This window comes from Trachurus japonicus, chromosome 20 (genome assembly GCF_045865225.1).
Source record: "Trachurus japonicus isolate A0001 chromosome 20, Traja_1.0".
NCBI classification, from domain to species: domain Eukaryota; kingdom Metazoa; phylum Chordata; class Actinopteri; order Carangiformes; family Carangidae; genus Trachurus; species Trachurus japonicus.
In genome coordinates, this window is record NC_140926.1 from 20,770,955 (window position 1) to 21,032,320 (window position 261,366).

Genomic DNA, 261,366 nt, shown 5'->3' on the forward strand with positions numbered 1-261,366 from the left:
AATGAGTTGTTTATAGGTGGCGGTGCACCCACCGGAGGCTGTCATGTTGGTGTTGCTCAAATTGGTGGAAGAATTTCCTTGTTACTGTAAGAAAGTGTGTGTGTGTGTGTGTGTGTGTGTGTGTGTGTGTGTGTGTGTGATGGGGGGGGGGGGGGGGGGTCAAAATGCCAGGGCCTCTTTTTGGTGCCAGTCCATCACTGCCTGTTGCCCTTTTATTCTAAAGCTCTGATTGCTAATTTTAAAACTGTGTGACAGGTGTTTGCCCATGTGATGAGTCACTGTGCATAGTAGGGCCATTAACTTTTGAGAACAAGTGATTTTCTTCATGAAAATTGTGCCAAATGCAGAGTGTAGTGTTTTGAAAAAAGCGTGTTTTAGAACTACAATTTGAGTGTAAAGCAGGAATTGTGCTTGTAGTTTAGCAGAATTGGTTCAGGGGGGTGGCATGAGCATAGCATGGGATAGCCTATAATGAGAGACTTATTAGGCAATCCTACAATATATCCTACACGCAGTTTATTTACCAAGTCCAGGAACTGGTCCCAACCTGTGAGGTGCCGGATCTTGTTATGGCAGGATCCAGCAATTAAGCCCTAGAGAGCCACAATTCAAATAACACACTTTTTAAAATACAAGGTGAAGAGGCACACGCTGATTTAGATTTTTTTTTTTACAGGGTTAGGGGGTTAGTACTGGCAATGTATTGCTAGTACTGTACAACCTGAGTTGTGCCATCATTTTTATTTTTACAATAAATCAGATCTTGTTGGCACTCTGACAAAGGTCCCACTTCCAGATGTCTTTTGGTGTGACACATTTTTCATAAAAATGCAAAAGAAATTTTATTATTTTGTCATATTTTCATGTAAACCTATGTTGCTTTGTTACATCTAGCATGTTGTTAGTATGATAATGTGTAGCTACAAGACTCAAGGTTGTGCTAAGTGCAGAAAACATCATATGGTGTGACACTTGGTCATAATGGTGTGACATGTCTGCCTGTCACGCCATATGATTTTATTGTCACACCATATGATATGAATTGTAATTTCCTGCTATTATAACTATAAATAATAAAGTAAAATGTATGTTTTGTCCTTTTAAACATTTATTTGGGTCCATCATCACATAAAGGCTGTAATTATCCACAATTTATTGTGTTTAGTTTAGTTTGGTTTTATTTGGTGATACAGATTTCTTGTTTATCAGACAGACACAGCAGACCCCTTCACAGAAACCTTAGAATGCTGTTTAAGTCTAAACAATGTTTTGTCTTCACCTCAAACCATATTCCCTTTTCTTTGGTCAATTTGAGGCAGTAATTATGACAAGTGCAGAGAGGACAAAGAGATACAGGGAGAGACAGAATTCTGACCCTGCAATGAGAGAGGAGTTGCTGAGGAAAAGAAAAGAAAAGAAAAGTAGCCTAAACAACAACTTCTTGTTTCCATTCACTGACCAATAGGAAGGTCTGAGGGAGGGTTTTAAGGGGTGCTTTCACTGTTGATTCAAAAGGCCTTTAGGCAGATTTCTTGAAGCCTGGCAATACATGATAGCTAAAATATCATAGGACTAGAACACTGTAGGCAGTGCAACTAATATTATAGTAATAATAATAATAAAAATAATAATAATAATACATGATAATAAGTTGGATAATACATGGTTTGCATTCACACATGGCGACATGATCATATGGTGTGACACTATATCATTTGGTGTGACATTCCAAATTGTGAAAATGACATACCTTTATTAATGATAAAATGTGAAAATGTTCATGGAATACATAGAAAATAGTATCAGCAAGAGTCACAAATATTTTTATAATTTTATAGCAATGTTTGTCACAATAAATAGAAAATATGTTGAAAGACAGACGGCATAGGTCTCACATTGAGCAATGATTTAGAAAATAATACACAAATTTAATTAATTTCCACCAAAGTATAATGGATCACAGTTTAGTTATGATAAATGACTTTGATAAAGTGAGTAACTTAAGAGAGCTATAATCCATTTTCAGTTTATATACAATTATTTTCATGTCACACCATATGAAGATTTTAGGCGCTAATAAAACAAATTGTCACATAAATTCTGATTCCAACTGAAAATCTAAAAACCACATATGTTTCTATAGAGATGAGAGTTAGTAGAACAAAAGTCAACCATTTTCATGCTTGTTATTTGAAATTTTTGAAAAAACACTTTTTTCTGGTGTATATGTCACTGACCCATATACAATAGGCCTACGTGTTTCTGTGTTGTGACTCAAACATGGCTACAGATACAACACACATGCTTACTTTCATTTAATGGTATTTTCACTAAAGTGTTTTGATTTTTGTTTTGATTTTACTTAGTTACAGGTGATCAGTGTTTTTCTGACCAGGAGAGTGGTCACACATTTTCATGGCCCAGAAAATAAAATTTATATATTATACTGTATATATATGGGTCAGGTCCGGGCTATTTGTGCACCAGTTGAAGATTGAACCCACAACTTCTGGAACCAAAGCCCTTCATCTATTGCTCTGAGCTAATTGGCAAGTGGCAATTTAATAAGTGAATCCATAAGTGAATAACTGATGTTTAAATATGCCATTCTTGCATTGACTCCAATTGTTAACATGAGAGAAAAATTCAAGAATTTGCAGGTATATGTTTAGAAGCAAGACCTGGTGTGTGGCTTCTCAAATGGACTCACAGGCCAGGCAGCGGTTGTCAAGGCAGATTTCAAAAATTTTCAAAATGTCAGAAATACTGTAATCTAAACAAAAATCTGATAATACAGAAATTGCATCTAGACAGCATGGGAATGTTGGTGATTTGTTTTTAACGATAAGTGTTTTGCTTCACAAGAGAAAATATTATGTTTAAAAATACCGCTCTTACATTGACTCCAGTTGTTCCCATGAGAGCAGAATTTAAAATGTTTTAAAAAATTCAGTTTTTGAGCTAAAATTCTGATATTTACCACACTTCATCAACCGTGTTATTGTCTTGTATATTTATTAATGTGTACCGAATGTGTCTTTGGTATTTTGGTGCCATCGCAAATGTGTGTTATTGTCTTACAAATGTATATTTATTAATGTGTACCGAATGTGTCTTTGGTATTTTACCTCATTTGTGCTCTTTTTAAAGGTTGCCCTTTACCATCAGGCAGAGGGACTGGCAATGAAAACTAGCTTTTTTTAGCTAACTCGGGTGCATTTATATTTGTTCTTTTTTTTTTTTTTTTTACAATGTTTTATTAATGTACATTGTCCCTTGTCAAATAAATTGTTTGGTGACAATTGAGCCAAAATTGTTATAAGTTTTACAGTTATTGGAAAAAATAGAGTGATGGACTTAATAATTCGTAATAAGTTTAAGTGTACAAAAGTTTCTGCAGTATTGGGGCAACCTTTTTGTGAACGTTGCAAAACTGTAGCATGTACCGTTGGTTTGGCAGGAAGTTTTTAAATTTAAACACTTATTGTGACCCCCCAGGAGGTGGGGGGGCACATGTCCTTGGAGTTGAGTAAATCTGGCATGGGGTCGGACGTTTCTGTAAAGTTTGGTGAGTTTTCGCCCATGGGAAGTATGATTTCCTCAGAAGAAGAAGAAGAAGAAGAAAGAAGAAGAATTCCTAGAAATACAATAGTGTCCTAGGCCTGTTGTATGTGATTTTTCTATCTGACTCCAGAGATATTAGATCTCAAACTGGAGCAGTGGTTAAACCATAACATGTAGGCTTATAGCTGCTTGTCCTTTACGTAAGGCTCCACCCTTTTTTTCTCCTGGGAAGTGAAACGAACAGGTAGAGACACGTTAGCCTACAGTTTCACAAGGAAGTGGATAAAATGTCGGACGTTCTTTGTCTCTTTGATCTCTATGACAGGTGAGTCATTGAAAAAAAAAAGACCAATAAAACAGATAAGAATGAAGGTACCTGTAACTACCTTATGCATAAGATGACTGGGTAGTTTAATATGATTATTTATCATCAAATATATCAAAGTTAATGTGGCTGTAAGCTACTCAATGATTTTCCACTTCTGCAGGCAGCACAACCGATGATGTTAGAAATAGGAAATAACTCATTTTACTCATTATTGGTTATAAGAATTAGATTGATAAAGTCTAGTTTCATCATCCTTCTACCTTGATATAACCACAGTTGTGTTAATGTTTAACTGTAACTGCCATATTCAAATTTCCATTTTATTTTTCCAAGTTACGTAATATGCCAATGACGGGCAGCAGCAGTGCCCTTTGTCTGATGATCACAACCTTCCTGTGGGCGTTGCCTTTTTCCAAAGAGGGTGAGAGAGGTGTTCACTGTCTGATCTTATTTCAGTCACTATGTTTAAACTGTGATGATGCATTTATTGTTTTCATGAGTTATGTTGTGTTGAATGAATAATTAAGATAAAGATTAAGAAGTTTATTTGCCATTTGTACATCTGTAAAGGTTAGGAAAGTTAGGAATTTTGTGCAGACACTCAGAGCACAAACATAAAAGAGTAAAGATAAGATAAGGAAGTGCACACAATTCTAAAAAAAAAAAAAAAAGTAAACAGTAAACAGTAAAAAGTAAAGAAAAAGAGTAAACAGTTAAGAGTAAAAAGACAATAGATACTTTACACTGCACCTAAGGATATTGCACATTCCCTTTCTTATTGTCTGTGAACAGAGGTAGGTCAGGACTAATGTTATTTTGCTTTTGCCATCAGTCTCACTGTAGCAGGGAAGAAACTGTTGTTAAAGCATGTTATGCGTGTGATGATGCTGTCTGCTCTGCTTTGTCTAAGGTTGCATGCAGAGTGTTTGTGCTTAAGTTGTGTGCTGGGTGATGTGTGTCTCTGATGATGCTACGTATGTGCTTTCTTCTTGCAGTGTTGTGTGTAGATGGTGTCTATAGAGGGAAGTTCGTCTTTGTGATCGTCTTGATGCTTGATGACATGCAGCTGCAGATGCTGGTGTTGGCAGACCAGTTTAGCTTTGCTGCCATCTAAAGGCCATTGGTAAAAAAATTTTTTACCAAAAGCAGCATAAAACAGAGGCCAGACTGTTTTTTAAATTGCCTTTATGAGGCTATTTTACTTTGGATTGTTTTTTAACAAAGCAGACCATTAAATAGCAACTATCCTCCGAGGAATGACAGAGATTCAGCAGCTCATTTAATGCTCATTTTGGACATAAATTTGTTATTCTGTCTTATCCTCAGGACAAAAAACTCTAAAATGTGTGTAATGAATGTTCTTGGGAGATCTGAACCAATTTTAATGTTGAATGTGCTGTAGAATTATTGGGATAAACATTACAAAACTACTTAATCTTTGTTTTTTTTTGTTTCTCGTGAACAAGCTCTGAACCTCCTGTGTTACAGACACTGAGGTGTCCTGTGTTTTCATGGAGAGCTGCATCTTACAGTGCAGCTTCCAGGGCGGCAAGGATGTGGTCGTCCACTGGATGGAGTTGACAGCTGGACACCTTCATGTCCACTCCTACTACCACAACCAAGACCAGCTGGGACTCCAGGACCAGAGCTTCAGAGGCAGAACATCACTGTTCCAGGACCAGATCTCCAGAGGAAACGCCTCACTGCAGCTGACAGGGGTGAAGGTTCAGGACCAGGGGAGATACAAGTGCTTCACCAGCACCATCAGAGGAAACAAGGAGACATTCATGGACCTGAATGTGGACGGTATGAGAACAGCACACTTTAAATGTTTAATGCAATGCATCTATAAATGTATGTTGAAAATGTGACATCAAAACTAATTATCAAATTGTTTCAGCTGCAGTGGTTAAAGTCGACCTCCAGCAGGTTGGAGACATCATCACCTGCAGCTCAGAGGGGATCTACCCTGAGCCTGAGCTCACCTGGTCCACCAGTCCTCCATCCAATGTGGCCTTCAAGAACCAAACTAAAGTCCAGGAGACTGAACAGCTGCTCTACAACATCAGTGGTTCTCTGATACGTTCAGATACTGATCTGATCTACAGCTGCAACATCAGCACTCGCAGTAACTGGAGGAGAGTCACTGTGTTAAAGACAGGTCAGTGAGCAAGCAGAATCAGAATCTGATTCACTGATGTTACTGAAACCAGTTTGTCTTTTACTTTGTGATAAATAGAAATTATAAGAATGTCATCTGTGGCAATGAGGTGAAGCTCAGCAGAATAATCTGAAAGGCTGTGGCATTCAAACTGTGAGGGACATGACAGGAAAACATTCTTCACATTTGTAGTACCACCATTTCATTGTCATTTCAGCACTTGTCACTGTGTCCTACCATGAAGCAACAATCCCCTGCTCCACCTCAGTCACCTCCATCACAGGCTTCAGTCTCACCTGGAGATTCAACCAGAGTCAGATGATCCTGACTCAGACCAGAGCTGACGTCCTCTACACAGTCTCAGAGGAGTGGAGGCAGCAGGTGAAGGGTGTGTCAGAGTCAGGCAGCCTCATGCTACAGGACTTATCTTCACATCATGAGGGAACATACACCTGTGAACTGAGAGATGCTGAGGAGACGCTGATAACCAACACTGTCCTCAGGATGGAGGACAGTCAACGTGAGGGACCAACAAGTGAGAAACTGCTATTATCTATAATATATCTGTGATCTGCAACAATCAAAACAACAAAAACACCATCATGTGGAGCAGTTCAAGTAACTGATCCTTTTTCGGTTTCGGGCAATTCAGCCAATGTTTCAGGCATTGTAGGAGGGGTGGTTGTAGCAGCTGTTGCTGTTGCAGTGATAGTAGCTGTCCTGGTGTACTGTAAGAAAAAACAAGGTAAAATAACAGTCTGGTTACACTTAATTAATCAATTTCCTGTTTGTTGTTTGTAATGATGACGTTTCTTTGACTCTGAACATCTCTCAGGTCAACAGGGATACAGCAGGGGTCAGCAAACGTAAGTAGATCTTTCATATTACCAATGCACTGTCAAGTTGTCAGCAAACGTAAGTAGATCTTTCATATTACCAATGCACTGTCAAGTTGTATCCTTTTTGCTATTGCTGTGTCTAATTTCCAAGGTCATTTTCAAAAGCACTCATGATTTATAAATATATAATCTCATAAACATATCAATTGAACCTGTTCCCCTCAGTTGGAATGTAGTTTGTAATAAACTATTGTCCCAGACACAAGATGAAATATTCAAACTGAAGGAAACATGATCACTGTGATGGTTTGTGTTCTGTTGATTTTACCTGATGTATTTGATGCTGGATTTCATTTCATTGTTTGTTTGCAGTGAAATGACTCAAGCAACTCAGCAATGAAGAAGAGTAAACACAAACTGTGTCTTGAGCCAAGTAAGTAGACCTTTAATATTTCAAGTTTCAATCAATTTTTGCTATTGCTCTTAGTTTGCATTTTCCATAGTCATTTTAAACTGATTATTTAATCAATAGATCAAATAATTTCCCCTCAGTTGAAATCCAGTTTGTATTAAACTGTTCCATATAATACAGTGAGATAATATTCTAGAGAGATAAAACAATAAGACATTTGATGCTGAATTTAATTTCATTTTGTTTGCAGTTAACGCCAGCCTCTGAATCCAGCAGGTAAAATAATATTTTGCTTACAGTTAATTGATTTATTTCCTGTTTTTTGTCCTGTTGCATTTAATTTCCACACTCCCAGGTTATAATTTATTTAAAAAACCCATGTTATTATTTATTTCATTAATAAATCAATTAAACTAAACCCCTTCAGTTGAAATCTAGTTTGTACTGAACTACTGTTTCAGATATGAGATGGAATATTAAAACTGAAGACGCAGAATCACTGAATTGGTTTGTTTGTTCTGCAGAAGTTAAAAGAATGAATAAGGGAATGTTTTCATTTTAACTTAATATACAGCTGATGCTGAATGTTATTTCATTTTGTTTGCAGTGGAGCAGAGCTTCAACCTATGAATGCAGAACTTAATTGATGCATTCATGTGAGGAGTTACAGCTTTCCTACCACTACTACTCCAGATCATTATTGGACACAATGAAGAAGAAAAATCCAACATAGTATATTTCTAAGACAGGAGAACGGGGGCAGCTCTATAACAAAGATTAGTCATTCATCACCCAGTTTTGCTTTAGGCTGCCTATTCTTTGTTATGTTTCTTAATGGTGCCAACGAATGTTTAAACCACATTGTTTTATTCATTATTTATTTAGTCGTAGATGTTTACATTAATTTGTGTGTATGCTTACTGTTAAATGTTTTGTTTTTCTGTAAAGCGCATTGAGTTACCCCTTGGTATGAAATGCACTAGCCTATATAAATAAAGCTGCCTTGCCTTGCCTTGCCTATATGTTACATATAGCAGAAATTGTGTTTTGGATTTTGACAGTAAAGCATTGTATAGTGAATGTTTTTGGCAGTAGTCACTTGTTTCTCAGTGTCACTGTGGGGTTGCCAGGTCGGTTCATAGTGACTGAGGCTAAGTAGCATTGTGTTGCAGTTTACAGTTTGATGTCTGTGTCATGTTTTTATTTATTTACTCATGTATTTATGACTGTGTGCGTAACCTGCATTTTTATCCTTTCCTTTGTTCATTTCAAATGCTGTTCCTTGTTCTATTTTACATTTCATGAGGAAGCTGTCAGGTACAATTTTGCATCTACACTCTATTTTGCACTGAAGTTTTGTGAAAGCTGACTATGTTTGTTCTACAAGTGTGAATGTATAGCCTACATTATTCTACACATTTCCACAATGTGTCACAACAGGTGTTCCAATCGTGAAAAAACACTACTGAAATAAATAAATTATTTCAACAAAACAAAACATGTGGTCCTGTCCTATACCTTGAACATAATTTTAGTCACAGACACAACACCAATCTTTTTTCTTTTTTTTCCAATTATTGGTATTTTAACTGCAACTGTTTTAAGTGCGTTTTCAGCATCCAATCAGCAGATGGCGCTGTAAAGTCACTATAGTGATTCAATTAAATACACTGAGAACTGAGTGTGAATTATTTGGCCATTTTAATGCAGACATTAATGAGCAGTCTGAATCTCAGTCTGCCTGATATTGAGACAGACATGCCTTTACATTAACAGGTGATGTGTAGTTTTATTTCTGCAAGGTTTTCAATATTTCAACACACTTCAATTAACTTACATATTGACAATGAACAATAAAATTGCAATATGTCATGTGACAAAATCTGTGACTGCACCAAAAATGGAAAAACACACATTTGGATATGTACTGTAGTTATATAACAAAGTCTCTGTAAAAAAAAAAAAAAATCAATCAATCACTGTCTTTAACAACAGTTGCCAGAGTGGCCAGGGTACTGCTGGGGTCCAGTATCCTCACCAAAGGTACATTCACACCTGTCTCCTGGAAGATCTTGTTCTGAAGAGTCATGGCCAACATTGAGTCAATACCCAGCTCACACAGAGCAGAGTCGTCATCCAGTTCATCTAAACTAATGTTGCTTATGTCACTGACAGTTATTTTCACACTTTCAAGTGTGGAAAGCCAATTCTGAACTCTGGGGTTATTACTATTATCCATGTCCTCCTTTGACTCCATTTCCATTAAAGCTGACAGTCGTTCTTTCAGAGATGCATTTTGTGAGAGAACATGAATGCGGAGATTTTTGAAGTTGAACTTGCATATGACTTGTTGTGTTCTGTTCATCAAAAGACACTTTTCGAGTGCCTCGTGGACCTCACATACATCCATTATCCCCATGCCCTTTGCCTCTAAGAACTTCTGGAAATGGTCTTTGTTCAACAGGAGACCAAGGTTCAAAGGACCCCAGTTGATGGACTGTCCAGCCAGACCGAGGTTTCTCCGATAATGACAGAACATGTCAAGGAAAGAATTGGCAGCAGCGTAGTTGCACTGTGAAGCGTTGCCAATGAATGAAGAGATGGACGAGTAGCACACAAAGTAATCAAGTTTGTTGTGAAGCGTTGCTGAGTGAAGATTAAGAGCCCCGCTCACTTTAGGCTGCAGCACCTTTCGGAAGAGCGACTCATCAAGGTTTCCAATGAGAGCATCATGTAACACTGCAGCGCTGTGGAACACTCCTCTGATCGGACAGGAAGAGAATCTTTGTTCAATCGTTGAGATTGCATCTATCACCTGCGTCAACACGGAGACATCACATTGGACATGTATGATATTAACTCCATGTCTTTTCTGAAGGAGCTCCATTTGAAACTGCATTTCAGTTGTCGGAATACTTCTGGACAGAGTTGCAATACAGCCTCCGCCATTAATGGCGATGAACCTTACTGTCTCGAATCCCAAACCAGAAAGGCCCCCAGTCACAATATAAACACAGCTTTGTTTAAAAAGTGGCCCAGGCCTGATGAACAGAGGGATATCAGATGCTGGACTGTCAGATTCCCCATCAGCTAAAACCACTTGCCGCACTGCTGTTGTGGTGAAGTAAGACTCAAAATCTACATCACTCTGCTGCTGCTCTTTCCTGCTTAATAACTGAATTATCTCTTTTTTCAAAGGTAGGGATTCTGAATCAAAACCTAATGACACTAACCAGTTAGAGATATTCCTGCTCTGCACCTGCAGGTTGGCTCTCTGGAGAACATCAGCCACATCAAGTTTATGGACATGCACATCCTCACTTTTTGATGCAAACATGTTTGCTGAGTGTGAGGATGACATGTGGCTACTGCACATGAAAACAACATGTCTGTGAAGGCCACCAGAAGTGTTTTGTATCTCTTGCCAAGAGTGATCAATTGGGGGTAGAAAAACAAATGCATAACTCTGATCAAAATCTGGAGGCGGTCCTCTGAGATGTGGCCTAGATGAAACGTTCCAGCCTGACCTGTTTGCTGTCAGAGCTAAAACCTTCATCAGAGCTGAAGCAGAGTCAGAGGAGACAATGGTCAGCTTTCTTTGCTTCTGCCTCACCATCGGCAGCATCCTCTGAAGAATCTCCCAGGCCAATACGAAGTAAGACACACATGGAGTCTCTGTCAGAAATGGGAGCCTCTTTGTACTGTAGCACACAGCTTCAGGTATCCTAACCTTCCCTGTAGCAGGAACAGGATAACATGAAGCAACCCTGTCTCCTGCTTTTAAACTACAAACATCTTTCCCAACAGCTGTGACAATGCCACTAAAGTCTAAAAGCAGAAGCTTGTGGTTTTGGAATGTGTGCTGATTCCAGTACATTGTGTTGCAGAACTCCAAATGTGAGGTGCTGACTGGAAAGTAATCAGAGGAGTGCACACATGCATTGGTTAGCTGAATTTCGACCGACTTCTCCTCAATAGGATTTACATTTGTGCTGTGGGGGACTGCAGACAAGTGAGCCACTCTGTATGGATCAGCTGTCTGTAGAAGGAAGTTGCTCAGACACATTGGCTGCACATCACTTTCACGTAAAGCATTGGTCTTCATTGGGGTCCTTGCTATTCTTGTTGCTAATGCCTGCCCTTTGCTGATCATGACTTCTTGTTGTTTGCAGGTGTTGATTACATGGACCAGCATCTGAATGTCTTCACTGGTCACAGAGGCAAGGTCAATCAGCTGAAAAGAGAGACCTGCCATCTCTGCTGCACAAGCCCTTGTCATACCATACAGCGCAAAACTAGCACTGACATGGTCCACGGTCATTTCTGTTGATCTATAGGTTATGACACGGACAGTGCAAGATCGTCTTGTTTCATTCAAGGCTAATACAACCTGACGATATAGCTCACAGCAAGTTACCAAGTTCTCCAATATCTGCTCAGATGATAAGTGACTGAGGTTCTCTACTCCCCAGATGAAGAGAACATTTTCCAAATCAGCAATAGCATCAACTGAGTGAAACACTAAATCTCGAAGCTGGTTGGACTTCCAATAATCTCTGCTCTCCAGAACGACTGACTCTGGGTGCAAGTATGGGCTAAGTCTCTTGGCAATACACATTTTGTCCTCAAAAACGATTGCCCTTATTTCGTCAATTTTCAAGTGTTTCTTGTCACAAATTGTAATTATTTCATTGTGAAAGAACAGCGACTGAGGGTTTGACCAACTGCCCAAAAATGAGATCCTCACTCCTTTGAGTTCCACTAGCACTTTCCCTTCTGTGGTAGAAAAGCAACCACAGACTTCAAGGAAGTCTGGGGACTCTTGAGTTGCCCGTAAATACATGACCATTTTCTCTTGTAATGGTCCTGAAATGGCAACACACCCTATAGCTGAGGGGAATCCCTGCTTGCCCGTTAGCTGTCCAGTAGCCACCACCGCAGTCATTTGCAGGAAATAGTCTAACAACACTGGGTGGATGAAGTAGTCATGAAGATGTTTTAGAAGTTCTCTGGGGACTTTAATTTTTGTCACAGCTTCTTTGAATTCATCTCCAAAATGGACATCACCCAGTTGCTTGAAGACAGAGCCATACTCAAATCCTGCTCGAGAAAGGATCGAATAAATCTCTTTTCTCCCCATAACCAATTTGCATCTCTGAGAGATTGTGATGAGACAAATTGTCGCTTCCTCTAATAGCGGTTGGCCATCTGTGGTCTTGTACGTACCGACGGCAAGTGTTGTAGCAGATGACTGTATTTTAAAAGAGCCGTCCTTCTCTGCATGCTCAAGTACAACCTTCAATTGATGACAGTTTGTGCTGAGAGTAAAGAGGTTCTCAAATCTAACAGTGAGCTGGAGCAGAGAAACAGGTTTCTTTGGTATTATGCTAACCATCACAGAAGCAAAAGCTAGTTCTACATACAACGCACCTGGCACAATAGGAACACCATTGTGTTTATGTTCCCAAAGATAAGGTGCAGTCTGTAGTGAAAGGTTGCAGGTATACTCTTTGTTGTTTAGCTTTGTTTGGGTGATGAGCAGATGGGGAGAAAAGGCAGGTACTAACTCATTACCCTTCCTCACTTCTTCAAAATTCAGTTGTTTCTTTGAGTGGTCAAACTGATAGATTGGAAGAGCTGTGGGCAATGTCTCATGACCCTTGTAGAGTTGATGCCAGTCCACATTTATCCCTAGTTCAAATAGTTTTGCCAGGGTAGACAAGATTGATTCATTATCCTTCTCTGGCTGGACAGAAGGAAGAACTATGGTGTTATTTCCTAGAGTCTCATGAATGTTCCTTTGGAGGGCCTTACGTGGCCCAATCTCCACAAAGATTACATTTCTCCCAGACTGCTCATCTCTGGTGGCAACCCGCAGTGTTTTTTCAAACAAAACGGGCTCTCGGATGTTCTTTGCCCAGTACCTGCCAGTGCGGAAGTCACCATCTGAATACCAGTCTGCAGTCACTGTCGAAAGAAGTTTGCAGGTCAAGTTGTTTGCATCTAAAAGATCTATACTTCTCTCAATGTTCTCTAATATAGGATCCATCATATGGCTATGGTATGCTGCAGGAACATCCAAGATATGGAGGAAGATATTTCTATCTTTAAAAAGAATCTTCAGCTCTTCGTGAAGGACATTTATAGCATCTGAATCCCCTGACAGCGTGCAGGACTGAGGGCTATTGAAAGCTGCAGCACAGATTTTGCCATTGAAGTCTTTAAGGATTTCTAAGACCTTTTCTACAGCCACATTACTCACCACAAGCATCTTCCCACCTATGACCCTGTTCTGAAGAGTACTGCGGTGGTATAACACTTTAACAGCATCTTTAAGAGAGAGGAGGCCAGAACAGTGAGCAGCGGCAACCTCACCTACAGAGTGTCCAAGTACAACATCGGGTTTGACACCCCAATGCTTAAGGAGAGCTGCGATTCCCACCTGAATCGCAAAAAGTATTGGCTGAACAATATTTGGCTTGGTGAAATCATCATTACTATAGTCATCATCTGCAAGCCACTGACTAATGCTGGTACTTTTATAACGCCGGAAGAGATTCTCAACTTCTCTAACCTTATCTTTAAAAACAGGAACCTCTCTCAGGAGCTGCTTGCACATGTCTTTGTAAGCAAGTCCATTCCCACAAAACACAAACACCACCCGGCTGTCTGACTTTGTCGATGCAACCTTTGTTTTCAAAGCAGATCTCAGATTATTCTGTAAATCTGACAAGGAAGTTGTTAGGAAGGCCTTCCTATATTTGTGTCTGTGATGACTCCTTCCACATGCTGAGGTGTATGACAAAGCCTGTAAGTCAGCTGCTTGACTGCTGCAAAGCTTTTGTTGGATGTCAGTCATGGATAGGATCAATGACTTCTCAGAAGCTGCAGATACAACAAAGAGTTTTGGACAGCCTTTTGGGACCTCTTTGGGAACAGAGGTCTTTCTATATTCTCTGATAATCACATGTGCATTCGTGCCTCCAAACCCAAAGCTGTTAATCCCAGCCACTCTCTGTACTGACTTATTTGTCTTCCATCTTTCAGTTTTGGTCGGAATATTTAGATTAAGAGCTTTCATGTCCACATTTGCATTATCTTCAGAGAAGAAAACAGAGGGAACAATGGTTTCATGTTTCATCATAAGGAGAACCTTAATAAGTCCAGCCACCCCAGCTGCGGATTCTGTATGTCCAATGTTACCCTTCACTGAGCCAATCAGCAGTGTCTCTGAACAAGGAGATCTGGCTTTAGCGATGACGTTTGAGATGCTTCTTGCCTCCGTTGGGTCTCCGACTGGGGTTCCAGTCCCATGTGCCTCTATGTACTGAACATCTGCAAGGTCAGACTCTGAGTAGATTCTTCGCAGCAGCTCCTCCTGTTGTGCCATGGAGGGTTTGGTGATTGGCGTGACCGAGCGCCCATCTTGGTTGACGGCTGTTTTACTGATGACACTCCATATATTGTTGCAGTCTTTTACAGCCTGTACATAGAACGTCAAACCGTTAGAATATAAATTGACCTCTACCTGACATGTAATGACTGTAAAGAACAAAATAAATACAGAAATCTATCTTACTTTTTTCAGCGGCTTCAGGAGAACCATGCCACAGCCCTCTCCTCTGCCATAGCCATCTGCTGTCTTGGAGAAAGGTTTGCTGGTCCCCTCAGGTGAGATCATCTTGGCCTTGCTGAGAGCAACAAACACTCTTGGCTCTATGATACAGCTGACACCTCCACATAAAGCCATCTCACAGTCTCCTAGATGAAAAAGAGAATAAAATTAAATATGGACTAAGTAAAGAACATGTCTTGATAAACTCAGTTAGATTCTGGTGGGCACTAGTGAACCATATACCTTGCTTTAAAGCCTGACAGGCTAAATGTAGAGCCACCAAAGATGAGGAACAGGCACTGTCAATGGCAAAGGAAGGGCCAGTGAGATTAAAGGTGTAGGAAATTCTGTTGGCAGCCACACTCATGGCTGTCCCAGTGCCATCGTAGTGGGTTATTGTAGTGGGGCTGTTACTTCTGAGCATCTCGTAATCTCTGTTCATAAGACCTGCAACATCAAAGTAGAGAGGGTCAAACTTGTGCATTATCAAAGTGTGAAAAAGTTTGAATGCATTATTGACCAATAGTGGTGGTCACCTATGTAAACTCCAGTTCTGCTCCCACTGATGCTTTCCATGGCCATTCCTGCATCCTCTAATGCCCTGTATGTGCAATGAAGGAGGAGTTTCTGCTGAGGGTCCATGGAATCAGCTTCTGCTTCACTGATGCCAAAGAACTTGTGATCAAAGTCATTAAACCTGAAATGACATACAATAGGAGATATTTTAAAATTCCCCAAATTCCTATGAGAGGGATTAATGTGTGCTACAAACACAATGCTTACCCTTCTATAAGAGCTGCGCTGGTTGTTTGTGTCTTTCCTGGTTTGCTTTCATCAGCATCATGCCAAAAAGTGGTGCTGAACCTTTCAGCTGGAATGTCAACCACGCAGTTTTTTCCTTCCAACAGCACTTTCCAAAAATTGTCGAGCCCCTCGCCTGAGAGAAAATAAATTACAAGATAATTTACCTTGAGTGAAGACGGGTGGGGAAACACCAATCATCCTTGCAACAACATCATAGTTGACTCATACCCCCGGGGAAATTGCATCCAATTCCAATGACAGCGATGTCGTCCTCTGGGTCATCCATGGTTTCTTTGAAATATCAGTGAAGATGTCCTTGTTTTATTGCAAAAGCCAAATTGAAATTTCCAGCCTCTCCATGGTGCTGCTCAGTCTTCAGCTGTGGTTGTCTTTGGTCAGAGCTAGAGCTGCTGTGCCCTTTATAAACAGTCAGGTGTGTGAAAAAGGGCAATGAGCAAGACTCAACAATACTCTGACTTGTTGCATCTCAGATGGCTTCATCTGGAACTAATTGCGGGTTAGGAGCATCAAAAGGCAGAAGTAAATAAGCTCTTGTTCTTTGCAGATTGACAAAGTAACACTTTGTTTACCCAGAATCACCCAGTCACTGAAAGCCCTCCAACTGCAACCTGTGGCTTTGTACCAACAAGAGGGATTTACTTCATGCTGTAGATGTCCTAAAAGTAACATCATTGAAGTAGACATAACTACACTTTTTTTGACAAGCAAATCTGATAACCACAGACTTTGTACAGATGTTGGCAACTTCAGTTTTGCTTGTCTGCAGGCACAGGTTTCCAACAAAGTTATGAAGAACCGATCAATGGCATAAAGCAGAGGGGCAAAGCAACAGGCTTGTAATGGAGTTCTTAACAGCTAAAGACCCAGGGTTTCTGCAAAGAAACAAACCTGAAAAAATAAACTACATATATATATATAATGGAATTCATCAGATGGTCAAAAACCTCACTTCAAATAAATACTTAGTATTGCTCTCTTGGTATTCTGAATTAAAAAACTCAATTAACACAAATGAAATTTAAGTCTTCTGGAACACAATCATAAGGAGGAGTAACCTTTATTTGAGCTTCACCAAGGCCTTTGTCTAAAGAACAAACAGAAGCACAAAGCCAAACTTTTTACTCTCTTACAGTATATACACATTTCCCCTTATTCATCATTCACAGGTGATCTTAGAATAGGACATGAGGGCCTATCGCTAATTTCAGAAAAAGAGGACACACCTTTGGGCACTTAAATAAATAAGAACATAGATAGCATATGATAAATGTAACTGAATTTAGAGAAGAAAACTCTAATATATGAAGTGTTCAACAATTACAGCTTTATCACCTGTACCTTGCTACAGCCAAATGGTACATTCTAAGTTGAGGTACTTTAAGGTCCTATGGTGTTCACCAGTCTGTACAAATTTAAAATGAGACATAAGAGACAAAACAGAAATTTCTATGTTTCATCCTAATTGATCACAATCCATGTCCAATTGATTTGTCTAGCTTTGATACTAAATATGACTCTGATGTATAAAACTACTTCAGAAATCATTTGACTGTAAAGGACGACAAGCCCTTAATGAAACCTCAAATGTCTGTGAATTTCATGTACTTATTTTCAACCAATGTAAGTGTGAGGTGCATTAAAACCAAATGTCACTGTTGAAATTGTCAAACACATGATAACAATTACTAAGATAAAAAATAACATGGGTGAAACGATCATTTCTGTGTCATCTTCACGCTGAGAATAAGAGGGATACAAACAAATGAAATACAAGGCCTCCAAAGGCCTGTGCCTGATTGCACAGATTCATATATACATGTTACAAGAGTCTAAAATGTCTACTGAGGTATCTAGTGGTCCAGTGATTTGCCCTCCAGCACCAACTGGATCTCTTTGGCATCCAGAGTTTCATATCTCAGCAGGGCATCGGCAAGCTTCTTGTGCTCCTTACTGTAGGTTTTAAGGATGCTTTTTGCTCGATCGTATGAGTCCTGGTGGACAGACGAGAAAAAATAAGGAAATTAAGCACTCATGTTAGAAATGATCAGTTCTAATATATCTTTAAATCAAATACAAGTTGAGAGCGTTGTGGGGGGAGCTCACCTTCAGTAAAAGTCTGACTTCCTGTTCGATGGCGGCTTGTGTCTCAGGGCTCTGCTTGGTTACGTCGCCATAGGTCATCACACCAAGCTGCAACAAAACATGAATAACATCCTCATGTTAAATGTACAATCTACCTTCCTGTGCAGTACTCAATTACTGTAACTGAGCAGTGAGAGTCTAAGAACCTTTCATTGTAATTTTGTTACAGATCGGCTGTAAGAGGACCGCAGATTTTGATTCTAACTCAGCAATAAATCAATATCCCACTCTCTGGTGGGCCACATGCTAAAAGTAAGTCAACTACAACATTGTCATCAACCTCAAAGATGAGTTCAGAACATTCAGATGTGTTGGATATACAGTAAATAAAGATCTAGTGAGTAAAGACTGAAAGTTTATCTGCATTCATAAACTTACAGACTGAACCTTGCAGTGATGAGGGATAATAAATGCAGTAAATCAGCATTGTAAGTGAAAGTATCTGTCAACAAATGTTCAGTCATCAGCCACATAAGTTTAAAATTTACCTTGTCACTCATGCCGAACCTGGTCACCATCATTTTTGCTATTTTGGTTGCACCATCGAAGTCACTGGAGGCTCCTAAAATGAACAATTACAAGAGGATTGATGCTATTACTGAAGATGTTTTCAGACATGTGCTGAAATATCTTGCAGGAGTAGAGCAGTACTGCCATAAAATAGCTTTGCACATCATTAATTCTGTAAAAAATGTCAAAAGTTATGTATTTATTCTCAGGACACCGTTTTGTCCAATAAAGAGAGAACTTTTTAAAGTCTTATACAATATAAATGATGTGTTTTATCTGTTACAGCATTCCTGTTGCTGCTACCACAGCAGGACTGACACAGATCCGTCAACTAAATCAAATCCTCTTAATCTCGCACCAGTGGTTATGTAGTCATCTCCGAAGACGAGCTCTTCTGCTACACGGCCGCCCATACTGACATCCATCTGAGCCAGCAGCTGGGCTCTTGTTTCACTCCAGCGGTCGTTCTCTGGGAGCATGGACACCTGCAGGACAGACACGTGGAGAACACACATTTATTTCAAGACATAAAACGTAGCGGTAAGCGTGAGTGGATAAGTTGGTAAAGGACAAAAAATGCTCACATGGCCTAGAGTTGGTCCCCTGGGCATGATGGTGGCCTTATTGATGGGCATTGCGTCTTTGGTGTAGTAGGCTACGATGGCATGACCGGACTCGTGGTATGCGGTGATGGTCTTATTCTTCTTGTCGATTACCACGCTCTTTCTCTCAGGGCCTGGTACAAAAAGGACACAATAAGAAGGATTATCACTGATTAAAAGTTTTTTTTTCCACTTTGCCTCCAGTCATCCCTCTTTGACATTCTTCCTGACTCTTAACTAGAGTGTGTCCAGGTAATCCGCTCATGTGATGTGATGTAAGGACTGTGGAGCAGATCTGAACACTGTGTGTACTCACCCATGAGGATCTTATCCTTGGCGAACTCCAGATCCTTCATTGTCACCATTTCTTTCTCGTCTACGGCCGCCTTCAGGGCTGCCTGGTTGACCAGGTTCTCGAGCTCTGCACCAGAGAAGCCCACGGTGCCCCGGGCAATAATCTCTGCTTCCACGGCTGTAAAACAACACACAATAGAAAATGCCTCCTTTATGAAGGTGATCACGAAAGACAATGATGTCCTTCAGAAAACAGGCAAACAAAGGTATTCTCTTTACTTTGGATGCCAACAGGTTTCAGTTGATAAGGAGATCATGGTTTTGTCATTAACATCACATGATGGGCAATTCAAAATTGTTTTTGAAATGTTAAAGTGTGACAAATCGGAGTGCATTAAGAAGCGTATTTGTGAGTCTCTAAGATACCTACCAGGGTCCACTTTAATCTTGGAGAGGTACCAGTTCAGAATTTCAGTACGTCCCTTCACATCTGGGCGAGGTACCGTCACCTGCATGTCAAACCTCCCAGGCCTTATCAGAGCGCTGAAAAGTAGAGTAATAATTTAATTGTAATAATTAAAACTCACAGTGCATACATTCTTTCATTCTGCTAAATGTCGATCTTTACTGTGTCAAACCCCAAAGGCATGAGAAACTACTGGGATGCCATACACCTGTTCTTTAAATATCTCATACTTACTTACACAATATCTGAGTAATTCATTTCAAACATTTAAGTCAGAAAAATACACTTTAATATACATGAAGGTATAAGGTCAAAAGGATCTGTAAGAGTACAAAGGTTACAATGTAGGTAACAAAAGACTGTTCACTAGATGTGCATACTGTACAGACTGACATTTCAGTTTGACCAGGCTTGTACTAGTTATTTAATGGCTTATTCTACTTAAAAAGGGCAAATGAAAAAATTTAAAATATAAAATGAACTTGAATGAAAACATACTTATCCAGAGCCTCAGCAAAGTTCGTAGCACCAATGACAATGACTCCTTCATTTGGTTTGAATCTGGAAAATATCAAGTCACGGAGAGTAAGGACATCTCAGTTCCCATGAGAAAAAAATATTCACTCTCTGCAGTTTAAAGGGATAGTTCACCCTAGAATGATATTTCGCTCATTATCTACTCACCCTCATGTTGACTAAGGGCTGGAAGAAGTTTCAGATTCCTCCGTGGCTTCTCTGAGTTACAGGGGGTCTCGGCATAGCAGTGCATGTCCATATAACGGTTGCAAAGGGACACCGGAGCTCTTCGTAAAAAAACACACACAAAAAAACATCCAAATACCTCCATGATGCTCGTATGTAATGTCCGTCTTGTGCTGAAGCCCCAAATTGCGTAATTGTCCCGAAAAAAATTAAATAAGTCTATATTTTAAGCTTGTTTGTAGCGGAAGCTTCTCGAAGCTCCTCTTCCTGGTCCGTCCAAATCTCGCGTGATTTGCACCGGCGTCAGCATGCGTCAGTGCGGTTACTGCGAATCACGCGAGATTTGGACGGACCAGGAAGAGGAGCTTCGAGAAGCTTCCGCTACAAACAAGCTTAAAATATAGACTTATTTAATTTTTTTCGGGACAATTACGCAATTTGGGGCTTCAGCACAAGACGGACATTACATACGAGCATCATGGAGGTATTTGGATGTTTTTTTGTGTGTGTTTTTTTTACGAAGAGCTCCGGTGTCCCTTTGCAACCGTTATATGGACATGCACTGCTATGCCGAGACCCCCTGTAACTCAGAGAAGCCACGGAGGAATCTGAAACTTCTTCCAGCCCTTAGTCAACATGAGGGTGAGTAGATAATGAGCGAAATATCATTCTAGGGTGAACTATCCCTTTAAGAATGTGCAGTGAAACCGACCCGTCCATTTCAGCCAGCAGCTGGTTGATGGTTTGTCTGGAGTAAGGATGCATAGGAGACTCAACCCTCTTCCCTCCGACGCTGTCCAGCTCGTCGATGAAGATGACGCAGGGGGCGTTGGCCTTTGCCTCCTCTGCAAACATGAAGCAGACAGAAGTTGTAGTTGCAGTTGTGTATGTGTTACATCCTCAACCGGTGCCTCATACTTTCTCTCATCCAGCAAACTTACTGAAAAGGTTCCTGATGCGACCTGCACCCACACCCACAAACATCTCATCAAACTCTGATCCGGAGGCGTAGTAGAAAGGCACGTCGGCCTCTCCAGCCACAGCTCGTGCTAACAGAGTCTTTCCAGTGCCTGGTGGACCAACGAGGAGGATCCCTGAGAAGATTAGAGATGAAACGGGTTCAACTTGATGAACATATTAAAATCTATAGGAGGGAATTATTTGGCAAATGTATGCATTAAGTTATTTTCTCTGACAAGTTCAGTTATCATACCTTTAGGCAACTTTCCACCTAGAACGGTAAACTTCTGTGGGTTCTTGAGAAAATCGACAACATCTTGCAATTCATTTTTCGCCTCCTCCACTCCTTTGACGTGCTCAAATGTCACATTCTTCATCTGGACGGGGTCGACTGCTGAGTCCAGGCCAGATGTGGTGCGGAACCTCACTGTGGAATGCCATAACAGCTGGGTCAGTATGACAGGTCCAGAAATGCATCCCATTTCTTTAAAATGTGTCACAACGCTGATGGCGACACACGTGTTAATATATATGATCATAACTTGTGGTGCTTTTCCACATTTAATCAGCTGTTCCATTTATTAGTAACACTCTACAGTCTACATGCACACCATAGGAGAGATGTGTCCTGTTAACATGATAGTACACATACTAGAAAGATACTGCATATCTACGCTAAAAACTAAATACTAACTTATTTATACAAACTTCAAAACACTAAAAATCCTTCTTTGCAATGTGCATGTAGGGCTTTGAGTTGATTTGCAAGCATGGGAAAGAATGAAAACTGACACAAACCAGCATCAGAAAAGGAGCCTTTACCCGAGAGAAACGGGGTTCTCGACAGCCCATAAATACCAACGAGTAAGAGGACCAACAGGATCAGCCTGGTTCTCCTCAGCGAGTCTGTCAAAACAGAGGAGAGGAAAAAAAGTTAGCTATGAGCCTGTTTCCTCTGTATTCAACTGAATACCAAGGAATTGCTCAATAATATAAACCCTGTTTTCTTTCTGGATGATAACTGTAGTGTCTGATGGCTAAGTGAGAGAGCAACATGCCTTGGGTTTTCTGGGTGAAAGCCTGGGACCTCATGAACCCTTCAGTGAAACCCGTCTTAAAAGCTTCCTGCTGATTCTCTGGAACGTTCTTTTGTTTCACCACTTGGTCCAGCGACTGCACCTCTGGTCCCTTTTCCCTCGTCAGCAACCCCTGTCAGGGAAACGGAGGGACAGCTGGTTGGTAAAGCTTTACATTAATAGAGAGATATTATTAAACTGCTGGAACATGCTGACCTTCATGAAGGCTGGTGTATAGGATTCAGACTCAACTGGACCGTCATAACCAGACTCCATTCGTCTGCCCTTTCGAAGAGTTTTGAAACCCCGACTCTGGACCCACACTAAACAGGGACACACGTGGGAAACACAAAACATTAAACACTAACATAAAAGGATTAGCTACAAGTGTAATTCCTCCTAGCCAGTAGGTGTCGCACTCACACTCACCTGCTCTCGCTCCAACCTTCAATTGTACTGGTTGCCAGGTACGCCGGGAGCGGTTAGTGGCTTAAAGCTAAGCTAACGCTAACCGTATTTATCGAGCAGCAGCTCCGGTGTTGACAGCAGACTGGAAACACGTCTGAATCATTTCACACTAACTCACCTGCAGACGAACCCGACAAACCCGCAGCATCACGCCTGCACCCGAAACGTTACAGTACCGGCTGACCGTTAGTTAGCATTAGCGTTAGCACAATGTTATTTTCTCCACTGAGCTATCAGGATCTGGCTCTCCCTGAGCTCTGCCTCACGTGACATCAACGTACTAATGCTGTTGGCGCAGAGATCATTTCATGTCGACGTTGCCATCGTAACCAGATGTAAATATTTATATATTTTGGACCCGTCAAAATTTACAAATCAATTATTTCTATACTACAAAGAAATGTTTTCAGTAAAATTAATACTTTTATTCTGCACCCCTCTAGACGTTCTGTGGATGTATTATATTTGAAAAATTAATTGTTTTGATGAAAAAGTTGTAGCTATAACCTTTAAATGTCAAGTCCTTCCTACACATACAGTAGATAACTCGCACATAAGTAATCAAAGTTAATTTCTTACCAGGTAAAAATTGTAGCTCTGAGCAAACTTCTTTTAGAGGACTGTGGTATTGTCTGTGGAATATCGGGGAGCCAAAAACACCCAACCGTCTTTGTGAGAACCCTGTGAGACAAAAAGTACAAATGGTTTGTTTTTTCATTAAATGATACAACAATAAGCACTGGGCTATTTTCTTAGGAAACTCTAAAAGCTGGATAGAGTTTCAGCTCAGATGGCTGAGCTGCTCACCATGCTTGTTGTGAAAGAAGCTGTCTCCTGAAACGTGACTCGTCCTCCATGTCGCAGGAACAGCAAGAGGTTCTTCAGGTTTCGGTGTAGGCAGTAACCTGCTGACCAGCTCATCCAGCTGACTCACCCTGATTTCTGACAGACCAAGGTCCCTGAGACTCACAGTGGGCTATGAAGACAAGACAGCCAATGTGGGTTATTTACACCTTTTATGTGACTTTGGAGTCTTTCAAACACTTTCTAAAGATATAGGAATCAAAATATTGTTAGAAATATTTCACATTTTCTGGCTGCATCTTTATTCATTGTCACTGTCATTATACAGCAGCCGCTGCTGTATAATGTCAGACAATGAAGTGTGTCATTTTAAAGCATGATGCCTACATGGTTATCAATGTGTATTGAAAAATGTGTTTGTAAAGAATATAACAATGTTATGACATTATAATCTTTGCAAACTCCAAAACAATGTTTTTTTTTAAATATTCAAAATATATTTTTTTTAATCATCATGTGCTGCATCGCCTAGACATCACTAAAGTGTACCATGCATCCATGGGGCCAAGCTCACCTCTTTGAGGAATGAACTGTGCTCTGGAGTGAAGTCTTTGTTCAGGGTCTGGACTGAAGCTGTGGCTGAGTTCTTCAGAGAGTGGAGGGCATTGATGAGCTGGCTGAGGGGCACTATCATCTGACAGAAAAATAACAACACAGGAGGGTGAAGAACAGCAACACGTGGATGATGTATAATGTGACATTTGTTATGTATACACTCATTTGAGTTGGTAATAGTAGGCATATTTAAGGTTTGATGAACAGGTGAATCTTCCATGACAGGACAGGACTGTTATGTCAGTGTTATTCAGACTGACTCTCCACATTGGCCCACATACGTCAGATGTATGCGAGTTACATAATCTCAACTCTTTGAAGATTAACTGAAGTTAACACACTTCAATCAAACTTAGATCCAGCTCTAAAAAGATAGACCCTATGCTTGGGTCATGGTCGAAACAAGATGAACCTTGACGGGGTTATCACACTTGAGTTACCTTATGTGATGTCATTCTGATTATACAGCAACGTCGCTTTGGTTTGTTAATGCTAACATTAGCCGAGCTAAATTCCCATTGACCACAAGATAATACAAAACAAAGACCAATAACCAATGAGGCCAACTTGTCGTAACTGGGTTTAACGTTTTAACTCCCCGGCAACGGTGACAGTTAGACCAAAATACAGATAACACGTCAGAGGAGCACACGTTAGCATTAGCTAGCTAAGTCAAATGAGCTATCCAGTCGGCTTACCTGCTGGGGCTGAAACGATGTCGACAGTGAAAACATTTTCCCCAAATGATGATTCAAAGTAAAGATTTGGAGGGTGAGCGTCGAGGACAGCCCCTCTATATACCGACAATGTACGAGTCCTCCCTGGAACCGTGCCCTTTTGTTTTCCTTGTTACACAACTTTCAGCAGCTTAGCTAACAACGGCAAATGGATTCTCTCCGGCGTCTGAGGTCAAATGGACTACAAAATGACGTCGACACGGCCACGGCTTGTGTCATTACATCACCCGAGCGACTAAAACTGCGTTAAAAAATAATTTGAAGTTCTCCTAGTGTGTTAGGCAAATAAATACATACGTATAAGTTCATATTTTCACATTATATTTCTCAAATGTGGAAAAAACATTTGGACGCTATTACACAATTCCAATATTTACGACAATTGAAGGCTCCTTATTGCCTGACAAAAAATCAGTACTTACAACTAAAGGTGTCGTTAATAGGAAGAAGATAATACATGATACAAATTAAAGAATAAAATGCACAACTATACCATTATTATAGCACATATTAAAGCTGTGTTCAGCTTTCTGTACAGGCAGGTGTTAGGGCACCAGAGGACCCCTCGTGAAAGAGCAGCGGAATTCAAATTTTCAAAACAAACCCGAGGTTGTTGTTCTGTCATGTTAGTGTTTACCTCGAGCGGGCTAGCTGCAACAGACACCACCTAAATCCTCATTAGAAACGAAATATATAATGGATGCGGACGAGAAGCCCGACACCAGCACCAATGAGAAAACGGTGGATGTTCCTAAACCGCCTTCAATCGACGATTTCGTCGTCCTGAAGCCCATCAGCCGCGGAGCCTTTGGCAAAGTCTACCTTGCACGGAAGAAGTGCAATGCGCGATTATACGCCATTAAGGTGGGTATATTTGGTAAATGGCCACGCCAAGGCTGTTACAGAGACTCTAGCTGAATTAAAATACTTTTATACTTTTGTATGTTTTTCTTCTCTAGGTGATGAAGAAGGCAGACATGGTTGATAAAAACATGACGGGGCAAATGAAGGCGGAAAGAGACGCACTCGCTCTGAGTAAAAGTCCCTTCGTGGTTCACCTGTTTTACTCCCTTCAGACAGCCACCAAGATCTATTTGGTACCAAAAAAGCATCTATATTTAGACAAAATGCATTTACATTAACGTTTATAGAGTTGTTTGGCTGTTATTAAATCTTTATTTTCCTGTTGCTAACAGGTAATGGAGTACCTCATTGGTGGAGACGTCAAATCTCTGCTTCACATCTATGGATATTTTGACCAGGATATGTCTGTTAAATTAATTTCAGAGGTTTCTCTGGCTTTAGACTACCTTCACCGTCATGGTATAATCCACAGGTACTCACAGTGTTTACTGTCTTTATGCATTAAATGTGTATAACAGTAATTCATTTTTCTGGTCAGGCTGAATGTTTAACTGTAACTTACCTGAATTGACCACTTTTCAGGGACTTAAAGCCAGACAACATGCTTATATCCAATGAGGGTCACATCAAGCTTACAGACTTTGGTCTTTCTAAAGTCAAGATGGACAGAGGTAAGAAGTCCCATCTGCTTGAAACTAAATTGGGTCCATCACTACTGGTATTTTTGATACTAATATGTATTTAATCTGTATGTTTTCAAAACAGAGCTGAGTCTTATGGATATCCTCACTACTCCATCTTTGATTAAACCAAAGAAAGATTACTTCCGCACACCAGGACAAGTCCTCTCTTTAATCAGTTCCCTTGGATTTGTAAGTAGATTCTGTCTTTTCAAATGAGGTGATGTCTGATTGTCTTGAATCACACCGTTACACACATTTACTCCTTCAAACACAGAATACGCCTGCAGGAGAAGGCAAGCGCCACTGCAGCGCATCTGCAGTATCCAGTCCCATGTCCTGTGTCAAAATCAAACAGAAGAACAACTCTCTTGGTTCTCCTGTGATGAAGAAGAAAGATCAGCCGTTCTCTCCAGCTTGCTATCCATGGAAACGGGGTATGTCATAGTTGCTGTGTTTTTCCATTTTATTTCAGTCTTTGTATGATTGGTAGGCTATGCAAATGTTGCTTGTTTCTTTAAAGCTTTATGTCTGAGGTAATGTTTTTGATATTTGCCCTTTCTCCAAAGGCCCAAACAACAGTGTGTTTAGTCCTCACAACCTGGCTAAGAACCTGACTCCCTCGCTGCTGAAGACCAGAAAGAGGTTTGAGACCATGAGTGCAGGCAGCACCACCGACACTGAAGGAGGCATCAGTCCACTGTGGGAGTGTGAGGAGGTCAGTGATCCTGAACCTGTAACTGTGATAAATGACCTGTTGAATATGTCATTTTTTGATATAAGGTTTTCATCTTTATTTCCTCAAAATTACATTATAGTCATTCAGTGTTGCATGTCTGGGATTCCAAAGCTTTTTTTTTTCTTTTCTCGTTAAAGTTGTTCTGCTTTTACCAAAATACAACTAGTATAGGTTAAAGGGATAGTTCAACATTTTGGCAAATTGGCCCATAATACCTATAGTTTTAGGAGTAGGTTCGTTACCTTTAATTGTCGGTGCAAGCTTTTTTTAGAACAGTGGAGCAGAGCCGCAAGCTGCTCAGAGCTACGCTACAGAGGCTAATGGGATTTCTTGGTTTCCCTCATCAAACTCATCAAATACACAATCCAGCAACTCTAAAACACTCTCGTGGACAAGTTGTAAGACTATAGGGATTGTGGCAATGAGCCAATTTTCCAAAATGTTGAACTATCCCTTTAAAGGATTGGAACGATTCTTTTTTTTTTGTGATAATAATTTTCCTTTTTTTCTTTTTTCTTCAGAAAGAAAATGAAAATATCAATGAACAGAAGGTCAGAAGGCATTCTGACATTGCATCTGCAAAACCAGGGACCTCCAGGTCCTCTGCTAAGGCCGGCAGCAATCTGGCCAAAAAGTCAAATCCAGATCATCTTTCAGAGAAAAAGCCTCACATCGACCAACAGGAGCCAGCCTCCACAGCTCAGGAAGCTGTTAGTCCGTCAGCGACAGACGACAAACAAACTACTGTCTCCTTGTCTGTGAAGAGGACGTTCTCAGATGTGGAGAGGAGTCCAGAGCTGTTCCACGCCAAGAAAAGCAACGCAGACTACAGAAGATGCTATGAGATTCCAGAGGAGACTGCGAGGTTTCACACCGGCCTAACAGGAACGTTTTCCACCATCCAAATAGACGAGTTCATGGCCAGTGCCGAGAGAATTGGGCTAGCTGTAGATCGGGTCCCAAAGCGCTCCAGTCCCATCGCGATTGCCAAATCCCTGTTTCGTGAACTGGAGGAGCCGGCGGAGGACGTGTTTGAAGAGTGCGACGCCAAAGACTCGTCCCATTCAAGTTTCACTTCACCCCTCGCTGGGAACAATGACGTTTGCAGGAGTCTGAGTCTGGACTCTGACGGGTCCATGCACGAAACCTCCCTCACCTTGGAGAGCCACTCGTCTCTCAAACAAAACAAGTGCTCCAAAGACAGGAGCCCAGCATCCTCTGAGGAGCAGGAGGAAAACAAAGACTCCTCCATGACCGAATCACTGCCACGAACTCCCTCTGCTGTTGCTACTGAAACACCGAAAGCTTTCAGCTGGAGAGGTGAATCTCAGTGCTCCTTCCTGAACCGGCTCCCTGATCTGGCCAGCGGTCTGGCCCAGTCCCCCTCGTTCCTCAAGCCGCGAAATGTCGTAGCTTTCCGCAGCTACTGCAGCTCCATCAACCGCTCCAACATGTCAGGGGTCTCCCGATTTAGCATCGGGTCCATGGAGGCCATGGACATGTCGACAGCAGCTTCCTATCTGTCTGGTTCTGCTACGCCTGTGCAGAACAGACCCAGGTCCAGCAGCTCTCTCTGTCAGGTAGGCAGTTTAAAGTTAATCTACACGTACCTTTCTCTGTTTGTGGTACATGATAACACTTTCAATTAGATATTTTAATCTTGTTGTGAGCATATATTCTAATATTACACACACAAGATAAATATTAAAATTCCTGAAGGTGAGATATTTTTATTTTGTGTGCATCATCTTTTGTGTAGCTCTGCAGAGAAAGCATTCTTAAACAGCATTTTGATTGTCAATTAATTGTTAAAGTCATAATTTTGAAGTAAAAAAAACAAACAAATATAGATATGATATGAACTGTAAGGCTTTGGACTGTAGACTATTGTCAGGTAAAGTTGGATATAGCAATTTTGGTTTTTATCAGTTTCTGTAGTTTCTGATAAAATGATCGCATTAACCAATATATTCCTTTCACATGTCCTTTTTGATTCTCCCTCAGACTCCTCAGGCCATGTCGACCTCCCACACACCTTTCAGGACTCCAAAGAGTGTGCGGAGGGGTGCGCTCCCTGTGGAGGGTGCACCCATTTTAGGAACCCCTGACTATTTGGCTCCGGAGCTTCTTTTAGGAAAAGCCCACGGTAAGAGAGGGGAAGTCTTACTGAAGGGAGTTCACCACAAAAGTAAATATGAACTTGTCAAAGGTCCAGTGTGTAATATTTGTCAAGGTTTACTGGCAAAAAAGTTTATAATTGCTATAAAATCAAATCTGTTATACTATTATAATTCTTGTTTTATATATACATAATAGCATAGCAAGGGTCTTGCTTTAGAGAGTGTCGCCCTCTTGCGCCGCCATGTTTGTACGGAATGGAAAATCCAGCCAACCAGAGAGCACGTTTTCAGTTTCACGTTCATAAATAAACAATATAATTATTTAATAGATAAATAATAATAGAATCAGAATGCTAGATGTCACTGTTTTCCCCTCATTTTACACACTGGACCTTTAAACCAAGAGATATCCCAACACAGTCTTATGTCATTGACGGTGGATGCTTGACACGTTGTAGCCCTTGTGACAACAAGCATTCTCTTTTAGTTTCAGGAAGTGGTCAGAGGGGTAAGTTTATGATGATAATCGCTGTCTTTGCAAGCGAAGCGTGCATGTTTACCCAGCCTGCTAATACGCTAGAGGGAATGAGCTGATTTCCCCCTGTTCCTCTACCCCCACTGTTTCTGTTTCTACCCTGTGTATTGGTGAACACCCTGTGGGTCTGATCAGAGGGGAGGTATTTTTTTTTTAAATGTGTGATTACCATGGCTAGGAGAATGGGATCGTCTCCTAACATTGAGCTAACACCATTCTTAACAGTTGTGGGGATCAGATTTCAAGAGGCTTACATGCTTTAAATTGGGCGGGATTTTCTGCTCTTTAAGTGTGTACATACGGGCTGATCCTGGCACAGACTCAGTGTGTCATGGCACTGGTTTTATTTTTGACATTTAGGGAAATGTCATCTAATAATAACCCATTGATTTACTGTGTTATTATTCAGTCACATGCTTCCAGTATTTCCTGACGGTTCTGTAGCACGACTGCTGATTTTTTAATTTATGAACAGTCAGCCTGTGACATGAATGTTGTGTGTGTGGCGGCATTCATTCATTTGTTGTCAAGTATTTTTCTTAATTTGATAAGGGATGTAATTAAAAAACGGTCGTAATTATTGTAATTGTCAGTCGTTACAGTTACTGACAAGCAAAGTTGCCTCTGTTGAGTTTCGATCCTAGACACATATACCAAGGTTTGTGTGATGAAGATGCTGCATTTTCATTGGATTTGCAAACTAACAGCAGGATTGATTGGATGCTCTTGGTTGTAGGCTAAATCAAAAGTTCCTTGTTTTGTGTCACATTAAATATCGTGATCATAATGAGTTTTCCACGAGAGAATGAAACGTTAAAGGGATAGTTCAACATTTTGCAAATTGGCCCATTGCCATAATCCCTGTAGTTTTAGGAGTACATTTGTTACCTTTAATTGTCTGTGCAAGCTATTTTTAAAACGGTGGAGCAGAGCCGCAAGCTGCTCAGATGGGATTTCTTGGTTTCCCTCATCAAACTCATCAAATACACAACTCCAAAACGCTTTCATGGACAAGTTGTGACCTGCACATTCTCCACGCTATGAGATAATAACGGAACGTTAGGAGACAGAGTTGTTTTCTAGGCAAATGCAGAGACTGCTTGCTGAAGAACTGCCCCCGACGAAACGTGCATCAGCGCTTTTGCATGAATTTACCTCGAAAAAAACTCTGTCTCGTAATGTTTCGTTATTATCTCATAGCGTAGTGAATGTACAGGTCACAACTTGTCCACCAGAGCATTTTGGAGATTGTGTACTTGATGAGTTTGATGAGGGAAACCAATAAATCCCATTAGCCTCTGTAGTGTAGCTCTGAGCAGCTCGTGGTTCTGCTCCGCCATTCTAAAAATAGTTTGCACTGACAATTAAAGGTAACAAACCTAACCCTAAGACTATAGGGATTATGGCAGTGGACCAATTTGTCAAAATGTTGAACTATCCCTTTAAGTTTATGTCCTGAAATCCATCCATCTATAAACTAACGTAGTCCCTGCTTCTGCCACTGCAGTACTATTAGTGCACACTCTAACAGGAATCACAGGGAGGCAATGAAAGCAGCAGCTGTATGAAATGCAATTTTTCTTTGCCCCCGTCCCAGACTGCATGGTGGACTGGTGGGCGCTGGGCGTGTGTCTCTTCGAGTTCCTCACAGGCGTGCCGCCCTTCAACGACGAGACGCCTCAGCTGGTCTTCCAGAATATACTCAACAGAGGTGAGGTTTTGTTTTCTGCCATCGTGTCATCATTCAAACCACAAAATGTAGAGTATTGGTTTATGAACTCAACTCAACTCAAACTTTCAAAGTCAAAGTCAAAGAAAATTTATTGCCATGTCAACCAGTGACAAGAAATTTGTCTTGGTTTGCTCTCCAGTACATACAACACGACACGACCCCACATGAAAAACACATGCAGGGGAAACTTTATTTATAAAGCACTCTAAAAACAACCAAAGTTGACCAAAGTGCTGTACAGAGATCAATAAAAGGCACTTGTTTTTTGTTGTTGTGTTTTTTTTTCATCAAATTCTTTCCTCCTTTTCTTCAAAACTAATCAATGAATAATGTTAATAACACACCTTTGTTGCCTCTTTTACCATCTCACCAAAATATCAGACATCCCCTGGCCTGAGGGAGAGGAGGAGCTGTCTGAAAACTCAAGAAGCGCCATTGAAATACTCCTGACAATGGACATGGCGAAACGGGCCGGCCTCAAGGGTGAGGACAACCTTTCAATGTATTTCAGTTTTCAACATGCACCTGGACGTAGTTCTCCAAATGACTGACAGAGACAGAACAAACTCCGATTCAAGTAGAATTACTAGGAATACAACTGAAAATGACATTCAGTCTGACTTTGAAGTTAACTAAATACAGCAATATAAGCTCAGTTACTTAGGTTTTCTGGAAGGTTTTCCCTAATGAGCTGCACATCAACACAATTTGCCCTATTTCTGTTGTCAAGAAAATTAAGGATTTTAATGATTTTGCTCAAAATTGTGATTGTACTTATATTTGCAATAGTTGTAACACTTGAGTGAATCTGATTGTAGAACCAACACAGTAATGTTTGACTGAACAACCATCACTTGTGCTGTAGTTGTATTATCTATATACTTTGTCTCATGCAGTGGAGCTGTGTACTTCATCCACCTCTTTGAACATCAAATAAAAATGTTGTTTGTTGTTGTTAACACCCACCAGAGCTTAAAGGCCACCCACTGTTTGAGGGACTGGACTGGGACAACCTGCAGAACCAGCCGATGCCTTTCATACCTCAGCCCGAGGATGAAACCGACACCTCATACTTCGAGGCAAGAAACAACGCTCAGCACATCGCAGTGTCTGGCTTCAGCTTATAGAAGTAAGAAACATTATAAAGCTCTGGGCGTCACAGTCAACAACTCTGGTGAAGGTAGTGTGTTTGTGCGTGATGATAAATCGCTGTCGTTACAAAAAAAATCTCCAATCAGACCCATTATACAAATAAAAGCGCAATAATGATGCGGATTCTGATTGGTCAGGGCTGTAGTATTAAAAAAAACCTTTTTACATTGTGCAATCACTGGTCATAAAGAGCTGAGTCTGTTAAGAACTCAGTCATTTTCGATGATAGAAAGTGAATTTCTTTTACACATTTAATAAGTGCTACCATTTATATAGCTCTTTCATTGGGTTCCTCAGTTAGCAAAACACCATTTGCTACTGTTTAGTGGCTTTGATTTCTGTGTTGTTGTGTTATATTGACTTGTATTGAAATATCTATGTCTGTAAGTTCATGTAGACGTGGCACTTCCTGCCTGATGATAACTTCCACTTCATCTTTGCTGCTCTGTTGATCTCTGTGTTGTTCCCCTGTTGTTTAACCGGGTGGGCGGGCCGCCTGGATTTCTTTGAGGGGAATCTCAGTGTTAAAGAGAAAATCATTCTAATATATTGATTATTATGTATTATTTTATTTGTAAATCTTGTTAATAATGTTTAGTGTCATTTTAAGACAAGCGTTACTACTTTTGTAACAGTTACTGCTTTTATGCCACCTGTGATTTTGATCTGGCATCATTTGTCCACTTTCCATTTTCCACACTACTGTTTTTTCTCTTTTTTTAATACATTCATTTGGTTCCTTGCTACTTTAATTTTTATCTTGTTCACTCCAAGAGAAAAAAGGAAAATACAAATAAAATCTGTTTGTAACATTATGTACTTTGTGCCTTGTGTAAACAGCATAGTTTTGGATTCTTGCTTATGGACTTGAACCACTGGATGGACTTGATCCATCCAGAGGACAAACTAGTTTTATGGGTGGGACTGTTTTATAGTGCAATGCTAGTTGTTTTTAGCTCGTCATGCTAACTGTAAGACATAGGCCATAATAACCATGGATGTGAATGTTGTTAATCCTCATTCAAATTGGAAAGAAAGAAAATACATTTCCCATTATGTCAGTAGACAGTTTATCTGAAATAATCTCAACAAAGTAGAATGCTTTATGAAAACTTTTATTTTAGGCTTGGATTATCACATGCAAACACCACTCTATCCACAGGCAGAGAGGGTGAGAAAGCCTTAGTACGTTTCAGTAGAAAGGTAAACTATTCCTTTTTTATATTAAAACATAATGGCTCTGTAAAGATTGGTGCTATTGCAGATGCAAACCATTGTAAATTATGATAAAGTCTTCTATATTAATAATACATGGGAATGCAATTAAAATATTGCATTTCAATCTGGACTGTACAGCTATTGTACACAATTTGTATAGATCACTCACTGCTTTGCAAACTACTTATGATTACACTCGAGACAAAAAGAAATCTTTCCACAATATTCATACAAACGTATTACGTCACACACTTTAAATTATACAACAGAGAAAACATGACGTCATAAACAGCACAGACAAGTGTTATTATGGATTAATGATGCGATATCTAAATGGGGAAAATGAGGCTGTAGAATGGATACACTGGCCACCTCGTGACTCACTAGGTAGCGTGATTAATTTTAATTTGGTCCACTACTATAACATCATTGCTACATTATGTGAATGTATGTAAAATCATAATGCCACCTATGGATGTACCTATTGATGTCGAGGCACTTATCTATTTGGAAACGATCGGCTGGAGGCTCAAGCGGATCAGATCACCTTGATGTGGAGCACAGGCTGATATGCTATAGGACAGGTGATATGAACACGTCTTATACCTGGTCTAACCTTTGAACAACTTTAAAACAGTCACTTGGAACATAAACGTCACTTAACACGGCTGAAATCTGGCCTGCGATACCGTCTCTGCAACTGTCGCTAAAAAGCAATAAATATTAACTTATTCTCACAATTAAAGAGAATCTCACGAATCAACACATTATTACATTCATTCCTCCATTCTACACTACAGTTAACACAACATTTTATAATAGCAGCATTGCCTGGGCATCTAATGAAAGTGAAGAGAGAAAATTTATAACCACGTTACGCTCAAAACGACAGAGTATCAGGCCCATTTCTTTTGTGCAACAAAGCCTTAGTTATGGAAATAATCGAGAAGCTTCTGTGGTTGGTTTATAAACACACTGACAAAATCTCAACTGTAAGATTTCCCTCTCAAAAACAAACCGTTTCATTACAGAGGGAACGAAAGATGCCAGTACAGCGGTGTCATCTTGACAAGGTTGTGTAGTCAGGCTCTGAATCCTTACATTCATGTTTCTTTTTGATTCCACATCCGCAGTACAACACTCTGGAGAGAGCTCTGCCTCTCGCCTGTTATCTCTAGATGCCTTCTTCATAGTGCAAAAGCAAATTACTGGGCTGTGGGTCTAAGCAGGGGGGAGTTACAGCCATTAGCAACCCAACCACAGACATTTAGAGAACTTGTTTTTTCATCTATGCCCAGGGGTGTTTGGATGCAAGCAGGTTCAGTTGATTCGTCTATTAAAAAGGAGAAGAAAGTCAATCTTAAATTGTGTAGTGTATGAAAATAGTGCTACACTCCAATGTTAAATTTCAGTCATGTTTGTATATTTCTGTTCGACAATACCTTCTCCTCCTCTGCAGGAACAGACGGATAAGCCACTGCACCACAAATGGCCATATCACAGCGAAGGCCAAACTGGTCGGAGAAATGTCAAAAGGCCACCAGGATGGCTTCTGGGAGAGAGAAAAACAACATTATTTTAAATGTTCGAACTTTAATCATGTTATTATTCTTGGTGTCTTAAAGGTCCTTAATTGTAAAGTGACATTTTAATGTTTTTTGGTTTTTTTATTAATCATAGGTCAGGTCTAGATTCTATATTAATACTGTGAAAAAAAACAAAGTTCTCAGTCCACAGAGAACTGCACACAGGCCTGTACTCAGAAACAGTGTTAAAAACTGAATAAAAATATTTCAGATTTCAAGTAAAAGGTCGGAGAACCCAAACCCTGCAGTCAGCCAATCAGAAGAGAGGCTCAGAGCTGCTCCTGATTGGCTGACAAAACTGAGCTCCAGAAAGAAGCCTGGGTTTTAAGATAATTTTTGCTACATAAAACCACAATGTCTTATTATAAATCATAACTTCAAATTGAAGTGTACATTATGGGACTTATAACACAAAGTGCAAGATCAATCTACAGCTCTGAGTCATAATCGGTTTACCTGACTCCTCTTATTCACTGGCGGTGATGCATAAGTGGGAGACAGAGCCACTGATCTCGCCTGCAGAGACGAAAGAAAGGAAAAAAAAACATCTGAAGGTTTGTTAAAAGCAAAAGGTAAAATCACCATAAAGGTATGAATACTTCACTTCACTGATGATCTGTCTTCATGGTGTTGTTTACTAAGCCAAAGTACAATCCCTTTATCTCCTCTCTCTGAAAGCCTCATCTGCTGACTGAAATCTTGACTTAGCAGGATAAGTGTTAATCTTTACTTTGGTTACCGTCTAACAGCCGTGCCCAGTTTGTTATTGCCAATCTGTTCTTGAAAATGACCTTCACTGGTGGTCAGATTACCATCATGTCATAATGACTCAAATGCACAATAAAAAGTTGGTGACAGGGATTTTCCAAAACTTGACTGCTTTAGGACAAAAACAGTGTTGTTTATACATACTGGAAAACAGTAATTTGCTGTCTCTGTTAACAATTAACTTTTATTTTTGGTCATGTGACTTGTGTGAATGAGAGGACGGATCAGCCTGACCTGACTGGCCGTCAGAGCCTCCAGGGTGTGCAGCCTCTCCAGGACGCTCTGCATGTCCTCCTGCAGCCTGGCTAGTGCCACGACTATCTGCTCGTTCAGGCTCCCTCCGGGCGTGGTCGCTCCTCCCCAGTGGCCCCCGTCCCCGTCTCCACCGCTGTGCACTGGCACCAGAGCCCCAGAGCCGCGGCCTGCAGACCTGGAGCCTGATAAACACAAGAGATGACGAATGATGAATCACCAGCTAGTCATTTATACTGCAAGCAGCATCAACAACACTTCACCACTGCACATAAAATTCACTGAATTCAATCTTTATGCCTCCTTTTTGTTTCACCCTATAACATTTTGTTTAGTCTGTTTTGTCTAGTAAAAACAAAATGCATGTCAGGGTGTTTACAGAAAGATACAGCTTGTATTAAGATCTCTAAGAATGAGCAGTGTACCACACTGTTGGGGTTGGTACTAGTAAATCACTTAAATTTTCCCGTTAAAGGGATAGTTCAACATTTTGGCAAATTGTCCCATTGCCATAATCCCTATAGTCTTAGCAGTAGGTTCGTTACCTTTAATTGTCGGTGCAAGCTATTTTTAGAACAGCGGAGCAGAGCCGCGAGCTGCTCAGAGCTAAGCTACGGAGGCGTAGCTCACTGTTTCTGCTACGGAGGCTCATGCAAGTGCAGAGACTGCATCAGCGGTTTTGCATGAATTTACAAACTCTGTCTTGTAACGTTCCGTTATATCATAGTGTGGTGAATGTGCAGGTCACAACTTGTCCACGAGAGCGTTTTGGAGAAGTTGGATTGTGTATTTGATGAGTTTGTTGAGGGAAACAAAGAAATCCCATGAGCCTTCGTAGCGTAGCTCTGAGCAGCTTGCGGCTCTGCTCTGCCGTTCTAAAAATAGCTTGCACCAACAATTAAAGGTAACAAATCTACTAAATTTATAGGGAATATGGCAATGGGCCAATATGCCAAATGTTGAACTATCCCTTTAAAAATGAAACAAATGGAAATAAATAGGAATCTAAACAACCTCAAACAGTAACCTCACCCTGTCCTCTTCTGACCAAGGAGCTCTCTGGCATGTCCGCATTCAGTCTCTGTCTCTGCGACATCGTCCCGTCAGTCTCTCCATCTTCTCCACCACGCCTGATGATTTTCGGTGGACCCTGAGCCTCCTCCTGGATCTCCTGAGCTGCCTCCAGAGGCTCCACCACATGGTTCGCCTCCTCATCCAGGTCATCCAGAGAGCGGTTGTGCTCTGGGCTCTGGAGAAGATGCACATTAAAATCAATCAATGACGGACGGATTTAATGAAATAATCCATGTGTGTGTGTGTGTTTTCTTCACTCGGCACTCGCCTCTTCTTGACCAAACTGGTCCACAGAGTCACAGTAGACTTCGCTGTCCGAGTCGCTGGCCAGGTGGTTGGGACCCGACACATGAGCACTGGGATCTGAGATCAACACAGAAAGAGGAGACAAAACAGCTCAGTCCCTCCCTGCATTGTGAGGTAAAACAAACTGCACTGTAATTAACAGAGTGACAGAGGGGGAAGGCAGGCAGCGTTCTCTTAATTCGGGGCTTTGTGCTCTCATTTCAGCAGAAGCATTAATTTACTCCATTAAAACTGTCCCGGGAGCAGCTGATGTGTAAAGTGTGCAAAGATTCGGTGTCTACTGAGTTGCTTAGCAGATTATCTGATCACGTGGTGCGCCTGGTACACAAGCACAGGCCCCAACGGGCAGTGGGTGAGGCGACTTCTCGTAAAAAACATTTTGAACAAATTTCACGGACGTGACGTGAATCCAGGCACTAGATAAGAACGGGGCATTCGCTGACTGTTTTTTTTACCTGCGTGGTGGCCATTGAGCAGCGGCTCGCCCTCCCGGGAGTCGTTGCCGTTCAGAGCGACCCTGGAATGACTGCCATTGCTGAGATGGACGACCCCGTTAGCCACTTTACCGTTTGACAGAGGCACTTTGTGTCTCCTGGCTGAACCCTTCTTCTTTGGCTGCGAGGCTGCTGATTTCTTGTCTGGAATAAAACAAAAGTTTATTAGAATTTTTCCCTTTTCCTGTTTCATTCCATAATCATGAAATTGCTAATCTATTTATCTGTGTTAATTTTTTCTGATTAATTTTTTTGACACATTTGACATGATATTTTTCTTGTATGTTTATTATTTTTTACAGTCAATGTGATTGGAAGCTGATGAGTAATGCAGCCACTCCCTATTTAATTATGGTCCAGTGTTTGCCTGTAGGTCATACGAGTCGACCAATGGCCAAAATGTAAATATCCATGCAAGTTACACAGTGTGCAGGATTCCTCCTTTCATGGAATAAGATTATGAAATCAAAATCTACTTCCGACTCTCTCACGCACTACTAAATTTGTGGTTTGTTTGTTTTTTCAAGAACTTCATTACCTGTTCTGACCTCCCGTGTCGCTACTTCTTCCTCCTCTTCTTCTTCCTCCTCCTCCTCTTCCTCCTCATCATCATCATCATCTTCATCGTCGTCATCATCCTCCTCCTCATCTTCCTCCTGTGCTTCTTCATCCGACCTCTCTTTTTCCTCCTTTGCTTTGAGCCTGGCAGGCCGAGTCGGCAGAGTGCCGTTCATTTCCATAGTTCTGACGATGCTCTTTGCCATGCTCTTTGACTGCATTGAATTCATCATTGTACCAATCCCTGTGCAACAAAAATGGAAACTCATTACAGGACCATAATACCAAAAAGACAATGCTTACTTTAAGGATAATAATACTTTCCAGCTCTCATAACATTTACATCAAAGCAGCTTTGTCAGGATTTACATGAAGTTAAGTAGATGGCTTTTTGCGGTTGAATAAAATCCTTGTGTACTTTAAGTTCTGCAGTGAAAACAGAGGATAAAAACTTGACTTGGATGTTTCAGTGCCAGATTTAAGTGTCAATTTGTGAGAGTTAAAGAAATTGTAAATAGGCTCGGCAACAAAATCTACAACACTACCTAAGCATGCACAACACGACTGCTAATAAGCACAAAAAGCATCTGAGCTACAACACCGCACAGGATAAACTCCACCTCTGGACAGTGATGTACTTGCCTTCCAGCTGCCTAGCAAACAGTGTCAAACGGGCTGAGCATATGACAAAAGGCAAATTATAAAAGGTTAAGCTCCACATGCTGTTTTTTTTTCCCCACAAACAAACTACAGTGAAAGGTGGAGGCGTTCCACCTGGCGAGCAAATCCTACCTGAGCTCAGGTCTGAGATCTGCGTGATCTTTTTCTTCTCGTCAATCAGCTCGTAGAACGGGCCGAGGACCCGCAAGAGCTCCTCCACCTCGTCCGTCATGGGCATGCCCTCCAGGATCTACACACCCAAGGCAGAAACACAATCCAAAGTCAGTTTTGTAACATGTTAAAAAAAAAATCTTTGTTAAAAAAAAGGAGAAAACATACCAGTTTCATTTCATCAACATAGGCTGTCATTGCGTCTTCTCTTGACATGTTTCCAAGAGAATCCCATGCATCCCTGATGAATAAAAACAAATTAGAAGACGCATTTTTTATACAATTTTCTGCAGTGAAAGAGCAAAGCCCTGCTTAGTCTGAAGAGTCAGTGGCTTTCAAATCGCTGCCAACTTTGTCAATCAGGTCAGTTTATTTTAGGTCAGTGTGTTATCTGTTAGCAGCGGGTCAAAGACTGACAGAAACTTCAACTTTTCATCAGTAAAAGGAGAGTAGGGTTATTCAGAAACAAAATGTTTGTTTTTTCTTCCTTCAAATTTTACTGTAAACTTGCAAAATCACACCAACGCAACGGGTGCATGAGGAGAAGCTGTCAGCCTAGTGGGTGAGGGGTCACATTCCAAGAAGCATTTGAACAAGTGGCGAGTCCAGAGATCACCTCGGGGCGTGTTTATGTGCCCTTTGAGTACAAAAATAATTATTTCAAAAACACACTGCAACTGTCTTTCTCTGCCCACGTGCTTCCAAAGTGTAATTTGGATTAGCATGGATGTTAAGACGACAAGTTTACTCTGTCTGGTTTTTTTTTCCACAGTGATATCAAAGTAGGCAAAAAGCAGCATGTTATGCAACGTGCACAAATCAAACACTGTTTCAATTTACATGATTTTATTCCAGGTTTTGCCCTGAAAACCGGTTTTCATGCAGGTCATATCACCATTTAGGGGAAATGTCTTGACAACTTAACTATTTACCACATTTAGTATAAAAGAATAACATAATGACTGAGTGCAAATTTCTTTTTTAATACCATTTAGCTTTGCCAACTGCATCCCAGAAGCCAGGTCGGGGTATATTGCATGCGCCCACAGTTGCCTGTTTGTAATAGCTGTAGAACTTGAGCATCATGTCGTTGGATGGCTGAAAGGGACCTGGAAGACAGATTATTTGAGTTGTGTGAGCAGCAAAAATGTGCACAGAAGCTGTTTACAAAGTGCTGACATATCAAAGAGCCCCCCCGAGGCAGGCTCAAAAGTGACAACTACAGTAGTAACACGTTAAGTTGTAGACTGCTGGGAGGAAAGCGTCTGCACTGCACACCGCAAAGCAAAGTGGATTATTAAGCCCTTTAAATCGCACAAGCTCCGAGGGCAGACCAAGCTGTCGCCCTGCACCTGAAGCCTGTAACAGGTGTGACACCAGCGCTCTGTCACTCTGAACACTAGTGTATGCAATCCTGTGGGCTGAACTGGTTTAACTAGCCTGGATTGATTCTTGCATTGCAAGCCGGTGTTTATCTTGTCACTCACCATCCGGAGGTAAACTCTTGATCACTTTCACGGCGGCCTCGAACCTCAGCTGGGTCAGACGCCTCTCGTCCTCCACATTGACACTCTCCACCTCCATTGTGCCACACGGTGACAACCAAAACAAAACCTAAACACAGACAGACAGTGAACGCACCACTACGATATGAAGGCGCCGGTTGAAATACTCTTAAAGCGGACTACTACAACAACATTTAAAAGCTATTAGTGCATAAAACCCTCACTTATGAACCGCCTATGCGACTAACATTAGCTCAACTTGTACAGTATGTTGTGACCACCAGTAGGAGGGGATTGTTGTGAATCTAGGACACTCTAAACCAGTGTGCGACACAAGTCCAACTACATCGACATTTCTTCCCAATTAAATCTTTATTTCCAAACTGTCGACGGAAACACTAAGAAACGACGACACTTACCGTTAAATTCACCGGCCTATCTGTTTGTCAGACGGCGACCTGTCCCCCTCGACTAGACGCCATGAACGGTAACCAGTCAGAATTGCAGTCTGGGAGTTGTAGTTTTCTTCGAATTACTAACAATTCCTACAGGTCCCACAATCCATCGCTTCGACTCGACTACTACGTATCAGCAGGAGTGTAGTTTCAGGTCTGGAAAGCGACTCTGTGGGATAAACAAACATGAGAACAAAATAAAAGGGGCAAAAAAAGAGTAAGAAATGCTACATAATAAAATGTCACTGTCATCGTGAACTCAACACAGAACAGTCACTCTAGTAACAGTTCATAGCAACACTACATATCCCGGCATGCCTGTATCCTGGATCCACGTTTTTTTCAGTTGAAACAGTGATAGGGAAATGGGATTAAAAAGTAAGAGCTCTCACTTCGTCTTAATTTTCAAGTACCACACTTTAATCGATAGAATCATCATTTTGTTTGATTTATTGTTTAAATATTAAGTTGTTTAACTTAATTAGAAATTCTTGTTTATTTTCTTTGTCTACTATGTCTACTACCATCAGGCTGGGATGATATCGTGATGAGCGTTCTTCCATTACTGTTATTACAATTAATTCAACTAACAAATAAGAAGGAAAAGAGACTGACTTCATTCAACACTTACATCTCAGGAAACCCACGCACATTTCAGAACAAAAACTAATATTCATTTTTAAAATATAAACATTTAAATTATCAAAATAAAATAAAAACAAAACCATAACAATAGACAATGTAAACACCAGCAGGTATAATATAAATGTACATCAAATATAATGGTTGTTTGCATAATGTGCATGCATTTTCCATTAACAAATAAACCCTTTTGGATTATTATAGTAATAAGCAAGTAATACGTAATCACTCCGTTGTCTTTTTCTAAAAAACTGAATTTGTTTGTAACACATATCGTCAGATGTTGGTCCTGCTCTTTCACTGCCGAGTGAGTCCTCGTCACAGCCATAGACGATCTCGGTGCTGAGGTTACGCCAAAGCGAGGGCAGGAATCCTACAATAGCAGGCAAAGGATTTTTTTTTTTTTTCTCGAGGCAGAGCTGGGGCTGGTGGCTTGTTTCAATCAAAGGGAAGGCAGAGGGAAGGGAGGCTCTGCGGAGAGATGTAAGATGGCAGAGCTACAAATGTTGTTAGAGGAAGAGATTCCGGCCGGTAAAAGAGCGCTTGTAGAGAGTTACCAAAACCTGACCAGAGTAGCAGACTACTGCGAGAACAATTATGTCCAGGTAAGTGAAGAGAGCTACCACGTTATCTTTGAAGCGCCTTTTGTCGCCAGAAAGCTCGGGGCTTGAATGGTTGTTGGGACAGGAAATGTGGATAAAGAAACTGGAGTCGGGTTATGAAATGATCCTCTCCGCCCAAAAGGAAAAAAAAAAAGCTTGGAGCTGAAATAACAGTTTGGTGACGGGGCTTTCGCTGCCGTGGGACATTTAGAGATCTGCTGCATGTTCACACCATTGATCACATTTATTCCGTTTACACAGAGGGTGTGTCTACTTTTTTATTATTACACTGGGGCTGCTACAAAACTGCTCTCACTCTCTCTGCTGATAGGGAGGCCTGTGTGTTTCACAGAGGAACACGTTAAAAAAAACTTGATTTTATTTTGAAAAAAATGCGAAAAAGTTGTTGTAGTGTTGCTCTGCTTCATGTAAACTAAATGACACATCACAGCGCAACTGTAAGCCTGCGTGTAGCCTATATCACAACAAGGTAGCAGTCCATTACAACCCATGAGGTCATTAAACTCACCATTTAATACCACAAAACAGTTTAGCCCTCCATAGGGATACTGCAGGAATATTACAGTGAGGTGTAGTGTCCACATTATGGACTTGTAAGCACTCTGTGCAAATGCCATAATGTCAGTGCATGACTTTTATTGTTGTAACACACATTTGTTAACCATTAAACAACATATAATCTCACATTTAAACATATTATATGCATAGAAATAAGTAGAGGGTGTCTTATTTTTTCTGGTTTGAAACAAGAGTAATCCAGTTGGGTTTGCAGGCTGCAACCCGGTTGTAAGAAACACAGGGAGGAATGTGAAGCCATTGTTAGTTGGTCAATAAAGGTTGGAGGTATTGATTTTTTTTTTCTCTCCCCTCCTCAACTTGTTCATGGGAACAGGGCTGGCTTTAATCTCTGCTGGCTAAACACAAGGCTGCACATCTGTCTCCTTTCCTCTCCATCCAGCGTCTAATTTGGTGTAAATTCACTGTGGTGAAATTTTTATTCGTGTTTACACTTTAAATCTTGATGTGAAGTGTTGCTCATAAAGCGGTGATCACCGCAGCACAACTTTAGAGCTCAATGACATCTGTGGTTATAGCCACACCTTAATATAAAGAGTCAAAAGCGTCTATTGAGAACAAACTGGAGTGACAGACAAACCGTAGTGGTGAGAAAAAACAATTTTTTTTTTTGAAAGCAGGAAGTCAACCCACCATATCAGCTACAAGAGGGTGTGTCCATTCCAGCTGTACTCCCTAAAGGACTCCCTGTAATTTAGTTTTCCTCCTTGTCCTCGGACGATTTGGCAGTGTGTGAGGCACGGCTCTGCTGCTTTGTGCCAGTTCCAGCCCACACATACACTACAGGACAGTGAATCCACCATCACTGTCCCATTTAAGCCCCGAAACAAGGTGGATGAAGCTTCTTTTTTTCCCTCCTGTCCTCTATTATCAGGATAGTGCAGTTACAACGAACTAAAAAAAATAGCATGGACCTGGATGGTGGGGAATGGGGGGTTCCTTGATTAATATGGAGTTTGTTTACCATGGTCAGCTGTAACACGAGAACTGATTTCCCACAGTGACACAATATTAGAGCCATATATGAAAGAATTTAGTTTTCTTTACAGTTCATTTTTAGCAGTGTTGTCATATTTGCGATGAAATGGTCCAGATGATGAGCTGCCTGTTGTGTTTGTGCTGATACTTATTTTCTTTACACTCGAGTAGTTCCAAACCACAGTGACAAGATTGTGGGTATTTGTAATGCTTTATGCTTTATGTGAATATGAACTGAAATGTAAAGTGTTGGTCTGTGAAGCACGGAGCGCTCTCACTGAGTGTGTAAGGTTATAGTGCTGTTGATTATTACTCTAGTCTAGTCAGTTTGTCTTTCAGCTATTTTACTGCATGTTCAAGAAAAAGCTGTTGCTCATTTGCATTTGGATAAAACTTTAACCTAGAAAAGCTTTTAGGTTTGTTTTGCTTTTCCATTTTCAAACGGAAAAATGGATTTAGAGGAAAACACATTTGTTGTTGTAGCCCAGAAAGTGTTATTTTAGCACTATTGTTGTCTTGAATTGCTTCCAAACTCTTAATAATTTTTTTATCTGCTTGTGTCTGAACATGAAACACTCAGGAACTCTGGCCTTAAAAAGGTTTTATTTAAGGTCAAGTCAGTATATGACATTATGTCTTACAGCTTTTTGAGGTTTACGAATGATACGTAGTCCTTGATTTGGAGACCAGTATTGGTACTATTGGTATTAAGATTGTAAATTTGAATTTGACCATTTTTAATCCCAAAATGAGAAGAATGAAGCTTTAATAGCAAAAAATGAACTGTCTATATTGGAAAGTGTCCAGCTGACAGACAGCTGACCGGTCTGATGTGTCGTCCTGTGTTTTTAACTAATTCTCCAGTCAGACGGCTCCAGACTTGAATCATCGTCATCACTCTTTTACAGCTGCTTGTGTTTAGACATTTGATATTTGGCATCTTTTGATTCATGGAAAAGGGAAAAACATAAGAGTTTTGTATCAAGAACTATTTCGACATGTTGCTAAAACCTGAATATTGGCACCGGTTTCCTTTTGACAGCGCTACTGTGGAAGCCAGATACTGACATCAGATCACTGCATACTTTGTGATGAAATTTACATCACGCTGTCAAAGCAACCTACAAAAAAAAAGAAAACAAAAAGAACTGGATGTGGATCATTATGAAATTCACAACTCCAAGTGCTGGAGACATTTTTAAAGCAGTGGTAGTAATGGGTGTCACGCTGAAGCCTGTGATGGTGAAATCTTTAAAAAACAAAGTGACAAGAATTACATGTTTGGCAGCAAATCTTTTTTTTTTTTTTTCATGCTCTTGTAAACAGAGGAAGCTCATCATGGGATTATCATTTCTGGTGAGACCACAAAAAAAAAACCGTGGCTGTCATATGTTGTTTTCATGTAGCTGCTGTGGTAAAGGAGTTCCAGCAGAGACGGTTGACAGGCCGGTTGAGAATTTGAAGGTAAAGTTTGAACTGAACCCGGCGATAAGTTTTTCCGGCGTCTCATGATGGATTTTGGTGAATCCAGATTTGGTCTGAAGAGCTGACGTAAAGAGGCGGATTGGAAGCTTTTTGCGGCACACGTTGCGAGCTCTGTGTGAAGCGGGTGTCAGACTAACAGTGCACTTTTCATAAGCCCTCTCTGTCTGCTGCAGATACTCACTCTCTGTGTGTGTGTGTGTGTGTGTGTGTGTATGAGTGTGTGTGTGCGTGCATGCACCTCTGGTAGAAACACACACACACAGGCAGTCACACACATCATAAAAACTGTGCACTCCCCGGCTGCACCGTGCACACATCAACATGCCTCAGCTCGAATCAGCCCGTCCTCTCAGCACTCCTCCTTCACATTTCCATTCCCTCCTCTCTCTCTCCTCTCTCTTTCTCTTTCTCGGTGTCTCTCTCCTCTCTCTTTCTTTCTCTCTTCCTCTCTCTCTCCTCTCTCTTTTTCTTTCTCGGTGTCTCTCTCCTCTCTCTTTCTCTGTCTCTCTCTCTTTCAAATTCAATTCAAATTTGCTTTATTGGCATGAATGTTACGAGAACTATGTTGCCAAAGCATCAAGAATCAATGAAACAAAACAAATACAACTCACAGAATCAAATATATACAAAAAAAGTATATATACATTTATACTGTATACCCTATGCATGTGTGTGTGCTGATGAAGTGTTGTCTCTCTCTTACACAGATTGGGTGTCATTAGGTAAATTGTTATATAATGAAAAATATATACCATACACGTAGTTCATATTAAATGATTATAAATTAATACATAAAATAAAGAAATGAAAAATAACAAGAAAAATATATACATGTAGTTCATATTAAATGATGATGATAATAATAACAATAATAATACATAAAATAAAGAAATAAAAAACAACACTCTTTCTCTCTCTCTCTTTCTCTCTTCCTCTCTGTTCTCTTTCCCTCTCTCTCTCTCTGCTGTCATGGGGGCTTTGCTGCTGTGACTTCATAGTGCAGCAGGCTGAAGCAGATGGTGAAAGGACACATCACTTTCTCAACTTGATAGTGACTTTGTGTGTGTGTGTCTTTGTGTGCGTGTGTGTGTGGTGCATGACACGCTGACAGGTCAGAGTTATGTTTCCTGTTTGCCCCGCTGACTCCGTGGATCGGCTCCCTGGAAATGCCTTCTCTCTGTGTGGCAGGAAGTAGCTTCATAATGGGAGCTGAAAAAAACAAAAAAACCACCCTTTCACATTAAGACACCTCTGAGTAATCTGGGATGGGGGGTAAAGGGGGGGGGTAGGGGCATGTTTTTATTTTATTTTCAGATTTTCCTGTTTACTACATCCACGCTTGGCGCTCGCTGCCCCTTCGCCTTTCAGTGACAGTCGTTTTATCATTTCATTGATGCCGCTGAGCAGCCTGTTTGTTTAACCTGTGACAAGGACACTGTACTATACTGTATGCAAAGTGGGCCACCTGGCTGAGCTGGCAGGACACAACGGATGAAGGCTCTTAGAAAGGGGCTGCTTATTAATTTGCCTAATAGATTCAGATTTAGTTATTTCTGATATTCAGGTTCCTCCTTCCAGTTCCTCAGATGTGAGGATCTGCTGTTGGAAAAAAAGGGGAAGCTCCACTAATATCTCCACATGGCAGTCTGTTTATAGGTCCCGAGGAGGGAGACGCTGCATTAAGCCTGATAGATTCAGTATGAAACAGATCTGTGGGTGTGGAGTCCAGCAGTGATGCCAAATAAGTGCAGGACTGTTTTTAATTGAATATTTTTTTTAGCACTAATGGTGAGACGCAGCATGGAATCTGAAGATGTCTCCACAGGGCTCGCTGGGATTTTTTTCTCCACATAATTAATCGATTTGAATAATCAGCTGATGAAACAATATTTGCCCATCAAGTTAGTTGAAAAGCTTTTGGCCAAATCGTGTCTGTAGCACAAATTGTGCCACATTTATTCATTATAAAAGGTTATGGTCAAATAACTGATTGATTGGGGCTGAGATGTCGACTAACAGCAGCAAATCCTCAGATTTGACAAATATAGACCCAGAGAATATTCAGCTTTTCTAATGTGGTTATTAAAATGATTGCCAACTAATCAATTATTTTGAACTAGAGAAGCAGGATCTTATACTCCATTAAATACTGATGTAAGTAAAAATGGATCTTAATGTCAAAATGCACTGCAAAAAAAAAAAAAAAAGTGACTAATGTAGGCTACTTCTCGGAAAATGAGTGCACTGTTATAATCAGGAATTGTAGGAGGAAGGTCGACTGAAACTTACTATTTTTGCACTGGAAACAAAAAAAAAACACAACTGTAGCTGAAATCCCCTCCACAATGTGGCATCTCTGCTAAACCCACAGTGCAGTAACAGCGAATGGGGAAACGCAAGTGAGTGATGTAGCAAACCAAGAGGTCATAAGCCAGATCAGACCCAGTGTTGCAAGCTCAGACCATGTGACGTGTGCCTGCTGAGCCAGCACCATGCCCACTGCTGCTTGCTTGTTGTTTTTAAACCTAGAAGTCCGCACTGCCCCCAAATGCATCAGTCCTGACTCCTGAGGTGTGGGGCTGGTGAAACCCACCCAGGTGGTCTTCAGAGAGTCCTGGATTTGGAGACGGAGAGATGCAGCTGCTCATATAACCTTGCTTGTACCTGCTCTGGTGGTTTTCCCCTGAGAATTTATAGTGAGCCTTTGTCCCCCCTGGAGGAGATCCAGACTTACTTGAAGGTGATAAATATCGTTTTTCTTTTTGTTTTTTTTCTCTACCACAGCTCCGTCTCTCTGGGTAACTAGTCCCGAGTCCTCATTTCCTGTCCTTCTTTCTCCAACCCTCTCCCTCTCTCTGTGCGGAGTGGCCTGGTTTCTCTCGCAGCATGGAGAGAGGAGAGAGGCCTAACGGCTCTCAGCTTACCAGCCAGGCCCATTCATCCTTTTTGACCACCTGTCACTCCTCCCCCCTCAGCTGACTGGAGTTGGTTTGCTCCAGACTGATCTGTTAGGTTGGAGATAGTTAGAAAGTGGGAGTTTGAGTCATCCACTTTCTTATTTTTTATATATAAATATAGAAAAGTTAGAATAATCCATCAGGGTGCTCCCTGTGAATAAGAACAACTCACCAACACAAACAGTTTTTTTTCTCTGTGTGTGTTTGTTTATGTGTTTATCAGTTAAGTGTGCAGCCACATGAACAGCGACTTTCTGCCGGGACCAACCAATTACAGAGTCACTCAGGGAAGGTTAATGACTTCCCTCCATGTGCAAACTTCCTCTCTGTGTCTCCTCCTGACACTCTGAAGGAATTTTCAATTGCACGCTGGCAGCTCTTCAAGGTCAGGTGGACCTTATGGCCTTTCAGTCCGCCTCCATCTGCCCCGCTGGAGGAGCAGTAATTATGAATTCACGCATCGTGCTGCTGAGGTTTTTTCTTCTCCTTCTTCTCCTTATTCTTCAAGGAAAGACTTCAGTTGTTTTACTCATTCCTCGCACGTTCCAGTGTCACTTCCACTACCTCGTCTTGTCTCTCCTCAGGTGGCTCGTGTTGCCGTTCGGTTTCTCACGGTTTCCTAATTTCCAAAGCGGAGGAGACTTAATAGCTCCGCGATGAGGGCTCAGTCATTATTTTAAGGTCAATAATATGATCTGCAGATGAGAATTTTTTTTCTAATTCGCCCTCAGCTGCGTTTTCTTGGCATAGTCTCCAGGAATAATCTGCAGCAGAGGAGGCCTCGCGGTGTGTCCGTGCTGCAGGAGAAAGGCCAATATGTAAATTATACATTAGATCGCTGACCTCCGAGAATTGATGATGCACACGCTGCAGGACGAGCATTGTGAGAGTCGAAGGAGTTCCTGGTGTTTATCAGAGACCAACCTGCACAGCCTCAATCACTGCAGGTGTATTACAGGGCTCCAGACTGCCCCTAAATGGCGGCATATTGCCTCTGAAATTTGAGATGGTGCATGTGCAAACAGCAAATTTGCACATGTGTTTTTTTTAACCAGTGTTCAGTGTTAAAAATTAGCTTTTTGTTTTTAACACTGGTGAAACATGAAAGTGGCGACTCAAAGAATCAGAAATCTGTCATTAACGTTGTCAGATCATGAATCATCATGAATGGAAAGGAAATGTGAATATTTGCTTTGCAAGTCGATTTACAGTGTGCACCCCTAGATCTTCACCTAAAATTTTAAAGGGATAGTTCAGTTTTTTTGAAGGGAGGCCAAATGAGGTACAAATGGCCATTAAGTATAACATCTGCACTCCACTGAGAAATACTGGTATCGTGCCGCACCGAGACACAGGCAGTACACTGTTGTGAATGGGGGGGGGTGATTAATCGGCATACGAGTAGCCTACGAGAAGTCCTGTACATTATAAAGTAAAAATGTACAATGCATCAGCTGGTCGGAAAAAAGTTAGTTTATCTGGAACTAATCGCACTTAGGCTACACCAAACAGCTGATATGTGAATTGATCCAGCGCATGGCGAAGCAAACCTGCGCGGAAGAATACTGAGTGAGTTGGTTAGTACCAGATAAACATAAATTTACTTTGTACTCTTGAACTGGTGTATTATTGTGAGACTGGACTTCTCATAGGCGGCGAAAATATGCTGATTAATCGTCCCCCATTCACAACAGTTGTGTCTCGGTACAGCACGATTGGTATTTCTCAGTGTGGGGGCGGCAGAGACCTTTCTACTGCAGATGTTATACTTAGTGGCCATTTGTACCTCATATAACCCCACTTCAAAAAAAATGGAACTATCCCTTTAAGTAAGGGGCCACTGTGCTCCTAGTGTAAAAAAAAAAGTTAGTCTGGAGCTCTGTATAATCTATCTGTGTTAGCTGTGGGATCAGGAGACATCTTTGGGTAACACTCTCTCAGTTCCTACACGTGTATCTCACAGCCGTTCGCTCAACTTTACCTCCAATCAGTCGCCGTGTGTTAGACAGCAACAGTCGATATGGCAACCTCGACGAGCAGCCGTCCCTCAGCTTGCCCCCTTCTCTCACTTATCTCACCCCATCCAGTCTGTAGTAAATCAGCGGTCGATACACACCGCGCGCACGACCCCGCAGAGGTGCCGTGTGAGACCTATACGGCCTTCCAGCTGGATTTACAGCACATTTCTTTCTGTGCTTCGCCTGGAGGTTTCCTGCTGGGAACTTCTTCTTTTTTTTTTGTGAACTGGTGCGTTTACAGAACAGAAAAATAAACCCACGTCAGTTCCATTACACTGTTTGTTTTCCCGCTCCTCTCTGAGCTCGTCCCTGACACTTGTGCTCCACGGCAGAGCTCTTCAACAACACTTGAAAGTTTCAAGACGTATGACATGTTGCAGAATACCAAACATTCCTGAAGTTTCTTTTTTGTTTTTTTTCTGTCCGGAGCACATTTCTCCTCTCCCCCCCCTCTCCGGACAAGTGGGAGCACATAAAACCCAAATGTGCTCGTCAGCTGTGGCGGTCACGCTGGAGGAACGGTGTTTGTGTTGGTTTCTTGTCAGACTCTTTATTTTAAACCCTGCGAGGAGAGGAGCGTTCTTTTTTGGACGCCCTGTTTGAAAACCCTCATGAGTTTTGAAGATATTTCGTCTTCAGTTTCCTACATCTTCTATTAGTCATAGCAGTCAGGAGGAATACTCATTTTGTCCGTTTCCTATACTTCAGGGGTGGAGGGGGAGCGGCCGGCTGGCTACACCTCCTGACCCCTGAACAGTTTCAATCCTGGGGGAGGAAGTCTGGACTTTTCCTTCCTGCTGTCTCTCTGAAGCAGTGCGGTGCCTGACAGTAAAGCAGGGGCGCACACCGCCTTGTTTTGTAAAGCATGATTGCGCTTGGATGGCAGTTGCTGGCTTGTTATCTTGCCGGACTGGATTGGGTGACGGAGCGAGATGGAAGTATTTATCCAGTTCAGCGCCTCAGAGCTTCGAAAAATTTCCCAGGGAACATCCATTCTTGTGACCGCACCACACCCTCACTGCTCCCAACGACATCATCATCCTGCTGCTTTTAGCATCTGCAATCCTTTTTTCTAACAACTTTCTTTTTTTTCCCTGCCATATTGAGGTATTTGATTATTTAGCTTGCCTCAGCTACAAGTTTATTGTGAGTACACGATTGCGCATTCCTCTGTACTCCCCTTTCTAATCCCAGCTGAGGTGCTGACAGCCTGTCTGCTACCGCCTGGATATGCTGTAGTCTCTTTCACTCAGTCATTACTCAGCTCAGAAATATGAGATAAAGCGCCCTAGGAGCGCTAAAGGGAGCTCACCTCCTTCCTATACTGCATCCCCAGCTCTGGTTGCTGCTGTTTACCTTTTTTGAGCAGGAACACACTTTATTCCCCTCTAGTTTACTTTCATTTATTTCTTCACTTGCTTCCTGCCGTTTTCTCGGCGTGAAGCTGGATGTCACGTCGAGTACAGAATGCGGTTAATTTGAAGATTTGTTCTCCGACGGCCCAAACAAGCGCAGCAACAAGAGCGGTGGGTGTGGTGGATGGGGGGCTGGCTGGGCTGGGGTGGGCTAAAAGATGCTGCAGTAGCGATGTAATCAAGTGTCACATCTGTCCTCCCATTGCTGACCTTACATCACGCACTTTGGATCAGTTTAAATCCAGAAACAAAAAAAAACCCAAGATGAATCTGCCATCAGCTTTTTGTTGAGTCAGCATATTTCCCACACCCCCACTTTTTTTTTTTTTTCAATAAAATAAAATAAAATGTGTTGTGCAACACTTGGTGCAGACAGGCGCTCTGGATTTGAAGGAGAATTACAGTTGTATGATTAACAGCAGGCTAAAAAGATTTAACCTCATGTAAACCAGGAAAGGAAGGAAGAGCCCGGATCAGCCCTGCAGCCTCTCCACTGTATCAGTTGACAGATTAATCTGACTTCATTGAAGCTGAAGACATTGTTTCTGTGGGTAAAGGCAACAACAACAGCAAAAAAGAAAAGAAACTGCGGTAGAGGAGGGGTTGACTGTCAACAGTCATGTGTTAATTTTAAAGCCTGGTCTCACAGCTTTAAATCTGTATATGAAAAAAGCTATTCTTGTGCTGCATCATCTTGTGGCTGGTGCAAGGCTAAATAATTGTTCATTGTGGTCTGACCTCTTTCCTCATTCAAAGCCGTATGAAACTGCCTCTTTTGAATCTGATTTAGAATAAAGCTCATTTCCCATTGAGGGAAATAAAACAAGGATTCAGAATGATGAGGAAATCAACAATATTTTATAAACTCACTCAACCAAATGACATTGCACGACGTTGAGCTTTGGGTAGAAGCACGGACGGTCCACCTTGAATGAATGTGTTTGTGAGATGAACAGGATGTAAATTTGAATGTCTCACTCTCTCTACACATGACAGTTCAGCATTTGAGCGCTGAGGCATCAATGGTGCTGTTTGTCTGGGGCTTTACAGCTGCAAGAGATTGAGAAAAAAAAAACAAGTCGCTGAGTTTCTTAATATTTCAATTGTGACTCTATATACATCCTTGTTGTTGGGTAGCTCCTGCATCATATTGAAGAAATGTATTAGGGGACTGTTGCAGCAGTCGAATGAGCAACTCGGAGGGATTCTGAGAAAGTACTGAAAATTGATGCAGCACAGTCAAATATATCTTGAATTCTAAAAAGCAGTCTGAGTCGCAGACACCAAAAGTGTGGCTTCTGTATAATGCAGCTTTTTTTGTGTGTAGAGTTTCTCTGCCTGATAATAAACACCCACATCTTTCAAACATCCCTCCACAAACCAAATTTTTTACAATGGCTTTGTGTGATATTTGAATTTGAAGGTTTAATCCAAAACTTGAGATGCCCCTTGATGGCCTCTCTGCCTCTGGAAATAATGCAGCTGAGTGTACAGACTTCAGCACTCAATGTGATAATTAAACTAAATGTCAGAGGTTAAATAGTTTTTTATAGTGTAATTGCAATTCTGAATAGCAAAGTCTAACAGAAGCAATATATTTATGTTAAGAGTTTAGTTAAGATAAATTCCCTGGTTTGGCTTAAAATTGAATTCTAATGTTCAAAAATTCTCCTACTTTGGGTAAAATAAGCATTATCTTCGGCTTGCAGCTCGATACTGTATGTAGGCCAGCAGTTCTGCACAGGCAAGCATTTGTTGCTCAGTGATTTGTTTGAAGTCTTGTGTCCCTATACAGCAAAAAGTGCATCCTCTTGCAATTTAGAAAATCGCCATCACGGCTGTAAGCTTTCTTTTGTTTATTTGTTTTGGTTGTTTCATGCATTTCCCTGCAGCTGTTACTCAGGCTCCCACAAATTACATATTGCCGTGTCATAAGTAGGCGCCCGCGCGTGCACATGAATGACTATGTGCTTTCAACAGATGGCCTTTTGCTCCCAGTCCTCTGGAGGAATCGCTCCTCCTTCCTGAGGCTGTTATCGCGCAACACATCTGCTGCTCTGATTCCCACTAAAAAAGAAACGCCGCTAACGCTGTCGCCTCCTTTACCAGGCCGAGGCTAACCACCAACAGCACGGCAGCTCTCCAGGTCAGGGGCTTTTAGCCGTACGGATTGCCCCTGGATTAGTTACGCGCTGCCACGGGGGAATCAGTGACGAGACAACCAGTGAAATGGTTGTTTTCCTTTCGGTTGGCCCGTTCCTCCCATCTTCAAGTGACCAAACGTTCCCCTTTTTCCTGTTTTCTCCCCCTCTAACCACCACCGTCAGTAATCTTCTCCCCAGCCACCACTGCCACCGCCTACCCCCTGCCATGGCAACCTGTTATCAAAGCCCAGTGTCGCCCCTGCAGGCAGTGCTCTTTGGACGCAGCCTCATGAGCCCACTGAGATCAAACGTGATGGCTCACTTTGGATTTCAGCTCCCGGCCCTGGTCTGTTTGATGTTAGGTGGCTCCAACAGTGTGTCATTACCACAGTTTTTCTGCTTTAGCCACTTTGTGGGTTCCTAGCTTTATGTTGTCATTTAGTGATGATATGGTGGAAAAATAGAGTAGAGCCATGTGTGACTCTACTGTAACATGTTCTCCATACTTTTTATTTGCTGTTGGGCAAAAAATACAGTAGATAGATGTGTTAACATTAGTTTATTCTATAAACATCTTAAACAAACAGTTTTTAGCCTCCAGGCTAACTAGTTAAACTTGCTTAGTGTTTTTTTAAAAAATGTTTTTATGATGATGTTAATTTCTGGTAAATGTACTGGTCTACTTCTAGTAGCCTAGCTACTACCACATTTAAGGAATAATACATCCAAAATATCAAACAACTATTGCCTCAAATGTATTAAATAGAGGCCAATATTTCTCCAGTAGGCCATTAGCCCAGTCTAGCAAAGGCCGAGCTGCTTGTTTAGCTAGCTAACGAACCAGCTAGATAATGTAGAAACACTTAATGAGTGTTTTTGATGATGATGTGATTTAATAGAACATTAAACAATTACTCCACTTAAATTCATATCATAAATATCAGACTTACCAACAGGCTTCATCAGTTTATTTATTTGCTGATAGGCTAGTTGTAGGAATACTGAATTGTCTGAGTTCCTTTCCTATAAACTCCTCAAACCACCAAAGAGTAACCCACTTCTTCTGTATATCAATAGTATGCTGAGCAAATATACTTGTATATTGTGTATGTAACTGTTAGCATAATGGTCAAATGGTCCAAAAACATCTTAGTGCCTGAGCAATGCATTGGAACTTTTAGCGTGTGGTCTTTTTGACATGGAGTCTGAGTTCATGAGAACTTTGCAAGTGACAATTTAACATGAAAATTATTTAAAACTCCAAACAGTGTATATTGTATTTAGGTCCAAGTTGTGGGGTTTCAAGGTAGTCAGTTGTTGCTGTCTTCACAGCCTCCAATATGGCTGCTGCAGGATATGTTACATCATAAAATCCCTCCAGAGAGAGCATGGTACCAGGGGGAATGAGAGTCGGTGGGGGGTATGGGTGTCTTTCTTGCTCTATTGGCCCGAATTCACCACAACCCTGACCTGGATACGCAGCTTGACGATGGATCCAAAATGTGATATTAACAGTAACTGGGTTCCTCCTCAATCGTTTTTTCATGTGTTTTTTTCCCTTCTTCTCTTCTCCTCTTCCCCTCTCTAATCCCTTTTTGGTGCACAGGCCCAGGACAAGAGGAAAGCTCTGGAGGAGACCAAAGCCTACACCACCCAGTCCCTGGCCAGCGTAGCCTACCAGATCAATGCCTTAGCCAACAATGTACTGCAGCTGCTGGACATCCAGGCTTCACAGCTGCGGCGCATGGAGTCCTCCATCAACCACATCTCCCAGGTCAGAAACACACACACGCACGCACACACCCATAAACCACAGACCGTACAGCTGTGAAGAATGGTGCCCCACATTTCCCACTTCTCCTCTCACTTTCACACTGACTTGGTTATTTTGAAACACACTACGAGGCCCTCTGTAGTATCCATGGTTCCTTTTATTCGTGTATCAGTCTTGTCCAAGTGTCTTTGACTGGCTGTGTGTTTGGCTGAATGATGAGCGCTGTTCTGTATGTCTTTCTTTTGTGCTCTTGTCGTCTTCTGAGGCACATAAACGCACTGTAAAACATCTATATTCACCACAGTCTGTGAACACATTAAACCATCAATTATTAGTGTGCTGCTGTTCTATTTCATTAACCCATTATCAGTATTTCTGGTAACACTTTATTTGACGCCTATCTCTATAACGCATTATAACCAGACTTATAATGAGTCATAATGCACTTACCGTATAACACTGTATAACTATAGTTATAAACACTCATAAATGATCGTAATACTTTATAACAATAACCATAACACACTATAAAGCATTATCATGACTTATAAGGTCAGGTATTATAATACGTTATAATTGTTAGTTACTCACTTACAATGCCCACATTGATAATGCATTATAAATATAGTTATAATGTGTTTATAAGTGGCTTATAAACAAGTATAACTATCATTATAAACACTCATAAATTATCATAAGGCTTTATAACAATGATCATTGATGTGTTATGCTTATTGTTATAAAGTATTATGATCATTTATGAATGTTTATACAGTGCTATAACTGCATTATAATTCATTATAAGTCTGGTTAGGCGTCAAATAAAGTGTTACAATATTTCTTTATTGACCGTAATGGGTGATGGGACAGCAATATGACGATAAACAGTGTAAGAGCTGATATTTGCATTAACATTCAACTGTGATAGGTTTCCTATCCATATATAATTGTGTTATTTCACGGTTAGGTGTGGTAGGTATATTTGTTACATATGAAATCTACCAAAGGCTGCTATGTTGGTTTTCCATAATATTTGTTATATTATGATTGACACTGTAACATAAACGTTCATAGGGATTAGGTTTTTTTATCCTTTCGGCCCGCCCAATAGGCCCAACAGGTCATTATTGTAACCTCAAGGTGTTACAATAATCATTACATTGTAGAATAAATCAGACTTTCTCGCTTCCTAACCTTTTCCTCTCTATAGCATGAGGCCTCTGCCATGTGCAGGTAAATCCAGCCGCTCATCCAATGAAGGCATTAAGAGCTCAGACAAATCAAACAAAGAGCACCAGCCATGTGGCATCTCGTAGATTAGACCGGGGAGGCATTCACCAAAGCTGGATCACAAACGCCACACTTCTTGATTGATCCTAAACGTGCAGAATGACTTGACGCGAGCGAGGATCGTCATTGATAACCATGCCGTAAGGTGTAACGGGTCGGGGTGGGGTGGGGCGGGGAATGAAAAGTAGCAGTTCCTTTTTGGTTTTGTCTTTCCCACGTCCTCTATCTTGTGTTTTCCCTCTGACAGAGCTTCAGTAAGAGTGCCAGAAATTCTTTCAGGCTACACTGAAGGTCAGATTTTCAGACTAATGGAGGAAAACAGGACTTGTGAGACTTGAGGGCTTGAAAGGGAGAGAGAGGGAGAGAGGGAGAGATGGAGAGAGACCCAGCGAATCAGAGACAGAGAGAGAGAGAGAGAGAAGAAAAGAAATGGAAGATGGATCATGACAAGCAAAGAAAGGCCAGGGAGAGAACCAAAAAAAGGCATATTTACACTCCTCGAGGTTTTGAGTCAATATCCTGACAAATAACATTCAGGCGATATTGTACCAAGGTCACCATGACGCCACCACCTGCCTCAGTCACCATGACAACCCCCTGGGCCGCATCTGAGAGACAGTTAGACACGGTGCCTTAGATCAGCGAATGTGAACTCCCTCCGCTGCTTCTTCAGCTGAGGATTGTCTGACTTGTGTTTCTCTGGCGAAACGCTCGTCACCGGCTCCCGTCTTGTGCCTGGGAAATTCCATACTTCCTACGCTATATTTAAGCCAATGCTTGTGTACTCCGCGTAACCATGGCGACGTTGAACTAGGTCGTGTCACGTCGGGTCAGCCGGCGGGTCACGAAAAAAAAAAAACGTTTCAAAAAAATTACAAACTCATCTTGAGGTGATAAAAGTTGTATCTATAAAAACAAGACATTGCTCATCTTTTTAATTTGAAGATTCAGAATCATTCATAACATCTTCATCTCTGTCTTGTCTTTCTTTTTCTTTTTTTTAATAGATAATGTCCTAATGTGTTTGCCGTAATGAAGCGCATCTCTGTTTTAATAATAAAGAGGCAGGCTTGTCAGCTGTGGCAGGCCGTGGGTGTGTTTTATTGCTCTCTGCTGTCCTGTCCAAAGTGGGGGGGGGGGGGTCATTATTATTATGTTGCCCTCGCTGCTCATGGATATGAGGTTAGCGTTGGCCCTGGAGGCCGGTGTTGCATTCTGCTGAATGGGTAATGGAGAGGAAATACCTGTACCTCGTAGGGTTGATGTTGTTTTTACAGCAGAGAGGAAAGGAAAGAAGGTTTCTCAGGTGCCATTTCAAAATACGATAAATTCTCTCCCCAGTATGAACAAACACTCAGGAGAATTCACCGGCTGTTTTTTAATGCTTTTACATCTCTGGACTCCCTTTCTTCAGTTTCCAAACTTGAAGCTTGAGATGCCTCAGGATGCAGCTCTCTTACATTAATGTGTCAGTTAGTGTGTGTGTATGTGTGTGTGTGTGTGTGTGTGTGTGTGGTGAGACGCTGCCTGGCGTCAGGGCCGTTTCCTCCGGTCTGCCCACAGCTCCGTGGGGCTTGACTCTGGTCAGGGCGTGTCTGCTCGGCGGTGGCGTTTCACCCCGGCTGGAGCTGATGCATCCCTCTGAGCCGGGTGCCGAGTGCATTGTAGGATGTTGCACTGTCATGCAACATGTCTTGTCTTGTGTTTATCTGGGAGGCGAGGCCCACAGCGGGTACTGGCCATTGTTCAGGGAGCCAACAGGGAACGCATGCAACGCAACGTTTGGCTCAGGAATATTTCGGGCTGTTTACTGTTTAGGAGCGTTTTAACGGCAGGGCTGGCACTGGTGTTTATTTTCTTCTTTTTTTTTTCTTAATCATTTAGCTCATAAAATCTTCTCTAAGAGCCTAAAGTGACATTTTAAATTGCCAACAGTGCAAAGTGCAATATTTAAATTGCAGTCGTGGAAGAGAGAAAATGAGAGGGAAAAAAATCACTTCATTAAACCGGTGCAGTTTGGCATGATAATTAACTGACTTTAAAAACTGCGGTAGATTAAGTTCTCGGGCAATTGACTTGACGGCTTGCAACCTCTCATCACAGCTGCATCTCCAGATGTGACCACCACAACCGATTTCTCTCTCTCTGTTGCTTTATTTTTGCAACTGGAATTCAAATAAAGTTGTAATTGGCAACAAATAAACACAATTTAGCCAATGTTCCTGTCAATAATTCATGCCACACTGGATTTATCCTGTGTCATTTGAATTATTTGAGCACTAACAGAGATTAAGCCATTTAAATTTAGTAGGCTAATAGCAGAGTTTCTCATTAAGACTCTGCAGATTTCAAATCACAAGTGTTTATCCCGAAACCTCATTCTGACCTGTGTTTGCTGTGTTTTTGAGGTTTCCTGTGTCTTCACCTGAAGCTTATTGACATTCAGTGGACGTCGGGGTCTTGCTGCAGCCTCAGGAGCCAAACGTTTTGTGTGAATGCCCCTGTGCATGTGTGTAGTCGGTTTGCGTGCACGCGTTCTGTCAGGTGTTTGTTTGCGTGTCATCCCCCCCCCACCACCGTTGTCATTCACAACCCCGGGGTCTCTGTGTGGCGTGGAGGAGGAGGAGGAGGAGGGCTGACGGAGGAATAGAGCAGCTCGCGGGGCTTCCACCTTGTGCTGCGTGTGAAGTGGCTGCTAAGCGGCTGCGAACAGGGAGCGCTTTGTCTGACCGGCGGAAGAAAATGCCTGGCATTGAGGAGCTCTCTGTGATACCCCGAATAGAGAGGGAAGAGAGGGAGAATAGCGTGTGTGTGTCTGTGTGTGTGTGTGTGTGTGTCTGATGTTCTCCTGTGTCCTGATGATGAGTTTAATCTCCACTCTGACACAGAGCTGAAGTTCCACCGACCCCTCTTCTTCTTCTTCAAATGTGATCTGCACCTCGTAAAAAAAAAAAGAATTTGCACGAAGGCCCAATTCAGAAATGTTTCCCACTGTTGTCATGGCAACAAGTAAACTTTGCATGACTCACCTGAGACGGTCTTAGTTTTGGAGCCTGTGGCCTCTTTGTTGAGGGGACATCATGAGACGGTTGAGTAAAAGCAAAACAGAGTTTATTTAGACAAACAGAGTGAAACTGAAAGTAGTTAAGAACAAGTGGGAGGAGGACAAGTGCAACAAAATGTGAGAGGTAGCCTATGTCTTAATACAGAAATACATTCAGCTCACAGCTCATTATGATTCACAACACCAGTCACTGTTCGACTCATAACGGGGAGACCACATTTTACAACCGTATTTATAGCCTTTATGAGGTTTTATGACTAAAGCAGAAATAAAACAAGGGTTGGCAAATAACATGACAGGTTCAGTTCAGGATGCATCGTGTGAATGTAAACAAATGGTCATAAATGAAGCGGTAACACTTTACTTGAAGGTCTTATCATAAGAGTGACATGACACAGTCATGAACATGTCATAAACATTATGTCAATGTCATAACACCAGGGTTTGTAGGGTTAGGGTTAAATGAATGACACTTAAAGTCCCCCTAAAGAGGCATTTTAAAATTTGTAAAAATGCTCTGCTACGACTATTTTTTGTTTAAAATTGCTTTCCCACAAAAAAGTTGTTTAAGAAAAGCTCCCAAGTAGGCTAAAAATAGGTCTACTATTTCTCCCTCATTGAAAAATCCAGATTCTATGAATATTCATGAGATGCAAATGCATCATGACTCGCGCCCGCCCACCGCCACCGTGTTGCTAAGTAACGGCAATGCGCGTTAACGGCGCAGGGGAAACGGAGAAGTGAAGTCAAAACACAAGGTTGGCGTTGGCATTGGGGTTGGAACCCTGGTCTGCCGTATTCAAGGCGGCGACTAAACCTCTGGGCCACTGCAACTAATGATAACATGCTTGAACATCTAGCTGTGTAAGTAGATCATAACAACAACTGACATGCAAAATAAATTCAACGGGATTGGTTGCTAGTTTCGTGACGCATGAAAGCTGACTCCAATTTGAAAAATGTAATCCAGTTTTTTCAGACTCTGGTTTTGAAACGGCATTTTCAAGTCTAAAATGCTCAGTTATGGTGTAGATTAGCAATTTTGCTCCTGAAATGCCTTGTAGCAGAGCCCACGCACTAAATTGACATGTTAATAATTTCAAAAAGGGCATTTTTGGTTTAGGGGGTCTTTAATAAAAACGTTATGACATTGACATAATGTTTATGACATGTTCATGACTGTGACATGTCACCCTTATAACAGTGTCATGTCAGTATTATGATGAGACCTTCAAATAAAGTGTTACCAATGAAGCTAATATTAGGATTCACACTTGACACAGTGCTCATACACTACCGCCCCTGTGGCACACAGACATGAAACAAAGATGCGGCCTGTGACCTGAAAATAGCCAGAGATGCATTCACACTCTGCAACGCCTATGCACACACTGGGCTATAAAAACGTCCTTTTATGTTTTGTTCATGTCTTTTTGTGTGTGTGTGTTTGTGTGTGTGACGTCTCTCGCTCTTTGTATTTAGATTGTGACTGAATTCTTTGAAATTGTTCTTTGATCACTTGCTAATAATAATCCAATTTTTCAGCGTGTCATGGGGAGGAAATGCTGAGTCACTTTTAATGCAACAACTGCGGGGAACTGTTCGGTGGGACTTCAAAGTCGGATGCGATGACGCGGCGTCGGTGGACTGCGTTAGAAATGAAATGGAAAAATGACACAAGTGTTGCAGCACAAATTGTTCATTTATTACCAACTGATCAGGTGGAAATTTTGAATGCGCACATCTGGAAGACAAGTTGATGGTGATGTGATGAAACAAAGATGGAGGATTTTTTTTTTTTAAAGTCAGTGCAGCTTTGTTCACAGTGATGTCAGATGTGGCGTTGGTCAGCGTGCTGCCTGAACCCAGTGACCACAATGATGAAGCTGCACAACAACAACAGGACGGAAGCCAGCTGACACACACACACACACATCTACCGTACACTCCCGGTTTGTTCCCACAGCTGTGCGCTTCACTTACTACAGTTACACAATATTCTTATCTGATCACATGAGTCGGCCCTGTGTTTGTGTTTGAAGCAGAACTCTGTGGTCGACCTCTCTTCTATTTCGTTTTTCATTCCAGTCTTCATTTCTTGGATGTACAGTTGCATGCCATTACTCTCTGAAGCCTTGGTGTGTGTATGTGTGTGTGTGTGTGTGTGTGTGTTGCAATGTGATAAAAGAAAAAAAACACAATGCTCATGCAGTGACTGTCTAGAGTTGCATCTGTGTGCTGCAGTGGCGGCTTTTTGACCTCCCGTTGAGTAAGTATGGCACTCATCCAAACAGGAAATGAAGCCTTGTAGCTCTGTGTGTGTGTCTGAATGTGTGTGTGTGTCTGTGTGTGTGTGTGTGTGTGTGTGCTCTCCGTGTGTTTCCTGCTGATCCCACTGCTTGCCTGTGTGTTTTGCTCTCTCTCTCCTGCCTCCCCTGGTGGTCTCTCCCTCTTGCCCGGCTCTGACATTTCTGATTTCCAGGCAGAGTTAGTCTGTTTTTTCGTGTGTTATATATTTCTTTTCACCATTGGATATTTACACTCATTCTTCATGCTTCTTTCTTTTTGCATTGGATTATAGCGACTCGTCTGTGTCTTTGTGGCCATAACTTTGTGTGGTCTGCTGCTTCTAGACAGTGGGTGTTTAAAGGTTTAAGGCGGTGGGTTTGGGATTCAGAAAGTCTGGGAAAAAAATTTTGAAAGAATTTTTTTTTTAAATCCAGTGATCTATGACTTTCTCAGACAACTGCATCTGGTGGTTTATAGTCATTATTTTGTCGTCTAGTGTTTCCCTCTTGTGCATTTTGCAACAGTGACCTCCCGCTGCAAAGTTAAGGCAAATATTTGGCATTTTAAATTTTAAAAAATGACTTTTCTGATCAATATTGCAGATTTTGAATAATTCATTGCTTCAGCTCAAATTCAAGGATTTCCAAACTCTTCTATTACCAATAAAAACTATTAGAAATAACTGTATTAGCAGTGTTCCATTGCTGTTTTTAGGTTTAATTCATACAAGAAAAGATTAAACACCATAGATTTATCGTAATTTATATAGGAACACTGTGATATATGGATATGCCACATATAGAATGGGAAATAGTTGCATCTAGAAGTGTCTGAACTGTTCTTGGTGCATTTAAAATGAATAGTTTTTGGTTGTTGCAGCTGAATCATCTTGTTCTTTTGGTGACACCGTTCTCATCCCTGAACAGCTGATGAGAACCAGTAGGGGGGAGATTGGCGATATTAAAATTTGGCAGTTTTTTCTCTCTCTCTCTCTCTCTCTTTTCCACTCATCAAATGAGTTGTGTAAAGCAGAACACTCAGCACCTGGCAAAGTACAACAGTTCAGCTTCAATCAACAACACTCTCAGCTCCTTGCTGTTATATCACCGTCCTGTTTTCGGTGCTGAGCAACAAAAACCTAATGCTGCCTCTTACAACTGCAGCAAAATGATCATTTTCTTTACTGATTAATAATCTGTTGATTAACAAAAAAAATCCATAAATTGTGATTTAAAGGGATAGTTCACCCAAAATTCAAATTTCAAAAATGACGGTGGCGAACGGGACTCATTTTTCTTCGTGCAAAAAGACACACCAAAAAACATCCAAATACCTCCACACAGCTCAGACTTATTTAATTTTTTTCAGAACAATTTCTCATGTCGGGGCTTCAATACAACAGACGAGCACTATGGAGGTATTTGGATGTTTTTTGGTGTGTCTTTTTGCACGAAGAAAAATGAGCCCCATTCGCCACCATCATATGGCAATGCAATGCTGCGTGGATCCCCCCTGTAACTCCAAAAAGGCACGGGTGGCTCTGAAACTTCTCCCAACCCTTAGTCGACATGAGGGTGAGTAGAAAATGAGAAATTTGAATTTTGGGTGAACTATCCCTTTAAGGTGGTTCTCAACGGCACAAGACACAAGAACGAAAAAGCTGAAAACAGACTCGGTGTCTGTCTGATTTAGTAAATGGATTGTTATAGCAATTAATCAATTGTCAAAACTGGTCAATCTTCATTTGATTGATCACCTCATGAGACTTTTGCTGCATTTTCTGCTTTTTCTGACTGTAACACCTTGAATATCAAGCATGGCAGCGCACACAGGTTCATAATGACTCGGCGGTGCATGAATGGAGCGTAAATTGGAGTGAGTGATGATGTGGAATGACTGGTGACTGATGTTATTCAGTGAATCATCAGCTCCTCTGCTCTGCATGGCCTTAACTTCCCTCTCCCATCCCTTCCCACTGCAAAACGTCATCATCATCATCATCTTTCCCACTTAACATCCCTCTGCAATTTCATCCAATCAGTCCACCTCTGTTCTGCAGATGCTCCTCGTTTAAGAGTGATTTGACAGCTCCGTGAAAACACGGCAGATGAGGAATTACTTACTTTCAGATTTTGCTGTTTGTTATCTCCATTGTTCTAAATCTCCTCCCACCGCTTTGGCCCCAGCCCAGAGTCGGATTGGTAAAACGTCGGCCGAGCTGTTTCCATATGTGCCGTGTTAGCAAACACAGCGTCGACCTTGGCGCGCCCCGTCCTCGCTGCGTTTGATAGTGTTTCTCTTTATTCTCCGCTGGGAGAGCGGGGGAGAGAGCCGATCTTTCCAGGGTTTCACTCTTCAGTCCTCACAAACCTCCACTTCTGGCTCCACCACGCCACACATGGGTTGTTAGATTTACCAGAGGAATCCGGTTTTTGAGGGATGTTTAAAAAGAAGCTGCCAAACTGAGAACTCCCCACGGGGCGTTTGACCTCCCATTTTGGCTGCGAGCTGCCGATGGAAGCTCCGACATGCTCTGTGTTGCACTAACAGCCCCACTGAAGGGCCTTTCTGGACAACTGTTTGACTCCACAGATGACGGGCCTCAGATGTTGCTGGCTGTAATCACGCTGAGAAACACACCATAGGCCGAGGCATTTGCTCTGTTTCGACAGCCGTTTTGGCTCAGAGCGGAGTCGGTTGGATTGCGCCGCTCCTACACATTAGGGCCGGACACGGTCGGAGCGAGCAGCTAAAGCAGCTGAGAGGCTTTAAGGAGACGTGTGACAGGACGTTTTGTTTGTTTGTCCACATCCACAGCAAGGTGCCCTGGGGCTGTGGCGTCTCCGGGTCTCTGGGCCTCCCAGTGGGTCACAAGATCAACCTGAGGGGTCATGAGATGTTTGACAGCAAAGACAAAAGAACATCTTAAATTATAATATAAAGAGGGTAAAATGTTCCTTTTTTAAAATCTAACTTTTTCTTGTATCATTAAAAACATTCTTGTTTCATAATAAAAACAGAACCAGAGCTAGAATGTAATGTGATAACATACCGTATACTATACAGTATGTTTGTCATATGCTTCATTTCAATGTGAAAGGATCTTGGTGATGTTCTAACCCTTCATAAAGAAGAACAGGGGTCAGGAGATACTATAATATAATATAATATATAATATAATATAATATATAGTAGGTCTTTTTCCCCTTCTAGCTAATTATCAGCTGAGAAAATTGATACCACTCCTCTGTTCGTCAAATCAACTTGTTAACATAGCTTAACACAAAGACTGGAAATGAGGGGAAACAGCTTGTATGATACTACTAGTATTTTGTTTGACAGGCAGAGCTGTCCAATGAAATCCACTAGCAGCTTGTATAAAGCTCTCTAGTCAAATAAGTGCAAAAACTGAAGTGTAATCATTTGAGATTCAAGGTCATTATCAAGCCCTATTCAAATGGAATATCAAAACTATACTGCTGTAATTTAAAAGTCCCAGCCCCATTCTTCACACTTCTCTGAAGCCACACCTCCACCTTTCCGCGGACGTAGGTGAAGACACTTGCCAAAGCTACATTGCCAACCACTAGACTGGAGTGTGGCTTTTCCGCAGGATTGTCCGTCTCACAACTGACTGACTTTTTTCATTTTTGTGAAAAAGCATTCAATTAATTGGTTGCAATCGAAGTGTGAAGAGGATCTCAAACAAAATGCTCCAGAATAGGATCACCAACCCAACCTTTAAAGGGCCACCAGTCAGAGGTGCGGACCACTGCTCTGAATGCTATAAAGGAAAATTTCGGGTATGGACGTTCTGGCCGTAAAGATAACAACCCAACAAAACATCCATGAAATGGCCAACTACCATGTATCACTTCTTGGCGTCAATTAAAAGACAAAACCCACAGCAACCACAGACAGAGATGCCCATTTTCCCATCATTAAAAAAGCCTAAATACACAATGATGCAACAAAGCCACAAGATGTCTTGATGATACAGCTTAGTGATCACATGTCAACTGTTGCAGTATATTATGGGCCCATGTTCCCAGATCCCACAGAGGGCTGAGGTTTCTGGACAAAGATATTTCAGGATAACTAACAGTAGTAGTACTGGAGGCAGACCAGGAAAGCCGACATAAAGTGGGTGCAGCAGAGAAAAGCACACTTCAGCACTTGCAGCACTTGATCATAAAACAACTGCTGGAACACAATGAGCATCACATATTGTTCAAATCCACTCCCAGGGGGAAAAGTGAATGAATGTGGGCAACAGTTTGAGCACAAAGCCAAAAAAAACAGAATTTTAAGAAGAGATATGTGTGTCTTCATCAGGTGGTCTTTACCTGTTAGCAGCTCTAGGAGTATTGTGATAGATTGCATAGTAATCCCAAGGTTCAAATGTGTTTAACAGACATGTGCTTCATAGTTATTATCTCCTGGTAATCCCACGGAACAAGGATGTCCAATTCCTGGATGGCGGTAAAGACGAGCTTATCTTTAATAAGACCCTCCGCCACGTCGTGCTGCCCAATCACGTTGTAGATCTAATTTGTGATACTACATGAGAGTAAAAATAGAGTCCAGATCTTTAATGTTCCTGGACAGCATACAATGTGAAATAAGCACTTTTCAGTGTGGCATCTCCAAGAGGAGCACGATAAAGACGTCTCTCTGCCACTACGCAGAAACATTTTTGCTGAAGTCTTGTAATCATGTACAGTAGAGCTCTATCATTAAGCATTGGCACATTTGTCTGGTCTGGCTTGCCACACATGCACAGAGACACCATGGTATGTAGGGTGTGTTTGTCTAGTAATAGTTTTTTTTCCCTCATGCTGGGTGTGTGTGTGTGTACCCAGTTCAACCCTTACTATGCCTTCCCTACGTGCTGTGCAGCTTTTTGTGTTTGTTTGTGCGTAGCTAGCATTTTATGGAGGATATCATCCAGCGTCCAGTCTGCCAGAGTGCTGAAAAGGCTGTTTCTCCCCTCTCTACACAATGTTCTGAAGTGAAACCAGCTGTCTCCATATCAAAGTCTTGCTTCTTTTCAGTCACTACTTACCTCACTCTCCAAAACAGCGCACGTCTGTCCAGTCGGACATTTGTATTGCAGTTATACGTTTTGGGCAAGGTTTCAAAATTTGATGCCTGGTCATTTGATTAGACTGTGAGATTGTTGATGATGTTGTGTTGACGTATCCTGTCAACGTGTGACCTGTTTGCCCCCTCAGCAGTCGTGCACCCCCCACCCCTTGTCTGAGCAGTGTAAATCAGTTAGAGGGAGAGTGTCTAAAAAGGGTCACTGCACAGGGAAACCCAGTCATAACCCTAACCCCCTGTCTAAAAACATGCAAGAAACCCCATTCAAAGCAGAGGCACTCAAACCTAATGTATTGTCTGAGCTTTTAGTCAAGCATACTTTTGTCAAGAGCATGAGGCATCCCAAACGCATACACAACAATGCACAATAGAGGTCATTAAATAGGGCACTTGAGATGACGGAGGACAATAAGACTTTTCTTCAGAGTGCAAAGCAGTTAGGAGTATTAAACAGCAGTTATGAAGGTGTATTTGTCTGAGACGTCTTGTCTTTTACTGCTCTCCTGCATCTTAATAAAAAGTATATAAATGAGTAATTGATGAGAAATTGTATTGATTAAGCTGCATCTCTTGTATAAAAGTTATAACTGTTTTAAATTTTGATTAATGAAATGGTGCAATAAAGTGAGAAGGACAAAGAAGTTAGACAAGAAGGCAGCATACTGTATGAGAAAATATGTAAATGAAAATAAAAAGGGATCATATCATTTATATCACTGAATCTAAAATAAATCTAGAATTTCTGGAAAACCAACATGATGCTTTTCAAACATAACAAATCAGAAATGTCTGTGTTTGGTTAATCCAGCAGATCAAATACCCGAAAAATCAAAATATATAAACACATAAGTAGAATGATCTAGAGCTTCAATAACAGGGTAACCTTGTCAGTTACTACTCGTACCACTACAACAACAGCATAATTTGCACATTGTTATCATTGGGTACTGTGCATTGTAAAGAGTCCAATTTAAGAATCTTGAGATCTGCACTTTAACCATTGCCGCCCCCCTCCCCTCTGTCTACATCACCATTACTGAAATGATTCTTCCAATGAGACAAGACAAATTTCATCCTTCACTTGGCAAAGTCTTTAAGCAAACAATAACAGGGTCCTTAATTGTTAAGCGGAGGAATGCACCACCCCCAACAGTGTAGAATCACCTACTTTGCCTGTGAAACTCAGGCAGTAACAGATAGAAACCTGAGACCAAATGAGAAAACAGACTGCCTCCTACTCACTGTCCAGGGAAGCTGTGTTTTTCAGCACTAGAACATTTGCCATCACCTCTTTGGTTTCCAAAAAAGCGATCATAGGCTGCCCAGCATGGTAAATACTATGTCAGTGTTTTGCCGAGTGACATGATCTCACTTCTTTGGATTCCTGGGTGTTAAAGTTCAAACATTTTAAAGTGCAGCCTTAACCAAAATGGCAACAATCTGGATTAAAGGGGAAATAAATAAATCACAAATATTTAGGCACTTGTTGCTACTAACAACACAACAAGAATCTCTCATCGTGGCAACCACTACTCTGACTCACCCGTGTACCAAAATGGGAAGAAATCTAAGTGCGAGGTGATCTCTGTGACTGGACATGTTTTTCTTTTTTCTGTCTGGAAACAGCGCATGAATGACTATGATGGTGTTGGCAGCAGCTCCGATGTATGACCTAGATCCTTAGTCTAGTCATATAGGTGGGTGACTCCTCTGTGGGTTTTGGGAGAATTTGGGTGGAATTGGAGGTGATAAAAGAAAACCCATAATAAAAACGAACCAAAAGAAGAATTGAGTGGAGAGAACAGTTGGAGATAATGGAGGCGATGAGTGAAAACAGAAGGTCTGAACTTGAGAAAGAAGCAAGAAGAGGAGGTTCTGTAAATCCTAAGAGCCTGAAGCCGATAGAGAAGCCAAAACATCTGAGCCAAAAACTCCACAGTGTGATGGGAAAACTGCTGCAGACCTCAAACATATGGGTGACAGTGGTTGAAAACACATGTGAATCCTCCACCTTAGAGATGTTTTCAGAGTTCAGTCTCTTTCCACCCAACGGACGGACCATTGGGATCAAATAAACACCTTTTTAGTGCCGGTTTAAAAAGCCAGTGGCAAAAGACGGGGGTATTAAGTAGCAGCTATTGCTAATTTTTGGAGTTCTTTACGGTGTTAGACAAAGGATGGTCAAGGCAGAGTGAACTTTTCTTCTCTGACCTTTGTATCTTTGTCAGATCCACTCAATGTTGTTTGGGTACCGATCGGTGGATTAACGAATCGCCCTTGACAGGACCTGTGACCCGTCGTCAGGCAGACGCTTGCAGAAGAAGGTCGTTGTGTTGTACGTCTACCCTCTGTCACTGCTTGTCCAACATCAGCCAGCACTGTTAACAATAGGACCATCTTCTTGGCATAAAGGAAGGAGATGAGCTCACACACCGCATCAACGTTTCACTTCCACCCTTTGCCAGCTGCGATGATGTTTGTCCACATGCTGTTCTCTGATAAGGAGACAACATTCAGCCAAGGCCAGATTCTGTGCCCCAGTTTAGCCACCTCAAGTCAACAGCGACTCTGTTGTTTCTGTCTGTGGTTTGTAGTGAAACTTTTTCCTCTTTTCGCCTGTAAACACCCACTTCCTCATAATATCTTTAAACAATGTTCCATGCTCACGACTTGACAATGATCTGTATTCCAGCCAGAAAAGTCATCACGGTGGAGTCGTAGTGAGGTGAAATCAGGTTTTAAGCTTTTTTTGTTTCTGAGGGAAAAACAGACGTAAAATGATTTAACTACTCCTGCCTCCCCTTTGAGTCCATAGCCAATCATTGGACCCCATCACCGCCGTGCAAATGGAGGCCAAATAGACTGATTAGATTTTAGTCCAGCTGTTTCCAGATGATCATGATTTATGACGGGTGGAAATCTGAGCATTATCTCTGTGGAGTAGAGCTGTATTGGCTCAAAACTCGATCCTGGTGGAGTTTTTACACACTGCAGTTTGAAGTGCTTCTGAAATATCATATTGTCCGCTGGCTGTTTCACCTCACAGAGGAGACATTGTCACTGCAGCTCTGGTTTTTATATTAAAAGCCTCCCGTGCTCTGGCAGCCCATAGCTCAGGTTAAAAGAGATGACGATAGTGAACGCTCCGTCATCCCTCTTAATTCAAACAGACACAACAGGGCATTGGAACAGAACGGATGTTTCCCTTTTGTACGGGGAGTCTCCGTGGGAGCAATTATGTATGAGCAACTTTGCCTGTTATGAAATATTGATTTTTCTTTTCTTCTGTAATTTTTTGAACAATCCACTCCTTTTACACCCATTGTTTGTCCTGTACAGATCTGCCCTGCGTCGTTCCTCACGGATGCGACAATTGTCAGCTCTCGGCGTACAGCTCATTAATACCATAGTTTAAAATTAGCCTTGATGCTGTCCAGAGTCGCCTGCACGGCACTGTACTTGAGGATATATAAGCCAACCAGAGTGTTGTTCATTCCCTCGACTCTGGGATGAGTGATACTTGAAGGCTAAGTCGGCCATACAGTGGAACAGTGCACCATAAAGAGACAGAGCTCAGTCCAGCTCCAGATCCCTATGGCATGAAAGGAATCCTCTGTTGGCTCTGGTCGCTGACTCCTCCCCCCCCCACCCCTCACCCCCACCCCTGTGAGAGACCATCACTTTACTGCCCGGCCCTCAGCAGACATAGTAGCCTTTCATCTCTCAGAGGAAGGGGCAGCTGCTCCCGGGGTGCGGGTGAGAAAGTGAAGCAGGGGAGGTAAATGCAGCGGCCTGCGGAAGATTTGTGCCACAAAGGTCGATACGGACCCTAAATATCGACCATCAAGTTTTTAGAGCTGGAACAATTAGTCTATTAACCAGTCGATCGGCAGAAAATTAACTGTCAACCATTTCGATATTGATTAATCATTTCAGTCACTTATGAGAAATAGTATGTATCAGCCAATAAGTTACAAGAAAAGTACAGCCTGTCTATCTCTCTATGCGTATTCTTTTACTTTACTCACTCCTCTGCTTCACAGCTGGTGCTGATGATAATAACTGAAATTCCTTGTACCCTTAGAGAGCAGCATTTTGGGACAGAGGGAGATCCATCTGTGTTTGTGTTGCTTGTTTATAAGATTCGAAACCTACAACAACATTTTGTGAGAAAAAAATCCAAAGAAAGCAATTCATCAAGACTAACAATTTGTGTGACATAGATGTACACTACTGTATGTGCACACAGAAAGACTGAACCCATATTAGGAGAAATGTGGGACTCCAGTTTCAACTCTTGCCATCACAAAGTTCTTTTTGAATAAAGAGTGATTGCAGGCATTCATCACCCAGTTGATCAAAATAAGAATAATAGGATTTTTAAATTCAGTTTGATATTTCTGTCATTTGGAGTCAACTGTATGGAAAGTTTCCTTAACGGGTTTAAAGTCATTTGTTTTGTTTTTTCTCCCTATAAAGGGGTCTGGGTAATTAAATGAACAGTGGTGCAATTTCAGTAGGAAATCACTCTTGGTCTCCAAAAGCATAAATAATGCATCAGAATTTGTCCCTAGCATTTGGCAATAGGAAGATGAAAGATTGCATGAGGTGCAATCTGTGAGAATGCATACAGAGTGGCCTTAAATTTATCCCTGTGAATAGGTCTTCAACATTACTTTCAATTCAAATTCACCTTTCTATGTTATATATGTTGCTGTGTTACATATGTTGTTTATTCTTTTTAAATTTTTAAATTTTAATGACTTGTTGCATAGATTTTGGGGCCAGTAAACTCATTTCAGAAATTTTCAGATGAACATGCCACAGTCATTATTCTAACAGCATCTGGTTTTGTGCCGATCGATTTTATTAGTGTGCACTGGAGGTTGTAAAAAGATTAAGCTCAGTGATGAAAAGCACAACCTCATGATTTAATTAAACCTCCTTAAGCTGCTGTATGACGAGTCCATGTAGTCCCCAGAGGTCCCCGTTGGGCCGTGTGTGCCTCTGTGTTTTCCAATCCGGCATCGATCATCATCCCCTTCTTCTGTCTTCACTCTGTCACTTGCAGACGGTGGACATCCATAAAGAGAAGGTAGCCAGGCGGGAGATCGGGATCCTGACCACAAACAAGAACACGTCGAGGACCCATAAGATCATAGCGCCGGCGAATATGGAGCGGCCTGTCAGGTACATCAGGAAGCCCATTGACTACACCGTACTGGATGATGTCGGCCATGGTGTTAAGGTGAGAAGATTCCTCCTTTACTTCCCCTGTTTATGATCTGTTCTCTGGTCTTCACTCAGTCCATCAATTCATCTCTGCTCCCTTTTTCTTCCACTTTCTTGTTCCACTATATCCAATTTACTTCCCTCCCCCCCCCTCCTCTTCTTTTTCGCCAGAGGTAGTCCTACTCCCTCCTTCTCTCTCCTCTCTCCTCTCTCCCGCTTTGACTCGCTTTCTCGCTCATGCTCTATCTCTTGTGCTTTCTCTTTCATCTTCAGAAAGCACCCCTTCTGACCCTACAGGAATATGTTTCAGCGTGGGTTGGTGGGAACGGGTTGGGGGTTGAGATGAACTAAAAAAGCGATTACATCATGTAGCTTTCAGAAAACGGCTCTATTCTTAGAGCGTCATGAAAACGGCGAGTGGAGAGACATTTTTGAGAGACGTTTTTAAAGGCACTTAGGCCCCGACCGCTCTCGTAATCTCCTTGACTTAACTCTAACCCTTCGCAGAGGAACGATGTTGTTGCAATTAGATTTGCAGTTGATTGTCACATCAGTACAATCTGAAAGGCGGTAAGGAAGCCGATCGTGATGTGATACACTCTGATGATCCCAGGGTGACGTTTTTCCTTCCTGCCTGCCATTAGCTCTCGCTTCAGGGGTCACCGGGTCGTCCCGACAGTGGTGGTAATGACATCATTTCCTGATGGCCGTGGGCATTTTTCGCGATCTCCGTCCCCTCCCTCCAGCTTCCTCTCTCCCATCAATCAGCCAATCAATTGCAGCTGTCAAACAGATTGGATTAGAGGCCCCGCCATTACCGTCACATAGTGTTACTAGGCATTGATAAGGCAGGATAAAAGCCATTCTGCCACTCTCAATTTATTGTGTAGGGAATTATATTAGACCCTTCCGTCATGGTGAGAGGGTGCGACGGCTAATGTGGAGTGAAGCATTTTAATTGGGTGCGTTTCCTACCGAAGAGACCAGGCTTTCACGTATCAGCATGAACATTATGTGCTTTATAAGGACCTTGTTTTATGTGATAGCTACAATATCCAACTCTCAAAAGTTCAACATTTTCACAAATGTGCCATTTCACTTTTCAAGAGGGAAATGAGAAAAACACTACCACACTTTTTATGCTCAACAGAAGCTGGAGCTAGGGTGTTAGCATAGCTTTAGCTTCAGACTAGATGTAGACTCATATCTGCAAAGTTCCTACATTTCAACTAACAGTGCCCAAAAGATAAATTATCAATATATTGTATCGTAGGCTATGTGCTTTCTCGGAGTAAGGGGGTTGGCTGCAGACGATTGGTTGCTAAAAAATAGAGTATTTATAGTCAAAGACGTCAAATGGTAGTTAAAACATGTAGCTAACTGTAAAAGCAAAAATTGTTATGTGTGAACTGGGTTCAAACCAACATGTACTGTAAATAAAGGAGCTGTGGAGGTGGTTTGTGTCCCCCCTCTGGTCCTGATGCTAGGCTAAGCTAACAGTCACCCAGCTTTTATCAGATATCAAGATATCAGATACAGCTCTGAACAATGAAAACATTAATTTCATACAAAGATGGGTGTGTTTTATTAAATCAACAGTTAATGCTAGAAAAACAATCTCCCCTCAAGGGTCATTTAGTAGCTGTACTGGTGGAGCTTTCCATCATGTCCCCTTATCTTCGCCTGTAGAATGAATGTACCCAGTTGTTGTTGTAAACTTTGGATTTTACTCTTTTTTTCTCTCTGACAACTTTGAGGGTTTTCTTAAAAGAGTTTTCCTTTAAAAAAATGTTCAACAAAAGTAATAAATAATATGGCAAAGGATGAAAATACATGCTGCTGAAGATAATATGCTGTGTCCTATAGCTCCAGAATGACTATTGTGTCAAATAGTTTCCAAGGCCAAGGATATATGATTTTAATAATTGCTATTAAACATAGTAGAATAAAAAAAGACAAGGTACATTCAGTCCCAGTCCTGACTCTTGTGCAAATTTAAATACAAGTTCCTCAAAATTAGGCTACCAAGAGTGTGGTTGCACAGTAATGTCAATTTACTGAAATCTCTGTGCTTCATGGCTGTTTTGAGACTGTTTGATGCATCTATTTTAAGAACATGAGGTATCACTCTGGGCCTAATCTCAGTGGATTTTCTCCCCTTTTAACTGTCTTTAGACATGCTGCATTTACTTAGTGAATAATGGGAAACACACAGATGCACTACAGCTGCAGTCCTACATCACTCACCTCCTCTGCTTTGCATGCCACACAGTCAGTCAATACTGAACATCAATATTTCATAGTAATCATATAGTATCCTGTAAGGGGCCCCTGTCAGATGCCTGGCTTGTATAGAATACCTATAGCTATGGTTTACTTACTGACCAGAATCAATACATTAATGGGAGTTTAAATCATGTCTATTGGCTGCACAGTTAACTGTGAAACTCACTGCCTGTTTGCGTTGGCCTAAATGTTGAATTGGTTTTCTAGCCTTGCACAGTGTTTGTATAGTTAAACATCAAACTGTGAGCTGTAATAGAGAGAAGAAACATCATGTAGCCTTCGTATGCATTATTTAATAGAGGCTGTTCTCAGATCTGACAGAGCGCTAAAGGAGAAAAAAAGAGGAACTGAGAGAAAAGAGAAGGTGAAATTCATCCAGTAGATAATCAGATTCCTCTCTGAACACTGCAGCATTATATCAATAAATCAGATGGGTCACATCTGGAACCTCACGCAGCTCACAGAGCAGGGTGTTCCCTCCTCTCAAGTCGTACCGACAGTGACATGTCGCTTTTTAGAATTAATACAAAAGATGAGATTTATTCTTCCAGTCAGCTGATGCTTAATCTAGTCAGCTGGGCTTTCAGGAATCCAGAGACCATGATGTCAGGTGTTTGAAGTTAGATTGCAATCCTTGGATATTTTGCCCTCTCTCAGTCATGAGCTTTTATGATTTACTTATAGAATTTTTTGGGGGGGATGGGGGAATTGTGATACACTATATTTCTGACCTGATTCAACAAAGTTATGACTACTTTTTTCTGTTTTTGTGTATGTGCCTTTGATATCAAGACACTGTTTGCTTAAAGTTATAATTCTTTGAATTTCATAGGAAGTGTTTGTGTTGTATTTAATATTGCAATATCACTCGATTACTCAGATTCCGTTGACCTGTCCTATAGCAGTGAAATATAATACATAAAGAATGGGGAGGCATATAATGGCCATTTAAATGAAGAAAGCCAATGATAAATAATATAAAGAGGGTTATTTATAGTTTTAATTTCTAACTAGCTAATTAATGAACATATCTGTTAAATTATGAAGGAGTTTATATCAACACCATTAGATCAATGTCTAAGCTTATGTGTTTTGATTAAAAAAAATACACATTAGCTGCTGACACATGTCACACCAGTCACAATAGCTTGTCACTTTGTGTTTGTCTTAGTTTTTTTAAGTTCATTTTTTTGGGATATGTATCCTAGATGACGGCCTAAACCTCAGGAACTGTTTGTCTCTTTTGACCCGACAGACTCACCCAGCTCAGCTCAGTCAGACTGCAGTGCTCTGGATTTTCACCCCACTTCTACACGCTAAGCTCTTTTTTGGACTTGATAATTGACCTGGCTGTCTATAATTCAGCTCGGACGTTGCTAAAACGTTTCCACGCTGTCAGTCTGGTTTGTGGAGCAAAAAGAGAAGAAAAAAAACACAGAGATACAGCAGTTGCCAGGAAGATAAGGCATGGCTGTAGTAGAAGGACTTGGCATTTCCAGTATGACCTAGATTGTAAATTGAATCTCGTCGAGCTCTGATAACCCGGAGAGAGTGAAATCTGAACGTGAAATTTCCCATTTGCGGCAGCACTTGAAGGTGTTTTCTGCTTTTTTATGTAGGCTATTTATTTTTTTAAAGGGGCAGTGAGGTCACTTCATACTGACCTGTGCCGTGGATTTTTGCTTTTGGTTTCACTCTCTCTGTTTCTCTTGCGGTCTTATGATGATGCTACAATGCTTTCTGCAAAGGCCACTGGGGATGCTGCATTATAGATGAGCCACTTGACTCTGCAGTTGTCAAACTGCAGATCAACCCCGCTGCTACGTTGGCTCCATATTCTCTTTGACATCAGCCCACACAAGGACCAGGGCGCTTTTTTATCACTGCCAGAGATGAGATCTTTGACATTATGTTGAGTCCAATCGATTATGTTAAAAAAAAAAAGAAAACACGCACACACAAAGTGCACTCAGTAGACTTATTTGACTCTGCCTGTCATTGGCGGTTTTACCTTTGTGCCAGTCTCAGATAAAACTGGTTTTACTGGTGCACAATAGCTCTAAATCATGAGATCTCAGAGATTTCCCTCCAGTCTGACTGTGGCACTGGGCTGGCTGGGTGTGGCTCTGTGGGTCTGACAGACCAGAGCAACAGTCAGGAGGAGTCACAGCTTTTTTGTTGTTTTTTTCCCCCTCTGGTAGTATAACTGCTGACCTGCCCAGGTCTTGCTAAATGTTTACTCAGTGTAAATACAATGAGGAGTCATTTTCCTCCTGCTCTCCTGTACTTTGACTTCTGCTGATCCGTTCAGACATGACCAATTTGACATGCCCTCTTTTTTCTGTCTCTTTCTTTTTCTCCCTTTGCCCACACTAAGTGGTTAAAAGCCAAGGTAAGTCTGGTTCGTCACGTGACCCATTTTGCTACGATATATAATTGATAGATTTGTCGAACTCCCTTTCATAGCAAATCCCCAATAAATGTGATTCCTGTTGTCATCTCCCATTAACAGACCTGTAGTCCCTTTTAGCCGAGAACACACAGTCTCAGGATCCGTAACATTGCTCCCTGTCTATTTCCCAACCGTCTACATGTTGTCATTTAATTTAAGTGTTATGTCATTGTCCATAGATGTTCTGTACTGTAGTTTATCTAAACTCTTTATAGGCTTCCCAGCCAGACAGCTCGTATATTTTCTTAAAGAGGCACAAGGAGGCTGGACTTTGCAGAACTGTAACTCCAGTGTCCCATCAAACCTCTTATTTGTTTTATTTTGTAGATACACATTTGTGTTTTTGCAAGAAACCTCATTGAAACAACCTGCAATCAGCAGCTAAACACAAGCAAAGTTTGAGAGTTGTCGTCTGGGCAGCCTATAACATTTGAATGTAGTGGAGGGGAGTCGTGTCAGCCTCCCCTTTCTGTGTCTGAAGTCATTTGTCTGTTAAATAAGGATCTTTCCTCCGACCACAGCAACATGGAAACAATCAGGCAATCAGAGGAGGGACGCTATCGAGGACCAATCCGCCGACGCAGAAGCCGCCGAGCCCTCCCATGTCAGGGCGCGGCACGCTCGGGTAAGATTTCCATTTTGGTCGGCATGAAAGGAAAAACTAATCCTCTAATTATAAAACGCTGAGTAAAAAACAGGGTTCTTGTGAGGGGAGATTAGTGAGCACATGTTACATTAATGCATTTATTGTTTTTATTTTTTCACATTTGTGCTCTTTTACTGAATAAATGCGAGGGTGAAGAGCAACACAGGAGAACATATGGAGCAGTCACAGCTCACCGAGCGCGGAGGATGCTGCAGGACATTATTTTTTAACTCAGGTGTGCTGGTGAAGGTTTGGCCTTTGTGGGTTTGGCTCAGATAAATGTTGGAAAAGACAAAACTGATGTGAGAGAGAAGTGATCCAGAAAAAAAGAACAGAAAAGGAGAAGTCTGGGAACTTTTATCTGTCGATGTGAGACAGGTGTCGGGGCCCGATGAAGCCAGTCGTCATCTGATGCACAGCAGCAGCCCGCGACGCTCATCAGATATTAATTCCTAGAGTAAACCGGTGCTCCGGTATCCAGCCGCTGGCTCGCAGCATCCAGCTGATAGGATTTACGACGCTCTAGTGAACACCGCCTCACAGTTTTGATGGAAGGATTTGCACGGGAATTATGATAATATTTGTCTTCGGTTCATCATTATTCGTTTTTTTTCTTCCAATCTTGGTGCAGACGCAACACGCCCTACAAGACCCTGGAGCCGGTGAAGCCGCCCACAGTGCCCAACGACTACATGACCAGCCCCGCCCGGCTGGGCAGCCAGCACGGCCAGCAGCACAGCCCCGGACGCACGGCCTCGCTCAACCAGAGGCAACGCACACACAGGTACATGACATGAGAGAGGAGGAGCAGAGCAGATGTACACAGAAGATACATCCAAAAATAAAGCAAAGCTCTTCGTGTACGTTTCTAAAACACGATGACTCTGTCTTCTATATGACCAGAACATGAATATTTCTGGACGGTGTGGACTGTGAAACCCTGTTCAGACAGACCACAGCACCATGTGAAGACACAGACACTCATACATTTTAATGAGATCAATGCAGTGCAGCCACAGTGGGCGAAGAAATGGGGTCGTCGGGCAAAAAAAAAGGTGAAGCCGGCTTAACGTTTGCCTTAAAATCAATGACATGTCGTCATCCAGCCCTGCACTGCACTGGCCAATCAAATGCTTAAACATTTGTAGAGTAGGAAGCCTGAAATGAATGACTTTTTTATAATAGTGAAACAGTTTATGGTTTATCAAACTGGTTTATATCAAACTAGATCCTATTTCATCGTCTCCACAGGACCTTAAACAACACACGTGCATCAGCATAGTTCCCTCTGATCATTTCTTTTCACAGTGGATACAGAATTTAGCCGGATTAATTAGCAGGAGGACCAACGGGGTGTTTTAAACAGACGAGCTGTGTAGATGAGAGAAGCGATGGCAGAATTACATCGTTCAATTAAATCAAGGACTTTGCTTGTAAGCAAATCGCAGCATATGCAAGAAAGTTTTCAGTTAAGTGAGGTTAAAACAAAGTTTCCAGCATCAGTCTAACAATGTAAAAGTGAGCAGATAATTTGGAGTCAGTCCTGACCTCATCCTATCAGTCAAAGTCAAACACTGTTGCCTCCTGCTGATTCTGTGGAACTAATTTTAATAGATAAAAGTGTCTAAAATCTGCAATGCAGATGTTAATGAACTTTCCACGGCTTTTAATGGGAAGTGAAACGAGCACTTGATGCTTTTTTTGGACAGATCTGTGTGGAAGTAGGATTCAATCTTTAAAACTGAACGCTGAAATTGTTTCCGTAATGACAGAGCAGCATCTCTCTCCGAAAAAGAAAAATCACTGGCACAGAGCACTTCCACACCTCCGCTAGGCTACACTAAACTCAGCATTTGTCTTGACAAGAGAGTTTCTTACTGCAGCCCCAATCACTGTTATTAATATCTGTAAAAGCCTCTGATATATAAAGTGCATGTTTCAAATAGGAAAAAAAAAAAAAAAAAAAGTCAACTGCAGCGCACAAACCCTCTGACTCGGCTCTCCACGCGGAGGAAGCGGGTGACGCTTTTCATCAAATTTGAGTTACGAGTGAGTGAAGTCGCCTCATTAGGTAAAAAGCTTATTATGCTGACTGTGATGCTCATAAATTATTACATAAGTTTTTATTTTCCCCTGCCCTCGCCTCAACTTCTCTCCTCGGCTCACGCATGTTTGCAGAAACCCTGAAGTCCGACTCAAACCTCAGCGCAGCAGCAGAACAAACAGGCCGATCTAACGTCCCCTTAACAAACTGAGGAGTCGGACCGTAGCCTACCCGCCCCCTGCTCCGGCTAATATCGCAGTGGTATCATTATTTGATTACACAGGCTGGGAAAGTTGGCCGTGCTTATTCAGCTCATCAGTCTCTGCCATCCTCGACTCGGGTCTAAATTCAATACCAGGCATCTGTGTGTTCCCGCTGCACTGTGCCCGCTGTGATCTAATATCATTCTGCGGGGATGATTACGCTGTCACATGCAGGTATCATTATTTTTAGACAACATGCTTCACTGCAGAGTTTCGCTAATGAAATTTGTTGTAACGCTGTTTGTGTGAACCTGCGTCGACCGTCCACACTCAACCAGATGCTTCAGGATGTTTGATTTATTTGTGTAAAATACATAATTCCAGTGTCCAATCTGCCTTTTGGCACTTTTTCAAAATTGCGTCGTTCTTCTCAGAAACCTCCCGTTCCTCCACTCCGCCCCTTCATTCCACTTTAATTTTAAACCAAATTAACAATAATTACACTTTTCCCTGTTGGCCAAAGGGTTAAAAGCGCTGACCAATGATCTACAACATCTCCCGCTGCGTCCTTTAATGCACGTCGTTCCCCATCGCTCTCCCTTTAATTTCCTGTCATCTCTCCACTGCACTCTCTCTAATAAAGACTTAAAGTGCCCCCCAAAAAATACTAAAAGAAAAGTAATCACATTATATTTGTTAACAGTTTGAAAAAGACTGGGAGCGACTGCAGGGCTCAGGAGGCTGCCACTACAAAGCAGCTTTCAACTTTTATTTCTGTGACTCTCACATATGATGCTGGTTTTACGTTTGTGGACATGAACGATTTAGATGAGGTTTTACAAACAGAACTGCAGAGGTTAAATATATTTACCGCCCTATATTTATACTTTCTGATGCAGATTTTGCACTAGCAAGGTGTGTGTGTGTATATATACATATATACTCACGCACATCTGCCCATTTACCTGCCTGTGAGTCACGTATTCTGTGCAGAACATGTCGGTGTGCAAACAAAAACATAACATTTTATATAAACACCAGAGAATTGCCTCCATTTTCAAGACTCAAATGTTTAATTTGGGGTTTTCTGGGGATTCAACGTGATCATTAAGAGGTCTAAAGGGTCTGTATTTAGTTTCGTAACCCTGCTTACTTCAGTTGTTGGAGTATCCTCAGTGCTGCTTTTTATTTATAACACACTCTTTTTTTTTTTTTACTGGTTATGTCTCAAATGGTCAGTCTCAGTCAGTGTCTGGCATAATAGATTTAGAAATAGATTCCCCACAGTTTTTAATAAGAGTGCTGATCAGAAATCACATTGCGTTAGATTAATATAGCACAGTAGAGCACATGTTCATCTTCTGCTCATTATGTGCTTCTGGTTATTTCCTCAAGTCAATGTTTTTCATCTTAGACGGCTCTGGGCAACTTTTTTTTACCCTTTCATATCAAGTCGCATCACGTCACTTTGCCTGAGCACATACTTTTTATTTTATAACACATTTTGTTTTTACCTTGTGTTCGTTTTCACTGAGAACACACTTTTTTTTGTTGTTGCTGTTGTTGCTCCGGGGATTTTGGTTAGCTGTGAGCAAGTGAGCCGGAACTTTTTTTTAAGCTTTAGCTGTGTTTTACAGACTCGGCTGATTTGTAAACAACTTGCTGTATTGAGTGGAGGCTGAATCAGGCAGGAGGAGGAGGAGGAGCAGGAGAAATGGAGCTGGAGGTGTTTTTTTTATTTCACAGTATTTTGAAATAAAGAAGCAGCAAAGCAGAGGAAGATATAAATGGAAGGAACGGGTTAGTTATTGAGGGATTAGAGGGGATAAATCAGAAACATGCAGATCAGGGGAGGGGGGGGTTGAATTATGATGTTCATAATGTAATATTGTTTAGCCCTTATCCCCGCAGACACTTCTCTCCCACCGCCACCAACAAAATCCTTGGGAGGGGTAACCCCCGCTGTGCGCCTGGAGAGCCCCCGGGCTGCACTGACATGGATCAGAGAGGAGAGAGGGAGATGATGGGAAAGGGGGGGATAAAGAGATGTGGGGGGAAGGCAGGGAGAGAGCAAGGGTTCAGCGGGATGGAAGGAATCGGAGGAGACGGGGGTGAGGGTGTTTTGGGAGACGAACGAGGGAATCACTTTACAGGAGATGAGAGGGAGAGGTCGCGTGGTGGTTAGGGGTGAGAGGTAGGGGGGAGCGGGAGCAGGATCAGTGGAAAAGCTGGGATGAAAGAAGCAGAGAAAAGGAGAGGTGGGGGGAGAGGGGGCCGGGGCAGGAACGAGGATCAAGGCCGGGGGGAGAGAGTGAGAGCGAAGGTGGGGGGTGGGGGTAGCGGGGTTTAGTTGCCCAGGCCATTGATCTACGAGCCCGGGGGTCAAACACGGGGTGAAACAGCGCTTATACAGGCCACTGCAGAGCTGACATACATGTTACATTCCCATGTCCTATATCCTCACAGGACAATAAGGACAAAACCCAATATTTCCAATAACTGATGTGATGTTGCATTTTTGGAAAATAATCAGTAATAGTTTGGATGTTGGTGTTAGTCATTTGTTATTCTCTTTTTTTTTTTTTGTTAGTTTTTTTCACTGTATTAATGCAGAATTCAAAACTAGATTGCAAGAGAGGATTAATATATGAATTTTAAAGCCATGGGAAAAAAACTAGAAATAGTGAAAATAGCCATCATTTTTCTCGAGGCCAAACTAGTGTCTCCAAATTTCTTCTTCAAAAAATGTTAGTACCAAATCAAAAATATTCAGTTTAGTCATATAAATCGGTTTTGAGTCTTTTCTAAGCTTGATACGGTAAATGTGAGAAACTTACATGCAGAATATTTAGACATAAACACAGAGGGGATATTTGACATAAATGTGACAAATATATTCATGTTAAAGGTGTTAGCTACAAGTTTAATTCCTCCTAACCAGTAGGCTAGCCTGTGTGTTGCACTCACACTCATACCTTCAATTGTATACTGGTTGCCAGGTACACATAGGGAGCGGCTAGTAGCTAAAGCTAAGCTAACGCTAACCGTATTTAACGTGCAGCAGCTCTGGTGTTGACAGCGGACTGGAAACACATCTGAATCATTTCACTAACTAACTCACCTGCAGACAAACCCAACAAACTCGCCTCAACGCATGGGGCGGGTGCTCTACCAACTGAGCTAAACACCGCCACGAAACTGAGTAGTTTTGATGAAAAAGTTATAGGTATAACCTTTGAAAACAAGCCAGGATAGATGGACAAACATCTATTTCCTTTTTGTAAAAGGAACTGGAGTGTGTGTGATATTGACAAGCAGCTGAATCTGTGGCTACACTGTCAGTTTTCCACCTCCCATGTGTTTGCCATAAAGCTGTCAAGCCCATTGTATCTTTGCTCAGTGTAATTGATCCACTACAACATGGCGAGTGCTGGATTAACTGTTTGGCGAAGGCTCGTATCACGTACAATAAAATGTTTGTTTTGATTTTATCCTCAGATTACCCATCTTATGTGTTCGCTGCCAAATGAAAGCGAGTTTTATCATGAGACTAAACACATAGCGTGTATGATAATCTTTGTAAATTAGTCCAAGTATTGTGAGGCAATTAGAGGAAAGTATTTTTAGGTGGCTGGCATGCTAAAAGCTTAATTATACATTTGAATTCTGGACTATATCACTGTTAATTCTGATTTATTCGTGTCTTGCACCTCGTTTGTGCAGCTCAGTCCTGACAAACGAATAGACTGAGTCAATCAGTACAAAGAGATAATAAGAAAGGGATGTACAGAAAAACAATAATGTGACTTAAATGAAGTTTTGCAGTTTCTAAATGGGAGAGGACCTGAGATGTAGTGGAGTTGGTATCTGCAGTTTTTTTTTTTTTTTACCTGCTGTGCAGTCTGAGCAGGTTGCCCTAAATAAAACGATGTCCTCTTTCTCTCCTGTCTCCCTCAGTGGAAGCAGCGGGGGGAGCAGCAGCCGGGAGAACAGCGGCAGCAGCGGAATTGGCATTCCCATCGCAGTGCCTACACCCTCCATCCCCATGTCTGGCTCAGGTGAGCGTTGATAACTGCACCAGTGGCTTTCAGTAAATGGCTACTACAGGCCAGTCCAGTCCCCCCCCCCCTCCTGTTATTAGGTAGAGGCAGGACTGCATTCAACCAGCTCCAGGCCATTTTGAAAAAGCCTGCAATAAAACCTGCTCCTCTCTGACTTACAGAGCTGCTAACCCACCTGAGAATGTCATTAAATTTGGTTTTGGAGCTTCTTTTTTTATCTCTTTCCCATGCTCCAAGCATTGGTTACAGGGATTTTATGTCCTTTTATAAGAAGTCCTCTGAGTGTACAACGAACAAATATCTGCTATTTATGTTCCCAAAATATCTGCTTTTGCTCTCAGAAACTCAAATGAGGTGAATTCTGGTCTGTTTGACCTGAATAAAATGACATAACACTCTTTAAACATTGACAGGCAGTGATGGGAAAACAGGGCCATGCTGTTTGCACAGAGCACATACCTGTGTTAGCTTCCGCCACAGTTATCTTTTCTCTATAAATTAGACCACAGACACAGTAACTAATATTGTGTACCACTTCCCTTTTAGTCCAAAGTGCACATCTGCATCAAAGAATAGTATAGTAGTAAGATATAAGAATAGTATAAGAACATATTTGCTTGAGAGGCGCACAGTTTAGAAATATAGAGCAGTTTTATTCAAAATATAACATGCATGGATTTATCAATGATGGGCACTATTTGGCAAGGTGTAGATTTATCAGTCTCTGTGGAGATAGTGAGACTACTCCACACAAAGACTATGTTTACCAGACAGGGATTATGCAGGTCCATTGTGTTCTAAGCACAGCTGATTCTCTATCCTACTGTGTAAATAGGCCAAGCTGTGTTAGGCCTGACGCTTTACAGTGCAACAGTAAAGGCCCACATAGCACCACGCACATGCTACACACACAGCAGCGCGTTACAACACACACGTGCCACAAGATCGCACGGTGATTTAACTTTCGGCTCATGATTTTGATGATTTTTTTTTGAGCTGAGTAAGAAATATTTTGGGTTTATGTGGTAGCTGTTCTACCTCAGCACCAGGATCAGGCCAGCAACGCAGGACTAACCACGGCTTTCCCCCTCCTCACAAGCCGGTCGCCATGGAAACACTCACTTCATACCACAAAGAAGTGTGTGCGAAGCAGAGCGGCGCCTTGACAAAAGTCGAAGCGCTCCCCGAGCCCCAAAGGGTTCTTGAGTAAAGCGATGTGATGTTATGTAACTGTGGAGGTGCAGGCGGCGGCGGGTGAGGACACACTCCGTTTCCAGCGTCGGTATTAAACTTATGTTAATACTCCCTTCAGTTCCGCCCATGTCTGCTCCCCCCGGAGCCCCTCCGCCTCCCCCACCCCCTCCTCCTCCTCCTCCTCCTCCTCCTCCTGCTATGCCTCCACCTGGTGCCCCAGTGGCCGGGCTCGTCCCCCCAGCACCACCTGCACCACCACCAGCCCCACCACCACCGGCACCCATAGGTGAGACTCCTCGGACCCCGAGGTCGCTCCCGCTCTGTCTCCTGTCTGGAGGGTGGATGATCAGCACGTCTACAACAATCTTCTCACGGCAGACACGCACAAATATGGGTGTTGTGGGTATGAACGGGTGTCAGTCTGTACACACTGCAAGCACAGAGGCTCTTATTAATATATTGTGCTGGTTAGATAAACAATGCTGTATATTTTTGTTATTGTATTCAACTAGTTTAAATTGTTACGTAGGCATAACTTGTTACACTGCAAAAACTCAAAATCTTTCCAAGAATATTTGTCTTATTTCTTGTCAAAATGTCTCATTTGTAGTCAAAACTAATCTCTTTCCATTTAAAATAAGACTCATCACCTAAAAATTAACTTGTTTTTAGATAATTTTCACTTGTTTCAAACAAGTTTTCACTTAAAATAAGTAGAAAAATCTGCCAGTGAAAGCAAGTTTTTTTGTTCTTGTAATAAGGAAGAAAAACTTGCTCCACTATCAGTTTATTTTAAGTGAAAATATGCTTGAAAGAAGTAAAAAGTGTCTAAAAACAAGCTACTTTTTAAAGCCCCGGTACGGAGCTTTTAACTGGATACGCAAAAGTCTCTGGTTTCTGCTGATGTGTCTCAACAGTAAATGAGCCCATCAGTGTGAAGATACGCTATTTCTAAGTAGTCTAATTCTCTACCTCTGGAAGGCATGATCGGGTCAGACCACTGACGAAACGATACGAATAGATACATTACTACGCACGCTGCAGATAGCTGCTAAAAAAAAAAAAAAAAATTCAAAGCAAGTCCTGTCTTCTTTCCGACGTTTCCAAAACAAATCCACACGCGCCGGCCAGACAAACGTCTTCATGACAGTGGGAAATGCAGTCTTCATTCTGGCAAAACACCACCGCTTTCGTCCACAGGGGCCGCCAAAATCAACACTAAATGAAAACTCTGTACAGGGGCTTTAATGTGATGAGTCTTATTTTAAGTAGAATGAGATTTGTTTTGACTAGAAATAAGACAAATATTCTTGGTAAGATTTTGAGTTTTTGCAGTGTAAAAAAGAAGCATTGATTAGGTTAAGAGAAAAAACTTATTTCCCCAAAATGTGGGCTGCCTTGGCAACAATGTTATTAATTCAATGAAATAACATTATTAAGGGAATGAGAAAGGATGGGAATCTGGCAGTTGACGAGTAATGGCTGTAGCCAACCTTTCTTTGCCAATGAACTTGTTGACCTAAACACATCAGCCAATATTTCCTGTTAGTTCAGCCCTGTGGTTGCGCTTGCAGTGTGATCAGGCCATGTACTGGATGTGCCTCTGTTTGGAGACACAACAGGCACAGTTTACTTGCCATACTATGGTTTTTGGAAAGAATGTAAACCTCAGTGGTGGTGGTGGTTCTCTACTTTTTCTAATGCTTCAATGGTCTGTTATTGGCTTATTTAGGAAGTCTCATAGCACCTAAGGTCTGGCTGAAGTTAATTAGTGCCTGAAGAATCTGAAAACTTACCTCATTTACATTTGATCTCAAGCTGCTACTGCATATCTCAAAAATAATATTCACACCCATTGGCAATCCACATTTACAACTTTAACAACCCCAAAAATCCAAGAGACCGTTCAAGTGAGATGCTACACTGGCAGGATGAGTGCAATCTCTCCATACGAAGATAAGATTAATTTACCTTAGGGGCTGTGAGACTTCTTTGACACAGGTAGAGTACGTCACAGTTTCATCTGATTTCATTTTCTATTTCCCAGAAAAGTCACTGAGGTTAAAGCTGCATCTAAGCTGTTCCAGGCTAACTTCAAAATGGGCCTCATTATAACTAACTTGAAATTTCACGAATTTGCTCTTATGTGGAGATTTATAATTATTAACTATTTAGTAAAAGCAAGTGAGTATAAGCACCAGGCAACAGTTTGTATCTTTGATGTAGCTAACCAAACCAACCGATGAAGCTAACGTTAACTTGCTAACTTGTGGCCTGAGACAAGAGGGACTGAACAGTTGACGAACCTGACATGAAAAGGTTATTTTGAAAATGATGTATGTATTACATTTACATACTATGTAATTGAAATTATATTTTAAAATTTAAATATTAGTGTTAGTATTTATAATACACAAACTAGGCTACCTGAAATATTGTAGCAATAATGTTAAATGACCAAATTTTGAGCAGAGCTTTCATACTTATTCTAAATGAATAGACCTACTACTTCCTCTAAAACACATTCAGTATCCATGAATTCTTATATAAATCAATAAAGGTTACATTTAATTTAACATTAACGTTTTGCCCCCTAGGACTGTTACACTGGAGCTCATGTGATGCTACAGTCACTTCCTACATTGACTTAACTAGCTTAAATATTTATCATGTTTTAATGGTGTTAATTAACTCATTTAAACCCCAACATGCTCCTACAAATGTGAGAAATTAGTCGAGGCAAGAGTTCAGTGGTACAAAAGCATCTGTGATGAATTGAAAGCTAAAACAGTGAACCAGCTCTCAGTTGTGAAACAATCGAACCCACAGCTGATGTCCCATAATATGATTTTGGACTAATGAAGTTCAAAAAACACTCAAACAGCCATTTGGATTCTTCCAGTTTTCAATATTGTTTGATGCAGCTTTAATTTTCACGTTGTATTGACTCTGAATTGCCAAGTGATACTTGTTTTGATTTACTGAGAAGCATCCAGCTGTTTGATTAGTATCAACTCTTGTCTGTGCGAGTGTTTGTACGGTGGCTGCTCAGATCTGATCGACTCCAGTGAAATTGAAATTCTTCAACAAGATGATCACTCGAAACACGGCAGACTCATCCTCAGAACATCAATGCGCACTTTTCAGACATAATTACTTCTCCCGGTGACAACGTGGAGAAGTTTGTTTGCCCTTGTTTTCCTCCAAATCTTTACTTCCTCCGGTTCCACCCATCCTTATCTGGGAGCAGAGCCTCTCCTGAGGGACAGTACCTTATCTGCAAATACGAACAGGAAATACTCAGGCAGGCCAGTCTTTAACCCCCTTCTGACCCTCTCTATATATTTTGTTTTTCACACACACACACACTGCTTGCATAACCCTTACATATTTGAGTATTTGCAATATTGCTGCTGTTTTAAGATGATCTGGTTATTCTCAGGCGGTCAGTGATGTGATGCCCGTAGTGATGGTGAACTCTCCCTGCCATCCCTCAAGTCGACATGTAAAATCACGTCCATGAATAGAGTGTGAGGAAGTTATTTTTACTGCCAGTTCAGTTGAACCCTGAAGGATTAGTCTGTTCTGTTGCTGCTCTCTTCTGTTTTCTCTCTCTCGGTCTCCCCTACCCCCCAGTCTTCTCTTGCTGCATCTCTAAAGAGCCTTCAAGTACAGGATTTACTTGGATGACCTCTTGGGACTTCTGTGTTTCATTTTAACCTCATGAAATGCCTTTTGTAATATGTTATCAATTGACAATCTGTGCTGCATCCCTGGCTCATCTGCGTCCTCTGATTGGTTATTGATTGTCTTTTCAGAAGGTGCAGGGCTCTAATCATTGTTTAAAACCTCACATCCTTAACGCTGTTGATGATTCATGTTATGGGTGCTTATTATTTTTTTTCCTCCTTCCCCTTTCCATCTCCTCTGTCTAACCCCCTTCCCCTCTTCGGTCCTGCCTGTCTTTCCTCTCTTCCTTCCCCTCCTTCTCCCTTGTCTTTGGGTGTTTCTAGCGGTGGCCCCTGGGCCTGGTCTGGGCCCCGCTCCAATGTCCCAGTTTGGAACCATCTCGCGGCAGATTTCGCGGCACAACCCCTCCAACTCCTCTGTCTCTATGGTTTCGGCCACGGGCACCTACCGCCGGGCGCCATCGGTCACTTCCCAGTTCTCCTTGCAGCAGCAGCAACAGCTTCAGCTACAGCAGCAGCAGCAACAGCAGCAGCAACAGCAGCAGCAACAGCAGCAGCAGCAGCAACAACAGCAACAGCAGCAGCAGCAACAGCCTCATATTAATGGAGGCACTCCTGGCTATGGCCAGAACTCAAGTAAGGCCCTTCTGTCTCCAAACCCCGCCTGTGTTATAGACTCCAAACCACCACTGGAGCATAAAACCTCACATTTCTTCCAAATTTTGCACAGTCACAAACCAAAGCAAGCTAACCTTGATAGCCACAGACCAGTGTTTCATGTCCGCAAGTGAGTCATGCTTTCTGAAGGTCAAGCTTGCATTCTTGTCTGAATTATTGACTTTTCCCTTGACTCTGAAAGTGCAGGTTAAGGCTTTTTTAATCTGACTGCGTGATGTCTTTAGTATTGATGCAGAGCGCCTCGTCCTTGAGTTTCCCACACAAGATGCAGCGCAGACAGTCGAATCCTGTTCATAATGCACAACCAACCACGGTGTTTGGCATCTTAATAAAAACATCATCAGATGTCCACCTTTTTTTAAATGTACTTCTCCGTACATCATGTCAGCTCTGTTTGCTTTAAAAGCTTGACCTGTCTAAACTCTAGCCTCCGTTTTTCATCCCGTCATTAACCTGCGATCAGCATCAGGAGACACGATGACGGGATGGCGACATGACATCCAACTCGTACGCCTTTGCATTTTCAACTGCTATTAATAAGCGTTATTTCAACTTTCCCCGCATTGAGATCAGATTTCATTATGCATATTAGTCCGGCAGGGCTGGCAGGCTTGTTGAAATACGTGTCACGTCCAAGAAAAGCGATGCAAAGTATGGATGTCTTTGTTTTCTAAGCCACTTTTTTGAGGGGAGACTTTTTTTTGTTAAGGATGCAGTCACACTGTACAAAATTACACTTCACGATCACGATGCAAACACTGCATTTACATCACTATGGACCCAGCATGTGTTTTCACCTCACATTTTTCGTTTTGAAGTGCTTTGTCTCCATACCATGATCAGAAATACAGAGGTGTAAGCACTGGCTTTAACGTATCCAGTCACTTGAGCAGTTCACATGTTCCTACTGATCAGATGTTGTGGGAAAGGCCTGAAAAGTAAGATGAGAATTCAAAGTCTTTAACTACAACAGGTCTGAGGGGAGTTCAGCAGCCTTGCCTGGAATGTAGGTTGATAGACATTGAAGGCGAACAGTGCCCCCTTCTGGCCGCTGTCGGCGCTCGCCGACTGCAGAGCCGTGAGTGGGGGGAACGGCCTGATTGACAGAAATCAAACATAATCCCCAGTTTATCCTCTGGCTGCAGAGATCCCCGGATACCCTGTAAAACCTCATCACAGTCGTAAACATCATTCAACTTCTCAGTCTTAGAGCGTTCGTGGAGACGCTGTGACAGATGATTAACTTCATGTGTCAGTCATTATTTAAATAACTGATTAGTAATTTGCTTTTTCCACAAAATATAAAGAAATCTGTCAGTTGATGTCTTAATTAAGGGACGAAGCATTTTAGGGCTCAGTCTGTCACCGCTTCACATCACTGTGTCGTTCTTCTGTAGTCTGTCAATGTTGTGTTGCTTGGGTTTGGGCGCACTTTTTAACTGTCTTCTATATGTTTTTGGTGACTTATGGGCTTTTTCTTTGTTTGTCTTTTCTTTCTTTCTTTCTTTCTTTCTTTCTTTCTTTCTTTCTTTCTTTCTTTCTTTCTTTCTTTCTTTCTTTCTTTCTTTCTCTGTTGCTCTCTCTCTCTCTCTGCCCCTCTGTCTTTTCTTTGCTGGCTTTCAGTGTCTATCGCTCCTCCTCCTCCACCCATGCCCCAGCTGACTCCACAGATACCTCTGACTGGCTTTGTGGCCAGGATGCAGGAGAGCAGTAAGTGAAGAGGCTAAGACAGATACTTCCCCTCCTTATCTGTGCCAACCATTCCCAGTTTCACATCACCCAGCATGCATTGTGCTTGTTCACTCTCTTCCCTCTGTCTGTTGAAAATCAACCCCTTGCCACAGCTTACTCTTATAGAATGTACCTCATTTGTCTCGTCATTATTTGTGTGTACCTTGTAAGCATTGTATCTGAAGACAGATTGGTGGTGGAGTAATCTCAACTGGCAACAGAGGAGACTTTTTAAAATAAGGAAGTTTGTTTGGTGCCACAAGCTGTTTTTTATTCATTTAGGGAAATCTAGTCATCCACAGGCTTAATGTCCTTAAAGCACAACAGGACCGAGTTGAGCTGAGGTGACAAATAATGCTTGTAATAGTAATAAAAATGTTAATGGGTGAAAATTACTGGACAGGGCAGGAACCTTTGCTGCCACCTGCTGGTCCAGAATTGCCATTCTAGTCTAATATCACCAATTGAAATATTGCTTACATTGTTTCACAACAGAAACCTCTTTAGAGATCAGTGGTGGATATTTATTAATGAACAAGGTTTAAGTCGATTATATTGTTGGATAAAATGTTCATGAAGCCATAGTGAAGACATAAACTTCCATAATACCTCTTTATAGCTTCTTTTGTCAAATATGGATGCTGTCACTCACACCCGATATGCTAAAATAGCATGACTCGGCATGTTGGATCAATTAGTTCCCTTTTTTGTGTAAGTGCATGCCTGAACAGAGCCACAACAAGAGGAGCACAAACTACACAAACCACTTAAGAGGCTTAAATGCACAGTATATCATCCTATTAAGTGATCTGCGGGAAGTCCTAACAGCAATGCAGCCTGCTTGATGAACTTAATATTCAGAAACCTTGCACGCACGCACACACACCGTCCTGCATGTCTTATCATTTAATTCTGCATGGTTCAGCCGCCGCCGCCCCCTCCGTCACCGGCTCATGTAAACCAGTGAGTCCTGAACCCCCCGAGCTCAGCTAGGAAAGTCTTTCTGGGCGTCTCACTTCTCTGTGTCTGTTCCAACAGTTGCAGATACTCCCACTCCTCCTCCCCCTCCCCCTCCGGATGACTTGCCCATGTTTGACGACTCTCCTCCCCCACCGCCGCCTCCTCCTGTGGATTACGAGGAGGAGGATGCTGCTGTCGTGCACTACGACGACCCCTACGCTGACGGAGACCCGCAGTGGGCTCCCAAGAACTACGTTGAGAAAGGTTGCTTTTTTTTAATAAGGAAAAACTAAATGAAGTCATCATAAAGGGATAGTTCAAAATTTTGGCAAATTCGCCTATCGCCATAATCCCTATAGTCATAGCAGTAGGTTCATTACCTTTAATTATCGGTGCATGTTGTTTTGAGATCGGCGGGGCAGAGACGTGAGCTGCTCAGAGAACACAATGGAGGTGAATGGTACAGGTCCCTGTCCCTCAAAACTCATGAAATACACAATCCAACAACTCCAAAACACTCTTGTGGGGAAGTTGTGACCTGCACATTCACCACACTATGAAATAATAATGTAACATTACGAGATGGAGTTGTTTTAGAGGCAAATGCAGCCAAAACTACATTCCAGACACAGCTGCTGGGCGGAGTGATTTCAAAAGCGCAAGTATTTCCGAATATTTGCTTCATAGTGTGGTGAATGTGCAGGTCACAACTTGTCTACAAGAACATTTTGGAGTTGTTGGATTGTGTATTTGATGAGTTTTGAGGGACAGGGGACCTGTACCATTCACCTCCAGGCTCAGCTGAGCAGCTAGCGTCTCTGCCCCGCAGATCTCAAAACAACATGCACCGATAATTAAAGGTAATGAACCTACTGCTATGACTGTAGGGATTATGGCAATAGGTGAATTTGCCAAAATGTTGAACTATCCCTTTAAGCCTTCCATTTAATGCTCACTTTGTCCGTCTCCCCCTCCTCCCGTCAGTGGTGGCCATCTACGACTACAGCAAGGACAAAGACGACGAGTTGAGTTTCATGGAGGGGGCCATCATCTACGTCATCAAGAAGAACGACGACGGCTGGTTCGAGGGCGTGAGCAACGGCACCACCGGCCTGTTCCCGGGCAACTACGTGGAGTCCATCATGCACTATGCCGACTGAAGGGACCTCGCAGTAACAGTACAGTCTATTTATTCAGTCATATCATAATCCACTGAGAGACTGACAGCAGCAATCTTGACTCCACATAGACATAACTGTATGATCCTCTTTTGATATGACAGAATGTTCTTTCCCTAACTGATTGCAAATAAAATGAAAAGTAATATCTATTTAGTTTATTTTGGTGTTAAATGGGTGGGTGGGGGACATTTATGGAATATGTAAAATAATAATGAAAAAAAAAAGAAGTTTCTAAAGAATTGGACTGCACGCGCTCTCATGGGTTGAAGACGACGGCCACACAGCTGAAGGATGTACATCTCGCCTGGACAAAGATTTTTGCAATTCAGAACTGAATCCTTTTGTGAACAAGAGTATTAGGTCTTACGGAACAAATAAAAATTGTTAATGTCATATAACGCACCTTCATCGAAGTGCTTGTACTGTCAGTTGTATATAATGTGAGCTGCAGCCACTCGGGTTTTCTGTATTGTAAAATTCAGTGAATGTTGATTATATGATAGTTTTCATTAGTGGTGCCCTCCTCGACGCCATGAGGCCCCCGTTGTACGAAGAATAAACACAAGACAGACGGCCTGTCGGTAATTTACAACTTCAAAAACTGTAAATGGTATTTCAAAGAGAAACAGTAACTTCTGAAAAATCAGTCTTGGCGTTAAAAAGCATGCAAAATTTTAAGAGATATAATGTAATCTTAAGTTTATTGCCATTATGCTTCCATTATGTTCTAAGTGTATTCAACTTTTTTTTTTTTTTTAATTTTCATTCCACTGTTGTAATCACTGAAGTTTTTAGACTGAAGTAAATTTCACACCTTCCCATGGTCTCACCCTTTTAAAATGCTGATTTGCATTGGATGTTAAAAATCCTTAATATGAAACAGAGTTTGCTTTGCCATGCATTTAGATCTGTTTGAAGAAAACACATTCCATTTTGTTTTTGCTTCTTAGCAAAGCATCTGAAGATAATGTCACATCACTGTTATTACTTCTGTACTAATCCACACACAATCTTGTAGGATACATTGGTAAACTGGCAATAACGGGCTTCAGCTCTGATAAGACGGCGTGCAGTGACGGTCAAGGCTGGAATTGTCGTGCCTAACACTGCCATGCGACGATTCAGATGTAACGCAGTAGACCAATAGACAACTCTAATACCTCCTCAGTCTTCTCAAAGCAACAACGACCTGCTCTGGGTTCAAGGACCATGTTGACTGCTCTGAACATGAACTCCTCTGGGCTGCACAGGTGTACATATTTAACTCGAGTCAGAAATCAGCCAATCAATATTAGGTTTCACTCAGGTCTTGATATCATCTTGGTAACATTGCGTTTTTTTCTTTTTGTTAGCCCTCAAAAACACTCATCTAACATAATCTTGACTTTCAGAGGCAAGGTTAACATGCAGTGGTCGCCATGTACCATTTCAGGATACTGCAGCTAATACCTTGGTATTTTGCCCATTTGCTTTATAATTTACAATAAAGAGAAAACATGTACTGGTTCAATTTGCTGGGTAGAAATATTGAGGTTTATCTGTCTGCCCTTCATTTGTACATATAAAATGTTGATTGAAAAATTAATGTACAGTCTTTTATAATAAACAATTCTATGTACAACATGCACGTGTGGTCGGTTGTGTGTGGAGGAAATTAAAACGGCACAAGATCGATTTAAATAAAAAAAACAGGTGGTTTATTGAGCACTCAGTCATTGTAGATGTTAAGGCCTTCGTTGTTACAGGGCACTTTGCAATACAGAAGTAACCTATAACATTTAAACAAGTCAAAAAGACACATGACTGTTTTGGCCTTCGAGGTGTGGACGGATCTCCAGAGACATTAACACTGGTCCAGACAAACACACCCATGACAATTATGCACTTTTCATTTCATGTCATTTGGAATTTAAGATTGTACAACAGCTCCACAGCTCTGCACTAGCAGGTAACAAACTGCACTAATTCACAGTCTGCTAGTCGGAGGCAGGAGAGGCAGTTGCAGTTACAGTACTGTACGCAGTGAAGGTTTGGACTGCAATTTGCAGTGGCATCTGAAAATTTGACATTATAATTAATTTCCAAATCATCACTGTGTGATGTGAACTAAAAACCACGTGTGTGTATACGTCAAACCATTATAATGCGACTCACCCACATGTATAATTTAGGAGATTTAGGACCATGAAACAACAGGTATCAGTTCAGAGAGACTCCTGTGTGCCGTTTTGGCCCCGTGATTCTGATCAAGTGCTCTGACAGAGCTTGCTGCCGTTTTTTTATTTTTTTTTTTTACACAGAGTTGGCACTAAAACCAGCACCAGGCGTCCCTCTGAACCAAAACCATCCATCGCTTCTCTCCAACTGTCTCTTGTCTCTGACCCCTACGCGGGGGTCCACAGGGTGAGTTGCCTCTCTGCAGGTAGCTGCCTGAAGTGAAGCCCCAGCAGGAAGGTGCTCACTTGTCTCTGGTGAGCACCATCTCAGTGAGCCTGATGAGGGCGTCTCTCTCCGGGGACGGCCGGAGCATACTGATCTGTCTGATGGCTTCTTGACAGTAGCGCTGCGCCAGGTAGTTGGTCTGTTGGACGCCATCACTCTGAAACAGGAAGAGAGAGGGAGGGGGTTGTCAGTGTTGTAGTCTCTAGTCATCTTTCCAGACACAGGTTACTGAGCATTTGTGTCCAGCATCAAAGAAGTTCTACATCATTTTCCAAAGTAAATGGGTGCACATTGGAGCATTTTATAATTCAGTTTCATGAAGAGAGAATAATGGGTTGTTATTAATAAATACACAAAACAGACATCAAGACATGGAGAATAACTTGTTGGTCAATATTCACCAAATTAATCACAAACCTTAAAGGAATAGTTCACCAAAATATGAAATTCAGTCATTGTTGACTCACCCTCATGCTGATGAAAACTCAGGAGTAGTTTTTTATTCCTCAAAGTGCATCTGGAGACCCAGGAGGGGCGTTCAAAACTTTATATGAGAGTAATAGCGCCTGACACAAAAACCTTGAAATATTCCTCCATACTGCTCGGTCGCTGCAATCCAAGTGTCTTGAAGGGATATAGTCCAGAGTTTCCCTGAAATAACGTAATTTAGGACATTTTTACAGCCTAAACAGTCCTGTTTTGAATTTGCCTGGTGCACGCGATGCATGCGGACGTGACCAGACTTGCCTAAATGACGTTGTTTCGGGTAAACTCTGGACTATATGCCTTCAGGACACTTGGATTGCAGCTTTTGTGTAGTTTTATGGACGTTTTTGTGTCAGGCGCTATTACTCTCATCATAAAGTTTTGAACACCCCTCCCGGGTCTCCAGATGCACTTTGAGGAATAAAAAACTACTCCGCAGTATTCATCAGCATGAGGGTGAGTCAACAATGACTGAATTTTATTTTTTGGTGAACTATTTCTTTAATGTGTATTTCATCATAATCATCTCTTTAGAAATGTTGTACACAGGGAGCAGGACTTGTTATTGGATATAATCATCTCTGACTGAAAATATTAGGTTGAAACTTTTGCCACACCTGTAATCTCTATTCAGTAGAGTTAAGGACGTCAATGTAAATCAGACCAACACTTGAAAGAATTATCAATAGTCACACCTGAAGGACGTATTGCCACGCTCGATCTACGTCTCCAGTAGAGCTGAAACGTCTCATGATCATTGCATGAAGCTCAGGAAACTGAAAAAAGGAAAGAAAAAAAAACCAGTATGATGCATGGTATACAAGTCCATGTGCCATAATGTGATTCATATGTCCAGTTCGTAGGAAGATGTATGCACGCTGTATTTATTTTCAGTCTCACCTGCTGACAAGCAAACAGAACTGGTCCAGTAGCCAAGCCCAGTTTGAGATCTGCAGCTGTGGGCTTCCCCAGCTTACTGGCTCCTGATGTGAAGTCCAAGACATCATCCACTAGCTGCAGGCAAGACACAAAACAAACTCATATCATAATCCGTACACCATCGTGGATTAAAACCAAATGTGAGAGCTCACACTAGTGAAACAGTGTCACGGTACAAGTCAAATAAACTGCAGGCTGTTTGATGTCATTTAGCTGATCAAACAGTCACTTGCCTGAAATGCGATGCCAACATTCTTCCCATACTGGTAGGCTATTTCATGAACTTCAGGATCAGAATTTACCAGAATGGATACCTTGAATAACAGAGGACAAACAGTCAACAAAAACACATTAAGTGTAGAAAATGCGGCTTCTCTCCATCTCTGGGTTATTTGTGGTGAGACAGAACGTACATACTGCTTTACAACTGTTTGCAATAAGACTCGCTGTCTTCTTGAAGGTTTTCTCGAGGTAGTGCTTGAATCTCTCGTTCTCGTTCTCTTTGGAGCCCAGCTGCATGAATTCACCTGGAAGCACAATTGGCATTGATTAGACAACAGTATACAGTATATTAAGTATATTATACAGCATTCTGTATATTAAGTGCTGTACTTTACCTCGTACCAGGTCTTCTATGACCTGGGACAACACTTTAACCACAGTGTTGTTGCCAATACGAGCCAAAGCCATGGAGGCAGCCGAGAGGATGAAATCTCCTGCCAAGATTGCCTGGAACAAATAAATTACATACACACCCTTATTACACATGGTCAGATAAGAAAAAAAAAGGGAGAAGCTGATTATATTTCCCTTACCTTTTTTTCACCCCACACTTCATTGATAGTTTTCTTTCCTCTACGTTTATCTGACCCGTCTATAACATCGTCATGCACCAGGCTGGCAGTGTGGATCATCTCTGAGATCATAGCTATGGCCCTCTGCCCCGGGAGCAGATCTCTGCAGAGGACAGGTTGCAGGAAGTGAGGTGACATAAAACCCTGGATTATGATTCACAGAACAATTCAAGATTCCCTATCACAAGCTTTCATCCAATTCACTGCAACCAGTGTATCACAGGTCACATGTTGTGCATGAGTTGAGTGAAACTGGAAGAAACTTTAAAGACTAATACTGAGTTAAAATATAAAGGTCTGCACTGCAGTGACACCATCTTACCCTGCTCTATTGCTGTGGATGTTGAGGGCCCGGGCCATCAGGACAACTATCATTGGTCGGATTGCCTTGCCCTTGCCATCAAAGTAATAGTCACACAGAGACTTCAGCTCATCTTTAGACACAAACAGCTCCTGTGAAGCGTAGTAATAAAATCCATGTTAGCTGAAAATTCATACTATTTAACAGGTGATCATTTATCATGGTAATTATAAAGTGTGTGGGTGGTGAGACTTTTAAATTCTGCACAGGAACAGTTTTAGGATGCCTGTTTTTAAATTTACTATAATGAACATTATAATAATACATTCCAGATGGAGCTTTTTTTAATATTTGAAAACTTACCTTTTTGATGTCATCATATAAACTTGTTAGGTCTTTCTGGGCTAATGTGAAGGGGTCCTTGGGTTTTGCATCACTGTGTATCGTCCTGCAGCAGCATAACTGTGGTGTGGAATACAGCAACCGTGACTTGGGTCTGCAGGGTACATAAACATGAAATGAGAAAACACAACACATCATAATATCACAAATCATAGTGTAAGAAATTCAGATATAACCGTACAAAGTCTTTGGTTGGACAACATCACAACTCACCTGTTTAGAGATGAGGTAAAGTTTAAAACGTTTGGGTTGATTTGTCTGAATGATGATGGCCGCCCCTGAAAGTCAAAATAGAAAGGAAAAGATGAATGACTTCCGGCACATGCAACAAATCAGACTTGTGCGTATTATAGTAGAATGATGTGTCCATTATGAAAATGAACTAACAAAGTCTGACCAAGGTTCCCCCAGTTATGTATTCATTTTGTAAATTCAGGGATTTTAGTCAAGTGATGTTGATTTACTATATTCTATAGTTTACAATTTACACATAATGTGTTTTCAATAAGCCAATTTTAGAATTCAAACCCAGGCCAGACAGAGCCAAATATATGAGACCACCATAAATTATATAAAGAGAACAACCTTGTAGAATTTTTGAATGGTGATTTGTTGACATTGATAGGTCCTTTTGTGTTTATATAATCATGGCTCCCCTAATATAACTCTGGAGATTTTGCAGTAGCATTTGTAAAATCAAGTGTTTTGTCAGGCAAGTCTGGAACAGCCCATAAGAGTCAATGTCAAATGAATGAATGGATGCAGAGGTTAAACAAATCTGAATGAATGATTACTTGACATGCGGACACTGGTTAGGGTTTGTAGGACACCGGGCTAAATAAAGGACAGAGCTTAGTGTCCCTGCCCTGTAATATCAGAAGAAGGTCTTGACCTTTATGCACAGAGCAAGTTGAACGAGCCAACACCCCTGCAACAAGTCACCATTCATTTGAGAAAACCTTACAAAACACAGGAACCATTTGCAAAAGACACACGGCAGCTGTTCCAGTCAATGTGCCCCACACTGCGGTAATAACCCACCAGCAGAGTCCCACCACCTCAGTGGGGACCGGCTGACAGCTCGGTGGCGTGTATGACCTTCCTCGTTGGGTTTGACAGTACAGTACTACCAGTTCCTTCCTTCCCGGTGTCCTGGCTGCCGGCCACTAAACTCACCTCGTTCCCCGGCCTGGAGCTCCACGACGGCCGCCCCAGAGAGGACGCAGAGAAAGACGCAGCCCTGCAGTTAAAATGCCACAGGGTTTCCAGTAAACTTGCACTCGTACAGTTTGTACTCCACCTCCGGCATTGCCTCCACCACGGACCCGCCATGTTCCCCCAGCAGCACGCGTCACCTTCGGCTTACATATACCAGCGGAACCGGAAGCTGGAAACCGGCGTCGGTCGATGACGCTGTGTGAAGAGGATGTAGAAGCGTTAGCTGAGACAAAGACGGTTTATAAACCAAGACCTTTCATGACGAGTTAGCTTCCTGTATGCATGTCACGTGGGCTTCTGCACGGCCACGCCCCTTTAGAGAGACCAGAGGCAGCTTGGAGTGTATTGATTCCTATGGGACAATTTAATGTGAACACCGATTATGGTCGGGCCTTTCTCCCCACGGTCACTGAAGCAAATTTTGGACTCATTTTTCACAAGCCACATCTCTTCTGAACAGTTTGACACCAAAATGGTAATTTTCAGACGGAGAGATCCGGAGAAAATCCACTTTGTTCAAGACCTGTCTCTGTCTCTATGACACACTCTCGCGAGATTTGGCACCGATCTCCTAGGCAACGTCAAACAAACGGCCGCGAACTCCCGTGAAAATGATTTAAATTATTTTTGGCATGCTAAATATTACTGTTAGTAGTGTAAATATTTAATGTTATCATAAGAAAATATAAATATCTCACTTTCATCCACCTACAAATTGTATAAATCCACACACACACGATCACAGACGAGGTGGTGACGGTTGGCCACGCCCACTTAGAGAGACAGGAAGTGTATACCATTTCATATCATTGGAGCAGCCGCTCATGGAGTATCTTTCCATTTATTGAATATCTTTGGCTGAGAGTTCAGAGAAACACAAGAGTTGTTGTTGTTTTTGTTTTCTTTTTTCTAAATGACATTGTTTTCGTCAGGGATGCAGTGGTAGAAAAGAAACTATGACTGTTTCGTCTAGAAACGCATTCAGTGTTAGTGTCTGGAATAGCTGGTTAGCTAAGAGTTAGCTTAATAAGCTGTGAGTTAGCTAATAGTGTTAGTGTTTTCAAATGGGCTGACGCTTATTATATGAGATAAACAGACCAAAATTATAGCTACCTTGTTTCCACGTAATCATTTGTGTTGCATTCGTTCATTGTTCAGCTTCGCTGTTTGTGCAGAGAAACAGCAAAGTGCTCTGTGATGGTTGAGAGAGTAGCTATAGGGTTAGCATGAGTTACTCCAGATGTGATGCATTGTAACTTAGCCAGTTGCCTTTAAATGGCTAATATATGCCTTTTCTGCTTTAGTAATAACCATAGACTGTAAAAGGTAATAACACACATAACATGTAATTGGACGTTTTATTATATGCAAGTCTCTTAATATAAGTTAGTTAAATTTCAAGATTTCATAGTATTTTTATTTATTTATTTAAAACCACACTGACCAGCTGAGGTTTTTAAATATACAGCTCCACTAGTGTTTACAGTCAGGTGTATTTAAACAGCTGCTCTGTTGACATGTGGACCATCATAGTCTTTGCTCTAGCAGCAGCATCCTGCTTCACCCCTGTATATGTCCAGGACTTCTGCCAAAGCAGCACAGACCCTGACTGTCTCAGTCATGACGACACACAAGCAGACAGACAATCTGTCAAATCCAGGTGGAACATGAGCTCCTCCGACCTTATTCAGGACATGGACAAATTCAGAGTGTCCTGTAAAAAGCTAAGTGGTAAAGCTGATTCTTCTCCTCACAAGTTGATATAAAGAAAACTCGGATCATAAATAGCATCACTTTTTATCTTTTCTGTCTTTTCTACAGAGTCATTCCGTATCGATGAGGTTGATGCCAACTTTGTTCGCAGTGTGAAAAACTGCATATTTTCCAAATCCATCCCAACCCCACTGAAAGGACCATTAAGGCTGGCAGCAGTTTCTAAGGTGGTGATGTTAAGTCAGCAGAAGCATCGCAAATTTCACAATAAACTATGACAAATTAATTTATCTGAAATTGGCTCAACAGGATGTCGTGGAGGGCATCTTAGATCTAGATATGGCTGTAGCACAGTCAGAGGATTTCCTGCATTACGCAAGTGGTGGCAGACTGCTACGAGGATCTGTACCTCTTGCACACAGATACGGAGGTCATCAGGTAAAGTTTGGACTTGTTTTGTGTTGCATTTTAGTTTTTCAGTTGTTTTTTGTCCACACACACACACACACACACACACACACACACACACACACACACACACACAGCAGCTCCTGAGAACTGCATGTCCTTCTGATCAAATTACAGATTTGATTTAAAAAAAGAAAAGTGAGTTAGTTTTTGACGAGAACCATACCAAGTAAAATCCCAACAGATATATATTCACCTGAGTACTAAACTGGATCAGATGCAGATTGGTGCCAAATAAATAAGGAAGCTTCAGTCAGCTGTATAATCACCATAGTTAGTTTTGTCTATTCCCCCCTCCTGTAGTTTGGTTACTGGGCGGGTCAGCTGGGTGATGGCCGAGCACACTCCCTGGGTCAGTATCACAACAGGTGAGGACAATTGATATTGATATTTCATGTATTTTTAAATCTATTCAAGCTGCATTGCCAGTTGGAGCCTTTACTCATTTTTATACCATTTAATAGGAAGGGAGAAATCTGGGAACTGCAGCTCAAGGGCTCTGGAAAAACCCCATATTCAAGGTATGTTTCCCATTTGAATAATTTGATTCAAAGTCTCTTGAATTGCACAGCTACCTCAAGAAGCTTCAGTATGTACGTATCATGCTACAGGTCAGGAGACGGTCGAGCTGTGATCCGCTCCTCTGTCAGAGAGTTCCTGTGCAGTGAGGCGATGCATTTCCTGGGTGTCCCCACCAGCAGAGCTGCCAGGTCAGAACAACACTGATGAATGAAATCAAAAAACAGATTTAATGTCCTGTCTTATTAAAAGGTTTCTGTCATATTTTTCTGCATAAAAAAATACATTTTATACTGCACACTTAGAAGTGGCAGTTTTTGCAATTTTGCTGTTAGTTATAAGTGGCTTAAGGCATTTATTTTTATCATAAACATTACTTAAAATAATTTTAATTGTTTTTCGAATACATAATATAGTGAAAGAATCTGGTAAACTGTAATGGACCACCTGCTGTATGAAAATTGTGTAAAGCTTTATTGTTTTTGCAAAAGGGCAGACGTGAAATGTAAATTCATGAACCAGGTGCGTGATGTCGTCCTAACCTTTTAGCGGCTCTGCAAGTGTTATTGATCTGCTACTGCCTGGCTTTGTTTCAGTCTAATTGTCAGTGAGGAGCCAGTCTCGAGGGATCAATTCTACAACGGCAATGTGAAGAAAGAGAGAGGTACAGAAACCAGTTGCCTTTACGTTCTCATTACATACTTAGCATTATAGTTGTTTCACACAGTTCTTTGCAAAATTATCTTAATCTTTACCGCACTTCAACATATTGGTGTTTACTCCAGGTGCTGTTGTTCTGCGGTTAGCCAAGTCATGGTTTCGAATTGGATCATTAGAGATTTTGGCTCAAAGTGGGGAAATAGAGCTCCTGAGGTGATGCTGGTCACATGATCATAACATCAGTGTTTTCATGTCAATTCCTTTTCAGCAGAGCAATTTGTAACTAACTTTACTGTCCTTTTGTTTGTAGAAAGCTGGTGAACTTTGTAATTGATGAGTATTTTCCCTCAATCAGTTCAAGTGACCCAGATAAATATTTGGTGAGTCATGTAAAAAGCTATTTTTCACTTTCACTAAAAACACACAGAAAAGGTTTTGAATGTTTTGACTTATCGTGGAATTCTTTGTGTTTTCAGATGTTTTTTTCTACAGTTGTAAATGAAACAGCACATCTGATTGCCCAGTGGATGTCTGTTGGGTTTGCACATGGTGAGAGTCTGTTCCAGTCCTTATCACTCAGTGTGTACCATCATCTACTCACGTCTATTGTGTGTCATCCCAACAGGTGTGTGCAACACAGACAACTTCAGCCTCCTGTCCATCACCATCGACTATGGACCATTTGGTTTCATGGAGTCATATGACCCCAGTGTGTGTGATTATGAATATCTGTGTCTCATCAAAATATCTGACCTCACTCTTTTTTTCAAAACTCAAACCTCAGTCCTTTAATTTTGCAGATTTTGTCCCCAACACCTCTGATGACGAGGGCAGATACAGCATAGGAGCTCAGGCCAACGTCGGACTGTTCAACCTGGAGAAGCTCCTGGAGGCTCTTAGTGCGGTGCTTACACAAAAACAACACAGAGAGTAAGAAAGCCATGATACACTATGAGTTGTACGAAGGAGGCTTTGAGTTTTATGTGACGTGATGTGTGTGTGTATTGACCACTCACCACCACTAGTAGATATGACAGCAACACTGATATAATTTCACAGGATTACTCATACAAACTCATACATTGAAACAACATAAATATGTCAGGTTTTCTACATCATGATCTTTACATTACTTGCTACAAGATTGGCATAAATATTTAAAAAATCACAATATTAGGGCTTTGGAAATGGAAAGAAAAAAAAGAAAAACCTGGTTTTCACCTATTTAAAGCAGAAGTTCCTTGGCTGCACCACAAAACTACTGCTTTAATCTAACCTGCACCCTCTTTCCTCCAAGGAATTTGGTTTAGATACAGTATATTCAGTACTTTTGTGTTATCCTACTGACAGATGAATAAACCAGCAAACAGACACATTACCTCCTTTTTGTCTCTGCAAAACAAAGATACTCTTGTACAGTATAAATATTAATCTACCTCTTCTCTCTTTTTTCAGAGCTAAAATCACCTTGAAAGGATATGTCAATATTTATCAGATGAGGTGAGCTCTGTATATATGAATCAGCCTTTCCCAATGATCACCCTCATATCCTGTATCTAAGCCATGACAGGAATATTGTGATATATTATGTTCTTATTTGTTTATCTACTTCAGGATTCACCAGATATTCAAAGCAAAGCTGGGGCTCCTTGGTGAAGAGGAAGAGGACGGCTACCTTATTGCTTTCCTTCTGAAGGCAAATCCTTTACAAATCTGAGCTTCGTTCTTCCTGCTAAACACTGGCTGTGTGTGCACTGGACTGTATTTTATTTAAACCTCTGTATAATTTGTGTTTGTCTCTCCAGATGATGGAGGACACACAGTCAGACTTCACCATGACCTTCAGACAGCTCAGTGAGGTTTCAGAGCTGCAGCTTCGCATCCAGAACTTCACACAGGTTAAAGTGGTTAAATTGTGAATTTGCACTATTACTGTGTATGTACAAATTCTGGTTTTGTAACAGTATGAATTGCACAAAACAAATGCCACATATTTAGAATTCATGTTTTTAATAATCTTCCTTTGTGCATCTTTTAGATGTGGGCTCTTGAAGACTTATCATTGCACAAACACTTCTCTGATTGGCTCAGTATGTACATCCGCCGGGTCAGCAGGTAACTTAAAAGTTGTAACGTTACACCATATGGCAGTTTGGTAACCAATGTTTTTCTGAAATATTACTTCTTTCCCCTCCTGTTCAGACAACATGATGAAACCGAATTGGATCGCCAAAACAGAATGAAGAGTAAGCCACTAACTTCTATAAAATCTGTTAAGTAATCGTGTTGCAATTGAAATGTTACTGTAGAAACTTGTGAAATACAGGAAGATTTCCATCTGATTGTGTAAAATATCTTACAGATGTGAACCCTAGATACGTGTTGAGGAACTGGATGGCAGAGTCGGCCATAAGGAAAGCTGAGAGGAACGATTTTTCTGAGGTATGAATTTTACAGTCTATGGTATAAACTTATTTGATAAAGCCAAAGCAGTAACCCACCTTTCTGTGACAAACTGTGACATTTTTCTGCCACTAGGTGGAGCTGCTGCATCGTATTCTGTCCTCTCCCTTTGTTACACAAGAGACTGCAGAGGAGGCAGGCTATGCAGCAAGACCTCCGCTGTGGGCTCAGAGGTTAAAGGTCAGCTGTTCCTCATGAGTGAGCCCTGGAAAGAGCAAAATACTAAAATTAATTAGATTTACAACTTATCTGATTTTCTGTATTATAAAAGTTATTCCTGCCACATTGGTGGGATATATTTGCTCCAAAATGTCAAGGTCAAGGCTTTTCGATGTTCTTACAAAAACTAGATTGTGCTCTCAGAAAATTGTATCTGCCGTCCTCCTGGCGGCTAAATGCTTTCAGACATCCTGGGATTTCTGTTGGACACTAAAATAAAGACAAAGATGCTGCTCTGAGATATTGTTGTGCTTTTTTATAGATCCATCATCCAGGTCCATATACAGTACAGTTCAGACATTTATTTCACTCTATTCACATACAGCTTTCACACATCAAAGTCATAAAATGCAAACTAGATCCAGTGATCTTTTTTTAAAATTTTACTTTGTGATTATGAAACTTAGTCCAGGGAGGCTGTTGCTTTTAGACAGATGTCATACAGTATATCATGTGTTTTTAAACAGCCAATGGCAGCAGGTGGTACTCACTGACAGGAGCAACGCCTACTCATTCAATACAGTGAGAAAGGATGATCAGTCCATGCTTTTTTTCTGCCATCAGGAAATAAAGAGATTTATCTAGTAGGTTCAGGTAACAGTGAATGTGTAGAAGATAATATATTCCCAGGAAAGTGATTGACAGTATTTACAGCTCTCCATGATAACATGGTAATATATACATTTGAATAAAATGTGTCTTAGAAGTATGAAGACATGCACTTTTTTATGTCATACAAAACAAAAAGAAACACACATAGCTTTGTTACTTACACTGATGTGATAGGTGTGTGTATGTGTGAACTCAAGTTTTCATACACTTTACAAAACTGGCTTTGAAAGCACTCACCCTTGTATCAATGAATCCATGCAAGGTTGATATGGATACGTACATAATAAAAGAACGATTGTCTTGTTGGGGACATGAAGTCTGCATTGATCTATAGTATTTTCACCTTAGAGATGTTATAGACGGCTGGGCAATCACCTGAAAAAGTACCAAAACCACTGGCTGGTGTGAAACCACAACTTCCATGCCTGAGAAAAACCACAGAAGTGTCCAACACAGTAGTTCCTCAAAGGCTAATTTGGAAAACTAAAACTCACACACAATGGTTCGTGTAGCTAATTTCCTCAGTATTTCACATTCATCAGAAATTGAAGTTCTGCAAAACTGGAGTGCGTGGCAGCTTTTAGTGACGACTACATGGTGTCCCAATAAGCTAGCTGTTGGCACAGCGAATCTCTGCCATGTTGGTGCATTATGGGTGCACTTTATTTACTAATAGTTTTTTGAGCTGAGTCAAACTCGAATATTATTTATATGTAAATATTATTCAGCAGGTATGGTGTGTGTGCTCTTACCATACCTGTTACTGGCTTTGCCTGTTAAACTAATTTGCCAGAAAATGCCTTCATACAAGACAGTCAGCTATGTTACACAAGTTTTTAGAGGTTTAGGATGAGACATGTAAGCCTACTGAGTCTCACCCCTCCATATACGCCCACTTCTTTGCCCATTTTTGTTTTAGCCACTCTGTGGTTGGCGTCACAGAGGATCCTTCCAAGCTACATGCTATGGTTACTGATGAACCATCTATTCGTGTTGATGTCAGTCTTCTTTCACTTGAAGCAAAGCTGTTAATATGGATAAGACGACCGCAAACACTGAGCTGCAGGCTACATCCAAAACAATGTGTTTGGACCATCAACCAAACCAATTCATTTTAAATAAATTTTGCTCTTTTGCTACATTTACACCTAACGTGCACTAGCTACTCTAGATTTTTTGAGCTCCAGAAACAGACTGTTGAAAACACGACTGGACCCGTCTCATCAGTCACAACTACACAACCAATGTGTTTAATCCTTTGGAAGAACACAATCACATGTTAAATATGAAGAGAGACCGATAAGTTTTTGTTCATTAATCGTAATCAAGGTAAAAGTTATGAAATGAAATATTTGTGTGATATTGGTTTGAAGTGATAAGGCCCAGCCCCACAGGTGGCTGTGATGAGGAGTGGGCAGAGTTTGCACCATACATAAACTCCATAATTCAGGCTATTGGTCGCTACGTTTCTTATTCATGGCTAGCATCAGTTCTGACATGAAGTCTCCTCCTCCTCCTCCTCCTCCTCCTCCTTGCAGCGCTGGTGTAGTCCTCTTAGGCGGAGCAGGAGGCATCTTCTTCACTGTTCCAGAGGGCCGCACCGGTGCCCTGGGGGCGGCAGCGGCTGGGGGCGGAGGAGGCGGTGGAGGTGGAGGAGGAGGTGCTCCAGCCCCTGTGAATACTGGCTGTGGTGGGGGCGGTGGTAAAAACCCAGGATCCGGCGGAGGAGGAGGCAGGGACTGGTCCATACCCCCGAAACACGGAGGCGGCGGCGGTGGCAGCGAACCAAAGCCCGCAGCCGGAGGAGGGGGTGGGAGGAAGTCTGGCGGAGCTTCTGAGTGGTCATCCATGGGTGGAGGCGGGGGCGGTGGAGGGAGGTTGTCCATCGCAGGTGGAGGTGGAGGGAAGTTGGTGGGAAGATGCCGCTGCGGTGGGGAAGGCCTTGGCGAACTCTTGGAAGCCGCAGGAGGAGGTGGAGGAGGGAACGCCGGGTCTGGAGGTGGCGGCGGGAGAATCTCAGTTGATGGTAGGGGTGGAGGTGGAGGTAACGCACCCAAGTCCTGAGTAGACAGAATGGGATGCAACAAATACACCTTTATGAAACTGTTACCAGAGAATGGAAAATGATTAATCAATCTTTAAAAATAGTGGCCAATAAATTTTCTTCAGTCATCAAACTGACTGATTGAATGAATGATCTGTGCACTGGCTGAAAGACTTAGGGAGGTTACAGCAGCAATTTATTGGAGTCATTAGATGAAAGTGACCCAAATGAGCAGTTTCTCCACTTTTCTTATAATTAATAACAAATTACACATAATCATCTCCAGAAACCTCTCCATGAATTTACTGTTAAAGGGATAGTTCACCCAACACACACACATCCCAGTGTCTCAGTCTCAAATCTTGCGAGATTTGCACTGACACCTTGCCTGTGTCAATGCAAATCCCGTGAGATTTGCACAGACACAGGCAGAGCAGTGAACTGAGACACTGGGAGCCTCCGATACAAACAGGCTTAAAATACAGACTTTTTTTCGGAACAATTTCTCATGTTGGGGCTTCAATACAAGAGGGACATTACAGACGAGCTGTGTGGAGGTATTTGGATGTTTTTTGGTGTGTCTTTTTGGACGAAGAAAAGTGAGCCCCATTCGCAACCGTCATATGGACATGCAGTGCTGCACGGAGCCCCGCTGTAACTCTGAGAAGGCACGGAGGACTCTGAAACTTCTCCCAGCCCTTAGTCGACATGAGGGTGAGTAGATAATGAGAAATTTGAATTTTGGTGAACTATCCCTTTAAATATCAATTCTTATCTCCAAAATGATAGGATAAAGTGCTGTCAAATTTGATGTGATAGTGAATAGAATATATGAGGCTGCTGTCTGATTCAATACAAAATGATGATGGTAGGATTCAGGAAACTATGATGGTGATCTTTTACTATCAATAATCAACAATTTCATTGATAACAAAGAGTTGTTTACCATGTCAGGCCTGGCTTGAGGAGCAGAAGCATGACCGTTTGGCTGGCTCTGTGACTTGGCTGGAAAAACAGAAAACACCATGAGTGAACGTACAGTACAAGGAAAAGGGTTTGTACTAATACGACTACATCTGGATTGGTTCACATCGATGAAACACTCAGGGAAGATGGATCGTGTGTCATGCTACCTCTGACGGTGGGTGAGGGCGTTGATGGATTGGAGCTTGATGGAGTGCTGCGGTTTGTCCACGCAGAGTTGACAGCTGCCTTCTTCTCAGCAATTTTATAGTTTTCATGCAGTGATGCACCGTACTGGAAGTGTAAGGAAACACACCACAGAGCATGACCTCACGTCTCCGGGGCCCAGTGGAGATTGCATTAGGTGTTAGAAAAGAAGTGTTTTTCAAATTTACCTTTGCGATTCGTATTCCAGTCACCCAAAGATTCATGGTCCAAGCATCGTCGCAGCACAGGTACTTGATGTACTGAGACTCCTTCTGGATCTGAGGATGCTGTGGAGACAAAACCATGAGACAGATGTGGTTAAACCAGTGAAGAACAAACAGGCTGTTCAGCTTATTTGTTCTTTTTTTTTTTGCTATTTAAAACAGCAGAACTTTGAGATGCAGCTGGATGGCTGTGAGGATTTGCTGCTTTTTGGGAACCTCATGTGATAGTGCAGGCTACTGACAGAACAAGCAATTTAAAGATGTGACCTCAGGATTTACAAATCAGTAACAGTCTAACACTCTATTATTGAACATTTTAATAACCAGACAGTCAGAAATAATCATCAGATTCACTAAAAATGAAAAAAAATCAATGTGGTCATATAGGCCTACTTGATAAAAAAAATAATAATAATTAAACATTCCCATAGATCATCTCCTTTTTCAGACATAGCTTATCATAAAGCAATGTTACACTAAAAAAATAATAAATACATCTCTCCTCCATTACACTACTGTGAAACAACTCAAATCTGCCCTTCAGTCTAGCTCACATTAAATGTACAATAAGCACTTTTTTGGGGTAAAGACAGACCAAAACAAGCCACTGTCTCTGGAGAGATCTATAATGGTACCATGGCCTTCCCCTTTCCAGCTATTGTCCAAACTGCATTCATGTATGGTATTGGTTGGATTAATTTTTTTTAATCCGCCAAAGGGCGTTAACTAACTCACATGTTGTGATGAGTTAGTGTTTCCGATTGGATGCAGTCTCAGATATGACGGGTGCCACAAGGGGGCAGAGTGAGTCCAGAATCAATATTAAAGGGCAACACCAGTCAAATGAATTTTAGATTATTATTTGGAATAATCCACTTTGCATTTGTTCACATACAGAGAAGGAGACACAATGGCACCTTCAGATTTACTGTTATCTTGTTTGAACAGGGGCCAATAGGATGTTTGACTTTTTCTTTGTTACTGGTTTTATCCTAGAAAACGTAGTCTTGGCTAATCTTCCTGATTACAGAAATATTTGCAGTACAATGAAATACTTCAGAGGTCTAGAGTCAATTGTTTTCCCCTGAAGAAAAAGAAGAAGCTAAATTCAAAGATAATGGCCCGATATCAGTCGCCCATAATGAGGCTGGTATTAGACATCACCTCCGGCTGCTCCTCTGAATATACACTATACAGTATAACAACTTAATGATGAAGCTCAATTGTTTTTTGCCGTCTTCCTTTAGCTGTTGCAGTTTTCGGGCGGGTCATTCACACCATAAAAGACACCCTGCATGGCTATATGCACATCATCTGTGTTATAATATCTTCATACCATCTCCCACAACTGAGGCTTTAACACGTTTTAAAAAGACAGCAACCACCAGACACTAAGCTACAGTAGACTTCTGTACATGTCCACTCTGACAGGCCATTTTCCTTTGCCCTTGGACAAACAGCACCTTGCTCTCATCCCTTCAACTCAAACCTTGAGGACACTGTCTTTCACTGGTAGGTAATTCAGTTTCTTTGCCTCTCTAAGCTCTTTTCCCTTTGATCCTCCCCATCTATTCTAATGGTATCTGCTGATTCTAGTGTTTTCCAGACCAGATAGGGGAAAAGAAAGAACGCAGACTTTCACATCCCTTTAAGACTTGACCACCAACTCATCTCATTCTTGCTATTTTCACGTCAGCATCTCTCACTCTTTAATGACTACTATGGGCAGCTCCCATCAATGTTAATGTTCTCGCTTTTAATTAAATACATGGTGCTTTTACAGTAATTTCATTTAAAGAAATGCTAGGAAATGCTTAAATAGGTCTTCTTCATTTTTTTTTTCATCACCTTCAGCTAAATAAAATAAAACTGTGTCCTTTCACTTCTTCAAACTAAACTATTTCTTGAATTTCACTTTACCAGGAATGCAAGGCAGCTGTTTAGTTTACCATAAACACCACCAGAAACCGCCATGCAATGCATTTATACCTTTTGCATAATACAGTGCAAGATAAGCCTCATGGCATGAACCCTCTGAAACTATAACACACCCTGTGATAGTATAAATGTTTTCTGTGTCACACTTTAGAGAAGTTACAGCTAATTTTGTTTATTTCACAGATGGCGTGTGGCTTTGAGTACACAACTGATAAAACAGCATCATTTTAAGCTTACCTTCAGAACAAAACAGAAGTCAGTTGGGGCCTTGTACTTGGTCTTAAAGTCTTTGCCGAAGTAGACGTTTACATTGTCGAACTGGAGGAAGCACACAAGGTCACGGGACGACTGAAAATAAAATAAAAGAAGATTACATTACAAGTTCGTCTTTTTTGTTCCCTTTTAGTTTGTTTTTTTGTGCCCACTGAATTGAATACATGCATAACAAATACAGTAGATGTGCATAATGTACTATATGAGAGGTATGTTTGGGAGCAGGCGCTGCCAAGAGATCTTAGATAAGTGAATATACTGTACTGCCCTACAAAGCAAAAAGGCAGTAACTACGCAGAGTTCCGAACTGAGAAAAATGACTTTAAAGTTATCCTGTTGTCCAGCCTAAGTAGTTGTAGGTAGATTATTGGACATGAGGCAGTTTTGTTACTTTGTATTAGCTTATTCTTTGTACATATTAATTCTCATATTTGATTTGATGTTTTACCCCTATTTTGCAGTTACTGTATTCTTGCTTTGTATTACTTGCCAAAAATGTGGCACCATACCAAGCAAAAAGGCAGTAACTGCAGATTCTTCAAAAACTATTCTGTCACAACTTGTGCTCTAGGTGTGTTAGATACACAGTATTTGGACTAATTGGAAACATTTGTTTCCCTGAACATGGATATACCAAACCCAAAGTAATCTGACCATTTTAGGCCAATATTTTCCACCCGGAAATTCTGGTGCTGAAATTGCTGCTTAAAGTGTCTTACATTCCTAAGGTGTATCAAGGCCCAAATTAGGACAATTTATTTTGAATAGTACCACATTCTTATGTGTGAATATTAGATTAATGTGTATCTGGGTGTGTTTATCTAATGTATCGCCTATATCTACAACAAATCACATTCACTTTAAAGCACTGTCAACTTCACTTTGAAGCAATATAGGCAAGTTAGGCTAACTCCAATTCAACAGGGCAGAACTAAATCATTTTGATTGAGTAATGATAATGAGGAAATATTGGAAATCATAAATATATTGTTATATTCAGAAGAGGAAACCGGGGTATGGGAAACATGAAAACAGTAACTTCACTCTGCGGCAACACAGTTGTTTTTATGTTAAGTAAAACAAAGCAAAAGTACAGTAACTGACAGAGTAACGGTAGTTACTGCCTTCTTGCTTTGTTTCACTAGGGCTTTTTGCAGTTACTGTAAAAACGACTACCCTTTTTCTCCAAAACGACACACATTTGAGATAAGATATTTTGTCACATAACAAAGGATGCCTTGAATGTCATGAAAATGATAATAACTCATTTTCGACCAAAAACGCAGTTACTGCCTTTTTGCTTTGTAGGGCAGTGTAGGCATCCAGCAGGCAGTAAAAGCTCTAGTTATATTCAGCAGTGCATGAAACAAGAGTGGGGTTGATAAAGCAGAAATGCATAACTTTGTAGTTCCAGGAAAAAAAAACTTAACATATCTATCTATATGCAAAAACATCTTTCTTTCTGCTTGATTTCATATTCATATTTCACTACTGTTGTTCTATGTGCTGCTGGATGTATCCCAGGTTAAAGTAAAGTGGGCTACTCGCTGACTGTTGATCTTTGCCACTAACGACATCTCCCCTCTTTTGAACCCTGACCTTGGTCTTCCCTTTGGGCACGTAATAAATTCCCGAGGCTCTCAGCTGGAAGAGCCGCTGCTTCCACGACTTCTTGCCGTCTTCTTTGAGGTACATCACCGCCTCCAGATCAGGCACGATGATGGAAGTCCCACAGAAGTTCTCCTGCAGAGGTGGAGAGGGGATGAAAGGAGTGACCAAGAGGAGCTCCCATTGGGAAAACCGACCGTAGCTACGTCATCTGTTGAGAGGTTTTTGCGTGTGTCCATTGAAGTTTATTTACCTGTACTAATAACTCCTTGTCTTTGTCTTTCATGTCTTTGAGAGCGCTCTTACTCTTTTTCCACAGGTAAAAGTTCTGTTGGAAGAAAACATGGCATCCATCAATTTCAGTTTGACTGATGCTGCAGCAGTTTCCCCAAATATTAGCTATGTTTAGCCATGTTAGTCCAGGAAGTGCAGTGAATGTGGTCCTGAGTGAAAACTAACCATAAAATCTGATGCACACACTCATATGTTCATCAAGATACAATTCTGTTAAGTCTGATGAACTTTAATCATCTTGCTTTTTTAAATTTGACACAATACCTGCAAAACCAAGTGTTAAACATAAGCTGTTAACCTCATGACATTAGCATTCGTTTTTCTGAGTGTGTGAAAATGGTACTAAATTTAGCATTTGGCTCAAATAGCACGAGGCCAAGGTGCAGCCATAGAATCACTTGCATTGATGTAGATTCTCATGTAATATTCATATTCTGACTTTAATGAAGATTATGATTTGGATTTATATTGATATTAGCTGAAAATATGACAAAAATAAAACAGCAGATTTAATTTTAAGGATGTTTTTCAAAAAAAAAAAAAAAAGTTTAAAAAAAGACATACTGAACATTAGCACAATGGTCTCATCACAATCTCCTTAACAAAATCCCAAAACCAGCTCTTTGTCCCTGTGTGACCAGGGTAGTTTAATTTCATATCACAGTCTGGGCCTTAATGTTTTCATTGTGGTACGTGACTGCCTGGGGGGTGGTTTCTATTCTGGTAGCTCATGTCAAAAGTTAAAGCTGTAAATTGATAGGGACGTACTGGACAGAACAGATCTGTCTTTTGTTGTGGGACGTGGAAGACATGATGGAGTGCTATAAAAATGAGAATATCTCACCAGTCTATTTGTCTCTGCCAACAGACCGAATCCATTAAATACTCTGAGATTATAAAGGGCTCCATTATATCAACAAACATGCCAAGATCTCGCCGTCTTTTTGCCTGAAGCTGTTTCGTCTGATATATTACAGTGAGGACATTAATGTAAGAGGTCATCCTGCACGGAGCAAAGACATCTCATAATTCAGACAACAATTCAGGAGTGAAAATATCCAGATGGTGCCGAGCTGAAACAATGTGGGGATGGATTTGCACAAACTATGGCCAAAAACAATGAACTAGCCAGTTTTGGGACTTTGAGATATCACATTCACATCACATCTAATTGCTCATTGTATGGGCTGCTATATAAAGAGATGTATAACTAGCTAGTGTGTTGGTGCACACAGTGATGGGACTCACCTGTGGGTTTTTGAAAACCTCAAATTTTTCTCCTCGCTCTTTAAAGAGGACTTTGTTCTCAGTGTCCCTCATCCACGCTAAGAGTGGCTCCACCAGGTTCTCATGGTCTTCAAATGTCCGTTCTGCAAAATGAAATCAAACTTACACGTCAGCCATCACCTGCAGTAACCGTTCATGCGATTACAGCATCAGCTAGTTTTGGTTTGTAGAAAAAAACAGTTCCGTCATCCGTTATTATTATTTGAGAAGGGGCCATTTGTGAGCCTGTGCCCAGAAGGTCTATTGGCTCAATATGAGCCCATGGCACAAGATAAACTCTTCCATTCAACATTTTATTGGTGTAAAAATATACACTTGTTGGCAGCGTGCTAGTTTTAAGTATCAAAGTAAAAGTATTCATGTAGGAGTATCCTTTACTGAAGGTAATCTAGTGGGGACAATAAATATTTGATCCCCTGCTGATTTTGTAAGTTTGCTTCCAAACAAAGAAATGTAAAGCCTATGGTTTTTAAGGTTTAAGTTTATTTTAACATAGACACAGAATATCAACAAAAACTCGAGAAACAATATAATCATATAAAGATGGTAAATGAATGTATATTTGATCAAGTGAAATAAGGGGCAAAATTCAGCTGGGGATCAAATACCCCCCCCCCCCCTCCTGTATATAGCTGTGGTTGTTTATATTCTAGAGGCTATAAAATGTCCCATATGTCCCTTATAAAAAAACTATTCAAATAAACATTTTCTGATCCGATAGTGAAGCAACAACAAGTAGCACACAGGCCAACTTTACTCTGATGAAAACAACTAGTTTCACATTAGGGAACTGAGTTTCACTACAGTTCTCCTTTTGCCTCAAAGAGACGACAGTTATTATTTGCATGATCATGAGCGGAACAATGGTGAGGGAGGTCAATTTATAAAAAAGGGGAAAAAAAGAAAAGAAAACATACATTGGTTTATTTTTTCAAAGATCCAGAAATTGTAGAGTAAAAGTCAAATAAAAAAGGAAATAAGTGAAGTAAAGTGTGGGTCTAGAAATAATTTCTCAGCACTTTCAAACACTCAACACTCAACACTGCCAATAGTCTGCCTCTTGTTTACTTTTTACAGTACATTACTACTTTAAACCAGAACCTGTCACTCTTTAATCTCACTTTATATTTCCCATGTCCACTCTGTTTTAGCCTTGTGCTATAAAACCTGCCAAAACAAATGCTTTACCATATGCACAGCACTTCACTCCACTGCCACGAAATCTTTGCATCAGCTGAGTTTGGTTCAAAGTCAGTTTCACAGCTGTGTAATTGTCTATTTCAAATGAAGTAAGGGAAGGAGCTCGATAAAACACAACCCTCCCTGTTCGCTGGAAGAACTTTAAATGGTGCTAATGCTCGAAAACACATTAAGAGCACTTTCCTCCTCCTGCTTGTCTATACACACCCACACACTCGCTGCCATAGATCTCCATCATGTACTGAGCATTTGACTGTAGTTTAGCCGTGCTCCCCAATTACAGGTTACTAGCCGAAGCAGAGGTAGGCATTAAATAAATTGCTGCCAGGGTTCCAGTCTATAGTTTGACTATTACGATCATTAAACGGATGGTGTGACTTTGCTGCTGGAGTGAGTTAGTACAAGTTTTTTTTTTAATCCCTTTGAATTGCATTCACGACATGGTGTTGCAGCTCTGCAGATGCACATGGGTGAATTTAACTTTGTTTGAAGATGACGATGCTGTTGAGCTCTGTTGGCGTTTACTGTGCATGACCAGCCCTTCATTTTTTCTTTATTGACATAGATTAAATGCAGGCTAGAAAATGTTATAGTAATGAGATTATAACACACTTCAGGGGGTTTACACACATTTAAAAATGAATGAACTCAAACATTTTCCATTGTCGAGCTGTCACGATCACCAGTTAGTCCCAAGTGACACCAGACTCCCGTGGTTGTGAGTCAAATCCGCCGTCACAAAAGACGGTATAAGTGGCTATCAGTGCCTCAGACAGCTAATTTAAACATGTGGTCAAAAATAAACCAGGGAAACACACATTTCCTCATTTGTTTTTGCACTGGCAGCATAAACCACCTTTACGAGCAGAGCAGAGCAGACAGTAAAAGAGTGAATTCAATAAATAAATCAGTATATTGATCCAACAAACAAGTGTCTGTGTATAAAAAAATTAGAATACGATTCAATACAATGTGTTGCAGATGTTAATGTCCAAAAACTATCCTCATTACTTCCTCCTGTTCTCATGACCCTAACCCTCCTGACTAAAACTACAGTGCCTGTTTTAAGAAATGACAAAGACTTTTTTTAAAGGGATAGTTCACCCAAAATTGAAATTTCACTCATTATCTACTCACCCTCATGTCGACTAAGGGCTGGGAGAAGTTTCAGAGTCCTCCGTGCCTTCTCTGAGTTACAGGGGGTCTCGACGTAGCAGTGCATGTCCATATAATGGTTGCAAATGGATACCAATTGTCTTCGTAACAAAAAGACACACCAAAAAACATCCAAATACCTCCATGATGTTCGTATACAATGTCCGTCTTGTATTGAAGCCCCGAAATGCGGAAATGGTCTGGAAAAAAATTAAATTCGTCCAATTTGGACAAACCAGGAAGAGGAGCTTTCGCTACAAAACAAGCTTGAAATATAGACTTATTTAATTTTTTCGGGACAATTCTGCATTTCGGGGCTTCAATACAAGACGGACATTACATACGAGCAGCATGGAGGTATTTGGATGTTTTTTGGTGTGTCTTTTTGTTACGAAGACAATTGGTATCCATTTGCAACCGTTATATGGACATGCACTGCTACGCCGAGACCCCCTGTAACTCAGAGAAGCCACGGATAACTCTGAAACTTCTCCAAGCCCTTAGTCGACATGAGGGTGAGTAGATAATGAGTGAAATTTCAATTTTGGGTGAACTATCCCTTTAACATTCATCTGTAAAACTATGATCAGTTTATTGCATCTCCAACAGGAATGAATGGACTTAGTTGGTGAGTGCCACAGACAGGGCAGGGGGAAAAAATGCTTATCCTTTAATTTAGCGTGTCAGAGCTTAACTAGCTACATATAAAATTACTTGAATGTAATTTTCAAGCAAAACAACGTGGACTTAGATTTTATTGCTCGCAAAGGTTAATGATTTTACCACCAGTATTTCATTAAAACAGCTCCACCACCGAGCACAATGGCTCCCTGTTCGCAATACGTAAGATCGGCTCTTTTTAAATAATATGAATGATCTCCGGAACAATCTGATGAAGTTGTTGGAAAACAGAGAAAACAGATGGTAATGAACGACTGGAGACTCTAATGGCGGCAAAGTCCAGCAGCGGGAGCAAATATAGCACAGGCTGCTCAGACGGGGGGGATTGAGATCATAAGGCTCCTATTTCCGCATGACAGGGAAGATGACTGACAGTGTCCAATACAACAAATTAAACCCACCTGTCTTCACTGTACGTGTGTGGAAAAGAGAGAAAGAGAGACTATAGGAAAGAAGGCGGGAGAGAGAATGAATGGGAGTAAGATCAATGTTTCATTGTGAGCTCTCTCTCTGCAGTGTGGCTGCCATTGTGCCAATAAAAACACAGTCCATCATCTGGACCAGGATGAAATATCCCATACTGTACACTGTGTGTGCGTTATGTGTGTGTGACAGTTCATATGAAAACACACTGACGGCTTATGTCGTTGAAGTGGTAATCTACCACTGCTGTGTTTTTCTGGTTCTGTTGACATATTTGCTGCTCAGCTCCGTGCTTATCGCCGTGACGTCCCTGCACTACATTACCCAGAATCACTTGCCAACATAACAACATCACCGTGACATCTTTATCTTTGTATTGTCTGTAAGTGAAATATTGGTCCTTGGAAGGAGATTTATTCCAAAGCAAGTACTGGTGGAAATGCAGAACGCATCACATTCTGTGCATCTGACGACTGTTTTCACCTGAAAATACTTAAGCGCAGGCCGGACCACTACATCAACTAGTGGCAGTACATTAAAATCAATGGCTATTGTTGATGGATTAATCATCGGCCATAAACCCTCCTCTGCCTGTTACAAATGCAGTCATACCTCCGTGTATGAATGAATGAATCCACCACATGGTTCGGTATATTATGTTAAATCTCACTGCAGTAACTCACCGAGCTGCAGCTCAGGGTTGGTCTCACACAAGCTCCAGTCCACGTTGCAGTCGCAGTGAGTCTTCTCAAACAGGTTGTCCAGAACCTCCCTGACCGTCTGCCTCTCGTCCACCATCAGAGTTTTGGAGCTGCCGTCGTTCATCAGCACCTTCACCACCAACTGTCAAAAAAAGTGACTTTATTTTACTTTTCTGTTTGATCTTACAAAAGAAAAACAATAAGATCGATATGGTTCCAACAAGAGAAAAGCTGTTTCCAGCTTTTGAGCTAAGCTAATCGCTAATAGTGTGATCTCTTTGCCAACACAAAAAAATAATGGCTTGGATTTACTGTATGCACTTTTGCACTTAACAGAAAACATTATTCATCCATACCACATTCACACCGGTGGTGGTAAGCGGGGGGCAACCGCCATTCCGACATCCCACCAGTCCGACATAGGCCTCTAATTGTCTAAATGGCAACACTTAATTTTCTATCAAATGCCCCATCATTCCAACAATTCTTGCCTCCTATGATCGGAATGAGGGTATTTTTTTCTTTTCTTTTTTTTTAAAACATCCTGCCTTTCCAACAATTCCTTAAATAGTGTGTTATGTCCCCAAAAGATTTTGCACTGGTTGGGTTTAGGCAATGAAGAAAGGAGTTGGTTAAGTTTAGTAAGAAGACCAGAGGCTAGACAGGCCGGATAGATAGAGAGAGTCCAGAGGTAGAGAGTCCAGATAAGTAGGAAGGAGTCACCTGTTGAGTAACGCACATTTCCTTATATTGAAAGCCTTGTCGGAATAGTGGTATGGAATGGTGGTATGACCGCATGTAACCGTGGTAAGCTACATCACTGTAGCCACAAGCTGCCCTGGGGCAAACTGACAGGAGCGTGGCTACCAATGTGCACCAGATGGCCCCTCTGAGCACCACCAAACATTCAATACACATTCATACAGGTGGGTAATGTGTCTTTCCCTTTTGGGCGGCACGGTGGCACAGTGCTGCACCGCGGCTGCCCACTGCTCCTCAGGGATGGGTTAAATGCAGAGAAAGAATTTCACTGTACTAGCTGTATATGTGACTAATAAAGTACCTTTACCTTCCCAAGGACACAATGACAGTGACTGGGATGGAGCAGGATTCCAACCACCAACCATCCAGTTATTGGACGACCCACTCAACCTCCTGAGCCAGGGTCGCCACAAAAGCAGGTTAGTGGATCAAAACTGCAAACTAATTATTCCCAAAGCGTTGGTTATGCCATGAGGTTTTTGTGTGTCTGTATGACAGATTGAAGTGAAGTGTTTCCAACATGTCGTGGACAGCAGCAGGTGTCTCTGGAGTGAGACACCAAATCCAGCCTTTAGGAACACGCAGGTTGTTTGTTTGCCAGTTTAATTACAGGCTACACACACTAAATGGATGTTTTTGTCTGCTAATGTCAAGTGAACCAGAGAAGGTCAAACATCAGCACTTCTATCTCTCTCTTCTGATGAACTTCTTCAGTAATCTCCTCCATGTGTTTGTCCCTTTTTTGCAGTCGTAGCACCTCCGCCCCAAGCTGCCTGAGACTAATTTTGCTCCAGAGTGGAGCAGCGCTTTTCCCTTACAGGCTCATATGGCTTCACGCTTCCTCTCATCTGGAAACAAATCCAGCTTTGGGAAAGCTGAGGGGTTTCGCAGATCCAACATCGGCCAGTCGCTTGCCTCGTGTCATAAAAATGTGGGTTTCAGAGATGTTATCACAAGAGGGGTTTAGAGCGTTAGATCACATGTTACTCGGTCTCAACCTTCCCTGGACAACAATATTGTTTTGGCATGCGGATGAATGAAATGTCACCGGATAGCAAAATGATTTTTCCTCTGACGGTACTTCCTTGGTCAAGGTAGATATCTTCAAAGTACATGATCCATGTCGAAACCAGTGGGTTTATCTGAAACCTCACACCGCATTCTGCCGAAACCGCTGAGTGCACCTTACCCCTCTCTGTGCTACACCAACAGATGTTCCTGTGAAACTGACCTGTGGTCTGTATTTCCTCAGTGTTCACACACACACATACACATACACATACACATACACACACAGCTGTTTTCTTTGTCGGTTGGTAGGATTTTACAATTATTATTATCCGACCAGGGAAACGGGCCTTTAATAGTGTCACCTGTTCCATGAGTATAGTAGTATAGAAGATGGCAGTCGTATTATCAGTCACATCTCCAGTGATAGAAGTATGTTATGCGACTGGCATGAGGCCAGTCCGGTTTTGTGCAAAACTGCCAAATCTTGAAGTGAAGCTTCACATGCATGACCACATGTCTGCACATTTGTGTGCCGCTTTGAAGCCGAGAAAGTCGCCACATATCACCCAAAGAGGAAACAGTGCTGTCCTGCAAATATGAAAGCACTCATCCTTTTATTGTGATGAATGGCTCTTCAAAAAGAAAAGAAGAGAAGTCTTTTACAGTGAAGTCCATGTAGCCATAATTCACAGTGTCTTTAAAGTTTACTGTTTCCAGTGGACGCAAGATCATAGGACTAGCCCGCGCATCAGTGTTTGGCTGTCTTACCTTTTTCACTTTAGCCTCCTTGAGCTTCTCAAGAGCGAGCTTGATTTTGTCAGCTTTCATCTGAGCCTCGATTTCCTCCTAAATAAGACAAACAACAGTCTGAAATTAATAGATGTTAATCCACCATTAGTTCTAATCTAGTCTAAGCAGGATATCTATAACTTCACAGTATCATGGCTCCACTGTGAAAAATGAACAGTATTAAACAATCGTAAACATCGATAAATCACTGAAAAACAAACATCCCATCCTGGTGACTCCATATCTGCTCGGGAGGCGCAGACAATGTTTTTGTTTTGATTTAGTTTTAATTGCACAAACTTCCCATGGGTGGAGAAGTGTCCGTTGAGGAATTTAATTTGTGAAGTTTCATCTAATCTACTGGATCTCAATTAGCAGGGAGAGGACACATTAAAGTCCCGCAGACAACGCTGTTTTAATGAAGTCGCACACCTCTCTGCTTAACAATGACGCATTCTCTGCCTCAGCACAGCTGGTGTTTTTACCTCGGGAGGATGAGGTAACAAGCTCTGCTAAAGCAATAAGCTCCTGTCTGGCCTCACCCCCCACCCTCTCTGACCGCTGCCACATCTTCTTACCTCCCCTACTCCAACCTTTGGTATTGATCCTGTTACTCTTTACGTACGTGTTTGATCTGTTCCAGACAGACTCTGGGCTGTTTTCGCCTCACATAGGTCTCTGTAACTGTAACAACCTCGCCATGATCTCACCGTCCAGCTGTTAGAAGACCAATACCACTCTTCCCAGTTCCACAAAGACAAGAAAGGATTCACCAGAAATGTATATTCTGGGAACTGGTGATGGTTCTGCTGTAATTAAGTTTTACATCAATTATGCCACTGATTAAACAGAGACTGTGGCACTATTGCCTTTCTGCTTCATTATATTCTGCTATTACATTCTAAAAGCCTAACAAAGCAGAAATGTTATTGTGGCTTTTTCCTTGACAGTGTATGAAAACGCTCTCTGTTATTCTGAAAACTCTTAAACCCACTCTTAAAACTCTCACTTCTTAAATTTTGGACCGGTTCCCATGAGCAGAGATAGAGGTTAAAAGGCAGTTTCAGATATGATGCTGCTATCTTGGCATGCTGACAAACTTTGCACAGGCAGACACACCATTGTAGGCTTTGTAGACTGCGGAGGTGGCAAAGGGGAGGCGGCAGAAGAGGCCGGGGTGCTAACGCTGCTGCTTGTGCTGCTCGCTGGTGATGCTGGGGAGGCGGGGTGCGCGGCCAGGCCTTTAGGCGGTGGCGGCAGGCCTGATGACGGAGGTGACGGCGCCCCCAGACCCTGTATCTCCGCTGCAAGTTTCTCTTCGGTGGCATTGAGGTCGGCCACCAAATCAGCCATGAGCGCATCCAGATCCGTGTCCTCCAGTTCTTGCAGGGACTCTGGTGTCAGAAACAGAGTCATTTTGTCAAAACATAAGGCAAAGGTGTAAAGTACAAAGATTATTTTTAAAAATCAGAATTAAGTAATTCTCTAACACTCTGTAAAAATAGACGACCAGTCTGTAAAATCTGTCACTTTGGATATCCCTTAGTTCCTTTATCAAAATGTTATTTCCCTTTTTCTGTATTTCAACTAAGCAATGCAAATCTTCACTTTCAATTCATTTGTCATTAATCTCTCCTTGCCTGACCCCATGAGAGAAAAAGTCTGTTGTACTGTAAGGTCAGTAGGAATAAACACTTACATTGATCAGTTAATGATTATTGGTAAAGCAGTAGTAAATGGCCAGTTAAGCATTAGTAAGTCAGAATTGTTTGTTTGTTGACCAAACTATTTCAACAAATATTGGATTAACTCTCCTGACTTTTTGTACAGACCTTATGACATCCTCAGAATGTATTATAAACACTTGAGTAGTCTTTTATCACAGTGATACTTCAGTTTTAACCAAATACCTTTAAAACTAATGACAATCCATTACATGCACCAAGTAGGCCCACTGATTAATTACATATTAGCATCATAATTTGCAAATCTAACCTGGTAAACATGGCTGACTCATCCTCATCACAATTTTTCTTCTAAACAGCATTCATTTTTGCGTCCAACTTATAGAGAACTTTGAAAAGTTGCAATTTTACAGAAAGCACTGACATACTGTAGCTGACTTTAAGTTGCACATGTAAACACCGGAAGTATAATTGTGTAATAGTATACTTTTAAAATTGACATTACTCAACTCTACATCAGTAACCATCACTCAGTATTACGCTATTACAATAACACTCACTAATGAATTGCCCCTAGGGGCTATCTAGTTTTTTAAGCCAATGATTTGTTGGCCAAGTTTGAAGAAATGTCGCTAAGCTTTGTGTCTCTTGTTATTGTTAATTGATTAAGACAAGCTGCCCTCTCTTATGATGTGCAAGGGATAATAATCAGCATGTTTTATTGTATGTTAGCATGCTGAAATTAGCATTTGGCTCAAAGCACCAATGTGTTTGAATATAGCCTCACACAGCTGCTAGCACGGATGGAAATTTTTAGTTTTGTAAGAAAATGAAACCATTTGTTCTGTGATTTAGCTGTGTCATGGTAGGTTTGTGTTAAGGTCCACTGGGACACTGTGTAAATAAACCTGATTTGACATGACTAACGTACTTAATGACATATGTACTAAAAAGAAAACAGGGGAAAGAGGATTTATAGAAGAGTACTAATAACAGATGTTGTGACCTTGCTTTAACATTATTACTGCTTGTTTTACAGCCCATAAGAGCCTGAGGCAAACACTGGGTAATTAGCACGTAGTGACCTTAGTCTTCATCTCAAATCGCATCTTGAACAGTAGCCATGCAGACTGCAAAGCAACTGAATGCTGAAATTCATCACTGACACGATAAAACTGGTTAAACACTGGATATACAGTAACAGGCTTTCACCAACTGGCATGTTGTCGCAACAAATACGTTCAACACCCGGCTCTTTGTAGTGTTTCTTAATGCATGACAGACAAAATGTTAAGTCACCATTGAGGTCAGTGTAGCCGATGGAGAAGTTAGTTTCCTGCTTGGTGGTGGGGAAAGGTTCAGGCGGTAGAGTTTCCTCTCCGAGACTCTGCAGGACAGAATGAACAAGGTGGTGTGTAAGAGCATGAATACAATATCTGTACAGCCACGGAACCCCTAGAGGCAGAGTGAGTTAATCCACAACACATTCTGAGTGCACTGAAACATAAACTGTCCCCAAAACATTGTGTAAGAAAAGTCTAGGGTTTACACATTTAATGTTACATCTGTTTTTGGGTATACTGCACCTAACAGGACTTCTATGTGTAATATTGAGACCCCCGCCTCTACCCTGGGGAGATGGAAGTGATTTAAAATGACTGGTGGGCTGAAAAACAACATCAAAGTGATCAGCGGGACTTTTCACTCAGAAGGAAAAAAAAAAAGTCTAATCTCTGGCTGGCTCACGGGTTTGCCATTTGACCTCCTCTCTGGAAGAAAGTGTAATTTATGGTTGTTAGATGACCACAAAGAGTGTTTCCCCCCCGCCGCGTCTGTTGTGCTTGCCATCTAGAGTGTCTCGGTGATCGATGGTGCACTTTAGTGAGTTTGTCATCTGTCTTTAAGGCAGAGAAGTCAATTTAAGAAGGGAGAGAATTAACCCTGGGATGTCTGGAGGAAACAGGAGATTGCATGGAAGCTGTGTATGAACCAAATTATAGGCTATGTTAATCATATTATACAGTATGTTAATTGATGTCCTATGGTTGCAGTGACAGCAGGTTGGCTTTACCTGAGTGAGGAGGTCCATCTCCCCCAGCATCTCGGAAAACATGGCGTCGATGTCGTCCATCTGTTTAAGGCAAACAGAAATGTCAGAAAGCAAATTCATTTCCCCATGTCACCTATAAGCTGCCCACTGTTGGGGAACCATGTCTATCAATGAGCCGTATTGATCGGTGCTGCAAGGCAACAAGGGATTTCCATTGATTGGATATGGTTGTCATGACGAATGACAGCCAAGGAATGTGTGGAATGAAAAGGTGAATCCATTTGCATGGCGACACCAATGCTAAATTCAAATGCGTGTTGCGCAGGCTGTGGTTAAGACACAGTGCTGCTGCTTTGAAATCGTTGTGGTTGTAACGTGTGCCCTGAGGCTATACTATCTTGCAAAACATCTCCAACGCAGACTGAAGGAAGAAAACTATGTATGCTGAACTCCCAGGTATTCTTTTTTTCTTTTCCAGAGCTTGTTGTATCTTGTTACAGACGTTGAACTGGAAGGTGCAATATTATTTCACTTCTGCATTGTTTGTGAACCTCAAAAGTCAGATTGACTTTATTATTGACAGACCCGTGTGGGCCGTGTCAGGCCATCAGATAAAGTTTTTCTTGATCAAACCACTGGACTTATATAATTTCAACATCTTCTAACCCTCCCTCTTAAAGGGGGAAGTCTCATGCAAGTTGCAGTATACATTCAAACCTATAATGTCTGAAAAACCATAAACCCACATTGCATGATTACAATGGACAGTGTTTGTTTCAAAGATAACAATGTACTAAAAAGAATACCTCAAAATCAAAGATATTGATCAAAATCTGTCCAAACCAGTGCATGAATGCTTACAAACCAAGTCTGACGTCTCAAGGCCGACTGTTGCAGTTTTGTATAGTTTAACTCTGACATATGGAGCAAAATGTCCGAACCATCATGCTTCCTTGTTTTAGTTTAGCAGCACAACAGCCTGAGGGACTACTATAGTAGCTGTGCAAACAACTCTGCAAGATTCACTTGAGATTTCCATCTGTAATTACGTACAGTAAGCTGTCTCTCATGTATCATTTGAAGCCTCATTTCTCAAAGCAAATGTTATTGCGAGCTAGAATGTGCAGTCAAAACAGAGTCCCTGTTTTCTTACAGTGGAGCTCAACCAGTAGTCAGAAACAAGGCTTCGCTGAGGGTGTGAGTGGGAGTTCATTCAATCACAGCAGGGCCTACATGAGGTATTATCATCAGTAACGGCAGCAGTAGCAGTAGCGTGCTGCCATACAAGCTCCTCACTCATCTACCTCCTGTGGTAGCCTACTATGATGATGATGTTTAATACACTTCTTGGTACTGTGAGTGAGCAGCCAAAGGTGCAGTGCTGAAGAGTCACTGAAACTGATGAACCAACCAATTATGTGTCGTGCACCGGATAAACCACTAAACCACTCAGTGCTCAGAAAAACAGCTGTTGGTGAACATTAAAGTTCTTCTTCAACAACCTGTGCTTTTGTGGCTGCCAACAAGCTTCACTGACTTCCTGTTTACCCTGCAAGTGCTAAAACGTAATTGTGGATAAAAATATAAAACAATTCACACATTTTTTCACATTAATAGTTAAAATGATTAAGCCACTTGCAAATGACAGTTAGAAAATAAAAACCTTCTTGTAGGCCTATTTGATTTTACTACTTTAAGATTTTGTGGATGACAATGTCAGTCTGTCCGTTGGTTAGTCAGTCCAACACTTTGGTCCGAACATAAATATCTTAACAGTCACAGGATGCATTTCCATGGCAATGCGTACAGTCACATACACATACATGATGTCACCAAATTCTTTTCACAACTAATGAAATTTCCATTAACCACAGCTGTTACTTGTGTTGTGCTAATTGCTAAATGTTAGCATGTCAACCCCCTAAATTATGGTGGTTAGTGCTGTCTGCTCAACATCAGAAAATAATATCGTCATTGTAAATATTTTAACATGAAGGCGTCGCCATTCATCTGAAAGCACCACTTTGCCTCAGTAGAGGTGCTACAGGCCTATAGACTCTGAGTCATATCCTTTCAGTGTTTTATGATGATGAAGTGCAAAGATGAGCGTGTCATCTTTGCACATGGCAACAGAGAAAATATGAGCTAATGCTTTATTCAATACATCAGCATTCAGCAATGATGTTTTTAGAGCATAGCAACAAGTTAGCACGGCTATCTGGAAACTGGTCCGCTCCCTCACTAACCTATTACAGGATTAACCAACTGTTGTGACCGATTTTGTAACTAGGCCTACATACAAAAGAAAAAGCTCAAATTTTCCTATCCTGATAAGATCTTTTGTGAGCAGAGCTGAAACCTGTGGTAAAAAGTGACAGACAGTGGTGGTGAACAAGCTTGGACGACGTAGATCCCCACTATTAGAATTCAGTCATTAGGCTGTTGTTATGCCAATGTGTTGACTGAGTGATACGATATTGGATGATCATGATGATGGTGAGAAATTAGGTTTGTTATCATGCTTCTTCAGCTTGTTGCGAACGTTGATCAATAGCATTTACCCTTATCAAATAGAGAACTAGCTCTGTGGTGGCTGCTGTTACTTACTTATGGTTAGATGATTCATTTGATTTTACTTTTATACAATGAACTGTGGAAATGTCATCAGTCCAGTCTGTCTTCAACAATCCTATGAAGTTTAGCGATTCTGTGTTCCTGTTCCAACACCTAACTACCTAACAAAGCATTTTCCAACTGTTTTTCTGCCATCATAATGTGCTCACAAGTGCAGTGTAATTGAGTTGTCTGCTTTATACACAAGACAATAATTGTTATGCATACAAAACTGGACAGTCAGTAGATTGTGGTACTGATTGAACAAGCCTATGTTGAGTTTCAAGGCTTGCTTATCTAATTATGAAACTGAGTACAGTTGTGTTAAGGGTACAATTAGATATAGCGGTCAAGTTAAAGATAAGTGTGTGGCTAAATTATGGTCTCACTCTACATGCTGTGACCTAGCTACACACTCATCTTACATTTTTCATAGTCAGCTCTTTTACTGTACTAACTAGCAGTTTGTTTTAGATCCACAAACCCCTTAATTTCATTGGTTTAACTCAACCATTCAGATTTTCCCTAATTAAAATGTTTCATAACCAAATCCGGGTCGTCACTTTTTATCAGCCATTTAGATTTTTTTTTTTTTTAAGTATCTTTCACAAAGTGTAACTCACAGTTTACTAAACTTACCCGGCAGCAGGACAAGAGGAAGCATTTGCAGGAAATTAATCAAAGGAAAACCTTCAGTCTCACTGTGGATGAGACAAGTGTGACTGATCGCGTTCCAGGCAAAAGTTCAAACAGTGCTGTGGCATGATGTTTCTCATTTAAATGTGAAATGGATCGATATTGTTCCAACATCTAACATATGGTGTGTGTTGGTTGGAGGCTTACAGGAAACTGTAGGCTAACGGGCCACCCTCACATTTTGTCATTCAGTCAGGACGGACTGTACGAGGACTTACAAACCATCTCAGGGAGTGATGACGGTTATTCTGAACCCTGACTGAATATTATTTGAGCATCAATCATAATTTCCAGGTGATATAGCAATATGAATGAGTCTTTCTAACTGTTATAAGCAAGTAGGCCTCTACTCTTCCACGCCTTTAGTGAGGAAGTGGTGAAGGGCAGATTTCCTGTCACTAGCTATGTTGAAATCGGAAATGGTGACATGATCCACCCACTGTGACTGTTTACTTTGACGATATTGTCACGGTTTAATGGCTTAAAAACACAATTTTCAAAATCTAGCGTGAAATTTATGAATATAATTATTCTACATTAGAGCTAAACAAAACAGAAGAATTATAACATTGAAAATACACTTGATATAAAATACAAAATCACATGTTCTCATTATTTAGGAAAATCTATTACTACTCATTAAACATTCAGTCACTCCCTGAGTTATTTTTATCCCCTCTTCCTGCGGTGTCACGCTTTATTTTTGTCATGACAACAGCAATACAACAGATTTCCAAATCTCGCGTGATTCGCAGTAACCGCACTGACGCCGGCGCAAATCACGCGAGATTTGGACGGACCAGGAAGAGGAGCTTTGAGAAGCTTCCGCTACAAACAAGCTTAAAATATAGACTTATTTAATTTTTTTCGGGACAATTACGCAATTTGGGGCTTCAGCACAAGACGGACATTACATACGAGCGTCATGGAGGTATTTGGATGTTTTTTTGTGTGTGTTTTTTTACGAAGAGCTCTGGTGTCCCTTTACAACCGTTATATGGACATGCACTGCTACGCTGAGACCCCCTGTAACTCAGAGAAGGACGAGACTCTGAAACTTCTTCCAGCCCTTAGTCCACATGAGGGTGAGTAGATAATGAGCGAAATATCATTCTAGGGTGAACTATCCCTTTAAGTATTATTTTGACTTTCTCTCATACTTAAATATTGTCGATTTAATCTCTTATACTGTGAAGAGAAATTGGAGAGAATGTTGCTTTTGGTCAGATCTTAAAAAACAAACACGCAGGCTATCTGCTGATTGTGGCTATAGAGCTAAAAGAGTAGAGTATTAAAGCCACTTGTTGCTCAGATGTGAAGAACATTAATCGATCATCAAATGGCATGTAGCCCACCCATCATGTGGAGCATTAAACCAAGGAAAGTATTAGCCTACACTTTTGTTCATTCCTCCATCTGTAGGTGTGACATTTGCAAATGAAACACACTGAGACACCACAGAAGAGGTGTGAGAGGTCTAACCTATAGCTCAAGATTGTGTCATAAAAACCATGTTAAAATTGTGGTCATGACACTGAAGGTGTACACTGAAATGAATGGTTTGATATTTTGAGAAATAGTTGGATGGATACCATTGTGTAGCCCATGTGTCTGTCCATTATGTAGCTATGAAGCTACATCAAGGGGCCGGGGGCAATTGGCTTATCTTAGCATAAATAGGCCTCCTGGAAACAGGGGGAAACAGCTAGCTCTGTCCCAATGTAACACAAAAACACTTTAGTTTGAAGATTAGTGGAACTTGTAGGTAATGTTTATGCTACACTAAGCAGCTAGCTTACACTGGCTTGATACTTAGTAGACACATGAGAATCAATTGGCTCTTATCTAATCTCAGCAAGAAAGTGAACAGGCGTAACTCTCATGTAACCAGGCCTTAAGGAAAATTAAAACATAAAACAGCAAAATAAGGGGGAAAAACACATCTTTGGCTGGAGATAGGTTGACGTGGATCTGTTGTGAAATCATGCAGAAGATTTTTATCAGTAACATTGGATAACCTTTGCAGCTGGAAGTGGGAGACCAGCATGACAAACCAAATTTGAAAGAGCTGATGGTGATGTATCAACTGCTCTGAAATGAGCTCACTTTTCCATTTTAATCACACAAGTTTCAACATGTTTCTGTGCTTTTAGTTTGTAAACTAATCAAACTTATTCACATTTCAAGAAAACGGTCTCAAAGACACTCCGCAGCCTTATGACACCATCTCTGTTTTTCTTTCTAGAAACACCTCTGGAAATATGTGATTTGTCAGCACTATAGTAAATATTATTGGAAACGCTCGGGCATGAAACTGGCAACCCACCAAACTCTCACAATGCATTGTGAAAACACAACACTGTACTTAACTGCACTTCAGTGGATACCGCTGCTCTGGTATTCACTGAAATAAAAATACGGCATAAGTGACTTTTGCTTCCCTCTTGAAACCAGTCCCCCCACCCCTTCCTCAAATAATCTCAAATATATGTTTCAGCCTTTTATATAAGACTGCACATGTGTAACTGAAGCTTCAGGCAAGAAAATGGAAACCAGACAAAAACTCTGAGCAGAGTTTCTGTATCAAAGCGCAGCAGGTTTACCATAATCTACAGAAATGACCTACTAACTATACTAGACTTGTGTTTTATGCAGGTGTGTTTGCAGAACTGGATTTATTCCTCTATTAAATTGACAGATTAGGGAGCAGGCGGCAGAAACTAAGTGCTGGAGGGCATGAAAATCACAGATTTAAAGTTGGATCCAATATGAGGAAGGTTTTATATCGGTGGCCATGTACATTTTTTAAACAGAAAATCCCTGTGAGTCACTCTACAGTGAGTATAAACATATACTGCAGTGTTTTCTTGCTTGACAACACTTTAACAGTTTCCATCATCTCAAATGCACATGTTCGATGAGACATTATATACGTAATGAGGTCCATTTTTGCAGTGATTTAATCTCATCTCTAAAAGCCAAATGTGCAAAATGTTCCTACAATCAGAGACAAACTGACAGCACAATTAGCTTTAAAATAGGAGGCCAAGCCAATCGGTTTTCTGTGGTTATTGAGTCATACAGCAGTCTGGCATTAGAGCAGGGTCCACCCAGTTGGAAAGCAAGTAACCAACACTCATATTGAAACAAGTCTAATGACTGTGTTGCCCCTGTACAGAACCCTAATTAAGCCTTATCTCATGAGAACAGCCAGATCTGAGGTGACAGCGACAGTTCTGTGCAATTTCTTTGAATGCTTTAACATAATTTGGCAAAGACTGAATCACAAAGGAGGCTTTAAATCATGAGCTCTGACAGGATGTGAAAGATTCTCGGTCTGTTTTATGAACATTATCTGTCAAGTTTGTCTAGTTCGACGCAGTCTGCTCTAACTGGGTCTAGAAAACGGCGCTGTCAAATAAAACCACAAGGAGAAGTCAACGCCGAGTACAATCATGGGTGTTGACCGTTAACCGTGAAAGCACAACATCCAACACAAGAGAGCTGTAACTCACCTTTTCAAATGTTTTAGTCCTTGTTTCACCAGTTAGTATCAGGATAGCCGCTTCATGGGCAAAGGTTTTTCTTAAAAATATTGTTCTCTAATAAAGTTCAACACCAAAAATCAGTCACATGCAGGCAGATTTGGGTGTACTGATGTGGATTGCATCTGGCCCTTTGACTGTTGTCTTGTTCCTGCTTAATGCGGAAGTTCAGGTCTGGACCTGTCATAGCATTCCTGTTCAGCGCTCAACACTTTCACAATAGTCTTGTCTGAGCAGCGCTGCATGGGCCAGCCCCCCTCCTTTTGACAGCGCTCCTTATCTTCACTGTACAGTGAACTGCAACTGTTTCACAGCTTGGATCAGAGACACCAGGAGGGGGGTGAACTCAAGAATAGCCAAAGTCATGCTGTGAGAGCACGGTGGTGACTGACAACAGCTTGGGCACATGATGAAGTTTGTGGAGAAAAGTGGGGGGAAAAAAAGTTTTGTTGGGATCGACAGAACGGCTGAATCAGCACAAGGAATGTGACGTGCACGGTTAATAATTCACCTCGCTGAAACTGATTTACAGCAGGTCTTTAGACAGGAGTGGTAATGTGGCAGGACGTCAGAGCAGAAATACAGAAAACACACACTGCCTGCAACACAAGCTCTCATGTACACTCTGCCTTTTTTTTTTTTTTTAGTTTCGCTGAAAATCAGGGGGGGGGGGATATCTCAAGACACTGGTGTGGTGCAATAAGGTCATTTATCTTCAGGCGGGAGGGGGTGAGGAGAGTCAAGCTGTCAAGGTATGAATAGCCTCCGGCTCTTATCTGACCATGCAGACACAGATAGCTCTATTTATTTGCATTTCTCCTTGAGTCAACCTGGGAGGCCAAAAGACAAGATTTCACATCTTTTTGTAATCTCTTTTCATAGCTCCCGGGGATTGTTCATGCAGTTCAACAGAAAATGTGTCAAAATATTAGGAAACAGAGGTCACAAAGTGTCAAGGAATGGGCGCCGTGATGCAAAATTATGCTCGAGAGAACAACTCCTCCTCTTTTTTTCACGGGAAATATTAGTCACCATTTGCATGATTTTTTTTTTGCTATTATTAGCACCTCTGTGCCCTATTTTCCCTCCAGACTCGCCCCGGCTCCAGTGGGAGAAGCGGACCACCCTCTCTGTGGCAAAAATCCTGTCATCACACAGTGAGGCCGAGCAGCATGGGGGGGAAACCAAATAACCTTGAACGCGCTCAAGAGCCTTTCATGACTCGTGATGTATTAAACAAACACTCGGGGTACAGGCATGTGTCCCAACCACCCTCATTTCCTCCCTCTCTCAGGGGTTGACAAACAGATGGACACCAAAGGCCGCCTCCGAGCATCTCCCCAAACACAGGCGCGCCGGTGCCTCCGAGAACATTTCTCAAATAAATACACTGATTAACGGTTGTGGAGTTCAGCAGCAAAGAGTGGGGTGATTTTTTTCTTGTGTGTGTCTCTTTGTTGTGTCTTTGCAGTCACTCCACAGCCACTGAGGGTGGTCCATGCAGCAGAGTAGTGGATGCTGATAAGGTTTTTTGCCATTGCACGTTACAGCTCATACATCACAGCACAGAGTCAGGAAAAATGTAATAGACTGTTATTTTTAGTATAAGCTTATCAAATTCTGTGCATTTAAAGTAAAGTAGGAGCTGGTAAGACAAAGAGCAGTCTGTTGCTCTCGAAGCCCAGATGGTAAGGTGTGGGACATAACGGAGGGCATATTTTTAAACCATTATTCTCTGTCATGTTAAATCTGAGTGCTCCAACACACCTCTAAATACCTTTCTTGGGCTTCGGCCGTAAAAGAAAATGGGGTGATAATGACAAAACCAGTGGTTGCCTTGCAAAACGATATAGAGCATTTTGTTAAATGTAATACTGCAGTGGACAGACCGTCACTATGATGATGTGAAAAGTGAGGCATATACAGGAGTGTTGCAGTGCCCTCTGTTTGTACTCTGCCGTACTGTACTGTACATGCCAAACGCTATTGAACTCAGTGGGTGGTGTGGAGCCGTTTACGCTACCAGCCTGCACTGCTTATTTCTTTGTGGTGCAATAATCCACACTGCAAGTTTACATCAGTGAAATAACAGCCAATTAGCGGGATGTTTTTGTATGCACGAGGCTGATTTTTGTTTCCTGCGAGTCCCCCCGCTGCTGCTCTCTCCGGCCCCGATCTGTTTGCCAACAGATTCCAACAAACAAGGAGACTGGGGTTTGTTTTTATTAATGTGAGTCAAACTCGGCTCAACGTGGACGATCGTCTCTGCCAGGAAAATATAAAAAAATTGGAAGAAAACTTGCCTCATGACTTGTGAGTGGAAATAACGAGTTGTAATGATAACAAACAAAACTTATGGCATTAATGATGATGAATCTTGACTGAAAGAGGTCAAAGATAAGGATAGAAGTCAAAAGTGTAAGATTATCAATTCTAAGTAGGCTATGAGACATTGTGAGTGATAATTGATTTGTATAAAAAAGAACAAAGAAATAAAATATAGAAATTACTTGAAAGATAAAAATATTGACATAAAATACAGTCTTTTCTAAGAGATTCTAAATTTTGAGATAAGGAAAACATTGAACTTTTAGATACTAGATTACAGGATAGGATTTGAGATAATAAATCACATTTATGGGTTAATATAATATCTTAAGTGTTGTCAAAAAAAGTCAAATCTAATGTAAATGTATGACAACATCAGATGAGTCAAGAATTAGACATATATGTATTAAAACTATTTGATTAAAATTAAGAGATAAGTCTAAATGATTAGATGACAAAATGTGATTTAATAAGTAAAATCTAAAAGTTGTATTGTCATGGTCATCATTTAAAACTTTTAAGTAAATTGGCAGTAATTGATTTCCATATCTGCCTGAACTATATAATCAGTATCTGCCAAACAGAATCCCACCACCTCAGATAACCTACGGCTGGACCTGTGGTTAAGCAGAAGCACTAAAATGAGAGTGAAGGAGAAGGTCCCAAAAAACCAGCTGTGGGTTTCACATTCCTGACTTCCACCATAGGTCTCTTCAACAACAGTTTGACCTCTGCTGGCTTTGTCTATAAAGAGGGGTGCTCGGTGTTGACAAGGCCAGTATAACACCAAGAAGCTGCTGGGGTTGAGGACCAGCAGCTGTCTCAACATCCACACTGAGCTGAACAAAAAAAAAAAAAAACCTACCGCCACTTCTTCTTCTTTTTTGCAACTGGGATGGCCTCGGGGTCAGAGTGAGAGTCAGCAGTGAGTGAGATGAAAAGTGAGTGACAGTCACTGGGAGAGAGATGACAGGATGGAGGAGAACATCAGTTCATTGATACAATTTCCATGTTGTTGTTCTTGTTTTTTCTTTCAGGATGAAGCCACCTCCACTTCTCTGCTGTGACTCTTTCTCTTCTTTATCCTCAACAGGGGGATTCCTGTAGGAGAATATAGGGAAGGTGAAGGGTTAATTTGTGGCCGGGGAAACCTGATGCTAATTAAGTCTTTGGAATGCCACATACTGACATTGTAGTGCAGGAGCCCTCAGAGTGGGTCAGGCATGGAGAGAGCCAGCAGTAATGCGTGTGTCTAATGTTTTTATTCCATACTGACAGTCGGGGAAAGCCAGTCTCAGTCTCAGCAGACCCTGGGGCTGAAGGTAATGATCTGATACCGGCTGCTCATCCACTCTCTCTGTGGCAAGTGGGATAAAGTTTGTTTTGGACACTATATGTTTTTTTTTTCTTTTTCCAATTTCCCTGAATAGTTTTGGGGGATTTTTTTTGTCACATTTTGGAATCTGATGCTGAGCTCCGTGTTTTCTTCTTTTGCAGGTACAGAGGGACATCAAAGTGATGCAAAAAATGGTTTTACTAACATCAGTGCTGTTGCTGCTGCTCTCCTCGGTGTCACTGCACAACACGGCGCAGGCTGTCGCAGAGATTTGCCGGGGGACGCACTGCTACGGAGGGGAAACCGGCGATCCGAGACCGTGCACCGGAGCGCACTGTCCCGGGGGCAGATCCTCCAGACCGCCGAGGCATTTTAACCCGACCGCGCAACAGCAGCAGCAGCAGCAGCAGCAGCAGCAGCAGGGGAGAGCGGTGCATGCGGCGGGCGGCCAACAACACCACGCGCACCCGAGCTCTCCAAGAGCTGCGTCGGAAGCCTATCCGGCCGTGCAGCCGAGGAGCGGAGGAGCCGCACGGATGCGAGCGCCTGAAGTTTTACCTGCAGGATGCACCGACGCGGACTGCGCTGCTCTTGTGAAACAATTTCAGCCCACAAACGACACCCGAGACTGTAGAGGGATCGAGTGCAGACTGCCCCTCAGGGTGCGACCGAAAGCTCGAGGAGCAAAGTCCTGTGTGGGTGAGGGATGTCTGGCCGCTTCGGAGGAGAGCGTCTCCTCCTCCACCGCCAGCCAGCTTCCTCCTCCTGTCCATCTGTCCGACAGAGCCGCGCAGTTTCTGGGAGATTTTCCGGAGTTTGGATATCCTTCGTCTGAACTTGGCGGCGCGCCTCTGGGTGTGCAGCTCACATGTGACATCAAGCCAGGTCTGCTATCTCCATCATCAGTGTCATCTAAAAAATTTAACAGTTGTCTTTATAGGCTCATCTATCCCACTTCTCCCCCCTCAAAATGCCATTTATTGCATGCAGGGAGGAGGAAACACACCGTGCACAATTGCGCACCATGTCTAACCGCACGCACATTATTGACTTCAGCCCCCCTGCCTCCCACCTGTGGTCAGCACAAGGGGATTATGGTCTGAAAGCAAAGGAAGACTTTGTTGACCTTCAGCCCAAAAAGATGATGTGCAGAGCAGCTAGAGTAGCTGAACTGGAAGAATGTCTCAGAGTCAATTGTCCAGAAAATTTAGAGTGCTTTGATGTTGATCCATATAGGAAACTTTCAGTGCACTTTGCCATGGCTGGGCTGAGCAGCTGGGTCACTGGGTGTTCACACTTCGTGCCAGCAGTTTGCTGAAATCTGACTTCTGAATCAGACTTAATCTCATTTAATCACTTCCTCCACTGCGGTGTTTAACAGTAAGTCTGATCACATCTTTCACTCTGCATTACTCTCATCTGTAGGTGAGAATGAAGTTCCCTCCGAGGACGCCCTCATCCTGCACCTCCAGCTGGCCAAGGGGCAGGAGAAGCTGGTGGAGGCCCTGCGAGCCCAGCAGATGGTCATCCGCGACCTGCAGCAGAAGCTCGCAGACCAACAGGAGGCGCTGTTGTCCCAGCAGCGCGAAATCTTGGACCAGCAGAGGCGTATGTACGAGCAGATGGACGTGGTGAAGGCCCAGTACGGCCTCCTCTCCGACACCGTCAAGCAGGTCTCCTTCCAGGGCCTGCAGGGGGAGCTGCAGAGCTACTTCGAGAGCCACCTGGCCGGCCTGCAGAGCCAGGCCCGCAGCCACCTGCAGAAGTCCTACGCAGTCCACAAGATGGACATGGACTCCAAGGTGATGGACGTGGTCGGGGAGGCCAACTTCCCTCAGCCTCTGCTGGGATGTCCGTCGCCCTGCGGGTCCCAGGAGTTCTGTGACTTTCAGAGGGACCCGCCTCAGTGTGAGAAGTGCACCATGTGTCCACCAGGCTTCTTCCTGATCTCACAGTGCTCACCCACTGCAGACCGAATGTGCCAGGTACTGTCCTTTAAAGGGATAGTAGCATTTTTTTTAAAGTGGGGTTGTATGATCTACAAATAGCCCCTAAGTACTTTAATTGCAGTAGAAGACTCTCTGCACTCCTCTCATTAGCAATGCCAGCCCATAGCCCTGCCCAGAGATTTACAACTTACAGTGTTGTGAACAGACCCAAAGAAACGGCCTATTTTCGCGGCCTAAAAGAGGTTTTACGTGAAAAAAAAATACACTATTCCATTGTTCGCTTTTTGCAGGAAAAACGCAGTTTTTATTTGGACCTAACCAACTCACATATCCCTCCGCCCAGGGTTAGCGCCCATCCGATCAGCAGTTGGTTAGGTCCAAATAAAAACTGTGTTTTTACACTTTGAGGGGAAAATATTAAAAATATTATAGTGAACAATGGAACTGTGTTTTTTTTTTCAGGTAAAATCTCTTTTAGGCCGCGAAAATAGGCCGTTTCTTTGGGTCTGTTCACAACACTGTATGTTGTAAATCTCTGGGCAGGGCTATGGGCTGGCGTTGCTAACGGGAGGAGTGCAGAGAGTCTTCTACTGCAATTAATATAGTTAGGGGCTATTTGTAGATCATACAACCCCACTTTAAAAAAATGCTACTATCCCTTTAAAATATCGATTATGGCGCAATAAAAAAACGCTTGAGTTTTCATTTATTTTTATGATTCTGACAAATTAAAATGGTTCCCAGGTGTCTTGAATACATGTGTGTGACATGCATGCTGTATTGGCTTATTTTCAATTCAGATATCTATTTTTGTGTTAACGAAAACAACCCACTGCTAACAAAAGTGGGAATAGGTTTCATCTGGTCGAGCCATGGTGCCAGTTGATGATATCAGTCAGTGGTTTTCCAACCTATGCCAACAATGCCCAAACATAACAACAGCTGGTTTTAAGTGAAAATGATGAATGATCTCATTCCTGATTGGAACCAACCTGCACAGATCTCAGTCCGCTCCTGTTATTATAAAGTTAAATCTTGAGGTAATGAACACCAGCGTAAAAAATATCAACCGTCTGTAGTTTCAGTGCATGAACAATTGTACTGGTATCAGCTTTCCAAAATACAGTCAAACTGAGTCGAACTCAGATTAATATTCAAACTGCATGACGGTCATATGAATCTGTATGAATTACAGGACAGGGACGAATGCCTTGAATTACCAAACATTTGTGGAGAGAGAGTGAAGTGCCTCAACACTCCAGGTGAGTTTAAAACACCAGACGGGAACTTTTCCGAACCAAAAAACAATCATTATATCCAGAATCACGTCTGCAGTCCTGTTAGAGCTTGTTTTTTTTTACACCTTGTTATCTCTGTCCTTGAACTGCCACAGGAGGGTTCAGGTGCCTCGGAGTCTCTGAGAGGGAAGCAGTGATGGGCTTGTGTGGCCGCGACTACTTCTACAACCGGGAGCTGCAGGAGTGCCAGGCCTGCTCCGACTGCGACGGAGATCCCGTCAGCGTCTCCTGCACGGCCATCAGCGACGCCGTCTGCGGCCAGGTCTCGGAGAGCCGGCTCTCGCAGTCCTGGGCCGCCAACGTAGCCATGCCTTCCGCCAGGATGACCGGCAACCAAGTCTTCCCGGGGCTCCAGCTGAACGTCCGAGGGAAGGAGAGCAGCGATCTACTGTCCAACGAGGCGGGGAAGGTGACCTTCCTGCAGCACGGCCTGGTGTGGTTGGATCATAACTTTGCGATAAAGCACAGCTGCAGGAACTTCCTCCAGGTGGGGATGAGGCTCAACGGGAGCCAGGAGGAGGAGGGTCGAGACCTCAGCGGCGTTCGCATAGAGCAGCCCGATGGGAAGTACTTCCAAGGGGTCAGCGTCAGCAGCGGGGTGGAGGTGGAACCCAACCACACCTTCAGTCTGCTGCTGAAGAGTCCCAACCAACACTGCAACCAGAGCAAGGACATCCACGTGTACGACATCGCCACTCCGGCTCTGAGCCTCTTCTGGTTGTCTCACGATACCGGCGCCGTTGCTATGACGGCCCAGATGTCCCTGCTGGTGCACTATCAGAGCAGCTACAGACCGACCTTCCGTATCACCTCCGTGTCCGACCCGTACATGGTCAGCCTGTCCCACGACAACCGCGGCGTGCGCTTCACGGAGAGCGGCGTGGTGAAGTTCGTCCTCCAGCAGGCGCTCTACTCCATGGGCCACACCTGCGTCCGAGAGGGCTTCTCCCTGATCGCGTACACCAACCACAACGGGACGGGCCAGGAGGTGATGCAGGCCTTCAAGACCGGCGTCAACTACCGGGACACCTCCATCACCCTCGCCGGCGCCGTGAGCGTGGACGGCGGAGACACGCTCAGCTTCGAGATCACGTCCCCGTCGCAGTGCAACATCCGTTATTTCGGGGACAGCAGCGGGATCAGCATGCTGAGCCTTATCTGGATTCCCTCGGCCGTGTCCTCGGCTCTGACCGCCACCGTGTCCAGGACCGGTCTTCCCTTCGGAGCGGTCAGGAATAAACCGCTGTTGTTCCAGCAGATCGGCTCAGATACGCCGCAGGTTCATCTGGCCCGCTCCGGCGAGCCAGGCAGCCGGAAGAACTTTATATTCCACGAGAAAGGGAGCGCGAATATCGCCCTCAACCTGAAGCTGATCCACTCCTGTAATATAGTAAAACTGACTTTGCAGCGGGTGGGGGGTCCAGGTCAGAGCGGGCAGGGAGGTCCGGTGGCTCAGCAGGTGTCTGGATACATGCCTGAAGGGAGCGAGTGGGCCAGCATCGGGCTGAGGGCCTCGTTTCAAGTCCAGAACGGCACAGCTGTGTATGTGACTCTGGACTGTATCCGAGGACGAGTAAACCAGATAACGCACGAGGGAGGCACTAACATATCAATCCTCTGGGTTGCAGTGTGATCCCAGAAAGAATGAATCCTCACGGAGCCAAAATGTCAGAAATGCATTTTGTGAGAATAAAGGACAGTTTTGCACAATATTGAATTGCAGAGCAGATTCAACAAGATACCAAATCAAGGGAGAATACTGACAAATACTGAAGAACGTATTCATCTACTCCACATATTTTCTCATATTATTGTTCTTAATGGATATTTCATCAACTGAATTTTATTGTTCAATCTCTTTTGGGTATGATTTAGATATTATAAGTACTGCTTTCGCTTGAAGTACTTCGGCTGGTTGAGCAGTGACCAATTCTACATGAAATGTGTAAGTGTGTATGTGTATGTGTGTGTGTGTGTGTGTGTGTGTGTGTGTGTGTGTGTGTGTGTGTGTGTGTGTGTGTGTGTGTGTGTGTGTGTGTAAGTGTGTCTGCAGTATATATGTGTACGTGTGTAGTGGTGCTAATACATTTACTAGTGTGTGTGTGTATGTGTGTGTGTGTGTGTGTGTGTGTTCGTACACACTTTGGCATGCCCACTTTTGCATATGCATATGAGTCTTTTGATATGTATATTCTTCCATCCCTGCATATATTTAACATACATCCTGTATGTAACAAACCTTTTGTATTTTATCATGAGTATTTTATCTTCAGTGGTTTGACATTTTGGGAAATAAGTTGATGTTTCATGGAGAAGCCTTTTCAATAGCCAGATAGCTTAGGCTAACATAAACAGTGAAAACAAAGGGACACAGCTAGCCTAGCACCTCTAAATCTCACAAATTATACTATAGCTATCTTGTTTTTAACAAAAATACATAGGAATATGTTGGACTCTAACAACAGCATTGGACAGATGCTACATTTTGGTTGTGTAGGCATCAAATTCCAACAAGGCTAAATGATGTTTAGCAGACTAACACCTTGTATGTAGGCCTTGTATGTGTCAAGATGTTGTCGGCATGAGACATTTGGAAGACAGTTAACAACACAACCTAAAACTTTACAACCCACCTTCAACCAAATCTCAGCCTCTAAAGATATTTGTGGCCAGCTGCACACCTGCAGCAAACAGGTGGTTTTTTTGCCGATTTATTTCTTGGCTGCGGCGAGCAGGAAAAATAAATAACTCCTCATAAAGAGGCACAATGTTTTGTTTTTACACAATTTTTTAAGGAAGAGGTCGGAATAATGAGCTGCAGGCTGGTGAGTCAAGCTAGCTGTTCCTCTGTGTCTTATGGTGTCAGTCTTCTTCCCGAAATGTCAAACTGTTGTTTTGATGCTCAAGAGTTTGTTATGAAAGAATAATACACTCATGCAATGCAGTAAACTTCCAATTTGAAGGAGTTTTTGTACTTGACGATGTTTTTTGATGATATTTATTTGCCTTTTATACAACACAACTTTTGTATTTACGCTATGGAATGCCTATGTGTCAGACATGAGCAAAAAATTGCAAAAAAAACGTAAAGTATATGTTCAAGCACTGAGGAGCCAGTGTTGATAATCCAATACATGCAGAGCTAGCCTCTATCATACACTTATTTGCACATGTATAACATAGTATTGTGGAATGTGCAAACATTTGTTATTCTTCTTCTGCCTATATACTACTCCTCTGTGAAGAGCTGCCCATGCATATCGTTGCTAATTGCCTCTGTGTGTGTTCTGTCCTCTAAACAATTAGGCATAATTAAGTGTTTCAGGAAGTTGGCAGTGAAACTCCTCAGCTCTACTCTCACTTCATTGTGTTTAATGATTTTCTCAATGTGTGTGTGTGGTTGGGTTCCCTGCACGTGTCTCATGGAACGTCAATGCATGTATTCTCGTTCAGCACCAAATAAAATGTACATTTATTTTGCCAGAAAAGCTATTTCATTCTATTGGTTTTACTCCAAATAGGAGAAACAAAAAGAAATTGACGCTAGGCTAGAATACAAGGATACAGGATGTAAGATTTTCATGGTTTATCTACAATAATCAGAGATAATGGATATTGTACAATGTTAATACAAAATTGCAGTTTATTAGTTTTATATTATTAAGCATAATGTGCACCTGAAGAACTCCTTTCACGCCACATCACTCAGCCTCTCTGTTGGAGTCCAATACCCTTATAGTGGACTTATGCATCATGATAATCAACATTTCATACTGAAAACACATTATTTTCCATTAAGTTAAAGGGTAAAAGTTTAACATTCAGACGTTACTCATTCCATTTAATCTCAAACATACTGAACCTATTTAACAGCAACCCTGTTCAGCAGCAGAGGTGCCAAAATTGCAGACATAATACCTGGAAAATCATACACTGTATTTTCCTCTCAATTGGTCTTAATCAAGTTCAAATTATTCTTCCATCTATTACCTATAGGAGAGCTGTTCTTTGGCTTAAACATAACAAATAGCCTGTGAGTCAATGAGAGGGAGACAGCAAAAAAAAAAAAGAGAAGGTCTGCTTGTGAGAAACAATCAAATGTTTCTGTCGGTTGCCTGAATTGAAAACAGGTGTTTGAGTGGAGCAGTGCTCCAGATGTCTGACGCTGTAGATCAAATGAGACCCACAGCACATGAAGAAGTTCAAACATCAGAGAGAGAAATGGGGACAGAGAAGCAGAGCAGAACAGAAGAAAAAGAGCAGATGGACTGTTTTTACTAAAGCCCTTTTTAAAGGACCCAATAAATATTTAATATATTAACACCATTGAAACAAATGACTGCATGTAAAGAAAAGGGGTTCGCTCATAGTTATGAAGCCACAGAGACTTACCAGCAAAACTTTGTTTGTTACCCTCGGCTGTTTGCTTTTCAGTTACAGCCTCTTTCTTTGGTTTTTCTTCTGACAAATACCTCGACCTCATTTCCAGCAGCCAGCTGTTTCCTGAAAAGAAAAGAAAAAACTCAAATAACAGCAAAAACAATAACAACAAACTCTTCAAGGCACACTTAATGCTACCTGCCTAGCACTAAATAACACAGAGACTGGTGAAGCTCCCAGTCAAACGTCCGACAGTTATTATAAAAACATATTTTCTGCTGGGAGGCCCGAGTTACATTCAAGTGAATTCCTCAAATGGTAAATTTGTTGGTAAAAGTCAGCAGATACATCATCATTCATTAGGAGGCATATGTTTCTGGGCACCTGGTGAATGTAAATCCAATTCAATCTGAAATTCAGTTCATTTGTCTCCACCAAAAGGAAAATACCTGGCTCTGTAGTTGTCAAAATGCTCCACTTTTCACTTTGTCTGCTGTTTGAATAGAGAAAACAGGTGGTGTCTATGTGAAGGTTAAGATGCGTGCTCAATGCTCATCTTTCAGGATCAGACGCCACGGTGGAAGTCGTCTTACCAGAGAAATTCAGATTTCAGACCATCAATTAAAACATGTGATGTTAAAAAACACAAAAAAGGGGGGTGGCATGTAGTCTGAAGGACCACAAACTTGCATACTAGTGTATGTGTGTGTGTGTGGCAAAAAACGGAGAGACATCATTCATCACCACTGTGCATCTGTTGTGAGTTTATTTGCTTTCTGAGGGTTTTTTGGGTTTTTGTGTTTTGAGTTCACTCAGTCACTGGCATGTGAGGAAGTTCCTCTAACAGAACAGGAATCTCTGGCAAACTCCAGAAGAACAACTGTTTCAACAACTAATTCATCCAGCACGTATGAAACTATACTCTTTATATTTTTCTGAATGAGCATCTGCTTCATTAATTCATGTTTGCTGAAGAAAAGCTGCACCATGGTGTCATGTTAATAGATACATCAGTGGCTGTGATTTGTGGTTGAGGTGAACACCTTCCGAACCCAAACCTGGCCCCCGTCTGCTCCGATGCTGACTTGAAAAAGGACAAAGCCGGAGACAGACTGACTTTAATGAGAAACGGATGTTAACTGTACGAGCCAAAGCCTCTTGTCTGCAGGGAAGTGTTTAGGCCATGTTGTCAGGTTTTGATGCTGCAAACCTCCGCAATGTGTGTCACAGTGGTACTATATGGGGTGTGAAGAAAATCTCTGACGATGATGTTGATCTCTTTACTAAGGATTGATGCTTTCTTCTGAGAACAAATCACGCCAATTTGGCAAAAGAGGGAAACTGAATGCATTTCGCAGTTTGAAATGTCTTCATCCAGCAACACTGAATTATCCGGCTGTGCTGTCAAGTTGTGTTAAAGTTTAGTACCAAATTTTGTCTGTTAAATTGCCAACAATCAGTCCTTTTTTTCTGGCCATGTTTTAATCTGAATTTTCATCTTTCTGTTATGCTGCAATGCCAAAAACTTAGATGACAGGAAATCAAATCCACTTTTTTTTGCCTGACTGGAGGATATATTGTGTTCGAGGAAAAACTTTGAGACATTAGTGACTCAGCGAGACTCTGGATGAGGTTTTTAGACCTATCTCTGGAGTTGAGAGACTTTCCAAACTTTCCAATCTCTGTCTGATTTCGCTGAGTGAGTTATGTCTGATGATTACACATGATCATGGAAGCTACACGCTAATTAGTGGACAAGTTAGAGAGGTTACTCATTTGTCAATAGATCTTTGCTCTACAAGTCTGTATTACATACTCATACCCATACTTTGGGCTAAATCTGCAAGCTATTGTGCCAATGTTGACAAGCTCATGTTTTGTAAATCTGATGTGTAATGTGTTGGGATTACTCTAAACTAAAGCATGTTCTGCCATTGCACTTCATACTTCCTATTTTATTTTGAAATTAATCTGTGTTTCATTTCTTCCTGTTGTTACCTCATGTTTCTTGTCCCACCTGGGTCTCGTTTCTCCCTTGTATATTAAGCCTCTTGTGTTTTCCCTTTGTCTTGGTGTCTGTCTTGGTTCCCAGTTTTACCCCTGGACTCTCCAGCTGTTTTCAGTTGTTTTGTGTTGCTTTTGTTTAAAGTTATTGAGTTACCTTTTGTTTATTCAATCCTACCATGTCCTGTGTCTGCATTTGGGTCCCGTATAAACCTTAAATGAAAACACTGGGCACGTTTGAAGGTTTAGCCCAATAGCAGAATGAGATGCAAAAGTTCAGGGATTGCTGGGGGTATTACAGTTCATCCTCAGGGGAACATGAACATATGCACAGAATTTGATTTTAAAAATCCCATTTTAATCACATTATCTTCAATCAAGTTAAGATTTTTAATTCAAATGTCAACCCAATGGTGATATTGGAAGAAAAGTAAGAAGATCAAACAATGTGAGAAGAAGTTATCCTCCTGGGACCATAAGCATCTGTACAGAATCGAAAAGAAATAATTTTCAGAGTCATGTCCGGTTCTTTGTCTCAGTATTAAGGTACTTCCTTCGGTTGTGCCCATCTCTCTGGTTGTTTCTCACTCTCCATTTCATCACAAATTCTCCATCATCCCCTCATCTGTCGCAATCTCCTCCCCTCCTCTCGTCCATCTGTGCCGGTGTTTCTCTCCTCATTAGAGAGGTTACTGATGCATGAGGGAATGAGCTGGCAGGTCAGTAGCCACAAACACAAGAGTGGGATTCATATTGAACAGCCTGTGAAAAGTTTCTCACTCCCACAAAGTGAAATAAGTTGCTGCGCTAAATCTCCTTTATGTTCCTAAGATTTATATCAGCGAACAGGGAGAAGTAACCCTGTAAAAAGAAAACAGAAGTCTTAAGCAAAACCTGCTTGCTGTAGGACAGTTTGGCCGAGAGAGACCTGTACCTGGCATTGAAAATAATCATGCTGGACATGCTCTATGTCCCTTTTCCAGACTTGGCAAGGGCTCTGCATAGTTCCCTCCAGTGTCTGGTAAATTCCCTGATCACCAGGAATGCAGCATTTAATTTTCTTGTTCTTTAGCTGACCTTAATCATTTCTGCGTCAAGGGCAATCTGAAACTCCAGAGCCATGGGATCAGTCAGTCTGGGTGTGGAAATAAATACCTGTCTGTGTGTGTGTGCGAGTGTGCACACGCTTGTGTACAATATACACATGTATATGTAAAAGGGAGAGAGACCTGTCTTGCTGTCTTCATGAAGAGGCCATTTAAAGCGCTGATGATGAATAATAGGTTGGCTGACAGAGAGCGAGCGAGTCCCTCTGGTGTATATTTAAACGGCGGCGAGATGCTCTCTCACTCATATCAACTCCCCGGTGGTCTGTGAGGTTAATTGCTTTCTCCAGCAGGCGCTTACAGATTAACTATCTCACTGAATGCATCCATACAAATGACTCTCCATATACCACAATAAGTAAGAGCTAAGGGCTGTGTGTGTGTGTGTGCGTGTGTGCGTGTGTGGGTGCTGCTTTGCAACAGAACATAGTCTATGCTTAGGTAGCAGGAAGGGTGCACAGCGAAGTCACAAGAGCTAATGAGTACGACTAACTTTGACCAACAAAGTGAGCTCAGCGGCCACAGAGAAAACAAGACAGACAGTGCTGCTGCAGTAAGAGGAGAGGGTGGAGCCCAGTTAGCATGGATGTGGTGACTTGCAGGTGGAAAAAAAAGAGTACATTTTGCTCAAACAAGTTTGTTTTTCTCTAATGTTGCTATCACCCTAACAAAATGTCTGTGTGCTTTTCAAAACTGTTGCAAAAATTGATCTTACACAATCATGGTTGATATTTAGTTCAGTTAAAGGGGAACTATAAGCCTGGTGGCTTTTCAGCTGTTTTGCTAACCCTCCTCCTGGCCATGTGCATTTGTCTTCAACAAAGCCGCCGAGAAAGCAATCCATGGAGTGGTACATGACGTTATATATCATAAATGTGTTACGATGTGTATGTTTGTGTAGTCTTATCTGTCATAAACAAGAGATTATGGGTTACGAGGCTCGTTTTTGTCACGGTGCTGCTGAGATGAGAGCTGGGACACCAGGGCGGAGGCGCTGATCTAACAAGGTTGGTTTTCGGCCAAGAGACGCTAGGTGGAAGGCAGAGAGCCTCCATTCTTCCTGTAACAAGTAGCAAGTCATTTATTTAACCATCACAATTACTCCAAAGCTGTTTAATAAAGGTAAAAAATGTAGCATAGTTAAGCTAAAAATCCTGCATACAGTTGTACGAAAGGGCCGTAGGCCAGTACTGATTACTCTGGGCGCGTGACGGTGATCAGAGGCAGATGCGCGTGACAGTTACGCGCACCGCATCGGGAGCGAGCACACGCAAGCCTGAAGACGGCAGAAAGTGCAGAGTGGAGAGAGAGAGCGCGGAGGCTGCCAGTCAGAAGCTGCCAGAAACTAATTGGTTCACCATAATTGTGTGCGTGCGTCCGTGAGACCTGTAAGTGGTATTATTTATGTTGCTAATTCACTATCCTTTGTTTTCAGAAGTTGATAATTATAGCCACCTAGCTTGGAGCTGATTGCTAACATAACACATGTGGTTGTTAATTGGTTAGCTAGGAGTGGATGTGTAGCTACGTATTTTCCTGTATTAAGTTAGCAAGTGCACTGTTAATGCTAATTAGCTACACTGCATATACAGAAAGGTGTATGTTATTACAAATATTAAAGGTGCAGTATGTCAATATATTTTGTGTATGTAATGTGGGCCAGATAATATGTTTCTTCCTTCTTTTCTGGACAGAACCACTCACACAAAGCTATGCCCATGTTCTGTACTGTTGCTTGAGCTTAATTAAACAGTCAAACTAAGAAGAGTTGTCAGCATCTGTGTTCTGACCGACACACCTGGGGCGAAGTTAGGGATCAGGATCAGCAAACCAACAGTTTATACAGTCCTTTATTATCCCTCAGTAACATTGAGGTCCTTCGAGCCGGATCTCTGACCTTTACTCCAGGATAAGGATGCATCAGTACAGCAGTGGAGCCCGCCCTAAGAGGGATAGACATCCACCACGTCATCTAGATGATTATGAACTGGACTATCCAAGGGGTAAACCACGAAATACACATTACTCAAGCACAGTACCAGACGAACATGGGCATGAAGAGGACGAGTATCATCACCTGGAGGGAGCAGCCAAGATGACCTCTCTCACTCCTCCTAACCACTCACCTTATCGCCCCCGAGGTAAGAGAGATCAAGAAGAGCAGTACAGGTCCTTCAGCTTCTATCAGGACCTGGAGACGATAAGGGAGGAGAACACACGGCTTCGTGAAGCACAGTTAGCCATTCATAGGGATTTCGGGCAGCTTCACTCTCTCAGGAAGGACATGAGGTCGCTCGTTGACTCAGTCCGCAGCCTCCAAGAAGCACAGGCAGCAACAGTAAGCCACGCCCCCCTAAGGCCCCTCGATCTACAACCAGGTTCAGGTGAGTGGCCTGACTACATACCCCCACCTGTTCATGCTCCGCCCTCAGCAGGAGAACAATATGAAGAAGAGGACTGGCCAGAACCCCCACCACCATGGCCAGAGCCCGAAGAGCAGCCACAGAGGAATAAGGTGGCAGACATCCTGGACCAGGTGATGCACGAGCTCCAGGAAATCAGATTCAATACCCCCTCTGCTACCACGACCCACAACAGACCAGCAGCGGTGAGTGCTCTTCCTCCAGACAGGGCTCGCCCATACCAGGCGGGTCTGCTCCCTAAGCAGCTGGCTTATGGAGGTCCCCAGCAGCATCCTCCACAGTCCAGCTCCACCCCAATCCAGCGCCAGCCAGGCCTGCAGGCTGATACACCAGCAGCACAATGGGCCCCTCCTCAACCAGCGCTGCCCAGGCCAGGTGCACCTGCACCTCAGCTAAGGCCAGCAGAGCCTTCCTACGGACAGTCCTACAGTGACCCCCCTCGAGCAGAGTCATCTTACAGGGGACCCAGGCCCACTGTACCAGACTTCAGCCAGCGAGACCCAAGTCAGTTCGCTCGATTGAAGATTGCTCTAGAGAACCTGTTACCAGCTGATGCAACAGAGCTCTTTAAATATCAGATCTTAACAGACCACCTAAAGCTGGAAGAGGCGTGCCTAGTGGCAGATTCATACCTCCATTCTCCCACTCCTTATTCAGACACCATGGCTGCTCTGAACGAGAAGTTTGGGCAGCCGTACCAGGTCGCATTAAAGAGGATAGACAGTGTTATGACCTCACCTGATGTCTGTCGTGGTGACACCGCCGCCTTTGAGAGGTTCGCCTTACGGGTTCAGTCGCTGGTGGGAATGCTGAAGACTCTGGGTCCAGCAGGTGAGATTGAGCTGCGATGTGGATCACATGTAGCACGCCTGCTCAGTAAGCTGCCACTGGAAATGAGGTCAGACTTTCGACGCTGTATGTTTCGCAGTCCAGGAACCACATACACACTCCAGGACTTCGCAGACTGGCTCCAGTATGAGACATGGTGTCAAGACTTTGATGGCAATTCACCTAACAAAGGGCAGAAAGGAAACCAGGGACGGAGGTCAGAGAGTCGTTATGCAAATCGTATGACGTCTGTCTTCCATGGGGCCAAGGACCCAGTGGGAAGGGGAATCACCCCCTCCATCCCTTCAGATAAGAGGAGGCCTAAAGCAAAGGCATATTGTCCTTATTGTGACAATGAAGCACATTACCTCAATCAGTGCTCAGCCATCCAGAAGCTCACCAAAACCCAGATCACTGAGTGGATACGGTCCAACAACAAATGCTGGCGCTGCGGAAGGTCCCATCAGGCCGCACAGTGTACCCTTAAGAAGCTCTGTGGCCTCTGCCAAGGCAAGCACTTGCAAGTACTCCATGAGGTTAACAGCAGAGCGCCTAAGGAAGAGTCAACAGAGACAAGTTGCCTTGTGAACACATCCACCGAGGTACTCTACCTGGATCGACCAACGGACTGCAACCGTGTGCTGCTGAAAGTGATTAAGGTGATCCTGCGTAACGGTAAGCGCGCCATGGATACTTACACCATACTGGATGATGGGTCCGAGCGCACGATGCTCCTTTCCGCTGCTGCGGAGAAGCTGGGTCTAGAAGGGACGCCAGAAGATCTCGCCCTTCGAACCATCCGTCAGGACGTCCAGATCCTCCGGGGGGCGGCTGTATCATTCAGTGTATCTCCCGCCTCACAGCCCAAGAAGAGATTCTGCATTAACAGAGCCTTTACAGCTGCTCGCTTGGGATTGTCTGACCACTCCTATCCGGTAGCTAGTCTCCAGAAAAGGTACAGACACCTAGCAGGTCTCTCCCTCCAGCAGTTTGAGAACGCCAGACCACTCATCCTCATTGGTGCGGATCACCCACATCTCATCACCCCCATCGAGCCAGTGAAGTTGGGTCCGCCGGGTGGACCAGTCGCCATCCGGACTAGACTGGGTTGGACGCTGCAGGGCCCGGCACGGCTAGTGGAGCAACAACTACGGCCGCAGCAGTGTCTCCTGACGTCCACAGTCCCTGCCAACACGGAGCTCCTCCGAAATGTTGAGAAGCTGTGGCAGCTCGATATACTGCCCTATAGGAAGGAGAAAGTAGTGGCCCGGTCTAGACAGGACCAAGAGGCGGTCAACCTACTTGAAACGAAGACCACCCGTGTGGACGTGAAAGGAGTACTGCGCTATGCCACACCACTTCTCCGTAAGAGGGACATGCCACACTTCCATGCCACCAAGGAGGCAGTCATGCCCAGCCTTCGGAGCACGGAGAGGAGGTTGGCCAAGGATCCAGAGAGGACCACAGATTACAAAGCTGAGATACAGAAGCTGGTCGATGCGGGCTCAGTCCTCAAACTGGAGCCTGATGCACTCAGCGGAGAGGGGGAATCGTGGTACATCCCGCACCACATGGTGACCCACAATGGGAAAAACCGCATTGTGTTTAACTGTTCATACCAGTTTAAGGGCCTGAACCTCAACGAGTCTCTCCTGCCTGGACCGACGCTAGGCGCATCACTCCTGGGCGTGCTGCTTCGTTTCAGGGAACATCCTGTGGCCATCAGCAGTGACATTAAAGGGATGTTCCACCAGGTCCGCCTCTTACCAGAAGATAGGCCTCTACTGCGGTTTTTGTGGCGTGACATGAGAAGAGACGACCCCCCAGATGTCTTTGAGTGGCAGGTACTACCATTCGGTACCACTTGTAGTCCGTGCTGCGCGATCTATGCTGTTCAGAAGCACGTTTTGGACCACAGTGAGCCTGGAGACAGCGTCCGGTCCTCAGTGGAACGATGTTTTTACGTGGACAACTGCCTCCAGAGCCTACCAACAACAGTGGAAGCCAGGGAGCTCGTGGACAGGCTGAGGACCCTCCTAGCCTCCGGCGGTTTCGAGCTGCGCCAGTGGGCCAGCAATAACCCCAGCGTCGTTGGGCACCTGCCGAAGGAGGCCAGATCAGATAGCCTGGAGCTCTGGCTCACCCAGGATAGTGCAGAGGTCCCTGAATCGACGCTCGGGCTCAGTTGGCACTTCCAGTCAGACAGCCTAGGGTACAAGCAGCGGCCAGTGGAGTGCGAGGTGCCGACCATGCGGAATGTGTATAAAGTCCTGGCAAGCCAGTACGACCCTCTTGGGTACATCTTGCCTTATACAACCAGAGCCAAGGTTCTGGTCCAGCGACTCTGGGACAAAAGCAGAGAATGGGACGACCCCCTCCTCCCCCAAGAGCTTCTAGATGCCTGGAACGAGTGGGTAGAGGAACTACACGTCCTACCATCCATCAGCCTGCCAAGGTGCTACACCCCAGAAGCAGTGGACAGTGCCAGCGTCACGCGTGAGGTCCACATATTCTGTGACGCCTCCGAGAAGGCATATGGGGCTGTGGCATACCTGCGGACAGGGGACAACCAGGGCAATACCTACCTGGCGTTCCTCATGGCAAGATCAAGAGTGGCACCCAAACGTCTCCTGTCCATGCCAAGACTGGAACTGTGTGCAGCGGTGGTAGGAGCGCAGATAGCCACAGTGATTCAGCAGGAGCTCACCCTGAAGATCAGTGGGATCACTCTGTGGACCGATTCCACAACTGTGCTGATGTGGCTGCAGTCTGATTCCTGCCGCTTTAAAGTTTTTGTTGGAACAAGGGTGGCTGAAATTCAGGAGCTCACAGATCTCCGGACGTGGCGCTACGTGGATTCAGCAAGGAATCCCGCAGATGATATCACCAGAGGAAAGACCCTGAGAGATCTTGCAGAGCCCAATAGGTGGAGTCAGGGCCCACCATTCCTCCTCCAAGCCAGGGACGAGTGGCCAGGAAACCCTCCCCTTCCTGCTCAGGAAGAGGTATCGGAACTCAGGAAGTCGACCTTCTGCGGAGTCACATCTACAGTGGGGGAGCCCCGAACCCAAGACGCAAGTAAGTGCAGCACATGGAGGGAGCTCGTAGAGATGACTGCGAAGGAGCTTCACGGGGCGGCAGATCACAGCGGTCCTACAGCCGCAGATTACCAGGAAGCAGAGACCCTCATCGTCCAACAAGCTCAACAGGACAGCTTTCCAGATGAGATGCGCCTCTTGAGAGCCGGTAAGCCTGTTCTGTCTAGTAGCCGCTTACTTACCTTGTCCCCAGAGTTTGACGAGTCAGATAAAGTCATCCGGGTTGGTGGAAGATTACGGAGATCAGCGGAGCTAGACTACACTACCCTGCATCCTATCGTTCTGGACCCCAGCCACCCTGCCGTCAAACTCCTGATACAGGATTATGACAGCCGTTTGCGTCACCCTGGGCCGGAGCGGGTGTTCGCTGAAATTCGGCGTACTCTGTGGATCCTCAGGGGGCGTGAAGCTATCCGTCGCCACCAGCACACGTGCGCTGAGTGCCATCGGTGGAAGTCCAGACCTGTGGTCCCCAAGATGGCTGACCTACCAGCCGCTCGCCTTCGCCTCTTCAAGCCAGCCTTCCACTCCACGGGTATGGACTGCTTTGGGCCGTTCCAGGTGAAGGTGGGCCGTCGACTTGAAAAGAGATGGGGGATAATCTTTAAGTGCCTCACCACGCAGGCCGTGCACTTAGATCTCCTCACCCACATTGATGCCGACTCCTTTTTGATGGCTCTGAGGAGGTTCGTTGCTCGCCGGGGGACCCCAGCAGAGCTATTCTCAGATCAAGGAACGAACTTCCGAGGCGGGGAGAAGGAGCTACGGGAGGCATTTGAAGCACTGTCGCCGGAACTACAACAGAGTCTTGCCAAGGAGAAGATAGCTTTCCATTTCAACCCGCCTGCGGCTCCTCACTTTGGAGGAGTGTGGGAGAGGGAGATACGCTCGGTCAAACAGGCACTCTACACGACCGTGGGGGCTCAGGCACAGGCTGAGGAGGTGCTTAGGACGGTGCTAATAGAAGTGGAGGGCCTTCTGAACTCTAAGCCGTTGGGATATGTATCGTCCAGTGTTGCCGATCCAGACCCTGTGACCCCAAGTCTCTTATTGATGGGGCGGCGAGACGGCTCTCTTCCGCAGGTAGTGTATCCAGCTACTGAGCTCTTAAGCAGACGCAGATGGAGACACTCTCAGATCCTGACAGACCATTTCTGGTCAAGTTTCATCAGATACTACCTCCCTGGTATGCAAGCTCGCCAGAAGTGGCACGCCATCCGAGTCAACCTCGCTGAGGACAAGGTTGTCATGCTGGTAGACCCCCAGTTACCAAGGGCACTCTGGCCTATTGGACGGGTAACCAAGGTGCATACCAGTGCAGACGGTCATGTGAGGTCTGCTGACGTGAAGATAAAGGACAAGGTCTACACCAGGCCTGTCGCCCGCCTGGTCGTCCTCCCAGCCATACCAGATGATAAGGATCAACCCACACCCTCCCAGGATGATTAGCCTTTCGTTGGTGCAAACAGCTACCGCTGTTTGGGGGCGGCTGTACGAAAGGGCCGTAGGCCAGTACTGATTACTCTGGGCGCGTGACGGTGATCAGAGGCAGATGCGCGTGACAGTTACGCGCACCGCATCGGGAGCGAGCACACGCAAGCCTGAAGACGGCAGAAAGTGCAGAGTGGAGAGAGAGAGCGCGGAGGCTGCCAGTCAGAAGCTGCCAGAAACTAATTGGTTCACCATAATTGTGTGCGTGCGTCCGTGAGACCTGTAAGTGGTATTATTTATGTTGCTAATTCACTATCCTTTGTTTTCAGAAGTTGATAATTATAGCCACCTAGCTTGGAGCTGATTGCTAACATAACACATGTGGTTGTTAATTGGTTAGCTAGGAGTGGATGTGTAGCTACGTATTTTCCTGTATTAAGTTAGCAAGTGCACTGTTAATGCTAATTAGCTACACTGCATATACAGAAAGGTGTATGTTATTACAAATATTAAAGGTGCAGTATGTCAATATATTTTGTGTATGTAATGTGGGCCAGATAATATGTTTCTTCCTTCTTTTCTGGACAGAACCACTCACACAAAGCTATGCCCATGTTCTGTACTGTTGCTTGAGCTTAATTAAACAGTCAAACTAAGAAGAGTTGTCAGCATCTGTGTTCTGACCGACACACCTGGGGCGAAGTTAGGGATCAGGATCAGCAAACCAACAGTTTATACAGTCCTTTATTATCCCTCAGTAACAACAGTAGTTCCTCTTTAAGACACTGAATTGACTCAAACAGTGACTGTGCTAAGAAGAAGAAGAAAAAAATGTTCACTGTAAGGAAACAGTTATAAGGTCTTATTCTGTATTTATCTGTGCTGTTCTGTATCTATCTGCTGTTTGTTTTATGTTATGTTAAACTGTGTGTTTCTTAACTTATGTTTCTTTTATGCACACGTCAAAGAAGAATTTCCACAGCTTTTTGCAGGGGACAATAAAGGTCTGATCAGGTTCAGTTTAATCAGATTATCCAAAGCATTTAGTAAAACTGAAAATAAGAGGAAAGAGGAAATGTCAGTCACCACAACCCACGGCCTTTGTTTTCAAGTTTGGTTAATGTCAGGACCTGTATGAGCTGTTATGCTTGTGTCTTTTAAGGTTGCAGCATTGATCATTATGGGCAGCTATTGAAACTGAAAAATTATGATTCAAACTGGAATAAACCAGAATTATATTCAAGCACATATTAACTGATTTGTGAGGCATTTAATTTGTGTTAAATGTGCCTGTGTGTCAGGGATTTTTTTCCTCACAATGAGCTGCGTGCTCTGGAAACGACACTACGACATCAATGAGGGTGACTCAACCCACTTAGGTTTTGCGCCATAAACCAAAACAATGAGCCGAAACACAGTGAAACGCTTCACAGAGCGGAGTCTGCTGTTGAATCTCAGTGGGTTTGTCACTTCCAGAGGCCCCTTTCACATTACACAGTCACTGGATGATTCTTAAATTAAAAAATATCGATCAGATCAGAGCAGCTTTAAAACTTCTACGCCTTTTGACCACTAAACCAACAAATCCATGCTCGGTGACAAACTCCCAGCTGCACAGCTGATAAACAACAAGAGATAGAGAGAGAGAGAGAGAGAACTTCTTCTGCTGTCAACCAAGCATGCGGCCTCTCCCCTAAGGTGACCAGGCTTTTCATGTGTGAGCTGAGCAGTGTCAGAGTGAAACCAAACACTAACGGATGACCTGGGTTGGCATTCGGGCAGAGCCAGAGTTCAGGAGTATGACTCAAAGAGGACTGCAAGGTGAACGCCACCAATTCCAACAGACACCAACATCTGGCTTGGCTTATGTGCCTCACACACACACATATACACACACACATACACATAAAGGTCTGTTTTCATGAAAAGCATGAGAATCCTTTTGGCCTTTCTGTCTAAATGCTTTGGTGAGCCCCTCTCAAGCCAGCCGCCCTGATTTTACCATATGTCGGTCGTGCTCGTAAATCACTGCCAAGCGTGAGAGAAGAATAACTCGGCCGTCTTAAACTTTATGACATGTTTGCTACATTTCTCCTATCTGCATACAGGCGTGTTTGGATAGAGCCGATTTTTCCTCTTTCTTGTGTAATCACATGTAGGATTAGAGCGGCGGGGCCTTACAAGGCCTGTGATGCGCTCCACATGGTCCGGGTCGCTGCAGACGCTGAGCAGACCAGTCCAGGTGACGCTGCTGATAAACTGCTCATGTGGGAACATCTCTGATCACTGGGAGGATGAAACACTGCCAGGTGAAATCTCAGAGAAATGCCAGACCCAGGCCGTTGAATCATTCGTCCTATCACTCTTTGAGTCAAGTTCTTGATCTGCGCGGGCAGTGACGAAAATATTTAGACACTGCGGAAGAGCGATTGGCTTGTCGAGGGAGATAACGGCAGCAGAGAGCCCACAGAGGCAGCGTGTCAAGGTTGATTGAAATTAATTTGGAAGTCTCATGACAGAAGAATCTAAAAAGTGATGTCAAGAGTACACATAGGTAATTCCTTGATGATAATTAATGGAGGATGAGCTGACAAGTCATTATGCCTCTGGGTAGCTCTGTAGCAAGGACAGGGAGATCGTAAAAGCCCAGGTGAGCTGTAAAAGAGGATGGAGCACATAATGACTTCATGTGTGTCTGAGTTAATGTATGTGTTCTGTGTAGGTCATTACTTTAATGTTCATATTATAAGGCACATACAACCTAACAGACTTTAAAATGACTGGAATACGTATTATTCTGAGATCATTTAAACTTAAATTTCATTTTTATTACATTTCGTCTTTTTGTGGTTCAACCAAAGTAACAAGTTATAGAGCAAAACAAACATCTACTGGTGATATTGCTATGACATTTTTCATGTTGTTATGTAAACCTAGCACCACAGTAGGGCCAGAGTAACCCCTCAGTTGTCAGGTATTGTGTGCAGGAAAACTTCACCTTGATCTTTACTGTCACGGTCTCATCGAGATGAATCTAATAGATCGTCAGGAAAAACCGCTGGTCCTGTTTTTTAATGCCACCATCAGGCAAGAAATCCTCCTTACTACTATACCACTACAATACTACTATAATACTTCAGTGTTAATGGTCAATGGAAATCATTCATGCATTTTCATTAAGGAACTGATAACATCAACCTCATGTGAAATTGTAAATTGTAAAACAAAAGCATCAGAAAACAATGGAGACCTCAAAGGAAATCTGATTAGAAGATTTGTTGTTCCCTGAAGATTAGCTAATCCAAATGTTAGTATATCCTCTGGGCTTTAACCTCTAGATCAAAATTCTGACTTGCACTTATATACTTATACGCACATGTATAATATCAAAATCAAATTGGCATATTGTCATCCCCAGAGGATGAACCATTTCCATTTTTGGGTGCCTAAAGCACCAACCCCATTTAGATTCAATGTTTCAGCATGATGCTATATAATTCACGGTCAAAGTTTATTTGTACAGCACATTTAGAATAACTTCTGTGCTGTGCAAGCTTAAAATAAGTATCAAATATTATATAAAATCATACTAAACACAACACAATAAGAACTAAAAATACTTGATCACACGTATTAAAAACATAAAACAAAAAACTAAAATTAGTCAAAAGATTTTAATGTGTAATTCAACAATACCACAAACCGCATCTTACTGACAGATAAAGGTAACTCAACAGTTCTTTGAAAATAGGTAAATGAAACCTAATGATGACTGTCAGAAATGTCAGTTTGCTTTTAGCTATCATGAATACAGTATTAGTCAAATTGATTTTGTGGAATACATTCATGCTTCCAAGGGGTTAAGCCTCTCCTTTAGTGCTACCAACAGGACATATTACACACATCTGACATTGTCTGCAGTTATTTCTTGTGTTTCATTGTTGGATATTGTTAAATTTGAGCAACACTGCATCATCCAGAACCTAAAATATACTATACAGGATACCTCTCACCTGTTCAGTAAGCAGATAAGAGAGAACTTACACATAAAAAAAAAAAAAAACATAAAATATTTCCCAGATGTGCAAACAGCCATTGAGCTGTTGAGGAGGTTCACAGGAAAACATTGTAACATGGTAGCCAGAACGTGAAAAGAGTACGACTACACAGGAAGGACATCAGGTACAGACGTCAACCAGATTACATGCTATAATAATAATAACTACAGCAGGTTTCAGCAGTGAGACGGTACTGATGTCTGAAGCTGTAAAGAGGCAGAGCTGCTTTTCCTCTTACTGTGCACTTTCTCTTATGGGTTGATCAGGTGTTTGGAGACTGATCAGAGCCTGGACTGACTGGACCTCCACATGCAAACACGCTCGAACCACCGTGTGGAAACAGTTAACTAACCGTGATTACATGTCATATTTGTAACGTCCAAAACCACCCATTTCCTCTGAGCGCCCATCGGAGCCAGCTGATAGTGTGTGTGCACCCCAGATGTTTTGTTTAAAACACACATCTTACTCTCTTATCAGGGCGTTTTTTTTTAAATGTCACTTAGATAAACAAATTGGGGATTTCTCTCTCTGATTGTGGGTCAAGTCTTTGTGGAGAGAGATGGCGGGTATTCCCGTGTGATGGCTTCCTCTTTATCTGTGTGTGTGTATGCAGAGGGAAAAAGATGAGGTAAACCATCTGGGAGCCTTTCACATAGTTTGGGATGTCTTTTTTCATCGTTTCCTCTCTCATTCAGGCTTAAAAGGATGTTTGCAATCAGAAATGATTAAGAGGAAAATGTAAAAATAACACTTCATTGAGACAATAATGGAAAGTCGTTTTTATTTGCCAGAAATTCCAGCCACATTTGCTGTACATGCCTATTGTCAGGCAATAAAATAAAATAAAAATAATAATAATAAAAAAATGAAATCAGAAATACACTCCCTGTTGCTCTTTAAACACAAAACTGTGGGGGAGCAGTGCCACCTAGAGAGAAGTCAGCAACCTACCAGTGATGCTGCTGCAAAATACTGTATTTATGAGTTCTCACAGGAGTGGCACAGATGGTATTGTTTGCATTAGTTCTTTTAAATTTACATTTAACAACATCCCTGCACAGTATAGCCAGTGGATGGATGAATAATGCAACATCTTTCATAAGGCCAGACCTAGCTTTAAACCTCATAAACTTTATTAGCTCCAGGGTTGAGATATACCTGCAGGTAACTATATATGCAAACAGTGTGAATGCACTGTGTTGTGTTTTTTATATGAAACTTAAAAGGCACTAAAGGGTCAGAAAAATGTTACATAAATATGAACAACGCAGTGCTGACACATCCTCACCTTGTAGCGCTCGCTCTAAGTGCCACTTTTCATGTCCCACTTTTGCTGTTCAAGGACTTTTTCCTCACCATGTTATGTAACTTGTTAAACTTTATTCCTGTTCATATAACACTGGGCTTTGTCCCCGCGGGAGACAGGAATGTATGAAGTGTTTTTTTTCTTTGTTTTGTTTTTTGTACGGAGCAATCACAAAGACGAAAAGACAGATTCATTTGTTTTGACAATATTTATTTCTATTTTCCCAAGAGTAACATAGAGTTCAGGACAAATGAATGTTCAAGAGAAGCTAGCACAGCAGTTTGCAGAATATATGATTCAAAATTGCACCATATTTAGTGAAAATGAACTGCACTCTGAGTACTAGGGGTCTGAGTTGCTCTCATAAACAAACAATATTTCCTGTAAGCAAGAAACCAGGTCACGTTTTCTCTTTACTCCTGTGTTAAAAGGCCGACAACATCTGCATTAGACATGTTTTTAGACAATCAAACCCAGATCTTTTTCTCTTTTTTTTTTCATTTGTTTTCATACATCCCATAGAGTCCGGGGGCCTTAGTCGAGCTAAATCAAAAACTTTTGACGCCGGTGGCACCATGACACGAGCCAACATACCGTCTCAGACGCACAAACAGAACGACAGCGGGGTAGCCAAGAAACGATTAAAGAGGAAAGCGCCGGAGGACATGGCACGTTGTCACTGCTACCAGAGGCCGAAAGCGGGAAAAGAGAAAGAGAGAAAAGGGGGTCGTACAGGTGCAGAAGCAGAGAAAGAGCTTTCAGAGAAGAGACATGCTGAGGGACTACACACATATAAGATATAATACTCTACGTTCTGAGCGGCGACAGTCTTCAAGCAGAAGAGAAAGACAGAGGATAGAGATAGTCAGATCAAGCGCAGAGAGAGGTATACAATGCTAGGCGAGGTTAGCATGCTGTGCGGCACGGAGAGAAACTGGTACAGGAAGCCCAAGACACAGAGATCACACGTAAAGGCTAGAGCGACAGTGCACTAATCTACAGGCTAGAAGCTATACATCGGACACTAAAGCTAATTACAGTTGCTACACGTACTGTATATATGTATACACAAATATATATATAAGAGGATATAGAGGAGACCGTATATCAAACAAGCTGGATAGGCAAGGCATCGCATGCACGTGCAAAGGAAGCAAGTCTAGCAGCAGCAGCAAGAGATTCAGAATGCCTGGCTTTCCAAGACTACCACAGTGAGATTCCTTTGTCGCTGTGAATAAATCTGATGTTGTCTGTGTCACAGTGTGTGCGCCAGTTCGATTTAGGGAAGGGGGAAAAAAGAAAAAAGCAATAAAAGGAGCTTAAACGTTTAAAATATTTGGCTACTCTCTGTTGGGATGTAAGACATTTAAACAAGAAGCTTCATATTAACAAACTGCCCAGAAAAATAAATCGGACGCTTTCATCTTCCTTGATTCAAGACACATTCAGACCATAAGAGCTTAAGTTACATATTTTTTCAGTAGAATTTTTTTTTTGAAACATCAACTTATGAACAACCATTGGACATTGCACGTTATAGGTCATGTGTTATACTCTAAAGTGCACGACCTCCCATTCGGGAGGGAAACTAGACAATACTGGCAAATTTATACTAAGGCAACACAGTTACAAACACACTAAGGTACACGTTGGCACATACCGTCAAGTATCACTTGTGCACAAAAAAACACGCAGGGCTTCAGAGTGGAGATGGCTTTGCATATTCATTTTAAAATCCAAACACCTGAGTCTCACTGTTTTGTCTGGTGGAGCGTGAGACCCGCCGGTGTTTCAAGGTGAAATCTGTCAGTTTCTTTAAAGCCAGTCCCTGAAACGCATTTTCTTTAGCTAGAAGAAGAAGTCACAAACCAAACAGAGTGTGTGACACACACACACGCGCACACACATACACACACTCATACACACAAACATACGAAGAAAAAAAGCTTTTTTTTGGACAAACAGGATGAAAATACAAGTAATCTATATCGGAGATAGAGAAAATATGAATAACTTTACCTCACAAATAGTCTCTGGTTATATGTCTTATATACATGTATGTATACACAAAGATATGTACTTAGGACATCTTGAAATACTATTTACAATCTATGATCAAAAGTGATTGTACACTGACCGACCGTGTTGAGCAAATTGTGCTTTTCTAACTTGTTCTAGTGGAAATGCTACAGAACCTCTGTTTGTTCACCAGGGTTCACGGTCCATCAACTAAAGCCTGCCACACACATAAAGATTATCGGGCTGATTTTCCCCCGATTTTCCCCCTTCCGACCACGGACAGACACCGCCCGATTATCTTAGGCTCTTAAGATTATCTTATAAGATTCTCTTGTAGTGTGTGGTCTGTTAAGACTCAAAATTCCCCCGACAATCGGCTCGGAAAACGTTCGGCGCCGATAATCGTAAGTAACATGTTCAATATTTACGATCATCGGGGCCGACAACCGTGGCCGTTTCAATCAAAAGTCATCTTGTGTGTGGAGAGCCGGTGTTGTGCGGAGAAGTGCCTGCTTGCCGAGCTCTTCACTTCTCCGCACAACACCGGCAACCCCACAGAGAGCCACGGTGCAGGCCTGGTGTTACATGAGGTTCACACAGACATTCACGCATACACGGGAGATTTCCTGAAGCCGATAGCAAAGACGGTAGCGATCATAGCCGGCCACAGCCAGCAATAGAGCAGCCATGTTTAAACGATCATGTGACCGCCGCTCACAGCCGCTTGACTGCTCGGCGTCCGGAGCCACAGACACACAGACACACACAGACGGCATCGTTGTAAAGGCTGAAGTGTCCCGCTTTAATTTTTTTTTTTTTATTACGTCGCTCTCATTGTCCATTCCGGAAATAGACCCGAAAGAGTAGCTACAACGACGCCCCTGGTGTCGCTGGTGATGCCAGAGGGTCAAGATTCTGAAAAACCTTGATGTGTGTGGTGTGCTGTGTTTGGAATATCGCAGGACACCACACACAATACGATCAAAACTGTTCAATCACAGATTTTTCATCTTCATGTGTGGGGTCTCACACAGATAAAAAATCGGTTGAGATTTATAAAATCTTTATGTGTGTGGCAGGCTTAATCTGCCTACACTGAGCATGATTTGGCTTCTTTCTTTTTTTTTTCTTTTTCTTTTTTTTGCTATCTACCGTGCATTTGGTCTGGAGACTTGATTATCATTAACTATTGTACTCTTGAATTCACCGTTCCTTTTTGATATTTTTGCAGGGTTTACAGGTTGGACCCATACTCGAATATTGCTTGTGAATGAATTAAAGAAGGAATCTCAGTTGCAATGCTAAGGGATGATCCTCCGCCTCTTTCTCTCCCCGGGGATGATTTTGTAGTGCAAGTGATGTCAGGTAATACAGTAGCTGCAAATCTGGTGAAGTTCCTACTTCCAAAAACAAAACAGTTATTGCCCCGCTCCCGGTTTCTCAAGATCCTCGATCTTTCGGTAAGTGCTCATCGAATAACACGGCCTCTCTGCGGAATTACAAATGAGAGGTTTGCGAATCTAAAGTTATAATCCTTAAGGTTTCAGTCCAGCATCTTGATAATAGTGGAGACTAGTGGCCACAATCAGTCCTACAGGTGTTGTGATGCCCAGAGGTCCTAAACAGCTCTTCCCATTCACAGTCATAAGATAACATCACATAAGAAATGGCTGTGATGAAAAGATGAAATCCATTTTTCCTGAAGGCCACAAACACACCGGCAACAATTTGATCCTCCAGGCTCAAAACAGACTTTTAGAGCCAGATGAGCAAATGGTTTCAGCGAGGTGTGAATGAGGCAGCATACTGGAGCATGATATTCATCTCTCTTCACAGCGTGCTGCGGGCATGATGTCATTTTGTCGGCAGACCTGGCAGCTATTGTAGTTGAGATTTTTGCAGAAATTAAAGTTCGATGACAAACAGAAACTTCTCGTTAGACTCATTCCTGCAGCTCGCTGTCCTTCTGTAAATGACATGCATCGACCACCGGGGGCAGCAAACACACCTTGACTTGTCGTCTGTCTATAATGCGTGTTTGTTTGTGTTTCCAGGGAATCTTTTGATTGTAACAAAAACAGGGTTTGGAATAAGAAGTACATCTTAAGGATTATAACTGTAGTTTACCTCTGAAGCGTTGGTTATTCTCATTATGACGTGTAAAGCACACTCAGCACAGCGTTAGAATACAGCCTGGTTGGAAATAGTGTCCATTTGATATCAGATGACAACAAACAAAGGATGGAGCAAGAGGTGAAGGCTGTGGAGATGCACGATGGACAAGCTCACCTTCATAAATGCTGAGTTCACTTTGCTCTTTTCTACTTCATCATTCTCGCAAATATTTCCAAATCTATACAACAGCCTGCTCTGGTTGTGATGCTATTTTTAACATGTGCTGGTTCACTGTATATGAGAATCTGTCCCGAATCACTGCTTGAAGGACGATGTGCAGATGTAAAGGCAGTCGATTAAGCTGAGGTAAGGTGAAGTGCTTCTCTTTTTTTTGGAAACTTTTTTTTTTTTATAGTTTTAAACCAGAAGTTTAAAATTTAAAGTTACAATAGAACACAACCACGTTTGGCACTTTTAACAACATACCCGGCAAATGAGAAATGATTTCAGAATAAACTCCTCATCCACCTATTGCACAAGCATTTCATATCACAAAAAGTACATATAAAGTCACGCCACTTACACTACTCTGGGATCTACTGCACTATAGGAAAAGCAGACAGAAGCACTTTTACATAGCTTTGGACCAAGCCAGTCCATGGAAAAGCTACAATACATAATATATGGATATATCTGTAGATCTTCTTTTTTTCTCAAATATACTCTTAAATATGTGACTTTGGAGGAAAGAGAGAGAAAAGAAAAGAAAAAAATTTACCAGTACATTCACGACAAACAATTCATCCGTCAAGGAGGGAAAGTACAGGAGGACGTGGTGAGACGAGTCTTATAGATCTTGGCCGAGTCGTTCGATCTCCTCAATAAGAAAGTCGATGTCCTCGAAGGTAGCGGCCGGGTTCGAGATCACCATGCGGAAAAAGTTGACCTTGTCCCCCTGCGGTTGGTAGCTGACCATGGTCGTCCCGTACTCCATCATCCTGGCTTTGATCACCGGGGCAACCTGGGGAAAAAAAACAATATGTACAGCAGGAGTGAGTTAAAGCTGCTTCAGAGGAAACAACCAGACACAGATGCATTTAGTCCAAATCTGGAGACAAATATCTTCAACTCTGACTCAGTTTTACTTGAGAAGACAACATGGGTGTACTGTAGGTATTTTTGAGTGTAAGTTATAATAACACAAGTGATACAAAATATATGTAATATATAATGTAGTTACTGTATATGCAATAAATATAATAAGGAGCTTTGCAGACTTTGAAAACTAGGACTGGAGTGATTGATACCTAAAGTAATAGAACTTAGTATTGGTACTTGGTATTATGACAATATATAAAATTGTGTCAAGTTTAATTTAATTTAAAACATTCAATGATGTTGTATTCAGTTCAATCGGTGCTTGTCATGCTTCTTCTTCTTATAAATAAGCCAATAAGTTGTGATTTCACATTGCAAACACTGGATACCTTTAATGTGAATGTGAATATAAATTCATAGCAAAAGAAGACTTGATCACATGACAACATTTGCATGGAAGTTATACAATTTTCTGTGTGTATTTGTTGGGTCAGTTTTCACTCTGCACTGATCATCTCCGCTCAGTTTTTGCACTTAAAGTTTTTGAAAAGTTTATAATTCCTTTTTTTCCTCCTCCAGCCACTGAGCTGGTCCCGTCCTGGCCTCAGATTATCACTGTGGAGCTGATCGGCATCGCCTGGCGACTACATCTGACGGCGGCGGTGCACACAGCGGTGGCTGCTGCTGCTCAGAGGTTATCTTCACGGAGCGCCGCAGTGACACTCATTTTATTCCGTGCTCAGTGCCGTCCTGATGGCGGTGTGGATTCTGAACTGTGATGAGCTGTGGCAAATTCAATTACAAGTTTTGAACGCTCACACTCACTGTTTGGACTGTTTGGACCAGCACTGAGCTACGAAGACACTTATTTTGAAAAATATTTCACAATAAGTGTCTCTGAAACATCCTTTTACAGCTGTGGGATTTCGGTGAATACTGGAACATAAAAAAATTGGAAAACCTTCAAAAATGGTGCAGGATTGTGGCCCATAATCAACTTCATGCATATGCACATAGGAATCAGTGAGTTAAGATGACACTGAACTGCAGCTTTGGCTTAAGGGCTTAACTTAACTGTGACTCAAATAATCTCAAAGTCCAGAATAATCTACAGAGAATTTTAATAAACGTGAGGATATTAAGTTGAAAAATTGGAGAAACTCTGAAAACTCCTGAGGGAACAGGACTCGGCTTCAGTTTCAGTCTTACATAGTCATGTTTATAGGCTCGTGTAGATGCTGCAGTGCTGTGATCACATATCCACACTTTTCTTCTGTCTGATGTCTTGCAGGTGTCCCTCTGCAGCTGTGGGTTCTGGGGAATAATCAATCGGCAGCTGCAATTTTTTTCCTCCACTGAATCAGTCTTTCTGTCAGTTTTTCCAGTTCTTTCCCATTTTTCTCAAAATACTCACTGGAAATCAAGAACTTTTTACATCAAAGCGCTAATCTGGCAGTGTTACATCACTCCTCGGTCTCAGTAGCACGGCGTGTGTAAAAAAAAAAAAAAGAAATGTGGTTCCAGCGCTGAGGCCAGTGAAGTGTAACCGTGGAGCTCCTTCAATCAGACTCAGACAAACAAAAGGAAACCTCTCCGTCTCATGTATTACGACGAAGATGGTGACGATTTAAAGGTTGATGGTTTTTACAGAGGAGGAGACAGGCACACACACCATCTGTTTGTCCTAATTGACAATTAGTGGGCCCCTCTGACCGGCCCCACTCCCTCTAAGTCTGACTCTCCACTTCGCTCCTTCCTGACTGTCACAGCAGAATCTTTTTCCTTTTTTCTTTTCTCCCCGAAATCCTACGTGTAAGTGAACGTGTGTCGTCCCTAATGAGCAGGACATGTAATGGTCAAGCTGGATGGAGATGAAAAGGCTGGCAGGGGCACATGAAAGGTGTTTTTTGGTAGATACGACAGCCGGGCTTCTTATCGCCGCTCACCCACCTTGTGCAAGTGTTTCTTTCTCTCCTCTTTGTCCTCCATGTAGCGGATCCCAGGAGGGAGGTACCAGAAGCAGACGTTGGTGTGCTGAGGCTGAGGAGACACAGACGACCAGAGGTGAGAAAGAGAGAAAACTGATGGAGAAACACCAGGACAATGACGTGCGTGTGCCGGGCTGGGTAAATAAAAAACATGTTAGTGACTTGAAGTAGAATAACATCATTATGGGATGTTTGTGTTGTTTTTAAAGCCTTAATTAATCTAAATTAAAACCTCTATGTGTGATAACTTGATGCCCCCCAGTGCTAATAGAGAAATTAATGGGTCTGACTACGCTTTCTATAAATAAAAACTTTAGCAATTAAAATAATTTGAGCGATGCTTTTACCACATGTGAATTAATATACATGCATTCAAGCATGTTATAATTAAAAACAAAATTAGCCGGATGTTTAAAGCTGCATTAATCAATATTTTTGAGGATGAAATGCATCACAGGATGCAAAATGAGACACATCACATCTCTGCAGCTTTACTGATAGTTAACAAAGTGTTTTAACTAAATTTTTTAACTAAATGTGTTTTAACTAAATATAACTAAATATAACTAACTAAATATATATATATATATATATATATTTTTTTTTTTTTTACAGCTGCAGCTTTAATATTTTAGTTTGAATGTTGCTGCTCACATCTGTGTCTTTTAGTAGTGGTACAGCTTTAACGTAGAAAAAAATACATCCCACAACCATACAACCCTTCTATGCAGCTTAAAAACATTAGTAAAATTGATTATATTTGCAAGGAAGGTTGTGAATAATGGGATGTAATGATGAGGGATGTTAATGATGTTGTATTGCAGACACTTCCTCTATTGTAATAAACAGCAAAAAGATTGTTTTAAACATTCCATCCAGCACCAGTCTCTGGACGCAACACACTCTATGAAAACTATATAATCATTACATGTACATATGCAGCACATTCACAGACCTGCAGCCATGTCATTTAAAGGGAAGTGAAGCCGTCTTTGCCTGAAATCCTACAGATTCCTCCCAGTCACAAAGTGCTACATGTGACAGGTGTCCATCCATTCCACCAGGCAGGAGCAGGGTTTGATTGAAAATAGCAATTCACACCTCAGAGAGAGAAAATCCAGCGGGTGTTGGCGGCAGCAGACAGGTAGCCTGTCTGATCCCCAGACACTCTGTGTGTCTGAAATCACCTCACAACTCTATTTTTTTGGCATCCGAAAGCGAGCCGGAGCCGATCTGCCCGCCAGTGGGAAAGCATCCATTACCAACAGCTGACTGGAGACGCACACCAGCCTCTGTTATGTTATACCGCCGGGCCGGTTGCATGGCAGTATATTCAACATCAGATTGATGCAAAGGCTTAATGGGCGCCAGAGAAAAGGGAACACCTGGGCTGATGCCCAGAGGACTTGGCTTTTTCCCCATCACCCTCTGGGTTATGATGCTCTTAGCCTTTTGTAGCTCAGCAGGAAAACAATAAGCCTGGAGCCATTAAAGAGCGTTCACTACAAATGACTCTGGGTGTCCAAGCGTTCCTTTTATACAAGAGTTTTTAGCTTAATAACCCCGTCATCCCCGCATATGTTTTTGTTGTTGTAGTTCTGCCTGGTGGAGGATATTTCAGACATCATGCTATTCATATGCAGATGAGCAATTACAGGCTGTTATGCTATTCATTAAACATAATAGCAGCACATTATACTGGCAGCCAGAGGTAAAAATGGCATTCATCCAACACAAAGCAAGAGCACCCCGCGTGCCAATCAAGTCACCCATAATGACACCGAGTACACTGAAGTGAAAGGAGCAACATGGACTAATGTTAGCCACTTTTCTCTGATTATGTGGATGTGGATGAATTATCCTGGCGTGGAGAGAGAAAGAGAGAGTGAGAGAGGAAAGTTGAACATGAACGTACTTTCCCATCAAAGACCATCTCGTATCCTTCTCGGTCCTTGATCTTGTTGTAGAGGTACTCGGACAGCTCCAGACACTTGTCAATCTGAGCCTCGAACCCAATGGTGCCCTGTTGAAGAAATCAGTCAGATCTGTTAAAGCTGTTTGTTCAACCTACAACATCTACACTAAAGCCTGAGGGTGTTTGTGCAGTTTGTTGTTGTCGGAATTATACGGTTTAAGCTGCGAACTGAGAGGTTTTGAAATATAAATCTTAAAGTCTCAAATCTTAGATAATAAAAGTGCAGAAGCCCCGAAGGCATGTGTGGAAAACGAAAAATTTGCAGTATCAAAATATGACATTTACTCTTGCACATTTTAAAATTAGCTCACTAATGCAAAAAAAATCAAGCAAGTTCACATGTTTGCAGTTTGCAGCCAGTTTATCATTAACAAGCTTCACTTGTTTGAACACAAAGGTTGATGTCAAACATTAGTGCAATATTAACAACATACAGGTATACTCTCTCTTAAAAGCATGACCTCCACTAACATTTTGGCAAATTGGCCCATTACCATAATCCCTATAGTTTTAGGAGTAGGTTCTTTACCTTTAATTGTCGGTGCAAGCTGTTTTTAGAACAGCGGAGCAGAGTAGCGAGCTGGGAGGCTAATGGGATTTCTTGGTTTCCCTCATCAAACTCATCAAATACACAATCCAACAACTCCAAAACGCTCTGGTGGACAAGTTGTGACCTGCACATTCACCACGCTATGAGATAATAACGGAACGTTAAAGGGACAACGAGGAGTTTTGGAAAAGCAAAGCGTTTTCACACTACATTTATGAGCCTCCGCGCGCACCGTGAAATTCTTTGACCAGCGCAAGACAGACTCATGTTTTCATTCATCAAGAATTAAAGTCAGAGGTTGGAAGACGATCACATACCGTCGTAGTTCCGACCATAAACGGCGATTCGGCGGCGTTATTCTCATGACTCGCCACGAAACCGAAAGTAAAGAAACGCTGGTCGGCTCGACCAGCATTTCCGCCACCACTAATAACAAAATAACGATAGAGACAAAACGATATTTAGAAAATGGGCCCATTAACAAGTGTGGGTAGCGGAGATTCATCCACATTAACGTGAGACTTTTTTATAACCAAATAGAAACTCATCGTTGTCCCTTTAAGAGACAGAGTTGTTTTAGAGGTAAATTCATGCAAAACCACTGCAGTTTTTCGGCAACCAGTCTTTGCATTTGCCTCGAAAACAACTCTCTCTCGTAACGTTCCATTATTATCTCATAGCGTGGTGAATGTGCAGGTCACAACTTGTCCACGAGAGCGTTTTGGAGTTGTTGGATTGTGTATTTGATGAGTTTGATGAGGTAAACCAAGAAATCCCTTTAGCCTCTGTAGCGTAGCTCTGAGCAGCTCGCTACTCTGCTCCGCCGTTCTAAAAACAGCTTGCACCGACAATTAAAGGTAACGAACCTACTCCTAAGACTATAGGGATTATGGCAATGGGCCATTTTGCCAAAATGTTGAACTATTCCTTTAACAAGAGCAGCTTTCCCCTCACCTTGGCCCTCCACATGAGCCACAGCTTGAAGATGTCCACGTGGCGTCCACACTGCAGCGCCTTGTCTCCGGTGTCGTAGGACAGGTCGTAGTGCTTGTCCTGCTGGAACAGGTAGCAGGCGTGCATCTGGTTGCAGTTCTGCATCAAACCCTGCGGGGGAGGGAGGGGGGGAGGGAGGGAGCGAGGGACAGACACTCAGTGATTACAGTGGAGATAATGAGCCATAAATTACATCAATAAAACCAAAAGGACACGTGCACTGTACTGCAATTATGAATAGTTGTTTAATGGGACACGGTCTGTACCTCCTCTCTGACCAGCAGGGCAGAGCACTGCAGAGGGACCGACATCATCTTGTGTGGGTTCCATGTTACTGAATTGGCTCTGCGGATTAAATAAAAAAAGAAAAGAAAAACAACCATCATGCATCATCATTTCAAACGCTCTCCAGCTTCGTCTTGCACAGCCTCTTATAAAGACACTTGCCTCTCCACTCCGTCCAGCTTCCACCTGTGTCTCCTGGACATGAGGAGACTTCCTCCCCACGCACCCTGACAGGACAGACAGAGGTCAGTCACACACGTGTACACACTGTAAACACAACTGAAAGGTCTAGTGTGCCAGCCACTTTGCACATTTAGCGTCATGTATCTTTTATTAAATGGGTTTGCTGCCGTTATTTCTAATGAACTGTGAAGACAATACACAGTACAGAACATTTTCTGTTTAAAAATGAAACCTGCCACTGCTCTCTGGTGGACCAGCTGTGTAATGATGATACTTATCATGTCACTTAGCAGCTGATGAATAAAGCCATACCATTAATATCTCATAGTGCCGAATGATTGGTCTAGCATTTTTTTTTTAAATCATCCATCTCAAATATGATGGATGTTCTCTTCATAACCTGCAATCAAACATTTTCTTTTTCTAATGTCTAAATTCTGTCAGATGCTTTGGGGGAAAGTCCAGACTTTTACATGTGATGATGGGGTGATAACTACAGACTGTGTGAGGGTGATTATCATGTCTTTCTTTTGCTTAGTCATGGTTACAAAGGTGAAGCATTAGGACTTTAGAGAAAAACACTAGTTTGGTTGATGTGAAGTTTATACTTCCTCCTTTTTGTGCACGTAAGCAAATGTTAAAGCAGAAGTAAGCGATATATTTGTGTTAATATAAGTCTTAAATAGTTATATCTTCCGACAGCAATCACTTACATAGAGTGTTTGGACCGAAACACGGGTCTGTCAGTCACTCTGCTCTGCTCTGAGCCGAAGAGAAAACATTTATCGTATCCTACAGTTTTTATCCAATGAGGAGAGAGAACGGCATGCAGGGCTGACGTAGGGATGAGGACTGTTATGGTGCGTTCAAGGCAGCCCGTAACTCATGTTTTTCCGACCTGTGAAGTGGTACCAGTTCGATCTGGTACGAGTTCACCGGTCGGAAGTTACGAGTGGCCGTTATAGTGACTTTCACAGGTAAAACAGGTCGGAAAAACACGAGTGGGTTGCCTGGAACGCTACAAAATCGTAAGTTGTGACATGAAGCTGTAATTTACGGTTTCAAAAGCCTGCCTGGAACGCAGCATTAGCCAAAACGACCGGATTGCTTACTTCTGCTTTAATGGAATTATTTATATATACTATATTTTACATACAGTAGTTAGTTTTTTTTGTCATTTGGTTTTGCTGTCTTTTAAAAAAAAAAAAAGATGATAATAATTATGGTGTTTTACATGTACGAAATAAAAAAATCAAATCACTCTGAACGGTGATGTCACAGACGTGTCAACAGTTCACAGGACGACCTCCTAGAGTCATACTTGTAGTTTAAAAAGGCCACAGAACACACACACATCCACTGAGGAGCTGAATGGACTCCAGCACACAAACAGCCGGTTCCACAAAAACTCTGAAAGCAGGATGTGTTTTTTTCCCCCTCATCTTAGTGAATTGAGGAATGATAGACAAGGCCATCTATGGCTCTTAATAGATGTGTCCTCCTGTCAGGACTAAATCACCTTCATTAATAGATAGAGCTCCTTCAGTGAGAGAGGCCATGATGGCAAAGTCAGGGGAGGAGATGATTTACAGCCTCTGTTCCAGTTTTTCTAATCTCCAGTGTTAGATAGGGAATGGCTAGCTCCTATCTGGGTCAAATGAAAGCAGTTAGAGGCGAGACAGACATAATAGATTTGTCAAACTGGCTGGTGAGCTTTGTATTTGTGTGTGTTCCTTCGCTAAAAACGCCTCCTGTGGTGAGACACAGCACGTAAGGAAATGTTTATGCAGATTTCTCTGCACACATCAAAGCCTCGGCTGTTTAGGTTTCAGGTTATATTATCATACTCACATCCACGTGCATCCAGATGTTGTACTTTTTGCAGATGTCAGAAATGGGGATGAGAGGGTCGAAGGCTCCGTACACTGTCGTTCCAGCGGTCGCGCTCACGAAGAAAGGAACGAAACCCTGCACGAGCACAGACAAACAAGAACATGAGTGCGGATATAACAATGTCAATATGTTTCCCAATCCCCTCATCATCAATGTGGTTTCACTCCACTGAACACAATAAGTTCAGAGCTGTATCAAGTTACAAATGTCATCCCATTACCTTCTGTTTAGCCTCCAGTATTCTCCTCTCAAGGTCAGCCGGGATCAGTTTACCACTGCGTGAGGAAAAAAAATCAATATTTAGTCACATATGGATTTGTTGTTTGTGGATTCATCATGATTGAAAAAAAAAGTTGATTTACTTGAGGTAAAAATACCAAAACAACATAAAAATGCTCCATTACCAGTTAAACTACTTCATTATAGAAATATTATGAGCAAAATTTACTTTAAACCCAAAAGGTTAAAGTAGTTTTTCTGATTAAAAAAAAGGCCCCTGTGAGTGATATATCATGAATTTGTGAGCTAAAAAGGCTGAAATATGTTGATCTTAAATGTTCATACATATCTATGTATAATATATGTATATATAATATATAATATGCTATTATATAAGCACATTACATGTCTTTGCCTTTGGTGAGAGCTGTGAAGTAAATACAGTTGTGCTACAGCTACTAAATGTTAAAGTAAAGCATGTAATTTCCATACTGACTTCTGATATGTTCCCTTTCATTTAAAAGGCTCAGATAAAAGTCAATCTTTACCTTTCATCTGCTTTGATGCAGATGACACTCTCAGTCCCGATGCCAAGAGCCGCTGCACCTTTTTTGATTGAAAAATGGCTCTGAAAGATTAAAAAAAAAGGAAAATGAACCATAGATTGTATTTTAATATCTGTTTTACAAAAAGACCAGATCACAGGAGGGTGAAAAGTAAAATGTAGAAAAAAATGATGACGATGACCGGTTTGTCCGTGATTTAACAGCTTTTTGCTCGCAGCATCTTTCAAATGTCCTTTAAAGATGAAGGAGGTGACACATGGATGACTGTTATGTGTCCGACACACCAGTCTCCTCGTGTCCGTCTGTGTCTGACACACATAATGTCAGTGTAATCTCAGCAGCACTGGTGTGAAAGTCACTTAAAAAACACACACACACACACACACACACACATCAAACCACAGCTACAGTATGTGACATTTTCTGTTCTTCCTACACCAGGTTCAGAGTTCTTTGACTTCTCGGTTCAAATAGCGCCCAGTGTTTATTATCTGATCTGATGCGGTGGTGTGTGAAGCCTACGTGTTCGGATGTGAAGGCCACCAGTCTGGGAACGGATGACATTCCTTTCTCCTTCACTTCGGGGAACATCTTGAAGCGGGCCAGGAGCATGGCGTACATGTTGGAAATAGCACCACCTAGAGGACAGACAGGGCTCAGTGATCCACAGCACAGACAGACAGTCAAGTCAAGTCAAGTCAGTGTAAGCGCACATCACAGAACCCTAACTGGACGAAGTCTCCTGGGAGTGACGCAGGGTTTTTACCACAGAGCGATGCAGAGTTTAAAGATGTGGGATCAGGTTTTTAAATAAGAAAACACTCAATAAAATCTTTTTGTTTCTGGCGTATCAGGAGATGACACCACAATGTCACAGCCAATCACAGTCTGTCAATAAATCCTCCAATCGCTGCTCCTCATTGTCATGTGACAGACAGAAACACATGGGAGAAATTAAAGGTTGTAGAGGGAGCAGGGAGGGAGAGGGGGGGGGCTTAGAAGTTGGAAAAAGAAAATTATTTTATGCTAATTGTATTTGAAATGAGTTCCATTTATATCATCAAAATGCAAATTGACACGTGACATTGCAGCACATACACACACTCATGAACAGGCAGTTCCATTTTCAGTGAAACACAGAGGGGGGGTTGGACGTGGTGGCGATGCCTTCACATACAAACATACAACTGTACGCACCAGGGGAGAAGATGCCGTCTCCTCGGCCGTCGGGCCAGCCAATGATCTCCCTCATCTTCTTCAGACTGACGTACTCCAGCAGCACAAAGACAGGAGCCACCTCATAGGTGAACCTGCAGTTACACAAGGGGACAATCACATAACATGGAGAGGTGTGGGCGGGGAGCGAGCGCTTACACAAAAATGCGTCATGACTCATCACTGAGAAATAGCCAGTAAACTGACTTTTCTTTCTTTTTTCCTTTTTTTTTTTTTTTTTTTTTTTACCCCCTCCTACAGCTTCAGGACAGATTTAGAGAGGAAACTGATGAAGAAAAAAAAGACACAATAAAAAATACACTTCTGTGCTAAAAATGTGGAATTATGGATGAAAAAGCTGAATACCACAGCAGCTTCTGGACAAAATGTACCTGCACGCACAAAGAAATGTGACAATTTTCTGGAGAAGATAACAACATTAATTTTCCCACATCCAGAGCTGCACATATTACTCCCTGTTATTCTAATCATCACTGCTGCTGCTGCTTAAAAAGTACATTTCCTGTATGTGCCTCCTGGTATTTTTGTTCCTATTAGTACATGGTGTATTAGCTGCAGTCATTTAAAAAAAAACACACACAAAAAAACCCCCCCAAATGTCAACATGAGGTTTCTATTGCAGTGTGTGACGGTTGCCAGGGCCGACGCTCCCTGAGTTTATCGCCCCAAAAACACACACACACAGAGAAATTAGCTCCAGATTAGTCTGAATTTAATTTCGGAGCTAATTTTCTCCCCTTGAATCCCCCATGGGGGAACAGAGGTGAGGAGGGAGGGATAAAAGGCTGAGGTGGGAGGGGTGCAGTGGGGGGCTGGGGAGAGGGGTAGAGGGGGGGTGAAGGGGTGGGGGGAGGGTGGGGTCTGTCTTTCATTTCACCCTTTTCATTTGCCATGATTGAGTGGGGAAAAAAAGAAAAAAAAAAAGCGTGCGCTATCAGCGGGTGCAGACACGGAGCAGAGAGCAGGCGGACGGGCCGGAAATGGAATTCATTGTCATTATCATTAAAAATCATGATGAAGCAGGCAGCACACTTACATGTTGGTGTTGGCCGTGGACGTTAGCCAATCGGCTGCCAGGCCAACCATGTCTAATCCTGTGGAGAGCTGATTGAAGTACCTAGGGTGGGCTGAATGAAAAAAAAATAAGGGTGAGAGGTGTGGGTGTGTGTGTATTTTTAAAAAAATCATCTTGGTGTCAGGAAAATTGAAAAGTGCTTTTTCTGCAAAAGAAAAGTGTCATCATGGAAACGTTTTAATTAAAGGTTGGAAATGCAGCTGCAGTGAAATTTCAAATCATCTTGAGAAATGATGAGAAGGTCTGGTGCAGCGTGGGTAATGTAGGAATGTAGTGTGAGGTAAACACACCTTCATTTTATAAGAGAGGCGGAGGAGCTGCTGCAATGGATTAAATATAGAAATGTTTCCATCAGACTCGTGGTTGAATTACTAATTTATTTTCTTTTACATGAATTCGCATTATTATAATTCTCTTGAACCTGCCATGTTTCACATGTAAGAACAGAATACGAACATTGTCTCATTATGTAGCTGCAGATGAGTGTTGAAATAATTTAATAACTTCTCCTGAAGCTGCTCTACAAACACTTAATGACAATACAATAAAACACATCACAGTAATAATGAATCTGTCTCATAGGAGAAGCTGTACACTAATAAATATACTCATAACTATATAGGCTACCATAGTGTATAGTGAGTAAACATTTAATTAAAAAGCTTATAAATGATAAACTGAATAAAATGTTAGCAAGAGGATGAAGATATTTGTCTGTTTGTTTTCTGGGAGGTGAAATCCAGGCTGTGTGGCTGTAAATCTCCTCCTGCCTGTGTCAGTCAGCAGAGAATAATGGAGCCATGAAGGCAGGTTATTAGCCTATTATCTCCCACTTGGTGAACCAGATTTACTGCGTCACTGCCTTTATTGGTCTGATGGCCAGGAGGAGGAAAACAAGGACAACTTCCAGTCTGACTTTTTTTTTTTCATAAGCATCATTTAACATTTTTTACCTCCCTTAAAAAAAAAGAAATATATTTTTTTTCTCTTAGTTTCTTTGTTCTCTCTATGCATATTTTGGGGAGGACATCTCTCAATATGTTCTCTAAAAATCACATGGGAGCTTTTTCTTTTTCTTGATTTACCACTATTACTTATACTGTCATAACTTAGCCTATATATATTCTTATTAGGCTTATTTGCTGTTCTATAAATCTCAGCATCTGTATCATTACCTTCTATATTCATTTTAATTTTAATTCAATTTAAAGCCTCTGTTACAGGCTAGACATATTTGACACAGCAGGCCTAGTCTAGGCCTAGTTCATCTAGAAGATGCAGCTTTAAATAATAATAATAAAAGGAGAATATTTCTTAATAAACCAAACCATACATTATTATAGTGTATTTAACAGGTTTAAAATAAGTAGTTATATGAACATATATATTTAAGTAAGCCATGGGCTGCATGGATCTAGCTCTTCTCTAGGTTTAGTAAAGTAGGCCTACCTGTCTTGATGGCGTATTTGAGAGTAGCGCGACAGCTGATCAAGATATCATCCAGGGTGGCGGGCTCCTCCTGCAGCTCCCAGTTGTTCTTCTGCAGCAGCTCGTTCGGGTAGTGAAAATCAATCACTTTGGTGTCCCGGTCGAAAGACTCCACGATGTAGGCCAGTAAAATATCCACCACCTCCTGCAGGAAGGTCAATGTTTTGGTGTCACCGTCCATGGCGGGTAACAGGTCTGAGGACAAAAAATAAATAAATAAATAAATAATATGAATAATGATAAATAAAGATTGATGTGGCAGGGCTCGGGCTCCTGCATCGATGGGAATAAAAAAAGCTGCTTTCACGCGTCATTAAAATGCAGATTCGCATGCAGGCCCACGAGTGGAATTCAGCAGTGAAACGATCCTACAGGCCCCACCAGCACGAGACTCCGTGTTTCTGATTGTTTCAACACTTCTGATGATTGAAGGAGATTTTTTTTTCCTGCGAAGCTCAACACATGTATTCCCAGCTGAAGGTGACCTCTCTGAAACGCTCCACCGCCGTTTAAATACTCACCATAACACTCAATCTGGATCTATATATAATATACATACATGTAGTCATCCCATCCACACAGGCACGTGCTGTATGTGACTCATATCTATTTAATTTGTCGTGTAAAACATGGATTTTAATGCTGTGGGAACGAATAAAGCGAGTTATAGATTTAAAACAATGTTATTGAATGGAAGCAAAGATGCTTCTATTTAAAACAGTGACTTATTTAATTCTGTACAGTGACTGAACCAAGGTCACGGATGAGGTGATGAGCAGTCACTCCACTTGGACAGTGTGTTGGTGTGTTGGTGTGTGTGTACCTGTTGAATAGAGGTCGGAGAAGGCGTGAGGAGCAGCTTTGGTGCAGTTGCAGGATTTGTTGCAGCCGCAGCTGGAGGCAGTCTCCTCCGGCGGCTGCTTGGCGGCCGACTCTCCGGCGGCTTTCTCCACCTCCCCGACATTCAGCAGCGCTTTGGAAAACCACAGAAAAACACTAATCACATATCCGTTTTATTATAGCTATTATTATGACCTTGTTATTATTATGACAAGGGAATAAAAAAAGGAGCGTCCCCTGTACCCCCTTTACCTCCCCCTCCCCTCCCCACTGGGAACCAACATACCACATAATTTCGATCCAATTCCTCCGGATAATTTCTGGGCCGCCGCTTGGCACCAAGCCCTGGCTGGAGGAGAGACACAGACAGAGACACAGAGAGAAGGGGGATAAATCAGATGAGCTCAGTCCAACTTTAAGATAAAAACACGCAACTTGGAATTAGAAAAAAGGAAATAAAAAAACCGTGAATGGGTTGTACATAGAGCAGGCCTGTGTGGTTGTGATTCGATGGCAAATAAAAGAAAATCAAAGATACAGGCTGGAGACAATGCGCTGCTGCGCCTGGTCCATGAAGACAAAAAAAAAGCCACTCACGCGTACTGGGGCTCTGACTCCCGGTGTTGGCCCCCGTATTATCTCCGCCGAGAGACCAAAAACCCTGTGATGCCATTGTTGCCGGTAGTTAGGAGCTGCACGAGACACGGAGACCGACAGAGCCCATCCACACGCGTCGACCGGGATCTGCTCAAAGCGGATGTGGTGCTGAATCTGAGCAGACTGCTGGAGAGCCCGCCGAGCATCCGACACACGCGTTCTGCAGCCGGAGAGCCCCTTAGAATAAAACGTGTGTGCGTGTGTGTGTACAGAGAGAGAGTGAAGGGGGAGAAAAAAAAGATGATTTTTTTTTCTTTTTTAAAAAAATGAGTCCTTTTCTGTGAGCGTGTGCGCGCAGGCGTCCACAGGTGCACGAGGCGACAAGCGGCGTCTTTTCCCAGAGAAAATCCGCAAACGCTTCGACTTGGAGCGGCGCACTCCTGTCAGCGCGTCCACGCAGAGCGCAGCCTCTCCGCACTTCAGAGGAAGAAAAAAACAAAAAACAGAACAGACTGGAAGATAGTCAGAGCAAGTTGAGGCTGCAAAAAATAAATCTACAATAAAATATCTGCCTTATAGTGAAAAACGCGCTATTTCACAATAAAATTAAAAAAGAAGCGCAAAAAGCAGGAGCGTGTTTTTTTTTTTTTTTTTTTTTTGGTTTCGTCTCCAGAAGCTGCTGGAGCTTCAGCTGCTGCTAAATATGCAGCGCGCGGGCTGAGCCATGCCTAATTGCATCTAACCTAAATTTCACGTCACTGAAAAAAGAAAATCCCGTCGTGATTCACTTTAGGTCATGACGAACTGCGTTGCGTCGTACGTCGTGACTCCATATACATGCAAACATCCCCAACATAAACCCACCCTCACCACCACATCTAACCCCCCCACCCCTCCTCCTGCATCTGCTGCTGCTGGACCCCACCACCACCACCACCACCACCACCGCCTCCACGCAGACAGCGGATGTCAACTAATTCATCTGGCCGGTAAATCGCAGCAGACCCATTTCTTGGAGACCGGCTGCTCTAATTGCCCGCCCCCGGTGGAGGATGCAGCGGGGCGGCGAGGAGGAGAGAGCGCAGGGTCCCCTCCCCGTCTCCCCCGTCAGTGCTGTTTCCTCTAAAAGTATTTTACCCCTGAGCACGTTTCATTTCCAGTACTTTAAGTTGTTCCTGTAAGTTTTTTCTACTCCTTTTTTTTGGTTGAGCCTCTTAAAGTACTTCATCCATAAATATCATCACACCTCTATATGGCCTGCTCCTTAAATCTGTGCACTGGTGTGAACATCTTGGATACAGCAGGTCCACCACTGTCACCTTCTGCACTGTTTATTTTTTTCTGTGTATTCATGAACAGCCTCCAGGCATCAAAACTACACTGAGCCACATCTGCTATGATTCATGGAGGCAATCAGCACCAACCATGTAACGCCAAAAAGAATGATTAAAATAACCAGACCCCTGTGGCAAAGCCATGATAAGATTTGTGGAGTTACAGTATGGGTCTGGTCTCTATAAAGGACTTTATATTAATATAATAAAGATGAAGATGATGAAGTAAAGAGATGATGCTTCTTTGGAGGTATTTTCATTATTACTTCATTTAAAAATCTTTCTGTATCATCCACCCTCTTCCTCTTATAGTTGTTTTTTTGCCTGCTTTTATTTGGTTGTGTAGTCCATGCGTTTTTGTGCCAGAGTGTGCAGTCAGCCAAACACTTGCTGTGGGGGGTTCTTCTCTAAAATGCCACTTAAAGGTCAGAGGTTGAATCTCAAAGAAAAAGAAGATGAGTTGAGGAGGAATTACCAGACTGGTTACATTAACGTGACACAGCTGCTTCTGTTTTACTCTCTTTACTGGTGTCTTGAATGTTATTTTTCGTTTACAAAAATGAAATATTTTCATCCAAAATGGCCACCAGAGCAAGAATAAACGCTTGAATATGAGTCAAGGAGGCAGCTATGGTTATATGTAAGATTAATGAAACATCCTAATCATCAATGTGATGATATTTTATTTTGAAATGAACAAAGAGGTGATCACAGCAGAGAAAAAAACAGTGTACATTTACATGACAACCCTGGAGTCGATGTTGATGAAGGTGTCTTTGCCTTCATCAAAACAGACCGGTGTAAGAGTCGGACCTGCATATTTACATGATCCAGATCATTATAAAATCATACCTGATATCTAAATATAGAACATGGACAAACCACACACAAAACATCTGACAATCCAAGAAAATAAACGGCAAAATAGGCAAAAGTAGCGAAGTCTAGTTTACAAATGACATAAATAAAACCTTCAGCGTTGTATTATTTACACATAACCTCCATCCTGTCTATGCTGCATTCAATCAGTGCAGTCAGTGCCTTTTATTTTCCTAACTAAACAGTTCCAAAGGTTTTTAAAGAAGCGGTGATGAATCATGGATCAGTTCTCATATTGTTTGCTATGATTGTTTCTGATAATCCAGTGCCAACGCGTTGTGTATGATGATTGAGATTGTGCCAAGCGGATGAGAAAAAGTTCACTCCTGTGTTCAGTACTGTTTGATGAGCCTTCGTCTCTGCGACGTCTTCCTCAGCAGGTGTCTGAAGTCGTACGGGTTGTCGTCGGTGCGACTCTCCGTGGAGGCCATCCTGGTAACGGAGAGCCTGTTGGGGGGAAGAGCAGAGAGAAATTCAGCACGGAGATAACGAAGAGGAGATAGTTTGAGAGATGTGAAGCTAAGACGACGAGAAAGGAGATGAAAAGATTCATGTTTGGGAGAAACATTTCATATTGTTTATCATCTTCAGGAGTCATTTATCACGAGCGTGGGCCTGTCTCACGCTGAGGCCAGACACTGAGAGAAACTAGATGAAATTCAGACTTGGCTTTGTTGTTTTCTGTTCTCGAACCAGCAGGAATGTGAAATGTAAGTGTGGTTTTTGTTATGGAGGAAATTAAAGTTAAGTAGATATAGTGGCTAAACAACTAAATTTACAAAAATACAACTCTGCAAGGGATGAATAAAATCTTTTCTTTCAGGTGACAAAAGCCACCGATTGGTTGTTCAGCACCATCGATGTGTTTTACTTACAGTCATTAATTCGAGAAATTCTTAAAGGGATAGTTCAACATTTTGGCAAATTGGCCCAATGCCATAGTCATAGCAGTAGGCTAGTTACCTTTAATTGTTGGTGCAAGCTATTTTTAGAACGGCAGAGCAGAGCCGCAAGCTGCTCAGAGCTGCGCTATGGAGGCTCATACGATTTCTTGGTTTCCCTCATCAAACTCATCAAATACACCTGCACATTCACTACGCTATGAGATAATAACGCAACGTTACGAGACGGAGTTGTTTTCCAGGTAGATTCATGCACAACTGCTGATGCGCGTTCCTGTCTCTGCATTTACCTTGAAAACAACTCCGTCTGGTAACGTTACGTTATCTCATAGCATGATGAATGTGCAGGTCACAACTTGTCCACGAGAGCATTTTGGAGTTGTGTATTTGATGAGTTGGATGAAGGAAACCAAGAAATCCCATGAGCCTCGGTAACATAGCTCTGAGCAGCTCGTGGCTCTGCTCCGCTGTTCTAAAAGTAGCTTGCACCGACAATTAAAGGTAACCAACCTACTGCTATGACTATAGAGATTATGGCAATGGGCCAATTTGCCAAAATGTTGAACTATCCCTTTAAGAATTTTCTGTGCAAACTCATAACACCAATAAAATCTTGTTTTTGTTGCCCTCTAGTATTTGAAAGTCTCACCTTCTTTCAGTGACATCACCGTTAGGCATAAAGGGAAGTTTAGTCTGGTGCTCAGTTCATTTTTCTAGATTATTTTCATCTTTTTGACTGATTCATCACCAGATTGAAAAAGTTGATTCTATTTCAATGTGAAAAAAAACAACACATCTCTGTGTCTGCACCCTCCTGGACCTAGATGATGTACCTGCTGTCGTCGACGGGTTTTGGACGCTCCGGGTCTGTGACGGCCCTCTCTCTTGTGGGTCTGGTACCAGCTGGTCTCTGCTGGTCAGACGGTCTCTTGTCCATAGACCGTCTCCTGTCCATGGAGCGTCTCCTCTCAGGCACGCTGCTGGGCTCAGGCTCCTCTGTGGAGATGCTGCTGGGCTCAGGCTCCTCTGTGGAGATGGACGGCTCAGACCGGCTGGTGGACAGGCCCCTGTAGTAGTGGTCGTCCACGTCCAGCAGCTTCCCTGGACTGAAGCACAAACAGAGGACACAATGGACGTCAGCGCACAGGCTCTTTGGGTCAGTCATTCTAATAACATGTCATGGACTTTGGCTTCTTCATGTCTGCTGACTCTTATTCTGGAAATATCACGTTTTGAAGGCTCTTTAACATATATCTGGGTGTTTGTCTTGCCTTCCGGCCTCCAAAATGCAAGAATTTACAAAATGTACAGGCTCCCTAGGTCGAAATCCAAGTGGCTTTATGAGGTGTTCCCTCAGTTGTCTTCCAGTGATGTTACTTGCTTTTGAATTTGCATAATACCACTCCTACCTGGGACCGGTAGAAGGGGCGGGGCAAGCAGTGGTTTGCATTTAAAGGGACAGGCACTGAAAGCAGCCGTTGTGAACAGGGCTGTTTTGAGCGGATGAAAAGAGCTGTGATGTTTGATCTTTGGGGTATTTTGACCAAAGCATGTCACAGACATGTCTTTAAGACACCTGGGAACTTTGTGTAATTTGTGGAAAAAGGGCATAATATGTCTCCTTTAAAACCAGCTGATACTCTAGAAATAGTTTTGTACAGCAGACTAGAGTTCTCAATTTCAGTCCAAGCTCAAACCAAAAATGTCTGACTCGACAGGCCGGGTTTGGGCCAAGTATTTATACTAATTAGTTGGGTCAGGCTCGGGCTTTGGAGGGAAAAAAAGATGAGATGAAAAAAAAAATGTGGGCAGACAGTGATCGCCCACACTCAGCCTGTCCAAGTCTTTCTCTACTTGTTAAAACGTATATTTGTGACCAATGGGAGAGAGAGGGGTCTCCGCTTCATGTCAGAACCATGGACAGCACCACACTGTTTTTACCTGAGAGTCGCTGTGACTCTCCTCTTTATGACACTTGTATCTTGACCAGTATTGCTGTTTTTCTATACGGTACAAAAAATAATACACAACTGTAGCCCCCTTATAGTGCCGGGTGTGAGCCTGTTGTGCTTGGCCCCCGGACTCAATATTGTACATGGTAATCTCGGGGCGAGTCGGGCTTGGGGTTCAACTCACTCAGGACGGATCGGGTTTGGATTTTCAGGCCCGCTGAGACCTCTACAGCAGACTGTGGTGAATTGGAGGAGACTGCTTCAAGGCAATATTGGGAGAAATGTGTACCAAGTGCAGGTTTGAGAAGTTTATTCTTAAGTTAAAATGATGAACACCACCAAGCACCAAACCAGGGTGTCACTATTACAATGTTTTCAAGCCAAAATACAACTATTAAAATTACTTTTTAATGTACAGAATGTCATAAGAGTCATCCTTCATGATCTAGAGGGTCTGACAGTTTTACTTTATTACCATATTCATACTATATTAGAAATATCATTAATTTGATGTCTACCAGAGTTTCATGTCCAGAGAGGACTCTCTGTCTTGTTAACAGTTGTTTGTGTCAGTAGGTGTGGTCTGTATTTGTACCTCTGGTCTATAAACACTCTAATAAAATGGCAGCTTTCTCCTCCTTCACAACAATTGTTTAAAAAACAATGCAATGCAAAATGAAATGCAAAACACCCCCAGGTCTGTGTTAATGATCTCAGAAACCTGAGTTTCATCCTGTGGTGGCATGTCCTAGAGGAGAAGCAGGATAGAAGATAAAGTGCTGTAAGCGTCAGCCCATCAGACATTATAAATGGTCCATACACAGCACACAGCCCTCCTCTCTGCTTCAGGGAGGTTGTTATGAAGCTGAACTTTGGCTCTGACCTCTATAAAAACAGAAGTGAGAAAAAGACTATTTCCATGTGGACATCAATGAGTCTCACACATTCTCACATGGTGACAGAGCTGCTATTGGAAATCAGTGTCCTTATGAGAACAGCGCTGCAGCATCAGAGGCATGGACACTGTCCCAGTAAACTGACAATCTCACAACAGCATTGTGACGAGTCAGAGGCCTGACCTTATAACCACATGCAATCATCAAGTTCTAGCGCACAGCCATCTCACTGATGAATCATGATAAATGTGCCATTCAGAGGCTGAGATGAAAATTTCTTCCTGATTGTAATTATCTCCCTGTTCTCTGGGCCACTGGCTGAATTATGTCACAGACTCGGTGATGACATTGGCTCCAATAACAGACTTTTATCAGCTGTTTTATACACAGAGCTGGATCAATACTGGATCAGAGGTTGCTCCTTAATCAATGTGGCCACTGGTGACATTTGCAGCCAGCTGATAAAGCAGGTCGCTCATCACTCTGGTCCTCACTCACTGTCCTTAGTCATTACAAGGATTTCAGAGAAATTTTGCAAATATTCATGGTCTCCAGAGGATGAATCTGACATCTAGTGCCTGAATTTCAGCTCCAACATTAATATCTACCTGCTAAAAGAATAAGCACTGTAAACACTGTGTGATATGTGGTATGTATAGAAAGAAGCATGGATTTGAAACACAGCTTTATAGTTGTGTCTGCCAATGTGGCAAAGTAATATAGTCATATACTATATGGCCTTACATCAAGAGTGATGTTGCCATATATTTTACCTTCATTATTATCACATGTATACTGAACATTTATATTATATGTGAAATCTGTGAATCTATAGGGTGACTGTTTACACTGCATGACATGTTGTGACCATTTCTGCTAATTACATAGTCATATATAATGATATCATGTAAACCTAGAAGCCCAACAACAAACTGGAGCAGAGAATAAGAGATAGTTTTAAACTCTTTGTGCTACACACACATTTCATAGTCTGTCTTGAAACTATGTTAAACTGCATTGACCCTCAATCAAATCAAACATTTAATCTATTTAGGCAGGTTTACTTAAACAACGTACATACACATTTCTCTATGGTTTTGTTCGCCTATTTTCAAGTCAAGTGACCAAACTGTATATACTGTAACTGATACTGTATATTACTGATACGAGGGGTGGGAACCATGTTATCATGATATTTGTGTCTCGATACGATATTATTGCGATATTAAAAATATTGCAATATGCTGCTATATACTGCGATTTATAAGCTTTTTCAACTGCAAATGACGTCTTCAAATGAAAACTTTGTTAATTGAACTCTTTTTAATAAGATCAACTTCTTGGTCTGTTCAGAACAATACTTGGTCCGTAATTAATACAATTTTGCCATGTAAAATATCGCGACACTATGCTGTATGGATTTTTTTCCCCCACCCCTAATCCATACACATATTTATGTAACATATTGTACATGCAAAATCTGTGAATATATATTTATTTATAGTTTTGAAATCTGTAGTAAGCATTATTTCTTCCTTGTCTATTTAACTGTGGTTCAGTTCTCCCTCAGTAGCTGACACAGTGTTTGTTGTGGGGCTGGTTCATCCCTGGTTCACTGCTCATGCTAACTACCTATTTCCCCCCCTGCTTTATTTCCAACAAACCGCTGTAGCTACTATTGGAAACATTAAAGACTTCTGCTTTCAGCTGGTGGAATTCATCTCACAAAGCTTTAAATGGCAAATAAAAACAGCTTCATGAGCTGAATGGCTGTTGTCACATCTTTCAGAGATAGAACACACAACACACATGGACAGTAAGTGATCACAGTTGTGATATTGGCACTAAAATCTCGGTATCTGTGGCACACACAGTCATCGTTTCCCTCCCCATTTCTCCCTCTGTATGTCTTCACTCCCATTTACTGTCATTACCTCCCTCTTTTCTCCACTTCTTGCTCCTCTCACCCCCCCACGATTTCCCATCTCCCATCCTCCTCTGCTGTCAGCTTCAGCCAGAGATGCTATCTTTCCCGCTGACCTTCTCATCCTTAATGATGCATGTAAACTGCTCCTGTCCATCGCTGGCCTTATTTATCTGCTAACAAATTATTACCCTTGATGTTTCGAGCTGCGTGTGTGTCTCTGTATGTGTGTGAGTGTGTGTCTTCAGACTGTGGTGATGAAGCACCCTGGCCCCTGGTTGTTCAGCCAGCCCTATCAGTCTATCTTCACCCTCTCTCTGGGTGGGATTCTCACCTTGTGGCCTATAAGGCACATACATATGCATGAACACACACACACACACTTTTAAGTCCCTTTTTTTTTAGAAGACTCTGGCCTGCAGGTAAATTTAGCTATACAACTCTGTAAATCATACAAGCCCTAACAGAACACCAGTGAAACACCACCATACAAAACAGCATTAAATTTCATTGAGCATACACAGCTACTGTAGCCCCGGTGAAAGATGAGGCTAATTAATTTCACTGAGGATGTGTGTAATGCTGCAGGTCGTTAACTTTGCACCCAGACACTGTCCTTATGTTGGCACCGTCCTGCAGTCGTTACTCTGGACCACCAGGCAGCGGGCCAGTCTCTTAAAAACAGCTGTGACAGGTTCTTAAAATTAGGTTGAAATAGGAACTGGACACTTACCCCTCTTTCCTGGGCTTGCGTTTATCGTCCTGGACGGAGCGCTGAGTGCAGAGAGACAGGGCAGGTTGGTAATGATCAAACAAACACTACGAATCTCTGTGTTCAGGTACAGCACTAAACTATTTACAACAGATATAACCCCTCAGCCTTTTCTTGTTGTGCTGTGACGCCTCTCTGCTGTTTTGTGCTAGCATTTCTAAAATCTTTAAAGGGATAGTTCAACATTTTGGCAAATCGGCCCATTGCCATAATCCCTATAGTCATAGCAGTAGGTTTGTTACCTTTATTTGTCGGTGCAAGCTATTTTTAGAATGGCGGAGCAGAGCCGCGAGCTGTTCAGAGCTACGCTATGGAGGCTAATGGGATTTCTTGGTTTCTTGGTTTCTTGGTATCAAACTCATCAAATACACAATCCAACAACTCCAAAACGCTCTGGTGGACAAGTTGTGACCTGAACATTAACCATGCTATGAGATAATAACGGAACGTTAAGAGACAGAGTTGTAAATTCATGCAAAACCACTGATGCGCGCCCGGTGAAAGGTTTTCAGCAAGCAGTCTCTGCATTTACCTTGAAAACAACTCTGTCTCGTAACGTTCCGTTATTATCTCATAGTGTGGTGAATGTGCAGGTCACAACTTGTCCACCAGAGCGTTTTGGAGTTGTTGGATTGTGTATTTGATGGGGCAAACCAAGAAATCCCATTAGACTCCGTAGCATAGCTCTGAGCAGCTCACGACTCTGCTCCGCCATTCTAAAAACAGCTTGCACTGACAATTAATGGTTACAAACCTACTCCTAAAACTATAGGGGTTATGGGAATGGGCCAATTTGCCAAAATGTTGAACTATCCCTTTAAAGGTAACTACCTTTCAAATATTTGAAATGATTTTCTCTCTAACACGTGATCACATTTATAAGACACCAATCAAGTTATCACTTAAGTCATGTTTCAAAACTCTGAAAAGTTTCAAACATGGCACAATTATGGCTTTTCTAAAAGTTTTCTAGTGCTTATTTTTTCTTTGATGAAGTTATTGATCAGAAGATTTACGTCTTTAATACACAACTAGGTGAACTAGAATTGCTGCCAGCATTACAGCAAACTTCAGGTACTGCAAAAAGAGCTATTGTCCACTCAAATTATGTAACATTACAAATAATCATGAATGAAAGGAAATCAGAATGAATAGAAACTGTCTTTAGTACAAACAAACCTGCAGGGAAATGACCTGTCAAATATAATAAAGAAAGTCTGGAATATACTTTTGCAGACAGCTTTATATTTTTGCTTTTGGAGGGTAAAGTGTGCAGTAAAGTGAAGCTTACTACACAAAGACAAAACGATCAATAATGCATTGTGAAAGCCAATAGGTGGTAAAAGCAGTGGCAGCATCACATGCCAGCTGTATCAAGTATCCGAAATCATTCGGCGTGTAACTCACATGAATCAGGGTGTAGTAGGTGGAGTCCTCTGGTGTGTTCAGGGTCTTGGGCTGCTGCGTCCTGCGGGGGGTCCTCGACAATTTCTTGTCAGCTGAAAAGTAACAAAAGGCGGTTTAAAAACACCAGACAGCGGAATCACAATGATTGTATCGAGCAGTTGTCAATGAAAGAGGCTGGGAGCAGCTGCTACGTGTTGTCGTCTACATTTTGGGGACACATGTTCCCTCGACTCACTTCCTCTTATTTTATACATTTCTGACAAGAGGTGTGAAAAAGCATGTCGACTGACAGTGCTTCATGCATTTATATTTAGGTTTTGAAGGGTTCTGATTGTGTTGAATCTGCACTGTATTATGGTGTTTTTGTGATTAATTAAGAGATATTGAAAAATTTGCACTGTACAATAAGATTGCAGGATGTGAGAATAATATTTTTTATTTTATAATGATTTAAAAAAAACTTCATAACTGAATTATTGTATCTTATTACTTTTTCTTTGTATTATGAAAAAAATTGTTCATGTCGACTTAGATACACAATAAATAGCTACATGAATTAATTTTTGTTCTTTTTTTTTGGTCTGTTTATTTTTCTTCTAAGTTTTTCTTGAGGTATTTTATAACTTTTTATTAATAAGAGGGGACTGAGTTTGCAGCAAACATGGCCACCCTCAAACAATGTTGTGATACATGGCTGTTGTCTTTAACCCCTCAACCACCACCACCAGATTGTGGCTCAAGCACTGATTTTTCTAACATTTTTAATTTACCTGACATGTTTAGGCCTTTTTCATCTTTAGAACAGAACAAACCACTCCTACTTAGCCTTTGTCTCTCTACTCCTCAGATGTATTAAGTGGTTAGTTCAACACGGGCTGATGATTTGTGCAGAAAGGTGAATCCTAAATAAGACGATGTGAAGCGATGTGGTCTCGATGATACACCTGTGTAACAGGCTGGCCAGAGTTTTTCCATCTCGCCGAAGGAGCCAGGTTGTTGTGGTCATTTGAGTGGCGGCCCATCACAGGCAGATGGCCGGGGAGTTGGAGGAATCGATGTGCACGGCCGACTGGATTACTAAAGTGACACCACGCAGCACTTTGACTTTGTTGTGCTTATTGAGCTGCCCTCCATACATACTGCAGTTTAACCCTAAGGCCTTTGGCCCATTTGAATTTTCCAACAGAGATTATGTGAAACAGCCTTTGACACCAATGAGCCCTATCATTTCACGATGACCTGTATTTACCTCCTACAGTAGCATGGTATCGAACTTGAAGCGGGACGACTGTGTTTGCAACCAGCTCGGCTTTGTTTCATGCATGACATATTCCCTTTGCTACAAGTTGATACCCTGTAACATGAACTCTTCTCTATGTAAATGTAATTATAAATATATTACAATGACCTTTGCCTGTTGCTTATTATTAATCATTGTTCATGCAACGGTGAAACATGTGGCATAACAATCCATCACCTGCAGGAGCTCTCAGGTAAAGTAGATTAGATAGAGTTTCTGATATTATTGAACAACTCAATCTAAAGGTCATTCTGTATTGCTCAAACAAGTAAGCCAATTTCACACACCCTCTTTTTAATTCCGGCCATAATTGTATGAAACGCACGCTCGCAAAAACGTGATTAACGTTTGATGACCTTTCCCATGAGGAACATTGTGATTGGCGTTTCTCCTATTTCACTGTCTGTGCCACAAATGATTCCTATGAAGTTTATTACGTCAATGAAATTCATGAGGACGGCTCAGGACTATCGATGGAGAAATGACCTAGTGAGGCTGAAAAGCCTCATTTTATAGGGACTTGCAGTAGCCCTTGGAAATAACACAGATAATTCATTCTGCCTTTCTTCAGGCAACGTGCTGTGCTCGAAAACAGCCTGGAAAGGGCAAACATGCCCGTATTTAAAGACAACAGCAAGCTGGGCTGAGTGTGTGTGTGTGTGTGTGTGTGTACTACTGTAGCTTATTTGTCTTTGAAAATAACTTAGATTAAAACACACAGATTTGCATGGCTGGTTTTGTGTGTGCTTTGGAAAGAGCCGTTTCCATTTGTTCCCAGTCTTTATGCTAAGCTAAACTAAGCTAAGTCCATACTGTTCATATCACATTACAGATATGACAGTGCTTCCCACATTTTCATCTGAATACTTGCAACAAAGCAAAGTGGCCAATTTTCCAAGGACTTAAACTATCTGATGCTGATTTCTGAACACCAACATTGGATAATTCAGTTTTACATGTTAACATGGTTACAGTTTGATCATGTTTAGGGGAATGTAGGTCTGTCAGTTTGTTGTCTCTTCTCTACCCTGTTTTTTATTTATTTATTTTATTAGCTAAGCATGATCGCCTGGTAGTGATGTTTTCAAAAGAGGCTATTTGTAAGTTTTCTCAGTAACACTTTATAAGTACACACTATTAAGCATTAGTTAAGCATTAATAAATACCTCATTTATAACGCATGAATATTCATTGGTATGTAGTTTATAAATAAAGTTAGTGCTGATCAATGATGAGTAAAACATTTTTAACTGTGTTTATAAGCTACACAATAATGAGTATTCATGTGTTAGAAATGATAAACTCAGTATTTAATGCTCAACTAACGTTTAATAGTGTGTACTTATTATAGTGTTAGTGTTTTCTCTGCTACTGAAAGTGATTTCTCACCAAAAGCAGCAGGAGGTGACTGACACTTGACCAAAATGTCCGTCTATTGTTGCAGTTAAAAAACAAAAAGTTATGATACAACAGAAGTAATGAGATGAGAACTACTCGCCCACCAGAGAACCTGTAAACGGTAAGTGACTCCGAGATTTGAAATTCTAGTTTCTTCATTTAGATTTCCTACTTCTCTCACAAAGTCACGAAGTCTCTCTTTAATTTAGTCAAATATAACACTTGTCTTTGGTTTTGAATTACAAATGAGAATTTAATGGAATTTAAATGTTGAGTATCAGACGGAAGGTTGAAGAGATACCGGAAGCCTCCGCTCTCGATTTTGTAATACTGTAAAACTCAAAAGGGCCCCTGAAGATCAAAAAACTTACAGAATAATCACGATGCCATCCAAGGGACTCATTGGTCTGTGTTACATAATTACTTCATTACTTCATCAGGACAGCTGAACCAGCTGACATTTCAGCTGCCATCTCTGATTTCGCAGACACGGTGAACTTTCAATTTGTCGTCTTTCCCTCTGCTCGCCGCGCCACAAAAGCAATTACACCTATCACCTGTGAAAATCAAACTTTTTTTATATTTGATGACACATCAGCTAGAGAAGCCACTTCCTGTTGTGGCACTTGACTTTCCCAGGTTTCCTGACCTAATCAAGTCTGAGGAGAGAGAACAGGATGCCGTCCTCTGATAACATCACATTTTACTGTGAGGAGATGGTAATAAAAATCTGCGCCTCTGTCTTTTTTCTTATTTCACATCAGGGAAACGAAAGCGGCGTGGAAACAGCTGGCACAAGCTCACACAGCTTTTAACTCTGAGATAATAAATACTGAATACAGACAGATCCCCTCCCCAGATCGTGTATATTTACAATCAAAGCTTGCACATAACGCTTTCTTTTTCTTTTTAGTGTGGAAATGACTCAGTTGCACTCTGACTTATGTGGGTGAATGTATCTGAACTCCATTTAACTCCCTGTCTGTCTGCGACTCCACTGAAAGACGCATAGACTCAAAGACTGAAAGAATTCTTCTGTCCCTCTTGATTATCTGATGATTCAAACACAGAACCAAAACTGCACATTAACCTCAGGTTAATCCTAGCCGACACTGTGCTTTATACGTATAGCTTTATCAATCTTCTTCTTTTTTTTACGCACAGAACCGGTCTAGCTTATCTCACTTGATTGCTGAGTCTGGGGAACGAAGCCATTGATTGCGTTTCCTTTCACAAACATGCCGTTGTTGGCTGGGTTTGATTGATGGGCCTGGATGATCTCGTTGAGCTTCTGCTGCAGGGCCAGGAAGTCCTGCGAAGTCTTCGTGATCTGTGGAAGGAGATTAAGCAGAAATAATATGAGAATATGGAGAAAAAGAAAAAAAAGTGTTGGAGGAGCAGTGACTAGGTGATGAACGGGGTTTTTGAACCTGTTTGGAGAAGCTCTCCAACGTCTCAGCTTCGATCTGTGCCGCCTCCTTGTTGGCCCTCAGGTTCTTCCTGTCCTTGTATCCTCTGAAGTTACTCTGGATCTTCACTGCAGCCTGCTCCTCCTCCTGTCTTTCTCTCTCAGGATCAGTATCAGTGTCGTCCTTATGCTCGATCTCCACGTCGTCAACATCCAGAGCCTCCTCCTCTTTGCTCTCCTCCTCTGCGTCGTTGGCAGGTTCTTCCTCCACTTTCTCCTTGGCTTCCCTCTCTGCTTTCAGCTTCTTTCTGTCTCTGTGGCCTCTGAAGTTGCTCTGGAGAACGGTGGCGGCTTTTTCCTCGTCCACTCCATCCGGGTTCTCGGCGGACGCCTCCTCCTGGGACTCTGGCCCGGGTTCCTCTGCGTGTTCTTCTTCCTCTTTTAAGGGTTCCTGCGTAACCTCCGCTTCCTTCTTCTTCTTCTTCGGGATCTTTCCTTCCTCCTCCAGTCGTTTGCGCTCCTTGTGGCCGCGGAAGTTACTCTGAAGCACCACAGCTGCTTTGGCCTCATCTGCATCGTCTGACTTGGCGTCACTTGATGACGCTTCTACGTCTTCTTGAGCTTCCGTGGATTCCTCTTTCTCTTCTTTTTCTGTTTCCTCAGCTGACGGAGCTGCTTCTTCCCCCGTGGGTCTGTCTCCTTTCTGTTTCCTCGCTGGGATTTTGCCTTCTTCTTGCAGCCTCTTCCTCTCCTTGTGGCCTCTGAAATTACTCTGGAGAACAGTGGCGGCCTTGGTTTCCTCCTGTACGTCGGCAGCCTCTTCTCCTGCGGCATCTTCCTGTTCAGCCTCTCCTTTCTTCTCCTCTTCCTGCTCTTCTTTTCCACTTTCAGCTGCCGGTGCGTCCGTAATCACCGCCTCATCCGCTACTTCTGTGTGTTCGTCATCCTCTGGCACCTGCGTATGATCACTGTCATAATTTTCCTCTGCTTCGTAAGTACTTTCTTCATCCTCATCATTCTCTTCTGTCTTTTCCCCTTCTTCTTCCTTGCTCGTGGGCTCCTCTTCCACCACCGCGTCTGCCGGCAGCGCAAGCTCAGCCCCGGCCATCGTCTTTTTCCTCTCCTTAAACTTTTTCCTCTCTTTGTAGCCCCTGAAGTTGCTCTGAAGAACCACGGCAGCTTTGGTTTCGTCCTCCTCGCCCTTTGCTTCACCTTCTGGAGTGGAGGAGTTTTCGTCGTTGGTGCTTTTCTCTGCTTCTGCTGCCTCCTGTTCCTCCTTTTCTTTAAGCGCCTTCTCTGCTTGCTCTTTCTCTTTGGCTTCCCTAGAAAAGAAAACAGACACATCTTTAAAATAAACCAATTCAACTTCTTATTTCTTAAGGGATTTATTGTTAAAGTTTTCTCCTACCGTTTCTTTTTGTAGCTCTTCCTTTCCTTATGCCCTCTGTAGCGGGCCTGAATCTTGGTTGCCGCTTTATTCTTTTCCTCTACCAACGCCTTGTATTTCTTTTTTGCGAGATAGCCCCTGCAAACTGAAGAGGAAGACGAGCAAAACGTAAACCAATGAAATTCACACCAAGCTTGGATTGTGTAGTACAGTATAACTCCTCTCACCAGCCTGGAACTGGGTGACAAAGGCCTCAAACTTTGCTTTGCTTTTGTCTTCGGCGACCCTCTTGCGGGCTTTCTGACCTCTGTAAGCTGCGGGTGAAAGCGTGATTATCATGGCTGCTCCGTGACTCATTCATATTCTGGGACACCAATAGAGTGTACAGATTACTAACCTGACTGCAGCACCAGAGCACTCTGTTCTCGCTCTTTTAATATCCGCCGGTACCGCTTGGCTCCCAGCCAGCCTCGAACGTAGGCCTGCAGCAGGATGATGCGCTGTGTGGCTTGCTGCACCATCAGATTTAGATGTTCAACGTGGTAGTACTTCAGGAAAACCTGAGAGTCAAGACAAAGAATCACATAATTGATTACAGCATCAATCTGTTTTTTGTTAAAGGGATAGTTCAACATTTTGGCAAATTGGCCCATTGTAATAATCCCTGTAGTCTTAGCAGTAGGTTCGTCACCTTTCTTCGTTGGTGCAAGCTATTTTTGGAACGGCAGAGCAGAGCCACGAGCTGCTCAGAGCTACTCTACAGAGGCTAATGGGTCACAACTTGTCCACGAGAGCGTTTTGGAGTTGTTGGATTGTGTATTTGATGAGTTTGATGAGGGAAACCAAGAAATCCCATTAGCCTGCATAGCATAGCTCTGAGCAGCTCGCGGCTCTGCTCCGCCATTCTAAAAATAGCTTGCACCAACAATTAAAGGTAACAAACCTACTCCTAAAACTATTCATTAGATTCACATGACGTCACTGTGTTTCTGCGCCGCCATATTTGTGTCCGAATCAGGGCACAGATCACAGCGTCACGTTACCAGAACAAGTGGAGTAGTAGGAGGAAATCAGCGAGAGACCGAAAATTGACATTATTTGAAAGATGCCAGGATTATATTGTGCTGTTGACTGTGATAGCAGTCGCCAAAAAAACCCCGGACTGCAGTTTTATTCCATCCCAAAAGACGTAAAGTTATAGGCGGAATAAATAGTTGACTGCAGGCAGTCTATCGGTGGCAGCATGGGCTGTGACAAGTCTCACAAAAAGAGGGGATTCACTTTTTTTTTTAATAACATGGATATATTGAATTCTGCATTTTGATTACTTTCTTATTAATTACTCACTGATTCTGCATTTAGGGTCTTTTACTTCTGTATAACAGACCGTTGCTAAGTAAAACGGGCCGTTGCTAGGGACGCTGCTCTGATCAGCGGAGCAGGGCAGAAGAACTATAAGGATTTTTACCTTGTGTTTCATTTTTACCAGCTTCAAAATAATTGTGATGTTAGAAAAATGACCTGTAGCTCGTTAGAGGGAGAGTGGAGGCTCTCTGCCTCCCTCACCGCTGCTGGAACCAAACCTGTGATCAGAGCGGACAGAGCGGACGGGCCAGCGCAGTGTCACAGCTGTGACCAGCTGTGTCTGTGCCACCGCGAGTCCGTGACACAAACGTGTCCCGTAACGTAACCGTCATCTCTTATGACAGACAGGACTACATAAATGCGCACATCGTAACATTTACATGATAATTCATCAATCTACTGATTGATTATCAAAAGCTCGTTGAAAACTACACACGACACGAGTCGACCGAGAGGAGGGTGAGGAGCAAACAGCGGAAAAGTGACCGGACTAAGGACTTTGATCAACATTACGTCTCAAATTAATTAATTAATTCATAAACTGTGTAATAAGTGGGATAATATAGAGTTTGTCTGTTGTTATAGAGATATAAACCCAGACAGGATGTATGAAACCCTGTCATTTTGTCAAGAAACGGTCATTTCCATCCTGCGGTTTGCATGCTGTCATATGAGGAGACCTGTCAAATCGGACACAAATATGGCGGCGGTCCCTTCGACGTGACGTCACTGCAACCCATGAATAGGGATTATGGCAATAGGCCAATTTGCCAAAATGTTGAACTATCCCTTTAACATAAAAATCCAGTTTTTTGAAAAGTATTTTTTGTTGACAGGAATTGACAGGATAGTTTAGGGACAAGAAATGGGGAGACAGAGATGGGGAATGACATGCGGCAAAGGGCCACCCGGGCAATCGAACCGGGGCCGATGCATCGAGGACTATAGCCTCTGTATATGGGGTGCCTGCTCAACCCAGTGAGCTATATGACGCCCCAATAATATCTCTTTCATGGATCTCCTACTTGTTGCAGTCATGTTAACCCACTTTGTACAGTTTATTTTTGCAACGTTCTAGAGCAGGGATGTCAAACATACGGCCTGTGGGCCAAAACCGGCCCGCCAGAGGGACCAGTCCGGCCGGCAGGATGATTTTGCCAAGAGTGAAAGCCAGAAGAGGCATAATATTGTTCAAATGGCAAGTATTTTTCTCAAGAAATGTCAGGCTGTTCGTGTTTTGTAAAAGGAGGGTTCATTTGCACTAAATCAAAGGAAATATTTAGAGTTCTCGTTATTGATAGGTTAGTATGCTATTATTTCACTGGTCCGGCCCACTTGAGATCAAATAAACTAAACTAAAATGAGTTTGACACCCCTCTTCAGCAAATTGTAAATATAGAAGCCTTAGAATTAAACTGTATAATCAGGAGCTCAGATGAGCCTTTATTTTGAGGTTTTGAGAAGATTATCATAGCAATTTGGAAGCCGCTACACAAAGTTGGCTCTGACGTGAAATTAAAAAAAGTTGAGTTAAAATCAAGCATCTTTATTTACCTTAGTCTTCCCCATTGCCCAGTTCTCCAGCTTTGCTTTCTCTAATATTGCAGCGCATGTTTCTGGAGTGGCAGCTGGCTCCTCGTGAGCATGGAAAGCCAGGATGTAGTACCTGCAGCAATCAGTGTAATCAGCTGGGTGCTAATGTTGAGGGCCAACACAAATCACACACAGTCGTTTCCATCTTTTGAATGAGAGCCAGAGTGAAGCGGGAACCTGCTGACCTCTTTATGAAGTTGGCAAACAGGATGCGGTGAGAGAAGCCCTGCCTCCTGATCTTGGCGGTCTCCAGGACCCCGGTGTAACGCAGCTGGACCAGAACCTTCTCCCGGTCAAACTTGTTGGCTTGGCGGTCGTTGTTGGGTTTGATACAACGCACAAAGTGAGGCTGGCCTGCCACCATCTTGGACAGCAGGTCCATCAGAGAGTACTACAAGGAGCATGAGAGGAGTGAAACCCAAAGTACCGACCATGGTGAGAGGAATAAGGAAAGTTGACAGACTTATTATTCAACAATTTAAAAAAAACTCTTACTCTGAAGTAGGAGGCGACTGTTTGTGTTCTCATGTTGGTGGTTTCTCTGGGATGGTAAGGCTGGTCGCCAGGTTCACCAGGCTGAAAAAACATGTCACAATAACCCAAACTGTACCAGACAGTTACACTGCTGTTGGCTTTTTTTTTCCTTTTCTTTTTTTTTTACATGTTTATGGGATAAAATGAGCATTAAGGGGCAAAATAAAATCACTGGGCTAAAGCTAATGTTAAGCATTAGCAACGGTGTGAGCTGCCGCCCACCTGTGGGCCATTCACATCTTTAAAATCATAATGGAGGACACGTTCCCATCACAATCATGCATAAAGAAACTAAGCATTTTCTTTTTCTTTCTCTTTTTGAAAAATCACCGTGGGCTTTTGTACTGTGTCATCAACAGGCACATCAAGCGAGCTTTTTTTTTCAGGCTTGAACTTTTTTTCCAGAGAAGGCTGCAAAAGAGATGCACAAAATGGATAAACAAAAGAATATGGTTTGAATAAATAAAGCTAGTGTGACGGTATCATTTTAAGAAGTGCTAGATTATTAATATATTAATGTACATATATCAAAATCAAGCAAGGTTACACTATTTAAAAACTATAATTAACAATTTATTTACAAAAAATTACAGTGTTTGCTCTTATAAAGATAACAGACTGCTACATTCACCTGAATATAATGAATTACACACCCAAAAGTATTAACCTGCTCCTAGTATATATTTGGTAACAATTTAACAAGCTCTAAATCTAATTCTCTGCACAAATACAGTGGTGGAGGGGGGAAGGCGCCGTTATAGCGAACCATCAGCCTTAATACTGTTTGTAGCATTTAAAAGCTCATTGTTGCTTCTTAAGAGCGAGAGCCTTTGATGAGCTTTTTTGTTTAACACATGCAGATGAATGGAAATAGATTCAGGAACTCATCAAAAACCGTTCATTCGGATGTAGCGGCTGTCGATTGCTTTTAGGTGAGCAAACCGCCTCGGGCTCTGAAATGGGGAACTCCCACAATGTAAACTAATTTCGTTGTGTAATTAAGTTGCCAGGAGGAGTTTTTTTTAATGTGGCTCAGACTGATTATTGAATGCTTTGAATGCAAAAATGAAAAGTTTCAATATTTGGCTTGGCGCTATAAGCAGACAAATCCATCACAGTGATGGATATGAACTCAGCACGATGTCCTACTGTATGTTCAGAAGAAGTGAAGGTGGGGATTTAATATTCAACATTTAAGAAAGCAGTGATGCACACATGCACAAGCTCAATCACACGACACAGGCTTTATGCACAACAGGAATGAACTATACTGTCTCCTAGTAACAGAGGTTACTATCTTCTAGGGATCTACAGTGAGTAAGGGTGTTACTGAATTGGTTAAGTAAGACATACAGTACACTAAAACACTAACGACATGGGAATAATTTGGTTACCTCACTGAAAGAAAAAGAACTGTATAAGGTTAGCACTCCCATCTTTCACGATAGAAATGCAGGAGAAGATGAGAAAGTTGAGGAGAGAAGGAGACAAAAAGGCACAAACATAAGAAGCTGCAGTTAGAAAATGAAGTCGGAGAAGCAGAGGTTGTGGTTGAAGAGCAATTTCTTAGGTGTGGTAGAGAGCAGGGGGAAATAAATTGAACAACTTTTCAGGGGAAGTTCTTAATTGATACCACGGTGATAAGGCGGACCGTGCTGTAAGTACCTTGGCGAAGGTGATGGTGCGTGTCGGGGTCCGCGGGCTGCGCATTGTGTTAATGCCTTTACCCTTGGTGTGGGCCAGGTTCCCTGTGAAAGAGGCAGAGAGAGGACGAGGGTCAGTGAGCCGAACAGCAGCTACCAGAGGAGTTCAGTCCTCTTCTCCTTCTTATTATGCAAGTTACAATGCAATGTGTGAGTGGCAACAACCGCACACTGTTGTGAAACTACAACAACTCCTGAATTTATTCACTCATTTACTTTTTTTTAATACTAACTTATTTATTTTTAATTGATTTATATTTCTTACTACCTGCCAATTTAGATATTTATGCTTCTTTATCGATCTTATTAATCTATTTGTTTGCTTTTATTATTATTATTATTGAGTATTGATATACTACTGATATTATTATTTATTTAATTTATCTATTCATACATTAATTTATTCACTTGTTTATTTATTCTCTTTTTCTCTTCCTCTACTGTATCAACCGATCTTTTTTTCATTCCTTTTTTTTTTTTTTTTTACTTTTAACTATATGAGTCCATCTGCTGGGGCTAGGTCCGGAGGAATGGGGGCGGGGGGTTGGTATCTGTTCTGGGCTATGTTGAATTTACATCTGTAATTACTACTGTATAGAACACTATTGTTTTTCTAATATGTAAAATTCAATTCTCATATTAAAAAAAAACTACAACTCAATGCTGCCTTAGTAGTGATTATGTGATTATTGGCTGTGTTTTTTTTATTTTGACAGACACCGCTCTGCCAAGGAGGAATGCCAAGGCCAACTTGTTTCAGCAAATGTCTGGCAGAGAAGTGAGGAAAGCCCTGCTAAGTGGAGTAACAATAGCCTGTTGTTTTACTTCAAGAATGCATTTAGTGCTACTTCATTAAAAGGATGAGGCAAACAACTTCAGTCTAATTCCCTTCTCCATCTTTCTGAAAGGTAGAACTTCACCCACCTGTCTTAGTGAGGGGGTGAGTGACCAGTTTCCGGACCAGCTCGTTCTCTGACGACCGCAGCAGCAGGACGATGTCGGCTGGAAGTGTGTCTCTGTTCTTGGCCAAGAAGCCTGCAGCGTTGTAAATCACCTTGAAGTTTTGTGGAGAGGAGAAAAATAAAAAATCTTACGTGAGAAGACTATACACGTATTAACTGGCTTTTCAGTGTGACATGTTATTATCATCAAAATGTTAATAACCTTTCCAGCGTAGTGGTGAATCCCGAAGCCGAGGTCCACCCTCTTTGGTCTCCAGAAGCTTTTGGTCTTGAGATTATCTTCGAATTTCTCTGAAATACCAAATTGCACATCAGTTCATTATCCTCCCACCCAACAAAGATTAAGGAAATGAGAGGTCAGAATACTGCTTTGGAAACTCGCTGTGCTCCGAGTCTTTGTTCTCTGCAAATCTCTGTCTCTGATGGGAAGCTGTAATGAATTAGACTCAGGTCTTACAACACTTTTCTCTTTTCCCCAATTTATCATCTGCTGATCATGAAATAAACATAAAAAATATGTGACTGGGAGAGCAGAATTATGCTTCTAGTTACCAGTCACATTAAAATCAATGACATGAGATTGTGGCTGAGAGAGGTTCTGTGTGCTGTATGATGTAGTCCTGCCTCCCACTGTCAAAATATAACATGTGGAAGTTTGACAGTGTGTGGGATTGATCTAATGTACCGTCTACATGCTCAGAAATGATCGGTATCAGTGGCAAAAGAAATTTAATTGTGGAAGCCCTCGTTTTGTTCTGTTATCTTTTTGCACAACTTCTCCATCGTCAAAAAAAAAGTTTAAGGAACTAAAAAAGTGATGAAAAAACTCCCCATTCTTCAAAACCTTTGGTACTTTTCGACAGTCACTGAGCGACTCTGTATACTTATCCAATAAATCCTAGACAAGAACAGGCAGCAGACAGTAAATCCAGCCAGAAGCAGATTTCACTCCCGCTGTGGCTGAAACGACTGACCTACGAGGGTCTGGTCTGTGGCCTGCGGGAAGCGGCTCTCCTCATCCAGCAGGGACAGCATCCCCATGGGCTTCTGCAGGAAGAGATCCAGCAGGGGCCGGTTGTCCTCGTACTCGATCATCCGAGCGTCCACCTCCTCATTCAGGTACTCGTCCTGAACAGAAATGGAGGACAAACTTTATAATGTCTTTCTGCTCCTTCTAGTTCATCCTAAATCATCTAGTCCGTGTTGATGTTTGGTTCCCCTGTTATGAGATAAATTAATGGCTCATCAAGTGCCACCACAGCCTGAAATAAGTTTATTTTTTGAAATAGGACCTAGAAGAACCTTAAATTGACCTTTTTGTGTGTGGAAACATTACATTAGTTTCCAGGATCACTGTCCCTTCGAAAATAATTGAACATAGAGAAGAATATTGTACATCACACCAGATTGTATAGATTGTGTAGATTTCTGCCTGTTTGTTCTGTGGCTTCATTATGTAAACTGCTAATTGAACTTTTTGTTTGTTTTTTTCCTATCCAGGCTCTTTTCTACTCATATTCAGCGAAAGTTCTTTAATGTCACTATGGAGCGTTCAGAGAGATGAATACTGGAGGCACCTGGCAACATATATCACACAAACTCAGGCCTCCAACGACAGGACTAAATTAAATCCAGGACTTGTTGCCTTACTGTGTTCGTACCAATCATTGTTACAAACTGCTCTTTTCCCTATTTGGATGAATATGGGATGGGGGGAGGGGGGAGGGCGAAGCCAGCTCTGCCCTGCACTTTATACTGAGCTAACCTGATCACATCAGGTTGACTGACTCTCGGGGCTGCTGCTATGACTCAGCAACGTTGCTGGCGACTTCTATTCCGCCAAGAAAAGGACAAAGTGGGAACAAACAACATCAAATCAACGTGCTTATTCTGGCGTGAGCTGCACGCTGCGAGGTAAATGAAGCGCATCAGGGAATCTGTGGGGATGGAGATGGATTGGGACAATATGTAACTGCATTGTAAACGTATATGGAAACACAGCGGTCTCAGACGTTTGGTCCCCACTGTAGATGACGGAGTAAATCCATATGAATTAGTGATATATTAGCACTAGCTTTTAATTTATTTTACTCTAGAGGTGACAGAGTAGGAGTGCTGTGCTTATTAATCTCATAGCACTGTACAGTTCCCCTATGCTCTGTGTGAAAAAAAAAATATATATATATATAATTTTATATATGGTGGCAGTATAGGACAAATGTATTTCTGGGCTTGGTGCCAACAATACCCAAGAGTGAGTTTAAGTCCAATGCTAACTGTCTTCAACTCCTAATTGACCCTCATTTGGGATGATTTATAGCTCCTCTCCATGGGTGAGACCAAATCATTTAACATTAGCAAACCACCCCCTGCACCCCTCCCCAAGGCAACACACACTCCCCATGAGACCACACAAAGGGAGAATCGCCAGCCTCATTCTCCCGTAAATAAAGACAGCAGCATATTTTACCCTTGCCATCTCTCTTAAAGCGCCGGGTGACAAATGATGACATGTTATCGCCATTTAGATGGAAATGAGCTGGTACCAAGGTGAAAAATGCACACAAAGGAGGGATCCAAGCGCTCCCAGAGTGCTCTTTGATTGAGGCGGTTGTGACGGGCCGGGCCGGCGGACCTCACCTGCTCCCAGGCGAAGATGTGCTGGTTGAAGTAGAACTGGATCTGCTCGTTGGCGATGTTGATGCACAGCTGCTCGAAGGAGTTCTTCTTGAAGTTCTCGAAACCGAAGATGTCCAAGATGCCGATGTTCAGGCACTTGTCCTCCTCTCTGGAAGACAGATTTAGATTAACTGAAAGATGAATTGAAAGGCCTGATGTTTTCGTTCTTTTATCTTGAACTGGATGCCACCACATGTCACAGACACTCAAGTGAAGTTAAGATCAGTAGTAACACATAACTACCTCTATCACAATAGTTTCCACTTTAGAGGCTTCAAATCATGAAAATGTGGCTGAATGGGTTATGTTATGTTATGTTATGTTATGTTATGTTATGTTATGTTATGTTATGCTATGCTACGTTACGATACGTTATGTTATGCTACACTATGTTATGTTATGTTATGTTATGTTATGTTATGTTATGTTATGTTATGTTATGTTATGTTATGTCATGTCATGTCATGCTATGTTATGCTACGCTACGTTACGATACGTTATGTTATGCTACACTATGTTATGTTATGCTATGCTACGTTACGATACGTTATGTTATGCTACGTTACGCTACACTATGTTATGTTATGTTATGTTGATGTGTACCAAGATGGCAGGCTTTCAGTTCCCTTTTGAATTTCTAAGCTGAAATACTTTTTGATACCAGCCACACAAAGTAGGAACTTTGTGTCATTCTGTATTCATGACACCGCGCTCACACACAGCATCACACTTCCTGCTCCTTATCTCACCCTGGCTGGCTGTCGGGGCGCAGCAGCGAGTTGATGCGGTTGACGATCCAGCTGAAGAGGCGGCCGTACAGAGCCTTGCCCATGGCGTCCCTCACCACCGCCGCCTTTTCCACCGTGTTTGGCCTGACGATCGTTTCTCCCCGGGCCACGACACAGTGGGAGGTCAGGGCTTCCTGGAGCTCGTCCGAACGGATGCACAGCAGAGAGGACACTGAGGGGACATGAGATATGTGGATGAAGTCTTTCAGACTCAGAAATAAGGATGATGACATTAAAATAAGTTCTAATCCTGACAGCTTTGTAAATGACCAGTCAGGGCAAATTTTTAAATTTAGAAAATATGAAGCCAGAGGAAAATCATGTCCTCTACCCAAATCCAAATCTACCCATTGCAAATGTATGTTTGATAACGATGTCTTTGTAATTCTCCACTAGCCTGTCTGTACTGATGGAACATTTATTTCAGAACAATAGTTTTCTATATTTAGCTCCACTCCACCTGGAGCTCTGCAGAGTTAATGGAAAGGAGCGGGAGGGGGAGGGGGAGGGGGGAGGTGGGGGTGCAGAGGAGGAAACTCAGAGTCATGTTTGGTTCTACGTCATCATATACCGAGGTGTAACCATGCCAGCTCCTCTCTCTGGCTCACCCCTCTCCTCCTCTCACCGTTGTCTAGGACAGAAATGTTGGTGATGTCGCTCTTGTCCGTTTGATGCTCCGAGGCGACTGGAGAGAACTCGATGTCTCCGGAGTTGAGGATGGCAGCGAGGGTGCTGTAAACACTGCCCAGCTCCTGCAAGGATCAGAGACAGTCTTTAGAAGACAGATACTAAACACTGAAACAACAGACTCATCATTTCTTATAAACCTAAACATGAGCTGACTGCAGCTGTACAGTGGGGAAGCTTTAGTGATGTCTGTTTCTTTATTTCCTATCCTCATTACCAACTTATGTAACAGAGTGGTGCTCGAGGACTCATTCTAACTACTCAGTCTGCCACTTTTCATGAAGTGTTGCAGGTGTTGAGTCATGTTGGGCCTGAGAGGAGGCAAAAAAATATTGTGTAACGTACAATATGCATTGTAGTTAAGTGGAAAGTTGCTGCACAATCATCTGTCCATAAATGGTCAGGTATTAGATAACGAGGATCTTGAATTAGTCATTTGAAACTTTTGTGAACAGTTTGAGTCGTCAGGCGCTGGATGCAAGTGATATTAAAGTTGACGGTTTAGAGGATTTTTCTTTATCTGAATTACATTTTGATTGGTCGATCAGTCAAAAGATACAAAAATTAGCATACGCAGTGCCACTCTGTATAGGTATAGACTGACATTTAACTTCTTTTTATGCCTTTAATTGATAGGACAGCTGTAGAGAGACAAGAAATGGGACGACCAAGAGAGGGGGAATGACGTGCAGCAAAGGGCCACCGCTGGAATCGAACCGGGGCCACCACAGCGAGGACGATAGCCTCTGCATATGGGGCGCCTGCTCTACCCACTGAGCTGAACGACGCCCCAACAAGTCTCAACTCCATAATAATAAAAATAGAGGTTACAATTTTAAATACCATGTAGTAAATATTACTACAGCTTATTATTCCCCTTTATATTTCCGTTTGCTGCAAATGGTCCGACCAATTTAGCAGGAGCAAAAAATAAATAATTAAATAAATAATTCCAGTGTGGCAACTTGTGTCTCAATCCTGTGTCGAAACAGATGAAAGTGCCTCAAAGATAATCTTCAGACACTTTCTGTGATTTCATGCGAGACAGGACGTACTGTAGAAGAGGAGGCCGCTCCTCCAGCAGCGCCAAGCGATTACAGGATAAGTGCTATTGACGCGCAGATCCCAGAGGCAATCAGTTCTTAGGGCCTCATTAGCCTTCACAATGCCAACAGCTGACTGCCTACATGTGCCTGTAGCTCCATTCTCCATCACAAGCCATACTGTACACCCCAGAAACCACCTATACATCACATTTAAAGCTGGTTTTTAAAGCCTGTTTTTTTTTAGAGTTCACTGATTTGTTGTGCTTGTTAACACGTTGTCTTTTTGCTTGCACAGGCTTTCATACATTAGAGACCTTACATTGGAGTGTAAAAACATGTCTGTATGAATGTTAGGATCAAGGTCATGCTATTATTGTGGTCAAGCCACTTTCAGCTTTTTTTTGCCCAGTAATTGATGCAGCAGTTTGTACCTCCAGGGTGAATCCAATGACTTTGAAACACTGCTCCACTGCATCAAACTGCTCCTTGTAGAAGGTGTTGCTCACTATGTCAGGCCCTAATTTCACGTGCTCGTTACACAGATACCTGCAGAACAAGGAGGAGGCAAAGATCAGGACCGGGAGGTGTCGGGAAGTAAAGCGGTTTGCAGTGAGAGTGGGCAATAACAGTGTTTAAAAGAAATGTCAAACCTACTTAGGCGTTTTGCTGTCTGAGAGCTTGTAGTGGGCCAGTTTCTTCCTGTCAGCCAAGCCGGCGTAAATGTAGTAGAAGATGTGGAAGTTCCTCTCCCCGCTGTTGAAACACAAAGAGACACAGCTCAGAATGAATAAAGACTTATGATGTGAGTTCATGTCACTAAAACAAAACAACAGTTAAGAAAGAGATGCATCTGACAGTCGTTAGTCCTAACTGTAGAGGCTTAACAGACTAAATGTAGTTAACAGTCATCAGACTAGTAAAGGATATATTAAGTGGACTAAATGAAATGATATGACACTACGGCACTTATGGTGCACTGGAGCACTTTTGAGCTGGACTAGAATTTATATTCTTTTAACTTGTTTTATCTATGTATTATTTAACTTTGATTCTGTGGTGTGTTTTTATTGTGTGAAGAGCAGCTGACCAATGTGGAATTTCCTTCGGGATCAATAAAGTTCCATCCATCCATCCATCCATCCATCCATCCATCCATCCATCCATCCATCCATCCATCCATCCATCCATCCATCCATCCATCCATCCATCCATCCATCCATCCATCCATCCATCCATCCATCCATCCATCCATCCATCCATCCATCCATCTATCCATCTAACATGGTTACTTATATAATTATGTCAGCTAGTTCATATCATTAGCATAAGCTTTTAGGCTTTAAACAGCTTAAAAACCAGTTATGCATGATTAAAACTAGCTTCTGTCATTTTTATTTTTCATTAGATTAGTTAGATAACAGAAAAAGATCAATGCTTTATTTCTTTTTACATGCCATTTTATTTATTCATCGTGTGTTCAGTCCAAAGGCTACAATGTTTGACCAGTAATAGACCATAATGTCTTGTCTAGATTTGTGTTGTAAGTCTGAGATATTCATGATTCAAATTAAAATGTCTAATTCATGTCTATATTCTGTTAGATATCCTCCTCACAAATCTGAAAATACAGGATCTCTGGAGGAGTTGAAGCAGAATTCTGGACTAAATGTGTATCCACCCTGTTTGCTGCCTCCTGCAATTAGTATCTAACTGAAGAAAAGTGCGGCTATTCACATTGTTTGCAGCCAAATCAAACCCAGCCTGACCCGCGTGTCTGTTTTCTAATGAAAAGCTTGAGTCTGTCTTTGAAGTTCCACAAAGGACACTTGCAAGACTACAATCTTTGATCAAACAGGAAATAAGCTAGCCCCTCCACTTGACCCGGTCCGCTCCCCGCAGACACACGATAAGAAGAAAAGGTGGATTGAATGAAAGTGCTGGGTTGAAGGCAAATGCCACCGGTTTGAGATGGAGAAGCAGAGGTGAAAGGAAGAGAGTCCGAGTCCATTACACGCTGATCCCTGACCGCCAAGTGGGAAAATAAAAACCTTGGTAGCGATGTTCTTTTAAAAAGCAACAAGGTGATTTACATATCTATGAAAGTCACTGTGAAACGGCGGTAATAAGTGTCATGAGGTTTCTTTTCAGTGTAGAAAAAGAAAGAGACAAAAAGAAGGAAGTGATATTTACACAGCCTGGTGGACGACGCGGGATTTTTCCAGCAGATACTCAGATATCTGCGCTCCCACCACTGTTCCCCCGCAGCTGAACCTCATCTCCAGGTACTTGCCAAAGCGGCTGGAGTTGTCGTTGATGACTGTGCAGGCGTTTCCGAAAGCCTCCACCAGGTTGTTGACCAGGAGGATCTTCTCCTGCAGCGTCCGATTATTGGCCTGAAATAAAACATTGGAGCAGCATAGAGAGTAGGAAAAATCAATTACTGTGGAGGAGATCATTTATTTGTCCAGAGTGAATACATGAATTTCTGGCATGTTGTCTTTCTATTCATGTTATTCAAATCAAAAGTGACACCGCCACTGGTTGTTTTACTGTTCCACTTATCTAAGAAAAAAGAAAAGGAAAAAAAAAAGCGAATTGAAATGGAAATTTATTTTCAATCAAATTGCAAATCATGGCTGGGACCAGCAGGAGCTTAAAAGTGAACTGATAACAGGATGTTGGATTTGGAGCCAAACAGTAGCGGTATTTATAATATTAGTTTTTATTGTTTACCCTTTGATTTGGAACATTATTTACTTTCCTTGTGATGGTTTTTTTTTTAATTAACAAACTGTGTACCCAAGAAATTCTTCATTTTTGAATCCAAATAAAGAATAAAAAAGTAAATGTGAGTACCGTGGTAATGAAATGTTGTGTTTATGGTCCATTATAACTCACCTTCCCCAGAACAGTCAGCTGCTGCACTAAAAGATGAGCACTCTCCGTTTTCCCTGCTCCACTTTCTCCGCTGATCACAATACACTGCCCACAGGAAGACACAGAGATGTTCATTAAACTAGTAATGATGACGATAACATCTGACCCCATTAGTGGCCACATCTTAGAAATGTGACTCTGTGTTTTCTCTCAAACATACAGAACCAAAACAAGTTGGAATAAAAGTAACTTTGTGCCTTCAGTACACTGTAACAGTGACAATGTAATGTAAGACTTGTTTGTAATGTAAGAAACGTTACCTGGTCTGTGTTGTATGACACCATGGACTGGTAGGCCACATCAGCCACAGCAAAGATGTGTGGCGGGTTAGCTGTACGCTTCGCTCCTATGTACATCTTAGTGTGCTATAAAGAGAGGAGGGTTGATGATATAAGAATAGATTTATTTAAAGTATAAAGCAATAAGGAGTTCGTATTGTTCACTTCTTGTGCCATATATGAGTTATTGCATTGAAATACGGCACAATAGCTATGTAAGTCGCACAAAGCCATTGGTTTTATTACAGAAAAGGTCAATAAGAATTGTACACAATGTAAATTTAAGGGAACACTCAAATGGATTACTGGTTAAGTCGGGGCTGCTGAAGCTCAGAGAGTTGACTGAATTGGGAACTGATTGGATACAAAGCAGAAAATGGACCTTTATCTGCAAATTTGCAGAAGTATTTTGTTTTAGTTTCACAAGATGTCAGTCATAGAGGGAAATTTAATTTCAAATATCAAATAGCAAGGAATGAAATGGAATGAAGGTATGCAGTGGACCAAGTAGGCATACCAAATTATTCATGTTATCATCTACATTCTAGTTTGCACAACACACACACTATCTATAAAAACTGCTCTACAATACATTATATTTTTGGCTCCGGGAAGAGAGGAATGAAAAATTGAGGCAAAGAAAAACATGATGATTGAGAGGAAAATTTAGTCAGTGAGGTATTGAAGAGAAACAGGAGCAGTGTGTGTGTGTGTGTGTGTGTGGAAGTGGAAGTGAGGCTAAATGGGATGCAGCAGACTGAAGAACTGCAGAGGTGCTAATGAGACACGCTGGGCTACATTCAGTGCATTACTGACCAAAACACACGTGCGTAAGGAAAAAAAACTCAAACACACACACACAGATGTGAATAAAAGCTTTTATCCACACACCTCAGGAACGTATATCTCCATCTTATGGAAAGGGTTGACGGCGATGAGGATGTCTCCCACATACGTATAAATCTGGTCTCTTGCATAGCGAGCCTGAAGATGCTCTGTGACTGTGTTCTGGGGAAGAAAAAAAAACACACACAACCTCTCCTTAGTTTTCAGGCATGTCATGTTTCCAGGTACTTATTACCGTCAAGATGTCTCATTATAGGAGATAACTGCATTACAATCATTATTACAACCGAGAAGTCCTTTAGCTTATGTCCTGCCTTAAGTCAAGGCCTGTGACGTCTGTTACGTCAATGTATTATCTTCATGTCACACGGTGATTAATCCCCCTGTCTCTGCGCTGCCTGGACAGGTACATCAACAGCAGCGGAGCGGCGCTGCCTCCCTCGTACTGGCAGCGCTGCTCATCTTGAAGGATGGCTGGAAATATCCGCTGGCAACTGAGGCTGCTTGTATCGTTCAATACGTCAATGCAGCGTTCATGTTTGATAAATCGCTCCGTGTTATTCGGGCAAAAGATGCTATTGTGTGTTTCTCACTGTGGTTAATCAACAGACCAACGGGGTTGATCGGGAAAGATGATACTAAATGCTCTAGTTAGCAGAAGGGGAAAACAAATCGCAATCAATTTATAATAAATATTAAAACTTATTGACATCACAGGATACCTCATATGAAGATGTGCTTTTGCCAATGCAATAACTACACTGTAGATCTTATTCAGGGTAGTAAAGTTGCTCTATTACATTATTATTCACTGTTTATATTATTTACGCTCTCAAATACATTATGGTACTTATATGTGCCTTCTTGTTCTGTATTTGTGCTTTTATTTTGTCTACAAGTACAACAAAAAAATTCAATTCTTTGTGAATGATGTTTGGTTACTTTTTATTTTTCAGTGCTGTTGCTGGCTTAAAGGGGACATATTATGGAAATATCACTTTTTGAAGGCTCTTTTGGGTGTTTGTCTTGGCTTCCGGCCCCCAAAATGCGAGAATTTACAAACAAAAACTATAATTTGCAGGCTCTCTAGATTGAAATCCATGTGGTTTTACGAGCTGTTCCCTCAGTTGTCTTCCAGTGATGTAACTAGTTTTCGAATTTGCATAATACCACCCCTACCTGGGACTGGTAGAAGGGGTGGGGCAAGCAGTGGATCATTTGCATTTAAAGGGACAGACACTGAAACCAGCTGTTCTGAACAGGACTGTTTTGAGAGGATGAAAAGAGCTGTGATGTTTGATCCTTGGGGTATTTTGACCGAAGCATGTCACGGACATGTCTTTAAGACACCTGGGAACTATTTTAATTTGTGGAAAATGGGCATAATATGTCTCCTTTAAGTTGAGTTTACCTCTGTTTAAAGGGGCCAAGGACAAACTGAATCTCAGCTTTGAAACTCCATCCATTGATATCATGTAATGTAGTCAAAAGCTCCAGAAAAGCAAATGGACTTGTGATGAGGATATTTTGACGACTGAACTCCCAATCTCATAACTTATTCCACTATTGTGAAGTTTGAAATCCACGTTCTTTTCTCTAATAGCCCAGGAAACCATGTTCTTTGTAATGACACATATTTATTGTTGCATCTGACAGGTGGTTGTGCTGTTTCTAATATGATGATAATTTAATGTATCTACAATGATGGTTTTCTTCCTCAGGAACCACCATTTTCTTGTTGTTTTTTATTGAGATGTATAGTTGCATAAACCATCACCTTATTCCAGGAAGACATAAGACTGAGTTTTGATGGCCTCACCTCATCAAGCACTTCTAGGATGGCGAGGTCGTCCACCTCATCTGGGTCGTTCGGCGACTTCATGTGGCTTCCTTTTCTAGTGTGGATGCGTTCATGCCTGGAATTCACAGGACGCACAACCAAGCCTCTTACTAAAGCAACATATGTTACCTTTAACTAGACAAAGATTTACATTAAAATACTCTATAACATAAATGGAGGCTAAAAAAGGACCATCAGAATACACTTCACTCAGCACATTATAGAAGAAATTATCCCTAGGAGGCCTCTTTTATTTTAAATATTTACTCCTGAAGACATGGCTCCTGAATTTTATGGCTAATATCTGCACTGGCTACTATGATAAATCATTTTTCAATTGTAGCTAGAATAAATCTGGAGTCATCAAAATGCACCAAAATAGCAGATTTAGTGGGGCATTCAAAATGACTGCACCACTATGATAAACTCATTGTTTCCCCACATTATGTGTCAGAATCTATGATTACATCTGATTACCAGCCACATCCCAAAAAAAAAAAAAAAAAAGTATCATTATCCAGTTGATGATGGTGGTAATTTGCCAATGGTGATTGCAATAAATCTCTGCTAAAAGTCCATTTGTCTGAAAGTTAATGACGAATGTCGACGGGGCTCAGAGCTCATCGACTGCGGTCGTTTGGTGTTGTGGTCCGAGGATGATGGGACGTTACAGAAAATCGTGATAACAACATGACTCAGGAAACAAGACAACAATGCTAACAATGGCAGCATGTAAACAGTGAAACCAGCCCACGTGGTCGACCGCAAATACATGTGCCATCACAAACTACGACAAAAGCTCTGGCCGAGACAAAAGGATGACTAAAATTTAAAAAAAGCTGCTTTGCATCTACTCCTACTGTGACATAAAGGTCATATACGTATATGCATGTGTTACCTGTCATTACTGTCTGTGCCTCTGTCTGTCTTTCCATGATGGCTTAAAACGACAGAAATAGGATTAACATTTCATGACTGTATGGGTGAAACACTTTTTCTGGGCCAACATCTTGGCTCATGTGACTCATGTGATGTTGCCGCCTGCACGTCAAGTGAAGCCGGAGCAGGATTGAGCAGTTGTTTATGTGAGGGTGACGGGGCTTGTAAAACATCCAGTGAGAGGGGGGTTTGGGTGGGTGGGGTGGGGGGGGGGTAATTTGGATTATACTGCCTGCAAAAGTTAAGCTGCAGCCCGGCGAAGACAACCCTCTGACAGGGGAGGAAGTTTTTTTCTGGCTCTCAACCACTTAATGGTGAGTTAATATTCTGCATGAGCTGCAAGAAAAGCAGCACAACTTCCACCATGTTACAGATACACATGGAAATGTGAGGTATTGGGAAAGGAGACATGCACGTCAATAGGACAGTACCTTGTTTTTTCAATGACTCCGATTTGTTGGTTCAGATCGATGAGTTCGATCAGTTGCTTCGTCAGTATTTTCTCTCTGCCAACGATCTGCTTGATGAACACATGCTGGAGCAGGTCGAGCACATTTAGTCTCAGCTCAAAGTCCTTAATCAGACATCTGTGGGAAGGAGGGAGGAAGAAGAAAGAAAAGATAGAGGAGTGCGATGCATTTGTTGGATTTATATTCAAAGCATCTGGTTTTGTGTCAGTGGAGATATTTGTTATCCACAGAGGCATTCATTACAAAACGCACAAAGCCTCCACACTCACTTGCAGATGAAGTCATTAAAGTTGTCTGACCAGAGCTCGGGCTGGTGGAGAGTGGGCGGAGGGTTTCTGTTTAAAGGAAGGAATGGAAAAAGATAAATGGAGTGATAAGACGAGATGAGATTTACACAGCCAGGGCCGGAGAACAAAAGGCCGAGGTGTAGAGCGGAACAATGGAGGGAAACTGTTAGTCATCAAATCGCATCCAGAGATGTTTCTGTGATGGCACGAGGCAGCTGGGTGGTGTCGTCACAACTGACAAGAAAGTAACAGTCCATAAGTCCAGGTATGATACAGTACACAGTGACGGGAATAACAGTGTTATGAAATAAGGGCGCTACGTTTTTCAGTAACGAGTAAGTTACTATTACCCCCGTTATAATGACGCTGCCTACCTGACAATAAAATTAACTGTTTCTTGACTCAAGAAGTCCCATCGCAAAATAATACACCCATTAAAGTGTAGGCTACGTTATATACTTTTTTTTTCAGTCCATAAACTAGTTGGAAAAAAAGATGTATATCTGGAACTAACCAACAGTTGGTTAGTTCCAGATATAAAACGGAAAGGTGAAATCCAGCGATCTGATTGGTTGTTAACCGTGATATAATTAGCATATACCACAGCAATTCTTAAGCCTTATCACAGCATAGGCTATCACTTCGCGTCAGCTATCACTCTGACTGGTATGAATGGAAGTTTGTTGTCATGTATCCATGACAACGTACTGTTGCATCCGCTTCGCGTCGTGCTGAAGAACGCCAGTTAGCCGTGGTATAATGAATGTCTACCACGGCCTGTTGTCATATATTGCTTGAATAAACGGAAGGTCAGGGGTTATGGTTTGTCCAAGTAATTTGACATATTTGAGCATTTTACAAAAAAGTAACACAATAGTTACTTTTCCAGGTACTTTTATAATGTAGTAAGTCACTTACTAACTCCTACTTTTTGGGGAAAGAAACTAGTAACTAGAACTAATTACTTTTTAACATGTAACATACCAAATACTGGATGTACATATACTGTAAGCTGGATGTTTCTCTTGTAACAGCTGCATTCAAAGACACACACAGTGTTAAGAGGTCAACAGTAACGGGGCCTCACAGCGGGGGAACAACGGAGCCAATTTGCTATAATTCCTTGTGCGGCTGTAACCTTTTTACAAGTGGGTTCCTGGCAAGTGGTGGGAAAGTCAATGCTGCCTTCTATTGCACCAGCGCCTTTTTTCATGTTGGTGCTGACAGCAATAAATTGTTGTAATGAGAGGCCATACATCTCCTGTTTTATCACATTACATGAACAATATAGACAGCAAATGCCGACAATTGCTGTGACCATTAAACTGCGTTTCTTACCCCGAAGACAAACAGGAGCTTGTGGAGCTACTTTTAATATGACAACATTTTGGTTTTTGAGATATTATTTTGCTGTAAACATAATGAGGACATATGGAAATGAAACATTCTTAGAATATTTAAGTTTTGTCCTGTCGTAAGTTCACTTTCTTACTGGATGGGAGGCTAATGTAAATCGTCTCAGTTGCACATAATGAAGGATAAGAGCTCAGTGCTTTACACGTGTGCATAACGAGGAGAGGATTTTTAATCTTTAACCTGCTCCAGAGAGCGATACTTTGAGCAGGGAAATTGTTTTTACCTCTGCACAGAAGCCTGCTATCATCATCCCTGCCTCTCTAAGTGCACGTCTGTCTTTCTGCTGAAATACAGGCTGAAAGCCAAAGACTCTCTCTCTCTCTCTTTTTAAAAATTTACTTTGGACTATGTTTAATTGTTGAATTTTAGAAGATAATAGGCTGTTGTGTGCTGTTCTCTGTGTGGACGACTGTCTGACCCCAACCAGCTAACTAACTTTCTACAGCAAAACTAAGACCAAATAGGGACCAAAGTGGTAGCTTACGTGACTAGTCCCAGCTCCCTCACTTGTTAACTAACTGGCCTCAGTTTTCTTTATCTGCATGATTTTTCTTGAGTATTCCTCTGTGATTCACCTACAGTCCTGTCCACTACAGTTCAGGTTGACGATGACTGTTAAGACAAAACAATGCTACTGCTTCCTAATTCAGCTAATGAAGACTAATTCGGCTGATAAAGACTATTAGGACTGTGTCAGGGAGATTCAAATCAACCTATAAACTACTGTATGGTGAACATGTATAGTTATTTTCACGTTAGAAAGGCATCCTAAATTCTGGTATTTAAACCCACAATGAAGGCAAAGACTTATTTCTGAGGGTTAAAGCAGCTGCTTATTTTCAACATCATAATTTCTATACATACAGTAAACACAGTGGGGGGAGGATAAGGTTCATCTGTTACTGAGGCCTTAGGCTTACAACACTGACATAGTACTTGCTACAGGAACTTACTGTATGCATAAGAGCTGTAAACAACAGTACTGGTTTTGGGCATTTTCAACCAGATCAAAATGGGTTTTTCTTTGCGTAACGATCTGATCTTTCTATTTGGCCATCCCAGATTAAATAAGATAAGGTGTGGTTCAACCGATGCCTTCATCATGTCTCTTTCCTGGACTACTTGACAAATGAACCCCGAGTAGAGAGAGGAGGGAGGTGAGGAGTGTGAACAGAGAGCCTGAAGCTCTGGCTGCAGCAGTCACAAAGATTCAGAGAAGGCTGTGTGATGGCTCCTGTGGTGCACGACCCCGAGAGCAAACACACAAGACAGCTATGACACAGAAACTGTGTGTGTGTGTGTGTGTGTAAGGCACACATCATGCAGTGATGGACAAAGTGCTGTGCCGTTAAGATGACAGTGGCGGTAAGTGCTTATGCAGCTCTCACACTGGAATCAGCAGAAGATAAACAATTACATTTCACCTTCAGCCCACAATAAGCAGACGGGAAAAGGGTGGCTGTGCTCTCTCTCTCTCCCCCGGCCCCCTAACCCAGGACGAATGCGATCGGTGCCAGGGGGGGGAGGGGGTTATGGATAAGCCCCTGGCAGCAGGAAAAAAAAGCCATTTGAAATGAAAAGACTGTACTTTGTCTGGTGACAGTCTGTGTGGAGAGGCAAATCACTGTATTGGGGAGCAGAAGCTGGCTTCTGTGGATTGCACTACAAGCACTATGAATTACCCTGTCTTTACATTCCTCTCTGCCTGTACAGGAGGGATGTAATGAAAACATACCCACCGCTGTCTGATGGCTTTTTATCAGTGTAGTGAAAACAATAACTTGTTTTAGCTCAACTGTACAAACACAGGTTGTACAGGTTGTATCTTTAGAAAGCATTGCTGCCTTTGTTAAAGCAAAAGCCTTTTCCCTGATGGTGTGAATTCCAGTTAGATGTTTGCATATAATATCTGTTGTGGCCATTTGCTGCTGGATCACTATAATATGTGCCTGCCATTTTCAAAATGCTATTTTGCTTCTTGTTTTTTTTTTTTGGCTCACAGGCTGTAATTAAGAAGACACCATCAGTGTCACTAATCATCTCTATCAAAAATAGACAGAAAATACATGTGGTTAGTAATAAATGACAGCAATAAATTACATTTAGTCACAATAAGGCCTCCAGAGTTTTATAGAATGCAAGTCAAAGTCAAGTGTGTCAGTATGTCAGACAGTTTTATTTACTAAATATGCAATGGATTCCAACTTTTAGTTTATGTTCAACTTCCAACTACTCACTGAAACCTAAAAGCAGAAAATGAAGAACCAGATAGAAAAGCTCTGATTCCATTGAATGCATTTAGGGCTGCACAGTAGATAACTGATGATAAGGGTTGTCACATCAGAGCAGGAACTTGATCAGCACCAAGGTTACAATTAAACTCTACAATTAAAGATCAGCTACAGGTCAAAGTCTTTTAAAGGGATAGTTCAACATTTTGGCAAATTTGTGAAATCAAATTCGTGAAATCACTTCACCCAGCAGCCGTGTCTGGAATGTAGTTCTGGCTATGCATTTGCCTCGAAAACAACTCTGTCTTGTAATGTTACATGATTATTTCATAGTGTGGTGAATGTGCAGGTCACAACTTGTCCACAAGAGCGTTTTGGAGTTGTTGGATTGTGTATTTGATGAGTTTGATGAGGGACAGGGGATCTGTACCATTCACCTCCATTGTGTTCACTGAGCAGCTCACGTCTCTGCCCCGCAGATCTCAAAACAACATGCACCGATAATTAAAGGTAATGAACCTACTGCTATGACTATAGGCAATAGGCGACTTTGCCAAAATGTTGAACTATCCCTTTAATGATGAGGATTGATTTCTGTGTAGGGGTGATGGTGGCTCACCTGGGTATTTTGAAAAGAGCTCTCATTGGATGGAGGTCAGAGAGGGGCGGGTCTCCATCTCCCAGCTCTATGGCAGTGATGCCCAGGGACCAAACGTCACAACGAGCATCGTAGGTCGAGTCCAGCTGCTGCTCACACGCTATGACCTGGAGTACACAATCCAAAGAGAAACAGTTCGAAAAAGCCAAAAGTTAACAATCAAAAAACATCTCCGTGTATTATCTTGAAAGTTACAACAACCATTAATCTCTTTGGCCGCAAAGGATCCGCCTATTATCTGATCAAAACATTATTAAACCTTTGTTTTGGAGCTCACACTGTTCAGAAAGAAAATCTCCATTTCTTTTATCGCTACAACAACAGAGTATCAGAACTGGAGATCAAAGTTTTTATCTTCTGTTATACACAGACTTGTGGTGTGGGGACTGGAGTTTGGGCCAAATTCTCCACATAAACACATGTACACACACACAATAAAGCAAACAAGCATCTAACAGAGCAAAATGTCATTTATGGAGTTGTCCAATATCAAAGACAGTGATTACAACAGAGGCGGGACTCTAAACATCATCTGCTGTGGGCAATATGGCAACACACACACACACACAAAGTCTATCGTCAGTGTCCTGAGGGGAACATGGTAACCAATCAACAATATGAATCATCTGAGTGGGTGGTGTGTGCACACATAACTACACACGCACGCACACAAACACACCAACAAAATAAAAACATTCACCATTGCTGTCAAATGTCTGACATCAGTGTATATTGATATACTGTTGCCAATTCTCAGTGGGCATGTACTGAATTTACACACATACACAAGACAAGCAGGAAAATCATTGCCAGATGACAAATACGACACCTTCACACACAAAGTGTACACACACAAAGACTCCTTTGTGGTAAAACTAAATGAAAAGTGTCTCAGTATTCTGTCAATGTGAACATGAAAAAAACATGTCCTCATCTTGACTATTTGTCAAAAAGAAAAGTAACTTAAAATGTTATTAAAACGGTTTCACCAAAGACACATACACACCTTCACAGCCGTGATATTCAATGTTATATTACATGTAGGTACCTAAAAAAACAGAGCTCATCCAAAATGGGACATTTTAAGAGGAAACTTACATAACCAAATCTTCTTTGGTAAGAAAGTGAGAGAGTGTCTGTATTAATCCAGTGCTGTATATAATCCAGTCCACAGTCTCTGTGTTCACAAAAAACCTCTCAAAACCGTCAGAAAAACCCTTTTCGTGTACTATTACCGCAGATCATTGTTTACAAATGTGACTCTCGGCATCAAAAAGCCTCTCGAGCAAAGACTTTATACTCTGTAGTCCACCCAAGACCAGTCTGTTCCCACAACTCTTTGATGAGGAACATCTTACACAAATGACATTAAAATCCTCAAGGACCTGGAGTCCTGAGCATGTCACGCTGTGTGTATCCTGATTCTCAATTTGCACACAATGCAAAGCTCATGTAAAAATGTCCACTTTGATTGGATGAAGGAAGGTCAATCTGAGAGGGGCAACATTAACTGTGGGAGGTCACACATGAAAAAGTGCTGCAGGTGCAACAGATACAGACTGTATCTGTGTAACAGAGTGTAAGGTTACCAGTTATCAACACGTTGGCTGCTGATGCTTTATTTATCTAATGTTATCTTGATCTGTGCAGTGCAGAGGTTGAGAGTGCAGACGGGTGGCTAAGAGACGTTTCTATGGGTTGAGGCTTTGCTGAGGAGTTCAGTTTTTATGGAAAATACATTTAATGTGTCCACTTCATAACCTGAACTCTCACTGAACATTTTGTCCTAACTTTCATTGGTGCATGTGCTGTTGCTGCAGAAGAGGTTGTTGAACATTATCCACAGTTAATCACAGAATATCTGATAGCTTAACTAATCTTGATAATGCATGATATAAAGGTCTGATAATCTTTCTAATTCCAGATCTTTTAGAACCTCTGATTTTCTTTTTTTCCCTTCATTTTCAAACCTTTGCAAACTTTAGCCCCTGCAGAAAATGTTTTATACATGAAATAGCAACCTTAACTGTGGAAAATTGTTTCTCTTTACCTTTAATTGTTCAGGTCAAACTGAGGTCTCTGCTAACTTCAGTTTTGCTACACACTCATTACATCATTATAGCTTTTATGTCTTTTACCACGTTGCTTTATTATAATCCTATATGTCTTTTTATTGTGTCAGTATCCACTGTATGTGTTTTATCGTGTCCTTTGTCTTTTCTATATCATTTAATGGATATTGAGTCTAAGCCTAGCATATTAAATGTGCTATATAAATAAATTACTTACACACACACCTCAACACAAGCTCCAAACTGTAAAGACACACTACTCCCACTACAGTGGTAATAAATATTGGCATTGATTGTAAATCATCTCTAGGATCTCTACTGAATTAAACATGGAACCATGTGTTAACAATATGACTAATAAAACAGATATTTCATGGACTGTCTGTTGAAATGTGTGCATTCATTTACAGGTCTATGCAGACGGCATAAACAACAGATTGTGTTTAGCTGAGATATGCAGCAACACATGCAGCTACTTGACTGCTGTGTAACTGCAGTGAGAGGACAGGACACCTCCACAGAAAGACACTCTCAAAAGACGTGACATTGTCTCCAAATCAGCTCCAGTCAGATGAATCGGGAGCAGGAGACGACTCCACGTTATATCGTCCCTTATACAACACGGGAAAAAAAGTTAACCTACCATAAAAAGTAAAGGATAAGGGGATGTGATTATGTACCGGTGTGAATGATCACTTCTTGATGTGTACTTTTTTAGAGCCTATATGTAGTGCTGGTGCAGTGAGCCATGATTAGATCGCAGATGAATGATGGAGGCTGCCCATTCCATTTTCCCACGCACATTGTATTTGACAGTGTTATCTCTTTGATGATTATTAACTGTGGCCCACTGGGATCTGCTCCAGGCTAATGTAGTGGAAAGGGAGCGGGCCAGAGGAGCATTTATGGGCTGTTTTTTTTTTCTTTTTTACTGTACCTCAGGAGCCATCCAGAAGGGAGTTCCGACAGAGGTGTTCCTCCTCAGACGGGTATTTGTCAGCTGAGCCGAAACACCTGCAGGGATGAGAATACACACTTTAGCCCAGTGTTTGTCAACCTTGGGGTCGGGACCCCACGTGGGGTCGCCTGGAAGTAATTGAAAAAAAAAAGACTGATAAAAATGTTTTGGTAGCACTTTATTTGACGCCTATCTCTATAACGCATTATAACCAGACTTATAATGAGTTATAATGCAGTTCTAGCACTGTATAACTATAGTTATAAACACTCATAAGTAATCATAATCCTTTATAACAACAATCATAACACACTATAAAGCATTTTATCATGACTTATAAGGTCAGGTATTATAATACGCTATAACTGTTAGTAACTGGCTGACAATGCCCACATCGATAATGCATTATAAATATAGTTATAATTGGGTTATAAATGTGTATAACTATCATTATAAACACTCATAAATGATCATAAGGCTTTATAACAATAAACATAACACATCATAGAGCATTTCATAATGGCTTATAAGGTCAAGTATTATAATAGAGTTATAATGCTCTATAATGTGTTATGCTTATTGTTATAAAGCCTTGTGATCATTTATGAGTGTTTATAATGATAGTTATACACATTTATGAGCCAATTATAACACATTATAACTATATTTATAATGCATTGATGTGGGCATTGTCAGCCAGTTACTAACAATTAGCTATAACATATTATAATATATTATGACCTTATAAGTCAAGTGTTACTTTTTTTTTTTTTTTTACTACTTATTCTTTTTAAAAACACCACACACAATCTTAAGCAACTGTATTCTATACTTTCACTTTCTTGAATATAAATCGAGTTCAAATAAACTGCAGCATATAGAAATATCTGAGCTGCCGCATCTTGACGGTCGCCAGAAATTTGTGATGTCAAAATGGGGTCACGAGCCAAAAAAGGTTGAAATGGGAACCACTGCTTTAGCCATTACATCCGCTCACAGGATTCAGTTGAGACAATTTGCACTTGCTCTCAATAACTTCCTTGACATATGTTCTTTTTTCCCTTAAAGATCAGACTGGCTGGTAAAAGTGACGATCTGTGCAAAGGGAAACAGTAAACAGCAAACAGCAGGGGGCTGCTCAGCTGTTAGGAGGCGCAATGGCTCTTGTTGTGTACCACTGATAGAGCTGTCACTACAGTGACGGGAAGAAAAAAACAAAGCACACACATGTACACACCCACATGCAGTAGCATCAAGCTCCTATGTTTTTGTTTTACTTTCCTCCGAATGATGGATCGCTTTGAATTACAAATTCTTCTGTCACTGCAGGGGGAACGTGGGCTTACTGGGCATTTCAAGAACAAGATTTGAATACAGTTCAACTGTAAAAAGGCTGTGGCAGCTGGAGACGACAGTTCACCTTCTCTCAGAAGATATTAGAAGATTTATTAGCTTCACGTTTGCTTTTATCTGCCTATATAACAAGAGGACAAAGTCATCTTTGGATATTCAAGGCGGAGGTGGATTAAATTCAGCAGAATTGGAGAGAGAGAGAGAAAGAGAGGGGGCACGTGTGTCCTTATACGAGTGTGTTCATGTGCATTGAAAAGCTCGACAAGGAACATGCTGACCCACAATCGTGACTTCAGTCCAGTCCAGACGAATCAGCGTTACGCCACGCTGCAGTGTGTCCCTGGGCTGGCTCAGCCCGAGCACAGAAAAGCACGGCCCCGAGACAAAAGCGGGCCACCAACAAATAAAAAGGTGATGCAGCTACAGAGCTTCACTGTCTTTGTCCTGCACGTTATGTTATTTGTGCAGCAGTGAACTCTTTTAGGAGGCAAATATGAAGCATATGAAGAGGAAATCTGTGGACAAAATCTATGTAATGTGTTCAAAACATGAACCGTGTGCTCAGAAAAATGAAAAAATGAAACTGTTTAGAGGACATGAGTGTGCTTCTGACAGCATCAGTACAGTACAGTACAGTACAGTACAGTAACAGTAACATACGGATTTTTCTGTTGGTGCTGGTGGGATAAAGCCGAGGGGTGGAGAGAAACGCCAGCGTGAGCAGCGCAGAGGAAAAAACTGTTCCGTGGCAAATCATCGAAAGGGATTAGAATGATGTGCTGGTGGGGATATATATGCATGAGGCTGACACACACACACACACACACACACACACACACACACACACACACACACACACACAGGGACACTCACATGCTGTCACCAAACCATAAAGCTGCTACACAGTTACGCAAACCGAACAACCCAACAGTTTCACATGGATGCAGAAAACAGGAAACCTAACCTTACCTTAACATTTAATGTATCTATTTCTGTAAAATCTATGTGGGTGTGTATATGTGTAGCTGGTATGTATAGGTATAGGTACATGTGAGGCCTATGGGCACGCATGTGTATGTTTGTGCATGTAGGTACATATATGTGCAAATATTCCACTGATATTCCACTTTTTCACCTATTTTTCATTGATTTTCATTTTCTCCTGTTCTGTTTGTATTCTGTGTTTTTTCTTTTGTTAAAGGTACATTGTGTAGGAATTACTCCCATCTAGTGTTGTGGTTGTATATCCCAAGCAACTCAATCGTATTTTTCATGCTGCATTCACGTGAAATTGGGCAGACGGCAGACGGACGACAGCCGCTGCACGTAACGGCATAAACAAGCCTCTATGTAAACAAGTGGTCCGTCAGCACGAGGCAAAACAATACACGTGACAATATGTTGTCATGGCGATGTGGTATTCAGGGTTTCCCGCAGCGCTTTCCTGTTAAGGCGGCCGCCTTAACAACAAAGAGCTGCCGCCTAAACTAACGTCTTAAAAAAAAAAAAAATGTAGCGATATTCGCAGTGTGTGTTGAAAGCGAAACTTAATAATACGGCACGGCGCGGTGCGGGTCCCTCCCCCAAAGATCGATTCCCCCCCGTCAACAGATCCGTGCCGCCGACAGGTCAGACACCACCTTAACTAACAAATTTTCTGGGGGAAACACTGGGTATTGTTTACCTGACCCACGTTTTACTGGCTTTCTCTCGACTGGTGTGACTAAAATGACATCTGGTTTGTTACCGACGGCCGTCTGCCCGACTGCACGTGAATGCAGCATCAGTGTAACGCTCCATTCCTCCGCACTGCGTTACCGTGGTGACTTTTCACAGACGCCACCTCGACCTGAGCCGACAGCTCCGGTGTCTCCGCTGAGTTTCCGTGGTTTCCTACCGTTCCGGCAGCCAGCACCGAGCTTACCCGCTCCATGGAGATATGAATGATATGAACGGCTCATTCAAAGCTGAAAGGAACACTTCACTTTGTTGATGGGGGGATTACTGATTAATGAAAAACGTACTTTTGAACGAAATAATCGATTTCCGTGAATAGATAACAGGAGAAGTTACACAATGTCCCTTAAAAAAAAAAAAACAGGAAACCAAACTGCCAAAGAAAATTCACAATGATTTGATAAAAGTTATGGTCACACACATGTCTTCTATATATTATATGTGAGGTATATCAATGTGTGAGGGTACAGAAATAAAGAGCCCCATTTTAAAGCTCTCACTGCCCCTCTCTTTCCACTACATTAGCCCCGAGCTGAGCCTGGTGGGCCACACTTAATAATCATCAGAGATAACGCTGTCAATTAGAATATTCATGAGAGACCCATGAACGAGCGGCTTCTCTCATTCTTCCGCTGCTCTTTTTTTTTTGGGTCCATCTCTTTGCTATTTTGTTTCTCTGCTGGTGATGAGTCACTGCGGGGGTTTTATCTCCTCAGCTGCTTAGTGTAGCGTGCGCCCCTCCACATGAAAAACCATTAATCCCAGCGTGACGCAGTGGCTGCACGTAGCGTTGATGCAGGCACGAGTCGGGGGCCGTCTTTCGCCTCTTTCGTCACTCGCACAAGTTGGGTTCGTTTCTGAACAGAGATACTCCTGTTTTTTCGTCATAGCCGGTATCTGATTCAAACTTGAGCTGTCAGCGATGTGAAAGACTCGCAGCCTTTTTCTTCCCATGAGCAGGAGCAGACTTCACTCTAGAACCTTTGCTCTTTCAGTGCTGCCAAATTCCTAAACAGGCAAACACTTCACTAGCAGATGATGACACACAGTCCACATCTTATCTGCTCTGGTTTGCTGCCACCCTTCATTTCAGGTGAATAATGTGACATTTACTAAGTGTAACAGAAAACGGGTGAATTCAGGCTTCTGAATTTAAATGCAGGTCACATGCTGTATGTGCTGCATGTCTGATAATACTTTTTTCTTTTTTTTCAGCAAAATTGCATCAACTACAAATAGAGCTGAAATAAAAAGAGAGCAGCTCTGTCACTGCAGCCGACTCACACAGTGTTCAGAGCTAAATAAACTAAGAACAAACTAACATGTTCACAATGACATGCTAACATATTAATGTTTAGTAGGTTTTACTTTAGTATGCTAAGTACAGCTGGAGTTGATGGGAACTAGTTCAGTTGACATTTTGAAGCTAATATCATACAATTTGCTTAATTGATCAGATTATTGAACAGCTGATCTGGTCTGGCTTGTGTATGCTAGTTAAGGTGTGTGTGTGTGTGTGTGTGTGTCCTTTTCTTTTTAACATTTGTTTTGTATTTTTAACATTTGTATTTATCTATCTATGTAATTATCTTGCTTATTTATCCTGTATACTTATGCACTGATGCTCTTCATGATTAAAGTTCCTAACGGAAAAATAAATTTCTTTGAAGATGAAGTTGAAGTTAATGAATTAAAATTGAATGGATGTCTGAACCAATATTTGAGGCATCAATTTGTTATCAACATTTTTTCAGAACCACAAAAGTGGCTTGTAAACCTATAGGAAGAGTCAGAGGATCGTCAAATCTACCATGAATGTCAGTACATAGTTGTATGGTCTTCCATTAACTTATTGAAGTTGCATTATAGTCGCATGATGTTATTGCTAGACGGAAATCAACCTAAGGTCTCTAAAACATCATAATTAAAGTTATGATGAATCAACTTTAATGCAATGTAATTACTTTCTTCCTGGTGTTGTGTCACAATATGTAGCTCAAACCTTTCCCATAACTCCAACAATGTTTTTATGTAATAAATTCTTTCACTGGGCCCTTCCTATCATGAACATTTATTACAAATCCAGCCACAGAATGTGGATACTTGATAAGATGCTCTAAAGTGAACAATAGGACTGCAGAAGTTAGATGTTGCTTGTGATGCCTGGATTCTAATCACTTAGCCGTATCTTCTGTGAGAGCTTTTACTGCACATTCGTTGCTGTAATGGTGGTGAAAGTTTCAAAAATATCTAATTAATCATTCTTTCCATTACCGAATACCATTTCTAACAAACTTTTACAAATGTAAAAGTTACAGTAAATGTGTGTGGGTGCAGCCTCTTTCTCCACATCAGCCAGTGACCATTAGCTACATAATATGTCCAGTTCTTCAGATGTGTATCTATGTGTTTGAGCACAATCACACCAAACAAACCAAAATTATGTTATGACTAAATATAACTAGTTAGAAGTTTGTGTTATGTTACAATATGTTTCATATCAGATATTTCATTTCACATCTTCCTATTTTGGAACATTTTTCATTCATAATGTCCTCGGGGCTTCGTTCTGTCAAAAGTGGTTGATATAGATATTCTCCACACACGTTTGTGTGTAGAGAATCTCTATATCAACCTTGTGAGGAGGGAAAAAGCTCCTCTGGAAGCAAAGGGTGGCCCTGCTCTTTATTAGCAACTTCACATATTAAGTGATTCCATTAATACCCTCCCCTCATCCTCCTCCCTATATAAGAGCAGTGCACTTTTGTGCTTCACGGTTAGGAAAAGGCTTTTAAGAGAAGCCCGCAATTAGCAGACTAAATGCAAACCTACACGCACACGGTGAGTGGGGATTTTATTTGTAATGAAAACAGGCAACTGAGGAAAACTGGGGGGGTGAGTCATCCCCCTGGAAATAGTCAGAATCACTTTGCCTATCATGAGCCTTCAATCCAGGAACTAGGTTGTGTTGCTCTGAAACGCCTCATTTGGTTAAGAAAACCCAAAAGCAAATCAGGGCAAACACAGGGTGAATAGCAACAATGTCCTCTGCTCTCTGCAGCAGAATGGAAAAGATAGGGTGTAATGGAAAAGTATAATCGCCCTCCACCTTGTCGGGGGTTGTGTAAATGTATTCCAACCTCTCAAGGAAACTAATTAGTGGCACAATATATTTGGCATGCGGCTGAAGGTAATGGATTTGACCCTCTTCTGTTAAATAGAGCCATAACATGATTTGCACTGATTGGATGAGGACAGTACCAGGGAAAAACAAACAAACATGTGATGTTAAAGCTCGCCTTTTGCAAAAATCAGACTAATTTCGTACCAAAATCCACAAGTTTGACTCCTCCATGCGTCGTCAGCAGGATGTTATTGCCTTTGACGTCACGGTGGATGGTCTTGTTGATGTGCAGGTGTTGGAGGCCCTTTAGGGGGGAAAAAAGGAGGAAGGGGGGTTAACGGCTTTTTCTGGCAAGCACCTGCCACTAAAATGATCTCATTTAAAGGGGCCATTTGTAAGTTTTGTCTGCCACAGAATGTGGTTTCCTGATGGATGTGGTGGTGATTGTCCTCTGACAAGAGCTCTAGTCATTGTTGCATTAAGAGGTTATAACGCGCCCTCTGAGTGGAGCTGCAGTCAGAAAGTGAGGAGATGGGCCGTGGCTAGCTTGTTAGCGTGCTAACTTGAGTGTTGGCATTAATGTGGCTTGAAATGAGGTTTGATTCTTAACTCCAAATAGCCATGTTTACATGGACACAAATAATCAGAATAAAGTAGGAATAAATACCAATCCGAATAAAACTGTGTCATGTAAACACATTGATTGGAACATTCGGAAGGAAATCTTTCTTTCCAATCAAGATGTTCGGTTTATGCCTGTCAATTATCAGATCAAGATCCATGCAAACGTTTAATCTGATCAAAGTAGTCCTACTGCACAAAATTAACTGTTATGTGAGGGTCCTGCTGTAGCCGACCCCCTCGCATGGATCGCAGCAGAAGTATAAACTGCTGTGCTTGCAGCTTAGCTTAATTAAAGAGAAAACAAAAGTAACATTTGCAGCACACAATATAGGTCCATTTTGATCAGACGAGGCAACAGGCCCACGAGAGAGAAGGGAAGCACGGGGAGAGGGGGCGAGCGAAGGAAGAAGCAATTTGAGTTGGTTTATGGAAGGAAAGCTTCCTCTACAAATTCTGATTAAATTCTTGATGCATCTACACGCACGTTTTAATCAGATCACCTCATTTTGCGTCCATGCAAATAGTGAAGTTTGTGATCAGAATGATTATAATCAGACTGTAGAATAAATGCACATGTAAATGTGGCTAATGTCTCTTCAAAATGAAATGCTCGTTACAGTATGTCGCCATGGCCAAACTTACAAATAACTCCTTTTATTGCACTCAACTCAAAGTCTGTGTCATAGGTCAGGGAATGCATTCAGAGTCTGTATTTGAAAACTGATTGTGTCACGGTTGTGTGACTAAGTCGTCCTATTTCTAAGCCTATTTTCCCTTTCCCCCCCATAGGGTGGACTGATACCAAGATTCATTGCAAAGATTGCCCTTTTAAATGTAATTAGTCAGACAACTAACAGTACACTGTTAACCTAAAAAAACCTCAAGATTTTGTGAAAAAAATAAAAAATGTGTGGTCAAGGTTGCTAGGCAACAGGAGCCCCACTTTGCAACACTACAGTAAGGGGGGAAACAGCTGATGACACAGCGTAAATTCTCTGTTGTCCAGATCTTCTCTCTTTTCGGTTCAGCCTTTGCTCTGAATGATGATCTAATATGGGACACAGATAATGTTGGGAAATATTTGTTGCCATCAGAAAGTGAAGAGATGAGCTGGGGCTAGCTGTTTAGCCTGCTAGCAGAAACAACAGTTGAGGTTGAAATGGATTTTTGATGGTGAGCTCCACACTGGTAAGTAAACAGCAGTTTTGCATGTTATGTAGCAGCAGGGTGAACCATACTGTACACCACTGTCTCAACACCTGACTTACCATGAGAGCTTCATGTATGATGTAGGCAATAATGGCTTCATCCATCCTGTCTCCTCTCCTCAGCATCCCTTTGGCCAGATCTGTCACTGAGCCGCCGTTGCAAAGCTGAGACAGAGAGAAACACACAAAGGGAGCAAGACAATGAGCAAAAAAAAAAAACTCAACATGAGTCAGCACTTATAGCTCAGCTTATACAATGCACCAAAATCTGGGGCAATCTTAGATATGAAGAATTTTACAGAAGGAACAGCAGAGGATGAAAATGTTTTGATCACCAGATTTCACAGTGAGAAAAAAGGGGGATGCAGAAAGTAATCTACGCTGTGATGACTAAGCACGGTAAATATTAAAGAAGCACAAATCATCTTCAAATTAAGTACATCTCCTTATGTTTTTAGACAAAGCCAAGAAATCACACAGCATTTTAAAGGGCCAATGCGTCCAATGCAGCCTCAAGACACAACAAGAAACATTTCACTTGTGTGTTTATAGGTGTTTTCTCGTGCTGTACTGCATCTAGACACGGACTCCATCGTCAATAGCGATCCCTCTTGGAAAATTACATGAAATTACCCGGTAGGTTGCCAAGGCAACAATAATAACCCTTAATTTGGGCCTTCTTTGGGAGATGCCAGAGGTATACAAGGAAGAAAAGAAGAAGAAAAAAAGCGCTAAGATGTCAATCATGGTGCAAAAGGCTGGAAATGAACAGAAATTGTAGATCCTGCATATGAGTGCTGTTTGTAAACACAGACCTCATCACTCTGTGTGGTACAAGACATCAGCAGCAGTCGCCTTAAAAAAAACACACACACACACACAAATGCCTCTTTTTTTCCATTTTGTTGTGACTTGTGAACACATCTTTAGTCCAAAAATCGTGTTGTATTAGAGAGGAAATTTTCCAGCACATCTTCTTTTATGTATTAAACACTTGTTCTTTTATAATGGCACTAATTCCCCCCACTTGTAAACTGAAGGCTTAATTAGGCAATAGACATGCAGTGGTGTGTGGTTACTGATAAGAATCAGTCCCCTGTGGTGATGGAGCTAAAGAGATTGTGCAGTACATATCAGAAAAGGTTGGAAATAAATAACTTATACAGCACGGCACTATGCAACTGTAGCATTTTTCAATTGCACATTCAAAATGACAAAGCGCAGCACAGCACTGAGGCTGAAAATGCAACATTTATTTTCCTACGGTGGTAGGGAGGCATGTTTACTGACTACTTGGAAATAAATAAATTGTATAATGGCACAATAGTATAGAAAAATGATGCTATCGTTGTGTGGTACGGATGGCTTCCCATGCAGTCTTATTCAGAAAAAAAAAAGAAAAAGTGCTGACTGGTACGGCGGTAGCATCATAACTCAGATATAATATTTGTGGTTGTGTTCCTAAATCTCCAAATGGGGACCCATTTTGTCATCGCATTATTATTCTACCCACAGGGCTGCTCATACTTTGCCAAAGTGTTTGTGTGCAGCTAATTGAGGTAACCACGGGAGGCTGCAAACGGCCTCGTGCAGTTAAAGCGAACAGTGAGCACTTTTAAAACGGAACTAAATACTAAACGTAGCTGTCAGAAGGGACTGAATATGGAATTAATCATGTAGTCACTTCCATTTTGCTGAATACAAAACAAATTATGCGTCTTTTGTGGTTGTTTTGTGATTCGTCACGTCTGCATCGTTTGGATGACTTTCTAAGGACGGCTTTCTGACTGGCACATCTCTGTCGCAGGGGCCCCACTGCCTCCCTTTGGGCCCCTGGGCCTGAGCTTGTTAAGTAATCCTCCCGTGCACCAGATTCTCAGAGTGAGACGAGTCTTTGACCTTGTCCAAGCACTGGCATAAGTTTTCAACACAGCGCTGAGCTTGTGTCTGTTTTCTATCTGCCTATCCATCAGGAGCCCAGAGTGCTGTTGCAGGATGGATGGCGTTGTATCTCAGCTGCCACATGGGGAGTTTAATCACTCCTCCTCTCTGCTATCGGACGTGCAGACAAACTGCAGTTAAGCAGAGAATACCGCCGAGGCCTTTTTCGCAGACGGCGCGGCTCATTGACAGGAGTGCCGCGCCTGACGTCAGTCCACATCTCTGCTGCCATATCACCTGTCATCATTAAATTACACAGGGCAGACGGACAAATCCATATTAATGAGAGATCCGGTGCCCTAGATTTAGCTGTGCTAAACGTTAGCACTCTCACCTGAGCTACAGAGCGACACATCCCGAACGTGATGCTCAACATGAATATTAATTATTTGACCTCTGCAGGCTGAAAACGATATATGAAACTTTGAACCTGGATTGATTTAATTCTGGTGCGGATCAAGCAGAAAGACTGAAAGTTTGAGTACAGATTTGTAAACACAACAAGTACAAGCAGTAGTAGTAGTAGTAGTAGTAGTCAAAACATTGTTGGGCTAAAACATTCAGTCAATATTTGGATAGTTCCCTCAGGGATTCCCAAACTGTGTTGTGTGCACCCCCTGTCATGACATGAAAAGGGTTATAGCGCTATGGTGTTATATTTTACTAATAACTAAAAAAATAAATAACTAATTTGTAAACCTGAATAAAAACATTTTAATAAACAGTTTTGATTTTTTATTTAAAGGTCCCATATTATACTCTTTTTAATCAATTTCACACAGCTGTCAGACGTCCAACTACACTGTATTTTAAATGTATTGCCCCAAACTGATCCGTGGTCCTGAATTTCAGCTGTCTAAAAGTCGCTCAAATGAGCTCTACTGAAAACAGGCTGTTTCTGTGCCTGCACCTTTAAATGCTAATGAGCTCCGTCTGTCAACGCCTGCCTTGCCTGTTACATGGCCCTCTCAGGGAGAGGATGTGGCTAACAGTAGCATGGGCTAATGTTTACGGGTGGATGTATCGCTATGGCCAGAGCGATTGATATAACAGAGTGGCGACAGCTTTTGATGTTGCCGCCAGCGCGGTCTTGTGGTTCATGTATCTCCAAATAGTCCCAAACTAGGCTTGAAATAACGTTCCAAACACACACAGCCAGTATCACAACTCAGCATAAAGTCCGCTAGCTTAATGCTAACGTATAATGTAAAACTCCATAGACGGGCTAACAGAAATTAGCATCGCTATCGCCGTTTCGCGGCAACCGACAGCCATAGCAGTAAAGCTGCTAAAACCTGTTTTAATTCTGGCTTTAGCCATAGCAGCCAATAGCAGTAAAGCTGCTAAAACCTGTTTTAATTCTGGCTTAAGCACTGTTAACACATCACAGTTTTAATATTTTTTCATGCGAGAAAGTCACAGTTTAATCCAGAGTCTGTGGTCAGTTTATAACACTTGTTAGGAAATTTGCTCTGACGTTTGTTTTGGGAGAAGTGGAGAGTCTGGGAGCCGCAGCGGCTGTCACAGCTGCAGCAGCCGGCTTACTGAGCTGGTCAGCTGGGGCCGACCTCCGCCCTCATCCCAGGGGAGAAAACGAGCCAAGTAACTTATCCGCATGCTTTTAGAGGTTTACCGCTGGCTGGTAAAATTCTTTTTAGGAGATTAATGTTGGTCTCATTGATGAAATCTACCAACTGGGGCAGTCGCATTAGTTTGTTTGAATGAAAAGTGAGGAGGACTGCCTCTGGGCTATATTGAATCACCACATTTATGTAAATAAATAAATGTTTTACAATGAACCGATCACTCTACAGTAAATTTTATTTTGTTAAGTCAACATGGTTACTGTACACGGCAAAGATTATTACCGACTTAAAATTGGTTGGTATTTCATCAACTTTGCTCAGAAGTTTCTTGCTGTGCACTACAGCCATAGGAACAGACGTGGTAGGAGTGTTCTCGCGCAGAGGGGGCCGGTCGTTACGTCACCACAGGAGCTGAGTCTGAACAGCCTGTATGAGCGCCGTTTTACCAGTGGGTGGGCTGCAGAGTCGATGCAGGATCCGTTTGCTAATCCTCATTCTAGGAGTTGGTAGGCTCAGGGAGGATCAGTTTATATACAGTATGTAGAGACCAGAAAAAACGTGTTTTTCATAATATGGGACCTTGCAGTGTGTCAGCTAGTTTGGAAAGTTTGGGAACCGCTGCTATTAGGGGTGTAACGGTACACACAAGTCACGGTACGTACCTCGGTTTGGGGATTGCGGTTCGGTACGGGTTCGGTACAACAGACACCAATTGAATGTAAAACTAAAAACCATCTTCTTTAAAGGGACAACGAGGAGTTTTGGAAAAGCGAAGCGTTTTCACACTACATTTATGAGCCTCCGCGCGCACCGTAGAAGACTGGCGCAAGACGGACTCATGCTTTCATTCATCAATAATTAAAGTCAGAGGTTCAAAGAGGTTCAGTTACCGTTGTAGTCCCGACCATAAACGGCAATATGGTGGTGTTATTCTCATGAGCGTCCGCGAAACCGAAAGTAAGGAAACGCTGGTCGGCTCACCCAGCATTTCCACCATCAATTAAAATAACAAAATAACGATAGAGACAAAACGATATATTTATCGAAAATGGAGCCATTAACAAGTGTGGGTAGCGTAGAGTCATCCACATTAACGTGAGACTTTTTTATAACCAAATAGAAACTCCTCATTGTCCCTTTAATAAAAGTTTTTTTTTTGTAATACAGTCTATGCTCTAACTCCACACTATAGACTCAGTATCTTTGCCATGGTCTTATAATACATCCATGATCTTTGCTCTCATCACTTTTCTTCTTAAAATGAGGACTCGCCTTTTTTTTCTTTTCTTTTTTTTAATACTCAGATGTATTCGTCGTATGACTGTGTGCACCGAACTGTGACCCCTGTACCGTGACGGCACGGGACAAATACAAAAACCGTTACACCCCTAGCTGCTATAGATCACTCAAGAAAAAAAAAATCATATGTGAAGCGAAGCAACTGATTTTCCCTGTAACTGATTTGTGTTTTCCTGCCAACACATCATCATCAAATGAAGACAGTGGTTGAGGAGGAAAGTCAAACACCTATTCATACATTCACTATAAAGCGACAGAGTCAGAGTAAACAACACAAGAACAAATTGAAACTTTCAGCAAAACATGTCAATAATATTCATGTATACTTATACAGCTGAATAGTTGCTACCCATTTAAAAAATGAAATGCGTCGTGTGGTTGGTAATTATTTTTGATAGCAGCAATTAATACTATCTAATTAATTCTGAGGCAGTTTGATCTGACAAAATAAAAGGAAGTGGTGGCGACCGAAGAGGAAACTTTTTAATATAAAAGGCATGTTAAGATTCAAGTCTGTCGGCTCCATCTTGCATGTGCGTGTGAGTTTCCACCAGAATGACCAGTTTTCAAAGAATAACCTGAATACATTGAACACGGAGTGGCATGCTCTCCATTACAAATGAGGTCAGGTGCTCGTTTAGTCATGTAAATGAAAGGAGTCGATCAAAGACGAGCAAAAGAAGCGGATGAAACAAACGTGAAGATGAAACAAACGGGGCCACGCGACCACGCAGGTGCTGACTTTAACTATCTTTGATACGCCTTTTCCCTGCAAACATAAACCCATGGTTGTACTTCTATTTCCTGCCAGGTTAATAGAAGCAGAGAGTTGCATCATGTCTATATCACTGAATGAAGCGTGTGAGTTCATGTCTGTGTGTGTGCGTGCGTGTGTGACACACTGGACTGCCTCCAGAGTAAAGCACTCCACCATTGTTGTGGTGGCCTTATCGCTTACATGGGCATAAAAGCTGAGGTGTCTACTTTCTGGCACTGTTTATTGAAAAGTCGGAACAAGGAATACCATTTTAAACCTCATTGTCAATTAATGAGTGTGGAGGTCAGGAGGAGTCGGACAGGGACTGATGGCGGTAAACGCAGGTGACGGTGTCCATCAAAGAGGCACCGAGAAGGGATGAGCCAAAGTATCCGGTTTAGATGGAGATTTTTTTTTTTTTTTGGAGTTGTTGCCATACAACAACATGCAAAAAACATCCAGTCTTTTTGCTTTAATAGATTTAAAGGGATAGTTCAACATTTTGGCAAATTGGCCCATAATCCCTATAGTTTTAGGAGTAGGTTTGTTACCTTTAATTGTCGGTGCAAGCTGTTTTTAGAACGGTTGAGCAGAGCCGTGAGCTGCTCAGAGCTACGCTATGGAGGCTAATGGGATTTCTTGGTTTCTCTCATCAAACTCATAAGATACACAATCCAACAACTCCAAAACGCTCTCGTGGACAAGTTGTGACCTGCACATTCACCACGCTATGAGATTATAACTGAACATTACGAGACAGAGTTGTTTTAATGCAAAACCGCTGATTCGCGTTCCCATAGGGGGCAGTTTTTCTGCAAACAGTCTCTGCATTCACCCCGAAAACAACTCTGTCACTCATTACTATTACTGTCTTGTAATGTTCCGTTATTATCTCATAGCATGGTGAATGTGCAGGTCACAACTTGTCCACGAGAGCGTTTTGGAGTTGTTGGATTATGTAACTGATGAGTTTGATGAGGGAAACCAAGAAATCCCATTAGCGTAGCTCTGAGCAGCTCACAGCTCTGCTCCGCCGTAACGAACCTACTGCTAAGACTATACTGTAGGGATTATGGCAATGGGCCAATTTGCCAAAATGTGGAACTATCCCTTTAACATTAAGAGAAATCTGAATTGTGATTTTTATTTTATTTTTTGGCTTTGCTTACTTGGGTTTCATCCATCAGTTCCTTCCATACTTGCAGGTCCAAGGACATTTGTACTTTCCAAGTGGCTTTTCTTAGACAACTCAAGGAATCTTTGCTTCATTCATTAGTGTCTCTGTCATGACCAAACCCCCAAATCTCACTGCTTTTATCACCTATAAATTCTACTAAAAGTGCCATTTGACAAACTCTGGGTGGGCTGTCATGTGGTGTTTTTTATGCAGAAGTGGCTCCCTTTCAGCCTCTCTACCATCAAGGCATGTTTAATGTGCTGCTGCACAGACAGTTTGACAAGGTCTTCCATCTCTCTCTGCTCAAACTGAAACTCTTGACAATGCCAATGCAATTTTGGTCCTTACAAAGGCCCTTCATGCCCAGTTACTTCTTCAATTTCCTGTAATGACTGAGCCCATGAATTTTTAAATACTTGATGAGAGTTTAGCCTGTACACAATTCTCTGTGAACTGTCAGACCTTGTCTTGATGAGTGTCTTTCCAAAATACTTTTATTTTTCCACAGGTATAAGCAGTAGTTTCAGGCACCACTGCAACATTGAAATGGATCACAAATGTTTCTTTTGGTTAAATGGTTTCTCTAAACAGTGGTAGAGAACCAACAGTTCAATTCTGTAAAACCAATTTAGAAATCAAGATTCAATGTGGGCCCCAAAGTTATATCATTTCAATTTAGCATTTCAACATAGTGCCTTTTCATTTTGCATAATAGAGAATGAGATACATCTCTGCATGATGAGCTTTTAAAAGGTTGGACTAAATGTCCAGAGCCGCTGGATAAAACATCGGAGCTCACAATTGAAATGTGCATCCAAATCCAGTTTTCATTTCCAATTAGGGAATAAAAGTCACTCCATTGTCGCTATCTTTGAAGTATTTTTAAGCTCTCTGGGAGCAAAATTAGGCTGTCATACATGAAAGCTCACTCATCTCCGCACGTATCTGAAGCCTTATAAAAAAGGAGCACACTATGAGGGCAAAGCCAAAAGCCTGCACACTCCAATGAGGGGGCTAACAAAGTAGAGGATGCAATTTGTATGAATTCTGCTCATAATGAGAGGTCTGCTGTCGGCGCGGGGCAGAGAAAGGCTCCTCTCGGCAGAGCTAAAGGATGGAAAATTACAGTTTAGAAAGGAGGGACAGTAACCATGGTGAATGACCACCTCGCCCCCTGCTTTCCTGTCTCTTCACCTCTAAAAACCCCATGTGCATCTACTTCAGAGCGCACACACACACACACACACACACACACACATACACACATACACACACTCAGCTCCACACAACCACTTGCTAAACTGTCAGGCAGTGATTTCAGCCTCAGGATTAGCCACCAGATTTGTATTGCTGGCTGCAGACCTTTGCAAGGAAAATGTTGAAAATGGATAGTGCAAACCACAGAGGAAGCAGGGTTAATAGGGTGAACTCCACTAACACAATATTTGTAGTTTTACTCAGAAATGGAGCCATGCGAGATTGAAATAACTAACGTGATACAAATCTAACAGTCAGTACAGTGCAACAGGAACCACCTTATCGGATACAGGTCTTTGTTTCCCTGTGCTCTGATTATCCAGCATCTTAGATTGTACTTGATATCTGAGCAAAGTCCTCTGCAAAGGTCAGGAGGAAGGGTGGCGATGAAAAGTGAAGGAAACACAAGCTGGAGAGGTGAAAACTATCTAGTGGGTTAGCATAACACTGCTGCTGTTGATGCAGAACCCACTGAGCTTGGATTACAGAAATATGGGCACTGAGCTCTCATGCTGCTGTACCTGCTCATGGAAAAGGGAACAGCCCAGTGGTACAGTGTTAATCAAGATGGTCATTGCTGTCAAAGTGGAGTCATGGAGTTACTTTGAAACCAAAGACCATGCATGTATAAACTATTGACTGAAGGATGGACAATGCCATTTAACTGAACTGTATATTGGAAAATCACTACAGATGAAATTGTAGCATTTAGCTGTATTTTACCTATTTTTGTTGTGCTGTTGAATCAGTTTCTATTTTATAAAAGGTGGATTTTAAAGGGCTAGACTGTGCATGAGCTAGAAAACTGGAGATATTAGTCTTTAGTGATTTCCAAACAGTGAAAAAGACTTGCCATTGTTGGGGTTGGGGTTTTAGCATACTACCATTGGCAATAAAAGCAAAAATAACAACCTGCTATTGTTGCAAATAAAAAGTCAGTGGATCACCAGTTATTAGGTTTCACCTTCTGGGGAACATGAAATATTTGCACCAAGTTTCATGGCATACCGTGCAGTAGTTGTTGAGTTATTTAACTTTGGAACTGAGTGACTGTAAAGCAAAAGTACCAAACCTCCCATGTTCATCCTAAATGTTCATCCTCTGGGGACCATGAATGCACAAAATATGACAGTAATCCATACAATAACTGGTGAGATATTTCAATGTGGACCAGAGAGGTGGAACAGCCTTGTCTGACAGTCCAACTTACTTTCCTATCTCTTGAGTTACCATGGTAGCATGATAACAAATGCTCAATCACATTTTATTTAAAACCAAAAAGACTTCAAAGGGCTAGTGGGTGATGGCTGTGACACATTCCCGCATAATTTTTTTCAATCCTTTTCAGGTTTGTGGAGCGTGTTTACCAGACATCTCCAGGTTTGTTCTGCTCACTACCAAAGCAAGAACACAAATTACATGGTCAAAAAGTCAAAAGGTAAAGAAAACTGCCATCCCCCACCGTGTCGGACCCAACAAACACTTTTCCTCTGCTGAGGTTGACCTCCATTACATGTTTGTCTGCAACCTGACATTTCAAAAGGGCTACAGCAGGCAATGACATATGAAAGATGAAGAAGTGGGGGAATGGAGGTAAGGCTTTTTTTAGATGAACAGAAAGCAGCAGCGGTAGCAGCAAGGTCCCCTTAAACCTTTTCATAAAGTATAATACAAATCAAACCTGGATGAAACTATTGCTGTACAACAGCCGGTGCAAAAAGCTGCCAAATACACTGCTTTGCTCAATCACCAATTATGCATGGTGAATTGAGCAGTCTTTGTGAAAATCCACCAACCTTACATAATACTCTACTGTTTCCACTATTTCATTGTATTTTTCCTGAAATCCAGGAAAGAGAAAACAACTAAAAAGAAAAGACCTTTTCACTTCAGTTTATAACACACAAGCACGTGCCCCCATCACATCAATGATGCTAACTGGCTTGTGACCAAATCCTCCAGGTGGCCTATAAGTAAACTCCTAGACTTGGCTTAAACTGTGACATAATCCGTGGCCAGATTTGGTCACCAATGCATATACCTGGCGAGACATGTGGTGAGAAGTACAACCAGAGCCTTAAATCGGCACTTGCACGCCCTTGTCTGCCCGATACAGCCACGGTATGCGGACGAATGCCAGTTAAATCCTCATTCAAATGTATGGGTTGTAAATAATACAACACAGCATTGATTTTCTATTCAAATATGGGTGTTCTTACCTCCAGCACTAGCCACAACTGGTCCCCGCATTTCACATCCTTCTTGTAGTACATCCCATAGAACTTGACAACATTGGCATGATCAGACAGAGCTTTAAGGATGTTGTACTCTGCTTCAATCTCTTCATCGATATCCTGCAAAGTAAGGACACAGATCAAAGTTATAAAGTTTTTACAGACTGGCAAATGGTCTAACAAGGGTGAAATCAGCTTTAAAGGAGTTTTTAGGAAAAGTGCTTTTTAGTTTCTCATCCTCTGTATGCTCATTGTCTGAATGGAACACAGTTTTGTTTATATCATTGCAGCTGTCTTCACAGGTCCAATGGCTCCAGTTTCAAATGCACTGCACACATGTAGACACCAGTGAAAGTAAATTTTAATGCCATTTTCTTCAGAATTTATTTGACTACATGTAGTTTATGTTGTACTGGTGATCTATACCCAATACTGAGAAGCCTGATATATCACTTCATCTGTACAGTGAATAACGCATCAAACTATCATCAGTATCCTGTTAGATTAGCTTAGCCTCAAGGCTGGAAACAGTGAAAGATACATCGTGAAAGGGCTTTCTTCAGTTCACTGACACATCAATGAGTAGAAAACTGGAGAAACCATTTTTCAGTTGTCAAGGCCAGGTTGCTCTTTTCTCCCTTGCTTCAGGTCTTAATGCTAAGCTAAGCTAACTACTTAGCTGAGAACTCCTCGTCTAGCAAATGATGAACTTTTTTGTTGTTGCTGCTCTTTGGGGCAGCATGTAAGGTCTCCATCACTGACAGAGTGGGCGCAAAGGGCAAATCCAGGACATCTTAATTACAACAATTATGAGACACTCTTCCACTCCAAGTTGCGCTCACACTGTGTAATTAAGCCTAACAAGACACGACCATTTTACATAGAAATCTTACGGATATACATTGAATCTACAAATCTGTATTTAGCACAAGCACAGTAATATCAAGTTAGCTTTATGTCTCTAGAGTTGTGTTGCATCTCTTCTAACACATGTGAAGTATGACCTTTGACCTGTTTCTTCTTAAAATGATGCAATACCTTCATGTGAAACTTGTTACAGAACAGAACAGGTCATAAGCATATTTTCTAATAAGAGTGTGCCAAAAGATCAATTCTCATTTAATACGATTCAGAATCGATATAAAATGAAACAAATCTGCTGGCTGTCGGCCTCCATTTCCTTAGAATTTAAAAGGCAGCATGTTTTTTAATAATTAATAATATTTTTTTAAAATAAAGAGGAACTTTTAATTTTGTTACTTAAGCAATATGTGATATTGCTTTTATGCAACAGTTTCAACAATTCCGTTTAAGCATGGATAAATGTTTAAAACTCAATAAATGTGAAAAAGACACTTTAGTCATTCTGTCTTGCAAAGCAGACTGGAGTAGATCATGAGGATCCTTTGCACACCGATAGACTGAAGCAGAAATCATTATGAATCAAATCGTTTTGAATCGAAAATCGATTTTGAATTGAATCATAGCCCCAAAAATCTGAATCGAATCGAATCGTGAGATAGTAAAAGATTCCCACCCCTATTTTCTAATATATCATTTAAAAGCCCAAAGATTGTAAACATTAATTTTTGTAACGAGAATAAAATATTATCCGAACAAAGTCATAATCTGATTTTGACTCTCTGATTCATCTTACAGCTGTTTGTAGGATCTTGATCCCTGGTTAGAAACCACTGCTCTAGCTGAAGTTCTTATAAAATGTTTTTTTCTTTTCACCAAAATGTAACAGAAAACTGAAGTTCTTCATGAACATGACTCCAAGCATGATCACATGACACATGTAGGGCATCCCAGTAGCTGTACAATGTGCAACAGATCGATAAATGAAATAATCAATCCAGTCATAATAATGGTGGTAATGATGGTCCTCACAGATTACTGGTCTGAAGATAATCATTTCTCAATAATGAGAAACACTAACAAAAAAAAGGGCTAATGAGACATTCATTAAGACGAGGGCTGAATCATATAAAAATAGCTGCTCATTAGAGCTGCTAAATAAGCCATACAGTTCACTGTACCTACACGACAGACAACACAGGTTATCTGTCTATACAGGGAACGCTGACAACTTATTATTAATGGCTGTTTTTGAGAACTTTTTAAAGCTGCACCACTAAAGAAAAGCATTAAAGCCTTTGTTCCTAAAGTCAGCTGTGAGGACACAAAGTGATCTAATCAAATGTTCTGTTCCATTGCTGCTCAGAAATGTAGGACCTCCTGCTAAGTAATGTTCACTTAGTGGAAAATCTTGTCGTCCTCTGCTTTGATGGATGAAATCACACCCACACTATCATGTAGTAACATCGTGTATCTCTGCTGTATGTCAAACTGTTCTTTGCTTCAGGGCAAATATGTTTTGGCTCGATGCTGAAGCCCCGCTCGAGCAAAGTAGTCCAAAATGATGACAGTCTACTGCTGCATATGAAACGTCCTGCTGATGATGAACAATTCAGCAGGAGCAGTTTGCTGACATAATCTGCTGCTGATCCCCATCAGCAGCAGAAACCACCTTTCTACACATCCTGTGCAGACAATAAAGCAGAGCAGCATGATGTTTATCTTGTCGGGGGGTGGGCGAATTAATCGGTCACTGGGATGATGATCAGATCTACTAGAGATTAACAAGCAAATCCCCCAACTGATGGTGGGCAATAGGCAGAGTTCACCCTGGACAGGTCACAAATCTATCACAGAGACAAACAAACTTTCATTCAAACACCTGCAGGACATCCAGAGTCACCAGTCAAGGAAGAGCTGGAGTATCCAGAGGAGAGGACACTGATGCAGCCATGAGGAGAACATGTACACTTTGTGGAGATGCTCGGTAGGTTTGAACCAAGGAACCTCTTGTTGTAAGGTGACAGTGACTAACACTGCTTTCTTGGAAAAAACAGATCACGACCAAAATGCTGCTTTTTTTAATTATAGAGTGTTGTGCCGCAGATCGTTAAGAAAAATTGCGCTGGTGCACATCTGTGGCTTCTTTGAAGTCACAACTGATCAAGGCTGACATTTCCTTGTGTTTTATGAGATGTACAAATGATAATTGTTGCAAAGGAGCTTTATTGTGTATTTCTGAGTATGTATACATGTTAACATATGTATATGTTTGTATGTGCATGCATATATACGTACTGTTGTTTCATTTCCACAATGTCTATCTCGTTCATGCTTCTGAATGTTTTGGTTTACTGTGTTAAGTGTCCGTATACATAAAATGTATTATTCAATTACATTGTCTATGTGAAAAATGAATGAAAATAAAAGTCTTATATCTTATATATTACAAGATCTTGATGCAATGTGGAAGTCTGAATTTACGAAGAGCGATGAAAGCAAACTACAGGTTTGAGAAAAGGCAAAGGAGATTAAAAAAGTTAAAATGCTGATTTAATCTGTGTTAGTGTCTAAAACTTTAAAATACAGATGCTATAAACGTGCCAGATTTAAGGCCATAAGACAGCGACATGTCCTCCTTCCGCTTCTACCAAGGGCATAAACAATGCAGGAGCTTACAGCTACTTTAACAAGCACTGACTGCAGCACGTGCTCGGAGTACGGGCATTTTCCAAAACACTACAAAAACAACAGAGTTGAGACTACTACAAAGAGAGCAGTGGAATATAGGATTTGGGCTTGGATCAAAATAATTCATAATGGAGATTCAAGGTCAACTTACATGGATGGGGTCCAGTATCTTCACCGCTGCTTTACTTCCATCAATTTTGTTGAGCACTTTGTAAACTTTACCGTAGGTCCCTTTGCCGATTGTCTCAATGATTTCCCAGGTGTCAGTGGGATCTGGAAAGTTGTCAAAGACAATCGATTTCCCTGATTGTGGAAACATCTTCAGGAGAGATCTCCTTTGAGAAGAAAAAGCACATGGGTCGCGGTTAGGAAAGAGGAAAGTGGCAGCTGGGAGGAAACATGGCATGACAGTGGCACTGGTGAGCTTATACTGGTATTAACCAATTTCAAAACACAGAGGAATACAATTATACTGATGCATACAGAAGAACCAGTATAGCTACCTCAATGTTAAATGCTCAATCTGTTTTGTTGCATTTCTAGTTCAGTCATGCCATTTACTGTACACTATCAGGTGTAAACAGATAAGTGACTCATCTTGTATTTAGAAGTCTGTCACACCGACCACATCATCCTGGAACTAACCTCAAACAACATCCAATTGAGGTAGAGAGCAATTACCTGATACATGGATACTTAAAGTTAAACTGGGGGTTTTGTGGCTTTAGCTGTGTAAACAATGACAGAGTCCTCCTGTCTTTATAGAGTTGTGAGTTAACAAAGTTGAAATGTGAGACATTCAAATGACGCCTCAATAAAACATGTGCTCTGTTCTGGTCCAACTAAACACCCTCAGCACAAAGACTGGATACATAGTTATTTGTAGGGCTCATGTTGTGTTATTATGTTGGATTTAACACATTGGAGCTGTAGGTGCTGGATGCTGATAAATGATACTAAGGGATTAAACTGAGGGATTACAAAATTGGAGGACATTATGAATTTTTTTTTGTATTAGGACTGAGCCAGGCTGATATATAAAAAAAGGCTTATTTTTCAGGAAAGGCTTCATTATCACTGATGCACATCATATAATGGTAAGTGCAGAACCTTCATGCAGTAGCTAGTTAAAATGTAATCTTAATGATCAAGGCATTCAGTAATCAGCATATTTAGGCCTAATGTTTTGTTATTTTTAAAGCTAAATTGAGATACAGTACATCATGTTTACATTCAGCGTTTCAAAAATAGTGTCAGATCAGTGAGGATGAGAATACTGTAGGTCTCTCACTGTCTATTTGCTAGAGTGGTGTGTGGTTCCTACTTTCATAACCAATCAAAGCAGAGCCTAAATTTCAAAAGCCCATCCCAGTTTTCTAATCTAGTTCATCTTTGTAGATCACAGATGTATCCTAACATTTATCAGACTTCATCCAATAAAATACACAATATAATATTAATATACTTCCATTAAAAGCTGTAAAGAGAAAGAACATGATTGTATCTTTACATGGCAATGTGTAAGAGAAAGTTAGTCTAAGCCAAACCAATGATCACTATAAAGCAAACACTGTTTAATCCTACACAAACACACCTTTCATAAATCCTTCAGGTTAAGGGAGGCCGTTCCCACCTCCACAGACTTGCAAAAATAGAACCATCACCAAAGCCAACGCCGCGACAAAAGCAGAACGATTTAAATACAGACTTACATTGTTCACTAAAAAAGATGTAGGACATTTTTTTTCAAAATATGATTAATCCATTTCTGTGCGAAAGGTTAGCATGGAAGCAGTGTGCCGGCTACTAGCCTGGCCTGACTGTGAGTGTGACCCACAGAGGAGGAGCTAACGCCAGCTAATCTCACTAGCAATTCCCCTGCTCCAGGGCTGCCATTGGAAACCAGCGCTAAGTGGTAGGAGATACGCTGGGATTAGCAGGAATTAGCCACTCTTGCAGCATGAGCCTTTCCCCATATAGATGCCCATTCATACACAAAGGAAAGCTGGTTAGAGGCCTAAGTGCACAGTGCCGCGGAGGGCCATTCCTCTTTTTATTATCAGTGGTCACTTTGTTTATGCTCAGGGAGGCTTGCTATGGCTGCTATCTTAGCTTCACATCACTGCAGTTATTCTATCTTAACTAGTTGTGACCACTATTGTGATTTAAATCAGTGTGACTGATTTACTATGCATAAATCACTCCAGAGCAAGACAACACTGGCAAACACCACTGCCATTTTTCATGATATTATCAGTCATCGCCTATGCAGCGCAATTAGAGCCCTATACATGCATCCACGTGGAGGTAATTGCACTCATGTTTGCCTAATGTACAGTGCCTAAGAAACCTGCAAACGTCTTAAATAATACATGGCTGTCTCTGTTTGTGACAACATGCTGTGACACATGAGACACAAGGGTGAAACCTAAGGACTTGCACTGGACACCTCCAACAGGAGCAGAGGCTGCAAGGAAATAACCCCTTAGGAGACGGAGTGTGTGCATGTGTGTATGCATGGGGTTATCTAACCTTGTGTGCCCTGGAGTGCTGGCTGGCTGTCACTTTTAGTTAGTTGTATAGGGATGTGGCATTAACCAGAGTCTGTGTACAAGTACATAAAAAATTAACTGCATCTATGTGATGCTGAGAATATGTTAAGCAGATAAAGAGATGTGTCATTGGGGTTTTGAAAGAAAATATACTAAATTCATGAATGATAATTTAATTTATATTGTTTGAAACTGAAGATAAATGACAGTCAAAGTCTCCCAAGTGGAAATTTACTCTTTTATCCATGAGATCTAAACAGAGGTTTAGTCATTTGAAGCTCTTAGTGGAAACAGAGAATCCATTTGGCAAAAAGTGGACACCAACTCGGACTAATCTGTGACACTGATGAGTGGGTTAAAGTTTCGGCTTAACCTTGGCTCAGGAAGACTGCAGGTCTACAAGCCAGATAATCTTCCTCGTTGGACACATCAAAGTCAAAAAGCACAATACTTTCACTTCGAGTGCCTAATCCAGGAGAGTCCTGTGATGAAAGGCATGTACATGGCTTTTTTTTTTTTATCAACATATGAAAATTAATAAAATAATTACTAATTATTTCATTGATTGTACCATAAGGAAATAATTGACTCAGGATTCATAAAAACTGGAAGCAACTTGTCAACAATCATAGTTTATGAATTCCAGATAAAAGTTTTAAAAAGGCAACTGTATCAAAAGAGTAAAAATATCTGATTGTGAAGCAGTGAACACATAACACAACTGTGCTCTTCACAGATTGACAGTTTGGTAAATTATAACAACTGTTAATAGCTATTTCAAACCTTTACTGACCTTTGATGGCGAATGGTGAGAAAGAACAAAGCGAACAAAGACGCATGTACGGTAAGGATAAAGCATAGATTTACACACATGCACGCTGTACAGTATGTACAGGTAAACACACACACAGCCACAGTCTGTTGAGCCACTCCCAAAGTTTGCAAATAAGAAACCCAAATGAAGTCGCTGTGTTTGCATTCTGTAAAGCCAAGGCAGAAAATAAAATATCAAGCCAGATGAGAAAAAGCATGCAATATGTTTTGCAGTCATTAGCATTAGTAGCATATTTAGAGACCTAAAGCCACAAGTCATCATCATACTCACTTTTTCTTAAGTGCATTTACATGCTTGGTTATCAGTTGTAGGATGACAGCAGCCAAGAGTAAGGATGTTGTTCCTGCGTGCTCCAAACTCCTCTGCTATGTATTATACATCAGGAATAAGGAACACAATATTGCAGAGCATATACTAAAGTTATTAAGCTCAGGTAATTAGTTTAAGTAATTAATTTTAGCGTGAGGATGTCCAGTAGCCAACAGCCGATGAGTCTGATAATGTCATAAATTAGCCTTGAAGAAGACAAGCTAACAAGAGGCGAGTGCAAGGTCTAGAGTGAGGAGCGAGTCAGGTGTAACAGGCCATGACTGCACGGGAGCGCTCTCAGCATCGTTTAGCAGTGTCCCATTACACAGGCGCTGCTGGGGAAAGAGCTGCTGTGGGGCCGAGCCAGAGCTGGACTGAGAGTTCAGTTCAGAGGTTGATGGTATCAGGAACATGCTTCACATGAACCTAATTGGGAGAAATACTGCCAATTGAGACAACAATATCTGTCAGGGTGGACAGTAACTGACTGGAGGATCAAGTTTTATGGGATTCAATTTGACTGATTTACAGTGCAAAAAAGCAGCACAGTCCTGCTTTGTAAAAAAAAAAAAAAGGCTTGCTGAATTCATTAACTAATGCTAACTAGCTTACTTATGAGTTGCTAGTTTGTGATTCAGTGAAATGGGAAAACTATTTTTTGTAAGACCCTTAGTGAAGAGATTTTACTGACTACCTGTTGTGAGCCAGCTCCCTACCCAGGATCTCCCTGTCCACACTGTTTATTCCAAGCTGGTTAGCCTCATGCTAACTTTATAAATGCCTAAATTAGCTACTTTTTATTGTGTTTATACTCTTCAAGCAAACGCTTAAACTCCTGCAAAATAAAACTGAATGAACTGTTTTACTGTTCATATTGCCTTGTATTTTGATGGAGCCTGTGTGGTGCATTAAAGGGAGAGTTCTACATTTTGGCAAATTCGCCCATTGCCATAATCCATATACTGTAGTCACATTAATTACCTTTATTTGTCAGTAAATGGTGTTTTGAGAGAGAGGCACAGAGACGCGGCAAACAGAACTTTCTGTTTTCCCTAAATACACACTCCAACAACTCCAAAACGCTCTCGTTGAGAAGTTGTGACCGGCACATTCGCACCAACAAATAAAGGTACAAACATACTCCTATAACTAGGAATTATCACAATGGGAAAATGGGAAATGCTAAAATCACTTACTTGAACTGCTGCTAACTGCATGACTTTTTAGAAAGATTTGTTGACCACATTAACCTTGCTAGCATCCAAGCTATTAGCCAGCTAAAACTTATATTTCCACACTTGTTTAGGTTGATGGCAACTCACAGATTTTGTTAAGAAGCATTGCAAAAAAGAAAAGAAAACAGACCCAAAACGAACAGTAAATGGCTGCAGGTGAAAAACAAATGAAAGGAAAGACAATCATGTGTCAGCATGTTTGTCCCTTTTCTGTTTGCCATGCTAAGAGGAGATATGATCTTAAGGTTCACTGCCGCTATGCTAATGACGTGCAAAGCAGGATAGCCTATTGTTTGTCTCAAAACTCTTTGTTTACATTAATAAAGCCTCTGATTTTACAATGCGCACAACACTGTAAAACCTTGCCTAATTGCATCCCTTTGCAACCTCTGCATGTAGTGGAAAAGTGAGATTTCATGCCGCTATGACTTACTCTGCAAATTATTGATTCTGCTCAAACTGTCAGAATCTAATTGCTCTTGCAGTGAGCCTGTTAATTTATCATACAGACTAACAGATGGCACAGTGATTGTTTTCCTCCAAACACACACACACACACACAGAGGCATTTATCCATCAAAGAGAGAGAAATTCACTGAACACAAAATCTAGGATCAGTATATTCATCTAATTATTGTTTCACCCACTCAATTCAACACTTTCAATATAGTAAAGTTCAAAATGGCATGAACACCTTTATTGTCCCCATTATGCCAGAGACACTAAATAAACCAAAGCTAAACACATTCTTAAAGGACATCTTAATCCTCCTCCTGTAGAGGTCTCAAAACTACACTTGGCATTAAAGGGTTAACACTTGACAATGAACTCAACTTTCACTGGTAGTTGAATAATTCCTAATGCTAACAATAGCAATGTAGCAATAACAAAAAGCTTGCTTGCTTTGTGTCATAAGCCTTGTGCACTGACTAATGTTTTTGGTGTCACCAATTACAAAGTGAGCCACTGCTAGCTGGTGTGTGTGCTGATTAGTTAAATTTACACGAAGTGGTGTCCATCCGGTCAATCGTGTCATGTCACCTTTCAGGACATCATTTACAGTAGCCTTCAATGGAACATGACCTCATTTTGTAAAAAAAGCAGCTAATAGGTTGAACTCTTGGGTACAGTAGCTCCACACTTGGAGGCCTCATAGCTAAAATATTGATGGTGGCTTCGCCGCTCAGAGTAACAAATATATGGCTGATCCTGTTCCACCACCGTGCTTTTTGCCCTTTTCCATCCGGGCAGGCAACAATTTATCATAACCTCAACCTTTTTTTGAAGTGTGTGATTTAGAAACCAGAGGCAATCGCTTGAATACGTACAGCATTATGAAGAGAAGGGGGCTGAAAGCCAACAGATAAACCAAGGGCAAACTGCTATTGATGCTCATACAATATTTCAAATGGGAAAGAGTTACAGAAAGAATCCATATAGTAACTCTAAAAAAGTGGTTGAGTAGATTATCTAATTTTTCATTTTTAAAATAAATCAAAACAGTGCTATGAAATCCCATTCTTTTGGTTTTAAGGCTACAGTTTTTTCTTGTATAATAAATCTGGGGCAGATGTTTCTGTCCATTAGAAACACACTGTGAATCCTATCTATGCCATCACTCCCCGACGGTGTACCCCACGCTCTCCGTCTGGGAGGGACCCTGGGTGATCACCGTGCTGACTTCAGTGAGGTTCCCTCAAGCACATCCTCCAGGCTTGGACGACTGCAGCAAAGCAACCTCATTTCCTGCTCTGCTGCTTTACAAATGACTCCTGGAAGCTGAACCAAAACCAGGAATGGAGATGCACTGATGGCTATAATAGCCGTATGATTAGAGCAGGCAAAGGTCCAGCTCAGTGTGCAGACTGGGCACACTCTGAGGCCTTTGGACCAGTTTCAAGACAGACAAATAAAAATGATGGAATATGTCTATGCAAGGAACTCGATAAAGTGAGTCCCTAATACTTATTGTGCAAAATTGTTTAATCCCTTTTTTGTGATCCCATTACTGTGGTGCTTTGTGAAATTCTGAGATTTGAGTGTCTCAATTTTCTACCACTTCATAGCAATTAAACAGTTTATCTGTTTTTAGCTGAAAGTGCTGTGAATTTATGGATGACAATGTCAACCCACCACTTCAGTCCACACTGGATTTACATAAAAGTTAACTTTTTTCTTTTATCCAAACATCTACATTCTGGATTGGCATAAAGGTTTATAAAGACGTTCATGGTGCCCAGATGATACACCCCAATGACTCTGTGGAATGGATCACTTGACTTTTACTTATCGCCATTCAATTCTCAACTTTTCATACTATCTGTTCTGCTCATATGAAGTAAGATTCATTTTCTTCTAACCCTTTCTTCAAAAGCAAAGACAGACCTTCATAACACGTACATTCTGTTTGTACGCATTTGTGTTGTACATGCTTGGAAAATGGATATTTGTTTTTAGCATGCATCATAAGTTTACTAAATCTATACTTCACCAACATAGGAACATTCACACTTTCACATAAGTGTTTTGCTCATGTCAGTGTTGTGCAACAACCTTCTCTTTGCCTGACGCCACATATGAAATATTGGATGAGAACCCACGTGTGACACACAGCCAAATGTGTGACGTCTTACATAAGCAGTTAATAGGCTTAATTTCCTGACAGGTAACCTACATACTGCTCTGCTGCACTCCCAGCCTCTCACCAGCCGATCAGCTGCCGTGGTCTCTCTCCACACTGCGAGGAATCGGTCTCTTCTGACTGACACCGTACTGACGGAACATCTCATCTTGTGAAACACTCATCCTATGAAGATGGCTGCCTGATCAAATAATCCTTCTTACATACTGCGCAGAACTGAATGTTCTTCTAGTCTGGTTTGGCTCGTGTGCTCATTTCAGTCTTCTCAGCTCATGCCTGTTTTGACAGTGTCAGAATAAAGCATGACAATGAATAACAAATGAAGAAGATCCAGTGACTTTGCAGCTAGAAAATATATCAATTTCCATAATTACGACAGAAATTTGTTAAACCTTCAACATGCAAATAAACATCCAAGCGCTCACAAATACTTATGCAATCTGAGTGGGTGCACAAAAGCTGATTTCCACTGCTTTTTGCAATGGCTTTTTTCATTGCTGCAACATTTTTCTATTTCCATCCGAAGCTACTTGACACAATATCTAATCTATAGTTAAATATAAAGTTAGAATTAGTAAAAAATTTAATTAAGAAAATGCCTTACCTGAAATTGAAGAAGGAGCTTTCAGACATGTTTTCAGAGCTTCTCCACTGACAGATAATTTGTGAAATGTTAGGATTCAGAACAGTATAAGGGGTTCGGAGCAATTATGTTGTTGAAAGTGAAGTGGCACTAGAAAGACAAGCAAGTCATTCAGCTTTGTCTCCTGTAGCCCACTCATTAAACTCTGCCTGCATTGTTATAACGAATATGTCCGAGTTGTGTCAAAAACTAAGTGAATTTTCTTGATTCAGATGAAAATAAATCCACATGTTTTTTTAAAAGCATAATGAAATTCGGGTTATACAACTTGTTTGCGCAGGGCAGGGCACTTATAGCCATTACATTTTAGTGAAAATAACTTTTGCTTCACTTTTGCACTGCACAACTTCAGTACACAGAAATATCTGCATAATTTGCTGTACATGTGGATATTTAAGGCCGTGTTTCTACACTCATTACATACTGGTCTGAAGGACAAGCAGCAATTCATGAGGGTTGATTGATTTCTAGGGGTATTGATTAACATGCTCTCTCACTCTTTGTGCATATGCACATGTGGGAATCAATTTTCTGACACCATCAACGCTGAATCAAGCAACTTCAGTGTGTCCTGCTGCTTGATAACTACAGTACAAGTTTAATTCTGCTCTGGATGACAAAGCTCAAGTGGAATTTATATTTTGTGTTCTTCATTGTACCTGCGGGGACTGGTAACGTTTAACTAAAAACCCTTGTTTTAATTGCCTTCATTTTGTACACAACCGCTAAAACAGTTCATCTAGACAGTATAACAGTATGCCATTGTCCTCTTCCTCCCCTGTACTAATCACACGGAGATCCTCGGAAGCGCCGAGTGGAATAATGGCACAGTGTCCGACACAATCAAGCAAAATCAGAGATCACTTCAAGGAGATTCAAGGAGGGACACTCTGATTGTTGACGCCTCTGTGATGCAGATCAGCGGATGGCTGGCTGGTTCTGCAGCACACCGAGTTGACTCCGTCTGCGAGGACTGATTGAATAAGGCTACTGATGAGGCTATTGTGGCCGTCAGTACGTGGTGTGAATGCCTGACAGGCCCGTGGCTGGCATGAATGACTGGCTGCCATTGTTGCAGACCACTGGGCCATGACTTCCCCAGCTGTGGTACGTAGCGTATCATGAGCTCCTTCAATGAGTATTGGGATTGTGCAGTTGATAGAAATATCATTAGGATATCATTGGCGCAGCCATGCACAAAGCTCCGCCTCTTTTCAGCTGATCTGACAGTGTAGCTCATTAAAACATTCATGTATTGGGGTCACTTTACTGCTGCTTTAGGAGAAGAGTGGAAAGAAAAAAACATAATTTGTATTCTCATCCATTTGTGGTTATGTCATTTAAGCAGAGGACACTGCAGTGTGAAGCTTGCCATTTGTTGATTTATTTAAGCTGTGTAAAGTGAAAAATTAAGAGAAAAAAAAGCCTTCAGGAGAAATTACAAGAAAATAATGTTTGTTAGCCACATAGCTGATCTAATTACAGAGATACGAGAGTGTCTTAGGAGCTTTGCTTTGCATGTGATGTTAATGAATTTGTTTCAGGTTGTGTGATGATGTGAGTCGTGTGAATGACAGTGTATTTATAGCTGCCTTTGATATACAAAACACAATTTCTGATTTAGATCTCCATAATTGCAGATCTCAACACAGGGCTTCTTTGAGACATGTGTTCCCATAACACATATGATAATTAAACCTGTTCAAGGGGAATTACATAGATTTTGTGGTCAACCATTTATGTTCTAGAAATGCATAAAGCAGAATAACAGCTCTATTAACACTGAAGAAAAAAAAAGCTAGGCTTATCCAATTTCAGGTAAGATTTTTAATGAATTTATGAACCTGGCAGTGTTTTTCTTTTTCCCAGTAAAGTATCAATAAGATTAGAAGTGCAGCTATCACAAGGCACAGTGATGCTTTGAGCTGTTAGCATCCTAGCTAAGATGGAAACAGTGACCACTAGGGCTGGGACGATATGCTACGATAGAGGGTCGGATTGCTGATCGGCACAAGCCTAGTCACAGACATTGAATAGAGTATTTTAATCGGCTAACGAGCATTGGTTATCTTTGAGGGACAGGGGACCTGTACCGTTCACCTCCATTGTGTTCGCTGAGCAGCTCATGTCTCTGCCTCGAGGATCTCAAAAAAACATGCACCAATAATTAAAGGTAATGAACCTACCCCTTTGACTATAAGATTGAATGGCAATATAGGCAAAATTGCCAAATGTTGAACTATCCCTTTAACATGAATGAATAAATCCACAAATCATGCAAACCAAACATGAAAACACTACATGAAAAAGTAAGAGATCCGTTAAGTTTTTGCTTTTTGGCCTTTTTCAGTTAGTTTTTAGTGCACTTTAGTTTATTGTGCAAACGGATTTGCACTTTGGCTCGTTGGCTCACAGAGAAACAAACAGCTGCATGGAGTGAGACTGAATCCTACCATGTCTGAAGAAACACCTGTGGTCACACTCATCTCATTGGACAGGGGCAGGGCGTGATTCCCTTCATGTTGCGCCGTCTGCTGCTGGTCGCTGCTGCCGTTGCTGCGGACTACCAGTCCGTTCTCAGTGTCGGTGAATCGTCCGTGATGACGACTGAAGCTCCTCGGACCTCAGCGCCGCCGCTCCGTCCAGGCAGGTGAAGGACGACGAGACCTTTCCAACATGGCGGCGGCGCAGCTAACGAAGCTAGCTCGCGTCACGTCGGGAAAAAACGTACTTTGTTGTTGTTACAAACTCTCACACAGACAGAGGAGCGAGTTGACCACCAATCAGTCCACACTAAAACATTACAGAAACCACACAGTAAATAATTAATATCGGCGCGGCGTCTCTCTCTGTTCATCAAGGTGCATTTCTCTCTCAACCGCTTCAGATTATTTTCCCATGATTACCCAGAGGTCAACCGGAAGTCGCCTTTTTTTTTTTTTTTTTTTAAATTTTTGCATAGCCTATATTTATTTTCTGGCTCTTTATTGTTCATAATTATCCTTACACATCCGGATACATTGTGTTTTTATTTTATTTTATTTTATTTTATTTATTTATTTATTTGCCTGCTTCATTTATTTATTTTTGTCAAACTCTGCTAGGCTGTATTATGCACTCTCTGTAGGTATAGGTCTACTTCAGTGTTGTTTCATATCAGTATGTCATGTTTGTATAATGTTTCAAATATGATAATGAAGTTTTTTTTTTAACACTCATGAACAACGTCACAAACAACAACAATTTTAAACAGGTTTCAAACAGGAAAAACCACATGGTACCTAAATCTTTTTATACGTGCACAAAAATCAATAGGTTACATTTCTTTACAAAACATAAATTACTTTCTAGGCCTACTAACAATAGCAATTTCCCTTCTCAAGATAAAATAAAACAACTTAGCCTATTTAAGAATTGCCAAAGCAATTAGCCTACATTTAGCCTACCTATATGGGGCAAATAGCAAATTCAGATAGCAAATTCCAATGTAAACTATCCAGTGGTTGCTGAAATAATTGTCTGGACCAGATGACAGCATGGTTCAATTACAGCCCTGGTAATTCAGTATTAAATACATTAGGCTAAAGACATCAAACATTGAAGTATGAACAACAAACAGTATTTTTCCACATCTGCCCACTCCACTGCCATCCCACGTGAATAACAGCAGGGTTTGTGACATGATCCAGAGTAGTAGCCTACCAACAGTGACTCATCTTCCAAAAAGAGTTTGTCCTCTTCCCCAGTGGAGAAGAGTTGTATGGTGATGCAGATGTCCTCTGTTACTCTTCTGTATTAATTTTCCCCTCCCCTGACTTTATGAGCATTTCTGTTTATTTGTGTTCTCATTTTTGGAGGGAAGCTCCAGTAAAAAGTGTCTTATTAGGATTTACAAAACTAAATGTGGTGTTCTCAAAAAAAAAAACTTGTAAAACTCACATAAAAACAGGTTTGACTTTCCAGGTAACCTCTAGAGTTTTACTTTGGGTTCTCCCCTCATCATATTTCGTAGTGCTGGAACGGTAGGGCAAACGATGAATTTGGGATTTGGCTGAATCTGCTTTTACTCCATATGGCCACAGACATGGTTTTCCATGTTCAGCAGGGCCGGCAGCTGTAGCTGAGACTCACAGCCATGAATAGGCTACACAACATGTTGTCGTACCACAATCCATCACAACAGCATACACAACAATGTGTGTTTTAATTATTTATTTATTTTTATACGGGAGCTCAATATGTGCTGTGCTATTTTGTAAAACAACGGGGGGGTGCTGCAATGTGTGAAAACAATAGACAGAATCATTGAGAGACCCGGCACTGTGTAATTAACAGCTGTTAACACGATAGAGGTCAAATAGAAGAGAATATACAGAAAAGCCCAGCTTCCCCTAATCTGACAGAATCCCTCCCTCTCAAAATTACAAAAAAAAAAGGACAAAACCAGACAGAGCTATCAGATCATTTACAGAGACGTGTGTGTGGCATGAAATCCCCATTGTGCTGCAAAACACGTCTTTCTCACAAAACAGCGGCTTCTTTCCTTTTACGTCCACTTTTTTTTTCATTAACCCTGTTACATTGTGACTGTGGATCAAATGATGCTGAAAACACATCAAGAAAAGATACCATACTGCAGAGGTGATGACTCATACTTGGCCATTGGGGCCACACTGAAACATGACTGACAAAATCCAAATCTCCAGTGATCATTGTACAAATATTCACAAATGCATTGTGATGCATTCACAGTTGGATTTGTGTGTCTGACTGGACCCAGTAGCCTTCACGTGATTTTTATTTTATTTTATTATTTCTTTTTCGGGCTAAAGATGTCTGGTTTGTCCTGCGTCACTGGATGAGTAACCAACGGGATTTGAGGGTGGGGTTGGGGTTCCTTCATGCTGTCAGCTTGCGTATTCCTCTACGTCACATAGCATCATCTCCTCCGTGTCCAAACAATGCATTCATGAACTGCTGTCCCCAGCTTGCTAGTTACCAGGGGGTGGGGGGAAAGAAAACAGACAAATTTACAGATGGATGCCTCTGCAGTTCTGCAGTAGATTTGTTTTTCTTTTTTTATTATAATTTACTATATTTTGTGTTGGCACCTAGTGTCAGGAAACACTGTACAAACATTAAAAACAACATTTGAGGGCCTACAGCATACATCCATTTATCATGTTCTGCTCTTTCATCTCCCATGAGTCAGTCTGAGGACACCTGGGAGGGGGGTTACAAGCCAAAAAATAGTCAGTGCTCTGACCCTGAAAATAGAGGTCACAGCAGCTTTACATATTTCCCTCAGTGCAAAGACACAGAGTCATGGAGGCTCTAGCTGTACACCAAAATACAGGAACTTCAGTGCAGCAGCTCAGCCGTGTGGCACGATCACAGTTACAGGAAATGATCGGATCAGACTCGATCATTGTAAATATGCGCCTCATATGTCGCAGCTGAGTGCAGCCATCTTGTTTCTCTAGGAGTGAAATCACACCCAAGGCAAATCACGACTAGGATAGCATGATGCCCCCACCCTGCCTCCACCCCCAGTGGCTATATCGCGGGGGCTGCCTTTGCCTGAATGCGCACAGTGTGATGGGGAGCGGTGGGGATGAGGTTTGGTTTATGGGGTCCTGTTTGTTGGATTCCCCCAGAATACATTATGCCCCCCCCCCCTCCATGTGCACCTTTAAGCCTGCGGGACTATTATCCAGCAGCCCCCAGTAAGTTCTTATCAGTGGCAGCCAGATGGAGAGCACACCAGCAATACCTTGAGACTTGTTGATCGAGTAGCGCTGGCAGATAGGCTGTCATTGTGTGGAGGGGATCTTTGGTTTCAGATTAGCATCTATTCTTTTCCCCCCCCTCTATTTTATAATTACCAGAAGTCTCATTAATGACAATTATTTTCTTTGTAGGATTTATTTGTCAGTCTGGACAGCTTTAAGAGATTAGAAAAAACTGCTGGTTAAAAGAACCGACATGGAAAAACATGCTGTATGTTTTCCTATCCATGTCTGTGGTTTACTGTAGCTAAATGTTGTTCACCCATCAGACTGGATCTAATCAGCTGGGGAAGAGCAAACTGTGCATTTGGGGGGGGTGTTTGCATGATGTGTCAGACTGCAGACAATAGAACATGACAAGAGTGTACTGGATACAACACTGTCCTCTAGTGCCTCTCACCACCAGCAGCTCAATGGCGTGCTACACTGGAGCCACCCCTGCTGTTATCCAGTGGTCTCATGCGGTAAATAAGACAGTGGATCAGACACTATGTCAGGGAGAACAAGTAGACGTGCATGTGTCGTGCATGTTTTCATTCTCTTTTCTCCCACTAAAAGGTTGAATATGAGACTATGTGATTGCACGTTGCTGACTGCCCCACCAGTCATCACATGTCACTGCAGAAAAAAGACAAGAATAGGCATCCACCAGTGCGCAGACTCCGGCCCCCACCTCAATTCTACCACAGGGGGAAATACCCATAATGCACTACTTGATGCTTTGTATTGAACTGGCATCGCATTGGTGCTCTGACCCACTTTTCCAGCGGCGAGCAGGTTATTTTTGAGATTTCATTTGCAGAAAAGACCAAGGGCAAACAAAAGGTGAAGAATCTCTCTCTCTCTCTCCCTCACACACACATGGTCTGTTCATTTTTTTGGGGGGTGTGGGGGATTTAAATCTGTCCATGCACCTGTCAGCACTAATTTTGTGCAGCCTACCTGCGACAAAAACACCAGCGGTATTTAAAAGTGCACCTCTAAATGGCAGAGCATGAGTAACTCTGATGACTGCTGGTGTGTTGCCAAGACCTCTAGTTGTGAATATTTTGCTCACAGCAAGTCTAAAGGTTGATCCTGTCTCGACTGCTGCCCTGAAATGCTGGACACACCCTGAAGACATACTGAAGATAGAAACCATTTTAAATACCACATTACTCACACCACTCACTATTTTTGACAGATCTATAATATACTGTATCACTTGAAAATCTGATGGTGCCCTGTTTGTTCTCAAAATATAAATGTATAAAACAGAAACCGAAGTTTAAAAGTGGTTTAGAGAAATATTTTGTAATTTTAATGCTCACTGTCTTACAAAGATTTGTACAGTGAGATATCTGTGAGCAAATATGAGGTTATAAAGTCCTTATAGGCAATACAGAACGTATCTGGTTATAATCAGTAGCCTGTTAGCCTAGAACAGACAAGCGGTAAGATCAAGCTAGTTCTGAGGATAAAAAAACAACTCTAATGTTCACTAACACACACTAAAATCAATGTAAAAAGTTTTGGTACTTTTAGACAGTAGGTATATAAGGAGGATAGGCCTACATTTGCTAATGTAAGCTCACAATCCTCTGGTTTTAGCTTAGCACAAATGCTGGAAACAGGCTGGAAATTAGCTTTTTCTATCAAAGATAACTTTTCTTCCCACTACAAGCTTTGAAACTTTTACAGACAATTCATAATCAATTTGATTTATTTGTAGAAAAATACACTTGTTAATCTTCTAAATCAAATTGTATATGACTCCAGTCTTTGCATTAAGCTACCAAAACTGAGCCTTGTTGTTTCACAATCATGATTGGTATTGATTTTCTCAACTATCTGCAAGGCAATTGGTATAAATGGCATATAGGTTGGCCCCTACTTCATTTAGCAGCAGCTGAATAAGACAGAGAAACAAAGAAGTGCTGCTATGTGTGTAACACTAATGCATATGCCGCTACATGCACACAAATGCCATCATGGCACATCATTAAAGTCTGCTAACCAACAATAAGCCCAAGGAAATGCCAACACAAGCTTGAGTACTGTTACTCAATATCTCACAATAATCTCAGCAATTGTGAAAAAGTGACATTACACTCATTGTTTTTCAAGCCAAGAGCTATGTTCCCCAGAGAGCATTTAAATCAATTGCTCAAGTCTGAGCTCTTTCGCTCCATTACAGGCCTTGTAATCTTTTTGTCTGAGGCATTTATTATGCAGCAGGTCTGGCACACGCTGCCCGTGTAACAAAACATAACCCCATTCCATCTGAACTCACCAGTTCAAACACATTTTACTTGGACCATTAAGAGGCTGATTGGTGCTTATTACAAGCTACTCTCTGTGAGCACATCCAGATGCTCTTTTTGTCAAGGTCAGAATCAAAGCTGGACAGGAGGAGGGGGAGGGATGGAGGAGAGTGGAGGGGGGGTTGAATTTTTGTACCCATCAGGCACTTGGAGCCCCTGCAATGACGCGGCACCTGCAACCAGGAAAAGGCACAAAATGGAGTCCCAGCTGGCCCCCACACCAGTGCGAGTCAAAAGGCTTGGGGGGGCGGAGGAGAGAATGCTTCAGGCTCGATTAGGCCCACATCCTATCTCCATCTTCAGCTTTGAGCTTCATCACCCTGAGTCATTAGCACCAAATTCACAGCTGCCACTCTGGTGTGTGTATTAGCAGGTGGGGGCTGTGTTTTGTTGCCTTATTTAGGGATATGCTGACCAACAGGGGGTCACGCAGAAAAATCTGAGTCAATAAAATCCCATACTCTACTTTCAGTGTCCCTTTTTCGTTTCAGGATTTGCAGAAAACCTGTCTACACAGTTATGTTCTGCTGACAGGAAGAGCAGAA

General features: G+C 41.9%; 11 protein-coding genes across 26 annotated transcripts in view; 5 read left to right on the forward strand and 6 right to left on the reverse strand.

The window, feature by feature from the left end:
* Nucleotides 1-7,571, forward strand: part of LOC146966844 (CD276 antigen-like) — a 15,022-nt gene extending 7,451 nt beyond the window's left edge. The window contains exons 4-8 of the mRNA XM_085764009.1: nt 4,516-4,524; nt 5,373-5,698; nt 5,793-6,053; nt 6,271-6,588; nt 7,555-7,571. Of these exons, the coding sequence (XP_085620135.1) occupies nt 4,516-4,524; nt 5,373-5,698; nt 5,793-6,053; nt 6,271-6,588; nt 7,555-7,571 (931 nt within the window). The remainder of the gene's footprint in view (nt 1-4,515; nt 4,525-5,372; nt 5,699-5,792; nt 6,054-6,270; nt 6,589-7,554) is intronic.
* Nucleotides 7,572-16,787: 9,216 nt separating this feature from the next.
* Nucleotides 16,788-25,278, reverse strand: LOC146966845 (ATP-dependent zinc metalloprotease YME1L1-like). Of its 2 annotated transcripts, none has more exons than XM_085763903.1 (18): nt 25,082-25,278; nt 24,343-24,462; nt 23,772-23,940; nt 23,544-23,645; nt 22,713-22,819; nt 22,479-22,629; nt 22,243-22,326; nt 21,674-21,847; nt 21,402-21,554; nt 21,173-21,305; nt 20,257-20,319; nt 19,723-19,835; nt 19,315-19,470; nt 18,981-19,132; nt 18,755-18,881; nt 18,375-18,448; nt 17,848-17,934; nt 16,788-17,735 (listed from the first exon to the last, which is right to left on the reverse strand). In XM_085763903.1, the coding sequence occupies exons 1-18, from the start codon at nt 25,115-25,117 to the stop codon at nt 17,595-17,597; spliced, it is 2,142 nt and encodes a 713-aa protein (XP_085620029.1). In that variant the 5' UTR covers nt 25,118-25,278; the 3' UTR covers nt 16,788-17,594. The 2 variants fall into 2 exon arrangements, with proteins under 2 accessions (XP_085620029.1, XP_085620028.1); XM_085763902.1 differs by having other exon boundaries at nt 22,219-22,326.
* A 382-nt stretch (nt 25,279-25,660) lies between these two features.
* On the forward strand, nt 25,661-32,936 carry mastl (microtubule associated serine/threonine kinase-like). Its single transcript, XM_085763900.1, has 12 exons — nt 25,661-25,984; nt 26,080-26,217; nt 26,317-26,456; nt 26,567-26,655; nt 26,750-26,856; nt 26,942-27,101; nt 27,234-27,382; nt 27,925-28,983; nt 29,408-29,549; nt 31,656-31,769; nt 32,172-32,273; nt 32,760-32,936. Exons 1-12 carry the CDS (start codon nt 25,817-25,819, stop codon nt 32,915-32,917), a joined length of 2,526 nt encoding a protein of 841 aa, XP_085620026.1. The 5' UTR covers nt 25,661-25,816; the 3' UTR covers nt 32,918-32,936.
* A 1,105-nt stretch (nt 32,937-34,041) lies between these two features.
* On the reverse strand, nt 34,042-41,997 carry acbd5a (acyl-CoA binding domain containing 5a). The gene is made up of 13 exons (XM_085763915.1): nt 41,954-41,997; nt 41,517-41,643; nt 41,018-41,138; nt 40,198-40,270; nt 39,991-40,108; nt 39,179-39,442; nt 38,602-38,784; nt 38,109-38,203; nt 37,799-38,015; nt 36,749-36,951; nt 36,203-36,262; nt 35,603-35,712; nt 34,042-35,493 (listed from the first exon to the last, which is right to left on the reverse strand). The coding sequence occupies exons 2-13, from the start codon at nt 41,611-41,613 to the stop codon at nt 35,481-35,483; spliced, it is 1,554 nt and encodes a 517-aa protein (XP_085620041.1). The 5' UTR covers nt 41,614-41,643; nt 41,954-41,997; the 3' UTR covers nt 34,042-35,480.
* A 1,089-nt stretch (nt 41,998-43,086) lies between these two features.
* abi1a (abl-interactor 1a) lies at nt 43,087-95,981 on the forward strand. 6 transcript variants are annotated; one of them, XM_085763913.1, is made up of 12 exons: nt 43,087-43,236; nt 56,434-56,601; nt 73,419-73,595; nt 78,243-78,257; nt 78,839-78,942; nt 79,595-79,747; nt 85,168-85,268; nt 86,584-86,751; nt 90,479-90,790; nt 92,456-92,542; nt 93,602-93,787; nt 94,508-95,981. In XM_085763913.1, the coding sequence occupies exons 1-12, from the start codon at nt 43,120-43,122 to the stop codon at nt 94,681-94,683; spliced, it is 1,764 nt and encodes a 587-aa protein (XP_085620039.1). In that variant the 5' UTR covers nt 43,087-43,119; the 3' UTR covers nt 94,684-95,981. The 6 variants fall into 6 exon arrangements, with proteins under 6 accessions (XP_085620039.1, XP_085620034.1, XP_085620036.1 ...); XM_085763908.1 differs by lacking the exon at nt 86,584-86,751; XM_085763910.1 differs by lacking the exons at nt 86,584-86,751; nt 92,456-92,542.
* A 397-nt stretch (nt 95,982-96,378) lies between these two features.
* pdss1 (prenyl (decaprenyl) diphosphate synthase, subunit 1) lies at nt 96,379-101,492 on the reverse strand. Of its 2 annotated transcripts, none has more exons than XM_085763917.1 (11): nt 101,305-101,492; nt 100,342-100,406; nt 100,090-100,222; nt 99,748-99,878; nt 99,387-99,528; nt 99,189-99,300; nt 98,989-99,098; nt 98,805-98,885; nt 98,533-98,646; nt 98,328-98,408; nt 96,379-97,303 (listed from the first exon to the last, which is right to left on the reverse strand). In XM_085763917.1, exons 1-11 carry the CDS (start codon nt 101,458-101,460, stop codon nt 97,163-97,165), a joined length of 1,266 nt encoding a protein of 421 aa, XP_085620043.1. In that variant the 5' UTR covers nt 101,461-101,492; the 3' UTR covers nt 96,379-97,162. The 2 variants fall into 2 exon arrangements, with proteins under 2 accessions (XP_085620043.1, XP_085620042.1); XM_085763916.1 differs by having other exon boundaries at nt 98,533-98,642; nt 98,801-98,885.
* Nucleotides 101,493-102,775: 1,283 nt separating this feature from the next.
* Nucleotides 102,776-107,629, forward strand: LOC146966850 (uncharacterized). The gene is made up of 19 exons (XM_085763907.1): nt 102,776-103,077; nt 103,168-103,286; nt 103,369-103,497; nt 103,831-103,895; nt 103,992-104,048; nt 104,139-104,237; nt 104,643-104,710; nt 104,832-104,919; nt 105,017-105,086; nt 105,183-105,255; nt 105,332-105,415; nt 105,507-105,636; nt 106,162-106,206; nt 106,321-106,402; nt 106,512-106,604; nt 106,745-106,821; nt 106,909-106,952; nt 107,069-107,148; nt 107,245-107,629. Exons 1-19 carry the CDS (start codon nt 102,864-102,866, stop codon nt 107,365-107,367), a joined length of 1,740 nt encoding a protein of 579 aa, XP_085620033.1. The 5' UTR covers nt 102,776-102,863; the 3' UTR covers nt 107,368-107,629.
* A 1,695-nt stretch (nt 107,630-109,324) lies between these two features.
* apbb1ip (amyloid beta (A4) precursor protein-binding, family B, member 1 interacting protein) lies at nt 109,325-134,306 on the reverse strand. Its single transcript, XM_085763904.1, has 14 exons — nt 134,120-134,306; nt 127,317-127,376; nt 126,545-126,632; nt 124,680-124,954; nt 123,540-123,617; nt 120,981-121,140; nt 116,800-116,921; nt 115,511-115,585; nt 115,249-115,392; nt 113,614-113,724; nt 111,403-111,501; nt 111,178-111,301; nt 110,991-111,049; nt 109,325-110,060 (listed from the first exon to the last, which is right to left on the reverse strand). The coding sequence occupies exons 2-14, from the start codon at nt 127,374-127,376 to the stop codon at nt 109,452-109,454; spliced, it is 2,004 nt and encodes a 667-aa protein (XP_085620030.1). The 5' UTR covers nt 134,120-134,306; the 3' UTR covers nt 109,325-109,451.
* Nucleotides 134,307-137,561: 3,255 nt separating this feature from the next.
* nell3 (NELL (neural EGFL like) family member 3) lies at nt 137,562-142,754 on the forward strand. Its single transcript, XM_085763899.1, has 5 exons — nt 137,562-137,799; nt 137,975-138,698; nt 139,239-139,798; nt 140,958-141,024; nt 141,156-142,754. The coding sequence occupies exons 2-5, from the start codon at nt 137,996-137,998 to the stop codon at nt 142,691-142,693; spliced, it is 2,868 nt and encodes a 955-aa protein (XP_085620025.1). The 5' UTR covers nt 137,562-137,799; nt 137,975-137,995; the 3' UTR covers nt 142,694-142,754.
* Nucleotides 142,755-166,048: 23,294 nt separating this feature from the next.
* On the reverse strand, nt 166,049-181,667 carry gad2 (glutamate decarboxylase 2). Its single transcript, XM_085763906.1, has 16 exons — nt 180,818-181,667; nt 180,507-180,569; nt 180,204-180,353; nt 179,342-179,575; nt 177,854-177,944; nt 176,779-176,891; nt 176,104-176,219; nt 175,564-175,643; nt 175,017-175,071; nt 174,755-174,871; nt 172,883-172,947; nt 172,702-172,780; nt 172,397-172,546; nt 170,833-170,940; nt 168,880-168,969; nt 166,049-166,852 (listed from the first exon to the last, which is right to left on the reverse strand). The coding sequence occupies exons 1-16, from the start codon at nt 180,891-180,893 to the stop codon at nt 166,679-166,681; spliced, it is 1,761 nt and encodes a 586-aa protein (XP_085620032.1). The 5' UTR covers nt 180,894-181,667; the 3' UTR covers nt 166,049-166,678.
* Nucleotides 181,668-183,074: 1,407 nt separating this feature from the next.
* Nucleotides 183,075-246,352, reverse strand: myo3a (myosin IIIA). Of its 9 annotated transcripts, XM_085763889.1 has the most exons (39): nt 246,227-246,352; nt 244,666-244,849; nt 240,948-241,082; nt 230,772-230,876; nt 229,084-229,183; nt 222,645-222,721; nt 219,597-219,742; nt 215,313-215,378; nt 215,005-215,160; nt 214,533-214,574; nt 213,614-213,710; nt 211,840-211,956; nt 210,931-211,035; nt 210,632-210,715; nt 209,924-210,126; nt 208,388-208,486; nt 208,165-208,279; nt 206,626-206,752; nt 205,962-206,172; nt 205,174-205,321; nt 203,508-203,661; nt 202,736-202,824; nt 202,496-202,625; nt 201,534-201,616; nt 201,263-201,304; nt 200,199-200,279; nt 199,830-199,910; nt 199,520-199,725; nt 199,296-199,407; nt 196,774-196,936; nt 196,604-196,690; nt 196,398-196,521; nt 195,012-196,311; nt 194,767-194,911; nt 190,884-190,975; nt 189,438-189,478; nt 184,973-185,038; nt 184,766-184,942; nt 183,075-183,477 (listed from the first exon to the last, which is right to left on the reverse strand). In XM_085763889.1, coding segments are annotated over exons 1-39 (5,607 nt in total). In that variant the 5' UTR covers nt 246,229-246,352; the 3' UTR covers nt 183,075-183,362. The 9 variants fall into 9 exon arrangements, with proteins under 9 accessions (XP_085620015.1, XP_085620018.1, XP_085620013.1 ...); XM_085763892.1 differs by lacking the exon at nt 200,199-200,279; XM_085763887.1 differs by having other exon boundaries at nt 184,766-185,038.
* Between the last annotated feature and the right edge of the window lie 15,014 nt (nt 246,353-261,366).

Coding starts and splice junctions, on each gene's coding strand:
- LOC146966845 (XM_085763902.1), bottom strand. CDS start 25,117: ATGTTTTCACTGTCGACATCGTTTCAGCCCCAGCAG. Junction 21,555..21,673: donor AGGTGGAAAGTTGCCTAAAG/GTATGATAACTG, acceptor TAATCTTCTCAG/GGATCCTCCTCGTTGGTCCA. Junction 18,882..18,980: donor GGGGACCAACTCTAGGCCAT/GTGAGCATTTTT, acceptor TCTGTCCTGCAG/GTGTCCATGCTCCCAGAGAA.
- mastl (XM_085763900.1), top strand. CDS start 25,817: ATGGATGCGGACGAGAAGCCCGACACCAGCACCAATGAGAAAACGGTG. Junction 26,218..26,316: donor CAGCCACCAAGATCTATTTG/GTACCAAAAAAG, acceptor TGTTGCTAACAG/GTAATGGAGTACCTCATTGG. Junction 27,102..27,233: donor TTGCTATCCATGGAAACGGG/GTATGTCATAGT, acceptor CTTTCTCCAAAG/GCCCAAACAACAGTGTGTTT.
- myo3a (XM_085763887.1), bottom strand. Junction 211,957..213,613: donor TCCTAGAAGTGCTTGATGAG/GTGAGGCCATCA, acceptor TTTCTTCCCCAG/AACACAGTCACAGAGCATCT. Junction 196,522..196,603: donor TGTCACCCAGTTCCAGGCTG/GTGAGAGGAGTT, acceptor CTTCCTCTTCAG/TTTGCAGGGGCTATCTCGCA.
- gad2 (XM_085763906.1), bottom strand. CDS start 180,893: ATGGCATCACAGGGTTTTTGGTCTCTCGGCGGAGATAATACGGGGGCC. Junction 176,220..176,778: donor AGACGGCATCTTCTCCCCTG/GTGCGTACAGTT, acceptor TCTGTCCTCTAG/GTGGTGCTATTTCCAACATG. Junction 168,970..170,832: donor AGATGGTCTTTGATGGGAAA/GTACGTTCATGT, acceptor GTGTCTCCTCAG/CCTCAGCACACCAACGTCTG.
- pdss1 (XM_085763917.1), bottom strand. CDS start 101,460: ATGGCGGGTCCGTGGTGGAGGCAATGCCGGAGGTGGAGTACAAACTGT. Junction 99,529..99,747: donor ATCCACAGCAATAGAGCAGG/GTAAGATGGTGT, acceptor TGTCCTCTGCAG/AGATCTGCTCCCGGGGCAGA. Junction 98,409..98,532: donor TTCTGTTTGCTTGTCAGCAG/GTGAGACTGAAA, acceptor TCCTTTTTTCAG/TTTCCTGAGCTTCATGCAAT.
- LOC146966850 (XM_085763907.1), top strand. CDS start 102,864: ATGTGGACCATCATAGTCTTTGCTCTAGCAGCAGCATCCTGCTTCACC. Junction 103,287..103,368: donor GGCTGGCAGCAGTTTCTAAG/GTGGTGATGTTA, acceptor TTGGCTCAACAG/GATGTCGTGGAGGGCATCTT. Junction 106,403..106,511: donor TTATTGCTTTCCTTCTGAAG/GCAAATCCTTTA, acceptor TTGTCTCTCCAG/ATGATGGAGGACACACAGTC.
- abi1a (XM_085763913.1), top strand. CDS start 43,120: ATGGCAGAGCTACAAATGTTGTTAGAGGAAGAGATTCCGGCCGGTAAA. Junction 85,269..86,583: donor CATCCCCATGTCTGGCTCAG/GTGAGCGTTGAT, acceptor TACTCCCTTCAG/TTCCGCCCATGTCTGCTCCC. Junction 86,752..90,478: donor ACCACCACCGGCACCCATAG/GTGAGACTCCTC, acceptor GGGTGTTTCTAG/CGGTGGCCCCTGGGCCTGGT.
- apbb1ip (XM_085763904.1), bottom strand. CDS start 127,376: ATGGACGACATCGACGCCATGTTTTCCGAGATGCTGGGGGAGATGGAC. Junction 121,141..123,539: donor AGGAGGCTAAAGTGAAAAAG/GTAAGACAGCCA, acceptor TTTTTTTGACAG/TTGGTGGTGAAGGTGCTGAT. Junction 115,393..115,510: donor ACAAGGAGTTATTAGTACAG/GTAAATAAACTT, acceptor CCACCTCTGCAG/GAGAACTTCTGTGGGACTTC.
- nell3 (XM_085763899.1), top strand. CDS start 137,996: ATGCAAAAAATGGTTTTACTAACATCAGTGCTGTTGCTGCTGCTCTCC. Junction 138,699..139,238: donor CACATGTGACATCAAGCCAG/GTCTGCTATCTC, acceptor TCTCATCTGTAG/GTGAGAATGAAGTTCCCTCC. Junction 141,025..141,155: donor GAAGTGCCTCAACACTCCAG/GTGAGTTTAAAA, acceptor GAACTGCCACAG/GAGGGTTCAGGTGCCTCGGA.
- acbd5a (XM_085763915.1), bottom strand. CDS start 41,613: ATGGAGGTGGAGAGTGTCAATGTGGAGGACGAGAGGCGTCTGACCCAG. Junction 36,952..37,798: donor CTTGGTCAGAAGAGGACAGG/GTGAGGTTACTG, acceptor TGTGTTTATCAG/GCTCCAGGTCTGCAGGCCGC. Junction 36,263..36,748: donor AGGCTCTGACGGCCAGTCAG/GTCAGGCTGATC, acceptor TCGTCTCTGCAG/GCGAGATCAGTGGCTCTGTC.